The sequence below is a fragment of the Gobio gobio genome, assembly GCF_949357685.1.
Source record: "Gobio gobio genome assembly, chromosome: 15".
Taxonomy (NCBI): domain Eukaryota; kingdom Metazoa; phylum Chordata; class Actinopteri; order Cypriniformes; family Gobionidae; genus Gobio; species Gobio gobio.
This window is the reverse complement of record NC_137108.1, coordinates 34,625,670-34,914,027: the sequence shown is the minus strand read 5'-3', so window position 1 is coordinate 34,914,027 and position 288,358 is coordinate 34,625,670. Positions and strand designations below refer to the sequence as shown.

At 38.7% G+C, this 288,358-nt stretch overlaps 9 protein-coding genes and 1 long non-coding RNA gene across 26 annotated transcripts; 5 read left to right on the top strand and 5 right to left on the bottom strand.

The window, feature by feature from the left end:
- The first annotated feature begins 41,711 nt into the window (after positions 1-41,711).
- gbp (glycogen synthase kinase binding protein) lies at positions 41,712-43,115 on the top strand. The gene has a single exon (XM_079836674.1). It carries the CDS (start codon positions 41,869-41,871, stop codon positions 42,316-42,318), a length of 450 nt encoding a protein of 149 aa, XP_079692800.1. The 5' UTR covers positions 41,712-41,868; the 3' UTR covers positions 42,319-43,115.
- An 18,084-nt stretch (positions 43,116-61,199) lies between these two features.
- kcnv1 (potassium voltage-gated channel modifier subfamily V member 1) lies at positions 61,200-79,139 on the bottom strand. Its single transcript, XM_079836777.1, has 3 exons — positions 78,711-79,139; positions 68,216-69,184; positions 61,200-63,400 (listed from the first exon to the last, which is right to left on the bottom strand). The coding sequence occupies exons 2-3, from the start codon at positions 69,159-69,161 to the stop codon at positions 62,889-62,891; spliced, it is 1,458 nt and encodes a 485-aa protein (XP_079692903.1). The 5' UTR covers positions 69,162-69,184; positions 78,711-79,139; the 3' UTR covers positions 61,200-62,888.
- LOC307139024 lies at positions 70,952-76,769 on the bottom strand. The gene is made up of 4 exons (XR_013818083.1): positions 76,017-76,769; positions 75,235-75,284; positions 73,702-73,806; positions 70,952-71,133 (listed from the first exon to the last, which is right to left on the bottom strand). It is a non-coding gene; the product is annotated as an uncharacterized lncRNA (long non-coding RNA).
- A 1,887-nt stretch (positions 79,140-81,026) lies between the features above and the next one.
- Positions 81,027-90,017, top strand: dek (DEK proto-oncogene). Its single transcript, XM_079837845.1, has 13 exons — positions 81,027-81,104; positions 81,653-81,874; positions 82,074-82,282; positions 82,373-82,467; positions 82,911-83,031; positions 83,161-83,463; positions 83,616-83,738; positions 85,367-85,489; positions 86,389-86,511; positions 86,918-87,029; positions 87,160-87,305; positions 88,750-88,818; positions 88,907-90,017. The coding sequence occupies exons 2-13, from the start codon at positions 81,676-81,678 to the stop codon at positions 88,916-88,918; spliced, it is 1,635 nt and encodes a 544-aa protein (XP_079693971.1). The 5' UTR covers positions 81,027-81,104; positions 81,653-81,675; the 3' UTR covers positions 88,919-90,017.
- Positions 90,018-90,544: 527 nt separating this feature from the next.
- scap (SREBF chaperone) lies at positions 90,545-124,611 on the top strand. Of its 2 annotated transcripts, none has more exons than XM_079837351.1 (23): positions 90,545-90,671; positions 95,253-95,453; positions 100,760-100,880; positions 101,043-101,200; positions 101,322-101,527; positions 101,633-101,738; positions 101,898-102,070; positions 105,059-105,185; positions 105,782-105,894; positions 106,209-106,303; positions 106,404-106,502; positions 106,657-106,869; positions 113,380-113,744; positions 113,852-113,998; positions 115,393-115,594; positions 115,680-115,795; positions 117,084-117,582; positions 117,679-117,764; positions 117,858-117,940; positions 118,098-118,264; positions 118,495-118,575; positions 120,645-120,851; positions 120,952-124,611. In XM_079837351.1, exons 2-23 carry the CDS (start codon positions 95,332-95,334, stop codon positions 121,195-121,197), a joined length of 3,732 nt encoding a protein of 1,243 aa, XP_079693477.1. In that variant the 5' UTR covers positions 90,545-90,671; positions 95,253-95,331; the 3' UTR covers positions 121,198-124,611. The 2 variants fall into 2 exon arrangements, with proteins under 2 accessions (XP_079693477.1, XP_079693476.1); XM_079837350.1 differs by having other exon boundaries at positions 101,319-101,527.
- A 418-nt stretch (positions 124,612-125,029) lies between these two features.
- On the bottom strand, positions 125,030-151,114 carry ptpn23a (protein tyrosine phosphatase, non-receptor type 23, a). The gene is made up of 24 exons (XM_079836735.1): positions 150,866-151,114; positions 148,556-148,630; positions 148,281-148,408; positions 148,124-148,200; positions 147,928-147,977; positions 145,896-146,027; positions 145,694-145,774; positions 145,421-145,552; positions 145,253-145,300; positions 144,651-144,766; positions 144,486-144,565; positions 144,009-144,123; positions 142,173-142,238; positions 141,948-142,093; positions 130,905-131,210; positions 130,666-130,820; positions 130,421-130,572; positions 130,130-130,309; positions 127,297-129,994; positions 127,015-127,199; positions 126,805-126,909; positions 126,567-126,705; positions 126,357-126,470; positions 125,030-126,269 (listed from the first exon to the last, which is right to left on the bottom strand). Exons 1-24 carry the CDS (start codon positions 150,947-150,949, stop codon positions 125,676-125,678), a joined length of 5,958 nt encoding a protein of 1,985 aa, XP_079692861.1. The 5' UTR covers positions 150,950-151,114; the 3' UTR covers positions 125,030-125,675.
- Positions 151,115-156,398: 5,284 nt separating this feature from the next.
- Positions 156,399-210,287, top strand: phactr4b (phosphatase and actin regulator 4b). 3 transcript variants are annotated; one of them, XM_079836919.1, is made up of 16 exons: positions 156,399-156,532; positions 172,477-172,578; positions 172,907-172,951; positions 190,423-190,593; positions 191,045-191,125; positions 194,766-195,215; positions 196,377-196,781; positions 199,892-200,023; positions 201,621-202,131; positions 202,561-202,847; positions 204,063-204,243; positions 205,480-205,535; positions 205,944-206,005; positions 206,152-206,289; positions 208,499-208,575; positions 208,661-210,287. In XM_079836919.1, the coding sequence occupies exons 3-16, from the start codon at positions 172,939-172,941 to the stop codon at positions 208,674-208,676; spliced, it is 2,580 nt and encodes an 859-aa protein (XP_079693045.1). In that variant the 5' UTR covers positions 156,399-156,532; positions 172,477-172,578; positions 172,907-172,938; the 3' UTR covers positions 208,677-210,287. The 3 variants fall into 3 exon arrangements, with proteins under 3 accessions (XP_079693045.1, XP_079693043.1, XP_079693044.1); XM_079836917.1 differs by lacking the exons at positions 156,399-156,532; positions 172,477-172,578; positions 172,907-172,951 and adding an exon at positions 179,031-179,363; XM_079836918.1 differs by lacking the exons at positions 156,399-156,532; positions 172,477-172,578; positions 172,907-172,951 and adding an exon at positions 187,781-187,974.
- A 1,290-nt stretch (positions 210,288-211,577) lies between these two features.
- Positions 211,578-217,926, top strand: rcc1 (regulator of chromosome condensation 1). 4 transcript variants are annotated; one of them, XM_079837763.1, is made up of 10 exons: positions 211,578-211,732; positions 212,526-212,624; positions 213,003-213,190; positions 213,321-213,500; positions 213,580-213,676; positions 213,760-213,882; positions 215,478-215,624; positions 215,710-215,829; positions 215,942-216,094; positions 217,132-217,921. In XM_079837763.1, the coding sequence occupies exons 2-10, from the start codon at positions 212,549-212,551 to the stop codon at positions 217,305-217,307; spliced, it is 1,260 nt and encodes a 419-aa protein (XP_079693889.1). In that variant the 5' UTR covers positions 211,578-211,732; positions 212,526-212,548; the 3' UTR covers positions 217,308-217,921. The 4 variants fall into 4 exon arrangements, with proteins under 4 accessions (XP_079693889.1, XP_079693888.1, XP_079693891.1 ...); XM_079837762.1 differs by having other exon boundaries at positions 211,584-211,732; positions 212,520-212,624; positions 217,132-217,926; XM_079837765.1 differs by lacking the exon at positions 211,578-211,732 and adding an exon at positions 212,058-212,394 and having other exon boundaries at positions 212,520-212,624; positions 217,132-217,924.
- Positions 217,927-229,553: 11,627 nt separating this feature from the next.
- On the bottom strand, positions 229,554-238,600 carry oprd1b (opioid receptor, delta 1b). The gene is made up of 3 exons (XM_079837687.1): positions 238,200-238,600; positions 233,591-233,943; positions 229,554-231,321 (listed from the first exon to the last, which is right to left on the bottom strand). Exons 1-3 carry the CDS (start codon positions 238,424-238,426, stop codon positions 230,789-230,791), a joined length of 1,113 nt encoding a protein of 370 aa, XP_079693813.1. The 5' UTR covers positions 238,427-238,600; the 3' UTR covers positions 229,554-230,788.
- Positions 238,601-249,305: 10,705 nt separating this feature from the next.
- On the bottom strand, positions 249,306-265,795 carry tcea3 (transcription elongation factor A (SII), 3). Of its 11 annotated transcripts, XM_079836962.1 has the most exons (23): positions 264,007-265,795; positions 263,254-263,316; positions 261,838-261,943; positions 261,590-261,698; positions 261,233-261,397; positions 261,054-261,152; positions 260,231-260,320; positions 259,241-259,324; positions 259,028-259,141; positions 258,823-258,924; positions 258,483-258,569; positions 258,250-258,354; positions 258,095-258,148; positions 257,663-257,722; positions 257,419-257,484; positions 257,235-257,306; positions 254,432-254,491; positions 253,910-254,070; positions 253,749-253,804; positions 253,476-253,631; positions 250,687-250,833; positions 250,476-250,547; positions 249,306-250,370 (listed from the first exon to the last, which is right to left on the bottom strand). In XM_079836962.1, exons 1-23 carry the CDS (start codon positions 264,073-264,075, stop codon positions 250,362-250,364), a joined length of 2,106 nt encoding a protein of 701 aa, XP_079693088.1. In that variant the 5' UTR covers positions 264,076-265,795; the 3' UTR covers positions 249,306-250,361. The 11 variants fall into 11 exon arrangements, with proteins under 11 accessions (XP_079693088.1, XP_079693091.1, XP_079693092.1 ...); XM_079836965.1 differs by lacking the exon at positions 257,663-257,722 and having other exon boundaries at positions 253,476-253,630; positions 253,748-253,804; XM_079836966.1 differs by lacking the exons at positions 261,054-261,152; positions 261,233-261,397 and having other exon boundaries at positions 253,476-253,630; positions 253,748-253,804.
- Positions 265,796-288,358: the final 22,563 nt, after the last annotated feature.

Here is a 288,358-nt window from a genome sequence, read left to right as displayed (position 1 = left end):
AGAGTTTAGCATGACGACGATTGTTTTTGCATCTCTCGATACCCTACGCAGAACCCAACAGTGAGTCTGGGCCCCTGAATATGCTCTACAGCTTGTCTAAAGAAGCGGTCCCTATGTGGAAATGAACAATTACCAAGATACTTCCAAAGAGTGCAACACACAAGCCCCATCATTATTCTAAAAGCAATTTAATTCTCGCCGAAGAATTATGAGGAATGAATTGGCAATTTAATCTGGTGCATTTCCATAAAACATGTACTCAATACAGTAGAACAAGATAAACAAAAAAATGAACGGTGGCTGATAATGGGGGAGCAGAGTAATAACCATTAGCCTGGTTTTAATGGGCCTTACTGAGACATACTCAATTCTAGAGAGAAAGAGAGGCAAAAAATAGCGCTAATGAACATGTGCTTCATTGTGCTTGAGACCCTTTGTCCTCTGCAGATGAAACGTTTTTGTGTGTTTTTTGCTCTCACTTCACACCCTCTCTCTCTCTGTGTGTGCCAGGTTGCTGTACTATGGCCTCAGAGGTGGTTCTTAATGGCTTGCGATGTGTTAGAATCTAAGATCAGAGCAATTTAACCTACTTGATGTTGAACCTGGAGACTACAGCTCATCAGAGAATATCCAAACATCTCACAAAGGAACATTTTTATTCATCAGAAGTTGATCTTTCTTAGCACAGGAGAGTTAATGCAAAATGTAAACTTTATTTCAGATGTTTAATATTACTTAAACGTAGAAAAAATGAGAAAAATTGTTAACTACACAGTTAGTCTAGTCTAACTGATCCATTTCAAGTGATTTGATCACTATACTAAACAGAAGTGTAACTTTTTACTCTAACTTTTAAAGCTAAAATAAATAAAAAATATAACTTTAAAAAAAAAATTGTTTTGGGAACTGAAATAAGTTGAAGTAGGCCTACTAAAATGCTGTTTATGCATTTAATAAAGGCCTTCTGAAGCAATGCATTTGTGTAAGAAAAATATCCATATTTAAAACTTTACAAACTGCAATCTCTAACTTCCGCTAACTGTTGTACTGCCATTCCAGCGTATGACGTAGGTTTGTAAAGTTATATGGATATTTTTTCTAACACAAAACCATCGCTTCGCTTCAGAAGGCCTTTATCAACCCCCCAGAACCGTGTGGATTACGTTTATTATGGATAGATGCACTTTTATGGACTTCAAAACAGAAACAGCCATTCACTGCCATTATAAAGCTTGGAAGAGTCAGGACATTTGTAATATAACTCCAATTCTATTCTTCTGAATGAAGAATGTAATATGCACCTAGGATGACTTGAGTAAATCAGTGAGTAAATCATGGGATAATTTTCATTTTTGGGTGAACTATCCCTTTAAAGAGATTAAGAGATTTGTGATTTATCTTCATGTGGGCAATGTTTATAGCAATATTGCGAGTAAACAAAAGTCAAACAAAAAAAGAGAATAATGGAGTATACGACTCAAATGAAAAATCTAAAGCTTACTTTTAAATGAAGAAGAGGATTTTGATCTTTTGATTTTACTTTTCATGGTCTCATTTTATTTTTTCTTTATTCTTGGTGGGCCTGAGAAGAGAGAGCGCGTGTGTTTTTGTTTGTTTGCATGCATCTGTTTGGTCCAGTAATGAGCTCATTTTATGAATAATTATTTTTAATCAATGCTTTCACTTCATTTATATTGAATGATTGTTGAATTTTTGACTCTATTTAGAATTTCTAATGGGGAAAAAACCCTAAAACATAACAAAGTAATCCTCAGCCAGCAAGATCATGATGTTGTTACGCAGTTTAAGTCAGCACCACATGTATCCTTCATGGAAACAGCAATCCTAGAATGCAATGTGACAAGCTTAGTAAAGAAAATTATCCAAGATAAATGTTGTTCTCCTACTTTAGTATGGGGAACACATATTTACTATTAACTACAGCTTTTACCTCAATAAACTCCTAATTCACTGCTTATTAATAGTTAGTAAAGTAGTTTTTGTAGCGTTTTAAGTTACAAAAGGCTAATCATATTAATTACTGTTATGTGTCCGACGTTGTAGAGAGCGATACATAAAGCGTATTACCATTCTGATACATCGACTTGTAGATGACCCTGTATGATTCCCTCTTCCACTTTTTCTGAATCAGTTTGTGGTTCAATTATACACTATAATTGCCAAACATATTGGGACACCCCTCCAAATCATTGGATTCAGGTGTTCCAATCACTTCCATGGCCACAGGTGTATAAAATCAAGCACCTAGGCATGTAGACTGCTTCCACAAACATTTGTAAAAGAATGGGTCGCTCTCAGGAGCTCAGTGAATTCAAGCGTGGTACCGTGATAGCTTGCCGCCTGTGTAATAAGTATTTCGTGAAATTTCCTCACTACTAAATATTCCAGTAGTGTAAATACTCCTCTAGTGAAGTGGAGACGTGTTCTCTGGAGTGACGAATCACGCTTTTCTGTCTGGCAATCCGATGGACGAGTCTGGTTTTGGCGGTTGTCAGGAGAACGATACTTTCCTGACTGCATTGTGCCAAGTGTAAAGTTTGGTGGAGGGGGGATTATGGTGTGGGGGTTGGTTTTCAGGGGTTGGGCTTGGCCCTTAGTTCCAGTGAAAGGAACTCTTAATGCTTCAGCATACCCAAACATTTTGGACAATTTCATGCACCCAACTTTGTGGGAACAGTTTGGAAATGGCCAATTCCTGTTCCAACATGACTGTGCATCAGTGCACAAAGCAAGGTCCATAAAGACATGGATGAGCGAGTTTGGTGTGGAGGAACTTGAGTCCTGACCTCAACCCGATAGAACACCTTTGGGATGAATTAGAGCGGAAACTGCGAGCAAGGCCTTCTTGTCCAACATCAGTGTCTGACCTCACAAATGCTTCTAGAAGAATGGTCGAAAATTCCCATAAACACACTCCTAAACCTTGTGGAAAGCCTTCCCAGAATAGTTGAAGTTGCTTAAACCCTGCAGATTAAGAATGATATGTCATTAAAGTTAATGTGCACTGTAAAGGCGGATGCCCCAAACCTTTTGGCAATATAGTGTATATGGCTGAATTAATCCAGTTCCACTTGCCATTGTGCAGCGTTTACTACAGTAAAGTTTTATCTGATGAGTTTTAAGGAATAACATGACTGCAGGGGGACTTTAAAATATAGGTTTGACAATATAAATTTAGATATTTAATGTAAATATAAGTAATTTAGCCATATTGCTTTTTTGGCTATTATGGTTTGTTTTTTGGCATATGTATCATGTTCATTATTCCACAGACTACAAACACAGGACTGTCTGTGTCAATCACTGACTATGTGACTTTATTGAAATCTAAAAGGTAGACAGACATCACAACTACACACAAATCATCTGTTAGGGCATGAGAAAAGGTGTGATGTTGCTTAGATATCCTCCAGAAAGAAAGAAAAAACAGAAAGAGCAGATGTAATATAAGAAAAGATCCAGTCTGGGAATGGCCTCCGCAATGGGCTGTTATCATTGGAGAGATGCCTGGCCTCACCACTAACCTTTAAACAATGCACATCTCACATGTTCTTTCTTCAGCACAAATCTCCATTGACAGCTCAGCATGAGAGCTTCCTGTGAACACTCCTGCTCTTCACAGACTCGGTAACCTTGGCTGTCTGTGTACAGAGGAAAAACTGAAAACATCTGTCAAGGAACGCATCAAGGCCCACATAGTGGAGATCCTCTTTCTGTGAGACAGATCCCCAAGTCTCACACACACACACTAATCTCATTATTACTGCAACTATCATCCTCCAGCTTCCGCGGTTTTTTAACTCTCCTCATTCCTCCTCTAACTCTTAACTCAAAGGAAATCCCAGACTGCTTTGCTGGGCCCGCCCCATATGGCAGGACTGGACTGGAGGAGCTTAGAGAGGCAGAGAGGATTTCAATACATGCACACACACTGTATTCCCTCCAGCCATTAAGTGGCATCTCCACACTCTGGGGATAATCTGCGGGAGAGATGCTAAATCAGCTTCCCTTACACTGCCTCAGGACCACAGATCCTCTTGTGGTGTCTATGCCTTAAACTCTGTTCACAAAGCACAATCTTACACACACTCAAGGGCCGGCACTGGAAGTCGTGCGAGATACGGGCATTAGGATAGTAGGCCATTTCTCAGAGTTCTCTGGTTCTTAAGGATAGTCATGTGACGCTAATACCACTCGGTAGTCATGCTTCTGAACAACTTATGAGGAACTTCTAAGCAGTTCTATAGCAGCATCCACTCTGCATATTTCTGGAGCAGAAACCCACTCAGTTGTCACTCACAACTACTTAATCACATCTGATCACTTTTCACCAATCAATGAGTTATTATCCATGACTTTTGCCTCAATAAACTCCTAATTTACTCAAAAATGTAATGTCACTTAGCCTAGATCTAGACACACCCTAGCGGCAGCAAATATAATTTGCAGCCAGGGTAGTCTAGCAACTCTTGGCTTGCGAGCAGGAAAAACCAAACTCTATTCAGGTCAATCACATCGTGTATTGAGTCAGTGGGCGGGTTTAAATTAATGACGGCACAGTTGTTGCGGTTCCGCAAGCTACTTGTAAACAAAGAAGCTGGCGAACAGCGGTCTTTCGAATCGGCTTTTGCCGTGACTCTGGAAGACGAAGCTTTTCTTTGAGAAAAGAACAAAGAACGCCACTGAAGTCATTCTTAAGAAAGGAAGATGTGTTCGGAGTTTTGCCGACCAGATACCGCAAAAGTTTAATCTATCAACTAGCTCCGCTTCACCTTCTTCGTTGCTCTGGTTGGTTGTGGCGCTATCGTATTGAGTGCAGAGGGAATTTGAAAGACAACCGTTTATCCCGCCCCTCGGACTGAGCCCTGCCAATGGTGAGTTCCCAGACCCAACATCTTGATGTGGGTCTGGCTTGTCAGGCTAAGTATCACTAGTTAAAAATTAAGATTACCCCAGAATAAATTGCATTGCTAGCCCACCCAAACACTTATTAATAATGACAAATGCTGACCAATACTTAAAGGGATAGTTCACCTAAAAATTTAAATTAGCCCAAGATTTACTCACCCTCAAGCCATCCTAGGTGTGCATCTGACATTCTTCATTCAGACGAACACAATCAGAGTTATATAAAAAAAAATGTCCTGGCTCTTCCAAGCTTTATAATGGCAGGGAATGTTGCTCTGTTTTTGAAGTCCATAAAAGTGTATCTATCAATCATTACGGCTCAGGGGGGTTAATAAAGGCCTTCTGAAGCGAAGCGATGCGGTTATGAGGAAAATATCCATATTTAAAACTTTATAAAGTAAAAATAACTTCCGACAGACCGTCTTCTGTATTCAACTCATGGAAAAAGTGTAACACCTCGCACAGTTCAAATTGCTTATGCTACATCTGACGAGCATAACTGCACGAGGCGTTACACTTTTTCCATAAGTTGAATACAGAAGACGGTCCGCCGGAAGTTAGAATTTTTACGTTATAAAATCGTATTAATATTATTATTAAATCTTTCACATAAACATTAAAGAATGTAACATTAATAAAATATATACATTTTATGTGAAACAGGCTTATCAAAATGGAGGGAAACTATAACCATCTACCTCTTGTTCCTGTGAACTTTGACCTTGGAAGAAACGTTCAAAATACAAAAGTTTGAATAAAAGGGACATGTTATTTTACAATATTTATTTATTTCATTTTTTTAAACCCTTGTTAGACCTTGTATGAAATAAAATAAAAAACCATGGTATACCGAATATTCATATAATTTATTCAATTTGTTTAATTTAATTATTCAAATGTTTTATATATTAATATAAGAATTAATATCCAAATAATTGTTTCATATTATAAAATATAAAATGATAGAATAATGAATGCATATGGGGATTCTTTAGTATTTAAATCTTTTATTACTGAAAAGAGGTACACATTTGTCACTATATTTTAAGAATAATTTCTCTTTCTTTTTTTTGGGTAAATAAAAAAAAACCTAAATATTTAAAAAAAAAAATTTATTTAGTAAATGTAGGCATAAATATGCTAAACTCGCTTATGGGTTCTGGCCTACAAAAATAGGTAGCTCCTGCAGCGCTCTATAGCCAAGATTGGTTTACTGAGCAGCTGATTTCTTAATGATCTAGTGTGTGTGTGTGTGTGTGTGTGTGTGTGTGTGTGTGTGTGTGTGTGTGTGTGTGTGTGTGTGTGTGTGTGTGTGTGTGTGTGTGTGTGTGTGTGTGTGTGTGTGTGTGTGTGTGTGTGTGTGTGTGTGTTAGCAGGGACCGGGAGCAGTACTGGTGCATACTAACAGATGATGTGTCCAAGTCAGGACTTTTAAAAATACTTGAGTGACTGCGAGCTGGTCAGCCTGCAGCTGTTCGCTCCATTTAGACACCGGAGCCGTCCCACCTTAGCGATTAAATATAGCACATCTGCAGTGCCACCGAAAACTGCTGCCTCATTCAGTGATGGAGCAGATCCTCAGCACCAGTCATCTGGGGCGAGGATTGATATTCCCCTCTATAGACACTAACCACGGTGGCAGGTGTCGAGAACATCGCCCATTTGAAGCTCTGAGCTTTGGAGGCCGATTCTGATGCGGGAGATAATGGCTAAATCTAACTTTAGCCTGAGAGTGAAAGCTGTGATGGTGTGTTTCACCTTGGTGCATGGACATAATGAGAGGAGTGGGGACAGAAGCAGGGGAGGGGAAAACTCCAATTCTCTAATGGCATCTTCTGCTCAGGAGAGAGAGAGGGAGATGTGAATTTTTATACGTTTCCAAAAGCAGCTGAGGTGCATAATAAGAAGCTGTGGTCTTAGATTGCTATGGCTGCCAGCATGAGCCCATCTTTTAAAATGTGACCTTGCCTTCTAAGATGACAAAGGAAACGGAGGGTCCACACACACATTCATTATTCATGCGACCTATTTCATTTTGGGTATTCCCTCCACATTTTAAACACCACTGGATCTCATTTGGATGTTGGTTACATCTCTGAGCTGCATCTTTAATATTGTTTACGGTTTTGTTTAGTTATCCATCTCCCTGCGCCCTCCTCTTCCTCATGCCTCCAGTCCATTTAGTTTGAGGGGCTGAAGGCTGACGAGGCCTCTAGCGATGCATGGCGGATGTGCAAGCTGCTAATCACCGCTTCTCTACCCTGATCTCAGTTGATGTACTGATAGTGCAGAGGATGCCCCCTTACCACATTATAAGCCGAGTAGTATTTTATTATGAACAACTATTTTACTCTGTATAGAAGCTGCATCTAAGATATAAATCAACAACGTTTGAGTTTTAATGTTTTTAAATAAAGTCTCTTGTGCTCACCAAGTAGTTGTGAAATATTATTGCAAAAATAACTATTTTCTATTTTAATATATTTTTAAATGATGGCAAAGCTGAATGTGCAGCATCATTACTCCACTCTTCAGTATCACATGATCCTTTAGATATCTTTCTAATTTACTGATATGCTGCTCAAGAAACATTTCTTATTATTATCCATGTTAAAAACAGTTGTGCTGCTTAATATTTTAGTGGAAACTGTTATAGTTTTTTCAGGGTTCTTTGATTAATAGAAAGGTCAAAATAACTTTTTTTTCATTAAAATCTTGTATTTTTTTTGTTTTTCTTTTTGTTACTGGAAGTATATTTTTCTTTTCCCACCAACATGGTTATACCAAGCCTGTAGTGCTCCAGTCAGAAATTGAAGCTTTCGCGCCTCGATCGCCCCCCGGTGGCCGGTCCCAGTATAGCTCCTAAACCCCGCCTCTCCATGTATTTCAATGGGCGCGAGACACACTAAACTATTTAATTACACTTCAAATAATTGTTTCCTAAAGATGGTTTCTGTCATTTTAGGCAGTTTTTATTACAATAATTTCATTTCAAGTGTTCGTTTTTTAAATAAGTTTAGTTTTAGTGAGTTATTTGATGCTATAAAAACGGGGGTGTGACGTCATGATTGACAGCTGAGATTGACAGGGGGCCTGCCCTTTTTCACAATGAATCAAAAGTGCCCCTCTCAGACAAATATCAATGATAATATCGTGGTCAATAAAACTAAATAAATGTGATTATTATAACATGACATTGATGACAATGTATACAATAGTAACGAACGGCTCAAAAGTCGGACAATTTCTGTTGAGGCGTTGCCATAACGCGTTGCTATGGGTTGCGTGCGTTTTTATTGATTGCTGATTTTCCTCTGTTCGGAAGCGGCTCTCGAGCCAAATATGGTCCTTTCAGAGAGTGTGTGGCCTTACGGGAAAAAAAGTAAACCAATATTTTTTTTCATCCATAATCAGAGTTAATGTGTTGATTTAATTACAAATCTATATATTATATATTTTAAAGTATTACACAATTCCCCAATGCCCGTTTGTCATGTATAATACACCAACCAATCGTGATCTGGCAAAGCAAGTTCAAATTCCATTGGGCGATGTGAAGTGGAGCGGTCATTTTCTGTTCTTATTCATAAATCGGTTGAAAATTACATGGACAGACGAACTAAGGTTTCGGGCTTTCGATACGGTGCGCGCGTGTACCGAACGGTTATGAATGTAATCTATAACAGTTAACAGTCGGCTTGTTTAAAGCGCGGAACACACTTCAATCCGAGTTCCCACACGAACATATTAAGTGTTCAGTCCATTTTATCACGAAATTCAAACGATAAATGCCATTTTAACGCTCTATTATGTGTTGTGACAGAGAGACGCATATCAGTTCATCTTCAAGCTGCAGCGCGCGGCGCGTGAGTGAACGCGATCATCTCTTCCTAAAGAAATGAATATCTAAAGGTATGTTGAGGATACATTACAACTTATTGAAACGTATCATATGTTGTGTAATCGCTCCATCGGTGTTTCAACCGCGGAAAGACAATAAAACAGCTTGTAAACAAACAATGTCATGTAGAATCACATTTACCTCAGAAGTCATTCAGTGTCCACTGCTGTGAGTTCACTAGAGAGATTAACTCTTTCACTGAATACATGCACTATATTAGCCTATATATTCGTTATATTAGCCTATATATATTCATTATATACCACTTAGCCTGTTAGTGATGTCTTGTTTATTTAATATGTTTAAATAAACCTGTCATGAAAATTACAGCCACTAAATGATATTTCAACGAGTTGGAGAAAAAAATTATAATAATTAGATTTAGATATTAATGCAAAAACTGCCTTATGTGAAGCTTATGAGTGTTGATTTTTATATCTAAAAATAAATAGCAAATGAATTTAGGCTAATAGTTTGGGCTCTGTTGTTAATCTTTAATAGCAATATGTAAGGGCTCCCTATATAGTTTACAGCATTATCTTTAAGAAACATTTAGTTATAACTGAATTCATTTAAGGACAGACACAATTTTTTTTTTCATTAAACCACTGTTGAATAAAAATTAATAAAAAGCAATTTTGTAAAACTGCTGTACCGAATCCGTACCGAACTGTGACTTCAAAACCGAGGTACGTACCGAACCGTCAGTTTTGTGTAGCGTTACACCCCTAATATATATATATATATATATATATTTACATATTGCCCCTTTTTTACATTTGAGCCCCTGCCTCTGAAGAACTCTCTGCACGGCCCTGGTTATACCATAATTTATATTATCTCTATGCATTTTATTTTGGATCTCATGCCTTTTTTATTCTATTTCACTATTTTGTGCTTTTGGAGATGGAAAGCTCACACATAACGTAGACGAAAGGGCCAATCAAGTGTTTACAAAGCAAACATGCAAAACACCAAGTCAAACGCCCTTCACACACACACAAAAAAAAGGTAAAACAATGACGTTGGACGATTTTGAAGTTGGAGGTGAGTTTTTTCGCTCTACCGCGGTACTTCTGCCTACGTTGTGCATGACATTTCCAACGTGATTACGTAATACTATGTAAGATAACGTAAGACAAACATTTGTGGTTAAAAAGTATATAATCTTTTTTTTTTTTTTTTTTTTTTTTGAAAAAAGACTGTTCGTTTCAATGAAACCTCTTATTCCTCGGCTGGGGTCGTGTCGAGTCCTTTGAAGCTGCATTGAAACTGGAATTTGGACCTTCAACCCGTTGTATCCCATTGAAATCCTGGAATGTTTTCTTCAAAAACCTTCATTTCTTTTCAACTGAAGAAAGACAGACATGGGATGAGTAAATTATCAGAACATTTTTATTCTAAAGTAAACTATTCCTTTAAGACCTACACCTGGTTTCATTTAAATAATGCCCGGGAAATCTCCCCTATATGGTTTTAACTGATCTCGGATTAGTTTTATAATGTACATATTTTAATATTACATTTGTATGATATACTATTATAAAAGTAGTTAATTGTGTCTTGTTGGCCTGATTAGCCATGTCCTCTATTAAATATACATAACAAGACATATAAATTAATAATAAAAAAAAACATCATATATAGACACTTAATATTTAAAGCTTGATGATTTGTAGATTGCATTTAATAGATTACACTTTCAAGAAAATATTTGCAATTTGTTTGTAAAAGGTGTTTTTTTATGCATGTTTGGGTGTGTTTTCATTGCATTTATACAGTTTTGACCAGATTCATTCTGCAAAGAAAATTTTATTTGGAGATATGAAAAGTATTTCTCCATCACTCACTATTTCTTCATTTTACGGCAATAAATTAAGAAAAAAAAAACTTTTAGGACTATAATGCTTAACAACAGTAACACACATTTACGACATGCAATATTACACTGAACGTAATTTTTAAATTTAGGATATGTACAATTTCGAAAAAAGCTTCATTAATACTTTAGCTTCATTGGTTTAATAATCAAAACATCTACATTAGAAAATGTTATTATATTCACCATTATGAAAATATAAGGGTGTTCTTTCGAGTGTAGTAAACAATGGTCGATAGTAAGTGTAACTAGTGGGATACAGATAAATTGTATGCACTGCTCTCTCTCTCTACAAATAACTTCAGATATTTTCAACCATTGGTCGAGGGCTGGGTCAGAAAAGCAGGTTGAGCTGTGAAACTTGCGGTCTGAACTAAAAAAAAAAAAAAAGATGAAATGATGAAACGGAGTAGTAATGATTCCACTATAATTCCTCTGCCCTTCACATTTTGCCACCAGTCTGACAAATCTGAGTGCAGAAATGAGGTGGGCCGCATTGACTATGCAGAGCTGATCAAAGACAATGTGTTGTTTTGAAAAAGCAAGAACAGAAAGAGTCGCAGCACAAAGGAGGATGAGAGAGTGTGGCAGAGGAGATGGGAAAAAGAGAGGGCAGAGGCAAAGTTTTAATAATGCAGCCTCAATTCTGGTGTCCAATTAAGTATAAAATATTCAATATTGTGTGCAGGCTTTGCTGTAGCGTGCTGCAAACGACAGCGGACCACAGCTGATGTGTGAGCGTGTGTGTTTGTGAATGTGATGGGGCGTGTGGAATGGCAATCTCAATCAGGAGCAGTTAGTCCATGCCAGTGATCACAGAACCAGGAGATGGATAAATCCTCTGGTGACGTCAACTCAACAATTTAGGCCTGTGACAGTTGCAGTCTGGGAAACGTCCCACAAATCTAATGTCGCATCGAAATGTACGAAAGATGATTTATTCTCTCATGGCATTCGCTGAAACAGATATTCCATGGCAGTTTAGTTATTTGACCTAGGAAAGCCACGGCAGCAACTTCAATTCGGTGGTTACTGTTCCGTCAGTTCAGTTCTGTCTAGTGATATACCAGCCTGAGGAAACTGCATGATGTTGAAAGAATGGTAAAGTTCAGACTGCTTTGAAACATCCCAGAAAACCCAGTGTGGAATAAAAAACAACGATAGCTCTTCATGCCCAAATATTGGCTATTGGATCATCAGATGACTTCACTTATGGCGCGTTTCCCCCGAATGATATGGTACAGAACAGTATGGTACACAATTATTTCGGTTTCGATTGTCAGAAGTTGTGAATGTTATCAAAATACCGAACAGCAAAGTACCACTTTTTTTGGGACCCTTCTGTTGGGGTACCTAGCACAGTAGTCCTGTACCTAAAGGGTGGAGCTAGACTCACTGCCGAATGTTGATTGGTTGACAGAGAATTTCCACTTGCGCGAGCTACAAGGGGAATGACAACATAAGAGATGCCATTTTTAATATACAGTTGCAACACAATATTTTTATGTCTTGTGACAAACCGTCACATGCCAAGAAGCAAGAGCAAGATCTGCTGTATGTCCATTGTCGTTTACTGTCGCTTTCTTCTTGGCGCAAGAATGATCGATCAGTACTTTCTGGCATACACCACGCCTATAAAGTAAGCTTAAAGGGTTAGTTCACCCAAAAATGAAAATTCTGTCATTAATTACTCACCCTCATGTCGTTGGACACCCGTAAGACCTCCGTTCATATTCGGAACACAAATGAAGATATTTTAGTTGAAAGCTGATGGCTGAGAAAGGCTTCACACAGGCCTCCATTGGCATTCAGTACATTGACACTTCCAAGATCCATGAAAGGCACTTAAAACGTCGTTACAAAGTCTATCTCACCACAGTGGCTCTACAATAATCATACAATGCGACGACAATAGTTTTTGTGCGCAAAAAAAAATCAAAATAACACCTTTATCGAACTTGTTCTCGACTTCCGTGTATGCCTCCACGACGCATGCGCGAGAATATGACGCAGATCCGGCGTTCGGACATATGACCCAGAAGCGATTTGTTTACGAGCAGAGGAAGACGCGCGTGTCTAAGCTGTTGGATTCTACATTGATCGTGCTTTAGGTCTCGGCGTAGTTCTCAAAATGGGGCTTAAGTGTGTATTTCATCGATTCACGAACACCGGCGCTACGTCATATTCTCGCGCATGCGTCGTGGAGACACACACGGAAGACAAGAACAAGTTGGATAAAGGTGTTATTTTGATTTTTTTTTGCGCACAAAAACTATTGTCGTCGCATTGTATGATTATTGTAGAGCCACTGTGGTGAGATAGACTTTGTAACGACGTTTTAAGTGCCTTTCATGGATCTTGGAAGTGTCAATGTACTGAATGCCAATGGAGGCCTGTGTGAAGCCTTTCTCAGCCATCAGCTTTCAACTAAAATATCTTCATTTGTGTTCCGAATATGAACGGAGGTCTTACGGGTGTCCAACGACATGAGGGTGAGTAATTAATGACAGAATTTTCATTTTTGGGTGAACTAACCCTTTAAGGGTAGCCTAATGTTGGAAACACATGCCGGATTAGGGTTTACCATCCCGAATCTTACTGTACTGTACTTATTCAATTTAATTCAAATGTTTTCTATCAATTCAAATTGATTAAATGGTTCAAATTTATTCATTGATTCAGTTCAGGTTAATTTTGTTGACTTTTTAAGTCAGTGTAGCTCTTTTCAATACCATTCAATTATGTTTACTTTTAATACATATTTTGAATAAGCTTATTTTTTAAATTTTAGTTTAAAGGTACACTAACTGCTCATAAAATATTCACTACTAGGCTCAAGAGATGACAGAGAGCTCAAGCTGACTGAAGACGTTACCAAATAGTAGACAGACATGGCACTTACTTCCAGCACAGCGCTAAAACAACCATAATGAAATGATCCTCCACAATAGATAATGCTTTACACAATGAACTCTGTTAGAGAGCTTCATATGGCATTTTATCTGTTCAATGAAACACCTTACCTGTTGAGTAATAAAAAAAGTAATCTCCGTGTCGCTTTTACATTTCATTCCCTACGGTGGCCCAGTAGTGCACAACACAACGAAATATAAAAAGCAAACATAAGTTCACAACACAACGAAAACAAGCCACAACACAACGAAAAAGCCACAACACAAATAAATCAAGCCACAACACAACGGAAACAAGCCACAACACAACGAAAAAGCCACAACACAACGAAATCAAGCCACAACACAACGGAAATGCTCCCAACTGGAATTGGCAGACGCTCCCTTAGCGCCGAGGCAGCGGGTCAAAGCGTTCTCGAGTATAAATATGCAGCTATTATACACGTAAGTGATTTTTAATTTATATTTCATGTCGATATACAACTGCACACTTAAAACTGATCGTAGTGTTTAAATATTTGTAAGATTGGCGACTCTATATAGAACAATGCAAGGGAAACTAACTTTACTGCACTCCGAGAGTCCCCTAGTGGTCGGGAGCATTTCTGTTGTGTTGTGGCTATTTCGTTGTGTTGTGGACTTTTCGTTGTGTTGTGGATTTTTCTTTGTGTTGTGGCTTGATTTCATTGTGTTGTGGTTTCACTCCGTTGTGATGTGGATTTATTTTGTTGTGTTGTGAACTTATGTATACTTTTTAAATTTCGTTGTGTTGTGCACTACTGGGCCACCGTACTCTCCATCTCTGAAAAGCCAAAGGCAGGGTTGATTCTTGTTTTATTACAGGCTCTGTCGAGTTCTCTTTTAGCCAGCTGACTCTCAGTCTTCACTGTTTTTAAACAGGTGATTCTCCGGCAGTTCAAGATTTAGCGTGCTCGCCCGTGTCAAATTTACTCGCTCGTTGTGATAACTAACTCTATTTATGGATATGACAGACACGCAATATTTAAAAATATTTAAACATTTATAATAGGCTTACCATAGTGAATCAGGGTAAGACAAGTTTTGGGAGAAAGATTGATGATAAAGGCTATTAAATGTAGTTAATTTTAAACAAACAAAAAAGTGTTCAATAATTTTATGTGCTTTTGTCATTTATGTTTCTTCATTTATATATTACTATTTAATGTTAATAATTTTTATTTATGTTTGAGTTTTATTTAATTCCAGTTAGTAATTTTAGTGCTTACACCTAAACATATCTCAGTTAGTTGCCAAAGCAACATTTATCAATTTTTTTTTCTAGTATTTTATGCTTTATTTTATTTCATTCTTCACACTTTATTTGAATCAACAAAATGTTTTTAATAGTTTAAATGTAATTAACAATAATAACCTTGAGCCAGAAGGAAACTAAACACAATCCTTTTCGAATGCACATCTATTAAGATTCATCATCATTTGAAGGAAAATATGAAGGGCTTTATGCTTTAGCTCCTTGTTAGCATTAAAGTCAAATAAAGGTGAGTTCTCTCTCTCAGCAGCACCCATCAATGACATCATTCTTCACTGGGCACACCACCGCGGCACCATTTTCTAAACATCATGAGCAGAGAGCAGAAGAGCGAGTTAGAGAGACAGCATGTAGTTTGTGGTGGATCAGCATTCTGCTCAAGCCATCCGATTCACCGCACCGGCCCCGTCTGCTGGCAGTGACAGATATCCTGCTTCTCGAGAGGGCCCGGTTCATTTTGCCCCGCTTGTTTTCAGTGTGCCCCTGCCTCATTGTTTATGAACCCATAAAGAAGTGTGCAGTACAGAGTATACATTTTCACAGTCTATTGACCTGCTGCAAACACAGGTGGGACCTTCTCTGCTGAGGGGAGAAATGAGGATGGACTAAAGGAGAAAAGCCACGTCCACACAGCAGCAGGATACGGTTGTCAGTCCTGTATTTGAGTCCTTAATACGGTTACGTTCACACACAGTTTAGTTAATTACGGAGTGACAATCACATTCTATAACTCACAACTGTAAATTTAAAGGACTCACAACCATAAATTTAAAGGACTCACAACCGCATTCCTAGAAAACCTGCACTGTATGAACAAAACTTGACTGGATAATTTGTCCGTCACGTCATACAATGTGAGAGAGCCGCTCTGTGCTGCACAAACGCATGTCTACAGTGTGTTGTGGATTTTCATTTGTGGTTTCGGTAACTTACAGAGACGGAGATATGAGCTGTGTCGTCTGAAGGTTTTAGATCCAGTAGCTGTTCTTCACCAGATCTGCTCCTGTCAGTTTTGTCCTCTACTACGCGTGACTCAAATGCTGCGCTTTTCAGTTTTATGGATGTCGCCTCCTTTGATATTGATATTACATTGGTCATTGTCGCTATGGTTACTGGTAAGAGAATAGGGGTTGACTCCCGTTGCACGTTCATACAGACAGTATTCGAGATGCTACTGTAAGTTTCTAGGACTCACGCCTGTAAGTAAATGCGGCTGTCAATCCCAAAAACTGATTGTCACAGTCACGTTTAGTTTCAGTTTGATTGGACTTTCAGTTTGTTTGCATATGTCACATGTTCCTTTGTTCTGTTTCCCGCCACTTGTCTGTCTCCACGGTTACCATCATTATTAGTTCATCTGTGTCAGGTGTGTGTCATCATTATCCTCATTGTGTTCACTATATAAATTCATCCCGTTCCTTCAGTCTCTGTCCAATCTCAGTTATGTTAGATGTGTTGTGTGATTGCCTGTCTGTGAAGTATTTAAAATTAAACTATGTTTGGGAACTGTATTTACCTGTTTTCGTCTTCCTGCCTGCACACACCCCTGATAGTGTGAACGTACAGCCAAAAAGGTTGAAAACAAATCAGGAAAGAAAAGACAAGGAAGAAAACTGTCAGAACTGAAGTTTACCATCAGAGAGAGGCAAATAGAGTCAAGGTATAATGAAAGCATAATCAATCGTGTTATTTTTTTTTTCACAATTGAATTAGCCCTAAAAGTTTTTGATGTAAAATTCCTATATACTTGTGTTTATGTTTGATTGTATTCTGTGCATATGTAGATATGTAAAACTGTGCTAATGTGCTGTTAGGGCAAAAAAGAGACACCGCAGATAGTAACATTGTGTCAGCCTAGATCCGGGCTGCATCTGACACACGTGGAATGATAATCCGACTCACATACCACGTTAAATGGTAGCACTTTGGCAGGCCGCTCCTGTTTGCCAGATCTGGGCCACAGCAGGCCATATAGAAATGCTGCATGTCAGCCAAGAGCAAATCAAATAAATCAGACATGGACCTTATCTGGGCAACAAAATCTGTATATTCTTTCCCCCGGTTTCACAGACAAGGCTTAAACCTAGTCCCAGACAAAAATGCATGTTTGAGCTGTTTTAACTGAAAGCAGCTTGCACTGATATATCTTAAAATATATCAGTGCCATTGTTTTATCTCAAGATGCACACCAGTAATGGGGTTTTTTTCTAAGGCACGTTTATAAAAGCTACTTAACTGCCCTAATTGAACTAAGGTATAATCCTGGCTTAATCTAAGCCTTGTCTGTTTGAAACCAGGCCTTTATGGAGTTATCTCAGCCTTAACAAGCTTGTTTACAAGCAGAATCACTGAAGGAAATAAGATAGCAGAAAAAAAGAGACGAGCAGAAACACAAACAACTACAACCGACTTCCAGCCCCAGCCTTAAGTCGGGTGCACGATTTGGCCGTCGTTTGGACGAGTTTTCTGACATTAATGACAACTTACATCGTACAGTGTGCACCCGGCTTTTGATGAAATCAACTGCAAATAAAAATATAACATTTGTCAAGATCTCAGCAGAGGATGATTTAACAACTCCAAAAACAGCATTACCATCTTCACCTACAAAAAACTTTGCCTTTATTCTTTATTATAAAGTCATTTCATTCAAAGTCACCATTATGGTGATTAGTGTTTCCTTTAGTTGGACTCTTTTAGGTAATACTTTTTTTTGGGATACTGTAACTGTGTTTATAAAACACGTTTACAGTTGCAAAAGAAGTTAAAGGGTAACTTAAGTGATTTAGCATTAAGCTTTGTATCAGTAGAAACCCCGTAGTATATTTGAATTATGGTACTTACCCCCCCCCATGTAAGGCAGCGTTTGCACACGAAGGCACCTCACGAAACTGATTTCGGACACACTTCTGAGGCAGCGTAACAGTTTAGTGATCTACAGCAAAATAGCGCAAGCTTTGATGAGAACTAAGCAAATATTTAATTACTACAGTAGTAATTTCACGTTAGAAATGACATCATAAGTGGAAAACGTTGGTCAAAAATGTACGTATAAAACTGACCAGCAACTGCAACTTTCAGACGCCATCTTTCTTTTTCAAGTTCAACTGTCACCGAATGGAACGCATTGGATTGTGGAATATCAAAGGCAGTGAAGGATACATCTATGCTGCCTTCAAAAATCAATCAGATGAAGGTATCTCAGGAGGCAGGAAGCGAAGCTAACATTGGATTCAGATGTGCCTTGATGCCTTTCAACCTTGAAATGTATCCTCCGAAGGAAGCATTTTCCAATTTCGGGACGCATCTTAAGGCTGCAACCGAAATCATACCCAAAATGCAAAAAGCACGCGTACGATGGACACTATCCCATGAGACCACGAGAGAGGATTTATGAATAGCAGTCACTCAACTGATGCTGGTAGGTCACGTGTAGTAGAATGTAGTAGGATTACATTCAACTACACACATTCTTTTTTGGCAATCGCAAAGTACTTGTTCAAAATAACTTAAGTATCTCTACTCAAGAGAGTATGCGATTTCAGACGCAGCCTGAGTGTGTTGTGCCCTTAATATGTTTCAATTTTGCATTCGTGGTTATGGCGCTACAGCATGAGATCCAGCAGTGTTGCAGTTATGAAAAGGGATTTTAGAGACGTGCACAAAAAGGTTTTGAACTACTGTACAGCATTACAATCAGCATATGAATTGCAGCATGAATAAATTATGCCTGATTTTTCCTGTTATTTTCTTTACTTCTTACTATTTGCTTTTATTTTTGTTGCGACTTTCGTGATGTTCAGAGTTGATCTGTTCATCTGAATATTTTGTCGATTATACATTGTTGAGGTTTGTATGATAATTAGTGTTGATGTCTAAATGTGTCTCAATACCCAATTATGATGTAATTCTTGCACACAAAGAAATGTTGTGGCATCATTGAGAGATGATTTCTGTTCCTGACATCTGTCAATAACATTATCTTGAGCTAAACCCCTGTTTGTTTCCATTAAGAACTTTTGTAGACGCATGACAGAAATAAAGTCAAACTGGTTTGTAGTTTGAAGTAAATGATAATGCTGTTTTTGTAGTGGTTTAGTCATCCTCTGCTACAGATCGTGATGCAGTTCTTTTATTTGCAGTTGGCTGTAGTTGTTGTGTTTGTGCTCATCTCTTTTTTCTGTTATCTTCTTTCCTTCAGTGATTCTGCTTGTTAGGCTTGTTAAGGCTGAGATTACCCATACAGACTTTGTGGCCCACAGTTCTGGTTTATTTGCTTTGCTCTTGGCTGTCATGCTTGAGCACTAAGACATGGCAGGCTGTAGAGCAGTTGTTGGGTCTCTTCCTCTTCCTCCAACATGAGGTGACTGGTTTTGCTCAGCTGTGTCATCACTTCCACTAACCCAAATGCACTCCAGGAGAGTCCAGAAACCCTCCTCAATTGCAGCCACAGCGCTCTCACTTTCTCTCTCTCTCTCTCTCTGCTGCAGTGCCTCTGTCCCAGCAGCAGCTCTGCAAAGTCAAAAGTGCCTGTGAGTGTGTGGAAGTATTTAGAGAGTACAAGCATGTTTATTAGTGTGATATGTAGGATTAATCTGCAGATTAAAAGACAGAAAGTAGCTAGCAATAGCAAGATAGCTTTGAAACCATGAGATCCCACCCTCCCTTTGGAGATCCGTCTCCAAAGCCCAGCCTCCTCCAAAACATGAATGCACACAGCAGAGCCTGCAAAGCATCACGAGAGACTGCATTAAATTCATGTCACAAAGCATATAACATTACAATAATAATGAATGTACAACAGAGCTCTGACTTGAACCACCTGGCTGCTGCAGATTCATTTTGGCGTTGATATGTTGACATACAAAACACATAAATCCGAGTCTGAGGACATCAACAGCTCCAGGTAGAACAGTTTTCATATTTAATGTTAGAAAATGTATCATAAAAACAGCCCGATTGTTATGACATGTGACATGTGCATAGTCTGATAATACCCAGATAATGCAAAATCACAACTGAAAGGGATATATTTAAATGAAAAATATTAAAATATATAATATAATACATATATATAAATATATATATAATTTCATGGTTGAGAAATGAATGAGGTGAAGATAAAAATCTTATACATAAATACATAACTAATTAATAAATAATTTAAATTAAGATTTTATAATCTGTTAATAATTAATTATGTATTTATGTATAAAATCCTTTCTATATTAAATTATATTTAATTTATATATATTAAGCAATTTTACATTTTGAGGCAAGAGTGCTAGTGAAAACGTGTATATATATATATTTGAAAATTTTCTAGTGACTGATCACATCTAAATTTTTCAGTTTTCATTTTTCAGGCCAAATTTAATTTCTGTGAATTGATGCAATTTAATTCACAGAAATTCAATTTGGCCAACTAAAAATATTAGATGTGATCAGTCACTAGAAAATTTTCAATTGGAGACCTGATTTTTTTTTTTTACAGTGTATATATATATTTTTTTTCTTTTTCTAATTATGTTGTAAAGACATGAGGTTGAATCTCTTTAACAGTGCATTAAAAAACGAAAGATAAAAATACTTTTACAAGGGTAAAGATAGATTGGTTAGTGGTATGATGACTGATTATGATCAGACTGCATCTCTGTCTCCCCCCTGTGGCTAAAAAAACACTACTGCTTTTACAACAACAGCAGTACCGTAGTACTGTAATGTTATCAGAAGATAATACAAATGCTCCTTTAATAAATACCATCTTGAACAACACCCTAAAATTGTCCAAGAACTGTCCAAGACCATGGTACAATTACCAACAGGTCTGTGTTTGAAACCAATCAAATGAGACATGCTGCAATGTTTTTATAGTGCTACTTATAGTTATCTCTGCACATTACACTGAAAAAAATGACATGATGTACTACCTTTAACAGCTGCCATATTTATTCACCCCATTTATATTTGTCCCGCTAGCCATTACAGTGATTTGTACACTGTATTTTAAGTTGCTAAAAATATAGAAGTGTGTTCTCTGAACGGTCTGTGTCATTGTCTCTGATGCTTGAGTCATTCATCTCATCCGCATTTGACCGTCTCCTCGCCTGACCTTCGCCTGCTGTAATCAGAAGCCAATGGCAGCTAGCAGTTAGTTCGCCTTGGCAAACACTGTGAATCCTGACCTCTGCTGGATGGATTGCCTCCCATTCTGTTATACAAGCATAACTCACGGGGCATGTTTGGTTACAAGCCTGTCAGGGGCCACTGGAAATCAGGGTCAGATGTTGCTACATTGATATCTCATCTAGAAGGACTGAATAGTAATTTATTAATAAATGTACTGTAGAACAGTGTTTCTCAACCGGTGGGTCATAATCCAAAAATGTGTTGCAGGTTTGTTGATGGGACTGCGGACAGCAGGGAAGAAACAAAGCATGCAAATGCTAAAACTAAAATGTTAAAAGTTTTGTTGTTGACCTCAAAAGTTGTGCATGCATCCAGCCAAACTCTGCAGTGTTTTGGCACAAATTCATCCTTCGCTTGGAAGAAACTCAAATTCAAAGTTCGTATTTATTTAGAATACACAATGTCTCGATTTTTTTAATGACAGGTGGCGTGCAACGTCTGGTTATTACCATATGACACTTGAAGTGAATAACACTGATTATCTCTTCATCACGGCACCTGTAATTCGATGGGATATATTAGGCAGCAAGTGAACATCTTGTCCTCAAAGTTGATGTGTTAGAAGTGGGAAAAACGGGCAAGCGTAAGAATTTGTGCGAGTTTGACAACGGACAAATTGTGATGGCTAGACAACTGGGTCAGAGCATCTCCAAAACTGCAGCTCTTGTGGAGTGTTCCCAGTCTGCAGTGGTTAGTATCTATCAAAAGTGGTCCAAGGAAGGAACAGTGATGAACCAGCGATAGGGTCATAGGCTCATTGATGCACGTGGGGAGCGAAGGCTGGCCCATGTGGTCCGATCAAACAGACGAGCTACTGTAGCTCAAATTGCTCAAGTTTGTTGCGTATGAGGCTGCATAGCCGCAGACCAGAAAGGGAGCCCATGTTGACCCCTGTCAACAGCCTAAAGTGCTAACAGTGGGCACATGAGAATCAGAACAGGACCACGGAGCAATGGAAGAAGGTGGCCTGGTCTGATGAAATACCTTTTTTTTTACATCCCAGATTTTTACATGGAGGGCCAGGTGCGTGTGCATCGCTTACCTGGGGAACACATGGCACCAGGATGCACTATAGGAAGAAGGCAAGCAGGTGGAGGCAGTGTGATGCTTTGGGCAATGTTCTGCTGGGAAACCTTGGGTCCTGGCATCCATGTGGATGTAGCTTTGGCACGTACCACCTACCTAAGCATTTTTGCAGACCATGTACACCCTTTCATGTAAATAGTATTCCCTGGTGGCTGTGCCCTCTTTCAGCAGGATAATGCCACAAAGCAAAAATGGTTCAGGAATGGTTTGATGAGCACAACAATGAGTTTGAGGTGATGACTTGGCCTCCAAATTCCCCAAATCTCAATCCAATCTTGCATCTGTGGGATGTGCTGAACAAACAAGTCCGATCCATGGAGGCCCCATCTCGCAACTTCTACTGTTAACATCTTGGTGCCAGATACCACAGCCATCTTCAGGGGTCTAGTAAAGGGTCAGGGTTGTTGTGGCAGCAAAAGGGGGACCAACACAATATAAGGTCATAATGTTATGCCTGATCAGTGTATATATATATAAATATATAGGAAAGATTATCCTGTTTTTAATCCTGTGTGCTTGTGGAAAAAAAACATAAAGTGCAAAAAAACATCACAAATATAATGTGTGATCCCCCATGTCCATTTATAATGATCCATTAATGTATTTCCCCTGCCAAGAATGATAATATTGACGTCTTATTGTCTCATGCTGTCTGTAAGCCTCTGTTAAAGGCTTGGAAGGCAGACAAAAGAATCACGTCAAGTAATTTTAGTGGCGGTGGGAGGGGGAAGGCTTCGTGGAGTATAATAAGTGTTCTGGCTCCCATTGTGTGAAGCATCTGCACCACCTAAAAATAGCGTGCTGTTTCACGGGCGCATTTGTGCCAGCGCCGCAGCACCTCCAGGTCATGGCTATCCGTCTGAGACATACGGGATAACAGAGAAACGCTAATTACAGCTTCCTGTGATGTCTTCCAAGCACTTGCCTATAGGGAAAGAAGGACAGATGCAAGAAAAAGTCATTGCACATGAATAAAGATGCTCTGATAATGAGAGGATGAAATTGAAATAAATAAGGCCTGGGTCTCTTAACCAAAATCTTGTTCTACTTTGTTTCATTCACTTCTATGACTGAGGGCCAAACATCTGAAGTCCTTGCAAAAGACACACTGCTTTGTTGTGAACTTACAGAAACCTGATCTGTTCAGATTACTGATAGTGCTGATTGAAGCTGTTTGTTTTGCACCGGTGGCAGAGGCAAGGCAGGTTATTTATGTTTATATGAGGCAGCTTCTCAGAATTCACTCGTCAGGGACAGCACTGTAAACAACACCAGTCAAACACAAGGCCGTGCGATATCACACACACTTTACAGACAGCCAAGCAAGACTTCAAACAACACATAAATCACTGGAAAATTAGCATACATCCTTCTAACTTCGACTTCCAAATGAGACAAATGTTCAGAGAAAGTGTGCACATTCCTGAAAAGTTATCTGAGGTCAAGTGAAGCCTGTTTTGCACATATAAGCATATTTGTTTCTGCACAAATATTAACAGGATACTTAACATTGAGCAGGCAAACAGTGTGGTGTTGCGTAGCCAGTGCCGCCACTCCCACCACGCGCTGCGCGTAGGGCACCAAGTGCTCAGGGGCACTACAAGAAAATGCTCTCTCTACCCTCTCTAATATACATACTTGCTTTTATGAAGCAACATGGGGGGAACTACCCACCCACCTATTGTTTGAAAAGAGATGCCCATGTCAGGTTTGTTATGATGATTCAGAGTGTGAATGAACTGTCCGAATAATTCAGAGTGAATCGTGAACTGATTCAGATCATTTTGCTAACCTGTCTGAAAAATTAATTCAAAGGAACCGACAAAAAAAAAAAAATCAATAGTTGGGATTCTAACCGGCTGACAGAAAATACAGAACTCATTATTCAAGTGTGAAACAGGCCCTAAACAGAGAATTCACATGCATTCAGTACCTCATGGGTCTGAGCAGGTCCGGATTATCCATTGACGGGATTGGGCGACTGCCCTGGGTCACCAGCCAATAGGGGGGCCCCAAGTGATTAAAATAATGACTAGACCTTTAAAATATTTTTGAGGTTTTGTGTATATATATATATATATTTGTATATTATTTATAGAGATGCAGATACAAAATGAACAGTTAATGATACAATATATACAGAGAGAATATAAAATATATGCATATAAAGAATTGTGATTGGGTCAACTGACACTATTGGTTCTGCTGTTGGTACTGGGGAAATTAAGAAAATGCACTTTTATTTATTATATAATTTATTATTGCTATATAGATGTTATCTTGCAAATTCTATATTAAATATAATATTAAACCATTTGTCCGTGATGCATTTTTGCACTTCAAATCTGGTCACCCGCCTAGTGACCACTACACTGTGCTTATCCGGGCCTGGGTCTGAGTCTGACAGCTAACGTGCTCCAGTAAGCCTGTATTTTCCTACCCTGAAAAACACACGGGGCGCCGGCACAAAAAAAAGAGGAAAAAGAAGAGTGGAAACGTGCAAAAGATAAAGGTATTTATACAGCAATCGCTAACATCTTTATGAGTATAATATTAATAAATAAATCACTTATGTTATGCTATGTTGCTTGCTATGCTACACTCTAAAAAAAAAAAAGGTTCTATATTGCACCAAAAATGGTTCTTGGCTCGTAATCATAGGGGAACCTTTTTTAGTGCTATATAGCACCAATTTTGGTGCTTCAGTGGTTCTTCAGCGGTTCTTCAGAGGTTCTTCACCGGTTCTTCAGAGGTTCTTCACCGGTTCTTTGACTAAGGTGCTATATAGCACCTCTGAAGAACCGCTGAAGAACCACTGAAGCACCAAAATTGGTGCTATATAGCACTAAAAAAGGTTCCCCTATGATTACGAGCCTTTTTTTTTTAGAGTGTATATAACACATAGGGCAACAATAGTTTTTCTGCCCAATAGCACATAACCAATTAGATGTGAATTTTTTATTACTTTTTTTTTTAAAACAAACGAAATATAACTAACTTTTTTTATGTTTTTAGATATACATTTCTCAATTTCATTTATGGTGGAAGATTGCTGCCATCTACTGTAAAACAAACACCTTTAAAATAAAAATAACATGAATTTTTAACACCAGCCACTAGATGGTTTCAGAGGATAATTTAAAGATGCTTTATGTACATTTTGACTGTACTAAAGCATAAAAAAAAACATAATATGTTTGCAGATATTTAGGAAACATGCTAAGGTCACATTCTCGTTTCTCTGAAAAACAATAGTTATTTTACTTTGAAATGTGCGTTCCGTGCAGGGTTGGCCAGGTTTTCACAACAAAACCCGCCCAATGGCTACTCAAAACTAGAGTTTCAGGGGGTAAAATCTGTGTTTTTGGGCTGGGTTCCCCTGCTAAAATTCGCATTCCCGGGCCTAAACATCACATTATTGGAGTCGCTTCAACCCGCGGACATGAAAAACAGCCCGCGACAACAGTGTTAAAGTAGCCCAATTCCACGGGAAAACAGCGAACTTGGCACTGGTTCCGTGTCAGAATGTCTGTTTTTGTTTTGGTCTGTGCGATACCTCTCGTTGCCAGTTTACTAAATAGTATTTCGGTTGCCAGTTAATGAAAAGTACAACGTATTGTAGCCATGGAAGCCAGAAAAACAAACTGGGTCAGAGATCGCAGATTCTACCCGACCTAAAAAACTTAGGCATCCATCTAAAAATCTCTATGAACGCGAGCATATTAAAACGCAGAAAAATCAACTCCTCAACTTGACTTTTGTACGTCTGCTCGCCTTCCATTGTCAATTGCACTGTTCCTGTTGCCTGTCCTCAAACTGGCAATGCGTGTGAGAGTGAGTCTGAGGAGGAGGGGGTGGGGCAAACAATATTTTGAATTTGGACTGCAGTACCATTTCAACCACTAGTTGTCATAGAGTGGTGCAGGTATGACCTTTGTAGGCCAAATGGCAGTTCGCACTGGTTCCCTTGAGAAAAACCCGAAAGGTTTCCCATAGGCATTTGGATTATCGCAAAAAACAAGCTCTGTGACCAACAAAAGTTTATGATGCTTACACATTTTGTCCATCAAGATAATTATCACAGATGAACACAACTTTATTAATTTTGAAGACTAAATGCACTTGCCAGAAGTAAAAAACTAACTACACCGAACGACTACACCCTGGTCCCACAATTTCAATGGCATCATCAGCTTCCGACAACTCTTTCAGTTTTTACCTCAAAACATTTTCCCAGGACGTTTGCGTTAGACTAGTTTATAAGAACACAATTATGAGCATAATGAGGCTGTAAAAGCCTCTGACTGAGCTTACCTTTTTGGCGTGATGACGTTTAATCTCCTCTATAGTCCCATGTAGCCACTTGTTAGCAACTGCCTTTTTCAAGACACATAACAGCTTCAAAAAAATCACTAGTGGGGTAATACCAATGTATTTTATGTCGTAGAATAAAACGTGAACGTGTCTTGAGTTTGTGTTCACCACAGACCTTATTTGAGCCATTTAACCAAAACCCCGTTAAAAAAACCCATTGACTTTGGAACGAGGGAACCGGAAGGGCTAAAATGCTAACTCGCTTCCACGTTTTGGCCTACAAAGTGATGTCATACCTGCACCTCTCTATTCTTACATAGGCTACAGTACCTTTTATGGCTCATATACCATTCCCAACTGTTTTATTTAGATTTATGTTTAGACATTATAAAATCATTATTATAACAATAAAAAACATTACTGTCAAATTTTGGCTTTTTTTGTACTGAATTGTACACTCTAAAAAAAAAGGTTCTATATTGCACCAAAAATGGTTCTTGGCTCGTAATCATAGGGGAACCTTTTTTAGTGCTATATAGCACCAATTTTGGTGCTTCAGTGGTTCTTCAGCGGTTCTTCAGAGGTTCTTCACCGGTTCTTTGACTAAGGTGCTATATAGCACCTCTGAAGAACCGCTGAAGAACCACTGAAGCACCAAAATTGGTGCTATATAGCACTAAAAAAGGTTCCCCTATGATTACGAGCCTTTTTTTTAGAGTATATTTTTTTTTGCAGTTATGTCACAATATGTCACAAACAGTCAAACCTGAACATGCTGCCGTGTTATTTGTGTGTGTGTGTGTGTGGGGGGGGGGGGGGGGGGGGGTGTTTTTGTGAAATATCAGGACACAAATGTGTATAATGACATGGGTATGACATAGGTATTACAAAAATAGGGTGAAATATGAGGACATTCCCCATGTCCTCACTTTTCAAAATGCTTATAAATCATACAGAACAAGGTTTTTTTCACAGATAGTGAACTGCACAGTCTCCTGTGATGGGTAGGTTTAGGGGCAGTGGCAGTGTAAGGGGATAGAAAATACGGTTTGTACGGTATAAAAACCATTACGCCTGTGCACAACCCAATGTCCTCACATTTCACAAAAACAAACGTGTGTGTGTGTGTGTGTGTGTGTGTGTGTGTGTGTGTGTGTGTGTGTGTGTGTGTGTGTGTGTGTGTGTGTGTGTGTGTGTGTGTGTGTGTGTGTGTGTGTTTTCAATTTTCATTTGTTCACTCCTTCATTTCTGTCTGTGTTCTGTTCTTTTGACAAGTTTTGTAAGAGAACATTTGTAGTCTCACCCATTCATCTCACTCTGTGATTTGGGGCAGGAGTGGGGGTGGCAGAAAGGGTGGCTCTCCCAGGGTGCCTAAAACAGCCACTGTCCGAGCCTATATAAAAAGAGCCACATTGCAAGCCACATTGATTGGGCAATTCCATTCTTGCAGTTTTGCATAATGAGACTTATGCATTGTAGTGATTTGCACATAGAAATCACGTTTTCATGTAGTCTTTTGTTATTGTTGTGTAAAGAACGAATCCATGGATGTTCGAACCATAGACCGTAAAAAACAGAACCAGAACTGCAAAAAAGGATGGTTTAGTGTGGACGTATTGCCATCTAGCGACCACACGCTACTTTTGCTAGGTTTATGTTGAATATTTTACAACCGTATTTAGCGGCCCCTAGTGTCATCTATGGGACTCAATCTGGTTTTACAATATAATTGTATTTTATTTTATAGAACATTAGTATGAGTCTATCTTTTTGGACAAGCAAAAATTGGTAGACACTGGGTCATTCCTACAGTTTGGTGGATTGTTATGTCCCTATATGAAACAATACTGCAAATGTTTATCAACTTTTAATGCCACATGGTTTTCCATGCATAGACCACATTAACAAAAATCATAATGATTAGTACACTCTAAAAAAAAAGGCTCGTAATCATAGGGGAACCTTTTTTAGTGCTATATAGCACCAATTTTGGTGCTTCAGTGGTTCTTCAGCGGTTCTTCAGAGGTGCTATATAGCACCTTAGTCAAAGAACCGGTGAAGAACCTCTGAAGAACCTCTGAGGAACCACTGAAGAACCTCTGAAGAACCGCTGAAGAACCACTGAAGCACCAAAATTGGTGCTATATAGCACTAAAAAAGGTTCCCCTATGATTACGAGCCAAGAACCATTTTTGGTGCCATATAGAACCTTTTTTTTTTTAGAGTGTACCTAAGAATAATAACAGATAAATTAATATAATTTTGAAGCACTTGACAGACAAATTCCCATGTCCAAAATCCAAATATCTTCTTACTTAACTTCACTTTGAAAAAAAGGTTGTTAGTTGTTTATTTGTTTTGATTATTAGTATAGGCTACATTAACTTATTCTCTTTGACAATTTATTGTGGTACATAACTCCTTTTCTCATTTTAGAACACTTATCTAATAGCGTAAAACATAACATGTCCACCCTGTGTCAATTTATACTAGACATGAAAATGTAAAATGTAAATCTCCTAAATGTAAATCTTATGCTATGTTGTTCTTTCCTAGCAAGTATGGGCTTCATTAGCTTAAAATGACCACTGTTAAGGTCCACCCTGTTACACTTTGCATTGTAAATATGTCGTGTAACAAGGCTGACAAATATCCTATAAATTCCTATGGAATATTTTATCTGAATGATGTTATACTTGAACTTGAGGCCCGAGCTTGACCTGTGCGTTTTCTGATCGACAGACATTTTCTCCCTCTGACAAGACTAAACCATGATTTAACTTTTAACATTGTTTTCAAATAACCTGCTCAGTCCAAAATCCACCAAACTGAAGGAATGACCCAACTACACAATTTGAACTCAAAAACCACCCATTATATATTTTAATTTATTTTTGTTTTATTTATGACGTTAATTTGTGCTTGGAACGTATACATAGCATGAATATGATAAATCAAATACAAAGAATATAGTTTACAAAGACAGCTCAGCAGTAGTCTATTCCGGTTTTAAGATGAGGGTGTGTACTTTTACCGGTAACATAAATGTTAAATGAACACATCTCAGTGTCGTCATACCTATTGAGAAAGCCTTTGCTGTTTTCATTTGTTGCTATAATAAATCATCCGATCACAGGCATGAAAAATGATTTAATTATATATATATATATATATATATATATATATATATATATATATATATATATATATATATATATATATATATATATATATATATATATATATATATATATATATATATATATATATATATAGCTAAAACAGCTATAAAAAAATGCAGCAGTATATATAAAATTAAAGTATGTTTTAATTTGTGTATTTTATTTTATATATTTATTTTTGCCCTAAACTGAATTGCCCCTTGGAGATCATGAAGTTGTGTTTTATAGCATACAATCAACACAAGATGGCACTAAAGAGAGCTCATGCTAATTGCTAGTCCACAAAGACAAAAACAAAACACATCCAAACACCAAACATTCTTTGCTGGGAGTGGCTGATTCATCCTTTACCCAGTATGTTTCCAAGCCACATGTTACTACATGATCTACATCATTTCACAGAGCATAAACATTAACTGGTTTAATAAGGGCGCTGTGTGAACAATGTGAGGGAGCATTTACCTTGAGATATTTAATTACGAACAATCCCTATTGTTCGCATGCCATTGAATTTTAACCATGAGCAATTTCTTTGAAATTATATAACTTAATTTATTCTAATACTAGGCCTTTTGCAAGTAGTCTGAGAACAAATGGTCAGTTTCAACTTACCAAACAACAAAGCGAAAGTGTCAAAAGTTGCTCTTCTGCATTACAACCCACAACCTTTTAAGGAAACGCACATGCTTACACATGTCAAAAGAGGAACGGGTGTGTTGTACGTGAGACATGCACGTCTCAAGGCAGGAAGAAGACCCCTCTCATTCATTAGTGTACATGTTTTGCTTACTCTGTACTCGTGTCAGAGGGTAACAGAGAATGCCATCATCCGATGACTAAACACATTAGCGTCCCGCCCTGTTAGGGCCTCTTTATGACAACATGAGGGATATACTGTCCTCTGTGGTTGAATTTAAACTCACCATGTTTAATACTGTATGTAATTGACGTAATTAAACTCTTGAACTGACATGCAAAAACTTGGATGCATTCTAAAAACATGGCGCTCAAGTTAATAGAGTTCACATTTTAAGAAACGCACCTTTAGACCTTATGTATTTGTAAGACCTCTCGCATTTTTAAACGCAAAAGCAAAAACACTCACACAGAAAGCTTTTCTGCCTTCCACTGGACTCCTTTTTCATTGTTTTCTCATGTAAACATGCACCAGACAAACATGTTTGACTATTGCGCTTTTGCTGTCAAACGAATTCTAAACAACAGCGATCAAATTCAACTTTTTTTTAATTTCACTACCCTACGTTGTGTTTTTGCATTTCACTGCATTGATTTTCCATTGTTTTTCTATACAAGAAAACACTAGATGACCGTATTTGAACGTTGTCCTCGCATAGTTTTTTTTGTAGCATCTCACGCATGACATACGCTGCATCCGAAATCAATGATTTCTCTATATAGTATGCAAAAAAGAGGATGCCAAAAGAGTAGTATGTCCAAATACATAGTATTCGAAAAACAGTAGGCAAAAAGTCCCTGGATCACTACTACTTCCGGTGAGATTCTGAAGTACATTCTATGAACACTTTACTATCCCATGAGGCCATGGGAGAGGATTTATGAATGGAAGTGAAGGACGCAACTCGCAACTGTGGGTAAGTCACATGACAGTAACAACATGGCGGATGTAGTACGTCTGAATTTCATTCATAACCCATATTCATACTATATACTATAGCATACTTTTTTAACGGTAGCAAAGTTATTACAATTCAAATATAGTACAGTATACTCAGACAGTACGCAATGTGTTCTAAAAATGCTGTTCCGTTCAGCTTTAAAAAAAATAAATAAAAAAAAACATTTCCACTGCCCTGCGTCTCTCGTTTTTAATAAAATAAAATAACAATTCTGTGTGAATCAATCACACCTAAGTCTTCTAAAGCCATAGGATAGATTTTTCAAATAAATTTAAATATACAAAGACGGGATACAGAATAAATCCCGCCTTTTAAATAAAACAGCTAGTCGCTAATTGTAAAGTCATCACGTCACTGCAGCTGCCATTGCCGTTGCAAATATGGCCACCAAGTCAACAGACTTTCCTTGAAAAGAGACTTTGGCTTTGTCACACAAACGTAATGAAATTAAGGGAACGTTTACTCGACAACGGTGTACTAAAAATTTTAAAGGTTTTCCTTCCTGACAACGTTGTCAAAATGATCCCCGTTCACTTTGATGATGATGTCACTTTGTAAAGGAACACTACGCATATAGACTGAATACGTAATACGCATGACATCACCGTTTTGACAAATTCACATTTTGTAGTTGACTCAGAGATGATACCGGTATCGTTTTCAAGAACTTGCACTTTGAAACATATTTCAAATGTTTGCATTTTCAGGCCCCGAAAACGCATTGTCACGTAAATGAATGGCCAAAACGCAAACTAAAACTTTGCTGCCTTAGTAATTATTCACTGAAAATACAATTTAAATTTCCATACAATTTCAACTCTGAAAGTGCACAACCGAATTAGCTTTGAGGCTCAAATCTCAATTTGACATGGAAAACAGAAATGGGGAATGTGTGTAAAGACAAACCAAAACATGGTTTTCAATTTTTTTGGGGTGACCTGTTCCTTTAGACTAGCTGAAGAGGTAGAGTAGGTCTAAATAAAGAATATGCCACAAAACATAGCAGATATTAATGTTTCTCCAATGGTGTTCTCTGATTTGATCGTGAGTTTAAGCTACCCTGAATTATGGTGTTTACATTCATAAGGGAGAATCTATCTGTAATTTGACAGTTGTTTACTTGCCTTAGTCATATAGCGGTTCTAAGAATAGGACCCATATTTACACAGACCCCTCTATCAATAATTGTGCCACTCCACAGTACACGTTTTTGCAATTTGCTTCACGTTGCGATTGTTCTGGCATGAGCTCAGTGTGAGCGGATGAAGGACAGGAGTGTACGTGCCTGTGGCTCGAACTATAGAACAGCACCAACTAGTTCGTAACGAACTACTGTCTGCTTATCGCAGCGCTTCAAAACACAGCTGCGTTTTCAGTTGCCAGCCCCACTGCGCATTCGGAATGGAAATCCAGTGAAAGTCAAAAAAGAGGGGGAGGGGGGAGTACGCTGTTGTAAACAGCCATTTGAGCTCAGCTCGCGCGTGTTGGCTGAAGCTCAAGAGCCGAGGGCAGCCAGTGCACGATCGAACACGTGCTCGTGCTGTTCACAACACAAACACGGCTTATATCACGTGGGGAGGGGCGCTGATTCAAGGAAATCATAACTGACTGAGATAATGCAACCTTCACGAAAACTTGCATGTGGCTCGGAGAATTTATCCCTCCTTCCGTTATGAATGACACGTTTGAGCTTCTTTCTAATGTTTAGTATTTTATGCAGGCTTAAATGATCAACCTCCTGCTTGTTTGAACTATTTTTATCAATCTACAAGCTCATATATAACACACACACTCACACACCCTCTACACATCGACACCAGGCAGTCATATCTATTTCTAGACTATGATGTCAGGAAGGACATAAACACTTGTTTATTAAGAGGCATCTTCATGTTCATAACGTCATTACAAATAAGGGTTCACACAAATTAAAATGTCTTCCGTGGAACATAAAAGAAGATTAATTTATACGTGTAATATTACAGGCAGTTTTTAAAAGCTATTTGACAAAAAAGAAATGTGTCACTATGTGTATTACATGAATGAGAAGTAGGCTATGATCTGTTTTGTAAAGCCTAATAAATGGCAACCGCAGATAGGCCTATATCCAGTATTTCCAGATGATATTGAAGAATGTGCATGTCCATGCGGATTATACATGCATACTTAGGTGTGGAGCTGTAAACATCTTTAAAAAAGGTTTCACCTTAATCTGAGTATGCATGTACACTAGGCCTACCATTCAAATGTTTGGGGTCAGATTTTATGTTTAAAAAATATATATTTTATGCTCACCAAGCTACATTTATTTGAGCAGACGTACAATAAAAACAGCAATATCGTGAAATAGTATTGTAGTGTTAAGGGATTTAATAGGACACATAACTCTACAATTATTACAATTTAAAGGAACGGTTTTCTATTTTAAAATATGTTAAAATGTAATTTATTCCTGTGATGGCAAAGCTGAATTTTCAGGATCATTACTCCAGTCTTTACTGCCACACGATCCTTCAGATATCATTCTAATATGCTGATTTAGAGCTCAATAAACTTTTTTTTTGGAAACCATAATTATTTTCAGGATTCTATAATGAATATAAAGTTCAAAAGAACAGCATTAGTTTTTATAAATGTCTTGTCTGACACTTTTTTTTTATCAATGTAATGAAAAAAAAAAAAATATATATATATATATATATATATATAAATATATATATATAAATATATATATATAAATATATATATATATATATATATATATATATATATATATATATATATATATATATATATATATATATATATATATATATATATATATATATATATATATATATATATATATCTATATATATATCTTACTGAGCACAAACTTTTGAACGGTATTGTAAACCTGGTTGTTGTCTGTCTCACTATTTCCGCCTTCACACTTTTGTGTTGCAGGTAATAAATTAATATAATCATCACTGTATTAATTAATACAATAAAAAATACTGTATAAAAACTTGCTACTGACAACGGTCAGCCTTCTAGTGCTGTTCACACTGTAATCTCACGCTCTGATCAGGATGAGCCTCTCTAAAGTTAGACTGTATGAGATTTACTATTGTCCCTTGAGCAAGAAAAGTCTGTGTGCTGAAGGCTAATCCAGTACAGCCCAACCCCCATCTGAGCCCAGTCAACGGCTGTAACTGAGAGCTGAGTGCACTCGTCTGAGGAGGGAAGATCGACACCAGGAAGCTACAGTAACACTCCTTTGATAGTACAGGAGGAGCTTTCTGGAACAAATCTAATTGATTGTTTTGTCTGAAGTCAGAATTGCTTTGAGCGTTTATTCAACTACCATTCATCCACCCCCACAATTCACACAGGTATACAATGAATGAGTCAGGCAAATGCAACCTGACAGAGGCACTGTTTGGATGCCTTTAATATTTTGAGAGAGCTATCCGTTAGCATTCATATTCAACTTAAAAGCAGCTGCTCAGCTGGCCCAGGACCCCAGAAGTATGTGTTTTGAAATCTGCCAACTTTGTAAAAAGAAACTTTTTGGCCTCCATATGATGAACACTCGATGAAGTTAGAAAGAACCCTAGAGTTTTAACATTTTTAAGTCAAGTAACCTTCATTTATATGGCGCTTTTTACAATACAAATTGTTTCAAAGCCACTTTACAGTGACAATAGGAAATTAATGCAACAAAGATTGTTTTAGCTGTACAGCAGCTCTAGAGGAAAGCCATTGTCCAGCTTAAGTTTTTGATTGATTCATTTCTGTTGTAAAAATCATTGATTATTAACTTAGAGGCTGCTTTCACAATGTTTTCAACAGAAAACATGACATTTTTAATGCATTCTGGCGGTTCATTTACACAACAACGTTTTGGTGGCATCATGAGAACGCAAACTTTGAAATAGGTTTTCAAAGTTTTAAAAACGGTACCATTATCATCTCTGTGTAAACTTTAAAAACGTGAATCTTTGAAAACGGTAACGGCATATTTGAATGCATAAGTGCAAGGGCACATTGTCTTTCTTTATAAAGTGACATTGCCAATTTCTTGCCTGACAGCATTTTTTGACATTTTTGCTGATCTGTGTGAACAGGAATCATTTTGATAAAGTTTTCATCTCTACAGAGAAAAAAAACTTTTATCGTGCCGATGAGGCCTTCACAGGGGATAGTCTAGTTGACACAGTCAAGGTATTATCAACTGGCCAGAATTTTGAGATCGCAATAGACGTGAAGGACTTGTCTGGCTGTCACCAGACCAAGCTAAATCTTTTCAGATTGAACATTAGTCTGCTCTGTATTTTCTACTGCACAAGAGGCGTGATCAACGGGCATAGTTCAAATGACTCTGTACGCAATTGGATAGTCCTTCAACCAATCAGACCAACGATTCGTACTTTCTCTATCGTGTCATCGTGTTAAACCCGCCAATAGCACGTCAGGTGGATAAGCCAGTTTGTGAATTGTCCCCGCAGATTTGTAACAGAATCAGGATAGAAAAATGTACAGGTTTCCAGCCTGAGCTGCAGGGCGAATCAAATCGCCGGCATATCGGGCTGGGTTTACCCAGTCTAGTGAAGGAATATGATGCGTTAGGATTAGCAAGATTTTAAAATAATGTGATTTTAATTTTAATACAATGTTTAATAGGTCCTATGTCCATGTCCTCATTAAACTAAATGATACAAACTCACATACTACTCATCACATTATCTCCTCAGCAACAACGTCTTATATGACTCCAAGTCGAGTTATCCAAAGGGTAAATTGAAAGAAGAGGAGCACAGCCAATGGGGCATGGCCCAGGCATATAATTAAAGAGGATGTGCAGGATATTTTCGCTTAAGGTGACATTACATGTACATTACATTACATTTTCATGTCAGGAAAAGTGTCTAGCGACGCCTCTGGGGGTGAAGAATGCTTATAGGCTGTTTAATTAATATAATGTTATTATAATTAAAAATTAATTAAAATCCAAATTAATTCATTAAAACTAAATTGATAAAACCATCCCATGACGAGAACCCCTAAAAGGTTCTAAATATGAATTGCTTGGCAGAATCCTATTATGGCATGTGGAACAAGGTTCTTTATTGGCATATATGGTTCCACGAAGAACCTTTAACAGAACCTTTCCAATGCACAAAAGGTTCTTTAAAATGTAAAAAGTTCCTTTAGATTATTATATTTATACACGTAGAACTTTTTTTTTTTAAGTATAAAGAACAAGCTCTATTTTTAAGCTCTGCATTAAACTTATAACAAACGGCTAAAAGTGTATCATGTATTCAAATGCAATATCTAATAATAAGCATGTCACCACTTAAAAAATAAATATAAAAAATAACAAACTACTAATGTCCATATACTTCTTTCTGTATAGAGGTGTATATTATACTGTAGCATTTAAACAGGAATAAATAAGCAATAAAACTCCTCCCTTACAGTTATATAAAGGACAGGGCAGTAAATCAGCAGGGAGAGGTTCTCCGTCTCTCACTGCCGTATTTACGCATTCACTTGCTTATGGATTATCTCCTTGGTTACTTGGCCCTGATTTGTTGTATGCTTCCATTTAAAAACAAAGCTAGCACAGAACACTTAGAAATACCCAGAATCACTCAACCCTTCATTTGAAACCAGACCTCTTAAATCCTTGAAACAGACTGAGGTCTTCCTTCCACACATCATGGATCTGTGTTAAATTTTTTCTGTTTATTGGCTTCTCACACAACAAATAACCCATATGCTCCCCACCCATATAAACTTCTAGGACTAACTTGTCCAAAAAAGAGACAGGCCTGTTCTTCATTTCTGAGAAACTAATCTAGCAAGGACAGTCCAAAAGAAACGGGACAAGTTTTACAACTTTCATGATAGCATTGCATGGTGGAGGAGATTACAGACTCATATCACATCTTTTATTTAGATGTAGACTCAGGGGTTTTCAAACTTTTTGATAAGGTCCAGCAAACATAACGACCAACTTCCAAGGGACCCCTTCTTAAAATAAAAAGCATATTTTTTATGCATAAAGAGAATTTCCATTTATACTGTAAAAATGTGATAATGTACTAAATTAAATAATTTACTTTTATATTGTTACTGTATTGAAGCCGAAGCAAATTCAAATATTATCTGGACAATATTGACTTTTTATTAAGTGTATATTTTGTCTACCCAGTATTAGAGTAATATAATATCCTAATCAAACAGCACTTTTCACATTAAATATAACTTGAAAGTAGATTTATTTGTTTAATTAAAATGTGCATATGTTATATAGATATCATTATATTAAAGGCAAGCAGATGAGATATTCTTTGGTTCACTTGTTTTTTTTTCTTCATAAACTGAAACCAGCTTTTTTTTATTTCAATGTTTATTAATATAACAAAAGCAAAACTAGATTACAAAAAATACTTTTTCTGAAGAAATTAAGTGCATGTTCATGCAAAAGTTGCTGCTGCAATGCTAATATATTATAGGTTGTTGCTAGGTGTTTTTTTAATGGTCAAAAGAGCAAATCTGGTATTTTTGTCTCTATTCCTTTCAGTTCCTTTCTGCAATGAAAGTCTATGGGATGTCTTTGCTAAGTCTGACACTTAGAAAAGTAAAAGCACATCTCTCTGTACAATAAACTGTACAATATCAACAAACAAGATATCATTAATATCTGTAGCACCAATAAAGATCCATATTTAAAGGGTTAATTCACCCAAAAATCACATTTCTGTCATTAATTACACACCCTCATGTCGTTCCAAACCCGTAAGACCTTTGTTCATCTTCGGAACACAAATTAAGATATTTTTGAAAGGTAGTAAAGACATTGTTAAAATAATCCATGTGACTACAGTGGTTCAACCTTAATGTTATGAAGCGACGAGAATACTTTTTGTGCGCAAAAACAAACTAAAATAACGACTTTATTCAATAATCAATTCTCTCCTACGTAATTCACATATGGCACCACAAAGCATGCATGTGATCATGTTCGGCCAATAGTGAGCCGGCGTTTTGCCGTAAAACCCGGAATCGCTGTACTTTGTGAATAGCGAATGAGAGTGACAAGGAAGAGAAGAGATTGTCTTGCAGAAGATGAACGAAGGTCTTACGGGTTTAGAACAACATGAAGGTGAGTAATTAATGACAGAATTTTCTGGATGAACTAACCCTGGTTTAACCCAAGGGTGCCCAATCCTGCTCCTGGCATACTAGAAACTTCCAGGCAGGTGTGTTGAGGCAAGTTGGAGCTAAACTCTGCAGGACAGTCAGTGGCCGGTAGTATAAGCAGTAGTGAACCTTAATCACTACTATTAATAGCATCAATCAGTCTGTGACTGAATTCTGTACACGTGATCATCAGACAACTACTTAAATATTTACTCAGACCACAGTAAAAATGACCTCAACCTCTTTTATCACAAAGGCCACATGGCACAGTGGGTTCTCGATCAGGTGAATTCTGAGAAACGAAGTCCCTGTGGGCACACTGATGACTGAAACGGTGAGCAACGGCACACCAGTGGTCTGTGTTTGATACTTCCACAAAGGCAGCGTGTGCTTAGGACTGTTCTCCTGCTGTGAGGTAAACAAGGAAAGCTGCTATAGATGTTCAGCCACGATCTGTGCACATACAAAATCTAATAATAGTCTAATAATAGTTTAAATTGTCAATTCTACCCCTCGATTCACTGAAACTAAATAAAGCACAGCTCTGTTCATAGAAATACTAATAGTGTACATAATATTGCTTAATAGCGATGTTGCAGTGAATACCACAATCAATAAAACTCTCCCTGCTCTATCCATCACCTTAAAGTGTTATGTAAAACATTCTGCAAACACTGGTTGCCCAAACTAGTTATCCTGTTGAGTAATGTGATTTGCAAGTATATTCTTTCTTTTTCTGAAAACTGTCAGCATAAATTATCAGATGAATACTTGATTTAAATATTGTTAAGTCATGAATGTAACCCTTCTTATTAATAGATGCTTGTGCAACAGTAAGAAATTCAAGCTGCCTTGAGCTGTATATTCAGTACAGTGACCAAACAAAATGGTGCAAAAGTTTGGGCTGAATGGCCAAAATTGGCAGATTGCTCTGGTTTCTGGGCACAGTAAGGATAAATTATTATTAACCACTTAAATTATTAAACACTAATCGCATGGTTTGGTGCCAAATGCAACCAACCATCTAAAAGTAGTAGTTGTGTTAAAATAGTTCACAACTGTTTCTAAGAACTCAGAAGCCTCTTCGTCTGAAAGAGGACGTGGACAGACTGACACAGAACAGAAAGTGCCAGAGCAGATTATAGAGAAACACAATTTACATTTTGATCATGATTAAGCATGAGAAAGAACTACTAGTTATATAACTACTGTAATAACTACAGATACAGATGCTTTCAAGGACACAAAAACATTCTGAAAGTATCATAAAAGTAGTCCATGCGACTATATTTTATATTGTCTGGATATATTTGTGTAAGAAACAGAATTGTGACAGAATTGCGTCAGAGAACCGATCTATCAGATTTGGAATCAGATCATTCAGACCGGTTGTATGAACTAAATCATTGAAAATATATTTGTTCAAAGAGTGCTAGGGTGGATGCCATGGCCTGTTTCTCAGGTATGTAAATTAAGAATTTTAATTTTAGGGTGAACTTTTTATTTAATCTGGATGATTCAGCAAACATATTGTTACAGCTAAATTGCTGTTACGAGTCATTGTTGCAAGTTTGTTTATTAAAAACCCAGATATTTAGTGAGATTTTTGGCACAGTTCCATTTATACAGCACACACCTTTAAAGGAACATGCCGACTTTTTGGGACTTTAGTTTATTCACCGTAGTATCCCCAGAGTTAGAGAAGTCCATACATACCATTTTCCTCTCCGTGTGTGGCGTGCCATAACTCTGTCTGACGCACCCACCGCTAGCCTAGCTTAGCACAAAGACTGGAGGTAAACGGCTCCAGCAAGCCTCCTGCTCAATAAGTGACAAATGTGTGATGTGTATAGTTACATCGTTTACTAAGACCGATGGAAAATGAAAAGTTACAATTTTCTAGACTGATATGGCTGTGCAAGCAGGTTGTCACAGTGGTTATGTTGACGGAAGTTAGCCTATTTTCAGGCGCTGTGTAATATCATTGCACCAATGCACTCATGGTACGGCTCAAAGTTCCTTGATTATTACACAGGAATGAGAGTAGTTCCTAGCCATATCGGCCTAGAAAATCGCAACTTTTCATTTTCTGTCGGTCTTAGTACACTATACTATACACATCACAACATGTAAATAGGAAAATGTTGGCGTTATTTTGTCTCTTATTGAGCAGTAGGCTAGATGGAGCCATTACCTCCAGTCTTTGTGCTAGGCTAGGCTAGCAGTGGGTGCGTCAAGACAGCGTTATGGAGATGAGAATGGTATGTATGGACTTATCTAACTCTGGGGGATACGGTGAATAAGCTAAAGTCCCAAAAAGTAATCGTGTTCCTTTAATGCTGGAATGACTGAAAAAATTCAGCAAACACATCCAAAGTACATTGTAAAGGCCTTCCTTCTTTTTTTCTTTGCAACCAGGGGATAGCACACTATCATATCATGCAAACCAACAAAACCTTGACCTTATAGGCCAGGGGGTTTCAATCTTTTAGATGCCACTGACCTCCAAATATGATCATCCTCATGCGAGGCACTCCTATTCTAACATTTAAAAAGCAGCTGTAAAGACCAGTTTATACTGCAAAAAAACTAACATTGTAAATATGTGCAAAATAAAACTATATGAAAACATCTGTGAAAATATTTAGTTCCCCTGAACCCAGTATGGAAATCCCCTGGACCAAAATGTATCTGATGGTATTTTAATGTTCCCTTGATTACAAATCGCATGGCAGGCTGGCACGTGCCACACGAGATGAACAGAGGTCCTCAGCTCCAAATATGGAAAAAGTTATCTAGAACGATACCGATTTGATGGCATCGAATCATTACCTTCTTAGAAAGCAAGTACATACATCTAGTCTAATTTGTCCCATTCTTGCACCAGCATTTGAGTGCATAGAGTTCACACATAGAGTGCAGAGAGTTGTGGCTGTCTAGTGCATCGTTTTTATACACTCGGGGACTGTTATGTAATGCTATGATTGATGATACAGAGATCTGCGGAGCCGCATGGCGGTGCCAAAATAAATAACCACCAAGAATGCTAAACCGAGCGGACAATGTAATTTAAGTTGTAGCAGAAACGTAAAAAGTCTCTCTCCAACTTCTTAACGACAATATAATACGTTTACATTTTCAAACGACGCATGCGCCCCCACACTTCATAAATGGTACGTGCCGGATTCTGCGTCATCCATTGTTTACAAATCAACCCTTGAGCTGTTTCTGTTGGGTAGCGTGGCGGACGCCGGTTTAACGATCCCTTCCCATACATTTGAATAAAAACAACTATCACGGCTGGATATTATTGTACACACAAATATATTCAAAATGCCTTGTCGAAAGGAGAATTATATCTTTTTGGAACAGTCGGTCACGGTGGATTCTAAGGAAGTAGACGCTCTCGTGTCGAAAATCGGCGAGGCGCTGCAGCTTCACAACAATAGCTCGAGCCAGAAGGCGATGTCACGTCTACACGGTCTCACCAGCAGCAAACCGAACGGCAGCAACAGCAGCGCGGCGGGCGGTCAGCGGTGCATCCGTCTTCGCAGCCGGAGTTTACGAAGCAGCCGGGCCAGTCCGTACAACCCGCCCGGACCCAGCAATCAGAAATGGGACCATTTCAAATCCTCGTGGAACCGAAAGAAAATCGACGAGGATGATCCGCACCAGCTCCTCCAGGAACTCATATTGTCGGGGAATCTGATCAAAGAAGCGGTCAGACGACTCCAGTTTTCCTCGGAACCACCGGAGAACGACATCTCCAAACCTGTAGACTGAGTTCACGAGCCCGCAGATGCATGAACGTCTTCACGTTTTCTGATCATGGGGCCGCCAGCTCGTTGTCATACGTTGGTTTTACAAACTTTGATATAATCACACCCTTATCATTTTTCTATTGTATATTGCTGAGATTGAAATGTTATGTATTTTGGACTCTTTTGCAACGTGACCCTCCTTATTCAGTCATTTTTAAATCTCAGTGTTTGGATTGAAATGCAATCGTGATGCAAAAATCTAGTGGTTTATCGCAATGCATTTTTATAATAGTATTAGCTGGCCTCTGGTTGGTTTGTCCTAGAATGGTGCATCATGATTTGGTTTGTTGGAGTTCAGCACTGTCAGTAGCAACAAACTGCTTTGTTTACAGTGTAGATGTGGTCGGGCTGCTGGTTTGCAGTCCTCGCCTAGATCAGGCAACGGGTCACACGTTTTGTTTACTCATCAAACTATATTTGGATACCGAGATATCACTATTTTGATTTCAAACTGGCCCTGTGAGCACCTCATGAGGGCCAATGCCCTCTGTCTCTTTCCATGTGAGGAGCAAGGCCAACACTCCTTCTCAAAGAGACCCTGAGATCAAACTCACATGCGTGTGGGTATGTGTTATACATGGGGGATGTGATCACAACACACTGACACAATGGTGCTTTTTTGATTCCAATGTGGAGATTTCATCTTTGTTTTCGTTTTCACTCTGTGTAAACTCAGCGTATGCTTCGCAACGAAGTGTTTTTAATAACTCTGATTGGTCAGAGAATTTGGTGTCTAATAAACATGGTGTGTTTTTTGCATAAGAATTTGTCTATTGTAATCTTTTCTGTTTTGAAAATGGTGATATCAGGCAGTAATTATATAGGTTACTTTGATATTTGCCATGGCACTGAATCATCACTATCATTCATATAAGATATTTAAGCAATAAGGTGCTTAAAAGAATTTACCAAAGTACGTCCAAAATACATGTTAATAGCCTATGGTAGACCGATAGTGACTCAAAAGATGCATTTTATGTTGTGGCATTAGACATTTGAATCCTATAATGTATAGTTGTGTAACAAGTACTATATATTTTACACTTGCCTCTAGTAGCTACTATACAATTTAACTACCCTCATAAGGGAAAAAAAACATGTCCAAGAATGAGACCACATGTGATTATGAGCGAAAACACAAGCTGACTCACCACAGCTATAATAGCCTATCTGAATTGATAAACGTAGATATGGTCTTTGAACACGGTTTGCGATTTAAAGTTAATTAATGACAAGTCATTTATAACATTTATAAACGCAGCATTATTATGGCGTCTAAACAATATGAGGTTCACTTCCGTTTTGAGGTGTTTTGTCTAATCACCCAGCAGATGGCAGCACAATGCAAATCACAACACCAGTTTAGCTTAGTTATTATAGTTCAATTGAATTCTGAAATCAGCATGTTTCATGATCAATTAAATCATGTTTTATTTATTTAAAAAGTACCCCTCAAGAATGCATTACATTGATTCGACTCATTTAGAATTTGACTTGATTCTGATGAATAATAATAAATAATAATACCTTTTATTTAAAGGCACTCAAGGACACCTTACAATATAAAACAAGGTATAAAATAAAAAGCATACAAAATACAAACTTACAGTCAATCATATCATTTAAAGCTATTCTAAATATGTTTTTATCTGAACTTTAAATTGGGAAATTGAATCCAGCTGACGGATGTGCAGTGGTAAAGAATTCCATAACTTGGGAGCTGCACAACTCAAAGCCCTACCACCAAAATAACTCATCTTGAAGTTTGGAACAGACAATAAGTCTGCCGAAGATGATCTCAAAGAACATACAGGAATATACAAATGAAGAAGGTCTGAAAGGTAATAAGGTGCCAAATTATGGAGAGCTTTATAAGTAAGGAGTACAATTTTATAATGTACACGATAATGGACAGGAAGCCAGTGCAGTTGAAAAAGAGTAGGAGTAAGATGATCATTACGTAAATGAAAAAATGCAGTACGTAAAATGTTATTAATATGTGAACCAAAAGAAAACAAACCATCAAGTATAACCCCAAAACTTTTCACTTGAGTGGAAAAGTTAACCAGACAGTTATCAATAGACAAAATGAAGGACTGAGCTTTGGATATAACAGACCTAGACCCAACAAGGAGGGTAGTTTTATTGGTGTTTAATTAAAAAATATATACATTAGTCATCATCCTGAAAGCATTTAGTAAGATTAAAGGGGGGATGGGAATCAGGCCTTGTAGATACATACACTCATGTCATCAATGGAAATTAATGTTGTAAGAGTGAAAAATATGACCAAGAGGTAAAATATAAATAATAAATATGACTAATAGTATCAAAGGCAGCACTAATATCGAAAAGAATAAGAATTGACTGAAAACCAGAATCAGCAGCCAAGAGAAGATCATTTGTCACCTTAACAAGAGCTGTTTCTGTGATATGTTTGGCTCAAGCCAGACTGAAAGTGCTCATAGATGTCATTAATTTGTAGATGTGATTCAAGTTAAGTTGCTACTATTCTTTCGAGTATTGTTGAAATGAAAGGAAGATTAGATATGGGCCTATAATTATTTAGATCATTAGGATCCTCAGCACCAGATTTTTTGAGAATTGGAATGATTGAAGTCGTTTTTAATGATGAAGGAATAGTAGCAGTAGATAATGAAGAACATACAATAGCTGTAATAATAGGATTGAATGGATACAAGACTTAACTAAAACAGTAGGATCCAGTGAGCAAGTAGTAGTCTTAAAAGGTTACTTCAGCGATCTAGCATTAAGCTTTGTATCAGTAGAAACCTGGTAGTATATTCGAATGATCGTACTTTCCCCCCTCATGTCCCCCTGAGATGAGCGAATTATGCATTTTATTTCTGGGAAAAAATCCTCCGATGACGCAAATATCGTCATTTTACGTCATTGGAGGATTTTTTGGCCAGAGGCTAGAGACTACAGCCAGTAGTAGCTAGTTCTGCATGTTTTCAACCTGCCTATAGGGGTGGGATCTCACTCACAGAATGTAAAGGCATTCATAACGGAGGCTCGGGCATTCATAACGGAGCGGTGCAGAGCAAAGTGAGTGTTTCAACTTTTCAATGAATTCCTATGAAAGTTAAGTTTCCATATGCGATCTGAAAACGCGGCAGACTGGACACGCGCCGTGAATGACTGCCGCAGCTCTGCTCAGCTCTTCTCTCGTGATTAATGAAATCTGACTCCTTCTGCGTCTGTGACGTGACTTTCATTCGGCTCACTCACACTTTATTGAAAAGACATGTTCAGTTTTTAATTGTAGTGTCTGTTCTCTAACTGAACGAAATTATTTTATTACTATGAAAATCAAAACGACGGTGGGGACGGTGTCATGGTGGGCAAGTGATAACCAGTAGCCGAGGCTTTGGGAGTGGCCTCGTTGAGCAGCGAAGCAAGTGCATTCTAGGAGTTGTTGTCTTTCATCCACGTGAGACAAAAATACATTTTCTGTCTTTTCTCAGCCTAGAAGGCACCAAATTCAAAAATAATTTCACATTTCCACTACATAAATTACCCAGTTTAAATACACATTCATCTTCCCAGCACTGAAGTACCCCTATAAGTTGTGTCCCAAATGATACACTATGCACTTATACACTAGTATGTACTTATGCACTATGTACTCAACCGTGTAGTGTATGAACTTTACATGGTTATTTTGTCATTCAACATCGGAATCTAGTAGTGCCTCCCCCTCCACTACGTAATTAAAGCTGCGACATTTGAGTGCATGAAGTCCAACATTCCACACTTCGTTTTTTCCGTTCATTTAGTGCATCATCCGGGTATTTATTGCTCACTTTTTTCATTTTGGAATTTTCAGTGTGAACACACTACTTACACTATTTATACTTAAAAATGTTATAGAATAGTGCATAAGTATGCGAATTGGGACGCACCTTTAGACTTCATGATCACCTAAGTAATAGAACCAATTTAAGGCAACCCAATTTAATTCTTGATGCATACTTGGTCAATCACGACACACTGAGCAGTATTATTTTAGTATTATTTATATACTATTATAGTATTTATTAATAGGCCTATTTGAATGAGCTTTTGATTTTATATTTTCGTTTACATTTTAGCAGTTTTGCTGTGCTTTGCCATTTTTTATTACAGCTTTTGCTTTTTTAAAGGTACTAGCCTATATAACTTTTTTGTAAATTAATGAGCCAATAGCCTACATTATAAACCCTTCTTCCAGAACGTGTTTTCATCTTACCCTGACTCGTTATGGTAAGCCTGTAATAAGTTTTCATATTTTAGACCCGGGATGGCTTTATGCGTGCATTATATATATATATATATATATATATATATATATATATATATATATATATATATATATATATATATATATATATATATATATATATATATATATGTGTGTGTGTGTGTGTGTGTGTGTGTATATGTGCCACAGGTTGCACATATACACACATATATATATATATATATATATATATATATATATATATATATATATATATATATATATATATATATATATATATATATATATATATATATATATATATATATATATATGTTTGTATAAGAGTGAGACTGACCCATAAGGGAAATGATGAAATATACTTGAATATATGTAGGCCTACTTTCTTAAAAGTAGCCTATATGCAAAAGCAGTAGGCCCTATGTCATGACCTGAATGTCCAAATGAGCAGTATTCATCAAACAAGTGAAACATTTGGATAATTGCATCCACAGAGATTCTGAATTGTGCCACCAGTGGACACTTTGATATATTTCATTTTAAGTTTTTGCCTAGTTCGGAGTGCCTATTCACACCAAGTGCAAATAGTGTGCCTTGTTGGCAAGTGCTATTCGCACTAGCTCCGCCTAACAATGCCTGGTTGGGCCAAACAACATTTAAATATATTAGTTTAAGTTTAAGCGACATGTGAAGGCCATATGGTAATCCATACTCGGAATTTGACCTCTGCTTTTAACCCATCCAAGTTAGTGACCACGCATTAGGAGTAGTGAGTAGTAAACACACACAGCTGTAGCAGTGGGCAGCCATTTGCGATCAAGGGTTAGGTGCCTTGCTCAAGGGCACCTCAGTTGTTATTGAGAATCAAACCTGCAACCTGTGGCACATATACACACACACACACACACACACACACACACACACACACACATATATATATATATATATATATATATATATATATATATATATATATATATATATATATATATATATATATATATATATATATATATATATATATATATATATATATATATATATATATATATATATACTGTAGCTACATTTGAAAAGGTCATTGGCGCCATCTTGCGATACAAAATGGTATTGTAGAAAACTAGTAAAATGGTCTTGTGGGACTTGTGTACAGTTTATAGTGAATATAAACCTTTTGATATGGCTATAGAAGCTCGGGAGTTTCTCCAGTTCAAGCAAGAAAATGAAAACATTACTCATAGGAACAAGGTACCAGCAACAATGAACTAGATAAGAGAGTAGGCTACACTCTTAATAATAAAGGTTCAAAATGGGGATTTTTGCAGCAATCAAAAAACTTTTAATTAATCTTAAAAGAACACATTTTTCATGTAGGCCTATATAAGAAAATATAGGCTATACATGCATTTTAATAATCTGAAGAACCTTTCTTCAGTTGTTTTTTTTTGTTTGTAAAACGCAATGCATATTTTACTCAGCCTCAGAGAATCTCGAGAAGCTGCTTTTTAACTTTGCACTACACACCAGCTGTCATTGTCTGCTGAATTAAACTGCTCATCCTTAAAGCCACACGGGAACGGCACAGTTCTCACCTCACATTCCCAACCACCAGAGGCTTCTGCTGTTCCTTCAAATGTCACAAACACCCAAGGCTCAAACAATTATACATAAGCCTTACATAAGAACATGTTTTCCCATATTCTGTCCTACATTCTGACCTACATCACAAAGTGACGATGATGAAATAGGGGATCCAAGATCCAAACCAAAAGAGTGTTGCTGATTTCCTTGCTTTGAAGGCGAGAATGAGTCACACCGGCCGTTATTTCGCTTTTGAGATCATGCGGTGTCTCCTCATTCCTCATGATGTGTGATGCAGCTGGACATTTTACTTAAGTTGGCCAAATGCTGCATGCAATGTTTTAAATCTGTTGCTATACGGTTGCTGGATGGTTGCTAGGATGTGTGGTTGCTGAAAATAAAAGCTTCCCTTGGGTCCCTACTTAAATGTTCATCTTTATTTTGTTGTTGTTGTTTTATCTATAATGGCTAATCGCTTAGAAAGTACTGGGACACCTTTTCTCATCAAGCTTTCATGTCCGTTAGTTTAACTACCTAGTTCCATAGGCCTATATCCTCGAATCTGAATAGTCACTCTCAGTTTGTGCATTAGAGGTGTTTTCAATCTGCAGTTACATCGTTACGCCAATAGGTGCCAGCAAGTGACCGTCTTTTTGAGCGAATTACGAAATCATTGATTCAACCGAGTCGTTCAAAAACACACTCGGCAAGGATTTGCCACTTTGTTGCTCGGAAACACGCAACGATAAATTCTGAGGTGACTTCGCAGGGAAATATTTTCGTCGGTGGAGTAAAAAGAGACAGGTTAACTAGCAAAATTGTAGCCTACCTAAAATGTAGGCTACTTAGCCTAGTATTCTTTTTGTTTGTTTGTTTATTGAACGGCTGTAAAGCCCACATTACTTGAATTCCCTGATTTCCCAAGTAAGTTATTCGGGAACAACAGCCCCTAATTCGTGTGATATGTTTTGATATTAAAGGGTTAACGTTAGTTCACCCAAAAATGAAAATTAGCCCATGATTTACTCACCCTCAAGCCATCCTAGGTGTGTATATGACATTCTTCTTTCAGACAAACACAATCAGAGTTATATTAAAAAATGTCCTGACTCTTCCAAGCTTTATAATGGCAGTGAATGTTGCTCTTTTTTTAAGTCCATAAAAGTCTATATCCATCATAACTGCTCCACACGGCTCCGGGGGTTAATAAAGGCCTTCTGAAGTGATGTGTTTGTGCAAGGAAAATATCCATATTTAAAACGTTAGAAAGTAAAATGTCTAACTTCCGGCGGACCGTCTTCTGTATTCAACTTACGGAAAAAGTGCAGCGCCGCCCTCTCGCAGTTCAAAATGCTTACGCTACGTCTGAAAACATTGCACGCTCGTCAGACATATTGTAAGCATTTTGAACTGCGAGATGCGCGGGCGCTACACTTTTTCCGTGAGTTGAATACAGAAGACGGATGCACTTTTATGGACTTCAAAAACAGAGCAACATTCACTGTCATTATAAAGCTCGGAAGACCCAGGACATTTTTTTTAATTTAACTCTGATTGTGTTCGTCTGAAAGAATAATGTCATATAGGCTACACCTTATGGCTTGAGGGTGAACAAACCATGGGCTAATTTTCATTTTTGGGTGAACTAATCCTTTAATATCAAAACAATATCACACGAACAAGGGGCTGTTGTTCCCAAATAACTTATTATTTACCATAAGCAACAATAGGGACAGCTGCTTTTTAATAGCTTTTCTGTAAACATGCACGCTGCCTCTCGCCCAGTGTCGCGTTTTAAAGTCACAATGTCACAAGAATACATTTTTTTTATTTTTTTTTATTAAGAATACAAAGTTTATTTAGCCCATTTATTAATTATTTATTATGAATGATTTATTATAAATTATTTTGAAAACGTGAGAAGGCTGTATTAACGACCATTATACAAAAAACTGTCTAAATTAAATCTGCACCCACCAGAAAACAATAGGCCTATATGAATGCGAAGTGGAAGACACTGATTTCAGGTAAACACGCACAGACCCACATGCACACAGTCTGCTGTTCTCTAATTAGTGCCCATTGTGTGGTACCATTTTCTCTGATCAGATACCCGTTGGTTCACAGGGCCACTTCAGGGCACACCTGTGAGCAGTTGAAACATGAAAAAACAACTCGAAAGACTAATGTGTTGCTTAAAGCTGAGATAATGAACCTAATCATCAGGGTACACCTGGGAAAAGAACAATCATAAGAGTGGCCAGCGACCAAAAAAATAGCTGTGAATGAATGCAGCTAAGGGGTACATTAATATTTGATTGAAATGGTAGTCGCCTCTGGCCCCGCTCCAAACACACATGCGGCACTTCAGCTTTAGAATAACACTTTAGATTTTTTTTGCATGTTCTTTCACAGTGTCCTATTTACAGGGCTCTCTAATGACAGCACCGTGAGCAGAAGAAAAGCCAAAGGCATATCTTGAATTTGTTTAAAAGTACGCTGGTACACTCCTACTTTGCATTTTTAAGACAGCACTTACAAAAAAAGGACCATGGTGTATTTTAAACATGGGTATTTTGGGTACTTTATTTGCATCAATGGTTTCATGAAGAAGCTTTGAAATCATTATTTAAAACCTCATGTCTGCGTGACCAGGAGGTATGGAAATAAATATGTTGACAGGTAGGTAGGACATCCTATGATTGGACAAATATTTCTTGGTCCTGAGACTTTCACAGAAGATATATGTGAATTTTTAAATATTTAGACACTTCTATTATTGATTGCTATCAGGAGTTTCAACCAGTGTAACAAACAATATTCATGAAAAAAATTGCCTATACCGACTTTTAATTAACATATTCAACTATATTGTCAAAATTTATACATTTACAAAACATATTTGATGTTAGTGTAATTGACATATTCTTCTCATCCTCACAACTAGGATGGGGGTAAACAACCCAGGTCACACAGATTGCTTTTGCTGGTCAGTGTAAAAAAAAAAAAGCCTGAGGACATGTTTTTTTTCAAAATTTGACGTATATTTCATTGAGTGCAGTGTATTTGAATGCATTTTGTGTGTGAGATGATGCAAAAAACACGAGACACGAGCGCAACGGTTAAACATGTCGATATAGTACGTGTTTGGAAAACAATGGAAAAGCAGAGTAGTGGAATGGAAAAACACGTTCTGTGTGACCGACCCCTAATACATTTTTTGTGAAATGCTGTGCTTGAAAAGTGTTTGTGTGCTATATTTCTTTCAAATAAATATTTCTTGGTCTGATATTTTGTTATGTATATATATATATATATATATATATATATATATATATATATATATATATATATATATATATATATATATATAATACAATGATATTCATAAGCTTCTAAGACTTTTGTGAACTTTTTTCCCCCCTGTATTTTGAAGTACTACCATCTCATATACACTCTAAAAAAAAAGGCTCGTAATCATAGGGGAACCTTTTTTAGTGCTATATAGCACCAATTTTGGTGCTTCAGTGGTTCTTCAGCGGTTCTTCAGAGGTGCTATATAGCACCTTAGTCAAAGAACCGGTGAAGAACCTCTGAAGAACCACTGAAGAACCTCTGAAGAACCGCTGAAGAACCACTGAAGCACCAAAATTGGTGCTATATAGCACTAAAAAAGGTTCCCCTATGATTACGAGCCAAGAACCATTTTTGGTGCAATATAGAACCTTTTTTTTTTTAGAGTGTACCATCCATACTGCCATATTTTTGTAAGGGAAGCTCTTGAGAAACAATACATTTGATTTTGAAAGATGGTTTCTCACAGTCTTTGTGAATTACTGCTTTTGTCATCCTAAAAAATGCTGTGCACTTTGAGAAAAGTGCACAGTACAATGGGCTTCCACAGCTTTCCATCTCTTTTTGATTCTCTCTCCAATTTCAGTCTGTCTCCCTCTTTTCTGGCCGGCTAACCCAGCTAATGTGTATATATCATATGTCTTAGGAACACACTTCTACTCAACTTACTCCGTTTACTGTGCCATTTCAAAATGTTGAATATTTTATAAACCCTATGTACATGTTTGACTTTGTCCTCCGAATATGACAGTAAACTGTCAGTCAGCTTCACCACAAATAAAACAAACCCATCTTTCACATTATACATGTGGAGAGTATCAAGACAATTCTTTGGCATATACAAGCAAATGTTTTGTGACACAGTTCTGCTTCAAATATGGGATAACATATTCCTCCCACTGACATAGAAAAGAGAAAAATATCAGCCGATCTTCTCTTGAGCTACACAAGTAGCACTAATGTTTGAACCGTTGCAGGAAGTGCTGTAGATAGCAGTTTAATCCGCCATCACAGGTCTGCAAAAGGTCCAAAGAGTTGCTAAATTGAAACATACTCTCACTCTGAGGTCCTGCTGAAGAGCTTCACTTAAACACTGCATCTTTCTGCATTAAAGTACATTAAAGCTGGAGATATGCTTGTGCGAATAGCAGACACTCAAACAGAGTCTTCCCAGTTACCCATTTCTCTCTGGCCTTGTGAAAATCATTTAGTGGAATTGGATGGGCCAAGGATAGTCCTTAGTTCATACACTAAACCCAGTTTATCGGTCCTGTCATAAAGCATGGGCAACCATTAGCACCAACAGGTTGACTTCAGATGCATAAAGCTTCCTCCCACTCACCCTACAGGCAGGAGTCCAATTTTAGCTGTCTGTGGAACACTGACTGTTTAAAATATGAAAAAATGGAGCAATTTTGTACCAATTTCATGCACTGGAAACTGTCCCTGAGCAAGCTTGCTTCTGCAAAAGCTTAATCTAACTATGTCCAAAAGTGAGTTTTCCTTAAAGACTGACAAATGTTTGAAGTCTGAGATGAAAGACTTGTACTCAGGCAATCATTATTCAATCAAAGGAATCTTTTTTTTTTAACTGTACGGCTGAAAAAGATAAGTTGTACAACTGAAGGCCGAAAGACTTGCACTTTGGGTGAAAAGTCAGTGGTTCTCTAGCATACATTTTTTGTTAGCATCTTTAAGGTCATTGCACAATGGTGTGATCTCGGCAGATTCAAATGCGTAGATAAGATTTTTCATACAGATAAAATAAGAACATCCTTGGTTTCCAGTGGCCTTGCCCTACTCATGTGTGTAATTAGTTTGCACGTCTGCCTTAGGCTTTCTTGCTCACTTGTATACTTTAAGGCCTTCACCTGGCCTCCATTTTGACTTTGCTGCTGTCCTTCTGAATTCTGATTTTAAGCATGAGCTCGCCTTTAAGTAATTAGATGGATTTTTTTTTTAAATAATTTATTTAGTCATTATTTGGAATTTTAACTGAATTGGAAACATACACCACATGATTTTGAATTTGATTTATGCATTTCCTGTGTTTTTCTATATATATATATATATATACACATATATATACATACATACACACACAAATTTCAGTTATTTAATTTTATATATTTTTTTATAAAAAATCAATGAAATATCTATCTATATCTGTCTGTCTTCCAATCTGTCTGTCTGTCCGTCCATCCTGTCTGTCTTTAAGGTCCGTAAAACCAATCTACCAGCTATACAAAAGGGGACAACTGACTTGTTGTTAGTGAAAAAATGTGCTTGTTTAGTGACAACCTTTGCTAGTATTATGGAAGAATGAGTTGATTTGATGTTTTTTGGTATTTTAGTTCATTAGTTTTTAAATGAACTGCTGTGCCAAGCGGAAGGTTTCTAATTTTTGAAAATGTGACCCTTATTATTTAAAAAGGGGTCCTAGCAATATAAAATAAAATAAACAACAACTACAAAAAAAAAAACTGTAAATAGTTTACTCAGATAGATAGATAGATAGATAGATAGATAGATAGATAGATAGATAGATAGATAGATAGATAGATAGATAGATAGATAGATAGATAGATAGATAGATAGATAGATAGATAGATAGATAGATAGATGGATGGATGGATGGATGGATGGATGGATGGATGGATGGATGGATGGATGGATGGATGGATGGATGGATGGATGGATAGATGATGGATGGATAGATGATGGATGGATGGATGGATGGATGGATGGATAGATAGATGATGGATGGATGGATGGATGGATGGATGGATGGATAGATAGATAGATAGATAGATAGATAGATAGATAGATAGATAGATAGATAGATAGATAGATAGATAGATAGATAGATAGATAGATAGATAGATAGATAGATAGATAGATAGATAGATAGATGATAGATGGATGGATGGATGGATGGATGGATGGATGGATGGATGGATGGATGGATGGATGGATAGATAGATAGATAGATAGATAGATAGATAGATAGATAGATAGATAGATAGATAGATAGATAGATAGATAGATAGATAGATAGATAGATAGATAGATAGATAGATAGATAGATAGATAGATAGATAGATAGATAGATAGATTTTAAGTTGATTTGGATAAAATTGACTACTAAAAACAGTGTTGCTCACCACAGTCCTGCATCCTAACAAAATGCTGCCCATACGTGCTTGTGCTCCAAAAGACCGTGGGGGCGTCCAACTGCATCGCCCTGGGCTTGTTCATATCAGACAGGGAGGTTGGTGTTAAAGAAGTCAAAGGCGCACAATACTGTGGCGCACAAGTGTAACGAACGTAGGCCAGTAAGAGCTGTGCGTGTAAACCTCACTCCCCATGGCCTCAAGAGGCACACTGGCGACTGATGTTAGAGGCTGCAGTCTTTAGCATCCTTGTTAGTGTGACCCGCCTCCCACGCCGGAGACAACGGTTTGAGTCCTGCTTGGTGTGGTTGAAGTAGGACATTTGGTGCCATGACCCAGATGGGAGTGAGGTTAAGGGGGTGTAAATATAATGGACGTAGGCCAGTAAGAGCTGTGCGTGTAAACCTCACTCCCCTGGCCTAAAGAGGCACGCTGGCGACTGATGCTATAGGCTGTGGGTTTTGGCACCCTTGTTAGCACACCCACCTCCCACACCGGAGACCTCAGTTTGAATCCCACTCGTAGTGGGTCAAGTAGGACCGGTTACACAAGCACAAAAATGTTCTAACTCGGAAAACTGCTTTACAAAACAGATAATCCACTTCACTTATCCTTGATGCTACAGCTTGTGTTTCCTTCTGCATGGATGATGTAAAATCCATTTTAGTGCAACAGATTAAGGATGATCACTGGGGCAATTGCACTAACACAGCGGATCGATGATAACAAGATCATCCGCCATTAAGGTAAGTGAACCAAAGGGCAATTTGTTTAGTGAGGGCAGTATGCAAAAGAGACATGAGAGCTAGATTCTACATTCTATTAGATCGGCGAATGTCATGATGTAGTGGTTCATAGGAACACAAATAGGCCTATTTAAGATGAGAGGCTGGAGAAGTCTTTTATGTCATGCCTCAAGACCTCTGCTCAAATTACATGGGAATCCAAGAGGGTCAGACTTCACCATACTATTTTGATATGAATGAGAAGCTCTTGTATAAATGTTATTGATTTTTAAATGAAACCTATTCACCATGTATCACCAGTGAAAAATTGAGTAATTGTACATCTTTACAAACAGTCTTTCTTTTATAGGCTTTGTTCTATAGCTCATGCTCGTCTGTCTCTCATGAATAGCCATCACCCCTCCCCAAGTGCCCTGACCTAGTTGTGAGAAACCTCCTGGAATCACGAGTCAGTTTAGCACTCATTTTTCATCACCACTGCAGGTCTCACTGGGAAAGAGAACAGCTTGACCAGTGTCCTTGGCTTCAAAGGAAGGATTTCCCAGTAACCAGGTGAATGGATGATTTTTCCATTAGCTGAGAGTCTGGTAGTTGTAGCCATATCTATCAGAATATTGTAGAGACTGGGAATGTATTTTCTGAATGCATGTTATGTATCTTTAATGTTAACAATTTATCCGTGCATGTTTAAATAAAATAAAAAAATAGTTTTGACCTTGTAATGTTATAGTAAAGTGTCATAACAAGATCTTCCTGTGAAAGCAACAGATCTTCATATGCAGGACTTGTCCAATCATTTAGTCTGCTTAAACCCCTTCTCGGCAAGCTTGTGTTCATCAACCTCCATTTTTGATCGCAACGCCTACATCTCAAAGTCCAAAGTCCCTTCCCTACATTTGTTCTTTTTTCATGATTTGTTACACTCGGATATAAGTCACAATATGGGAGAATAGATCTGTCGCTACTTCTGTTTCATCACAACTTTAAAGGTGCTGTGTGTAAGAATGACAGCCAGTGGTTGAAATGGTTACTGCAGTCCAAATTCAAAATATTGTTTGCCCCTCCCCCTCCTCCACCTTATAAGCTACTCGAAGCTCACGCATGTTGCCAGTTTGAGGGTACGCAACAGGTACGAGCAATTGACAATGAAAGGTGTGAGTTGATGTGTTGTTTTTTCCGCGTTTTTATGTGCTTCCGTTCATAGGGTTTTTTAGATGGATGCCGAGGCTTTTTAAGTCTGGTAGAATCTACGATCTCTGGCAACCTGTGGTGTCAAAATACTATTGGGTAAACTGGCAACGTGCGGTATCGCACAGATCAAAACAAAAACAGACATTCTGACACGCAACGCACTCAAAGTAAAATAACTGGCTGTAGCATTGTTTTTCAGAGAAATGAGCATGTAAACTTAGTATGTTTGCAGATATTTAGGAAACATGCTATGGTATTTTTATGATTTAGAAAACTAAACATACAGCACCTGTAATGTGCCAATAAGAAAATATCTAGCAGCTATCCAGAATACACAAGCAAATAAATAGCATAGTATAGCAACGCCCTGGCAACCACCCACAATACCCCAACATTGTGGTGATGAGTTTTGTACAACTAATCATTTCATACTCTTTAAGAAATGTAAAATTCTAGTAGTAGAGTATTCTAATAAAAGTCTCAGGAAGTGCTTCTCTAATTAAAAGACATCTGCTACTGTGCTTTCCATGGCTGTAGTGTTGTCACATAGAGGGCCATAAACGAGCTTGTGTGATTGGAAGAGCAGCATTTGGAAAACATAGTTAATGTTTCCATTCTCAACACTGATGTGTGGCCCGTGAGCCAAAATAGTTTTTCTGTAAAGTGATAAGCAGTTTATGAAGAGCTGTTCTGTGTCATAGCACAAGGAACACAAAGCTGAAGATAACGGCATGCTGTTTTATCAATTCGGTAACACTTTACATTAAGGTTCCCTTTGTAAAGGGTTTATAAAGGTGTTTGTTAATGACTAATAACTCATTTACAAATGCATTGTAAATCATTGATAAGCAGTTATAACTGCATGAATAAAAAGGGCGACTTGAACGCAATACCTGCTAAACAGTGAGCAATTTTTAACTTGCATGTTATAAATGCTTAATAAATGTATTTATTCACACTTATTAAACTCAAAACCAGATTCCTATTTATTTCAAGATGCAGCAAAAGTAGTGAGACTGAAGGTTGCTGTGTTGTATTTTCTCATTATTATCTCATGACTGCCACTTTTCTTACTATGTTGCTTACCAGAAGTTGATACTCTGCAAAAAAAAAAAGTCATGATGCCTATAAACAGCAATGTATATAAACTGACTTCTTGTTTTTTTTAAACTAGCATAACTGATGAAATATGAATAATGAAAAATGTAATTCCAGTATTAGTTGCCTGTGAACCTTGATGTAGGGTGGACACCTTTTATAAATAAAGTTTGATCATTTCATCTTGATAAACAAGAAATCAGTATAGATTGCTGTGTACAGGCATCATGACCTTTTTGCAGAGTATCATGGATAAGGCACAGAGTAAGAAATGTCGGATTCATGCGATATTAATGAGAAAACCACAAATACAACACCCTTCAGTCTCACACTTATGTTTTACTCAAGCCCTGATTTATTTCATAATGCAGCAAAAATTGTGAATAAATACATTTATTAAGCATTTATTGTGTGAGTTAAAAATGGCTCACAATTTAGCAGGTATTGCTTTTAAGTCGTCCTTTTTTATTCATGCAGTTAACTGTCAACGATTTATAATGCATTTGTAAATGAGTTATTAGGCATTAACTAACACCTTTATAAACCCTTTACAAAGGGAACCTTGATGTAAAGTGTAACCATTCATTCTTATATTATTTGCAGGTCATGTGTGATCTGTTTTTAGTAAAGAAGTCGCTATAGATACCAATAAGACTGTTTTGTAATCTTTCAGACTGCATGGTCATAAACTTTCACTGTTGACCTTTCAGCATGTTCTGCAGCTTTAATACACTACTGTTGACATGTTTGGGGTCAGTAAGATTTTTTAATATTTTGAAGGAAGTCTCTTATGCTAAACACAGTAAAAACTGTAATATTTTGAAATATTACAATTTAAAATAAATGTTTTCTATTTGAACATATTTTAAAATGTGATTTATTCTTGTGACGGCAAAGCTGATTTTTCAGCATCATTACTCCAGTCTTTAGTGTCACATGATCCTTCAAAAATCATTCAAATATGCTGATTTGCTGCTCAAGAAACATTTCTTCTTTTCATCATCATTGTTGAAAACAGTTTTACTGGATTTTGGTTTTTCCCATAAAGATGAGAAGATAAAGAGTAGGGGTGTAACCCCGGCATCCTGGCCAAATTTGCCCATTGGCCCTCTCCATCATGGCCTCCTAATCATCCCCATATACAGATTGGCTTCATCACTCTGTCTCCTCTCCACCAATCAGCTGGTGTGTGTGGTGAGCGTTCTGGCGCAATATGGCTGCCATCGCATCATCCAGGTGGATGCTGCACATTGGTGGTTGAGGAGATTCCCCCCTTCTATATGTAAAGCGCTCTGAGTGCCTAGAAAAGCGCTATATAAATGTAACAAATTATTATTATTATTATTATTATTACTGCTTAAAGCTGCAGTTCGTAAGTTTTACCTCTTTGTCCCCATCTCTGTTTGAATCTTGAAATTGCAGTTATCTTCTTTACTTGGGTTGTGCATCGGCATGGCACCTCCGTGTGGAAGAATCTAATGTATTGTGGTGTATGTGTGGGTGGTCTATCAACGCAACAGTTGTCAACGATGATTGAATTACAAGCCACCATGACAAGTTTGATTACATTCCACCTGCTTTAAGGGGCCACAAAAGATCCACCACCTGCAGCATCCACACACGCGCCTACCAGCCCGAACTCCTTTATGTATACAGACGTGACGTATAATGACGCAAAGACAAACAGCGGAAGCTTGTATTTTCTGCGGAAAGCTGCAGTACCACTCAAATTATAACACATTATTACAAGCTTACCGTTATGAATCGTGCTAAGGTAAGGAGATCGTTTTGAACACTGGCTGTTTATGTGCTTGCTCAAAAATTGCTTTTGGATTATTTTTAACTAAAAAATGTTACAGACTGCAGCTTTAACATTTTTGTGGAAATGGTGATAGGCCTTCTTTTTTCAGAGTTTCAAGTTATTTTGTAACATTGCAAATGTCTTTACCATCACTTAAATTTAATCAATCAATTTAATGCATCCTTTATAAATACAAGTATCTTTTTTTTAATCTTACCACAAATGTTTGAATGGTATTATTGTTTTCAACAAATACTGTTTTCAGCATTGATAATAATAATAATAATAAAAATGTTTCTTGAGCAGCAAATCAGCATATTAGAATGATTTCTGAAGGATCATGTGAGACTAAAGACTGAGGTAATGATGCTGAAAATTCTGGTTTGTCATTACTTTAACCGTTGACTTCCCCTTAGGTCTTATTTATGTCTTCTTGTCCCTTTTCTTTCAGCTCACACATTCATGCATGCATGCACACAGAATTGTACACAAACTCACAAATGCAGCTGGACAGACAGTGCACTCTAATTACGCACGGGCCCCTTGGACTCGCATCTGAATTTCTGGTGCCAGGAAGACAGGTCGGGGAGACGTCAGTCAACTAGGGAATAGACACAGCCCTCATCTGTAGATCAAACATATTCAAATGCACACTATATATAGCTTAACCAGGGCATGCAGTGCTGTTTTCCTCTGAATAAAATCTATTTGAATTTTATAAATTAGTTATATCACTAGAAGAATGAAGAATGAAATTCTCATACTATAGTGCACATTCAAAAAAATGCAGATCTTTTTTGTATGTAAAGAAACTGCAGGTCCAAGCAAAACTACTGTTTTATCTTACTCTCACTTCACTTAGGATGCAAAGTCAAAGAAATCTAGGACAACCTATCCAACGATTTTTGTAAACGCATGCTTTGTGAGTTTGTTTCACTATTAAATCATAATGGTTGTCATAATTTCTCTTATTTAGATGCAGATTACAGCCCTTTCTTATTCTGAGTTTAAACTTCCTTAAGGTATCTAAATATCTTCTAATAGCACAAATCCGACATATCACCAGGGTGTGGATTTAGCATTCAGCTTGGATTCAGTGGATTTATTAGGAAAGCAAGCACAGGCACAGAATCTTGCCCAATTTTACATATTTTTTCTCTATGCAAAAATCTTTTTCACCCATTTCTTACATAGAAAAGTAATAGCCCAGGCACAGCCAACAAAAAAAAGTATAATTCATTTCTCTAGCACAAACAAAGCAGGATTAGTTACTTGGAAATAAATGAGGATCTGAATGAAAGCTTATTCCTCCTATTTTCTTACTATAATTTTCACTGAAATGTAGATATAAGGCTTGTTATCCATGTACATGTCGTATCTTGTCATATGATAACATATTCCTGCAGTGCAAATCATTTTTACTCTAGCTGTGCCCAGTGGAGAGACTGATTCTCTGAAGCTTTTAAGCTCTGAATGTAGTTGCAACTGTTACAGAGCAATGACATGCGTCTTTGAGCAGACCTGTTGGTATTCATTGTAATCTTCAGGCCGTTTGGGATATTTTAAAAGGTTCAATAAGTCACAAGGAAAAGTGTTGCTCTGATGTAAATGTAGCCCAAAAAGTACGCAAACAGGAACATTGAGACATAGATTTTATTACATGTATTCAAATGGAACAGTAAAAACTACTTGCATTACAATCAATGAGTTTCACAAATATAAACAGAACAAACATGTAGCCATTAAAAAAAAAAAAAAAAATCATTTTGATGTTTAATTTCACGTTAAAATACTTCTAAAATACTTCTTAATGTGCATTAATGTGCTTAAAGTCATTTATTCAGTCAAAACTTTGGCTCTGTGACTGAGCAGCATAGCAACATTGATTCAACCAATGGTGTGAGTTTGGATGGGGCTAACTGTTATCCAACCAATGGCACTGTTTGGGAAACTTGCTTGAATGAAGTCTTTATTTTTTCAATTCAGATTTGTGCCAATGGTGGTGCAGAAATCACACACATCACCTTTATAGAAGTCTATAAAGTTTGTTTTTAATATTTTTTCCCCTGAGGTTCATTTGAAAAATATAATTTATAATAACAATTTATAATCATTTTTACAATGTATAATAACAGTTATAATAATTTTTTTAATGACCATTTTCTACCCTTTGTTAAATGGTCTGTATTTGCTGCTGCTGCCTTTAAAGTTGGCATCAACAATCTATTTTCTAAATGCATGTTATTGAGCTTATTGTAAGTGATTCATCCCCTAATTTAAAAATGTTTTACTTTATGATCTTTAATCAAAATGATATAACTCGATCTTCCAGTGAAACGTCAGACTTATGTGATCCAGAGCCTCTATTCAATCAACAACTGATGGATAGTATCAAATCCCCACCATACATAGATTTTTGTCCTATTAATCCCGTTCACACAAATGTATGTCACAGTATGGAAGAAAATGGCTGCGTCCGAAAGCTTAAAAATGCTGCCTTCGGAGGATGCATTCCAAGGATGGAAGGCATCAAGGCACGTCCAATGTTAGCTTCACTTCCTGTCTCCTGAGATACCTTGATCTGATCGATTTTTGAAGACAGTCCTTCACTGATATCCCACATTCCTGTGCTTTCCATTCTGTGGCAGTTGAGCTAAAAATTTACAAATCTGAAAGTTGCGGCATCAACTAAATCAATGGTAAATCTTTTGTGTAATGAACCAAAATTTTGACCAACATTTTCCACTTCTTATTTCTAGCGAGAATTAAATATTTGCTTAGTTATCATCAAAGCCTGCTCTATTATTCTGTAGATCATTAAACCGTTACGCTGCCTCAGAAGTCAGTCCGAAATCAGTTTTGAGAGGTACCTCTTGCGCAAACGCTGTCGTCCACAACAAGTCAGCTGCCTACGTTTTCAGACACAGCCAATATCTGTCGCTTCTTCCGTTATATTGTGACTTATCGAAACGCCACATTTGTATGTAAAATGAGCAACAGCTGCATTAGATTGTTACAGGATTGAAAAGTTAGGAGTTAATTGCAGGTCCATAACATCAGAAACATGAGAATTTCAGAATGTTGAGTTGCTTTTTAGTGCGATTTTAGTAAATTCTATTTTGAGGCAAGTTAAAGTATGTTTACCTAATGCAATGGGCTCTTTGAAGATCAAGCACATTTTGATTGCTTATGATATGATCCCTTTAAATGTTTTGTGGTCCTTAAAATACCACAAAATCTGTCTCTCTCTCTCTCTCTCTCTCTCTCTCTCTCTCTCTCTCTCTCTCTCTCTCTCTCTCTCTCCGGCAGCTTGCAGGCCTACTGTTACCACCAGAGATCTCCTGCACTGCTGCGTGTGCTGGCTCGCTCTCGCCCCTGCAACCGCAGCATCTCCAGCACACTTCTGGCGTAGGCGTCCCGCAGGTTCACCCCTACCGCCGAAATATCCGAGGCAGAGTTGCGCGTCAGTCGCTTCAGTGCCTCCCCGTGCCGCAGTGCCGCTTCCTTCATTTTAAGTGTGAAGTAGCATGCAGAGAAACGATCGTTGATGATGGCAATAGGCAGCGAAAGGATGAGAATGCCAGATAGGATACAGATGAAGGCCATCACCTTTCCTAGTGTCGTATCAGGACGGATGTCTCCGTACCCCACTGTGGTCATGGACGTGGTGGCCCACCACCAGGCACTGGGCACGTTGGTGAAAGTGGTCTCCGGCATGTCGTGCTCGATGGCGTATTCCACTGTGGCGAAGATAGAGATGCCCACAGACAGGAACAGCATCAGGAGGCCAACTTCCTCGTAGCACTGGGCGATCGTCATGCCCAAAGACTTGAGACCTGATGAGGAATACACAAAGAAGATAAAGATAAAGCTCTTTAATATAAAGGCCCGTTAACACAAATGTCTGTCACGCTTGTCATAGAAAAGAAAGAACTCAAAAAATATTTACATGTTTTCAAATAGCCGTTCAGTAAAACAAATATTTGTGTCGGTATGAACACATGGATAGTTAACCCAAAAATTTAATTACTTGCTCACCTTCAGGTCGTTCCAAACCTGTATGTTTTGGAACAGTTTTGGTTCCCCATCAATTTCATTATATTTTTTGTCTTCCATTATACTATGGAAGTCAATGGAAACCGAAACGGTTTCATTACCAATATTCTTCAAAATGTCTTTTTTTGTGTTCCACAGAAGAAAGTCAGTCAAATAGGCCTTCAGACTAATATAAAGGAATAGATTTATAGATTAATATAATTTGTATTTTAGGGCTCAGTCAATTACATAATATTCTAATCAAATAATTAAGTGAATTGCAAATCATTTGATGTAAAAAGTGTCTTCAGAAGTCAATAAATTGGTTGTTTTATTTCCATATCAGGTGCATGTTATTTGTTATTTTTTTAATACTTCTTAATATATTTCAAATCATTTTAATATTTGTCATAATTTAAAGGGTTAGTTCACCCAAAAATAAAATTTCTGTCATTAATTACCCTGATAATGGAATACAAACTTGGAATACAAATTAAGATATTTTTCTGGCTTTCTGGCCCCTCCATAGACAGAAATGTAATTACCACTTTCAAGGTCCAGAAAGATAGTAAAACATTGTTAAAATAGTCAATGTGACTACAGTGGTTCAACCTTCATTTTATGAAACGACGAGAAAACAAACAAACAAAAATAACAACTTTATTCAACAATTTCTTCTCGTCTGTGTCAGTCTCCAACGCAGTTTGCATTGGCCAGCTCCTGCATCAGCATCACGAGCATGCGTTGGCCAATAACAAGCCGGTGTTCTGGCTTAGCTCTGACGTAACTCGGAAGTGCTGTGCTGTATTTACTACGTCAGCAGTGTAGGAGATTGACACAAACATGAAGAAATGTTAAATAAAGTAATTATTTTAGTATTCTCGACGCTTCATAAAATTAAGGTTGAATCACTGTAGTCACATGGACTATTTTAACAATGTCTTTCCTACCTTTTTGGGCCTTGGAAGTGGTAATTAAATTGCTGTCTATGAAGGGGTCAGAAAGCTCATATTGTAATATGAGTAATTAATGAAAGAATTGTAATTTTGGGGTGAACTAACCCTTTAATGCACTAAATAAATGTGTTAAATGAACAGACCTAATTTTAACATTATCACTGCACACCAAGTGGATAGAGATTACTTCAAGCAATTAACCTAATTCCTTAATTACTTATAACCTTGAAACAATAGCATGAACAAGGAGAGGCCTCTCAAATAATTAGGGAAGGAAAATCATTATGGTACTTTCAGGTAATTTGTGTAATTGTCTGTCAACATTCCCCGATGCATTGAACACTATGTAACAATGAATCAAGCTACGTCATGTGTTATATAATTATATTGTGTCACTCTGTTTTTAACTCGATGACAATTTCATCTTTGACCCATTTTGCCACTGAGTGACCAATTGAAGTGTAGCCAATAATTACTGAACAATTTGCATGCCAAATCATTACATCTGTACCTACTAACATATAAGATGCTGTTGGTAGAATTTGAATCGGTGACCACATGATTTTATTTCTGGTGTAACATGTTCTACAGAGAGCATGAGCTTCTCTTAGTGACAGATGAAAATGTGTCCAACGACTATCGTATGCAAACAAGTTAAAACTTTAAAGGATAGCTATATAGCCTCTCTAGAAGTACTATTTCGATGTTTTATGTAGTAACGTTGCTCTAGTGTTGGTCTAGCTTTCCGAGTGCCTTTTGAATTCAATCTGTACAATTTATGTTGTTTATATTGGTTAGATCCCATAGCATCAAAACAGATGCTAATTCACAGGTTTTATATATAAATAAAATCTGTGAATTAGCATCTGCCAGTATGTGAATCTTACCTCAAAGGATCAGTCAAGAAGTAATGTAACAGTAATGAATTCATCCAAGAGATTCTAGCTTTTAAATATAGACACCTAAGAACAGCTGCTACACTTTCTCACTCCAAAATGGCACGGCTTCCAGAGAAAGGCTTTATTTATTCTTTTTTTTTAGCTGCCTCCCTGAATACATTTACAGAAAGAACATCAAGCATCTAAATTCGACACCTAGCCTACTTATTGTGCGCATCAAAGCATGTCTTTTTTATTTTTAGAAGTAGAAACCGCATTTTGTCATTAACACGCTGGCTTTCATGGGCCCTTGACCCACGTCTGAGGTATTGGAGTCAACATGACTGCCAGCAAAGAACTAGGCTTCTATTTTGAGAAAGTGAAAATGGGGAACACTTGAAACCTTGATAATGAATGATTTTTCTATTAATTTCCATTCTTATCTTGACTAATCTGTCACAGTTATGCCTTAACACAGTTCATTTTTGACGTTAATGGCGATTGGGACCATCTGCATGACTTCATTCATTTTCAGGCTTTTTTTTTGTGTCTTCTGATCAGATTAGCTACTATTGAGAATAAACACCTTCAGGGGGGCAGAGAATGCCGCAGACAAGAGAGATCACATTATTAAAATGTGACGGATATGAAAATAGGCTCTGCCGTTGGATTATTTACTTCAGATATCTTGAGAACAGAGCCGACATTGTCTGATTAGAAATGTTAAATCTTAACAGAATTATAGTGAGACCCTGTGAAAAAAGTTCAGTAAAAGAAAAGTAAAATATTGCTTTCCCTCTTTTAAAAAATAACTTTTGGAATGAATTCCCAACCAAAGGATTATGAATTTTTCCTTATATTACATTTCCATATGAAAGTTATAGCATGATAAGCCCCCGTCCCACCAAATTCCCCAACTGTACCCTCCTTTTTTAGCTCTTGTATGTCATGATGTTTAATTTATTCATAACTTTGTGACTGTATTTTACAAGATTAAAGCCCCAAGTCTGTGCTCAGTAATTGTTTGTGTCTATGGATCTTCCTCTAAGTCTCCCTGGGATACTGTCAAAATATGAATGGATGAATAAATTTACTCACTCTCCCAAAAATAGACTGACATCTTCATGAATTATTTCATTCTCTAGGATTAGAGTCCATCATGACAGAGTGTTACAATGCCCAAATGTTCAGGTGGAATGTGAGTTTGACTGACAGTAAGTCTCAAAAAGAATGCTCCCATTTCTATTTGATGTTTTCAGAGCTTCGGCTCAATCTTCTTCATCTTCATTAGTAAATCAAGTCAAAATGTTTAGTACAAATTTCGACTTTGGCACCACTTCGATTTTACTTCCATTTAAGGGAACAGTTAAACGTAAGTTTTAAATGTAATGTTTGCTTTTTTTTGGCCAACATTTTCTTAGTTGACACGGCGTAATTTTTGTAATTTAGTTTATGTCATGTCCTCTGACAGTGACAACGTTTGATGCTTCATGTGAGAAACAGGCTAGGTTTTTATCATTTATTGGATGAAAATCTTGCTTTATTCCAATATTTGTCAATAAATGTATTTATGGTTACATATTTTCAAGTGATTTGATGTTAAAACTGGTGTGGTGCCTAAAAACTTTCAGTTTTTTACTGCATTAAATTGATCCAAAGTGACAGTAAAGACATTTATAACGTTACAAAATATTTCAAATAAATGCTGTTCTTTTGAAATCAAAAATATTTATCTGTTTTTAACATTAAAGGGTTAGTTCACCCAAAAATGAAAATTCTGTCATTAATTATTCACCCTCATGCGTTCGACACCCGTAAGACCTCCGTTCATTTTACGATGCGACGACAATAGTTTTTGTGCACAAAAAAAAATCAAAATAATACCTTTATCCAACTTGTTATTGTCTTCCGTGTATGCCTCCACGACGCATGCGCGAGAATATGACGTAGCGCCGGGGTTCGGGAATCCATGAAATGCACACTTTAACCCCATTTTGAGAACTACGCTGAGACCTAAAGCACGATCAATGTAGAATCCAACAGCTTAGACACGCGCGTCTTCATTTGCTTGTAAACAAATCGCTTCTGGGTCATGTGTCCGAGCGCCGGATCTGCGTCATATTCTCGCGCATGCGTCGTGGAGGCACACACGGAAGACAATAACAAGTTGGATAAAGGTATTATTTTGATTTTTTTTTGTGCACAAAAACTATTTTCGCATCGTAAAATGATTGTAGAGTCACTGTGGTGAGATGGACTTTGTAACGACGTTTTAAGTGCCTTTTATGGGTCTTGGGAGTGTAAATGTACTGAATGCCAATGGAGGCCTATCTGAAGCCTTTCTCAGCCATCAGCTTTCAACAAAAATATCTTCATTTGTGTTCCGAATATGAACGGAGGTCTTACGGGTGTCGAACGACATGAGGGTGAGTAATTAATGACAGAATTTTCATTTTTGGGTGAACTAACCCTTTAATGATATTAATAAGAAATGTTTCTTGGGGACTAAATCATCATATTAGAATGATTTCTGAAGGATCATGTGACACAGAAGACTGGAGTAATAATGCTGACAATTCAGTCAGATTCAGACATCACAGGAATAAAGAGATGAGAAAACAGTCATTCTAAATTCGAACAATATTTCACAATACAGTTTTACTGTATTTTTGATCAAATAAATGCAGCCTTGGTGAGCTTATTTCAAACCATTTTACCGACCCCAAAACTTTGAACGGGTATTGTATGATTATTATATGATATGTTTCAGTAGGTATGTCACCTGTGGAGTGTCGGCCAAGTTTAAGCATCCTGAGCGACCTCAGTAGCCGCAGCACCTGAACTACTCGTCCAACGTTCTCCAGCTCTGTAGATTCTCCATGAAGGTTTTCCACAGCCAGAGTCACATAGAAGGGCAGAATAGCCAGCAGGTCAATGATATTCACCACACTCCTGCTGAACTTGCACTTATCTCTGACACACATGAACCTGAGCACCAGCTCGCCGGTGAACCAAATAATACAAATGTACTCAAGAACGTCCAATATGATAGGTGCGCCAAGTATAGTGAAGTCCAGCGAGATCAAAGCCATGTTCACGATGGACACCACCAAAAAGAACATGGACAGTGTCCCAAACGTCTTGGCCGCCTTGGAGGACTCCGGCTTCTCCATGAGGTCCCAGAGGCGTTGGCGTACGTCCTGGCACAAAACTCCGGTGAAGTCCTCCTCCACGTTGTCTATTATCTCAGCATCCTTACTAATATCCATCGTCTCTTTCATCTCCTTCCGGCGGTAGTACTTATCCCTGCAACAGCTGTCTATACGGAGCTCATCGATGCCCCAATACTCAATCTCCTGGAGGAACGAGATCACGCACAGCTCCTCTCGCACATGTAAGTGACCTGTCTTGTAGAAGTTCATGATGTACTGGAAGGTCTGCGAGTTGCGGTCAAAGAAGAACTCGTTCTCCAAGAAATCGGCATCGTCGCACAGGTCTAAAGCAGAGTCTCGATTGGAGAGGGCCAGCTTGCCCAGGCGAGTTTCTGGGTGAGAGGCCAACAGTTCCTGAGAGAGGATATAGCGGCTGCCTCCGACATTTATAATGAAGAAGTCCAGCGGATCATCGCTCGGCAGTGCAGGCTCGCTGAAGAAGACGCTGGAGTCCAAGGACAGCAGTGAAGCATTGTCCTCGTAGAACTCTGCCGGACTTGAAGAATCTGTGATCATGGTTTTCTGGGTAATGTTGAGCCCTGAGAGAGCCAAAGGAGGACAATTAAAGTGCATTAATATGACAGACTGAAAAGTGCAGTATCAGTAATAATGGGGATTTGGCTGCTGGTCTAAAGTTAGAATAAAAATGACACATATTTGACCTTTTCACACAATAACCCTGGGTGAACAAAATTATGTTTATCCATGTTTTATAGTGTTTTTACTTTATCATGGTTTAGTAAATATTCTTGAGTAGCCAGGTTTTGAGATTTCGCACTGTAGCTACATTGGATAATGTTCTCTTTTTTTACTCTTATAATATTAAAGGATTAGTTCACTTTTAAATAAACTTTTGCTGATAATTTACTCACCCCCATGTCATCCAAGATGTCCATGTCTTTCTTTCTGCAGTCGAAAAGAAATGAAGGTTTTGGATGAAAACAGTCCAGGGTTTTTTTTTCCATATAATGGACTTCAGTGGGCTCCAAACGGTTCAAGGTCCAAATGACAGTTTCAGTGCAGCTTCAAAGGGCTTTAAACGATACCAGACGATGAATAAGGGTCTTATCTAGCGAAACGATCAGTTTCTGCGAGAAACCGAGAAGTATTTATGCTATTATTTTACCTCTTAACAGACGAACGCGATCGTCTCTGAGCTCCGCCATAACTTCCAGCAAGTAAGGTCAAATTAGATCGTGGTCATAGATATATCGATAGTAGATGCCTTATTCTACTGATCCATGCAGTCGCTAATAAGGCATCTATGTATACACCACGATCTAATTTGACCTCACTTGCCGGAAGTTGTGACGGAGCTCAGAGACGATCGTGTTCGTCTGTTAAGGTAAAATAATAGCATAAACACTGCTCGGTTTCTCACAGAAACTGATCGTTTTGCTAGATAATACCCTTATTCATCGTCTGGTATCGTTTAAAGCCCTTTGAAGCTGCACTGAAACTGTCATTTGGACCTTGAACCGTTTGGAGCCCACTGAAGTCCATTATATGGAAAAAAAACCCTGGACTGTTTTCATCCAAAACCTTAATTTCTTTTCGACTGCAGAAAGAAAGACATGGACATCTTGGATGACATGGGGGTGAGTAAATTATCAGCAAAAGTTTATTTAAAAGTGAACTAATCCTTTAATACTGCACACAATGAGAAATATATCTGGTTATCTCAAAAAGCTGTGCACCCCAAAATGAAAATTCTGTCATCATGTACTCTCAATGCAAGTCAATGGGGTCCAATGTTGTTTTGTACAAAAACGGCCCAAACTTTTTGTGTTCTGCAAAAGAAAGAAATGTCACGACATGAGGGCGAGTAAATGAGGACAGAATTTTCCTTTTTGGGTGAACTATCCCTTCAAATGGAAACGTACGGCGTCTCCGCATCACTCCACACTGTTAGACATTTTATTGTATTTTTGCGGTAACTTACTGGCAGCACTATTGCCAGTAAGTTACTGTAATTGCCCCTTTACAGTAGCTTACCTGTAAATGTGTTTTACAGTATGATGCCCTTACCGTAATTTAATTTTACAGTATGATGCCCTTACCGTAATTTAATTTTACAGTATGATGCCCTTACCGCAATTTAATTTTACAGTATGATGCCCTTACCGCAATTTATTTTTACAGTATAATAATTTTTACAGTAATTTTACTGTAATTTATTTTACTTTTTATTTTACAAAATATGCATATGTTAATATGTTATTACTTTATTTTGAATATTTTACATGAATGCAATAAAATAAATAATACATTTAATAAATTCCAAATAAGAGACTTGAGTCCATGTACATCAGTATATTTTTTTATTCACCGTCACAATCAATTACAAAAAACAGAAAAAAAATAGAGAACTGAATTCATTACAACAAATCAAAGCAGAGATCATGACGATATGGCAACAAAAAGTATGAACAAAATACCCCAGCTGGTCTTGGCTGGCCTCCCTACTGGTAAACTACTAATGGCTGATCTGAAACAAAACAGAGGGACAATGTGTGAGAAATGGTTTATCTCATCTAAATTTGTTCATGGACAGATGAGGTAACAACTTGTGCAACAGCAGTTATTCATAGTTATACTTGTTATATTATTATTATTCATAGTTATACTTATATTATATATCTCTATCCCGAGGACAAGCGTGCGCGCTCTGGAGATTATCATGTGAAACGCAACAATACCCAATCAGAAAGCAAGCTGCTGACGGAAGACACCTCCCTCCAGCTCACGCTGGAACATGTAAAGGCCATGTTCACACCATCTCCATTACTTCATCTAAACATTTTCCTTTCCCCCCCCGCAAATTTTCTTTAAAAAGCATTCCATACACTATCAGGGTATATACAGAACTTCTTAAGTTGAATTTAATACCTTTTACTACCTTTTTTAATACCTTCAAAATATTTTTTAATACCAGCGCGACTTCAAGCTGCAACTATAGTAGCGTAAATGAAATATCTTTCCAAATGGAATAACATATTGCATCACAATGTAACGAGGTCATTATAACTTAACATCAGCTGCCCACAGAGATGAGAATAGAAATAAAGACAGAATAGGAAGGAGACATCTTCTTCATAGTTCATGCAGTGTACAGAGCAATTTTCACGGCGCAATATAGATTTTTTTTCTTTTTCGTTTTAAATCATGAAGGCGAGTCAGTGGATATCACACAAAAACGTAATGTGTGTGAGAGTCGGTGAAGTCTCAAACCTGGTCAATTATTCACTACTGAAAGTGAACGTAAAATCTGACAAGCTTTCGGCGCATATTCTCACAGAGACAAGAGATATCTCTTTATTTATATAAATCTGCTTTAACATATGCTGATAACGTATAGCCTATAACTGTCTGAATTTATATTCTTAATATTTCTCTTTTGGCCCATATTGTGAAACAAATTAGAAGAGAAGTATAGGCCCATTTCGTGTTAAACAAGTTTTTTTTTAAATAAAGCTGCTCTTACTTTCTGATAATACTGATATTATTGTAGTGTTCTGACATATTATAGACTGATAATCATTTTAATTATAGGCATATAATTCCTTGTTTAATTGTGCAAAATGTATTTAAATAATGAGGAGTAAGCTAATATATCTATTCTTTTATTATGCAACATGTCGGTTGTGCATTGATGCATTATGAAATTATCACGGGGGCAAATTAAATGTATTATCAATTTAATAATAAAAGTAGGCCTACCCTAATAATAATAATAATCATTTATATACATAAATAGTAAATGCTAAATCTTCACTCATACAGTGAGCAGACAAGTCGCGCTCGCTGATCCGAGCCATGGTGTGAGCATATAAACCGTGAGCTTTGGCTTTACATCGCATGCGATCTACCCGTACAGTGTGAGTAGATACGCTTGCTGAAATCGCACAGTGTATGCCAAGCTTTAAGCAACTTGCATACGGTATTTCGAAACAGCTCTTCAATGCCATAGATTCAAATTGAAAGAGTGGTGTTTAGTTGCAAGGTCTAAACACCACAGCACCTCAGCTCGCAATGTAGTGGTGGTGATAGGGCATAGCGTCTGCTGTCTGACGTCTGTCACGCACCTGATGATGGAGCTGCTAGACTAACGTTAGGCTACTGGCAGTGGTTTGAATCGGGAGAGCAGTCGGGGTTGAGGGCAAAGCAGTGGAGGTTGAGGTCGTTGATGCATCTGTAGCGCAGAACATTGGTATGGGAAGCTGCTCGCTACGTCCGCGCATCCTAGCTTGGTGGCTATTTGATTACATATGCGATTTGACGCCATTCACCCCCACCCAGGTTATATTAATTGTCTTCTTGCAGACGTGGCAATAAGCCTCGCGGCTGTTGCAAACTACTGGCCTAAGCCAGTCTTTAAATCGTGAGTCCTCCAGCCAGAGGTCCGAAAACTTGCATTTCCCCATGCTTTAATTACTGAATGGAAGCGAGCTCGCGTACATGTTTGTCAGCAAGCCAGCCGCGGATCCAGTTCGTTTCAGCGCGCGCGAACGAACACCACCTCACACGATATCGCGCAGGTCCTACTCTAAACATATAAATAAATCCACGCGAATTTTAGAAAAAAAAGGCCAAATTGACAAATTTATCTAAAAAAAATTGGACTCGAAAATGTAATACCTCGTCAGATGACGTTTAGTACTTTTTACTACTTTTTAATGCCCTTAATTTTGGCTAATTTCATTTACTACCTTTTACAACCCCGCGGACACCCTGACTATAAGAGCAATTTCATGATATGATATACTTCATATCACCTGTGGTGTGGTAGGCAAACGTCACCTCCTGCTCAACTGACATCTTATGCTGCCTTCACGTGCTATAGGAATTAGTGAACTAGTTTCCTAGTTAAAAAATTGGACATGAACGCCCTCTCAAGTCAAAATCTGAATGTGATGAGCTCGTAATCACAACTTCAGAAGTGGGAAGTAGGAAATTTCTAGCACATGAAGGCAGCATAAGACGAGGTTGGCTGAAAATTAAAAGATAAAAGTCTCTCAGAAATTGCAAATAATTAAATACTTGCACCTGTACATACTTGCATGATTAGTTTTTAGTTCAGGTTTTAGTTGTAGTCCAGCTTTGTCCGTTTCTCCGTCTATTCCTCAGTCTCTCTGTTTTCTGGTCACTGGTTGGATATGATCTGCATATAAAATAATGTATACATATTTTGGTAACACTTTACAATAAGGTTGTATTAGTTAACATTAGTTAAAGGGTTAGTTCACCCAAAAATGAAAATTCTGTCATTAATTACTCACCCTCATGTCGTTGGACACCCGTAAGACCTCCGTTCATATTCGGAACACAAATGAAGATATTTTAGTTGAAAGCTGATGGCTGAGAAAGGCTTCAGATAGGCCTCCATTGGCATTCAGTACATTGACACTTCCAAGATCCATGAAAGGCACTTAAAACGTCGTTACAAAGTCTATCTCACCACAGTGGCTCTACAATAATTTTACGATGTGACGACAATAGTTTTTGTGCGCAAAAAAAAATCTAAATAACACCTTTATCCAACTTGTTCTCGACTTCCGTGTGTGCCTCCACGACGCATGCGCGAGAATATGACGTAGATCCGGCGTTCGGACACATGACCCAGAAGCGATTTGTTTACGAGCAGAGGAAGACGCGCGTGTCTAAGCTGTTGAATTCTACATTGATCGCGCTTTAGGTCTCGGCGTAGTGCTCAAAATGGGGTTAAAGTGTGCATTTCATGGATTCCCGAACGCCGGATCTGCGTCATATTCTCGCGCATGCGTCGTGGAGGCACACACGGAAGTCGAGAACAAGTTGGATAAAGGTGTTATTTAGATTTTTTTTTGCGCACAAAAACTATTGTCGTCATATCGTAAAATGATTGTAGAGTCACTGTGGTGAGATGGACTTTGTAACGACGTTTTTAGTGCCTTTTATGGGTCTTGTGAGTGTAAATGTACTGAATGCCAATGGAGGCCTATCTGAAGCCTTTCTCAGCATCAGCTTTACACTAAAATATCTTCATTTGTGTCTGAAGATGAACGGAGGTCTTACGGGTGTCCAACGACATGAGGGTGAGTAATTAATGACAGAATTTTCATTTTTGGGTGAACTAACCCTTTAATGCATTAGTTAACATGAACTAACCATGAACAACACCTCTGTTCAGCATTAGTTAATCTTTTTTAACGTTAGTTCATAAAAATCCAGCTGTTCATATTAGTTCACAGTGCATTAACTAATGTTAGCAAGATTTCAATAATGCATTAGTAAATGTTGAAATTAACATTAACAAAGATAAATAAATGCTTTATAAGTGCAGTTCATTATTAGTTAATTTTAACTAATGTAGTTAACTAATGAACCGTATTGTAAAGTGTTACACAAATTTTTAAGTGCATACAATGAATCATTTTTAATTACTTTGTCATGTTATGCAGTGACATATCCCACATGAGACTAAACAGTCACAACAAGATAACAAATAGATGCCAAGTAGGAAATGCAGGCAACAAGTATTTTTGAAATAATAAAATGTTATGCATTAAAAGACGTTAATCACATAATGTTAGTCAAAATATATACTTACAAAGCCAAAGATGCTCAGTGCTGTGGCTCTTTCTGGGGTGTTGTTAGCTCCTGTTGACACAAGAGAGAAAAAGAAGAAATTTTCATTAATGTTTATTGACTATAATGGTGCCTAAATGTTATGCACATGATAATTCACAGATATAGGATGACTGCTAGATTGACCACTTACACAATCAAATGACTATCAACACTGAAAAAAGAGAGAAGACAATAATAGAGCCTTCAGTGGCATGTAAAAATGAATTCATATGAAATAATATAATAAATAAGAAGCATCAATGAACATACTTGAACTAATTATTATTATACTTGAATATATATTAATCCTCTGGTGTATACACTGGCGTAAATGTTCTATTTTCGAGAGAGAGAGAGAGAGAGAGAGAGAGAGAGAGAGAGAGAGAGAGAGAGAGAGAGAGAGAGAGAGCCTTTGACACCGCTAACGTTACTTCAAATGGCGTCACACACATTTAACTGTCAACGAAAATATGTAACTATAACTGGCCGTGAAAAGACGGAAACCATTGTTCGCGTAAATACAACATTTGGTACATAATGTACAATGCAGGTAACAGTTAGTCAATTGTATGCAAATTTAATGGGTTATGAAAGCGGTTCTTGAGGAAAATGAACAGTTCCCCGAGACTGTCATATAGTAATAGCAATTCGATATTATTATTTACTTTCTTCATATATGTAGCTATATTTAATGAATATTGGTTTACGTTTTAAAAGTATCAAAGACATTTGTGACAAATTTGTCAAATAAAAACTTCTTACCTCAGGAAAGCTCGCAGCTGGTGTCTGGCGATCCGATCCACAGGCAGGGACGTCCGTTATGCGCGCACTCGACACAAACCTCATTTGCGCGGGCTTGGCACGCGAGTAAACAATTTAAATTGTGTGAGGTGTAAGCAAAGTTTATAAATATATTTTTTAAACATTTAAAAATTACATTTATATCACCACACTTGTACTGGTATTACTCTGGCATTAAAATAATAATAAATAAAATAAAATTACGGATCATGAGATATAAAATGCTAACAGTAGGTGTTTGTGTGTGTGTGTAGCCTACCGTTAGCATTTTATATCTCATGATCCGTCATTTTATTTTGCAACGTACAGTTATAGCCGAAAAATAAACAAGTAATGAAACTTCACTTTGCCCTCAGCCTAAACGATTTGCCAGGGAACAAATTATAGATCCATGAGAGCAAATATGGGCCGTTAAATCTCCACAAGACTAATTATAGCTGGAGACGCCACAGAGACATCAGAGCCAGCGGCAGACGTCAGAAGGGCTAGCCGAGGAAAGTCTACTCTCGCCGGGTAAACAGGCGCTGAACGCCGCTGACTCACTGGAGCTCACATCTCCGAAAACACCAGATAAAATGTTAAAATAGGCACTCTTCTTATAAATAAACCACAGATTTGAGCTTTAAACAACTACATTACCGACTAAAAAAGTCTTAAAACTACGTTTTGTCACACATTAACAGTTTTAACACAAAAAGACGTGTAAACACAGCCCATGTCAGTCATTTCTCAACGAGAGGAGCCGCTGGCAGAAGCTCCTCCTACGAGGCGAATTCGAAATACATTTATAACACTAATACTTTACTCTATTTATTCTATACTCTATTTTTTCCTCTTTTTGAAAGTTGTGAAATCACTATTGTGGAGTTTTTCTTTTGCTATTTGAGCAAATGGGCACACAAAAAATATATAATTATTGTATTCTCTCATTCACCGCTATAAAATTTAACCCAACTATGACGACTTCCGCTCTGAGAAACCCGAAAATGTGAAAAGGGTCGGAGAAAATACTAAGTATAAAAATTACTTCTTTGTCTCCCACAAAGAACTAATTTTACATCCTTCCATCCACATGTTTTTATTTAACTTTTAAACATCCAGTGTGTGTGTGTGTTTGTGTGTATTCTTTGTTTACAGTAGCACTACTGCTTTTACGTAAACAGTAAAATACTGCAAATTCCCATATACAGTAAGTTACTGTAAATTTCATTAAAAATACCCACAATGCAGTGCATATTACAGTAGCTAACCGTAAATAATATAAATGGTATTTTACTGGGCTTTTTTGCGGTAAGTAACTGTAAAATTGCGGTAAAGTCTAACAGTGCAGTTAATGCTTTTTCCATCTCGGTTCAACATTTTTACTGTTTTCTCCAGATGCTGGAACTTCAGTTTTGAAAAGTGTACAGAGCATATGAATAAATAAAATGAGGGAAAAAAACAACTCACCATAACATTCAAGCAGCATGTTGTTTCACTTTGATGCCTCGAATGGAAAGTTTCAAAACCCACAGTTAAAAGTGGGCTTTAGTCTGGATTTAAACTAGTGTGAAGCCCTAGGTGTGTGTTTTATATAATACAATACTTAATTTGCCTTACTATTCCTACATATGCACTTTAATAGATATAAGAAGACAGTTTGGATAGTCTGTGTATACAGTAGGATGTGTAATACCAACGTTTTGAAAGCTCTGTGTATTGAATGAGCAAATTCCCTTAATGATTTTTTTTTCTTCTTCTTTTACGCCATCACTGGCAGACTTCAGGCACGGTGGGAGGGGGAAGAAGCCTTTGGCAATGTCCTACTTCTTCAAAGCTGCATTGAGATTTAAATATTTTAGCTGGCCTGTCTAATTAATTGAACTAATGGTAGCCTACTATTCTTGTAATCATTAATTCTCTTTGGTAAGCTCTTCTGTAATATTGTCATGATGGTCATTTTAAAGCCTACGTTTTTAACAAGATCCCATGGGATGACATTGAAGAGGTCTGAGCACATGTGGATATCTTTCAAAAGGGGTGCATTTTCAAATAGTTAAATTTTTATTTACTAAATTTAAAACAATCCACTGTCAATAATTAATCTCTAAAAAGTGAATGTATGCACTGCTGTTAATTCATCTGATCCTTACAAATAGGCCTACTTTTGATTTGAATAAAACAAGTCAATGTAGATGTTTCTTTAGAATTAAGTGTTTATCCTGTTTACATCCTTGCATGATAATTTATGTTGAGAAGAAAAGAAAGCATTGTCCTCTCTGAGATGAAAATCAAAAATGCATGCATGTGATGTCCGATTGTTAGCTCTGCTAAAATTATACGAGAGACGTTTATTAGAAATAAATATCGTTCAATGTTAAATATTTTCAGTGGGGAATATAGGGAATAAGTTTTGTGGATTCAAAGTAGCTATACAAAAACAAAACAAAAATATGATTTTTATTTTATAAATATAATAACATCAATCTCTAATTTATTTTACTATGGTTTATCTTCTTATTTAGTTTCGAATAGACAGTGAATGTGCTCTACCATTATCTGAAGACAAAATAAATAGTCAATAAACTAATGCAACATTTTAAAATACCGATTAAATATCTAAAAATGCAAACCAAAGAACATTATACTGTAATACCAGTAACTCTGGACACCCACCTTCAGCCTATAAGCCTACACTGAAAGCTCGTGCGCCTGTGTGAGGTGAGCTGGATCCATTTGGCTCTTTACTGTTTTCCCAATTCAAAATATGTTGATCCTCTGTCGATAAACTGAAGAACATAATGCAAAACGCCTTGTGATGTTGAAATCCGAAATGTTCACAGTGAAGAACTGATGCAGCTCAAGGTTTCACGGGTTCATGAGAGTTCGGAACTGTTCTGAAGCGCTCTCGTGCACCTTTCCACACGCGTTTTAACGCGCTAGGAGAGGAGAGAGTGCGAGCTATCAACCAATCAGGAGACACGTTCAGGCTGCTAGGCAACAAACTCCAGACACTTAATACAACCAGTAAAAAAAAAATTAGACGCGTTGTAATCGTCTGGAAAAATCAAAGCCTTCGCTGTCACGAGATCTACACCTGTGTGCGCGCAGCACCTAAAAAGCAAACCATGCGTTGTTCATTGTGGGTGGGTCAACTTTGCCCTTAAACCTACGCTTGATTCAAATAACTTTTCCCACACATTTCAAAACAAAGTCCATGGTTGGGTAGAATGTGGACATGTGAGAGTGGACATGCATCTGCAAGTTGCTTTATCAAACTCTATAACCTGATGTGTTCTGTAAAGGGAATAAGGTGGGGAATATGTAGGGTTATCAAGGTTTTTCAGCTCCTGCTTTTAGCAATCCTCAAATGTAAAAAGCACATGACATCACAAAACACTTACTGTTCTTTACTGTTATTCTTTTTTTAAGAATATAGCCTATAGGCTACTTTTAAAATCAAGGTTCTTTGTTGACATTGATAGTTCATGAATACATGTTATTTTATAAACATATTCCTCACACTAAGAAAAAATGGTTCTTTTAAGAACTGTTCATTGAAAGGATATCTTTAGGGAACCAAACATAGTGTCATCTGTGAAAACACCCATTTGGAACCTTTATTTTTGAAGAGTGAGTGTGTAACAACTGCAACATGGGATAAAATGTGCACTCTCCTATAGATTGCATGACAATATGTTAATGAATGAATGAATGATTACTGAATCAGCAGGTGAGATTGATCATGTGTGGGAGATATGTGGTCAGAATAGAATACTGTCTTATATTTCTATTGCTGTACGCATAAGACTTGTACAGTGTTGTATGAGCTATATCTTTAACATGTTTTTCTTGATTCCTTATTTAATCTGACTCCTTAATATTGAGACATTTCTACACAATATTGGATTTAAAATGCTGAGTTACTTTTATGATTATAAAAAAACACTTGCTGAATAAAACATGCAATGTGATTGTGACAAATTATGCATGCACATATCTCCTAGTAGTGAATACTGTGGAAATTCTATTTTCACTGTTTCACATTAGCTTTTACCATGTTGCCCCCTGCTGTTAGTAAAAGTATTGCTGCCACCAACTGAACAACTTGTTCTGCTTGATTAAATTTTTTCCTGCATATTTTTATTACGTAGATCAAACAAGACTAGTCTTTGTACAAATTACTTATTTTTTCTGTCTGTTGAAAGAATATTTTCGCATAATGTCATTTTTATGTGTAAGTTAGTTGAAGTTTCCTTTACAATACTTTTCACTCAAACAACACTGAATTAAACCACACTTTTAAAGTATGCTTTACTAAACCCAACAACAAAAGCGTTAATAAAATAGAGTAAATACAGTCAACCGTATTAATTATTCAAGCCCCAGTGCATGCATGGGAACACCGGTATCAGAAAAGTTGAGTAATTTAAATTCAAATTCCCAGACATTGTATCTCAACTTTTTTTTTCTGAGGCTCTAAATGAAATAGCCTAGGCTAAGTTATCAAATGGCCCCAAAAATATTTGGACATTTAGGGGTGAATTCAGGGTGATTGGGACACTTTTTCCAAGTCATCTCAATGGATAAAAGTGTCCCAATCACCCTGAATTCACCCTAAGTCACAAATATGAATGCCACAGAGGAATACCATTGCAGACAAACAAAAATACCATATGACATCTAGACATGGATTACAATTCACTAACGTAAAATTGTATATCATGTTTTTAAAGAAAGACGGTACTATCACACAATCAATACATTTCACAAAAATAATTTTGTAACATTTTAAAATATACACAACAAACAGACAGTTAATGAATATAAACGTTTTTGACCACTTTATTCCTGCAAATATAAGTGGAATATTAAAGGTTAGGTCATGTAAAGTCATACTAATTTGGAAAAACGTGGGTGTGTAAATGATAGAACTTCATTTTTTGGGACCTGTCCTTTTTATATCATTTTTTCCGCGTGGTCACGTGATAGCCCGCCCTTTCTTTTCAAACGCCATGTTTACTGCGCACGTACATCATCACCACCAATTGGCAGCAGCAGCAGCACACAGTGAGTACATATGTTAAAGTATTAGCGCTTGGGTTTTATTGAGGTATTATCAGCTGTATTATTTTCTCTCAGTTGTGTTTTTTCGTGCACGAATGCAGGACTTGCCATGATGTGTTGCAAAATAAAATGTTGTGTTTCTGTGCGCAAGTAGGCGGGACAAAAAAGCTAGTCTGCTGTGCTATCAGTCTCGCGCCGCCTAAAAGCTTTGAGTCGCGAGCTTATGTATACGGAAAAGTTTGATTTTCACTTACGTTTGATTATATGTTTTATGTTTTCACCAGTGTACCTGATGTTTCGTAGATAATCGTTATTTCTTGGCTTGTTAGCATGCCAAAAGGTTTGTGTCTGTGTCTTACACCATTGGGATACAAACACGCGCCAAATTCGTTCTGCAGTAACAGCGCACTGTTATTGACGTGATTAGCGGCGACGAATAGAGCTGTTGTGTGAGGATATACATGATACAAGTAATACTTGTCTACTGTGGTATTCTATTGAATTTGATGGTTACAATACCGCGGCATGTCTTTTTTTAAAATCTAATTTAGGAATCAACTGAAAAATTCCAATCATGAGTGAAGAAATTGAAGCTGTCAAGACAGAGGATCTTCCTCATACTTTACTGGAAGAAAACTGCGTAAAAGAAGAGGAGGAGGACGACGAGAAGAAGAGGAAGAAGAAAAGGAAGAGGAGTCCATCTGATGATGCAGGGCATGATGAAGTGGAAAAACCTAAACCCGAAAGCAAGTCTAAACCTAGAGTCAAATTGTGTAAGTTGAATAATAGCAACAATTGAGGCCAAACCTATTCTTTCAAGGAATTCTATTCATGATGTAAATTAATGTTAAGCAATGTTACTTTGTATTTTGAGCTTTAATATAATTGTCATCAGCTCATCATGAATTAAACGAAGCTTAGATCACCCAGTCAAAAGTTACCATCATTGTCCTTTTGTAATTGTCTTTTCAGTCGAACCTGAAATTCTTGAAGGAAAACGGGAGAAAAAAATCATCCAGAGGCTTGATTTAATGGGTAGACGGAAGGAAAAGCTGAAGATTGAGAGCGCAGGAAGCGGTGACAAACTGGGAGACATTGCACGGATTAATCATGCCATCGGAAAGCTTAAACTCCCTCTGCTCAAACCACTGCATAAGATTGTATATGATCGACCGGGAACTGTAAGGTTTAGTCACTTAACACACAAATGGCCAAAAGCATGTTGCTACAGATTGTGTGTAACTTAATAATGCTGCTTAATGTTCATACAGGCATCAGCACTGCGGAAAAATCTTCGGCTATTTAATGGATTTCCTTTTGGAGAGGACAGTGACCTTTACAGCAAAAAGATGGAGAAAGTGAAAAAGTAAGTCTCTTTAACTACTTTGAAGCTTTTTTAAAAACACAATATATTTACACATCTGTGGTAAATCAAGGCACGAAAAGAGAAATTATGCATGCTTAACATAGTCAAGATCCATCATTTTTTTCCATGTCTGATTTTTGTCCCCACCTCTTTATTAAAATAACTCACAGTAAGGATGTAGCTGATACAGAGGAAGCATCTTCATCTTTTAAACAGACTTAATACAATTTTAATTCTGGCCAATGCTGATAATTATATGTGGAAGCAATTAAATATGCGACATTGGCACGTACTGATAAAAAATATATATATTTTAGGACAATGATGTTATTGCTCATATTTCAGTTTTGTGAAGTGAGCGTGAGCATGCACATAATAAAAACATCAGTAGTTTATTCCATCTGATGTGAAGTTCAATAATTCAATTTTTGTCTGTATGACAGGCTTCCAAAGGGACTGCTCAAAACCATCTGTCAGACTCTTGATCTGGAGAGGTCTGGAACGCAAACTGTTCTTTCGGAGAGGATCATGAAATTTCTTGTACAGCCAACTAACTCGGGAAAGGTGAGATCTTTCTCTCTGAACAATTACAATACACATTAAATGCAACTGTACAGCCAATGTACTGCTGGAGATTATTGGTGAAATGTCTGATGAGTTTGTCTTTAGCTTTTTGCCGATTTCTTTTTGCAGCCTGTCCTGAAGAAGAAAAAGAAGACGACCAAAGATGCCAAAAGAGAAAAATCTTCATCCAAAAGTAAGAAGCCACAGAAAAAAGTAGAAAGTGGAAAGTCCAGATCCATTGTCAGTGATTCCAGCAGTGATGATGATGATGATGATGACAATGATGAAGTAGAGAGTAAAGAGAACAGTAAGGGCACTGAGAAGTCTGTGACAGCAAGTCAAAAAGATAAAGACAGGGAAGATAAATCTTCTGATAAAGAGGAAGACGATGAGGATGATGATACTCCTAAAGAAGACAGTGAGGAGGAAGAAGTGAGTGAAATGTCTTTTGCTCTTCTGTGTGTTTTAGTTGACACTGTGGAAATATGACGTGACAAAGAATTTAACACAAATTCTCCACATTTATTTTGTTCAGACAATCTTACTGTGCTTACATTGCTTGTGTTTTGTCGGCAAATCTGCAGAAATCTCCTCCTCAGAAGAAATCTTCCACCATGAAGTCCATGAAGAAATCTGACCGAAAGTCAGATCAGACTGAATCAGAGGACAGTGACCAAGACATTCATGAAGACAAGAATGTAAAAAAGGTTGGACACAAATATTTAATAGTACTACTAGTAATATTTTCGCATTCTGAAACATCTTTTAACATTAGTAAAATAAATTCAAGCTTATTTGCAGGAATGCACCAGTCATGACTTTTTTCACCGCGGTTCCAATTGCCAATTGTTTAACAAGCAAATGATAATGGTTGCCATTTTTGTAAGCAAATGTATTTGCTCTATTACAGGACAAACTGGCCTTAAACAAAAATATCTGTAGTCATTTAAGATTAGAGGCAACCACTACTTTTGAATCACAATCCAAACAAAGATGCTACACACATGTAACAAGCAGTTATTTTTTTTTAATTTAAATTAAATTGTATAATTTCAGGATTTAAAGCTAAAGGAGCATGGTCTGACTTTAGCTTTGTGAAATTATGCAACATAAAACATACCTGCACAAACTGTAATGAAAATGCAAATTCTCTCTGACAGTAGGTGGCGCTTATGGAACAGCAACATATCCGCTTGTTAAGTCGTGACGTAAGGAATGCCGTTTCTGGGTCCAAGCCTCAACTCGTTTCACTTGAGAATGCCATCGACGGCTGTTTATGAGCGCTATTTATTTATATTAAGCATCAAACATTTTAAAAAGTTAAATATTTTAAATACTTACAGTCTACACAACAGTCTCTGTGCTCACAGCGTCACAGACATTAATATTTTAACGATTTATAAAAGATGAATCACTGTCTGGCCATCTGGAATTTTGGTATGGAGATAAAGGTTATGATAATTTTTTTTTTAGTATTACACCACATTGTGTGTGTACATTAGCACCGTTTGTTGTTTTTCTTGTGGTATGAGAGAGCGTTTGGACCCAGAAGCGCTGCCGCGTGACGTCAGACTTAACAACCGAATAGCGTTTTCTTTTGGTTACCACTATACAAAGCAGCGCTGCACTTATAAACACAACTTTAATAGACATTATACAGGGGTAAGATGAAAAGAAAGTACCATCCAAACTTTTCTGTAGACAGTCAGTTCCCTTCAGAGATGCCGTCATATAAACTCCAACCCTCAATTCAATATTTATATTTCGAGCATCGTGAGCTTGCGGTGCCTGGTACAGTATTTTCTCTGCTGGCATCTCTGTGCTATTTGCATCCCTCAGCCTATCCTGTATCTGGCCTGTGATAATGTTCTGTTTTCAGACTTTGCAATATTTTCACACAAATTACATTTTGGTGAATTATTGCAATGCAGTTTGTGTGCAAGTTCGTAATAGAAATCGGCCAAAATAAAACTAAAAATTGGTTCTGATTAATAGCCGGTTGACTGGTGCATCCCTTCTCATTTGAGCTTGTAGTTTTCATATGCTGTTTAAATCAGGCCTATGCTAGCAAAAATGCTGACTGACAATTAGGTCATTTGAAGCTTAATTTGATAACCATGAAAACTGCTATATCTTTCCAAAGAGTTTTGAACCGCCTCTGAAAGAAAAAGCTAAATTACATTTGACACCATAAGAACATTTATGAGTTTAGTTGACACTGGAAATGTGACACTTATAACAAAGATTTTAACATAAATTCTCCACATTTATGGTTTTACAGTTCAGACAATCTTACTGTGCTTACATTGCTTGTGTTTTGTCTGCAAATCTACAGAAATCTCTTCAGAAGAAGAAATCTTCCACCATGAAGTCAACAAAGAAATCTGACAAAAAGTCAGATCAGACTGCATCAGATGACAGTGACCAAGATATTCATGAAGACAAGAATGTAAAAAAGGTTGGACAGACACAAACTACTAATATTTTTTTAATCTAAAATGTAAATAAATTCAAGCTTATTTGAGCGTGTAGTTTTAGTATGCGGTTTAAGTTGGGCTTGTATCAGAAAAATGCTGAATAACAATTTGGTCATTTGAAGCTTAATTTGATAATGAAACCTGCTATATCTTTCTGAATGGTTTTTAACTGCCTCTGAAAGAAAATGCAAAATTACATTTGACACCATAAGAACACCTGAGTTTTAGTTCACACTGGAAATGTGAGGCACATTAGATTTCTTCACAGGTCCAAATTTTTTTAAGTCAGTGCAGAACCGAGAAATGGCATAAATGTACTAACCAACGCGGACCCGTATATTATTAAAAAAATGCCAAATGGCACATTCCACAGCAAATAGCTATTAACAAGTCAATAAACAAATTGCGAATATAAAACTTTTTGTCTTGCCTCCAGTTAGCAGCATTCTCCCTTGTACCTGACTGTGATGCATACAATCCTCCTTGCCAAGAAAGTTCCATCCATCCATGTTATTCTTGCCGATTGAAAAAGCATGCTTAATCCACTCATTATTCCAGTTTATTTCCACAATTTTCCCTTCCTAATTTTACAAGTTGCAAGTTACAAAACACACGCACAGCGCTGATTGACTCTCATCGCGGCCAGGTGTTGGATCGACTTTTGACGGGTATTGCACACAATGTTAAACAGACCCGGGACCCGACCCAGACCCATCTAAACATTTAAAATAGACCCAAACCCGGGTCCTCTGTGTAGACCTCTTAACACACATGACAAGATTTTTAACACAAATTCTCCACATTTATGATATTCTAGTTCAGACAATCTATAGACAATCTTACTGTGCTTACATTGCTTGTTTTGTCTGCAAATCAACAGAAATCTCCTCCTCAGAAGAAATCTTCCACGATGAAGTCCACAAAGAAATCTGACAAAAAGTCAGATCAGACTGAATCCGAGGACAGTGACCAAGGTGTTAATGAAGACAAGAATGTAAAAAAGGTTGGACACAAACACTTGCTACTAATATTTTTGAATTCTGAAATTTTGTAACACAATTTAAATAAATTCAAGCTTATTTGAGCTTGTAGTTTTGGTATGCTGTTTAAGTCAGGCCTGTATCAGCAAAATACTGATTCATAGTTGGTTAATTTGAAACTTAATTTGATAACAGTGAAAATTGCTATATGTTTATAGCTATTATATATTTTATATACTGCCTCTGAAAGAAAAAGCAAACTTACATTTGACACGAGATAAGAACAAGTTCATTTGTAGCTCTTTAGATTTACAGATCTGCTGATGCTTCAGAAATGTGTGAAGTTTTTCCAACTGGTTTTCTTTCTCGGAGCTACATGCTTATATGAAATTGCATTAAACCTGACAATTTAACTCACAATTTTCCTAGACAAAAAAGAAGCCTGTGGCAAAGAGAAAAGCACCAGCAAAACCTGTCCCTAAAACCAAGAAAGCTGACAGCAGCAGCAACCGAAAGAAAAAGATGGCAAGCAAGAGCAAGGGTAATAATGCAGCAAATAATTTTTGTCTAACATAACATTACATGGAATAATTTAGCATCATATCAAAACTGCAGTTATACACTTTGTTATGCAAAGCGCTGAGTTTGACATGCTGTATTTTAACATCCAGATGAAAGTGACAGCTCTGATGATGATCAGCCATTGATCAAGATGCTTAAAAAATCACCAACTGATGACCAGTTGAAGGAGGCGATCCAGGATCTTCTGAAAGATGCGAACTTGGAAGAAGTTACAATGAAGCAAATTACCCGACAAGTATGTTATGTTACAGCATTTATCGGGGACAAAATGGCTAATTTTGAGGGCAGGGTATGTACGGTCATGGAAAACCTGGAAAAGTCCAGGTAAAATGGCCATATCCAGGCGTGGAAAAGATTTGGAAAAATATATAAACCCAGAACGTTTTGGAAAAGTCATGGAAATTTGTTTCACAAGTATTTGTATAATAGAATGTTTATTCGGGGCCTGCTCTCTCTTATTATGATGCGCAAATGACTTCACATCAGCACATCTGCATTACAAGCGAGCTGCATGCTGCGATACAAGACTTTTTTGTGACATTCTTGACGTTCTTTTCTAAGTTTTTGGGGATTTCCCATCACTGACGTCAGAGCTGTTCAGTGCATTGAATGCCATTGATCTCTATAAAGGGAAACATCAGCTTCATCTTTTACCCAGGTGATGCGTTGATCGTCGATTGAGCCTTGCAAAGTGGCGCTCAAAGTTAAATCAGTTTTAACTAGGGCTGAAGCGATTCCTCGAGTAACTCGAATACAAAAAATCATTGAGGCAATTTATTTGCCTCGAAGCTTCATTTAGTCCATTTAACTACAGTCATGTTGCAGAAAACTATATCCGCAGACGTTCCAAAAATTGTGGGTGGATGAGTGATAAATCATTAAATGAAGACTGTGTGTTGAGCTTCAGGATGCGACGCTGAACATTTTAAGTTTAATTTGCGTCAGCTTGCTGAAGATATACGAGCTGCGAAACACAAGAAGCGACCAGCATGAACGCAGTTTGCACATGCATCACCGTCATTGTGATGTGTATGTGAAATGTTTAATGGGACTTTATGTACATGATATCTCAGAAATGTGCACCATTTAGAATTTTCTCAAAGCAAAGCGCAACAAATTGCAGAACAAGCTGTACCTTTAGTGTGTGCGTGATGCGCAGCACTGCTTTCAGAGCTGCGTGCTTTCATTGATTTTCATGATTTGAGTAATTTAAATCTCACACTTTAATCATATTTATAGCTTCTAACTTAACAAAACAAGCGGTGTTACTATGATGAATGATTACCTCAAAATGTAGATCTGTATGTGTGATGTACTTTATCTGAATTAAATACAAACACATCTCTTGGTTTTGCTCACGTTCCAGCAGTTACTCCTCCGTGTGCTGTATAGGTTGTCTTTTTTTATAAACGGTTTAATGATGACTCCCTCATAAAGACAGCCCCTTGCTGATGAAATGGCCATATTGAGATATTCACCGTGGCAGCCCTACATGCTTGTAATTTATGCATCATCTCCAGTAAAACAAATTCTAGGGGAAGACCCACCCACATTTTTTTGGTTTACGACGCCCATGACAATAGATTATGAACATGTTCCACTAAAGTCTGACAACCTGACAAGTTTCCAAATAATAATATAACATAAATAATAGTTTATGAACTTCCTCTTGTTTGTAGGTTTATGACAAGTATCCAGACTTTGATCTGACCAGCAGAAAGGAATTCATCCGGGAGACAGTTAAACGCGTAAGTATCTCCAAAGTGATAATTCAGTATTTTATAATCGATTGGTCAATAGGCAGCTTTTATAATGGGTAATTTTCTTGTTTTTCAGTTGATATCATGAAGTGAAAAGAAGAAAAGGCCTTATTTAAAAGGATTGCAAGGGTGAAGATTGTGTAAAAGACTCGATTTTCATTACACTGTTGACAGTTGTGCAGTTTTTATTTTATACAAGGTTTCTCAACTTTCCAGCAAATTCTGATTTTTTTATTTTATTTTAAAAAGTATTTTCTAAAGTCTGAATTTTCACATTTGACAGCGAATTATGTAAATTGTTTTGTTTATAATATACCAAATTTTTCTTAAATTCTTCTCCCCCATTTAATTTGTAATGGCACATAGTCATAATCACTATTTTACTTTTGACAAGACATTACCGTTGCCAAGATATTGTATGCAATATTTAGAAAGTATTTGGTCTCGCCTGTTATTAGCATTGGGTTTAATTTTTGAGGTACTGAATGCTGATTTTCAAAATTTAAACTTTTTAGAAATTCATATTTTGGTCTATTATTATATTTCAACATGCAATTTGACAGTGTCAGCTTCTATTTCAGTGTTGTGCTTAACAGAAGAATTTGGGATTTTAATACTAATTTGTAAAGAGCAAAAAGCATTGAACTTTTTTTTAAACCTTTTTTTTCAGTTTTGTTTCCATACAAGTTTTTGTAAATATGCTTTGTATGTGCAGTTTTATTTCCTATATTTTAATACTAGTCATAAGGATCAAAAATAACTTAAATCCATATCTTACATGTAACTCATACCTGCAGGTCTGTGTTGTAGATTAGGTTCTCTGATAGGACGAGTTAAGTTTGATCTGTTGTATACACTAACCTCCGTAACCAGTTGATCAGTTATCATCAATCATATTATTCAGTATGCATCACAAAAACCTACAAAACGAAAACAAAGATGTGTTTATTTTGTAATAAATTGATTTTTCATAAAATATAACCTGTCTGTTTCTTAAAACTACTGTTCAGTTGCCACTTGTTGATGGTGTTTTAATATTTTTAAGTTACAGTTAAAATTTGTTTTAACTCAACCTTTTGGACTGGAAGGTTCTCCATTGTCCAACAAAATGTCCAATATTTTCATAAACGTTGGAAATCAAACCAAGGTTTATTGAAAATATTGTATGCATAAATGTATCTCCGAGTAAAAAAAATAAAACGTACGTTCCCTGACCGGGAATCGAACCCGGGCCGCGGCGGTGAGAGCGCCGAATCCTAACCACTAGACCACCAGGGACTGTGGCGTAGACAGGTACTAAATTCATTTTTTAAAGATTCAGTATCCTAAATAGTTTCTGCAATAAAATCATACTATCTTGTCCTTAAAATACATTGAGCTGTAGCCATCAAGGACGCCTCGTGCTTGTAAAGGACTGTGTTTTAAATGTACCTGTCAGGAAACAATCACAACTGATACATTATTATAACCCTTACATATAATACAATGTGTTCATACAATGCTAACTTTTTGCGAACTACATAATTCGATTTAAGAAGCATTTTTTTTGTCTACACGCCACTTCGTACCTTCTTGTGGCCAGTAGAGTCCGCATTTTATGCGTTTTAGAGATTTGGCATTTCCCGTTATGACCAATAGAGGTCGTAGATTGACGCGTTTTTAGTTTTGCTCTGCTGGAGGTTGAAGTTGAGGGGTCATGTTGGATAGTGGTGGCTTACAGTAGCTGACATGATGCAGGCAGAACATTAGAGACGTACAGCCACCTGCCTGCAGGAACTGAATAGGAGCGATTCGCCGTTAAAACAAGCCATCAGAGAGGAAGGGTAGAACCTGTTATTAGGGTAAGCGATGATTCGAACACTGTTTTTGGTTTGTGTGCTCATGTTGCTAAATTAGAGCATTTTAGAAACATGGCAGGCCCTTAGTGTTGAAGTGTTCACTATTACTGTTAGCTCGTCCAGTAACATGCTGTCAAAGCGCTTCCTAGATAAATGTGTAAAGCTTGTCGCCACATTGAGGGGATGAAATGTGTAAGCTGAATTATTCTATGCAATGTATATGTACGTCAAACTAATCAATACTATAGAACTGGAAGCCAGGTGCTTTAAAACATGAACTGTTGCTAATGCTAAAGCGTTAGCCGTTCGGCTAAAGTTAATACCATGGAAACGTGTATCAGGTTCATCTCGCACAAGACCAAGATAATAAATATTATCTGAGGGATTTTAAAGGGCATTGACGCAGTTGATGCAGCACTGTAGTCATGTGTTGTTCAGCGACTGATATCTTTAGCTATGTTAGACTGATCTCAGCTCAGCTAATGCACAGTTTAATTGATTGACAATAACGGCAGAAGAAACGTGGGAATTACATCAGCCTGAGCACCGCACGTTGTATTATTACAGTGCAGTAACTTACGTAGCTTGTGCTGTACCATAAAAGCACTGTGGTATTCTGTGAAGTAACATTTAAGCAATGTAGACCATTTAGTAGCATGCTATGTATCAAAGTACCATGGTATTACCGTCTCGTACATCACTGTGCCATTGTAGTACCACAGTATTGCTTTCTTGCTTTAAGTATGTTGATTTGTTAAACTGCAAACCTGTCTGAATTATGTGCAGTTTTTCTTGTGTTCGTGCAAATGGATTTGATGCAAATTCAATTTGATTGTTATTGTTTATACTGTTGTGTATCATTTCGACTTTAATTATCTGTGAGATGGAAATAGTTTCTTTATATCATTATTATGTTTTGGTTATAAATAATAAACAATTGGGCTTGATGTTTCTTCAGGATGTGTTTTGACCAGCAAAGATTTGCAAAAATATGACAGTCACAGGAATCGCTGGTTAAGCCGTTCATTTTTTCTTAAAGGGTTAGTTCACCCAAAAATTACAATTATTCACTCACTCTCATGTTATTCCAAACCTGTAAGACTTTCGTTTATCTTCGAAACACAAATTAAGATAATTTTGATGAAATCTGAGAGATTTTTGTCCCTCCATTGACAGCCTATGCAACTACCACTTTGACTTCAAAAAGTTCATAAAGAGATCATAAAACTAATCCATATGAATTGAGCGGTTTAGTCAAAATTTTCTGAAGAGACACAATCGCTTTATATAATGAACATTTTTAATTTAGTCTTTTTTCACATATAGAATAAGCTATACCTTTAAGTATCTTTAGTTCTGTTTTATGCTGCTTAAAAACTAGAGATGGACATTGAGATAATCGGTAATTAAAAATTGGTTATCAGAAACAAAAAGAATCTGTATCATATAGATCTAGAGAAATAGGCTAAAGGGTTTTTGCAATAGATTTACAGTGGAACATTTTGAGTGTTGCTGACAAATCCAGTTGAGACTGTAAAATTTTGACAACCTAATGTTTTAAAGGCAAAGTCTTTTTTATGCAGGAGATGGACTTAATGTGTTCCTTTTTTGTCCAGTTTCTAGACTTTAAATGCCTTAGTTTTGGAAAACAATATGTAGCAGAATATTTTAAGTGCCCTATGTGATTGGCACGTGCTGTTACAATGGAATAATGGAACTGGTTGTAATTTGTTTGAAGGTCCTGTCTGAAGCAGCAAAAAGTTGTAGCCCAGCATGCTTGATAGAGTTACCAGGTTCTTGTGTCATTAAACTGTCAAACAGGGTTGCTTTGCACAAACCGGTCAGTCTGTCAGCCCCACGTGTTTGTCCGCCCGCGCAGCACAATCCCTCAAGAATCCCTCATGCGGTAGCATTTGGGTTTGCCAGGATGTTCAGTCTTTAAATGGTGTCTCTGGTTCTTTTGAAAGTCGTCAGATTCGGCTATAGACAGAAAGAGGGAATGTGTGAATGCATTAGAGAGAAAGAGAGATACTCTGTGTCAGATTGAGACTCAACCCTATATGCTGGAATGGAAAAGAGACTTTTAGGGCCCTATCATACATCTGGCGCATTGCGGCGCCAGGCGCGACGCAAGTGATTTTTGCTAGTTTCATCCAGACGATGTTGTCATTTTCATGTCCAGCGCCACGTTTAAATAGTAAATGCATCTGCGCCCATTTGTGTACCTATGGGCATGCTGGTCTAAAAACGAGGTGTGTTCAGGCGCATTGTTGGCGCATTTTGAGGCAACTGAAATAGACTGAGCCATTGGCGCAGTATTTTTTTGTTATTTAAAGAGCGTGTTAGTAATATGCTTATTACACACACACAGGGAAGTGCAGCAGCACACAAACATTTTTAAATATAAAAAATAAAATGATTTATCTCTGGAGAAGTGTTCAGTCTTTTCGCTTGCAAATTCCACCATGTAAATAGCAATCCGCCATGGTGCAAGCGCAACTGGCTTTTAAAGGGAATGGGAGATGAGGCTCTGATTGGTTTATTGCACGTTACGCCCAAACACACCCATGACTCATTAAGAGAATAGGGACAACCCTTTTAGACCATGTGCCTGGCACGCCGACCATTTTTCCCGTCGTTAAACTATAGCAAAAGTGGATTCAGACACGCCCTAAGTGCGCTTGCACCGTGCGCTTTAGACCAGGCGCTTAGAGCGTTAAAATAGGGCCCTTAAACTTAACCTCAACCATAAATCGCATATTCTGTCTACATTTACTAATTTTCATATCTTTCAAATGTGTTTGATTGTCCTTCTAAAATCTTGTAAAAGTTTCTGGGGAAAAAACATTTACGTTGTTTTCAATTTTTGACCACAGTGATCTGCTTCAGCTTTTTTATTTTATGGGATATTATTATTGTTATTATTTTTATTACCATTAGTGACACCTTAATCATTCATTATATTCCATCAATCTCTTTAATTCTTTTTCTGTCCCTGCTTTTGTTGTGCGTATTGATTATTTGGCACTATTGTATATAACAATCCTGCCAGTTTATTATATTATATTATATTATATTATATTATATTATATTATATTATATTATATTATATTATATTATATTATATTATATTATATTATATTATATTATATTATATTATATTATATTATATTAATTATATTATATAGCCTCATTCCATTATAACACACCATTAAGCTGCTCATTAGAGATAGTTCAGTTTCAAAGAAGCCTGATCTTTTTGGTGAAATTTCCTCAACTAAGTTCAACTTGTCTGTTGTAATATCTGCGGGTTTGACAGAAAAGAGGCGCTTGGATCTTTTGAAAAGAGAACATTGCATTAATATCAACGGTTCTCTTTCTCAGTCGTTTTTTTATGAAATCTCTTGCATAATGTCATCAAGGCCCATACACTTGAGTAGTATATGTGTAGCATCTCTGTGTGAGGCTGTATGTGTCATCTTGTTTATGTAATATTTACAGAAATGTATGAACGGTATCCACTCACGAGGTAAATTCCAGGGAGGAATGTTTCTGCTCTGTGGTGTAGTCACAGGGGCACCCGTTGACAAAAAAGAGCTCTTTGTAAACCATAGACCGCCAGTATAACCCTTGAAACCTCTGGTTTCAGAGTTTAAAAGTCCAGAATCCACCTCTGTGGGCAAAGGGTCATTTTGAACAGATAGATTTTCTAAAGAATGGCCTGCTAGTTAGCTGTTAGCAGAGATGTGTTTAAGGAGGTTAGTTTGGTCGGTAACACATTACAATAAGGTTCAATTAGTTAATATTAGTTAATGCATTGAGTGTCATTAAAGGATTTGTTCACTTTAAAATGGAAATTACCCCATGATTTACTCAAGCCATCCTAGGTGTATGACTTTCTTCTTTCTGATGAACACAGAGTTATATTTAATACATATCTTGACCTTCCAAGCGTTATAATGGCAGTGACGTGGTCCATTGAGTTTGAAGTTCAAAAAAGTGCATCCATCCCTCCATCCATCATAAACATAGTCCACACGGGGGTTTGATAGAGTTTTGTAAGAAAAATATCCATATTTAAAACTTTATAAAGTCTAGCTTCCGCCAGACCGCCTTCCGTATTCAATTTATGCAGAAAGTGTAACGCCTCTCGCAGTTCAAAGCGCTTATGTTATGTCCGACATCATCGCCACACCAGTTACGCTTATTTCGTGAGTTGAATATGTAAGGCGGTCTGGCAGAAGCTAGATATTTTACTTTAGAAAGTTTTAAATCTGGATATTTTTCTTACACGCGCATCAATTCGCTTCAGAAGGTTCTTTATTAACCCCCTGGAGAGTAAGTTTATGATGGATGGATGCACTTTTTTGAGCTTCAAACACAATGGACCCCTGTCACTGCCATTATAAAGCTTGGAAGCGTCAGAACAAAAAGATAGATAATGCTTTTAATATGCATCAACGGCTCTAAAAAGCATTTGGTTTTTATCAGTAAGATGAAAGCACATCCATTTTTGTCCTACAAAAATCACTTTACATCACAAAGAATGAGATCCACATTTAGTTGCATGCTGTATTTCTGCAGATCCCTGGATGCCCGCCGGTGCCCTCGCCCTGGCCGCCCACGCAGACTCGATGGCCATCAGCTGACCCCTCCCCCCAGGATGACGGTGAGAGAGCGGCTTCGGCAGAACATCTCGGCCGCCTTCTACCGGCACGGCCTGCTATGCGCCTCCTACCCAGTTCCCATCATTCTCTTCACCTCTGCCAGCATCCTGACCTGCTGGTGAGTCTGCCATCATGATTTTGATAAGACCGGGAAGTAAAGGGATTATGAAGTATTGTGAGTGAGATTTGAACTAATCATGGACAAAGTGACCGCTAGGCCACAGCTCTGAAGGCCTTTGTCAATGTTGAAGTACTTTATGGAAAAAGCAGCTTATCTGAACAAATCTGTGGGTGGGATGTTTTTGGGTGTGAAAGGGTGAGAGAGGGCAACAAACGAATGAAGCTGCCTTGTGGTCGGTTGTTCTGCACAGTTTGATTCGAAAGCAAGATCGTGCCAAGAGGACTGTGTGTAGCACAAACACAAAAGTGGTGCACTGAGCAGGAGAAAGCGTTTTTCTCATGCCTTCTTTTTTTTGCGTCTGTCAGCAAAATGTGAATTAAATCTCTGACGCTTCGGATAAAGGACAAAATCCATGTGGAAAAGAGTGAGTGTGTGAACATTTCTCTCAGAGAACTGCCCAGTGTCTCCAGCTGCCTGGAGGAACAGAAGTAAGCTTTGTGAAAATGGCAGCTACTTGTCACTACAGACGCCCGAGTTCTTTCTGAGCTGGAGAAGAGAAGGTGCTGGGCAGTTACGCAGAATAGCTCTACTCAGCCTCAAGACAAATATTAAAGGGATATTCTGAAGTAAACACAAATTGAGCACTGCTGATTACTGATTATGACACAAAATTATATTGATTTGTCCTTCAGTTTGTGTGTACAGTAATGCACTTACAATGATTGTATTCTAAGAGGTTAAGCGTTTCAGAGGGTTTAAAAGCAGAATGTGAAAGTTGTATGTCTTCAATCAGAGGTTTTATTAATTTGTCCTTACAATAACAAGTGTTATTTGCAGTGATTATAAGCAAGATGTTTTCTGTCAGAGCAGAAATTGTTTTTGTTTTCAACAGTAGTTGTAAATCTTAAAGTTTACTGTAAAAGACTTTGGTTTTCACTTTGAACAGTTGCTACGTTTATTGGCTGTATATGCAGTACATTTTTGCACACTTCTTTTACACTAGTTTCATTGTAAAAACCCATTAGTCACTCAGCAACAGATTTTTTCCCCTTTTGTGACATACAGCCAAGGCTTATAGATTATTGAAGTTCAGGCCTGATTTTGGGATATGGGCGTTGTACTTAAGAATGAATGTTATCGTGCAGGGGTGGGGTCTAACTGGACTTAAAGGGATAGGCCTAGTTCAACCAAAAATTTTAATTATCCCATGATTTACTCACCCTCAAGCCATCCTAGGTGTATTTGACATTCTTCTTTCAGACAAATACAATCAGAGTTTGATATATTTTTTAAATTCCTGGCTAAACCATCATTATAATGGCAGTGAATGGCAGGCCATCCATTATAAAAGTAATCCACACGGCTTCAGGGGGTTAATAAAGGCCTTCTGAAGCGAATCGATGGGGTTTTGTAAGAAAAATCTCCAAATTTAAAACTTTATAAAGTAAAATATCTAGCTCCCATCACTCTGATCGCCTTCCGTATTCAACTTATGAAGAAAGTGTAACGCCTCTCGCAGTTCAAAATGCTTACGCTACATCTGATGCGAGGTACGCTTTTTGCGCAACTTTACTGTCCCTTTAATGATTGGAGAAGTGAAATTAAATATTGTGAATTTTCATTTCATGCCGACTTTAATGATAGTTCTAATTCTGCGAAAATATAGTTAACAGTAATGCCAGAGAAATTATATAATTGAAATTGCTTTCAAAAATATTTTTTTCCAGCTGATGAACGATAAAAACAGTGGCAGCCAATCAACTTTAAATAGCTTGAGCATTTAAATCAGCAGGCGACATAACTGCAGTGTGCGTTCATAATAAACCGAACGTTATTCTCCATTGATGTGGATGCAAATATAATGAACCCATCTACCCTGGTGCAATCACAAGGCCACAGCTCACCCGAAAGGAATATTAGTTTGATTTGAGAAAACAGGACTTCAATAAAACAGGCTTATTAAATCATTTTCAAAGCCATGGAAAGAGGTTGAGGTATAATGTAGTTTGCACAAAACCCTTCTGTTTCCCTGATGTCATGTGTTTTAAAACTTAATCCCATCAGCGTGTGCTCTTCTCTTTACAACACTGCTGTTATGGGTGGGGGAAATTCAGGTCATTTCAAGGCCTATTGAAGGGGAATGACAGATGTTTCTTTTGTGAGAAGTAGGGGCTGGTCATATTGTCCATCTGGAGGGTTTATCAGTCCCTCAGTGTTTGTACTGCAGTGCTGAAAGTATTGTGTGCCGTCTTGTGCAATCACTTTTTCCTAGAAAGTGTAGTCAAGTCACCTTTATTTATATAGTGCTTTATACAATACAGATTGTTTCAAAGAAGCTTTACAGTGATAACAGGAAAATTATCATTTCGACTGTTGTTCAGCTGAAATCAGTTCAGTGTTGATTCAGTTCCGTTGTAAAGGTCATCAATTATAAAAGTGCCCCTATTATGGTTTTTCGAATATTCCCTTTCATGCAGTGTGTAATATAGCCTAGCTGTTTGTGAATGTAAACGTTCTGCAAAGTTGTAAAGTCGAAAGTGCACGATAAATTAAGTTATTGTCTCCTAAAAGAAAGAATCGAACTGTTTTAATGCAGATTGTCTGTCGTTACTACTTTAAGTAAAGATAAAGGATGGAGCAAGATTTGTTTTACAAACGTTTGTTACATCAGTCATTCACGTTTAGTGCTCGGCTAACGGATGCACCGTTATTGATATAGTCCCTACATGTGCACCACAATAAATTAGAAGTTTACACATTGGTTTGTTACAGTTGGAACATCTCATAATGTACCTCAAAATTAGTAGTGTATTACTGAGAGACGTCCTGCTCAAGTCGTCCTTGCTTTGGAGGCTTGGGTTGAATAACCAGTTCTTCCAATGTTTCATCATCCGTCTCACACTCGGATTGATATTGTCAAATTGACATCATCATTACTGTCTTTACAGTGTACAATCGCTGAGTTTAGGAAGCCTCCGGGTGAAGCTGAAGTACAGTTATGGTAACGGGCGTTTAGCTTCCCACACATGCTGTACGCAGTAGGCCATCACAACAGACTGGGCCATCTGACCAATCGGAGCAGAGTAGGCTCATGGAAAAGATGAATTTAGAGAGACTGATTCATCTGTCAAGACGTTTGAGAATCATTGAAAAATGTGGTGATGTACAGTCTATATTATGAGAAAATGAGGAGGAGACCTCCAAAACAAAATTAGGAGACTTTAGAATAGCATAATAGGGGTATTTTAAATGAGTTCATTTAATCTATCAAACAGTTCTGCAAAAAAATGATGTCAGCGTCCAGCTCAGTACATTCCGAATAATAATATTGTTGAATATTAACTGTCCCCAACCAAGCAAGCCAGAGGCAACAGTGGCAAGGAACCCAAACTCCATCAGGTGACAGAATGGAGAAAAAGACCTTGGGAGAAACCAGGCTCAGTCGGGGGGAATCATTATGATTCAGGCTGCATCACAAGTCAGAATATAGATAGGGATCGGTAGCATTCAAATATTCATCCAGTTCCTTTTGCTTGAAGATCGATTCATCACACCGGTATGGAGCCTTGTGGTCTCTGCTGAGGACCTGTGCCAATGGCTTTCATGTCGACGATGCCTTCACAAGGGATTGTCTAGTAGACACAGTCTCTGCAGGCATTCAGGGCTACGTTTTGGTCATGTCTAGGTGCAGGTCCACCATCTGTTCTGGATACGGCCCAGATCCGGTTGACTACTAGCCTAGAAATCTAGGCGCACCCTAGCGGCAGCAAATCTAATTTGCAGCCAGGGTAGTCTAGCAACTCTCCGTTGGCGTGCGAACTGGAAAAAACAAACTCTGGTCGGTGGGCGGGCTTAAAATAATGACGGCAGAGTTGTGGCAGTTCCGCGTGCTACTTGTAAACAAAGAAGCGGCCTTTCGAATTGGCTTTGGCTGTGACTCTGGAAAACTTAGATTTAAGCTTTTCTTTGAGAAAAGAACAAAGAACGGCACTGAAGTCATTGGTAAGAAATAAAGATGTGTTCGGAGTTTTGCTGACCGGATACGGCGAAAGTTTAATCTATCAACTAGCTCCACTTCACCTTCTTCATTTCTCTGGTTGGTTGTAGCGCTATCCTATTGCGTGCAGAGGGAATTTGAAAGACAACCGTTAATCCCGCCCCTCGGATTGAGCCCTGCCAATGGTGAGTTCACAGACCCAACATCTTGATGTGGGTCTGGCTTGTCAGGCTAGTTGACTATGCTAACTTCGGGATAAGGATGAGACAGACAGACTAATGTTAGCATAGATATCATTCTTCTTACGATGTAACAAGTACGTTGGGTGTTATAGGAAGTGTTCCCAGTTCCGGTTGACCTAATTTATGTAGCCTAATAATCATTTAACTGATTTGAATAATTGAAATTGATAATGTGTTATGTGAATGCCAGGTTAAAGAGATGTTCTTAGTCTAGATTTAAACTGACAGCGATAGTTATCTACTTTTTGTAACCATAGCCTTCTTAAAGCTTGGTTGCCTGAGGATGTTGCAGATGACAAGTTAATCACATTGATCTATGTTCCCTCCTGGGGCATTTTTTCTGCATTCACTTCTGCTCCACCTGTGTGTTACTGAGTGAATGCTTTAAAACTGTCAGTAAAAAATGCATAATTATTGCCCTTTTCATTCAAACATGATTTGTGGTATGGACCTTGTATGGACTCTGTGTCATAAGCATAGACTATAAAAAAAATCCCTGACGTCACCCATAGGGTTTTGAAGAGTAGTTTTGAAGCGTAAAGTCGGCCGTTGCCATCTTGGCAGCGCGTCACTCCCGGATAACTGAAAAGGGGCAAAGGGGCGGGACGGGGCTGGAGCTGAGGTAACGTGATGACTAACAGACAGCAGACAAACGGCAATCCACCTGTCACTCAAGTGGCCACGCCCTTAATTGTGCAGAACTTTAAGGTTTAATATAATTTAAACGAATGAGTTATAAAAAAATTCACCACCCTTACAGTTGTCATGAAGGGCAAAATTAGCCGTATAGACCAAAACCACAATTTGTACCAGGCTGTAAACATGTTTTTTTCTTCTGTAAAGTTGGGCATTTTTACATGGGGCTGAATTCGATTCTGCTCTCTTTTGGAGCCTGTCCCTAGCGGCCAGTCGATGAATTGCAGTTTAAGTCACTTTTGTATTGGCTTCAGGAGAAACTGGGGGAGGTTGCCGCTTGGGCATAAGAGAAAGCCAGTCTTTGAGGAAAGCAGCTTGTTGGCAATAAAGATTTATTTGTTATTCTATAATCACGCTTTCTTTCACAGTTACCCTCTGCTGAAGCTGCCTCTGCCAGGAACAGGGCCTGTCGAATTCACCACTGGAATACGAGATTACTTGGTCCCATCCCATGAGTCTCAGGGAGATCTGTCGGAGCACCCTGATTGGGTAAGATGAAATGCTTGTTTGATATAAAACAATATACACTACTGTTAAAGTTTAAGGACATTACGATGAAAATCACGTTACGTCACAAAGAATGAGATCCATACTTTTAATCAATACTTTCATTCAGCAAGGACACATTAAATTGATCAAGTCTTCTTGCAGTATCGCGGTCCTCCGGTGGCCTACATACAGCAGGTGTTGGTCAAGGCAGCGGTCTCGCCATGGGACAACAGTCTGGTTCCTGTGGACGTGTTCCGCTCTCCCCTTGGGCGCGTTTTCAGTCTGCTGGAGGAGATCAGAAACCACGTTTACACGGACAGGTCAAAGCTTTCCACCCTGACTTAATGCATATTAACAAATTTGGACAGATTTCAAAATAGTTTAATTCGCCCTCATTACTACACATTTCTGAAGCTCGTTCTTCCCTGTTCTGCTTAGAAGTTTGGAGGCGCTGTGCTTGCAGGTGACGGACCTGTTGCCAGGGTTGCGGCGCATGCAGGCGGTCCTTCCAGAACACGGCTGCCTGCTGGTATCCCCTGGCAACTATTGGCAGAATCGACGTGACCTGTTTGATGCAGATCCAGACCTCCTGAAGACAGTCCACCAACATGAACCCAAAGGCCTTCATACTTCAGCCACTCTGAGAGGCAGGAAGCTGGTTAAATACAAATGAATTCTGGCCTGAATTAAAAGTTACCCGCTGTTCATTTAGGGCCTGTGCGATCACTTCTTTTTGACTTTTCGATTTTCAGACTTACTCTTTGGTGTCCCGGGGAAGCAGACTGGTGTAAGCCTGTACAGCAAGAAGAGAGTGGTGACATACACCATCACAATTGCACTAAGCTCCTATGATGCAAGGTAAACTTTTGTAATATTTCAAATTAATTTTGTTTGCTAAGACAAGCATTGCATTTTCTAGATAATCTAATATAGATCTAGGTCATCTAGTTCTAATATTGTTTGTAGCAAATAAAGCACTGTTTCTAAACCCATTTGGTTGTGTGTGTTTCTGGACAGGTTTGTAGCTAGTCTCCGAGCCCGTCTGAAACAGCTTCATCCATCAGCAAACTGCACTCTGCGCGAGGACCACATGGTGCACGTTCATTTCAAAGAGGAGATTGGCATCGCTGAGCTCATCCCTCTAGTCACTACCTACATCATCCTCTTTGCTTATATCTACTTCTCCACCCGTAAGCGTCATCTCAACCTATCTTCTCTATCATTGTTTTTCCTGTTATCGGGAGAAAGAGTGTTATTTGCTTAATTGCTTTACCATCCTTCTGGAGCGTGCACTACCTGTCAAAAGTTTTGAGTTAGATTTTTTTAAAAATAAATTAATACTTTTATTTAGCAATAACAGTAAAGACGTTTACAATCTTTCACAAGATTTATTTGAAAAATAATGCTGTTCTTTTGATCTCTCTTCTTCAACAAATTCTGAAAAAAAAGTATCACATTTGTTTTTTGAACACCAAATCGTCATATTAGGATCATGTGACACTGAAGACTGGAGTAATGATGCTGAAAATTCAGCTTTGCATCACAGTAGTAAATTAAAATATATTAAAATAAAAAAGCAGTTATTATAAATTGTAATAATATTTCACAATGTTAATATTTTTACTGTATTTTTGATCAAATAAATGCATCCTTGGTAAACGCAAGAGACTTCGTTCAAAAACATGAATACAGTTTGTCAGCTACCAAACTGCGGTGTATATGCATTTTATTTTCTGTATTACAGACTACATGGTTGTCGAATGTAATTTGTTACAATTGTACTTGCTGAGTTAGAATAGAGAGTATCACTGTGTCTCAGTGATTTTAAGACAATTGAAGATATTCTGTTAACATGCCTGTAGAATATAACAGAAATATTCTATTTATTGGGCCTCATACTTTCAGTATTTGATGTGCATTTAGATTCAAATATTTGCACGGATCAACATTTCAGTGTAAGAGCGTTTCGGGCCACTTGACAGAACTATTACCAGTGCTTATGTTGGATAATTTTATGCACTCATCTCTTTTATTTGCCACATGTATTTTTGCGATGTATTGAACATTATTGTTATAAATTCTGCTCTGACTTGTGCTACTATTGGATGCATCAAACAAATCAGTATGATTTCTATCTTAAATTGTTTTTGCTAAAATAGCAACTAAAACAAGTCCATCTAAAATCCTTATTGCTGAGCTTTGATTTGTGTCCATTCTTGTTATTTTACTTCATAGGAATGGCACGATTGATCAGTATCCTTGTGGACTCGCCAGAAACATTATTCACAGTGTTTTCTGGCATTCTCCAGATCTCTATGGATGGTTTATTTAGTAACTACCAAAGGCCATATTTTTCAGCTAAAGAATATTAGTGAATGTATGCGTACATTGTGAATGACTTTTATGAATTTTCAGGCATTTTTAACAGTCTTGATATTAGGGATGAAACGGTATGGAAATTTAACATCACGATTATAGTGACCCAAATTATCACGGTTATCAATATTATCACGGTTTTGTTCAAGTTTTATATTTGAAAATCAACAAACAAACTAAAGCAGCTCTATGCACTTTTTTAAGCAAGATTCTGTGGGATTTTCTTCCTTATAATGGCCGTCGTCAATATAGCAACGCATAAATAATAATAATTTCTCGTAAATATAATCTCTAATATTATCTCTGTAAATATATTCTCAAGCAATATTCTCATCAGAGTTCAGCAATGATGCATTTAAATCTAGCATGTTTTGTGTAAGAGCCCAAACAGTATCCTAGAGAAATAATGCATATCCATATTTCCATATGATTTGACAGTTTATTTTATTAAATATCAAAATGACTGCATCATACCTGACACCTAGATGATCACTTTACAGCCAGTTTTATGACTTTCATTGTCTTCAAATGCTATTAAAGTTTCAAACGTGTATAACGTTACCAATGTTGTGTGTAACTTTAGAGACGGTCCCTAAATTCACCAACTTTATGCCAGTCACATCAGATGCGCTGTGGTTCTGCTGTGTTTGTTTGAAACTATTTTCGCTGCTGAAATAGAACAAAAACAGTCAACCTCTGTATGATGAGTGATACTCTTGCGTACATCACACACACATCTCTGCTTTTAGTGTAGATTTCAGCGTGTGAGCGGCGCGCACTCTGAACAAAATTCCGGATAATCTGAACGCCTCTGATTATGAGACATTGCATTCATAAACTCAATATAAACACGTGTGAGTGGTTATGTGCAACGCGATTATAACAGATGGCTTTTGAGAAGACTATAATAAGTTCAACAGCCAGAGTGGCTAGTGTGCAGCCGAAATAACGTTAACTTACACCCGCAAACGGCGGTTGTTAATGGCAAACCCTGATTATTATCCCTTAAATGTCACCCTAGTCTTGTCTGAACTTGTTTGTTCGCTTCACGTTATTATTTCCCAGACGTAGTTTTGGTATTGAGGTCAAAGTCCACTTGCCTTGCGTTCGTAGTTTTGAAGTGTTTCCCCCTATTACAGCGACTTTATTCTGGCATGTTCTGCAGACAGTTGACCATCTTCGATTAAGTTTCCCTCAGGACTTTTGTAAAAGCCAAAAACGCCTCAGATTGGGTCCTTTTAGAGGCTGAACAATCTCCAGAGTGCTGTCACTGCCTTCTGCCATTTCTTCTCATTCAGAAAACAGCGGTGCGCGCAACAGACTGACGCTGACTGGACAAGATTTACCGCGAGTTTTAAAATCGTGATAATCACATGCGGTTTTAATGATAATTAAATTTTATACGATATTACTAACCGTCACTAAATTTTACCGTGGTTTATCGTGAAACCGGTAATCGTTTCATCCCTACTTGATATTAGGAAGTAATATGACAGAGTGTTGAAATTGGCCATATTGCCAGGTCTCTTTGGTCAAAGCGTTGAGTTGGCAGCAGAAAGCTTTCAGATTTGCAAAGCTGTTTGGTTTCTGACTGAGCTTTCGCCAAATGGTGTTCCAGTCTGGCCTGGCGATTATCCTCAGAAAAGGACGTTCAGCATCAAGAATTCATGTCTGCGTACTCGCATATTCCAGCAGGATTTTACATGGATGTTCAAAAGCTCAATAAGTTAATTCTGAAGAAATGCTTTTGGTAAAAATGAATTCTGATAGCACTCGTTTGATCTTTCCCCCTTACTTTACAGGAAAGATTGACATGGTGAAGTCCAAATGGGGCTTGGCGCTGGCTGCTGTTGTGACGGTTCTCAGCTCTCTGCTCATGTCTGTGGGACTCTGCACCTTGTTTGGCCTGACGCCCACGCTGAACGGAGGGTAGGAGCTCAGCCAAAACACACCTTCATTCATTCACCACTAGAATGATTCTGTGCATCAATATCACTGGGCTGCTATTTACTTAATCCCTCAGGAATGAATATTTCTTTTGATCTTTGAGTTGATATATAACCAATTGTTGATAATGACGGCAGTGATTTAGGGGAATTTCAGTGCCAGGAAGTGTTTGAGTGGGCAGGGATAGTCCTCCGCTAGCCTATAAGGTTGCATGTATGGACATACAGTCACAGTGGTGTGAGCTCAGGTCCAAACAAATTTGGCTTAGTTCATCAGGGCAGGCTACAGTCATTACATACACACTGCCTGGGCCACATGCGTACACCATATCGATCCAAGATAAAACAGGGCTGCGGAAGTCCTTAGCTAACAGCAATTATTTTCAGAACGCTAGAGTAAATTTATGTTAAACTTTTAGCGCCTGTTCAATAATGAGCTAGTGTATTTATTCCTCATACCACACATTCAGTTGTATATACATTGGTGTATTTTTTTCACATTAAACATTATTTCTTACTTTTGTTAAGTTTTAATAGATTTTCAAAGGTTTATTTGTTTTATCTGCTGCTGTTTTTCAGGGAAATCTTCCCCTACCTTGTGGTGGTAATTGGTTTGGAGAATGTCCTTGTCCTCACCAAATCTGTTGTGTCAACGCCTGTTGACCTTGAAGTCAAGCTGCGTATTGCTCAAGGTCAGAGATGTTATATAGTTTTGAATATAAGTACAGTCCATTTAGTACTTAGCATTATCACACTGTGTAGTGATACTTATAATATATATATTTATTTTTATAAGATCTATTTTTTTCCCACAAAACTGTATGTAGATTAGGCTTAAAAACTATGGATATCAGTAGTTTTAAAATATATATATTTAAAACTCTGTCTGTAGTGAATGTAATGTATGTATGTTTTTTCCACTAAATTTGTCATAGAAAGTATGGCATGTTAAAATTAGACCAAATTAAATATGTCATCTACCCCGTCTTTTCGGTTCTGCCTCAAGGTCTAAGCAATGAGAGCTGGTCGATCATGAAGAATATGGCCACGGAACTGTGCATCATCCTCATTGGATACTTCACATTTGTACCAGCAATTCAGGTAAAGCTCTTCTAAATAACAAGTATATGACCTGTTTTTGGTGGTAGTCATACAGATGCCAGTTGCAAACACCCTTTGCCCCTTTTTCTCTTATGTGCAGGAGTTCTGTCTGTTTGCTGTGGTAGGTCTGGTGTCGGATTTCTTCCTGCAGATGTTTTTCTTCACCACTGTGCTGTCTATTGACATCCGCCGCATGGAGGTGAGAACCACTCACACATGGAACATTCTGGAAAGCTGCTTTTACAATTCCATGAGAAATGCATGAATCATTCATTGCTGAGTTTCTTGTCCTGATTGTTCAGTTGTATCGTGTCATCTCTCCAAACTGTCTTCTCATGTCTCCACACATATAGTTGGCTGATCTGAACAGGCGTCTCCCGGCCGAAGCGGGGATGCCTCCCTCTAAATCGGGCCCTTTACGTCCACGAGAGACTCCTCCGCCACCCCGCCCCTCTCCACACACAATCACTCTGCAGGCTCCTGCATTCCGGAACCTCCGCTTGCCCAAGAGGCTCAGGGTGGTTTACTTCTTAGCCCGTACTCGACTGGCACAACGAATTATCATGGTAAAAATGACTCACTTTAAAGGTGCATTGTAACATTCTGCGTAGATATCCGCATCAAACCGGATTGCAATAGTAATTAATAATACAATTATTATGATGCTGAAAATTCACCATCACAGGAATAAAATATATTTTAAAATAGACAGTTAAATTAAAAGTAAGTTTTAAATGGTTATAATAGGGACTTTAAGTAACCGCTGCGGATGGAACGGTTATGGAACCGAAACGTTTCGGTTACTAACGTAACCTCGGTTCCCTAAGATGAGGGAACGAGTATTGCGTTTTGCTAAAACGCTATGGGGAATTCCTTTCCTCGAGATATTGAAGCAAATTTTTATCCAAAAATACCTTTTATACGCAGTGCAGCTGCACAACTCTCAGCAGGAAGCAGCTGCGTGCTGATTGGCTGTGCCGTTGCAACTGCAGCAACCTATAGCGAGACCTTGGGGCGGGACGGACCAATCAGGTCCTTCCAAACTCCCGCCACAAGGGGCAACATAATTTGCATAGCCTAGGGTATATAAGACCCACTCTCGCAAGGTTAGTCAGGTTAATCGACTGAAGCGACTCCTGAGCAAGTGAGCAAGCACGGCAAGCAAAACGCAATACTCGTTCCCTCATCTTAGGGAACCGAGGTTACGTTAGTAACCGAAACGTTCCCTTACGAGAGTACTCTCGTATTGCGTTTTGCTAAAACGCTATGGGGGACCAATGCAAAACGCCGTGCTTGCTTAACGGCTCTAAAGCCGACGACACCAAACCCAGGCCAACCTAGGTGGGCCTGTAGTATGATATCAATAATTCAGAATGGGCCAGACCTGAGTCGGGCCCTCATGAGAATGAACACGATATTCGTGCAATAAGTATAGACCGGACATAATCGGGTCAGGAATAAAGAGTGGCCAGACACTTCGGGCCGTAAGGAATATGCTTATGACTTATACAATATTAAACCCAGGCCGGACTTATCGAGCCTCAAGGGGTTAATCTGTTCATACAGCAAGAAGCCCAGCTTGTAAAGCCGGAACATCTAAATTATAGAATCTGATAAAAGTGGACGGGGAGGCCCAGCCTGCCGCCGCACAGATATCATTCAGAGAAATGCCAGTAGACCAAGCCCACGAAGAGGCCATGCCTCTAGTAGAATGGGCTTTAATGCCCAAAGGGCAGCCGAGATCTTTAGACTCATAGGCCAGTGAGATAGCATCCACTATCCACCGTGACAGGGTCTGCTTTGTAACCGCGCACCCTCGGGTGCGTCCGCCAAAGCATACAAAGAGCTGTTCAGTTTGCCTGTAAACAGCGGAACGCTCTATGTATATTCTCAGCGCTCTGACAGGACAGAGCAAATTAGCATCTATTTCATCTGACTGTGATGAAAGTGCCGAAAGTGAAATAACCTGTGCTCTGAACGGAGTTGAAAGCACTTTAGGTACATATCCATGTCTTGGTTTGAGGACGACTTTGGAGTCGTTTGGCCCAAATTCCAGACACGAGGCGCTCACAGAGAGCGCGTGCAGATCACCCACTCGCTTAACTGATGCAATCGCTAGCAGAAAAGCGGTCTTTAGTGACAGGAGCTTTAAGCTCACAGAATGCAGAGGCTCAAATGCAGAGCTCTTCATGGCATCTAGGACCGTGGACAGGTCCCATATAGGGACTGAAGGGGGACGAGGTGGGTGAAGCCTTCTAGCCCCTTTAAGGAAGCGAACAATGAGATCGCTCTTTCCTAGTGACAGTCCGTTCACTTTAATGTGATACGCTGCTATAGCAGCCACATAAACTTTGAGCGTGGAGGGGGAACGACCCGCGTCCAGAAGCTCTTGTAAAAATGTAAGCACCTCTGACACTGCACAATCATGTGGGGTCAGACTTCGCGCTTTACACCAGTCTGAAAAGACTGACCATTTGCCTGAATAGAGCCGCCTAGTAGTGGGGGCTCTAGCTTCAGTAATAGTGTTCATTATGCTTTCAGAAAGGTTCTCATGTACCCGTTGATGGGCCAAACATGAAGCGCCCATAGATCGGGACGGGGATGCCAGATCTGCCGTTCCGCCTGCATGAGAAGATCTCTCCTCAGCGGGATCGGCCACGGAGCTGCATCTGACATCTGACTCAGCAGTGAGAACCAAGGTTGATTTCTCCAAAGCGGGGCTATTAAAAGCACAGCGCATTTGCTCTCCCTGATCCTCTCTATGACCTGAGGTAACATTGAGATTGGGGGAAACGCATAAAGAGGAAGGTTGGGCCATTCGTGGGCCAACGCATCCTCGCGCTTGGAGAAATATATTCGGCATTGAGCATTGTCTTTTGAGGCGAAAAGATCCACTTTTGCCTCTCCAAACTTGCCCCAAATTATCTGAATTATATTTGGGTGAAGAGACCACTCTGCCGGGGACACTTTGCCCCTGGACAGCATGTCCGGACCCAAATTCAGAATGCCTGGCACGTGAGTCGCTCTCAGCGAGCTCAGATTGTGCTCTGCCCATATTAGGGCTTCTTCCGCCATTGAGTGCAGATCGATAGATCTCAGACCGCCTTGGCGATTTATATAGGCTACCACCGACCTGCTGTCCGTTCGGATCAGGACATGGTGGTATTTTATGTACGGAAGGAAAGCTCTTAGCGATATCGTGACCGCTTTCATCTCTAGACAGTTTATATGAAGGCTCTTCTCCGAGTCTGACCAGAGACCGGAGATCGGCCTGCCCTCGTGAAGGGCTCCCCAACCTAGGTTGGATGCATCTGTCGAGATAACTTTCCACTTCGTAACAGTGCCCAAACTCACGCCCGTCTTGTACCAGACGGGATTTTTCCAAGGAGCCAGAGCTAACACACAGCTGTGGTCTACCTTGATTTGCAATCGGCCCGAAAGCCATGCGTGAGCTGGAACGCGGCGATTCAGCCAGTGCTGTAGGGGGCGCATGCGCAACAGACCCAGTCTGAGAACTGGCGCCGCCGAGGCCATGAAACCCAACATCCTCTGAAAGTGTTTGAGAGGAATGTGTGCACCGGACCTGAGGGAAACCGCTCGGTTCCGAACAGAGAGCGCGCGCTGTGACGTCAGCCGCCCGCTCATCTGCATTGAGTCCAATACTGTTCCCAGAAACGAAACTTTCTGTGTGGGAGACAATAAACTCTTTGCCACATTGATTCTGAGTCCCAAGCATTGTAAATGGTTGAGAAGCCAAGATCTGTGGTTTAATAACTGTATCTCTGACTGAGCTATTATGAGCCAGTCGTCGAGATAGTTGAGAATTCTCATTCCCCGAAGCCTCAGCGGGGTTAGCGCCGCTTCCATGCACTTTGTAAACGTGCGAGGGGCTAGAGATAGACCAAAAGGTAGCACCTTGTATTGGTATGCTTTCCCCTCGAAGGCGAATCTCAAGAATGGCCTGTGATGGGGGGCTATTTGTATGTGAAAATAGGCATCCTCTAGATCCACAGTGAAAAACCAATCTCCCGGGCGAATGTGCGCGAGGATTTGTTTCATTCTCAACATTCTGAACGGGCGCTTCATAAGGGCTTTGTTCAGATGTCTGAGATCTAGGATGGGTCTTAGACCACCGTCCTTTTTTGGTACAAGGAAGTAACGGCTGTAAAAGCCTGACTCGCTCTGTGAGGGGTGTACGGCTTCTACCGCTCCCTTTATTAACAGTTTTGATATCTCGGTTCGAAGCACGTGACTTTTGTCGCTTCTCACCGTTGTCTCTTCCACGGCGCGAAAGCGCGGTGGTCTGCGAGCAAACTGTAGCGAGTAACCTCGTTCTATTATGTTCAACACCCATTTCGAAATGCCGGGAATGGCCCGCCAGGCCTCGGCCTTCGAAGCCAGGGGCTGAATTAATCTGTGGGGCGAGTCGCTGAGTAACAGGGACTCGGTGGCCCGATAACCTTGCGCTAAGCTGGCGCTTATGAGGGAATTGTTTCCCGCCGCCTGAGTGCAGGGGGCCGGGGGACATAGAGGATTGGTGCTTGTGTACAGGCGAGCGCGCTTGAGTGCGGGCTCGTTGACTGTGAGAATAATGTTTCCAGCCACCTGAGTGCAGGGGGCTGGGGAACATGGGGGAGTGCTTGAGTGTAGGGGTACATGCTTTAATGCTGGCACACTGCCTACAGAGAAAAAGCTCTTTTTGTGACTCATATGGGTCGCCGTGAAAACGGCGTTTGTGTACAGGCGAGCACGCTTGCTTGCGGGCTCGTTGGCTGTGAATGTGGCGTTCCCAGCCGCCTTGAAGGGAGCTGGGGAACGTTTTGGAAGAGAGCGAGGCGGTGCACCGGCCGAAGCGGGCACTATCCGCCTTCTCTTCATACCTCTGGCTAGGACGGCTTCGGAGGCTCAGGTTTCGACACATTGCTGGGTCGTGGACCTCGACGCTCCGGCGGTCTGCTGCGGCTCGTAGAGCGGGAACGCTGACCGGGCTTGGAAGCCGCGTGAGGCTGGCGAGCTGAAGGCGGCGCCTTGGCGGGCTGGGCTGGTCCAGCCTTAGCTTGACGGCTAGCGGAGGAGCTGGAACGCTTGGGCAGGAAATGTCGCATTGCCTGCGAAGTTTTCTGTGCCTCAGTGAAGCGCTCTGTGAACCCAACCACGGCGGAACCAAACAATCCTGAAGGCGAAATGGGCGCGTCCAGGAAAGCGGTCTTGTCCGCGTCCTTCATCTCCGTTAAGTTAAGCCATAAATGGCGCTCCAACACCGTCAGGCTGGCCATGCATCTGCCGATCGCCTGAGCATTGGCCTTGGTGGCGCGCAGGGCCAAGTCAGTGGCGCCGCGCAGATCCTTCAGAGCCTCGTTATCAGGAACAGACTCGTCCAGGGAACGGAGGAGTTTGGCCTGGAAGACTTGAAGAACCGCCATGGAGTGTAGCGCTGACGCTGCCTGGCCGGCGGAGGCGAATGCTCGACCGGCGAGGCTGGACGTAGTGCGGCAGGCCTTGGAAGGGTGCACGGTCTTTGACTGCCATCCTCTGGCGGAGGGCGGGCAAAGGTGTGCAGCGACAGCCTCCTCGAGGGGAGGAAGGGCTTGATATCCTTTTTTCTGAGCGCCATCGACTACCGAGAGCGCTGGAGAAAAAGAGGATCTGGCGCGTGATGAAAATGGCGCCTTCCACGATTTTGTTAGCTCCTCGTGGACTTCTGGGAAGAAGGGAGCGGGTCTTTGAGCGGTAGGTTGACGGCGGTTCTCGAAATACCACTCATCCAGACGGCTTCTCGTGGGCTCCTCGGGCTGAGACCAGTCAATGCCGAGGTCGTCCACGGCCTTGGTGAGCAAGCGCATAAGCTCAGAGTCGACTGAGGTTATGACGCCGCTAGCCGTCCGCGTCGAAGTGGCGTGCTCCGAGGCGGCGTCCGACCACCCGCTCCCGGATGCAGCAAGGGAAAGGCTGTCATCCTCTTCCTCCTCCGGTCCGCCGAACGAAACAGCAGCAGCCGCCATGCGAGGGGAGCTGTGCTGCTCGTCGGCGAACAACACGGGCGATGGCGAGGCACGCGGGGACATGCCCGGCGTGTGCTCGTCAGAGCGCTCCGGTGGCCTCTGGTCGCGACGTTTTTTCTTCCGTGGCTCTAGAGGCTGGGAGCACGGGACGGGATCCGAGTCGAAGCTGGCGAGCCGAGCCCGAAGGGTCTGCAGCGCCAGCTCGTCGCACTCAGGGCAGCCGCCCTGGTTGAGTGCAGCCTGCGTGTGGTCTCGTCCGAGACATGACACGCAGATGATGTGCCGATCCTCGTCCGCGATGAAACCTCTGCACGAGGCGCAGGAACGAGACATTTGTATCAACGTCTCGGCTCTTTTTGAATGTTTTAGAAAAACAGAAGGTATAAAGGATATGGTGCCGGATGGCGCAGCTGGAAGGCAGGCTGAAGGCGGAGAATCCGACGTCCTCAGGCTGCGTGTTCCGCTGGGTGCGTGTCGACGGCAGGCTTCGATCCGGAGCTCAACGATTGCAAGTCGCTGAAGAAGAATTAATCTGACTAACCTTGCGAGAGTGGGTCTTATATACCCTAGGCTATGCAAATTATGTTGCCCCTTGTGGCGGGAGTTTGGAAGGACCTGATTGGTCCGTCCCGCCCCAAGGTCTCGCTATAGGTTGCTGCAGTTGCAACGGCACAGCCAATCAGCACGCAGCTGCTTCCTGCTGAGAGTTGTGCAGCTGCACTGCGTATAAAAGGTATTTTTGGATAAAAATTTGCTTCAATATCTCGAGGAAAGGAATTCCCCATAGCGTTTTAGCAAAACGCAATACGAGAGTACTCTCGTAAGGGAACTCGGCGTACAGGCAACTTGCCTCACAGACTTGAGAATTTTATATATATATATATATATATATATATAAGTTTGGAAACTACTATTTTGATTGTTTTTGAAAGAAGTCTCTTCTGCTCACCAAGGTTGCATTTATGTTATTAAAAATACAAAATAAACTGTAATATTGTCAAATATTAAACTAAATTTAATAAAGAAAGTTATCTTAGCATTTTTATCTAAATGTGTTGTTTATTTATTTAATAGGTTGGCACTGTGATCTGGATTGGGATCTTGGTCTACACGGACCCTGCTGGTCTGAGGACTTTCCTTGCCGCCCAGGTGTCAGAGCAGAGCACTCTTGGGGAGGCGGGGCTTCCTCCTCACCTTGGCGTGGCTCCAGTATTTCCTGGTGGAGACCCAACCAGCACACTGAGCGTGCTTCCTGCCCCTGAACCCACCCCTCTACCTGAAAACCAATCCCAGGGTCACCGAGCAGCCCGCCCAGGAGTTGCCTCTGTCTCCAGTCCCCAGATCACTTGGGGTCCTGAGGATGAGGAGCTATGGAGGCGGCTTTCTTTCCGCCACTGGCCCTCACTCTTTAGCTATTACAATATCACTCTTGCAAAGAGGTGCGCTACTTTCTCACCTCATGATAGCTGATACAGTTCAGGCCCTCTTTTATCATCTCAGTCTTATCGTTGTGTAACATGCTTATTTTCCTCTCTGATTCCCTCAGGTACATCAGCATTCTTCCAGTCATCCCTGTCACGCTCCATCTCAGCACACAAGAAGCTATAGACACACGTCACCCCCAGGACACACACCACGCTCCTCCTCCCAGCATCAAGACCTCCGATCTGCAGACAGACTTCACACTCTACAAGTCAGTGTCTCACTTCAGCTTTTGGCCATATACCATAATACCTGCTTTTATTAGTGTTACACGTTCACAAGTTTAGGAATTAACCAGAGCTTGGGCAACAATGCCCAGGATATTGAACATGTGAAGCCAAAAACATACATTCCTGTTGTTGTTATGTAATTTATTTCATTATGTTTTTCAATACACTACCTTTCAAAAGTTTGGGGTCTGTAACTGAACTATAGTTATGAATTTAGTATAAGTTTAAGGTATCTGACACAAATGTTTAGCATGTTTTGTTTTGTTTTTATAATATTTTATATAAATATTGCCCTTTATAAAGGTAAAAAAAAAAAAAAAAAAACACTCCCCCGCGAATTTCAGTAGACATATTACCCCGTGACACTGCTAAATCAGACCAATTACATTTTCTTGAGAAAATTTGTGGTGCAGAAACAAATTTCAGCAGCCCTGTCGTGTTACAACAGACAAAGACTTCATTATCTTTTATAAAACTCCTACACTCTTTGGGTGTTCACCAGAGGGCTGTAAGGATCAGAAAGGAATCTTTGTTTTCTTTTCCCACCTTATATATATATATATATATATATATATAGACCAGACAGAAGTCATTCATTGTTAATCTGTAAATTGCTCAATGACGTTTCTCAGAAAGCATGTATTACCGCTTTCCTTTGTGGTCTTTCTGTGAACAGACCTCACAGGTTTGCTTTCTGTGAACAAACGTCATGGCCAAAATATTCTTCTAAACAAACAAACACTTGCATTCTTTATTTATTCTTGAAAAAAAAACTGTTACTGATTGACTATGTGCCTTCTTTCATATCTCAGACTAGCACACGCTGGAGGTCCAAATATGTTACTGCAGAGACAAACAATAGTCTTTCTCATTCACAAACAAACACGCACTCTGATTGTGGTGTTCAAGGTCATGTTCAAAGGCCTCGCTCTTATCTATGAGGCCGTTATGGTTGTTAGATATCCATCAGATGGATGTGGGTCAGTTTGCTTTAAAATGTGGCTCCTCCCACTAATGCTTCCCTTAGCCCCCTGCCTGGGTTTTCCTGTTTTCGGTGTTGCATTTACCCTGTGAGGACTGATCAGGAATGTGTACGTATATGCTCAGATGTAGTCCAACTTTCTGCATGTAATGCTTACCTTTCGTGGAGGTGGGTTAACTGGAATTTCAAGAGAGACTTGTTTTGTAGTGACCTATTATGTGAAGTGTGTAATTTCTGGGGGAGTATGGCACCAAACAGATATGGTTAAAATGTAATGACAGGTTTCTTAAACACTCCCCCATCTTGCATTTTTTAGACCAATAGATAGTTTTGTACTATCATTTTTATTATTCTGTGTTAACATAATTTATTATAATGTGTGTGTATGTACAGGGTGGCAGCTCTTGGACTTTTCGCCGGTGTGGTGTTAGTGCTCTTACTCTTCTGTCTGTATCGTGTCCTCTGCCCTCGGAACTACGGGCAGAACGGGGTGCCCCATGGTCGCCGTCGTCGTGGAGACCTGCCCTGCGACGAGTACGGCTACTCGCCACCAATCAGCGAAATTTCCCCTCTGCTGCTGAGAGGCCACAACATGGTGAGAGTCAAGTCAACATGCACTGACATTTTTTCTATACATGAACTCTGAGATATATAAAAGTACCTTTGGTACCTTTCCTCAGGACATTGAGTGTCTGGCCAGTGATGGCATGCTGCTGGCCAGCTGTTGTCTGGCGGGACAGATCCGTGTGTGGGATGCACAGACAGGAGACTGTCTTACTGTTATACCCAACAATGGGTAAGGAAATGCATAAACTCAATTAACTCAGAAATTCTTAAAAATTTCCCTTTTTGTGTGTGTATATACAGTATATGTATATACACTCAAACCAAAATGTATTCAGACACCTTCAACATTTTCTCACATCACAGTTTATTCGATATAGTTTAGAAAATGGTAATAAAATTTCACAAGAACTCAGTTAAACTGTCAGAACTATTTTATCTTGATAATGTCAGACTTTGATAGAAAGGTATGTAATGGGTTACAATCAATCAGCTATCAGCTGTTCAATTTAAGTACACAATTAGATAATACCAATTTAGGTCAACCAAGTACCAAGCAATGCTTAATTTTGTTCGGTCTGTGGTGTAAAAGGTCGCATTAGCAATTAAAAAAAAAAAAATACTTAAGCAAAACATGATCAGGTCAAAGTGTCTGAATAATTGTGGTCACAAATCTTTATCAATTTTACTGGTGGTCCACTGTATGACATTTTTTTGGGGTATAATTTGACAGTTTATTTTGCTATACTCACTTACATAAATGAATAAATGTCCTGCACCCACTAGTAAAACATTATATCTGGTGTCTGATTAATTTTTGGTTCGACTGTGTGTGTATATATATATATATATATATATATATATATATATATACTGCCATTCAAATAATTTTGATCGGTAAGATTTTTTATGTTTTTAGAAGTCGTCTCTTATGCTCACCATGGCTGCATTTATTTTATTAGAATCGGTGTGTGTGTACATACACACACACACACACACACACACACACACACACACACACACACACACACACACACACACACACACACACACACACACACACACACACACACACACACACCGACCAGGCATAACATTATGACCTAATTTTGTGTTGGTGCCCCTTTTGGTGCCTCAGCACTAATATATATAATATATATATATATTAGTGCTGTTGACTCTATGAATCGTATCAATCATAAAAGTTTGTTTATATGTGTGTGTGCGTGACTTCAAAAGATTGGGGTCTGTATCTGTTTTTAATGTTTTGAAAGAAGCTCACCAAGGCTGCATTTATTGGATCAAAAAAAACAAATAGTGAAATATAAAACATTTTAAATAACTGTTTTAATACATTTTAATACAAGTTTACAAATGTCGTTAATTCCTGTGATGGTAAAGCTGAATTTTCAGCATCATTACTCCAGTCTTCTGTGTCACATGATCCTTCAGAAATCCTTTGAATATTATTAATAATATTATATGTAAAATAAAAAATGTATGTGTGTATCTACTTAAAGTCTGCGCAGGAGCAGCAGCAGTAGTTGTTGGGAGCATCGTGATGGCTGGGATCACATAAGTGCTTGTGAGGCCGAGGGCCTCCTGGGAGCAGACTTTCGGGAACCAGGAGGAGCTATGGGAGGGCCAGATGTAGATATTTTCCCAATAAGAAGGAGGACCATCCCTGCACGCCCTGCACTGTTTGGGGACCATCCAGACCTCACCCCTCTCATTGACACTAACTTTGGGCCTCTGCCCCCGTCTCATGCTTTTAGCAGCTCTGGCTTTGACTTTGGGGGACTGGTGGAGAAAGCATACCAGGATCATGAGCCCTCGCCAACACTGGCCTTCCCCCCTTCTCCTCCAGCTTCACAGCAAAGGCGGCGTAGCCTCGGGGACCAGCCTGTCGTACCACCAGAGCTCCCCCCGCAGAGCAGTGGCGACTGGGACAGCTCCGTATGGGCCATGGAGCTAAGGGGCAACCTCATTGCCACAGGTCGCAGCAGCGGCAAACTGGAGGTGAGAGAAAGAGAAAGCTTTTATAAGTAGAACATCCTGAACCATCTATGTCATTAACCTGTCCTCCTTATTTCCTCCTTCTCTTTTTGCTATCAGCTGTGGGATGCGGTAGAAGGATCATTACGATGCAGTAATGAAGATGGATTATCTGGAATCACTGCCTTGGCTTTTCTTAACAACAGGTGCGTTCATAACCTTATACACAAGCCACACCAGTTTCAGACACAACCACTCAACTTGTGTTTTCCTGCTAACGGCGATGTTTTCATTTGCAGAATTGTGGCAGCCCGTTTAAATGGCTCGCTGGATTTCTTCACTGTGGAGATCAACAAGCCTCTCGGGTTGCTTCAATATCGCGGTGAGTCGTCAAAATATTTGACAAATATTAGAAATTGCTTTTAACAATCTTGAAACCCTAATAACAGGAAGATAAACACTGACAGTTACTCACAGGGAAAAGTGGAGGTCCAAAATGAAGAGGCATTTTAAGCATTTTACCTGATTTTGTGTGCCAGGACCCCCAGGCCGAGGCAGTCTGCCCCCCTCCCCCTGTTACAGCAGTGAGGATGTGATCAGCTGTCAGCTGACACGCTCAGTGCAGTGTGCCCACCAGAAACCCATCACTGTGCTCAAAGCTGCCGCTGGCAGGGTCGTCACCGGCAGCCAGGACCATACAGTCAGAGTAAGAGACACATGACACACACATAATCTTCAGAATTCATCAGAACGGTTTTAAAAATGGTAAAACGTGTTAAACAGAGCAGAGAATACAATGCTCTGGGTACTGAAAACATTATTAGATACAGACTATTTACTAAACATGTAAGGATGATCTGTGGGCACAGATTCTGTGCAGGCCTACAGTTAACTCATGCGTTAGTCTGGTGTTTATTTAATATTTTTCTTTTATAGGTGTATCGTTTGGAGGATTCTTGTTGCCTCTTCACTTTGCAAGGCCACTCGGGTGGTATTACTGCCATCTACATAGACCAGGTCAGAATCACATCACTAGATCACACACATACACCTTGCGCAATACTGCCATTCATTTCTCTAAATTCCAATACTGTGAATTAACTGAACACATGATAGATGGATGGATGGATGGATGGATGGATCCACAGATTAGAAACCAATTTGTGGTGGTGGGCGGGGGCGGGCGGGCGGGGATTTGGGTGGGGTATTTGGGGTTGGTGATGGCACAAATATCGTGCCAATCTTTCGATCTTGATTCAGTATCAATTCATATGTATATAGCCTACTGTACATATAAGGAAAAATACGTTTGCCTTTTTAGCTCTATTTCAAACTATTTAAAATGATATTTGCTCACATTCATTAATATTCACTTGTGTGTGCTTATATAAGTATCATTAAAAATATTAGGATGTAAGTTATTAATGTTTTAAAATTTCACATTTAAAGAAATCTAGTGTTTGATCATGTCTAAATGTATTCAAATGCAAAACCTAAAAATAAGTAAGCAGTTATGATCTGCAATACTTTTTTGAGCAACTAGACTAGATACATGTATATTTATTAAAGAGCCATATAGGCACCTGTAGTGGGTAAACCATGGCATTACAAATGAAATTAATTATTTTTCCAGCCACATAATGACTCTAATTTGCATTGGATTTCTCCATTTTAACCTTAATTACTACACTAATTGTAATATAAATAAGAAAAAATATTAGAAGTATTTATTTTTATTTAATTAATTAAATGGTCATTAATGGACCATAATTATTGCACAAATAATAGGCCTATTTAGTACCGAAAGATCTCCTCAAAATATTCAATAAATATTATTAAATTTAGCCCCAAACGTTATTTATTGTTTGAATTTCGTATTAAAACTTCAGATAGGCCTCCATTGGCATTCAGTACATTTACACTCCCAAGACCCATAAAAGGCACTTAAAACGTCGTTACAAAGTTCATCTCACCACAGTGACTCTACAATCATTTTACGATGCGACTAGTTTTTGTGCGCAAAAAAAAATCAAAATAACACCTTTATCCAACTTGTTATTGTCTTCCGTGTGTGCCTCCACGACGCATGCGCGAGAATATGACGCAGATCCGGCGTTCGAACACATGTCCCTGAAGCGATTTGTTTACAAGCAGAGGAAGATGCGCGTGTCTAAGCTGTTGAATTCTACATTGATCGTGCTTTAGGTCTCGGCGTAGTTCTCAAAATGGGGCTTAAGTGTGCATTTCATGGATTCCCGAACGCCGGATCTGCGTCATATTCTCGCGCATGCGTCGTGGAGGCACACACGGAAGACAAGAACAAGTTGGATAAAGGTGTTATTTTGATTTTTTTTTGCGCACAAAAACTATTGTCGTCGCATCGTAAAATTATTGTAGAGCCACTGTGGTGAGATGGACTTTGTAACAACGTTTTAAGTGCCTTTTATGGGTCTTGGGAGTGTAAATGTACTGAATGCCAATGGAGGCCTATCTGAAGCCTTTCTCAGCCATCAGCTTTCAACAAAAATATCTTCATTTGTGTTCCGAAGATGAACGGAGGTCTTAAGGGTGTCGAACGACATGAGGGTGAGTAATTAATGACAGAATTTAAATTTTTGGGTGAACTAACCCTTTAATAACAAAAGCAGGTTTGGCAATTTGAGAGCGAGATACGCGCGTGAGTGACAGAGAGACGGAGGGAGAGCCGGGGAAAAAAGTGCAGCTGAACGAATACGCTGCGTGTTTTAAACGGTAAAAAAAATAGAATAACGACATGCAATATGTGGCGGCCAGTGTTGATTCTGTGGCGCACCGCCACGAATTAGTCTATGTGTGGGAAACACTACATACATACATACATACATACAGAGTAATTAAAGTGTTATTTCACCCAAAAATGAAAACACTGTCATCACTCACCCTTATGTCATTAAATTTTAAATTATTTTATTTTTAAGGCAGTCTATTGTATGTAAAAACTAAAGTATTGTGTTTGTACTTTGTCCATAATTGCATACATTCTTGCAAATAAAATGAATTAAAATAAAAAAAGAATTGCACAAATAGTAAAATGCGCTGTGTTGTAGACCATGGTTCTAGCCAGCGGGGGCCAAGACGGGGCCATCTGCGTGTGGGACGTCCTAACAGGCAGCCGGGTGAGCCACGTGTACGGCCACCGGGGTGATGTCACTTCATTGGTTTGCACAACTTCCTGTATCATTAGCAGTGGGTTGGATGACCTCATTTGCATTTGGGACCGTAGCACAGGCATAAAGCTGTACTCCATTCAACAGGTGTGTGATTTTGAGAGTTCAACAACAGCATATTATGATTATTAGAAAGATAAAAATAGCAATATCTCTGATGTATTTCTCTCTTTTCTCTCTGTTTCAGGAGGTGGGGTGTGGGGCCAGTCTGGGGGTGATCTCTGAAAGCCTGCTGGTGACAGGAGGACAAGGTTGCGTGTCATTTTGGGATCTGAACTACGGAGACCTGCTGCAGACGGTGTACTTAGGGCAGAGTAGCGAAGGTCAGACCGTCAGGCAGCTCCTGGTTCTGGACAATGCCGCCATAGTCTGTGACTTTGGTAGTGAGCTCAGCCTAGTCTACGTGCCCTCTGTTCTGGAGAAGCTGGACTGAACACAAACACACACACACGCAAACACCAGCCCACAGATTTAAAAAAATGTCAGAGTGGCCGGCACAAAAGCACTCACCCTTTAACCTGCATCACCGCAGGTTCATTGCAGACATGAATGGCGTTTCTTGTGTCTTCTCATGTACCTCCCTACACTTAGTAGGGAGGGAGCGGCCACTTCTTACCACATCTGAAAAGGATTAAATGCAAAATCTGATCCTTTGGTGTTCCACAGGCCTCGGGCGCTCCATCAGAGCATTTTGTACTTTTGGTAGAACATCATACAGAATATTCTGTATTTGAATCCGGACAGAATTACATGAGGGTAGTACAAAAGCTGCTGACAGTGAAAGGTGGCTCACTTGGCCTGCCTTAAGATGTTTGTGTGTGTGTGACTGTGTATGTGTGACTGTGTGTGTGTGACTGTGTGTGTGTGTGTGTGGTAACAAGCTCATGGTGAATATGCTAGGCTACCCAGCCCAATAACTCTCAGCTGTGTGCCAGCTAGAGGTGAGAGAGTTCACAATAATATGTTTTCTGGGGGAGAGGAGGAACGAAAGGTGGTCGCTGGGGTAGAAAAAGGCATAGATCTTTCCTGCTGAAAGGACTGTTTCTTTGTGTGCAACTATGTTTGAGTGTTTGAACCTTATGAAAGCTGTTAAGAAATGTTCAGGTTGTATTTCACCCCATAATCAAGAGAATTCTCTGAGATTTGATTAAAGTGCAAAACGTAAACATCTTAGTAACCGCATAGAAATTGCATAACCCTGCTTGAAGACAAGAATAGCTGTTTTGGCTTTATTTTGGGACGTTCTGATTTTTTTCCCCGGAAATTTAATGACGGTTTAAAAACCCTGCCTTGGGTGACAATATTTAAGGCAGGTTTTTTTAATTGTCATTTATTTTCAGTACAGCTGTACATATACTTGCATTACAATAGTATTTGTTGTACTGAGTTTAATTTATGCTAACTAAGCCCCCCCCCCCTCCCCTCTCTCCTCCAATTAAATTAAAGAAAATTTAGAAAGGGGAGTGTGCTAATTTGTCACAATGTCGCAATGCAAATTATGTTTATAATAATTTGTAAATGTTTTTTATACGTTTTTTTTTTTTTTGCAACACAATTTATTTTCTTTTGATTTTGGGGTGAAACATTGAACCGGATGCTATGTTTCTGTGAGTGGTTGTGTTTTCAAAATGAATGCTGTATACGTCTGAAATTAATCTCTGGGGTTGGGGGGATTTAAACTATCTTTTTAATATTGAAATCAATTATTTATTAGTGAAATTTCTAACAATTTGAATGAAACTTGGCTTATAGATAAGTTAAAGTGGAGATGTGGTCATAAATTTTAATATACAAGAAAAGCTTTGACTAACTTGTACCACAATAATATGGTTCTATTGATTTCCGACAGATGTTTTGGTTTTGGTGTAATCCACGTTCCCTTCCTAGGGCAGCAAGATGGGTATCCAGAGAAAAGAAAAGGGAGACATTCTCATTCCAGCCCTGCCTTATTTAAACATGTGAGAGAAATGCTCCTTGGCACACGCTGTGATGTCATATCTGTTTCCTGAATATTTAAACGGTTCATTTCTACCTGTATTCCAATTTTTAGCCAAGCCGTCAGTACGATACACCCAAAGTCATTTTATTATAAATGCAGCAGGTGATGTTGAACACATTTAATGTTAGATTCCCTTCTGTGCTGAAAAGTGATGGATAGGGCTGCTTTTTAATACTAGATGTGTATATTTTTTTATTTTTCCTGTATTGAAAAGTGTTTTTGTTGTAGAGCCGTGAGCAGTTTACAGGTTTCACTGAGATTTTGTTGACCATTAGTTGTTACTGTACGTTTTAGCCCCGTTTATAACTGGGCATGGAGTGTATATGATGACACATTAGTGTATCCAGTCCAGCCCTGCAGAACCCACACAAATATGTGCATTGGTTTGGCCTATTTTTAATACAGCCATATCAATCAACTGATTCTTGTAATATGTTTTGGATGTGCTAGTACTGGGACAGGACAAATGCGCACATGAATTGTTAAAATGCACTGAGAGACATCTTTAGTTTTATTAGATGTAGCAGAGATTTAAACATGGTTCATTTTATTTGCAACATTTTCTACGTGTAATTGAAGTTTTTCTGCATGTGCATTCCTCTGCATTTTGGCTTATGATTTGGTAAGAAAATATACCAAAGGTGTCCCCATTTTCCATGCAACCTAAGTCTTGGGTGATTTTTGCTGCACTTTAAAACTTCAATTTAATCATGATGCTTTAAAGATTAAGGGGGTTCCTATTATTGCAGACTTGTGATTTTTGCAAAAACAACTATAGTCCCTACAACCAATGATAGCAGATTTTTGGTTGCTCAGGGCAACCAGGAAAACAAATCTGATTATGTGGGGAATTTCCAAGTCAATAGAAATGCAGGACTCAAGTCAATTATTAGCCATGTTTTACACATGTAAATATTAGTTAATCATTTTGATGAGAGAACTCTTCTTCACCATTGTAGAAAACCATGAAAACCATTGTTTCTGAAACCATGTAGTAGCATTGGGCAAAGAGATTGTGTGTTGTTTTTTTTATGCGAGTGCATTTTTCAATGGGTTTGTGTTTGTGGCATTGATATGGCTGGACTTTCATAAGACCCACTGGTCTTACAGACTGTGCAGCTGCTGTGTGTAGAGCAAGGATGCTCGAATCTTGTTAAAACACTAGAGAAATAGCAAAAAGCAATCATTTTTACCATGAGTTGATGTGTGGCCAGTTATCACTAAAGAACAAACATATGGCTAGCAGCTCTTATCTATTTATAAGAGTGGTTAGGACTTAACTTTTTTACCATCTTGTTTTTAGGGTGTCAGATAATGAGATTAACCACATGAGAACAGTGTGCTGAGTGAAGACAATAATCATTTCTATGACCATACTGAACAGCATTTTCTTAATGGCAGGGTTGCTGCCACATACAAAAGCAGCCGTTTTAGTATATTGAGGAGTGAATTCGCACCAAGCTCCATTGTGTTCGTTTAACTGCTCTTTCTCCCTTTTTAGAGCACATTCCTAGACGTGATTCAATATGTGCGGTATTCGAGTGAAATACTGCTCTCGACTTGCTGTATCTTACTGCTGCTGAAGTAGAAATGGGGTGGAGGATGTTTAAAATGATGTGAAATACCTGAATGTTGCACTGTTTCTTAAGATGGGGAGGGGGCAGAGAGAGACTGTGTGTAAATATTGTTCTTTTTTTGGGGGGCTGCTCTGCCCTCTTCTGTCTTTCCCAAATACACTACACAGTGTAACCAGACAGTAGAGGATGTAACTAATGCTCTGTTCTATTTTTAACACGGGAAAAAAAAACTTTGTACTAATTTGCAAATAAAAAGGCTTTGTTTCCTTTCTCTTTGTTCTCATTTTTTGGTATTAAAGTAATATTCTGGGCGACATACAACAAACTCTTATCAACAGCATTTGTAGCTTGCTGTGATTGTCAAAATTATAATGAACTGACATTGCTAAGATGTTGTGTGTAAACCAATGTAGGTGTAAGATGAGATACTAGTTTAGTGGTACAGGTTTTTACAATTTTAAACTAAGCAAAAATGCTACCGAACCTGACACCATGTGAAAAATATGTAAATGTCATGCTTGCAAAAAGCCCTCCAAAAAGGATTTTTTGGTCAAACTAAAATAATTATTAACATTTTAAATGGTAAACATTTTTGCATAGCCATCAATAGAGAAAGACCACCAGAGGCAAACGAGACGTTTACCTCTTTTGATTAGTTTTTCAAACAAAATGTGAAAAGACAACAATATACTGACATTTGTTAAGATTTATTTACATAATTCAAAGAATGACAAGTTAGAATCAACTCATAAAAATGCTATGATTTCTGAAGTGAGTCAGAAATGTGTTTTAAATATAACGAGTACATCAAGTCATATCAAGTAGTATTTTCATCACCATCCTCAATTTGTCCCTACATATACGTTGTAGCTCAGAGACATGTGCAGTGACATAATATACAACCCACAATGCAAGCAGCATGTGTACAAAGAACGAGCAGATAGTCGCTCAATGAAACCGTTAATATGTTTTCTGATAATGACAATAGTAGCTTGCATGTCAGTTTCTAACACACTGTTTCCATTCTCAGTGTTTGCATTTTTGGTGTAGAGGCAGATGCCCACTGCAGAAGAACCAAAACTCCGGCACCTTACAGGCAATCACAAACACCATGGCATTAGGAGTGCATGCTAGGAGACAAGGCTGGATTTACGGAATGTAACGAACACCAGGGTCAGTGCTGAAAAAGGGTCAACTGAAAAGACTTATCAGGACATAAGCAAATAGACAGTGATGAGGTTCAAGAGGCATGAACATGGACAAGGTGTTACATGGGGTCAGAAACAGTTCCTAACAGGACTGCCTGTGGCGGAGAAGATAAAACCGAGTTCTGTTTCAGCTTTTGTTGAGTGTCCAGAGAGGATCCAAACTACTGAGCGGATCATCGCCCTCTGGAGGTCCCTGCAGGCCTTTGCCCTCCTGCGGATGAAGGAAGCTTTGCTTGTTAATCCGCTGTTTTCCTCGATGGGCACTGTCCAGCGTGAAGGCTTCAGGTGTGAGAGAAGCCAGCAGGTCTAAAGATGAGGAGGTGGGTGGCGAGGGAGCACGAGGTGCAGCGTCAGTGGTAGGGTGGTGATTTGAGCCAGGGGAGGCAGGGGTGGACCCAGTGAACCCATTCCCGTGGCCGCTAGGAGGCGAAGGTGACTGTGTCTTGCCTGGAGAAGAAGTGCAAGAGAGGGGAGGACTAATGGAATCAGGCATCGCTTCATAATAAAGAGGGTCCTGAGAAGACTGAAGTGACATATCTGTAGGATCTGGTTCCTCTATGCTTGCCACTTCGGAAGCAGAGGGAATCTGTTCTTGGCTGGGCTCTTGTTCATGGTCAATACTGGGTGGTCGAATGCTTAGTTTGGCTACGGTGGCCTGTATGGAGCTAATAGGCATGTCTCCTCCCAGAACAATATCTTGAGATTCCGGTCGCGAGTATGACTAGAAAGACACACATAACATTAGATAAACAGTCACACTTGTGTTCATTTTTTTTTTAAACAGAAAAGTGAGTAAATAAGAAGTTACCTTCAAAGCAATGTTGTTTGGGGTCCTGGTGCAAGGGGACGTTATGATGCCGTGGCGTTGCAGAACCTGCTCTGTATGTTTAAGAACAGCCTCATAGCAAAATTTGAGGTGAAGCTGTGGAGATTTTTTTAACAAAAAAAACCCCATTATATTCTATCGATTGAACACTCAATTGCAAAATCTCAAATCTCACTGCAAGTGAACAATTACCTTTTCTTGGAGCATGTTCTTCCTCTGCTGCCTCATCTTCCTCACCAGCTGGATCAAGTCAGGTATACCATTGCCAGCCTCAATTTCTTGTAATGCTGCATAAAGCAGACAGAAGGCGCCAGTACGGCCAACACCAGAGCTACAAGAAACAAAAAAATACTTGCACTTTCCTACTTTTGCTTAGCTTTGTCTATTTGTTCATTGTCATTAATAATTGATGCATGTTGAAATATAGTACCTGCAATGCACAACAACTGGAGTGTGTAGCGGGCGCTGAAGCAAGTAATGTCCATGGACTTCTTGAATGAAACAGATGAGGTTGCTTTTACTCTCGGGAAGGCCCCTTTCCAGAAAAAATAAATAAACCAAAAACATGAGTGACAAGTGTTTCAAGAGGCAGCCATTTTAATAGATTGGCTCTGAATATGTATGGAGAACGAGCCCTCACAGTTCAGGCCACGAAGTAAACTGGAGGTGTACAACAGTGCGTTTCAGACTCTGGTCCCGATACTGTAGTCCTATCATGCGCTCTATATGAGTAGGAGTGCTTTTCTGGGTGGTCAATGTAAGGGTGATTGGACCCTGAGCAAGTTGTTGGCCTCTCTCTGATGGAAAGTAGCGCAACACCTTTTGCTAGGAATAAAACACATAGTAAAACTTTTAAAATAATACCAACAGCAACTGATACTCTAGAAAATATCAAGATATTTCAATTATAAAACATATTTACCTTCTCCAGTTCTTGCTCAGACACTAGCATGACGATTACAGAAACCTTCTGCTCATAAACCATGAGCCAGAAGTCGGCTGCGGTGCCAGTGAGGGGAGCCTGTGTTGCAATGAGCCGGGGGCAGTATGCAGATAGGTCCTCAATGAAACTGGCGTTAATGTAATCATCTTTACCGGAGCTCAAGACAACACGATTGCAGTCATAAGGCATCACATCTTGATGGCGGTTCTTCATGGTGTAGCAACGAGCAATGGCAATAGAGAGCTGGCGAGTATCCTTCTCATGTTGCTCCTGCAGTTCTTTCCATTTAATATCAAGTTCTGACAGACCTCTCTTCCCTGTTGGGCGCTCTAAGGATTGGACAGTTGATCGAAACCGTTCTAGCTGTGCACTGAGTTTTGAGACCCTCTCTGGTGCTTGGTAAGGGTCACCCTGAATGAGTCTCACACCCTCGGCTTTCTTTCTGTGATGTTCCTCCTGAGGGTCAGCTTTGGTGGGTAGTAAGACATTGGCTGTGTCCTTGGTGCCTCCATGCTGGCTCTCAGGGCTTGAGGAAAGCAAGTCATCAGTGCTAGAGTTCTGTCGCTGAAACAAAGTGTCAGGTGGAGGTATGGGACCAGTGGGAGTTTGAGCCTGAACTGAGGACTGCGGCAATGCTGCTGCTCCTCCAACTGGGGTAAGAGCAGGAGATGGTCGCTGGGATACCATACCAAGTGATGGAGGACCAGGAGAGGGAGACGGTGATGGGGCAGGAGAAGGTAGCACATGAGGCTGTGGTGCACCTGGTGCTCCTGATGATGGAGGTATCATGATTTGAGGCCCTGGGGGAGCAGCAGCTACAGGATGCTGCATTGGTCCTGGAGGAATGTTTCCACCTTGTGGAACAGCATAAGATAATGGGCCTCCTGGAGGTAGCTGTTGTGGGGCTAAAGGCTGTGAAGTGGGTGGCTGGGATTGAGGTTGCAGAGAGGCCACAGTCTGGTTGGGAACCATAGGAATACCTCCTTGAAAACTCACAGGTGCAGAGCTAGGAGGGGGTTTGTAGATATTGTGAGGGAGTGCTGGAGGACAGGACTGGGGAAGGATTTGAGGATGAGGGTGGTTTTGATGCTGTGAAGGAGTGCTGGGGTGCATTTGTGATGAGAGTGGGCCATGGGGTCCCGGAGGTTGAACAGGAACAGTAGCCCTCAGAGGGACTGCTGGGTACGATGGCTGTTGGTTGGGTTGATGAGTAGGGATAATCTGGGACTGGGGGCAGTGAGATAGCGGTTGGGAGACTGCAGGCATTTGTGGGTGAGATGGAGGAGACACATGAGTGGATGGTGCAAGCATTTGTGACTGCTGGGGAGGAGGCATCGGTTTTGAGACAGGGGGTATCTGCATATGGGGTGCAGGGCCTAAATGATGAGAGGATGGGTGTATATGAGGGTGAGGCGCATGGGGCAACTGATTGATGACAGGAGGTGTTTGGGGCTGGGAAGCAGGGGGAATCTGTTGATTGACATGTGCTAAGCGTGGCATTGGCACAGAGGGCAATGGCTGGGAGGAAGGGGGAATTTGTTGATTAACGTGGGCTAAATGTGGCATTGACATAGAGGGCCCTGGTTGGGAGGACTGGGGCATTTGCTGATTAACATGAGCTAAGTGTGGCATTGACACAGGAGGCACTGGTTGGGGGCATGGTGGCATCTGTGGAGGCATGCCTGGATGTGACATCTGGCCCGGAGTGTTAACTTGAGGAGGTTGGGACTTCGGAACAAAAGAGGCAGGAGAGTAACCCTGATGGGGCTGCACATGAGTAGCTGGAGCTCCAAACTGTGCTTGGATTTGAGGTTGCTGAAAGTTTGGTGGTCCTGGTTGTCTTATTTGGGCTATGTACTGTGGGAATTGAGGATGAGTGTGCTGTGGCCCAGTCAAAGGTCTTGGAATTTGTTGTTGAGTATGTATAGATGGGTAAAACGGCTGTGGTTGGCTTTGACCACCTTGCTGAGCAAATATCTGCTGAGGCCGAGGTTGAGGCTGTGGATGAGCGGCTGGCATTGCCTGTGGAGGTTGACCCATGGGAACACCAGGTTGTTGCATGTACTGGGCATGGGGTGCCATCTGAGGTAGAGCTGAATACACCGATGACACTGGTTGATGTTGGCCAGGAGGAGGCATAACTGACTGGGCAGATGCAGGACTGTAGCTAGGAATTGGTGTCTGTACACTATCCACTGTAGTGGTGGAAGGTCGGACTGGAGTAACTGGTGGGCCAGGTTGGTTCTGAGAAGATGGAGGGCAGTACCCAGACACAGGTGGTGGTGGAAGGACCTGAGGATTGGGCATCTGTGGGAACTGTTGATGTGTGAAACTCTGAGGTGATGGAAAACGGGAGATTTGAGCAAGAACTTCAGGAGGCGGAAAATTTGGGGGAAATCGGGGTTGCGCAAAAAGTAATGCTGAGCTAGCTCCAGGCCAGCGCAGAATGGAGCTAGCAGCTGCCGCAGAAAGTGTTGCGGGATGACCAGATGGTGGAATGGCGAGTTCAGGAGGCAGGCTGCGTAACTCTTCTGGGAGATCTCCACCAAGGGCTAGGATAGCAGCACTCAGCTCTGCTAGTTCAGGGTCATCAGAGATGGCGGGATCCACACATTGGCCTTTCTTCTGGGGAGGCTTTGGGGCAGTGGGTCTTTGGGGAGCCTTTTTTTTTAGCTCTCTGTCAGACATTAAGCAGAATTAAATGAATACATCAAACTTTCTATTAAAAATGTTTGACAAAGTTTTTTTCTGTGCAAAGAATTATACAATTGAGTAAGTTTACACATGAATAGATTGGTGATCACTCAGTCACCTTTCCATAATGGCTTGTCTCTCCTCCTTTCGGACTTTGCAGACAGTCTTGGCTCTCTCCAATAAGCGAGAGGACTTTGTTTCCAGATCTTCATAAAACTCTTTGCCCTCCTGAGATTTCTTCATTAGGTCTTCATAAGCCTCATAGGAGGCCACAAGCATCTGTACAGTGCTGTTCCATCTAAAAAGTAAATAGACACCATTTATATCCTTTAGAAGTATTCTGAAAATGCTACACTTGAAAAAATATGTGCATGTTTGTCACATTTAAATGTTATCCCTCAAGTCATACTTGTGTTCGGTTTCTGTCAGGCCCTTGCGCACAGTGGCATACTGTACGTTAGCTTCTGTCAGTGCCTTCAGGATATTCTCTTGAGCTGCCAGGTTCTGATCAATGTATACTTTCACCTGCTCATACTTCTTAAGCTGCTCCTCAAACAGTTTCTATGAGGGAAAAGTGAGCAAAGTTAAAACTACAATGCACAGTGATAGATTTCTAATACAATCCCTTTAAAAACAAGTATGTAAAGCCTATACCTTCATGTCAGCACGCTCAGTTGTGACCAGAGCAGTAGTGATGTCGTCGTGCTGAATGAGGTCTCTAAGCTGCTTCTCCAGGGAGTTTCGTTGGTCCCGCATTTCTTGCACTTTACTCAGAATTCGTTTCATAGTCTGGAGACCGGCCATCTCATCTGAAAATCTCAAAAATTATAATTCTCATAAACATAAATAACATGATGTGTTTTTTTTAAATGATGTTGTAACAAAACACCCACCCTCACTAAGTTGAGGTCTCGGCAATGCTTCTCTAAGAGTGTCTAGTGGTCCACCGAGGAGTCTTAGATTGCTGATGTGCAGATTCATGGCCCGATGAAGTTCTGTGTTGGTGAAGCTGGCTTTCTCGTGGGCTTCCAAATACTTTTCCAAGTCCCTCCGCAGCTCAGCCAAGGTTGAAGGCCGATCTGGTACAGCCTGCTTCCCAGCAGCCTCTTCTAGTCTTCTTTCCTCTGTCTCATCCTCATCCAACACATCTCGGATCTCCCGCAGAGAGGCTTCCACATCAGTGAACACACCTGAGAGGACTGAAGATGGAGGAAACATTGAGACTTTTTCCTGATGCTTGTTTGAAGAATCAAAGCTAAATTAATCAGCTTTAAATACCAGTGCAAAATAAAATTAAAGCTGCGAGCAGCGATGACGGGCCCAAGCCGGTGGCACCGCCACGCCGGTGGCATCAGCATAACTGTGCACGGCAGGCAATATGCATTTAAACAGGATAATTTTTTTAAATCGCTCGAATATGTCACATTTACCGAAGCAGCTGGTGCCACTATCACCACAAGCCACACCCATGATGTCATTTAAATGTAGATGATTTTTAATGTCATGGGATGAAATAGATCTCTTTCAAATATGTGAAAAGTTATCTTTTCCTGCTCAAAATGTTATAAGTCCAGAAGGCCAGTATTTAATTCAAGGTATTTGTATAGTTCTTTTTTTACTTATTCACAAGTGAGTTATTTGTGATAGTCTATGATATGAAAGGGGTAAATTATCATCATCAAGAGAGAAAGGCACACACACAAACTCACAGGGTGAGAGAGAGACCCCACACACACACACACACCCAGGGTGAGCCTGAGAGTGAGGGGGGAGGGGAAGGACTGAGAGAGAGGCAATCTGCACATTGAACAAGATTCACAAGATTTTAACAACAAAAATAAATAAAATCTAAATGGTGGGAGAAAGTTTTTTTTACTTCACTCTCCGAAAACATTATTTTGAATATATTTGAAATCACAGATGTTGGTTGATGAGAATTGTAACTCAAATATAATTTACAAAAACTAGTCCTGTCTGAATAGTGATATGTCAGTGAGATCAGCTCGGGCGCGCACACCGTCTATGGGTGATGTCACGTATTTTGCGAAATGCGCAGTTAGGTGATGTGTCGCCCTCCACACGTTGCGAAACAGACTCCGAAATGGGGAAATGTAAATTTGCGGACTCCTGGTTGGAGTAGGATGAGTTTAAACAATGACCGCAGGGTTTTTCTATGGTTTTTCCTGCATAGCGGCCGCCTCCGTCACATTTCGTGCCACCTCCGTCTGTCGACAAAACTCAAGACAGGCAGTCCCTTGCTCAGATTAGGCATGTCGTGGTAATTAAATAATCATCAGAAATATATATTGTCACATGATCTTTCAGCAATCATTATTAGTATTTTATGATTTGCTAGTACAAAGTCATCTAAAGCCATTCCATAGCTGAATGTCTTTCCTCCGCTGTAGCTGTCCATCATTCTCCGTTCAGCATTCAAACTGCGCGTCGTGTTTGGTTACAGTCAGTCAGCTGCTCGGTAAAGCTCACTCCAAGATGATATATTCCCGTTATAATACTTGATATGCAGATAAAATAATTTATCTTCCTGGAGTTTATCTAGCGGTTTCTGAACGATGTTGTGCTCCCTACCCGGGTGACAACACAAGGCATCACACGCACAATAACCGGAATTTAAAACTGTGAAGAAACCGACCGATATACATAGTAGACTAGGATTTGTGCGCTCAACGCTCATCGTCTCTTTATGCCGTGAACTTTTTAATGTGCACTCGCGGTGCACTGCGCCCTCTGACTCCATGTTGCTTTAAGCGCATCATTCTGCACCCGGGATGCGCATAAGCACATTGTGCCACGCTTTCATATATTTTCATAGTTTTGTGCACTTAAAGATGATTAAAAAAAATCTTGTTCTCACGTATCTATCATATATTTGTTGCCCCTTTACAGAGCTGCACATTACGTTTACAATAAACTATAAATCTTGAAATGTTATATTATTTGTGTAGGCCCATATAATTATTTACATTCATATATAAATTAAATATAAATTGTTTTTTTTATAAATGTATTTAATAAGAACACAAAGTAATTTGTACCTTTTCATTAACATTTTTAGATTTTATAAAATTAGTCCAGAGATGTTTTTTCAAGAATTACTTTTTGTAATTGCAAATTTTTTTAACTATCCACTCACCTAATTTAATATATATTTTTGTTATAGCTTATGATTATATATTTTTATTTTATTGCTCAACAGTAGTTCTCATCGCCGATGAGGTCTTTAAATATTTTGAGAAGGTCTTAAAAAAGTCTTAAAAAGGTATTAAAATTTACTTCAGGATTCCTGCATATACCCTGCATATGCATCACACGTGATCTTGGCAAACACAGCACATGACGTTTTTATTTAAAATTAGAAAGTTTTAAATTAGTTAAATTAGATTAGTTAAATTAGAAAGTTGTCCGGCTCGAAGAGAACAATATATGTACGGGGACACATGAAATGTCTACAAATGTATGTCCTCAGAAATCACAGAAGCACACACACACACACACACACACACACACACATACACACACACACACACACACACACACACACACACACACACACACACACACACACACACACACACACACACACACACACACACACACACACACACACACACACACAGAGAGAGAGAGAGAGAGAGAGAGAGAGAGAGAAACAAGGTTTTTTTTTATCCTGCTTCAAAACTAAGACACTGCTGCCATCGTGTGTTCATTGAGGGAAGGGCAGCACACATTCCCCTTTTTTGTCCTTATTTAATCCCTCGGCATGGCAACACCGTTTGAGATATCCAAAATCCGTTCGCATTTTAGCATCTTCCGTATCTTTGTTTCATGTTGACCGAGTTTGGTGGAGATTGAATAAATCGCCTACGAGGAGAACGTAAAAACTCAGAGCCTGAATTATACCAATATTCACGTTCAAACCAAAATATCTGACTTCCTGTTGGTCGGAGCTAATGACTGTAAATTAGAAAGTTGTCCGGCTCGATGAGGTCAATATATATACTGAGTTTGGTGATTGTAGATGAAACGAAGCCCTTCACTTTTGTCAAAAGGTGGCGCTATAGAGCCCCTCATCCCCGCCCGTTTCTGAGGCTTTGTCCATGTGTACTGACTGACATCTCTGATGTGTGTGTTGAGTTTCAAGCAGTTTCAAGCAATTTCAAGCATGCTAAGAGCCTCAGAACAACACTGCTACCTTTTAGTGAGGGGAGGGCAGACAGAGAATAAATATTCAGAAGAAATATATTAAATAAAATAAATATATTGATCTGAAAAATAGTATGATTATTTTAAAGCTATTTGGTTACATTTTAATAAAACATTGTTTTAGTATGTTTTTAAACACACACACATACACGTTGTAATACCAGTGTAATACCCATGTCATTATACAAATTTGTGTCCTCATAAATCACAAACAAGAGAGAGAGAGAGAGAGAGAGAGAGAGAGAGAGAGAGAAACAAGTTTTTTTTTATCCTGCTTCAAAACTAATACAATGCTGCCATCTTGTGTTCATTGAGGGGAGAGCAGCAGACACAGAGAATTTCTGTTCCCCTTTTTTGTCCTTATTTAATTCCTTGCCATGGAAACACCGTTTGAGATATCCAATATCCGTTCACATTTTAGCATCTTCAGTATCTTTGTTTCATGTTGACCGAGTTTGGTGGAGATTGAATAAATCGCCTACGAGGAGAACGTAAAAACTCAGACCCCGATTTAACCAAAAGTTCACCTTCAAACCAAAATATCTGACTTCCTGTTGGTCGGAGCTAATGACTGTAAATTAGAAAGTTGTCCGGCTCGATGAGGTCAATATATATACTGAGTTTGGTGATTGTAGATGAAACGAAGCCCTTCACTTTTGTCAAAAGGTGGCGCTAGAGAGCCCCTCATCCCCGCCCGTTTCTGAGGCTTTGCCCATGTGTACTGACTGACATCTCTGATGTGTGTGTTGAGTTTCAAGCAGTTTCAAGCAATTTCAAGCATGCTAAGAGCCTCAGAACAGCCAAAAGATTATTAAACTTTGACACGTTGCCATGGCAACAGTATTTGAAATTTCAGGAATCCATTTCATACGTCTCTATCTGTCATGTTTTCACATTATACTGATGAAGTTTGAAATAAATCTGGTGAAAATAAGATGGTGATTCAAAGCATTTTTGAAAGTGACACACTTCCTGCTGCCAGTTGGTGGCGCTATAACTTTGACTCACAAAAGTCATATCCATGTGATCGGCCTCTTACAACGAACACACAGCTGAAGTTTCATCCAAACCAGTCAATGTTTGCACAAGTTAAAACACACTTCCTGTTTCCCTTTTCTCGCCATAAATTCGTTGCATCGCCACGGCCAGACTTTTCGAGATATCAAAAATCCGCTCGCAATTTAGCATCCTGGATATGTTCACTTAATGCTGACCGAGTTTGGCAATGATCGAAACAATGGCCTCGGAGGAGTATATTAAATTCCAGAGCATGCGTTTTCCGAACAACCCATAATAGCTCACTTCCTGTAGGGCTGACGCATAACTTAGAGCACGAAAGTTGTTCGGCCCGATGAGGTCTATATGTGTACCAAGTTTCAAACATGTACGTGCAAGTGTGTTTGATATATGGACCAAGTTTTCAGACCCCACTTTAGGGGGCGCTGTCGAGCCCCCCTGCCACGCCCGGGTACCAGCTTCAGCCCGGCTCTGATGGCCGCGCATTCCGACGCCTGTGCGAAGTTTCAAGAGTTTTCGAGCATGTTAAGTGCCCCAAAAGTACCCGAGAAGTCGAAAAAAAAAACAAAAAAAAAAAAAAAAACAAAGAATTAAAGCTGCGAGCAGCGATGACGGGCCCAAGCCGGTGGCACCGCCACCCCGGTGGCATCAGTTTAACTGTGCATGGCAGGCAATAGGCATTTAAAATGGGAAAACATAAAAGGACTATGTCAAAGTCATCTGAATTCACCACATTAACTGCAGCAGTTGGTGCTGCTATGACCACAAACCACAACAGCCACATCTATGAGATCAATTAAATTTAAATTAATTTCATGTCAGATGATGTCAAAGGTCAAATTGGAATGAGTTCACAATACCATTCAAATGCTGATGTTGTATTATCCTAACATTTCTCTTCATGTGTTTTTGACCTACCTTAGCTACCGTTTGTGCACCAATCTTATGCACCATAAAGCGTGCTTTCCTTTCAATATGGGTGGTCCAATAAATTTTTTTTAATAAAAAAATTTATAAATTGAGCCAAATCACAGTAAAATGCAAAGATGATTTTAATATCAGTGTCAGGTAAGAGTAAGATACGTGTCTACATTTTATGGAAGTTTATTATAAACAGCCACTTTTAAAAAACCATGTGAAATTTACTTTTAATACATTTAAATTATATCAGTAAATTATTCATTAAAAGACATCTGCATCATATGTGATCTTGGCAAACACAGCACATGACGTTTTTATTTCAAGTGATAGTTATTTGTGAAAGCCTAAGAGAGAGTGGCAGAAAGAAAGACATGGAATGTTTTTTATATCCTGTTTCAAAACTAACACAATGCTGCCATCTTTTGTTCATTGAGAGAAGGGCAGCACACACAGGCACAATAGATTATTCAAAGAAATATTTATAATATATATATTAGTGCTGGGCATCGTTAACAAAAAAATTAACTAATTAATCACATTTTTTTCTGTAATTAATCGCGATTAATCGCAAGTTTTTAATATTTTACGTTTTTAATATTTTGATATTGTAATAATTTCAGTTACTCTCCAAATTAATTTAGAAACAATTTAAAGACAGCATATTGTAAATATGTGTTGTGTTGTCATTTTTTATGAATGAAGGCCAGTATCACTGATACTAAAGTCTCTATGAAACATTAATGACGTTACATTACAGTATAACTGAAAGCTCCCAATTTCAACATTTATTAGGCTTTAAAAAACAACTTTTAATTTAAGTGAACTTAAAACAATCTTTACATAAACCCAAAATAATAAATGTTATATTTACCCATGGCCTTACCTGTTATACAGAAATGTAATAGTTATCAAACCTTCCTTAACTGCATAAATAATAAATCAAATATAGATGAATCATCATTAAAGCTACAATTTTCTCCGTTCCCGTTGTTCTTTGATGAACATTAATGACAGGCATCATCAGTGCTACTGTCACTTTAAGAACAGCCGCGGGTCTCACGCGCTGTCCCGCGCATCTCATTTCCTCACAACTCTTTAAGTTCATTTAAGACGTTATTTAACTAATTTAAGACTCTAATATGAGAATACTCAAAATCCTCTGTGTTATTGTTTGTTCAAGAGCAAAAGAGAACTCGATGTGAGCAGGACACTAACGCGTGTCTATCTATGCGTCGAGTGTGTGTGTGTGTGTGTGTGTGTGTGTGTGTCAGTGTCCCTTGATTAGCTGACATGAGACGCATCCACACAGACAGGACACTGACACACACACACACACACACACACACACACACACACACACACACAGGACACTGGCACACACACACACACACACACACACACACACACCAGTGATGCGCGGGTCAATGTATAAACAACCCGCACCCGACCGACGTTTTGAACTAACCCGCCCGCAACTCGGACCGCAAAAAAAAAAGAAGAAAATATTGTACCCGCCCCGCTTCCTGACCCGCATTTTTTTAAAGTAATAAATGCTCATCGTAGCTCATTGGGCCATTGAGAAAATGTTTCAGGCCCTGACGTGGTGCGCTCAGAGGTGCAGCGGCGAGAGCAGGCAGTTCTTGAGGCGGCCCATCATTTTCCATTTCAGCTGTCTAGATGCATAGGCTACTATTGATGAACGCGATGTTTATGTTTCGACCTGGCTTGAAGGTCATCAGCAGGTCAACTGCGAGAAAGCCCTTAAGAGCTAGTTTCACTTTCTTATGCCAGCTGAGTGATAGTTGCTTTTGAATAGAAGCTTCAACTAAATTACATGTTTATTACATAACACTAGACTAGGCCTATATCATACAGCATTCAGAAAAAGAACAGTTTGCGCTCCTAATGGATTGATTTATTCATTTATTTTGTTTCATTTTCTTAACAATTAAGATGCTGCATGTGTTTATCCAGTCTAATCGATGTGTGCGTCTCTCCCCTGACAACAAAAATCCCGCCCCCTCTCAGAAAATACATAAAACTGACTTTTCTGAGCTATATGCGTTTAAAAGTAGCCTATTAAAATGGCACAATGGCATTGCTCAGTTCAACGTGTTGGGAAAGCGGGCATTTTGTCCCGCGTCAGTATTTATTAAAAATTTAATAACGCTCAACAATCAAAAGGAAAATAAGGATGACCCGACCGACCGCGACCCGAATATCATTAAAAATTATTTTGGATGACTCGTTACCGCGGGTAACCGCGGGTGACCGCAGGCACCCGCTCATTTTGGATCAACCCGCGCATCACTGACACACACACACACACACACACACACACACACACACACACACACACACACACACACACAGACAGGACACTGACACACACACACACACACAGGACATTGGCATACAGCGCGCTCTCTTGTGTCTTGTCGCGCTTGGAAGCATTTACATGAATAGGAGCGTGGTGATCATGTAACGCTAAGCAAAAATGGATATAAAAACGGACGCTGCGTTATTTGCGTTAAATATTTTTAATGCGTTAAGCTTCCGTTTCACGTTGACCGAGTTTGGTGGAGATTGAATAAATCGCCAACGAGGAGAACGTAAAAACTCAGACCCTGAATTATACAAATATTCACGTTCAAACAAAAACTTTCTGTGAAAAAAAGACACTTATAAACAGACACTTGTAGAAAACAATGTGAATTTTGTTTTAAAATAAATTTGAACTATGCCAGTAAATAATGAATTTAAAGACAAATGTGTCAAAAGTGATCTTTGCAAACACAGCACATGACCTTAAAGCACATGTATAGAAAACACACTCACACTCTGTTTTAAAAAAGAGTTCTGTCTGAATGAGTACATGGAATCACGGCTGTCAGGTGATAAGATAATTAGTCCAGAGATGTTTTTTCAAGAATTACTTTTTGTAATTGCAATTTTTTTTAACTATCCACTCACCTAATTTAATATATATTTTTGTTATAGCTTATGATTATATATTTTTATTTTATTGCTCAACAGTAGTTCTCATCGCCGATGAGGTCTTTAAATATTTTGAGAAGGTCTTAAAAAAGTCTTAAAAAGGTATTAAAATTTACTTCAGGATTCCTGCATATACCCTGCATATGCATCATACGTGATCTTGGCAAACACAGCACATGACGTTTTTATTTAAAATTAGAAAGTTTTAAATTAGTTAAATTAGATTAGTTAAATTAGAAAGTTGTCCGGCTCGAAGAGAACAATATATGTACGGGGACACATGAAATGTCTACAAATGTATGTCCTCAGAAATCACAGAAGCACACACACACACACACACACACACACACACACACACACACACACACACACACACACACACACACACACACACACACACAGAGAGAGAGAGAGAGAGAGAGAGAGAGAGAGAGAGAGAGAGAGAGAGAGAGAGAGAGAGAGAGAGAGAGAGAGAGAGAGAGAGAGAGAGAAGGTTTTTTTTTATCCTGCTTCAAAACTAAGACACTGCTGCCATCGTGTGTTCATTGAGGGAAGGGCAGCACACATTCCCCTTTTTTGTCCTTATTTAATCCCTCGGCATGGCAACACCGTTTGAGATATCCAAAATCCGTTCGCATTTTAGCATCTTCCGTATCTTTGTTTCATGTTGACCGAGTTTGGTGGAGATTGAATAAATCGCCTACGAGGAGAACGTAAAAACTCAGAGCCTGAATTATACCAATATTCACGTTCAAACCAAAATATCTGACTTCCTGTTGGTCGGAGCTAATGACTGTAAATTAGAAAGTTGTCCGGCTCGATGAGGTCAATATATATACTGAGTTTGGTGATTGTAGATGAAACGAAGCCCTTCACTTTTGTCAAAAGGTGGCGCTATAGAGCCCCTCATCCCCACCCGTTTCTGAGGCTTTGTCCATGTGTACTGACTGACATCTCTGATGTGTGTGTTGAGTTTCAAGCAGTTTCAAGCAATTTCAAGCATGCTAAGAGCCTCAGAACAACACTGCTACCTTTTAGTGAGGGGAGGGCAGACAGAGAATAAATATTCAGAAGAAATATATTAAATAAAATAAATATATTGATCTGAAAAATAGTATGATTATTTTAAAGCTATTTGGTTACATTTTAATAAAACATTGTTTTAGTATGTTTTTAAACACACACACATACACGTTGTAATACCAGTGTAATACCCATGTCATTATACAAATTTGTGTCCTCATAAATCACAAACAAGAGAGAGAGAGAGAGAGAGAGAGAGAGAAACAAGTTTTTTTTATATCCTGCTTCAAAACTAATACAATGCTGCCATCTTGTGTTCATTGAGGGGAGAGCAGCAGACACAGAGAATTTCTGTTCCCCTTTTTTGTCCTTATTTAATTCCTTGCCATGGAAACACCGTTTGAGATATCCAATATCCGTTCACATTTTAGCATCTTCAGTATCTTTGTTTCATGTTGACCGAGTTTGGTGGAGATTGAATAAATCGCCTACGAGGAGAACGTAAAAACTCAGACCCTGATTTAACCAAAAGTTCACCTTCAAACCAAAATATCTGACTTCCTGTTGGTCAGAGCTAATGACTGTAAATTAGAAAGTTGTCCGGCTCGATGAGGTCAATATATATATACTGAGTTTGGTGATTGTAGATGAAACGAAGCCCTTCACTTTTGTCAAAAGGTGGCGCTAGAGAGCCCCTCATCCCCGCCCGTTTCTGAGGCTTTGCCCATGTGTACTGACTGACATCTCTGATGTGTGTGTTGAGTTTCAAGCAGTTTCAAGCAATTTCAAGCATGCTAAGAGCCTCAGAACAGCCAAAAGATTATTAAACTTTGACACGTTGCCATGGCAACAGTATTTGAAATTTTAGGAATCCATTTCATACGTCTCTATCTGTCATGTTTTCACATTATACTGATGAAGTTTGAAATAAATCTGGTGAAAATAAGATGGTGATTCAAAGCATTTTTGAAAGTGACACACTTCCTGCTGCCAGTTGGTGGCGCTATAACTTTGACTCACAAAAGTCATATCCATGTGATCGGCCTCTTACAACGAACACACAGCTGAAGTTTCATCCAAATCAGTCAATATTTGCACAAGTTAAAACACACTTCCTGTTTCCCTTTTCTCGCCATAAATTCGTTGCATCGCCACGGCCAGACTTTTCGAGATATCAAAAATCCGCTCGCAATTTAGCATCCTGGATATGTTCACTTAATGCTGACCGAGTTTGGCAATGATCGAAACAATGGCCTCGGAGGAGTATATTAAATTCCAGAGCATGCGTTTTCCGAACAACCCATAATAGCTCACTTCCTGTTGGGCTGACGCATAACTATGAGCACGAAAGTTGTTCGGCCCGATGAGGTCTATATGTGTACCGAGTTTCATACATGTACGTGCAAGTGTGTTTGATATATAGACCAAGTTTTCAGACCCCACTTTAGGTGGCGCTGTCGAGCCCCCCTGCCACGCCCGGGTACCAGCTTCAGCCCGGCTCTGATGGCCGCGCATTCCGACGTGTGTGCAAAGTTTCAAGAGTTTTCGAGCATGTTAAGTGCCCCAAAAGTACCCGAGAAGTCGAAAAAAAAAATAAAAAAAAAAACAAAGAATAATCCTTAGGGGAACAATAGGGCTCTGCGCCCTTTGGGCTTGGGCCCTAATAATCTGAGGAAGAACAATAGGGCTCTGCGCCCTTTCAGGGCTTGGGCCCTAATAACATGGGGGGGCGACTTCAAAGAGACATCACTAACCCTGCATTGATTGGATGAGGTTTTTTACAGTGTCAGGTCTCACACTCAACGCAGCACATTTTTCCATCAGCACAGAGGGAAGGGTATTATACATCTCCATATTGTCCACTGACTCTGGGTCCAGACTGAGAGAGTCCATGAATTGCCTATAGGAATATAACATTTGAGACATTTAGATACATACTGTCTACCTGTTTCGTATAAAATATAAAAGCTTGTACTCACTCTAATGTCTCCTTCTTGCCATCTATTTTTGTCATGACATCCCGTAGCAGCTTGGCTTTCTCCTCACTGTCAATTTGACAGAAAAAGGATTTTAATGGTTAATAGTCTTTAATGGTAAAACACAGACACTTTGACCTAACTCTTCAAATATAGCACAGGGGAATTAACAATTATCAGAATGAAGTACTGTAGAGAGATGATATAATTACTAGGGATGGCCAGATCCGATCACGTGATCGGAAATCGGGCCTGATCACGTGGTTTCAGACTCGATCGGAATCGGACGTTACGTCCCGATCAGGACTTGGATATACATGTATATATATTCTCATTATTTTTTAACACATCTATAGTTATGTGGTGGCACAGAGTTAGACCCTTTTGACTCCACTTTGTTGCAGAGACGCTATTGGTTAAATAAGGTGAATTAAATAAAAAATAAGGAACATCCTGGATCTGTTTTCTGGAACTCTTCTTTATTCTTTTTTTATGTATTATAGAAGTATCGGATCGGGACTCGGTAATCAAATGACTCGGACTCGAGGGCAAAAAAACCTGATCGGGACATCCCTAATAATTACTAATATATATATATATATATATATATATATACACATACACACACACACACACCGATCAGGCATAACATTATTCCTAATTGTGTTGGTCCCCCTTTTGCTGCCAAAACAGCCCTGACCCCTCGAGGCATGGACTCCACTAGACCCCTGAAGGTGTGCTGTGGTATCTGGCACCAAGATGTTAGCAGCAGATTCTTTGAGTCCTGTAAGTTGCGAGGTGGGGCCTCCATGGATCGTACTTGTTTGTTCAGCACATCCCACAGATGCTCGATTGGATTTAGATCTGGGGAATTTGGAGGCCAAGTCAACACCTCAAACTCATTGTTGTGCTCCTCAAACCATTCCTGAACCATTTTTGCTTTGTAGCAGGACGCATTATCCTTCTGAAAGAGGCCACAGCCACCTGGGAATACCGTTTCCATGAAAGGGTGTACATGGTCTGCAACAATGCTTAGGTAGATGGTACGCGTCAAAGTAACATCCACATGGATGGCAGGACCCAAGGTTTCCCAGCAGAACATTGCCCAAAGCATTACACTGCCTCCGCCGGTTTGCCTTCTTTCCATAGTGCATCCTGGTGCCATGTGCCTGTGGTCCAGTTCTGATGTTCATGTGCCCACTGTTGGCGCTTTCGGTGGTGGACAGGGGTCAGCATGGGCACCCTGACTGGTCTGCAGCTATGCAGCCCCATACGCAACAAACTGCGATGCACTGTGTATTCTGACACCTTTCTATCAGAACCAGCATTAACTTCCTGAGCAATTTGAGCTACAGTAGCTCGTCTGTTAGATCGGACCACACGGGTCAGCCTTTTCTCTCCACATACATCAATGAGCCTTGTCCGCCCATGACCCTGTCGCTGGTTCACCACTGTTCCTTCCTTGGACCACTTTTGATAGATACTGACCACTGCAGACCGGGAACACCCCACAAGAGCTGCAGTTTTGGAGATGCTCTGACCCACTCATCTAGCCATCACAATTTGGCCCTTGTCAAACTCGCTAAAATCCTTATGCTTGCCCATTTGTTCTGCTTCTAGCACATCAACTTTGAGGACAAAATGTTCACTTGCTGCCTAATATATCCCACGATGAAGAGATAATCTCTCTCACACACACACACACACACACACACACACACACACACACACACACACACACACACACACACACACACACACACACACACACACACACACACACACACACACACACACACACACACTATTATGTAAGAATAGTTAGGACTTGAGCCAAACCTGTAAAGTGAGGAGGCCTCGTGGGCAGCCATTGGCACCAGCTTTGCAAAGATGTCTGGGCCAGTCACACTAGGGTCTGTTGGGTTTACAGGCAAAGCTTTGACCAACGGGGCACCTGTGATGAAGGCAGGAGAGTGTTAATCCTTTAGTCACATTAGAGAAATAGTAGCAAAATTCTGCAAGCATTGTCTTTTGTCAATAGTAGAGATGTATGAGGCACAGCTCACACAGAAGTCCCTTTCAAACCAAGCATCTTTCTGGTGGTCAACACGATGAATTTTGCCCTCACAAAACTCCTGATAACTCGGATTCCTATTGGAATAACTGGATTTTGCTTGTGAAGTTTCATCGAGCAACAGTGAATGTGATCGCTCCTTTACTGATATTTATTTCATGGAAATACGCACTTATTGTAGTCATGACATATAACTAATTAATGACACCATCACAGTGTACAACAAATGTTGGCCAAAATACCTTTCACTGAGGTCAATGTCTCCAGAGATGGCACAGATTCATGGTAAATGAAGTCATTGTCTTTTTTGGCAGAATTAAATCTAAAATGAGAAGGGACACAAATGTGTTTCCTGTGACTTTTATAAAGAATGAATGATACATTTGGTAATTATCGTATCTGCTTACTTTCCCCCAATGACATCCATGGTAAATCTAAGGGCTTCCTGTACACTGTCTGGCTGACCCTTAGCCAGCTTAATTGCTTCGCCAAGTTTGTCTAGTGAGCTTTGAAGGTAAGCAACCTGTTGAAAAATAAAAAGTAAATTAAAAAAGTATTAGAGTAAAACGATTTACAAAACAGCTGGTTCTTTCTAGGTTCATTTCAAAATCATTCTCTACCTCTGATTAGTTTCTATATAATAGTCTATGGGCAAACTCTGAATGGGGTGGGGAACAGGGATGGGGAAACTGTCCTGCAGAGTTTAGCTCCAACCCTAAACAAACACACCTGAACCAGCAAATCAATGTCTTCAGGATTACTAGAAGGCTACAGAGGCAAGTGAGTTTTATCACGGTTGGAGCTAAACTCTACAGGACATCAGCCCACCAGGACCGAGTTTGTCCATCCAGCTAGAAATAGAAGTACACAACAAGAAACATTAGTCACACTGTTCTTCCTTTTTTTTTTAAACAAGAGACTAAGATGAGGTTGAAACTAGTTCTACATGCCAAATAGCACAGATGGCCACTAATTTAAATTTAAGACAGAAAAAGACGACAAATTTTACCCTCTCTCCATACTTCTGCTGCTCTTCAGCCTGTTTCCCCATGTGCAACTGTTTGAGAGAAAGAGGATTTAGTATGACTTGCTTAGAAACATGTAAAAAATAAATAAATAAACATATGAATATCCTGCTTTGGAGTTATTCCAACATCAGTTTGAATAGAAGACTCACATGAGCAACTGCAGCAAAGTAGTAAATCTTCATTTGCACTAATTTCTTCCAGTCTTTCTGTATCTTTCCTAACATTGAAACCGTGTCTGAGCTCTCCAGAGCTCTGCACGCCTCTTTGTAATAGTCCACCACCTGAAGACAAAAAGATTTCATGTCCGATCAGATATTACAGTCATTCGGCAGCCAGAATGCTCAAATTTAGTAACAAACTGTAAGGTAAAATGTAAAAACCCCTCAATATTCTTTACCACTGATATAGCTTAATTTTAGTACCTGGGCACTAATCCGAGCAACAAGGAAGCTCTTCCGGTTGTCCAACATAGATTTTTCCAACAGACACTCTTGGGCCTGACCCTGAAAAGAGCAATTGGTACTTTAGTCCTAATCTACAAAATGGCAAATGAGAAAAGATGTATATAAGCATATATACAGATATATATGAAAGCAAATGAGAGAAACTATTAAGAGATCATACCAGCATGAGGTTGATGTTGAGATTGAGGATCTGGTGACTCATGTCTACACTGAAGTTGTGGCTGAAGTGATCGCGCAGGTAGGTGAACGCTCCAGCTGAGCACTGAAAGTGCGTGCAAGATACTTTCATTCCCTAACAGTGAGGGGAAGAGTGAGAGTTAGAAAACTAGAAAAAAAAATCATTTTACTGCAAATTACAGTAATTTTACAAATTACAGCAAATTACTATGGCATAATTGTGAGTTCCAGACCAATAAAAAAGAATTTTAGATGAAATCTCTACTTTTCCTACTTAGTCACAACCTCACACAGCACACCCACAGACTGTCCACAATCTGTTCACTGACTGTCACATTTATATTGCTCACAAAACTCTGAAGCACTTTCTGTGTCATGTAAAAACAAAACGACTGCAAAGTAGCTAATGTACAACTATGAAATTATGTTCTGTTATGATATTTGTTATAATTTTACTATTGATAATGTCTTAAAGTCCAGATGAAATGGAAATTCCCACAATTTTCTAAATGCATATTACTATGGGTGTAACAATACATTGGTTATATCGCGATATACTGTAAAAATGCAAAGATATGTATCGGTGATGTAAACTATAGGCCTATGATTCACGATATAGAGTTAGTTATATCTAAGGCTCAGCTTACTGCATTTAAAATGTATAATTTGCCCAAAATTAAACAACACTGATGTTCAAAAGCGTGCATGACGTTCGAAAGCAACATGCAAGTAAATAAAGACAAAATTTACATTTTTGAATGTACAATAATCCCAGTGAAGCCGTGGTTTACAGTGAATTTAGGGGGTGTTGTTAGACACGACTATATTAAAAGATATTAAAGCCAAAATATATGTATCAATGCAACTTTCATGAAGTAAAATCACTAAAAGCCTTCCTTCCGCCAGAAGAAATAGTCCCTGACCAACCAATGATCTTTATATAGTAAATATTCTCTATATAAATTAGTGACAGCAACAGACGTTACATTATTACCAAAGTCCCTATATAAAGTCTTTGTTATTACGCCATTAGATTAGCGAAGACTTTTGAAAGGACAAAGGACTAAAACTTGCGTGAACACGGGAACAAGACGCAACTGACAAATAAGCGCTGTCATATTCAGGACACGGGAAAACCCCTTTAACGTTAAAAGTTACAAGAAATCGCAGAAGTCATTCAACAGATTTGTTATCATGAATATAGGACTGGCCGATTAGAACTGTGATTGATTGCATTGATCATCTGAAGCATATAAGTGCTGGAGCAGCACTCCTCAAAGTGAAAGTGCGAATATTAAATCACCATATCACATTTAGTTTAAGTAGTATGGCGTATTAAATGGTTTATTCTAATGATGTAAGTGCATTAATAGCGGGAGAGGAGGGACATAGCAAGCACTGGGAGAGTATGTGTGTGAGCGGTTTGTCTTTATCCAATGAATGCCTGCATTGAAAGCGTGAGTACTGTGTGACAAAAAATGTAAGTCTATGGAGTTTCAGTTTCAGTACTACATGAAACTACTATTTATAATTTTGAATATAGTGTATAATAATGCAATGGAGAAATATTTGTGGGTAATGATGATGCCAAACGTCTGATTTTACCAGTGAAAAAGGGCCTACATTATTTATATGTAGTCAGTGACAGAGTGCAAGCATATGTGTCTAACATAATTTTGTATTTTCAGCTTCAGAATCACAAATATTTTTATTCTGGTGTCACCAATGCCCTGTATATTGGGGACCAAGACCAAGTTCAAGTTTTTTTAGGCCTTCACCCGAGTCCATACCAAATTTTTTATCTACAGTAAATTCTATGTTAACATTTTACCATGTCTTAGAAGCAATCATTTAAAAAAAAAAAAAAACTCTTTATTTTGGCTTAATTTTGTGATAGTATCGTATAGTATGAATATTTCCAAGTTGAACCAGCAATTCCGACATGACGCGCACACTGCATTAAATCACATGACATTTAAATAATTCCATGCTGTGTCTTCTGTAGTTCAGCTCACCTCTTCAGACACCCTGTTGTCCATGGCTCCCAACATTGAATGGAGTGCTCCTACAGCATGGGAAACATGACTTGAATCAGAAAACAAGCCTGACCTTGAACAATGCCCTCTTCTCAACAACACATTAGTTATTTAATCGCAGACAATGCAGTCATTGACGAGAGGAATAATACGTATCAGTCTAGTACTAACTCACCCAAATTATAAAGGATGCAGGCCTGCTCGTAGCAGATGTCATCATGGGTCACTGTCTTTCCAGAAAATATCTCTGTCCTATATATTAAACAAAAAAAAGTGTAAGGGGAAGACAAAAGGCAAGTGCACAAGTATGATGGCTGGTTTGGAGCCCTCACCAGGAGATAGGGACAGCAGCTTCCTGCCCCAATCCCAGAGGCACCCGACTCTGAAGATAATGCAGCTGCCCGAAGTACTTCCTTAAGGTACTGCAGCCTTCAAAGTCTCGTGTGACGTTCACAGCACTCTAGAAAGGCAAGACAATGCAGAGAATGTAAAAAAGGTATGACCTGTTGCTCAACTGGTAGAGCATGGTGGTAGCAAAGCCAAGATAGATTTACAGGGAAGACACATAATGATTAAAAGTATACATTGAATGCACTGTAAGACTCACCTGTCTGAGTTGTTCCAGCTTCTTCAACTGCTCATTGTAATTGTCAGGATCTTCCCCATAGTTCTTCAGTATGAACTGAGAAAAGGAGCAGAGTTACAGCTCAGCAGATAAGGATTGGTAAACGAAAAAAAGCAAAATGTGGTCCGGGCCCGTATTTATCAAGCTTCTCAAAGTGCCATTTTAGTCTTAAGTGCTGAGAATTCATGAAATGTACTCCTACTTTCAAACTTAAGTATCAAAGCAAGTTATCAAATTACTTAAAGCTAAGAATCACTCTTACTCTCCCTGTTATTTAAGACAGCTCGAGAGGTCTCTCAAGGGGTTAGGAGTTGCCAGTAGGGGCTTGTGATAGCACTGAGGAGACAGAGACGTGTGCGCAAATCTTTCGAGAGGAAGAATGTTTTTGAAATGTTCGACAACGAGCAGTTAATCAAACGGTATCGTTTGGACAGAGCAGGCATCATTGTCAGCGCCGGTTAATGTTGGGCTGAACTTGTATTTTATAACATCTTTCCGCTGTTCGACTAATTCAGCAAACAGTAGCAATCGCTTCTTCCTCCCGCCAGTTCGGTTTTCTTTTGGAATCCATAGTTGCTGATTACATCATAAAATCTAGCGTATATCGGTATTTAATTAAGACATCCTGGCTGGAAAACGTGTTTATCTTTCATTTCCAATGTGTATATCATAATGTATTCTCTTGAAAATTATTTTAGGAATTTCACAATTCAATGTGAATTTATCTGAGAATATTCCTAAATTAAATAAGCAAATCAAAATCGTCATCCAAAATCACGTTTGTGGCACAGCAAAGTGTCGTGAATCATCTCTAAGACTGGCACTTAAGATTTAGTCCTACGGTTCACTTAAATTATGATTGAGATGCTTAATAACTAACTTTTAAGCGCAGCTTTGAGCCAATAACTGTTTTACTCAAGTCAATTCTTAGCAGTGTTCTTGTGAGTAATTCTCAGAGGCTTGATAAATACAGGCCCTGATCTCTTTGGCCACAAATTTCATTAATGCAACACAAAGAAAATCTAATATTTGGAATATATGGAGCTTACAATTGCTTATTTGATTAGAGAGTGACATGTAAATAGTGCAAAATCTTAAATATTCTTATTTATTTTATGCCATAATTTATCTTTCAGATTTTTTTTTCAGGATTAAATGAAAAATCCTCAAAAAGGAAATATGCACTGGTGATTGAAAGAAACAAAACAAAGTAGTGTTCGGATCATAAACAGTTTAAATGATTTCACAGTAAATGGGCCCTGGAAAAAAATCAGGCTTTATGATGGAGCCTACAAGATATTCTGGCGCAGCAGTTCCTCTGCTTCACTAAAATATCATAGTTCTGTCATTTTGATTGCATGCAACATTATCAATAATTACCATGTATAAACATAAACAACCACCTTTAACAACCCGAACCTGCTATTTATCCTTTGGCCTAGTTTGTTAGGAATGTATCTGATAACTAACATAACGCAAGCTGATAAAAATTCCTGACTACTGGGAGGAGGTAGAGGATAAGGAAGCATTTTTTGAAACGTTTAATGCATTAATATAAACATTTAATACAGTATGACATGGAAGGTACATTTGAATATATCCTCAAGGAGGGACACTCTGAGAAACCAACTAAATTTATACTGAAAACATGACTAGTGGCGTGTCATTCCAACTCATAAGATAACATGGCAGTGTTTAGGTTAGTGAGTGACCAAATAAACAAAAAGGTTCTGATATTTGATTTGGTAAATGACATAATGAATGATGCATAATTCACAGCATCTAATGCAAAAAGGTCAAAGTTATTCATGTTTACCTTTTTTTCAGCACTATTTTGCTTGAATTAAAAATGTTCTCTCTCATGTCTTTCAAAACCCATATGACTTTCTTTTTCGTTGGAACATAAAATAGAGATTAGAATAGAAATTTGTAGTAAAATGTCTGGGTTTTTTTTTTTTTTTTAATAAAGATGTTCATTAAATAATAGTTTAAATGTCTACGTTTCTCACAGAAAGCTATATTATGGCTGCAGAAGATTCAGAATAAAGCACAAGAGTTTACCATTTCTATGATGCTTTCTTATTTTAATGTTGGACAGCACCAGTCCCCATCCACTTTCATTAAGAAAGAAAACACAGAATAGCTCACGTAATAGCTGAAAAACAGGGCCCAGGGCTAAAACTTTATTTTGTGGCAGATTACCAATATAAAACATACAGTTTGTTTATTTTCAGAGTATATAAGAGCAATGACAGTATTGTGTGACTCGAACAGGCCTGTTTGGTCCCTCACCTGTTTGACAGTCGGGCTGAACTGAAACTCTCCAGCCTCCTTTAGATCCAGCCAAATCATCGGCATTCGCGGCACGGCTTCCATCGCAGCCGCCGATTTCGCTGAGCCGACTAAAGTAGAATAGTATTATAGCGTTCAAGTACTTGGAAAAATTCGTGCGGAAGTGTTATTTTGAATTTTACAGCTCTAAACGACTGTGTCATGTCCCCATTTACATCCATACAGGAAGCGATTCCAGCCTCGGGAAGTGACGTCATGAGATCTGAATTCTGACTCTGGGAAATGTGGTTCTGTGGTTTCATCTCTTTTTTCTTTTCTTTTTTTTATATAGTATTATCACTCAAAAGATATACATTGAAGCGGCAGTGGATTCCAGAATCCACCCCCTTCAACGGATATTGCCTCAAGATATATTTTAACTATCCATTTTAATCTAGCTACAGTAACAAATGCTCTAATTAAATAAAGTGTTTGGTGCTCCAGTGTTCTCACGAGTGGAATGTGAATAATCCTCCTCCGATCTGTGCTGCAAGGGGATCCAATGTCACTATTGCCTGTATACATTTAAATATCCACCTGCGCAAGTACAGCGAGTGCTATGGTGTACAATGAGATCAAACCATGACCTCTGTGAAAATGAGCCATATGTTCATGACAGAGAAGCTAATAATAATTAAAGAAAAGTTAAACACATTGGAGATAATAATTCAGATTCTTCTTCGGTAATATTCTATTTAAGTAATATGTCTAAAACCAGTTTGACAAATGGACATTAGTAAATATAAAAAGTTTATTCTTAAAAAAATGTTGTTGCTGTTTTGTTTGTCTCAGTGTCATTATGGGGTATTTTCCTATTTTCCTAGATTTAAGGGTGTAAATGACCAGGATGATTTATATATATATAATATATATATATATATATATATATATATATATATATATATATATATATATATATATATATATACATGGATGGATGGATGGATGGCTGGATAGATAGATTGATTGATTTTTTTACATAGTAGAACCACCTTGTGTAAGAAACATAAGGAGAACAGAATCTGTCTACAAACAATACGGAATACGTTCACCTCACCCCCATGATGAGAGATATTGATGTAGGCCTAGTGGCTTTAAAGATGCTGATTCTATTCTGTGTGTGGATGGAGCTTAAAGGGATAGTTCACCCAAAAAATGTTTTATGTTTATCTAACCCCAGGGCATCCAAGATGTAGGTGTCTTTGTTTCTTCAGTATGCCTTCGTATAATGCATGTCAATTGGGATATTTTAGAGTATGAGAGCTATGAGAGTACGAATCCTTATCAAACCATGCGGCTCGTGGCAACACATTGATGTTTTAAGACACAAAACGATCGGTTTCTGCGAGAAACCGAACAGTATTTATGTTATTTTTTTACCTCTTATCAGACGAATGTCATCTAGTATTCCCAGCGCCATAACTTCCGGCGAATAAGGTCAAAATACTAGCGGGAAATACTAGGCACTAATGAGGAATCTATGTATATATCTATGATCGCGCCGGTATTTGGCATGTATTTTGACCTTATTCGCCAGAAGTTATGGAGCGGGGACGGCTTGGATTAGCCAGAACATTTTTAATATAACTCAAATTTTATTTGTCTGAAAGAAGAATGTCATATACACCTCGGATTACTTGAGGGTGAGTAAATCATGGGCTAATTTTCATTTTTGGGTGAACTATCCCTTTAACCGGCATCCATTTAAAGATTTATTTGGGCCGTTTTGGCCTTTTATCATGATTGGACATTATGTAGACAGGAAGCGAAGTGTGTGTGTGTGTGTGTGTGTGTGTGTGTGTGTGAGAGAGAGAGAGAGAGAGAGAGAGAGAGAGAGAGAGAGAGAGAGAGAGAGAGAGAGAGAGAGAGAGAGAGAGAGAGAGAGAGAGAGAGAGAGAGAGAGAGAGAGAGAGAGAGAGAGAGAGAGAGAGAGAGAGAGAGAGAGAGAGAGAGAGAGAGAGAGAGAGAGAGACGTAATCAGGAAAAGTCCATGAGCCAGGACTCGACTAGTGTCACTCAAAGCACAACGGCGCTATATGTCAGCTCACTGCCCACGAGGCTATTGGCAACAACTTCCCAGAACCAGTTTGATAAATATTAGAACTTCATTGTGTAAGAAACATGAAGGTAACAGAATCCGACAGCAAACAATCCAACTGTCGGAATCTGTTCCCCCAACCCCCATGATGAGAGATGTTCATGTAGTGGCTTAAAAGATGAAGTGCCTATAATAGGGTGTTGGGGTAACAGTTTAGGACCCAGGACCAGTAGTGAAAAATGAAGACCAAGAGTCAGGAGTTAGATTAATTAAAGAAATATTTACTGAAGAATAGTTTGCAGTTTCATCAGCAGAAGCCAGCTTCTAGAGGAGTTTGTAGGCTGTGCTCCCTCTAACAGTCTCCCCGCCTCCGTCTAACGAACATACAATTTCTGAACAGTTATACTGTTTCCAAGGTCTAGCCACGTCATTACTGCCATGTGGAATGATTCTGATTGGCAGAGAAAATGCCCAGTCACTGTAAATTTCCACACAAGGATAGATAGCAGAGCATATCACTAAAATGGGTAGACTAGTTGTCGCCCCATGACTAGATTTTTAGATCACAATGACCCAGGAGGTCATAGAAAGACGTCTTCAGGTCTGGGGTCGTGTGCAGAAAGCGTCCATCTTCAATATTGGGCCTGCACCGATCATGCAGCGTACATACAAAAGCTCACAGTTCCCTCAAGGTTGAGAACATCTTAACTAACTATCAACAAGGCACTTCTCCAAAACATGCTGATACTACATCTAATACAGAAGTGAATTTATTAGTAAGAAAAGCATATAAAAGAGGTACATTTCTCTGAGTCCCCAAAAGTCCCGTAGACCTGTATCCAACATCACTCATTAAATATAGAGAGGTTATAGGTGAACTGATTTATTAAATATAGAAAATGGTTATAACTTGATTATCATTGATTCTTATTTTAATATTGATCATGTGTATGAACTAAGAGGCACAGGTATCTGACCTGCCCCTTTAAGGGCAAGGGATGTTATATCAACCAATGATGCAATGATGCACGCGCAGGTTAATCGCATTGGAATTAAAGTACTTTCAGTGCAAATCAAAGTGTTATGCCGGGCACAAGGTGCTCATGCACATACAATTTACTATAAAACAATTTATTTTTGTCATGTGCTTTCCCTCCACAAATTCAGCCAAACATACAATGATTAGAACACTTGGCATCTGTGAGTCGCCTTATTGGGCCGGGATTTATTTTCCAAGAGGACAATGACCTGAAGCATTCTTCTAACTATTGCCGGAACTACTTGCAACGGAAGGAATCTGCTGGAGTATTGAAATGATGGACTAGCCCCCTCAAAGTCCGGACCTCAACCCCATCGAGCACATTTGGGGCGAGTTGGAAAATAAACTGGATAGATCTATTGTACATTCAGAGGAAATATATTGACACTATGCCAGAGAGATGTGCTGTTGTAATTGCTAACCTCCCATACCAAATATTAAAGTTAAAAGTGGATAAAAATAGTACACCTCACTTTATCTGATATTTGATGGTCAGAGCAAACATCTGTTTCATGAACATTATGAAATGAAATCCTGTTTTGAAGCAATATTTTCAGATCTGTCAGGTATTCTAATAATTTTGGCCACCACTGTATGTGTTTTTTATTATGAGAAACCAATGCGTTAATACTTGTGATAAAAGTTTTAGGGGCACTGCGCTCATCGCGATGCTCCCCATGATCATTAGCCTACTCTCTTGCGTTCAGTTTTTTCCCCTTTCAATTGCATGCATTAAATGCATATAATAAGCACTTTAAACGGTGCCTTTCCCTTTTAGTCTGGGATTAAGTAGGCTACTGAAAAGATCACTGAACAATAACACATCTGAGAAGTCCATCCATTAGCACTTCTCCAAAGGTTCCACTGGATGGCAGTATTCTGTTACTATGCATTCCCTACAGGAATTAGGCTACATTTAAATGATAACACTTACATGTCAATCCTGTATTTTTTATAGTGTAGTTAAATTTGAACCATTATGCTAAATAAAACCGTGGGGTGTCAGCAGATATTCAATCATAATTGACTTATAAAATCTGAAAAGCACTTCAGAGATTCTAATCACAATGCATGGTCCCGAATTTTTTTTTTTTTTTTGGACATACAGTACATGCAAGTGAAATTCTTGCTTAGACATTATTACATTGTATGAACCACTGATGGAGTCATAGGGTTTCATTTCCCATATGAGTACAGCCAACCTTTGACCCATCTGACCATTTTAACTACCAGGGTTATCGCACAATTAAATTTTCATTGTCTCACTACACTTGGTTTAAAAGTCCTGTCATTGGTGTGACATTTAGCAATTAACAATTTAGCCAGGAGCTTCATTATGATGACCTATTTTAGACACGTGCAGATAAAATTTATTTTTATTCACCAATCAATGTTCAGGCCTCTGGCTGATTGTCTTCTATAACATGTCTTTTTTGATATAATACAAATGCCAGATTTGTTGAAAAATTTTAATATTTTTGCACTTTTATGCACACTATATACTTTACCAATTTCACTAGCTGCTTTCTCAAATGAGTCATTTTCCGATGGGTTAGAAAATTCCACCAAACCTAAGGGATAGAAATATAGAAAATGCTTTGTTTTGTATAGTTACTGCAGGTTTATTACAAATTTAAAAAAATAAATATAGAAAATGCTTTGTTTTGTATAGTTACTGCAGGTTTATTACAAATAAAAAAACACCCTAATTGGTTCTGACTGTGAAAAATACTTACAAGTATTGGTAAAAAGCAATATGTGTGCAACATTAACAATAATGTAGAAGTTTTGTTTTGTTTTAGGATGCATGACAAGTTAATGTGCGAAGTGTTTTGGGATATCTTCGAACAACCATACCTTAATGGGTATATTTCTTTGTTATAAATTACTTTCTTTACCCTATCTCGTGTTTCGCATTAGCCTACATTTAAGACCATGGTTCATCTAAATTTAAGATAAATGTCCCTTAATTTTATATTTAAAATGACTGCCATAGCCTAGCCCTAGGCTAATTAGAATACGTAACAATACGTGTATAGCGAACACTTCAACTTCAGTAAAAGATTAAAAACATTCAATTTACATTTCTTGTCGTTGCTTAGTTTTACTTTAAAATGATTCACACACGGTTTCACGCAGATAAATCAATACATTTGAACGATAAGATATCGCGCATTATTTCTAAATGAACAATTCACTACAACACCGCAACACTAAATTATAAATGCATAAATACATACACTAAATAAAGAAATGCATTCAACATTTAAACTAAAGGTAGAATGAGTTGCATTGGTTCGTTTCCCCTGAAGCGCCTCATGGGTAATGTAGTCAATTATGTTGAGGCAGACAATTGAAGAGGACAGAGGTTCTTCAAACTGAAAACTACAATTACCATACTTCTTGTCCTTTGATTTCCGGTATCTTTGGCAAAAGTTTCAATGGGGGTTGGAAAAAGAGAGTAAGGAAAAAGTATCCGTGTTGTCGTGTACATGAAGTGAAACTAGACGGGGGAAGAGGAGGGCCAGTGCCTTAGACGTAATAGGGCAAGGTAAGAGATGTTACACATCAACCAGGTGATGCACGCGCAGGTTAATCGCATTGGAATGAAAGTTGTTTCAGTGCAAATATCAGCTTTCTGTTATGTTTTGTTTTATGTACAAAGGTACTCGTGCACATGAAACAATTTATTTTCATCATATGCTTTCCCTCCACAAATATAGCACAAACATGTTTTTTTTATTATGAGAAAAAAAACCCAGCCTTAATACTTGTGATCAAAGTTGTAGCGGCGCTGCGCTGCGCTCATCGTGATGCTCCCCATCATCTTTGCACGCTGCATTATGCATGTATTAAGCACTACGAACGGCGCGTTTCCCCTTAAGTCCGGGATTAAAGTAGGCTACTGAAAAGATCACTGATCAACAATAACACATCTGAGAATGTTTGCCGTATGATGATCAGCTGACTTTTCGGCAACGCACGAGAGCTACAAATCCGTATTTGTTTACGGCGGTTTCCAAAGGAAAACCTGTATGGAGAATTTTAATTCAACAGAACATTCCCAATGCTTTCTGAATGCACCACCGCTCATTTTCATGTCCATTTGAAATACGTGCGATGAGGAGCACGCTCGTCCACTCGCAGTGAGCATTTCGCATCTACCGCCTGTTTTTTCTCTCTCTCCATTGTTACTCAAATCTAACGGAACCGTTTACAAGAGCCAGTGTTGGATCTTTATCACATGCAGAGACTGATCTCGTCAGCTTGCGCGTAACATCGAGGAAGATCTCATCCTTGCAGCATCTGATTTGTTCTTTGTGCACGAGTCGTTTTGAAGACTTGATTAGCTCGGAGCTCCATCAGAGCATCACTCATTCATTGCGCGAGTGAAGCTCTAATTCCTCTGGTGTGCATGAGTGAAAGATCGCGATGGACTGTCGGTTGCAAAGGTAGGGTGAAGGACAATTGTTAAGCTATTTAATATTGTTAAGAAATATTCTTGTTACTCAGTGTGGTAGTGCGGACCATCTTATTTGACTCGTATTTTATCTTGGGAGGGCACAAATGATGACAAGAACGTGTTTTAGTAAGAAAACGAAGGAGCCTCAGATTACAATGTTGTTTTCTTTATAATAACTTTGATTATGAGCATTATAACTAACGTCACTACAAAATATAATGCTTAACAGGTCTTTGGTTAGACACTCAGAAATTAGTTAATGTGATGAAAATGTTGTTTTACAATCCCTGGAGCTGGAGGGACCCCAAATCTTGGTTCTATATGACTAGATTATAGTTATATTTTGTCTTTTATAGGTATTTATATAGCATATTCTATCATGTTTCCAATTTAAATTCATTTGTTTAAACTCTTTGGTGTAATAGGTCTTTTCGTTGTATAAAAGGATTCTACAGAGCGATATGTAGATGTTGAAGACATGAGTTGGGTTTAATGGGATGTTGATAGACTTTTAGACTGATAGTCATTTACACATGATGCCGTATAGGACACTCAAGACTCCATTTTTTTACTATCAGGAGAAAATTCACCAAAGTGTAGGCAGGCATCTTGTCAGAATCCATATATGTAATACTACTTCCCCTTTGAGAAACTTGTTTTATTCTGTTGATACTTTTGAAAAGTTTTTTTTTTTTTAACCAAGTAAATCCAAATTTAGTGTTAAGGTTTTTAGAAAACAATTATCTTAAACATTGTTTTATTTTTACATAACTAAACCTGGCTCTCTCCCTGAACATAGCTATATAGAAGCTGGAATGACGTTATAGAAAAGAAAAAAAAAAGTTGAAAATTATGTAATTTATTTCATTTTTGCTTTTCATATATTGATGGCTTATGAGACTGTTTATTGTCTATGTATTCAACAAATGTTCAATCTTTGTTAGTTCTGGTAGGACAGTCTGTTTCACACCGCATGCACAAGCAGTGCATATGCGTAGCAACGGCGTAACTAACAGCCGGTTCGTGTTGTACTCTCACACTGGGGCTTTACAGGAAATAAAGTGATTTCTGGGTTATTGCATTTAATACATTTTTTTTTAAATAATGACCTGTGCATTATACAGTGGTTATCTGAGGTAGGCTATTTATATTTATCACCATCATATATATGAGGAGGTGGATCACATTTTGATCGGAATTATAATAAATCTGTATAGAACTCAAAACCCAAAATATAGCTTAGGGATGCACCGATAAGAACATTTTGGTACTGATCATTTTTTATACTTGAAAGCCGATAACCGATACATTGGCCGATCAATCTAAATCCAAATTTTAATATAAAATTTGAGAGCCCGATTACAAAAAAAAAAGTTTTTCCATTAAGCAAAAGCCAAGCACACAATTATAATGTTTTTTGTAGCCTATATGACAGACTTGCATAATTTTTGAAGTGATTTCAATCATATTTCAAGTAACTCAAACCCATCATAGCGAACAGTGCGCATCTGAAGTATCAGATTGTACAATTGTGTATGAATTCATATGAATTGGCCACCAATTCAACAAAGCTATTTAGAATTACCATTGCGTGTGTTTCACTCTGCTCTACCACTTAAACATCGTCCAATTCTGATTGAGTTTGGTTGTATCCAGCAGATCTCATCATCTCACTAAATGCAGTTTGCCAGCTATTAAGATTCAATCACAAGATCTTACTTCACTTACGGGAAATGGAAAGTGCCATTTCTCCAAAAACAGGGTTTCATTAGGAAACAAGGATTGATGTCTTTTCCTTGGAACATGACTTGGTCATGGTTGTGTGTGCCGTTAGTGTCCTAGGCTGTGTACAAAATGGAATGAGAGGAGGGCTGAAGTTTGGTTCGGGCTGGTGTTTTGGGCTCCTTGGAAAGTGGGCCAATGGTCCCTGGGGTGAGCGGAGCTTTTCTGGGGCAGGCGTGGCAATGACGTACAGACGGTTCGGAATGGGAACGTACAGCACCGTCCAGTCATTCTGAAGGGATCCAGGGGTGTGATATGTGGTCTGGAGATGGGAAATACAGGTCTTGCTTCGTAGTTCCCTCAAAGAGGCGTTCTGGTTGAGGTCTCGGCCAGAGAGGTAGGCCAACTTCTAGAACGATTTTTGAAATGACAGTAAGATTGCGTTTGGGTTACATTGGTAAATTGGAAGCTTACCGTTGATCCTGTCTTCCCCCACAATTGGCAAAAGTTTGTGAACTTGAAACCCTCCGTTGACCTCGAGTGCATGTAACGATTTTTCTCTCGGCCATCGGCAGCTGTCTCTGCCCAAACCTAAACACACGAGCCAGCCTTGACACGCAGAGGTGGGATGCTATTTAAAGATCACACAAGCGTACCAGCTGCTCCCATTTCCGTGCTACGTAATTGAATCGGCACATCCAGTTGAAGAACTCGCCCTTAGATTTGAAAGTTCTGTTTATAGAAGAGGACTCTTCTTTCTGTCATCCTTTCTTCTTTTCTGTCAGTTTTTTTCTTTGGTGTTTGGAGAATCAACCATGTGGCTCTACAGGCAGCTTGATGTAGGACACTAAACCCACTTTTTATGTGTGTTAAGCTATTCTTAGGCAGTCAAGTTGTAGGCCTAGTTTTATACATGAGAGGGTGGTGCCGTAGTGTCACTCTTAACAGCGAGCTTTGGGGATGTGTTTGAACGTGCCATCTGCTCTAATACAATTTCTATCATTGTTTAATCGTGTCAATTAAGTGACATCAAACATCATTTTTGGATTGTTTGGGTTGGTCCAACAAAAATGGATGTATCTAAATGTTTGATTATTTATTTATTTATGTAGGTGTATTTTTGGATGTTTACTGTGCTGTGCTCTAAAAATGTATTCTTCATAAAAGCCTAGTTTAAAGAGCTACTCCTGCAGCCATCCACACTCGGATAGAATTCTTTGTTCATTGCATTTTGGCATCACATGCCACATCTCATGCTATTTTTGGAGGATCCATGAGTGTTTAAATTTAATTTTTTTAAAGCATCTTGTCTTGTGCATTGTTCCAGTCTGTTGCCTTTCACCTCGCTGTTGGTCTATTGTGTATTTTCTTATGTATAAAGGACACATTGTTTGTTTTAGTCTAGTTTTTGGGTTTTCAGACTTTTCACCAAGTATGTTGAATACCTTTCTAAAATACAAAAGGCAGCTCTGCATTTATTTTCATGAATAAAGAAAGGACCGTTTTAACTATACAAATATTATTAAAATGTTTGAAAAGTATTTTTTTTAAAGTGCACCTATTATGCTTTTTCACATATTACCTTTCATGCAGTGTGTAAGCTGTTTGTGAATGTAAAAGGCCTGCAAAGTTTTAAAGATCAAAGCGATCAAAAAAAACTTTTTTATTTTCCTTGTGTCCAGACCCCAGTTTGAAAGCCCCTGCTGGTCTAGTCAACTAGGCAAACCACTGACTAGCCGATTTGAAAATATGTAGTTTTGCACTGCCCTACTTGAACCAAATGAATTTGTTTGGATGTTTTATTTCTGGCTTAAGAGTATTTTTGTTCAGAGCATGGAATAGCCTTGGTGTTCACACATAGGAGAGTGAAGGAGAGTGAGACGTCAGAGACGAGTAGATGCAATAATAGAGTGAACATCTGTTATATTTCTCCTCCAGATTTTTCCTGCTCTGACTGTGACTATTTGATGGTAAGAAACACTTACCGTTAGTGATGTGCAAAACTAAGTGAAAGGACCTTGCGAGGTCATCCTTCCAATGTATTTCCATCTAAATCTAATTTTATTTAGCTTTCATATCATTTATGGGGCAGTTTGGTACCACACTGATTTCGCCATGTTTAATTTACAGTATGAAGGATTTTAGTTCCCTGAGCGCACATCCTAAGTGGTGCACGACGGAGGGTGAGGAGTTAAGCACCCAAAGAAGAAATAGGCCAGTTACATCCTTTTTTCACACTTCATGTTCTGAGGGAGGCTGCGAGTATGATTGTGTGTGTGTGTGTGTGTGTGTGTGTGTGTGTGTGTGTGTGTGTGTCGTGGAATAGCATGTGTTAGGTATCACCAAGTGTCAGGTTTGTGAGGTGACACACTCTTTACATCGGGGAATATGACATGTTCACTCTCTATTCCTGTGTTATTATAGTGGCTGTTATACATTCAGGTCATATTCACATTCATCTCGCAAACACTACACACATGAATGCTGCATACGTACATGCATATATTCTCACCTTTTAAGGAAGTACCCTGCACATTGTTCCAGTTTACAGTATGACTCACTGCCGTTGATGCTTCTGGTCCAGGGGTGTGAGAACGGATTTATCTGAGACACACACATCTGCTCCCCGTTAAGTCACTGAAGTGTCTCCAATTCATTTTCTCGGCTCTTTTGCCCATCCAGCACATATTCCTAAGCCATTCCCCATCAGCACGAAGCCACAGTAGCAGCATTTCTACAAATTGAATGAGAGAAGTGTGTGAAAAAGCAGACATTATGCAAGGAGAGTATTATGCTACATGGCATGCCTCATTAAAATTGTATGTATAATTCAGTGAGTAGCATTTTCACATTATCTGTCAATTATATCAGTTGATAATGAATACTTAACTGTGCAGGCTCATTTCCCGTTTTTACATTTGGATAAGCTTTACTGTTCTCTAACACTTATAGGTAATATTTTAATAACCCTGTTGTCTAAAATCTATAATGTAATTTGTGATGCTTAAATGTACTGGAAGCATTGTTTTTAGTGTTTTATTATTAATTAATTTACACCGTGTATGTATATGTAAGTGAATGAATGGTATAAATGTAGTATAACATGGCTCGAGGAGAACCGTCTTTTGACAGAATTTAAACTGTTGACTAGACACATTTGATATAGATACCTAGGCTTGGAGACCTAAAAGACTATAGCTAGTTTGTGGCAGTGGCTAGACTACGGTTACTTGGGAGGATTGATTATTTGATGTATGCATAGCTTTGGTCAATATTACCCTGTGGTTTCAATACCACAGTCACAACATGCTAACCACTTGGCCCAAAACAAAGAATGTAAGGCTTCAGAGACCCAACCAACAATAAATAAACTCACCAAGAATTCCTGTACAGGCCAAAAAAGAAAAGAAAAAGCTGCTTTTAAATCTTTATTGTGACATGCTTCAAAAGCATGAATGAAAGCAACATATGAAACTTAAGCCGGTTGCACACTGTACGATAATAATATCGTATATAGTATAGTATAATAGTCTTTTATGACTGTTGCTTGTCAGACTGTACGAACATGATTTCACACTGAGTTCTCAGTTGGAATTAATGTCACACTGTACAGGGAGTGCAGAATTATTAGGCACGTTGATTTTCTGATCATATTTTTTTTCCAGGCACATTTGACCAATTCCAAACCACAGTAATCCTAATAACTACTATTGATTTAGTATTTAATAATGTATAAGTGATATATAATTGTTCATGAAGGCTGGAAATCAAAATCACCTTATATTCAGGTGTGCAGAATTATTAGGCATGTTTTCTTTTACAGATAAATTGAGCCAAAAAAGAGATTTAACTCAGACTGAAAAGTCAAAAAGTATTAAATGCCCATGAGAAGGATGCAATACTAATGCAATACTAGACATTGCAGTTAAGGCATGACCATTGGACAGTGAAATGCTCGTTGGGTCAGCAGGATCTGACAAAAACAGGTGGTGAAGAAAAGACACCTGTTAACTGCAAAAGAATTAAGAATTAAGGTGAAGAATGAAGGGTGAAACCATCAGGAACCCTTTAGTCTCCAGCGCCACCATTTTCCAAAGCTGCAACCTACCTGGAGTCAGGATCTCAGAGACTTCAGTTAGGTAAAGAATCCTAAAAAATGACCCCCACTAGATAAGAATCACAAGCTGAAGTGTTGTAAAATACATGAAGAAGGTTTTTTTATAGGCTTTATTGACAGATAGGTTGAGAGTGACTCTTGAAGGACCAGCACCACATCCTCTAGTACCACTGTTTGAAGAATTCATCTTCCAGAATCTGGCAGTACGTTTTGGGAGTTCATTTTAGTCCATCCTGAAGTCCGTTTTGCAGAGATGGACTAAAAATGAACTCCCAAAACGTACTGTATTTTACAACACTTCAGCTTGTGATTCTTATCTAGTGGGGGTCATTTTTTAGGATTCTTTACTTAACTGAAGTCTCTGAGATCCTGACACCTTGCACTTCTGGAGACTCCAGGTAGGTTGCAGCTTTGGAAAATGGTGGCGCTGGAGACTAAAGGGTTCCTGATGGTTTCACCCTTAATTCTTCACCTTAATTCTTAATTCTTTTGCAGTTAACAGGTGTCTTTTCTTGACCACCTGTTTTTGTCTGACCCTGCTGACCCAACAAGCATTTCACTGTCCAATGGTCACGCCTTAACTGCAATGTCTAGTATTGCATTAGTATTGCATCCTTCTCATGGGCATTTAATACTTTTTGACTTTTCAGTCTGAGTTAAATCTCTTTTTTGGCTCAATTTATCTGTAAAAGAAAACATGCCTAATAATTCTGCACACCTGAATATAAGGTGATTTTCATTTCCAGCCTTCATGAACAATTATATATCACTTATACATTATTAAATACTAAATCAATAGTAGTTATTAGGATTACTGTGGTTTGGAATTGGTCAAATGTGCCTGGAAAAAAAATATGATCAGAAAATCAACGTGCCTAATAATTCTGCACTCCCTGTATAGCAGTCAAGACTTGTTAAAAACGGACGCACGCAAGACTCATCCAGAGTTTTACATCATCAATCCGTGACACATTCGTGAGCTGCATTTACATGCGGAATAGAAATGGGGGCTTGCAAACAAAAACAATCACTAGTGTTTGAGTTTTTCTTGAAAATGAAGACGATGTGTGTGTGTGTGTGTGGAGCAAGTGGTGGTTTGTTGTTGTCTCACTAAAGGCGTCAGCAGGTTCTGCACTCCTTTTGGTTGTCTTGTCGTAGGAGAAGCCACACTGCAGGACTGTGCCTCAACTTCTGAAACTGCCCGAATTTCGTCGGAGGTCAAATTTGATCGCAATGGTCATTAATCAGCTGTCGGCGAACATGTCAAACTAGCCATTCAAAGACTTTAGATTTTGGCCTAAGATAAGTGGAATCTTTTAGGATACTCAAAATTTGTCTCAGACGGCCAAATCATGGCATACAGCCTGGCTTTTGAATTATGAAGATCAATTTCGATATTGTGAAAGGCTGGTTGATTTTTTTTTTTCTTACAGGAATGAGTCGGAGAGCATGTTGCACAGTATTAGTATTCCAGCTGCCTGGTCACTGCATCGTCGCAGCAGTATACCATGTTGTTCTCAATGAGATTTGCATAAGGGCCAGCGTGGGCTCTCTGCCGACGAGCTTTTTATAGTGTGTCCACATCTACAACAATAATAGCAGTACACCTTTCTCTAAGAGTCTTGGGATAAATGGAATATGTTTTCTTTTCCTCATCCTAAAAGAACGGTGTGTGATAAGAGAACACTAGCTTTATGATAAGGGGTGATGAAACAGGAAGCACCCGCCCTCAGAACCATCCAGTGCTGGTCAGACCAATCGGACTCTATGCTACAGGACTGTTTTGATCACGCGGACTGGGAGATGTTCCGGTCGGCCTCTGATGACGACATCGAGGTCTACGCTGATAGCGTAACGTGTTTCATCAGGAAGTGCGTAGATGACGTTGTTCCGACCAAAACAATTCGGCTGTACCCAAACCAGAAGCCGTGGATAAATGGGGATGTTCGCGCGGCACTCAATGCGCGGACCTTCACTTTTAACTCTGGTAATGCGGAGGAGCATAAACAAGCAAGTTATGCCCTCCGGAAAACAATCAAAGCAGCAAAACGCCAGTACAGGGACAAGATTGAAGGACAGTTCAACACCACCGACTCCAGAAGCATGTGGAGGGGAATTAACACCATCACAGACTATAAAGGGAACACAAACTCCACCGTGAACACCGCTGCCTCTCTCCCGGACGAGCTCAACACCTTTTATGCTCGCTTTGAGGGAAATAACACCGCCCTCGCGGAGAGAGAGCTCGCGGCTGAAGATACAGAGGTTAGTGCACTCTCCGTATCTGAAGCGGATGTAACCCGATCCTTCCGGCGGGTGAACGTCCGTAAAGCTGCGGGTCCAGACGGGATTCCCGGCCGCGTCATTAGAGCGTGCGCGCGCCAACTGGCTGGAGTTTTCACGGACATTTTTAACCTGTCCCTCTCCCTGTCTGTGGTCCCCACATGCTTCAAAACGTCCACCATTGTTCCTGTACCTAAGCAGTCAAAAACACTCTGCTTAAACGACTGGCGTCCTGTTGCTCTGACCCCCATCATCAGCAAATGCTTTGAGAGACTAGTCAGAAACCACATCTGCTCTGTTCTCCCCCCCTCACTGGACCCACTGCAGTTTGCATACCGCAAAAACCGCTCCACTGATGATGCCATTTCATCAACAATTCACACTGCTCTCTCCCACCTGGAAAAGAGGAACACATATGTGAGAATGCTGTTTGTAGACTACAGCTCAGCATTCAACACCATTGTGCCCTCCATACTTGACATTAAACTCCGGGCTCTCGGCTTAAACAGCTTGTTATGCAGCTGGATCCTGGACTTCCTGTCAAACAGACGCCAGGTGGTCAGAATGGGCAGTAACATCTCCTCACCACTGACTCTCAACACTGGAGCCCCTCAGGGCTGTGTTCTCAGCCCACTCCTGTACTCTTTGTACACACATGACTGTGTGGCAACCCACAGCTCCAACACCATCATCAAGTTTGCTGACGATACGACGGTGGTAGGTCTCATCACTGACAATGATGAAACGGCCTACAGAGAGGAGGTGCACACTCTGACACGGTGGTGTCAGGAGCACAACCTCTCCCTCAACGTCAGCAAGACCAAGGAGCTGGTGGTCGACTTCAGGAGGAATGAGAGAGAACACCGCCCCATCACCATCGATGGAGCACCGGTGGAGAGAGTCAGCAGCTTCAAGTTCCTCGGTGTCCACATCACAGAGGAACTCTCATGGTCCGTCCACACCGAGGCCGTTGTGAAGAAGGCTCATCAGCGCCTTTTCTTCCTGCGACGGCTGAGGAGGTTTGGAATGAGCCGCCACATCCTCACACGGTTCTACACCTGCACCATAGAGAGCCTGCTGACTGGCTGCATCACCACCTGGTACGGCAACAGTACCGCCCGCAGCCGCAAAGCCCTGCAAAGGGTAGTGCGCACGGCCAGCTGCATCATCGGAGGTGAGCTTCCCTCCCTCCAGGACATTTATGTCAGGCGGTGTGTGAAGAGAGCTCAGAGGATCATCAGAGACTCTAGCCACCCGAACCATGGGCTGCTCTCACTGATGCCATCAGGCAGACGGTACCGCAGCATCAGATCACGCACCAGCCGACTCCAGAACAGCTTCTTCCCACAAACAATCAGACTCCTTAACTCTTGACCCATCAGGATCATAACACACACTGGACAGAATATCACTCAGCACAACCCACTGTAGATAAACACACATTATATACACATTTATTTATCATACAGCATCTATTGCACTTTGGATTTCAATTTTTCAATCTGTGAATAATATTTTATACTGTACATTGTATATTATTATTACTATTATAGCGTAATGTATATTGTTTAGTGTATGTTTAGTGTATATTGTTTAAAGTATATGTATATTGTAAGTATGTGTATATTGTTTAAAGCTGTGAGAACTACACTCACATTGTGTAAATTATTTATTGTTTATTGTAGAGTTTACTGTGCTGTGAGTAATTGTGGGCGCATCAGTGTAATCTGATGCTGCTTTAAATGTTGTACATGTCATGTCATGACTACCATGTTGCTCGGAACTGCACCTAAGAATTTCACCTACTGTTGCACTTGTGCATATGTAGAGTGACAAATAAAGTGATTTGATTTGATTTGATTTGATTTGATTTGATGCAAGAGGTTTTTTTTTTCCCTTTTATATAAAACTAACCACAGTTGTGCTTGTAAAACTTCTTTATAAAACTTAAATTACCAAAATAAAAACATGCACTTTAAGACTTCTCTTTTGCATGTTCTTTGTATTTTTCACTTGCTTGTTTGAGTCTAGTGTGTACTTTAGGTTTGATCATACAGGAGGAAGTCGCTAACCAAATGACCATGATTTTAGGATTATTTTGGTGTCTGAAACCTCAAAAATGTGAGGCTGCAGGGGATAATGATCGTAGCTGAAACAGTCTGCCTAACTCTAGCAATGCCTGTCTCATATTTACTGGATTCCTGCCTGCTTAATGTACGGATGCAAATTTTGTAAAACTTCAGCTGACTGTCATGTTTCATAGGGGACGTACCAGCATCATTGAGCCTCAGGACGCGCCAATAACTTTATTACTTTAAATATTAACTTTATAAATGGTTGATTTAATGAATGTACATGTATGTAAATATTGCTGTTTACTATTACGTATTGTGATATTAATGGAAATAGGTTTAAAACAATTATTAAATATTAAAGATGCACGTTCTATTGGTACCATAATGGTAAGCAGCTAAATCCACTAATAATAGTTATCAGCCAGAATTTTAAATTTGGTGCATCCCTATTAAAATACAATTTTCTTTTGTGTTTTTTTCTTCTTTTTGTGAAAAACGTTCCTTGTTTATTTTAGATTTTTTGCAGTATTGTGGTTTATTCGGATTTTAAAATAAATCCTTCCAGTATTGTGGTTTATTCGGATTTTAAAATAAATCCTTCCAAGCCTTTTCAGAGCAAATACATAAATATCAAAGTGTGGGGTTAACAATTTTTGAAACTTTTGAAAGAAATTCATACTTTTATTCAGCAAAGGTTAGATAAATTGCTTCAAGATTCTACAAAGAATTCTGAAAAATGTTTCGCAGTTTCCACAAAAATATTGAGCAATAGCTTTCAACTGATAATAAATGTTTCTTAAGCAACAAATCGGCATATTGCACTGTAAACCCAAATAAGTTGGCAACTCAAATTTAGGTAATCAGTTACATACATTTTTTTTTAAGTTAAAGGGTTAGTTCACCCAAAAATGAAAATTCTGTCATTAATTACTCACCCTCATGTCGTTCGACACCCGTAAGACCTTCGTTCATATTCGGAACACAAATGAAGATATTTTTGTTGAAAGCTGATGGCTGAGAAAGGCTTCAGATAGGCCTCCATTGGCATTCAGTACATTAATACTCCCAAGACGCATAAAAGGCACTTAAAACGTCGTTGCAAAGTCCATCTCACCACAGTGGGTCTACAATAATTTTACGATGCGACGACAATAGTTTTTGTGCGCAAAAAAAAATCAAAATAACACCTTTATCCAGCTTGTTATTGTCTTCCGTGTGTGCCTCCACGACGCATGCGCGAGAATATGACGCAGATCCGGCGCTCGGACACATGACCCAGAAGGGATTTGTTTACAAGCAGAGGAAGACGCGCGTATCTAAGCTGTTGGATTCTACATTGATCGTGCTTTAGGTCTCAGCGTAGTTCTCAAAATGGGGCTTAAGTGTGCATTTCATGGATTCCCGAACGCTGGCGCTACGTCATATTCTCGCGCATGCGTCGTGGAGGCATATTATATTATAATTATATTATAGTTTTTGCTCTCGGGGTCCCCCTACAGTTGGGAAACAGTATTGTCCTCTACTACTGTCGAACTGTCATTCTACATCAGGGGATGCATCGCACGTGCATTTGTTGACATGACAGCCATGATAGCCCTGAACACTGCAGGAGTTCACATTCAGGTGTTCTGCTTGCGTTGCGTGTGAAATGTCTTCATCCCAGGTACAGTGGCATATGTTTCAGCATGTCATATGAATATAATTTCATGGGTTTTATTTTTTTCAAACGCCAAATGATCGCGATGCTCACGTTTACAAGACAGCGTCATTATAGTAGCCTAGTCTATTGGTTACCGTTTTACGGAATCTATATGATACTTCAATTCAATGTTTGAGTGGTAGGTAATAACCATATATCGTCAATATTATAATATCAAGCTACCCTAGATGAATCTGCAAATTTGAAAAATCGATTTGCATTATAGCTTGAGGCAAGACAAATAAACCAATATCACAGACATGTTAGGTATCCTAAAATATGATTTTGTACGTCTTATCATATGTATTTACTTGCAAGAATGTAGCCCCTCCTCCTCCAGCTCACGCCAACGAGCAAACGCTGGCCCAATGTTGATCCTCGTCCTGCCTTTAATCCGATCACTTTCTCGTTTCCTCTTTTTGCTTTCCTCCGACAAAACCTTTGCTTTCTTATTTTTCTGTGCTGCTTCGGCCATGACTATAACATTCGGCAAACAAATGATAGTTTGGCTCACACGTCCGAATTTAAGGAAGTGGGGGTGGTGGTGGAAGTGACGTATATGCCGTAAAGCAGTCGAATTTTGTAGTTCTTTTTTTTCTCGGGTTACTACCCGAAACCCGAAGTTTAAAAGTACGATTAAAAGCGATACAGACCCCGTCAGGCTATGGCAGACGTGTCATTCAACCTATTGTAAGTCGATGTATCATCACAAGAGGTTTGAAAATATATTATAAAGGTTGAAAAGTTACCTAGTGCTGCTTTAAGAAATTCAGTTTAAGTAAGTAATACTTTTTATTGTTCTTAACTTGAAAAATGTAAGCTCATTCATACATTTAACTTAAAATGAATTTAAATATTTTTAGAAAAACATTTATAACAGAAACTCTTCCGAATTAACACAGCAAAACATTAAACACTACTAAGTCTCCCACTTAACATTAATATTGCAAAAATTATATAACACTTAATTTTCGCATTTACTCTCCCTTTTGAGCGTCATGGCAAAGCATGCTGGGAAATAGAAATCCACTTAAATATAAGTTTGTCTAAACTAAAGGAAACCCAAAACAATGGAACAATTCAGATTACTTAAATATGTGAACTCAAAAGAAAGAGAAAGTTCTAAATACTCATATAAGAGTTTATTGAACCCTTAAATGCATGACTGTTTCGCCAAACATTCTTACATATTTGGGTCTTTAGCGACCCGTATCTATATCTAACATGGATCGATCTATACCTGTCGCGATAATATATAAAACTCCTGATATTAGAGCAACAATTACAGAAGAATAAAATAAGACATTTCGTTACCTTTTTACGCTTACGCTTGGAAGGGTTCAGTTTGAGCAGATGTTTTATACCATCACCACTGTCCTCGTCAGAACTAATTTTTCCAGTACATTCTGCATCTGGATCATATTCGCGATCTCACGAATATTCTCAAAACTCCTTTTCAACGTCTTCAAAATCAATATTTTGATCACTGACAGCTTCCTTCACCAGATCCATCATCAAGTGACAGTGACATTAATATTTGATTGTGTTCAGTTCTTGCTCTGCAGTAAATCGCTGAGCCATTTCAAGTTTTGCAGATTATATATATATTATTGTTTTGTTTTCTGTCTGGGGTCACTATGAGTGAAACGTCACTTCATCATTGTGTATCAGACATTGCCACCTTGTGGAATAAAGTTATTTCAGTTTTTTTATTGCAGTTATTTCGTCATTATAGATTAATTTATTATTGTGCAGGGGAAAAATACGTACAATCTTATACACCTCGAGTCGTTAGTGACCCTATAAAATTGACAAAAAACTAGTGGAAAAACAGGCATTCAATTATAATTATAGTTTTTTTCTTGTTATATTGTTTAAAATGGATTGATTGAGGAATACTAAGAAGGTTGATGTCTAACTTTAAAAAATGAATGAGGAGGAGGGTTGTGAATGACGTCTGGTATGCATTTAAGGGTTAATTGAAATATTTTGTTTAATTTAAGTTGGCCCTACTCAAACCAATTAATTATTCTGCGCATTAGGGTTTACATGTGACACTGAAGACTGGAGTAATGATGCTGAACATTAAGCTTTGCGTCACAAGAATAAATTGCTTTTTAAAAACAGCGCCGCGATACAAAATGGCCTCACCCCCCCCCCCTATTTAATATTCTCGGAGGAGGGGTTTATGTAAATATTGAGCCTGGTGATGTCACCAACCCTGGAGGAATGTGTGTAGTCGCCTACTGGCCGTTTGCTGTAGTTCTTAGAAATGGATTTCTTTAAAAGCAAATATCTCCCTTTGCTTTAAACTTTGAACGTTGTAACTTTGCAGATGTTGTTTATGCTAAAGCAGCAACATTACACGCTAGCTTAAGTTAGAATAGTGAAATCGTGGTTTACCACCCCTTTAAATAAGACATATCACAAACAACATTAGCTGGGCTCAGGTAAATATCGTGCAGTCTTCTGCTGTTCTTATCTTTCATTGTGACGAAGAAGAAGTCGAAGTGCGGTGAGACTGCTCTCTGTCTGCGTTCAGTTTAATCGATCAGTGCCCCTGGAGATATTCATTAGCATTTTTCTCTCTCGCTCTCTCTCCTCCATTCATCCATCCTCCTCTTCTACTGACAGTCCATTACAGTCTGATGTGCCCTGTCTGTTTTGTGTATCCCTCTGTTAGACATTCGCTCATTTTATTTGCCTGTTATCTATCCTCTCCATCAGCGCCTTTCAGATAATTGCCTGTCTTCTATATAATTGCCAGTCTTTTCTCAAGCTCGCCGGTACTATTTTAAACTAGCCATTACGGTTTTTGTCCCAACAATTTTGCAACATGGAGGTGCCACCTTAATGGTGTGAAATGAGCAACTAATCCGTGTTGGAACCACATCTCCAATTTTGTGTTTCAAGATTGCAAAGGATTACATTTGGAAGTAAAATTACAAGCATCATTTGTAGCATTTGAAGCAGTCTGGGAGGGAAGCTTTCTAGAAAAATTAGAGTACTTGAGGATAACACACTGTACTGATCGCTCTCATGAACCTGTGATCACAGCCAGTGAGGATTTGAAGAGATGTTTGGTCTCAGCTGACCTCTGACCAAGTGAGTTATACATATTATGTCTATATTACAGGAAACCCCTGGAGATGAGCGAATACACCGTGTCTGCTGGTCTGAACCCTTTGATATAGACAAACGGAGGCACCACGGATGACCACCAATGACCTTCACCACTGTAAGTCTGCCCATTCATTCTGAGTAAATTCTGTTTTGAAGCTCCCATTGGTGATTCAAGAGAGACGTGTGTCCTTTTATGGTATATTTTATATAGTTTTATATATTTTTTGTCACTAAACCTTAACATCTGAAATATATTTTCAACAGTGAATTCTGATTTTGCCAATGGTAAAGGAGTTTGAATTATATTATGCTTAAGAACACCCCTCTTGTGGCTTATTGCTTTATTAAATCATTTTAATGTCATGTTATCTGTCTGTAATGAGTGGCTCTGTAAATGAAGGACCTGCTTATGTAATTATCTGATTGTTTTGCTTTAATTACAGGATCCATTTATCGTTTTGTCTCCGATTCTGTAATGGAAAATCGAGGTGAGTATTTATTGCCTTGCTTGCTCTGTCTTGTTGAGACTAATGATGCTGAATAATTGAGAAGAAACTGTTCCATTTGTAGATGCTGTTGATTATGGTCCAGAAACCAATGTGTGATCTTGATTTAACACATTTTGGTGCTTTCAAAACCACAGTTACACAACGCAATTTATACTCTACTTTGCAGCCATTGGAGTCAAACATTTGTTATTTGCCTGTGAGAGCGGTGTAATGAGGAACAACTGTATTTGATTAAAATGGGATTCTTGCAGAAGTAATTAACTAAAGCTTCCTGCTCGTCAGTCGTCAACAAAACGCTGGTAAATAGCTCTGTGTCGCCCCCTAAGGAAGGTCATGAAGGTAGTTCCTACCTTGAGCAGATTCGTAGAGATTGTTTTCCAGGTCATGTCAGCCTCTGGATCTAGGCAGATCCAACGAACTGATTCTGATTCTCGTTCTCTCTCTTTGGAAATGTGCCCAGTGTAGGTGCTGTAACTGGGACAAAGAGAAGCAGGGCTTCAGTTCAATCCTCTGAGTCATTTTTTTTTCTCCCAGTGTAGATGCATGTGTGTTCTTACTGTGGGGATGATCTTGGAATGGTTGCAAAGATAACAAATGAGTTGCGAGAGGAATAGGTCAGAGTTCTTTTGTGATTGTGGTCTATCCAACTTGGATGTACAAATTTTATGTAACATGTCGGAGCCATGCAGCACAAAGCTATTTTTGTTTTTGCCTCTTCCTTTGCTTGCTTTATCGCTTTTGTTCTCTTCCCTCTTGTTGTTACATTGCAGTTTCTCCCTCTTGCTCTTTCTGTATCTGTTGCCCCCATATCAGCATGTGGTTTGGTGATTTCATAGCTCCTGCACCACAGAGAGAAAGGATTGTTTGTTCTTGGTTCTCCTCAAAATTTTTTTTTTTTTTGTTTAAATATTTTGAAAGATGTGTTGAGCCTAAGCAGCCTATAATTATTACAGCATACGCCAATTCTATTTGAATGCCCTATTTTACATCACATTCTCATCTATAAACTGAATCAACTCGTTGACTTTGCTGTTAGTCAATGCATTGGGTCTTTCAACTAATCACAGGTCTCCTGAAGTTGCACTTCCTTTATACACAGTTACACACACTACCATTCAAAAGTTTGAGGTTAAGATATTTTTAATGTTTTTGAAATATTTTACAATATATGGGTTGTAACTCGTGGTGTGCGATTGCTCAAAACTGCGCATGTGTCGAACGTGTGACTACAGTGGTTTAACCTTAATTTTATAAAGCAACGAATATACTTTTTGTGCGCAAAAAACAAACAAAAATAACGACTTTAATCAACAATATCTTTTATGCCCGTGGGCGCCACTCATCCATAGGGGCGACAAAATTTATTACTGATACTATTTTAGTATACAGGTGTAGACATGGTGAAAGTTGCCTGATTATTTATGACGCATAGCCGAATTGTAGTGTCAAAAAAGACAGAAGCCCTCTGATGCAGGGAAGATAAGGGATACACTGCTCTTCTTTCTTAGTATTTTTGTCTTGTTTCTAGTCTAAATATCAAAATCTTACATCAAGATGCATTTAGATAAGTAAAATTACATTTTCTTGTTTTCTTGAAAATAAAATCAAAATTAAGTGAATTTATGCTTAAAACAAGCTAAATTGTCTGCCAATGGGGTGAGAAAAATAATCTAGTTTCTGATTGAAATCTTGTTTCTTGTTTCTGTCCCAAACAGAAATAAGATCATTTCTCACCCCATTTGGCAGATCACTTGTTTTAAGCAAAAACTCACTTATTTTGATATTTAAATACAGGTTTATTTAAAATAGCTACATTTTATTTAAACATTCACATTAGATATCTAAATTTCTCAGTTGAATTCATGGTGAAAACATGAATGTGCATAGTTTAGTGGAAAATGGCTGCTATCTACTGAAAAACAAACACTTTTGCTAGTTCTCAATGAATAGTTTGTGCATGAATGCCAGATGCACTCTTGCTATGTGTGTTTAGGCTGTAATGTAGGTGCTATTTTAGTATAGTTTAACTATCATCAGCCTTTTAAAAAAATAAAATAATTGATGATAATGATAATATAATGAACATAATGACAGGGTAGAATGGACTGGACATCATATAAAACAACAACAATAGAAATAAAAACATCAATGCATTGCAAAAATAAAACGGTAGTAATTCCACAACTTAGACAGATAACATGTAGTGCTAAACCTTGATACTAGGGGCACAAAGTAAAATCTTGCTCTGGGCAGCAAATAGGTCAGGGCCGACCCTGTACGGCAGAACGTAGTGCTCGCGTGAACAGCGTTGGCCAATGGTAAGCTGGCGTTCTAGAAGTGCTGTGCTGTTTACACTGCGTCAACAGCATTAAGAGTCTGAAACAGACTAGAGGAAATTGTCCTTCGTTTATAACCACTAAGGTTGTCAATCTCTAATGCGCTGAATTTGTTGGTTATAATGAAAAGATTGGCGAGTGTGTGGCTCACGTTGAACAAAACAAAACCTTTTCAGCGGTGTTAAGCGGATTCTAACTAACTTACTGCACCTCTGATATAGGCTCAACTCATTGCGATTTGGCTACAATGGTCAATGCTTATAAAAAAGCGTTTGAAAGCAGCTTCTAATAGCAAGTACTGAATATACCCGGGTCTCTGTACTACCGGTACTGCAGAATTGCTGGTACGGGCAACCTTTCTTCTTTTTTATTTTTATAGCGACTGGTACTGGTTGTACCGGTATGTTTGACAACCCTACTAGCTGTGTGCTGCTGTTTTTATTTGGTCGACGTAAAGGTTGTTTTAACATTTTCATCCTGGAGATTATTCCTTATTAATTATGAAACAAAGTTGGCATGAGAACAAATAAATACCATTCTAATGAATGTTGAGAGAGCATGGAAACTGATACGTTTTTCTATTATATATGTTTGTGTCTAAAAGCATCAGTCATGTAAAGAGTTTAACATTGAGGGAGCCTGAATTACTTTCCTTCAGTTGTGGGTGAAGTCACTCACCTGAATATACATGCGTGGAATTTTATTGCTGTTAATTTGTGAACGAATGAAGGTCCAGTAATGTACACCTGATCTCTTGAATTGAGTGTTCTCCTTAGATTTGACAGGAAATTGGGTCAAATCTAGTGAATTATGGTGAATCATTAAATTCTTTTGCGATCCATCTGGCTGTGTTTGAACACAAGAACATGTCCTTAGGCTGCATGATCACACATGGTCATGGATGGTGACCAAAGATCTGGAGCATTGTTGATTACAGGGAGGATGTGGTCCATGACTGAGGTTTCTCATCTAAAAGAAGCTTTTATTTACACTACAATGCAATTCAGGGGTTTGGGACAGAATCGCTTTGTTATAGGCTGTGGAATGAGAAGTAATGTCAGGCTGTAGGAAATGGGATTAGGAGTGCGACCTGCTAGAGTCAAGTTACATGGCTACACACTTCCACATTCCCGTTCTCTGCTAATGTACTCTGCTGGATAAAATTGCATTCTTGGAATTCCTGTGGATGAAGATTTGCTGAAGTGTATTACCCTCTGCTCCGTGCAGAGGGCAGGAGTCCAGATCCACTGATCACTGAGTGTATACTAATAAGTTTTAATGTTCGCGTTAAAGAGAGGGTTTGTTTAGGGGAAAGACCTAGATTCAGCATCAATCTTAAAGGAACATTTCTCCCAAAAATAAATAGTTACTGTTTACTCACCATTCCAGACCTGTCGGATTTTCTTTCCTCTGTGGAAGACAAAAGGAGAAATGTTGAAGACTGTGCTGCTTGCTCTTTTCCATGCAATTGCAATTAATAGGTGTGGAGCTTTCAAGTTTCACAAAGGAAAAAATAGCATCATAAAAGTAGTTTATGTAACTTGTGCACAATATTCCAAGCCTAACATTTACAAAAGAACTCAAAAGTTGGGGCTAGTAAGATAGAATTGAATTCAATAAAGACTTGTGTTGTCACAAAAATGTTGTTCTTTTGTAACAACACAATTCTTTCTATTTCTATTCACAATTTTTCCACAAAATCATTACACAAAACAACCATTTTCAACTGTGATTAGTCAAATCTTGAGCACCGAATCAACATATTAGAATGATTTCTGAAGGATAATGTGATGCTGAAAAATAACAGCTTTGCCATCAAAGATATAATTTACATTTTAAGCCAGCAGCCATATCGCCCTGTAGCCCAAGACCCACTGAAGCTAAGCAGGGTTGAGCCTGGTCAGTACCTGGATGGGAGAGGTGTTAGTGAGGCCAGCAGTGGGTGCTCACCCTGTGACCTGTGTTGGTCCTAACGCCCCATTATAGTGATGAGGACACTATACTGTTCAAAAGCACCGTCCTTCGGATGAGACGTTAAATAGAGGTCCTGACTCTCTGTGGTCATTAAAAATCCCAGGATGTCCTTTGAAAAAAAAGAGTAAGCGTTTAACTGATATATATAATATACTGATTGTCTCCTCTCCACCAATAAGCTGATGTGTGTGGTGAGCGTTCTGGTGCACTGTGGCTGCTGTCACATCATCCAGGTGGATAAGGTGGTGGTTGATGAGATTCCCCCTTCCATGTAAAGCACTTTATAAATGTAAAGAATTATTATTAAAATTTATTTTAAAGGGTTTGTTCATCCAAAAATGAATAATTTACTTATATGTTGTTTCAAACCTGTAGGACTTTCGTTCATCTCTGGAGAACAAATTATATGTTTTATAAAATATCAGCAATTTCTGTACCTCAATTGACTGCTACAAACTACCACATTGATGCTTCAAAAAGTTCATAAAGGATCGTAAAAGCAATCCATGTGAATTGAGCGGTTTAATCAATTTTCTGAAGAGACATGATCACTTTATATGCTGAACAGAGTTAATTTAGGATTTTATTAACATATAAACATTCATCAACTCCCACATCTTTTGTGGTAAACGGAAGCTCAACCAATGAGGTTGTTCAATTGTTCTAGTGCATCAAGCAGGTTCGGTTGAGCTTCTGTTTATTTTTACTGATCAATGTTTATATGTGAATAAATGCCTAATTCAATCTGTTCATCATATAAAGCTTTTGTGTCTTCAGAAAATTTGGACTGAACCGCTCAATTCATATTAATTAGTTTTATGACCTTTTTGAAGGGGCAGAAATAGTTTAGATTTTATTAAAAATATTATCTTTTGTGTTCTGAAGATGAACAAAGGTCTTATTGGTTTGGAACGACATGAGGGTGAGTAAATGATGACAGAATTTTCCTTTTCGGGTGAACTAACCCTTTAATAGGAAATCGTAATATTTCCTAATGTAATTATTCTTAAAACTTCTTTCAAAAGCTTACCAACCTCAAACCTTTTCCCACTGGAAGGGAAGATTATTAGTGAGATATGACATACACTACGAAAGCTCAAACAAGCCAAAAATGCTTATAATATGTGGACATGGCAACACTGCAGGAGCACACTCTGTGAAATAGCCTTCCAAGAATAAACAAAACATGATGTCTCCGTCAACGAGGCTTTAGATAAAATTGCAGAACTGTAGAAGTTTTTGGTCAACAATAGTGGATATCAAACATGCTAGATGCCATAACGTTGCTATGATGTCAATCATCACAATTTCATAAGAGAGTCTCACTCCTGTGTTTAAATGCGCTTGACAACTCTCCAGTGTGTACGTGGCCAATGAACGCTGTTATATAATGTTTTCTTTGTAATGTCAGTGAAATTTCACATTTCAGTTAAAATATTGACTAACATGATGTGTTAAGAGTGTTTTTGATGATCAGTCAGATGTCAGTTCCTTTTGTGTTCTCCATAACCACAAAGTCAAATGTCTGCCCAGCTGATACCATCTCTCCCTCCGTTGGCAGAACTTCCCTTTAATCCCTTGCTCTTTTTTCCCTTTGCTTTTCATTAGAACTCATACGCAAGCGCACACACACTCACTTTGCACTTTGACCTCTGCTTTAAGGAATGATAGGCATCTGTTGGCGTCTACGCTGATCTGCTTTGCAAGCTCGTTTATGAAGTGGAGGGAGAGAAAGTGGTGTGAGAGAGGGAGAGGGGGTGGAGAGAGTTGCAGAAGGAGGGCTGGAGGACACTGGAAGAAAAGAAGGGTAGTTGGCATGAGATCCACTCAAAGAAAAGAGAGGAGCTTGGAAATATTGTGAGTTGGAAAGTGGAAGGAAACATGAGAGCGAGGTTAGGTGACAGGAAAGGAGTCCTTTGAAACTGAGAGGAAAAGTGGAAGACTTTGGGTATCCTGAATTGCTGCTGTTCATTGGGTTGCACCTGGACAGGAGTTGCAAACAGAGGCCCTTATAGGGGGCTGGAGTATGGGACAGACGTTCCCTCTTGAGACTGTACCTCCAAACTCTTGCGCACACTTGGGTGAGTCAAGAAACCGCTTCAGACAAGAAGGTAGTTCCAAAAGGTAGACAAATGGACCGTGCTGCCTTCTAAGATAACTTATTTTTAGCCAAAATTGAAGGTGGTATCTCATGTAAGCAGTCCTTTTAGAAAAATGCAATCGCAGAATGCACTGCGACAAGTGCAGTTAAAAAAAAAGATGGTGTTGGAGTTGAAGCAACAAGAAATGTTGATTTTTATAAATGCTTATTATTCAATATTGAAATGTATTGATTAAAAAAAATTATATCAATTAATTCGTTAATGTTTAGTTAAAAAATATTATTATATTATTTTATTTTGTTATTTTACCCAATTTTGTTTGTGCTACTTATCCACCTTAGCTTAAAGGTGTCATGAACTGGCTTTTAAATTTCTTTTATACTGTTGTCTGAGGTCAACTTATGACGTTTGCGTGGTTTTTACATTGAAAAACATCATAATGAATAAGCAATAGGCTATTTTCTTCCTCGGTTTTGATAGGCGTGACGCTCTCTGAAGGCTTGGAAATAAACGCCCATGGCTAGGATTGGATAAGATTTGCATATTTAATGAGCTTCAGCTCCCCTGTCTGTACACGTGAGGAATTGTTTTGAAAGCGTGTGGGAAAACGCTCACAGGGCTCAAAATATCTTTATTTTAAAATAAACACAATGATTCATCTCTCATCCACCCGCGATTGATTGGTATGTTATTTCTGTATTACTTGGCTCTCCCGATCATCAGTGAATATAACCGCGAACCATACGCGCGCGCATGCGCCCGGTGATAGCTCGTCTGAAAAACACACAGCCCCGGGACTTTGGGCTTTGCGAGCCCTGGCGTTACAATTCCGAGTCTGATCACGAATTAACCAATAACACTTTCTCCAGCCTATGACAGCGTGGTAAGGTATGTAATCAATAGATATCAAACGATCTGTAACAATGCAATACTAAACATATATTAAAAAAAACATGTTTTACTCACATAAGTGGGTTGCACCGTTCCTGTCGGATTCAATATAGAAGGCACAGCATTGTGTTTTAATCTCAATATGTCTGCAAATCCAGTCTCGACCTCTATCTTGTTTACAATCGATTCCGCGATGAAATGAAGTGAAGAAACATGCAATGTCTAACGCACGTGAGCTGGAACTGGCATCGTTTAGCTCCACGAACCGGTGGGGGGCTTGAGGCGGGGCTTCTGCATCCTATTAGGTCAGTCGTCGACATATGTGACCCCGTCTGTGAAACCCCAGCTAAAGTCGCATAATCTAATTAGGAGATATTGAGCGTCAAAGTAGTCATAGCCATAAAAATGACCAAAACAGGCAATTTGTGTTTATTGCTGTAAATGATAGATTATACCAAGGGCTTTGAGATGCAGTACTCAATTTTTCATTTATAATATTATAAATACTGAAATTAATGATTTTATTGACGCTACGTTTTATTATTTTGCACCAAAAAATACCGGACGTGGGCTTCTTAAATATTGATTTAATGTTTACTTTCGACGCAGAAACAACTGCTGATTCTTATATCATTCGGTTCAGAAACGTATTTTTTACAATTACAAAGTGCAAATAGACCATAATATCAATCCGCACGACCAAGGATCAGATAAGTGTCGGGAAAGGCAAGAAAACGGCGACTTAAGCCGGGTTCCGATTTCTGTGTGGATTTCTTTGTGCCATCACCGACATTTCAGGAACAGTTTATTTATTTCCTAACTCCACCTTCTGCCTATACATCCATCTTATTTTAAAGACATTTAATGGCTGCTAAGTGTCTAAATAGTTTGGTTTTTTGATGCTGAGGCGCTGAGTTTATGAATTCGCTCTCTGACAGGGCGGCCGCGGCAAGTGAAGCGCAAGGAACAGAACAGCTGATAGTTTAATTAATAATGATTAATATAGGCCTACTGTTTTTTGTAGGGCTAAATAAAGAACCCGTATTATATATTAATATAAAAAGGTTGCGTGTGTCCTTCGGAAGCAAAGCTCTTGTGTCTGATGTTTTGGTTTCGGTTTGTAAACCTATACGAATAGAACATGCATGAATGAGAACAAAGTGCAGGACGTGCTTTATGTAGGCTAAAAGAGTTATTAAGCACAATGAGCCATGAAAAAATCCTAATGAATCATAATCTAATCGAATTGTGAGACAAGTGAAGATTCACAGTTATGACTAACTATCTGCACAAAGTTTGAGACTGACCTGTTAACTTGTTATAGGGCATTAGGCCTAGTCCTGATTTACTCCAAATGTTACACAGTGAGATTTTCTATGGATGTTTTATATATTAATCGATATATATAGGCCTATTAATGACATTTTCTACTGAGATTTCATTTTATTAATAAAGTTATAGCCTACAAATCATTAGAGTGAACTGACTTGGTAAATCAAGCTCTTGTGGTGCCCCCATTCGTTTCAATGTTTCACGCTTTTTGGACATGCACATCATAATAAATAGACTTGTTTTACAAAACTAAGAATTTTCCCATAAATGTGTCCTATATCACTGAAAATGGGAGAATCTTAGCTTTAATGTGGTATATGGCACATTATCAGAATAATAATGGTTAAAATGTTTTACAATTTCAAAAATAAGCTTGATTTTTAAAATTGGAATTTCTCAAAATCATGTATAAAACAGCGAATGACAAAAAAATGACTTTAGCTGGGTTTTCACAGACAGGGTCACATATTGTGAGATCTCTTGTTTTCTGGGCCTGGTGTCTATAAAAACTTTTCTTTGACTAACAAGGACGTTTTCAGGTCTGAAACTTACTGGATACTCTTATATCACGATTAACTTTTATATACCAAAGGCTCAAAGGAAAGTTGATTTCTCAATTCATCACCCCTTTAATAATAAACTCAAATAATATCTGTTTGTAATTTCAAGTAGCATAATGTATTTGTACAGCTAAAATAACTGGAAGGGACTGAGACCAGAAGAATCACACATTCAAGTTTAAAATGGCTGTATGTTAAAATAAGGTGGATATTTGTATTTATTAGAATATCTCGCTCTTAACATACTAATGGCAAACTATTGAAACTTCTAAAACGTTGTAAAACATTTGAGACTGTCTTAGAAAGCAGCTGCCAATGCTGGAAGCATTGAGGCAGCTCACTAGGTTTTAGAAGCAAGCATACCTCGGCTTGACTTCAGCAGAGCAGGAACTGGTTATGACTCAGCAGTAGGGAAGAAACGGTTACCAGTTTGACGTAAACCACGGTAAAATTCCCAACAGTTAGTATTACCGTTTCATTTTTAAATGATAATTTAAAACCCTATTTGATTACCACAATTAAAAAAAAAAAAATCATGGTAAATATGAGCCAACATTAAAGTCACCATGAAATCAAAATTCACAATTAACTTTTTTAAAATCGAATATTGCAGTATTTATTATAGAAATGTATCCATGCACTTTGCGCTCTTGCAGTGGTATCTCTTTTATTTTCTGATGACGTGTTTTTCGGTGCTAGGGCAGGACAACCTGTCACTCAAATGAGATCACAGCGATAGCAACTCAATTCCTGATGGACAAAATCAAGTCCTGCCTTAAATCTTTTCTTGTTTGAGAAGCCATTTCACACGAATATAGGCCTACGTCACAATAGGGAAGAAGATCACAACTTCCGTGACTTATTAGCAATTAGCAAAAGTCTCACATTGTTTATTTGTGGAGAAAAGCCTGAAGTCTGAATCATGATGATCTTTGTACTGTTTCCCCCAGTGCAGGGTGTGAGACCCCACCAATAGTGATGAAAAACAAGGAGACAAAGCACAGCTGACATTCGGTTACTGCACAGAGGAAGCAATCAAGTCTTTAATGTTCCTCAGCCCAACAGCACGGCTAGGTTTCATGTCACAATACAGGCGTCTTTGTTCTTTCGACGGAATCCGCTCACTGTTGCCGACACTGTATTTGTTTCCAGTGGTTTCTCCTTGCAGCAAAATGTCAATTCGCTGGAAGCGATTGAAACATTTTATCCCTACAACAGTGTGTCCAATTGGAGCTTAACCTCAGACAAAAATGGTTCCAAATAGGGATGGGTCACAATGTTGTCCAACAACTGACTATTTTATCTAGGTGTCTGAGTGTGTGTAGTTTTTATTTATATATTTAGATTACAATATTACAAAATACAATGTTATTTTTATTTGTATACCTCATTTATATTATATATTATTATATCTTATATTATGTTAAAAGTATTTTAAGTGTGTATAAAATTATAAATAAGTTATCATATTAATAATATAAAAATGTATATTTTTTATTTATTTTAAATATATCTATATAATACATTGTATTTTCCTGTATGTATTTTGAATTGGCATGTTGTTAGACAGTTTGCACAGTAAAAACCTTCTCGAAAATGTATGATATTTTCTATTCATGCCCACCGCTTTAGCATGCATATTCAGTCAGTAGTCTTTGGCCACAGCATTATGTCTGGTGGCACTTTGAGCATCTCGCCCCAAGTGTTACATTTTTAATATGCCGTTTCAAGTTAAAAACTTTTTAAAACTCATCTTGAGACCCCTGCATTCTGTTCCTTTGTTGGCCTCCTGTGTTTTTGAACTTGTTTCTGAAGGCAAGAATGCATCTTATGTAAAAGCCCCCTAAGAAATGCATCTGATTTTCTAACAGCCAAATAGCCCACAGACTATGTCTTTTCTAATATGCTTTTTTCATCATGTATAGCACAGCTTTGAGAACTATACATTAAAGATGTCTGACAAGTAAGGCTGTCTGGAATGAGAGCCTGTAGTCATTTGTGCATATACAGCAATGCATAAGGGGGTGGTGTGTAGTGGCAGGGCAGTGATTGACTCTTCATGGTTTCTCCCTGCAGAGACAGACTGTTACATAATGAAACAAGCTGCTCCAGGCTGAATGCCGGCCTTATTTCCGACAACACAACTGCCTACACACTCCTCTCATTTGCTTAGCATATACACCTCAAGTCTCTGGCTCTGGAGTTGCATGTACATGCATCCAAATGCACCAATCGACTAGTCGGTGGATTGCCTGAATGACAAGTCAACTAATCGGTCTCAAGGACCTGTTTCTGGTGCAGCTGCCTCAATCGGATATGTTTGTTTGAGGCCGTTCACATAAGTGGTGCTAAAGAACAACTTCATTGTGGGCAACAGAATGCAGGGGACTTTTTAAAAATGTATCTTGTTAAAAGTACAGATTTCGCGGGTGGACGCTTAAAAAAACTGTTGGGTTCTTTTTTACTGTATGTGATGTGGCGGGGTTGTATAAAATAGATTCGAGTTCTTGCTGTTCTGCTTAAGTGCTTGATTGTTTCAGTCTGGTTAGGTAATGTAGCTGAGTGGTCCTTCAAATCACTTGGCCAATAGAGGGTAAGCCGAGCTCATTATGGTGGAATAAGCAGTCAGTGCCGCATCCTTTGAGTAACAGTTAAACATCTTCTGAAAGTATTAGAATCTTTATGAAGAAAATTTGAGTTTTAGCTTTATTTGGTGTTCTAGGGCTAGGTATCAGCAGCTACCTCATGATACATATCACAATAATTTTTTTACTTGACCTGTTTTTAGATTTCTGTATGTCTGTATTTCATGTTGTCTATTTCAATGTTGTCATGCCTTTTTTTTATTTTTGGTTTTCGGTTTTAGTGTTTTATTTGTATTTTTGATTAAATAGTAGAGATTTTTAATAGAAATTTACCTGTAGAACTGTATACAAATGATCTAAAAAATGCACTACCATTTACATTTTTTGGGGTCAGTATGATTTTTTGTTTTAAGAAATCAATTTATTCAGTAACAATGCACTAAATTGATGAGTGACCGTAAAATGTTTACAAAAAATGTATTTCAAATAAATGCTGTTTTTTGTTCTTTCTGTTCATGAAAGAATCCTTAAAAAAGGACACTGGTTTCCACAAAAATATTAGGCAGCAAAATGTTTTTCAACATTGGTGCTTTTTTCTTATTTCTTATTATCATCAAATCAGCATGTTAGAATGATTTCTAAAGGATCATGTGACACTAAAGACTAGAGAAGTGGTTCTCAAACTTTTTATACCAAGTACCACCTCAGAAAATATTTGGCTCTCCAAGTACCACCATAATGACCAACATTAAAATACAGTAGCGTAGTAGGCCTAACTATTCAGCTACAGCGCTGCACAGTTCAAAATCGAGGCAGTTTATTCCTAATAAGAATAATTACTGTTGTCAGCCACTTTAGCATTGTAAATACACAGTTTGCACATTAAAACTGCACTGTGCTTACATACAGGTAAATAAAATAATTTAATAATGATTAAATTAAAATGTGTTGTACCTAAAATTTTAATTAAAACTGTACTGTACATAAATGTTAAATTTTTTTTTTTTTTTTAAGATTTAAAAGATTTAAAGATTAAAGATTAAATTAAAATGTATTGTTTTAACATACATTTTTATTTAAGTCCCTGTAAAGTCTAAATTAAATGTTTTTTCTGAGTTTGTCACACCCAGACAAATTTGAATGGTTAAAACAAAACGGCAAGCAAAATTTTGAAACAATAAGCAGCATGCTCTGCTCTCAAATGCTGGGGGTGTGTCCGCTATCTGCATTTGTAAAGCTATCCAGTGTAAAGTCACTGCTGAGGCAGGTGTTGGTGGTGATCAAGGTAGCTGTTCACAAAATGAATCCACTTCTTCTAGATATCATCGATTTAGTTTTTTAAGCTTATTTGAAGTTTATCGCAACTAGGTAATATGCATTTACGTGACAAAGGCATAACTAGCTAGCTAACTGTAGGCTGTAGTAACTAACGGTAGTGACCGTAACGTGCGATTGAACGGGCGAACTGCTGCGAATGTGCTCTAGTTATTATAGTGTTAGGGGAGGAGCCATGGTCAGTGGCTCCAGTGTGTCATCGACTGTTTTAATACTAACTTACACTAAACATTTTAAAATGTGTTTAGAAACAAATTTAAGAATTTCCTTTACAGGGACTTTTATTTAGTGATTCCCCTGCCATTAGGGAGCCTGAGTACCACTAGTGGTACGTATACCACACTTTGAGAACCAATGGACTAGAGTTATAATGCTGAAAATTCAGCTTTGCCATCACGGGAATAAATTACATTTTAAAATATATGTTAAAATTAGGGCTGTCAAAAGATTAATCGCGATTAATCTCATCCAAAATAAAAGTTTGTGTTTACATAATATATGTGTGTGTACTGTGTATAATTATTATTTATATATAAAAACACACACAAGCATGTATATATTTAAGAAAAATGTATTATATTTATATATAAAATATTTATATATAATATCAATTATATAAATGTATATACAGTATATACATGCAAATATTTCTTAAATATATACATGAATGTGTTCGTATTTATATATACATAATAATTATACAGAGTACACACAAATATATTATGTAAACACAAACTTTTATTTTGGATGTGATTAATCGCGATTCATCTTTTGACAGCCCTAGTTAAAATAGAAAACGGCTCTTTTAAATTGTAATGATATTTTTTTCCTGTATCTTTGATCAAATAAATGCAGCCTTGGTGAGCATAAAAGACTTCATTAAAAAAGTCTTACCAACCCCAGACTTTTGAAAGGCAGTTTAAATTGCCTGCAAGTACCGATGCGATAGTGTAAGAAAAACAGTTGTGCTCTATCCATATATGATTGTTTCGGCAGTCTGATAAAATAAAAGTGCTCACCAGCACTCAACTGCACATCAGGAACTGCATGTCTTGTTTGTTTTATCTGCCGTTTTCTGTTTTCCTGTTTCACACTGTGGTGAACTGTGGGAGGGGGTCGTTTTTGGTTCTCTTCACCTCTTACGCTCTCCCTCCCCGTTTCAGGATCAGGGTGGAGTGCCGTTTCCTCCCTCTGTTTCCCAGGCCTCGCCCCCCCTCTGTTTTCCTAGGCAATCTGAATCTCTCCCAGCCATTAATGCACGGATCGCTCTTTAAACAACACCTCACTCAAATCTTCTGCATAGCCCTGTCTTCCGGATCTGTTTCCTATGGTTCACTTATCTTGCCGCTATTAGTGATGTCTGATCCATTAAGGGCTAATTTCTTGACTCAAGCTGCTCATGCTCAAATTTAATGCAGCTGGATGATATCTGCGTAACACATTGCTCTTGTTTTCTTACCGAACTCAGTGGATGTGCGTCATTCGCTGATTGTCTTTCCAAAGGCCAGCTGTGCTTTTAGGATATGATCATGGATATGTGGTCGGCTGCTGGTGTTTCTTAGCACTTTTCTGGATGGTGTTCCTCGTTTGTTAGACATTAGGAGTCCATATTCTGTCTTTTACACTCCTCATGTACTCAAGAAACTGGGAGTCCTCACACTTTTTGAGTTGTGAGACTGCCTGTTCCTCAGACGGCGTCTTCCATCTGAACTGTCGGAAATATGGTTGGGTTCAGTCACATTGTGCTCTAGGACTGTAACTTTTTCATTTGTACTACTACTTTAACATTTTCACTCTCCTTGATTTGGAGACACTAAGCAGGAAAGGAAGTGGACGCTTTTATGGCTTGCTGCTTTCAAACAAGTTGTCATGGCAGCTGGAGTCCAGGTAGACTGATGCATTCACACACTAAAATGTGGTAATGGGGGACTTGTGCCTAATGATTCTTTATGTTGTGTGTTTTAGCTTCTTCGCTTGGAGTTAAGTTCTCCCTGTTGATTTGTGGGTTGCAGGTGTTGGTTGCCTATATTTTTACTTACCTAACAGCATAGGTTTTTTTACTAGGCTTTGTTACACACCCGCTACTTTTGTGACGAGTATTAGATAGGGCTGTACCAAAAACTACGGTTCTTTACAAATCAAGATACTAAATTCAACATTCTGAAGATCAGGAATGGATCACGATTTTTGACTGGTTGATGCCGTCTGTGAACAAACACCCGAAATCCGTGCCAGTGCTACCTTGAGTTATTTTTCGCACTTGAACGGACAAAAACACAACATTATGTCAAAAATCCCATTTTGTTGAGTATCCTTGTAAGCGCAGTCTCACATGAGTTAAAAAGTGTTAAATGAACATAAAGAGTGGTGAGATAATAGGATGTGTCAGATCCATGTCATGCGCCTCAGGTCTTAAAGTGACACCAGCCTAATAAATCTGCTGCTGTCTGTCATTAATGTTAATCAAACAACAAAAGACAAAGAGAAAATCACTCCCTGCTCTTGACTGAATAACTTTTGTAGCTTTAAGAAATTAATATATATATTCAGTTTATCATTTATTCAATGAAGACTGAAGTGTTTGATTATTACATGTTTGTATATTTACCTGTTAGACCTACCTGAAAATCTTAAAGCACTGTTTACAAGGGTACATTGGCCAAAACTTTGTGCCCAAAACTTTGTGCATTTTAGCAGGGCAGGCAAAAATCTCAGCTTTTCTCAGCTTTTCGCTCAAAATATAGCTTTTTTTATTAAACTTCCAGTGTTGATAAAAAAAGAATGCATGAATGCAATGCTTTCTTTTGATAAATTGAAAGATGCCATTAAAAACCAATATTTAAAATATACTGTCTTTATGTTGTTTCTATATTATATTCAATGTGAAAGTATTTATATTTTTACAGTCTAAAAATATATTAACTTCAATGTTAGGTGCGATTAATCAGGATCCTACATTGTGCCTACATATGATTTTCTTTACAAAATGTATTTGTTTGTTTTTTTAAGCGTGAATTTGACTGAATACTGAAATAAAAACAGCCTACAAGGTTCCAACAGATCTGGAACACATGAAAATATCAGGGAATTTCAAAAGTGTAATTTTTTTATGCCTGCAAAAGTCTGGAAAATATTAATATTTTTGTAAAAAAAAAAAAAAAAATTTTTGAAAGTTATTGAAACTTTCTGTAGTAAATAATTTACTCTAAAAAATAATATTCTCTCTCCCTCTCACAAATGTTGCATTTATTTGATAAAATACAGTAAAACAGTAATATTGTTTATTATTATTATTATTAATTTAGTTTTAATATATTTGAAAATGTAATTTATTCCTGTGATGGCAAAGCTAAATTTTCAGCAGTCATTACTCCAGTCTTCAGTGTCTAAAATTTTGATTTGGTTCATATTTTCATGGAAACCAAATAGAAAGTTAAAATGAACAGCATTTATTTTAAATATTTTTGGAACAATGTTAAAGTCTTTACTGTCACTTTAGATCAATTTAATGCATCCCTATTCTGAATAAATGCATTCTATTTTTTTTCTTTTTTTTCCTCCCCCAACTGACCCAAAACTTTTGAACAGTAATGTATACAAAAAAGTAACTTTCAATCTGAGAATGGGTTTAATAACTGCCACAGCTAAGCAGGCACTGTTATAGGCCGATTATCTCTAAATGGAGAAAATATTGGCCTTTTAAATGGCCCTGTAACTTACTGTACTTATGGGATGCAAAGCTTCATCGGTGTACAAAAGTGAGTACGGTGAGGCCCATCCCCATCAACCGGAAAGTTCAAAGCCACGTTCAGCATCCACTTGAATGGGCCAAAGATGTGAGATTGTGAGTCTCTTGGCTGTGCTGGACCTGAGAGGAATGTGAGTGTGTAACATGGAGAAAGAGTGGCCTTTGGCCAGCTCACCATGCTGAGATGTGATTTGAGATTTGCAATGGGTTCAGCTCGTCTTCTCTTGAGAGCCGCCAGAAAACACTCTGCGTTGGGGTCTAAAACAATAGTGACTCTTAGGAGGCTCAGCAGTTTAGTATGTTTTGATACTGAGGTTGGAGAAGGGTTGTGGTGTCAAGTTTTTTATGCATGAGGGCGTCTCTCGATCCAGTGCACGGGACACAGCTGCATATATGGGACAGTATTTTTCATATGATGGCACAATATTATAATTCACCCTGATGTGGCACGCTAGGCTTACGTAAACACTCTGCACTACACAAAGTTTGAGTTACATAAACCATCTGACCCAAGGCATCTTGGAGTCATTGATATACCCTGTGTTTGACGGGTCAGTCAAGGAATTAATGCTCTGTCTCTTCTCCAGATGATGAAGGTGACCACCAGCACAGCACCATGGGGAGCGAAGGGGGCATGGCAGGGGACGGCACCCCTCCTCCCAAGCGCAAGGGCAAGTTCTCTACCCTGGGAAAGATCTTCAAACCCTGGAAGTGGAGGAAGAAGAAAAGCAGCGAGAAATTTAAGGAAACTTCAGAAGGTCCTTTGTTCTTTTCTCTTCATGTTTGTGTTGGAAAATAAGTTTCCCTTCCTTGACTTTTTTTTTTCTTAAATCACACCCTACTGTTTGTTAATGTTTTCTTTCCTTTGCTGATATGAATATTTTCTCAGATGTTTTGAACAATAACTAGATGATTTCAAAATCATTTTGTACAGCGATTTTGTAACTTTTTTTCACTTGAGGACTTGATACCTGACATCAAATGTTGACCAAACACTGTACTAAAAATGTTTAATGTACAATAAATGTCCAGTAATTCAAGGGATAATACTCCATAATTAGATGATAAATGCATTCAGTGTTTGTGGATTCAAGCTAGGGCCTTTGCAGGAGATGCACTAATCTGTGGTTCAAAACCATGAAGTTGTATACAATTGTGTGCAACTGTGAGTTTAGCTTTTATATATAGTGTTTTTGTTCCCCCCCACAGTTTTGGAAAGAAAGATGTCGATGAGGAGGCCAAGACAGGAACTGATCGAGCAGGGAGTGCTGAAGGAGCTTCCTGACAATGGTAGGACAAAAAAGTGTGTGTGTATCTCTGTCTGTGTGCCGACTTAACAATATTTTGTATCCTGAAGTGAGCTAACCTGGCAAAATGGGGGACTTCCCCATTTGTAAAAACAGAATAAAAAGTAAATAAAGCTGTTTTGTTTTAAATAGTACAAAATGCAGAAAGTTTACAGTTAAGGTTAGGTTATAGTATTTATAACTGTATATAAAACAATGGATGTCTATGCAATGTCCCAGTGTGTGCAATCAAGAACATGAGTGTTTCTTCAACTATGGGCAATTGTATGTACCAGGGATTTCTATTTATTTAATTTAAAGGGGTGGTAAAACACATTCTTTCGAAGGCTTGATTGTGTTTGTGGGGTGCAGTGTAACATGTGTTCATGCTTCGTTTTTAAAAAATTGCATTATTTTTCATATATTTTATGGGGATGCACCGGTTGACCGGCCAAAAATCGGAACCGGATGGTTTTCTTTGTATTTTTCTGCAGATTTTTCCGGAAGTGCGCCCGCGTGCACATACGCCTATATTGCAATCATTCGCGAACATGTCACTTGTGTTACAAACGGAAACTGGAGAACTAAGGGAAGAGACGAGATACGCTGAAGGGAATGAAGAGCTGCTTTCCTGCGCGAGCTTACCTCTCCGCGCCCTGCACAAGCGTAGATAGTGAGCGTTTGCTCAGCTCAGCTTCTCACCTGTTGGATCGGATGAGAACGAAACAGACTAACTTATGACAAAGCCGAAATATTTCTTTTTGTAGCCTAAACATGCATGCACTTTTGAAATTAAATACTATCAGTTCTGTAGCCTATAGGATGATCATTTTTATTTTACCTTCTTAGTTTTTTTTCGTTGCACTAAACATTATTTCACTGGTAAAGACTTTTTTTCTTTACACTGAATTTAAAAACAAAAATTCTGATTTAAGTAACCTCTTTGTTTGGATTGCAGAATATGCAGTTGTTGCCTTTAATTTCACCTTTCAGCCTTTTAATTTCCAATTCAATTTCTCGTTAATTTCAGATTGCGGACTTGTTTTCATTAGCCAAAAGCCAATTTAGCCTGTTAAATACCAAATAAACATCTTGTTCATGTATACTTTCATTCTTTTATTATGTAAAAAAAAAAATCTGAAATCGGTATCGGAATCGGCCAGTTTTCTTTAAAAAAAAATCGGCCATATAAAATCATGATCGGTGCATCACTAATATTTTACCTTTATTCTACACTGCTCTGTCCCTCCTTGTAAAACGGTCTGATGGTTTCCGGGTTGTATGAAGCCAGTCCCTCAAAAATACGCAATGGGCTCAGATTGGTTAGCTGGCCCAGTGTGTTGTGATTCGCTAACCGCCTAGTGCACAATTGTCGGAAACGTCACGCCCCTTACCTCTACCGGTAGACTGTGCTTTGGGTAGTATTAGAAACAATGGCGTCAATAAAACCATACCAATTTGAGCCCGAATCAGACCCAGACAATTTTAGTGAAGATGATCGAGCAGAACCTGTTCAGTCCTCAAGAGTAAAGACTGCGGATCTATAGTGATCGCTACTGAATGGCACCGTTACTTTTGTATTTTTAGAACGATTATAGCCAAATATCTGTCGCAAGAACTATTAACCCAAAACGAACACTAAACATTGGCTTTACTATAGTAGCCAAATCAAACACAGAACCATGTTTAGCATGCATGTAGATAAACAATACATAAAAGCTCTAATCAAAGAATAATTTACACTAATGCCAATTTCGCTGTTGAGATTTAAAAAAAAGTTTGTAACGTTAGGTGTTTGTCGGATAACGTTAAGTATGAATGAGCATTTAACAGACTGGTTTGCAGAGCCAAACAGCGTTGTCATCTGTTTACTTCCTTGCTCCAACGTACAATTAACAATACGAACTATTACAGGAAAACACATCAACGAAAAATAAATCATACTTACAGGTTGTGGCCCGTAAACCGCTTCTGTTTTTAAATCCATCTTTCAGGACAAGCCGTTGTGCGAATCCTGCATTGAACTCGCGAAGATTGTGGAAGCTTTCCTCCGTGAAATGTGCAGCGGGAGCTGCGCGCGCCCATTGTGCATTCACACTGGCAATGTTTGTCTCGCACAGCTGAACCGCGGCTCGTGTATTGCTAATACAGACAAATATTGTCAATTATGTCACATTTTCCGGTCTTCTCCTCTGACCCCTGTCTGTCTCGTGCTTTGATTTATGATGGGCAGCATATATCTGCTGCAAATGCGACCGTGTTCCCCTCTGTCTCATACACACATGTATATAACATGTTGTATGTTAAACGCACTACAACGCACCCCCGTCCCTAGGAAGGCTGAACAAAGTGGACCTGCAATCCGGATGAAAATAACAGCGTTTCGTTGGCATTGCGGCAACAACACTCCAGCCTACTAACTATACCACAACAACGCGTCCCCACAGCAATACAAAATGGCCTCGCCCCCCCTTATTTAATATTCTCGGAGGAGGGGTTTATGTAAATATTGGGGCTGGTGATGTCAGAGACCCTGGAGGAATGTCTAGTAGTCCCTACCGGCCGTTTGCTGTAGTCCTTAGAAATTGATTTCTTTAAAAGCAAATATCTCCATTTGCTTTAAACTTTGAACGTTGTAACTTTGCAGATGTTGTTTATGCTCAAACAGCAACATTACACACTAGCTAAAGTTAGAAAAGTGAAATCGTGTTTTACCACCCCTTTAAATGTAACAGATTTTTTACACTTTTCTTTGATAAAAATTTTTCCCACACCCAGAATCCATCATAAATATGCATCATAATCAGTTGTCACGTCATTTTCACCAAAACCAACAATTTTGTCCATAATATTATAACTTATATAATATCTGTCACTTTTAGTTAAGCTGTAATTTTTGGCCAAATCATGCAATTACATTAAATATTTTTTTATAACTATCTACTTATGTCTATTTTGGATTCATAAAATGCTGGCTACTGTCTTAGTTAGCAAAGAGTTGGTGGTTTCATTCCCAAAAAATGTAATTTCCACCGCAGAATGTTATCAAACGAAATGCATAATCTGAATAAGATGGAAAAGACATTGGTTGATTTAGGGAAAAAGGACTAAAACGGCAAGTTTTTCCTGTGAGTAATGTATATGACCAACTGTTGGACACTGTTTTTAGATATTATGGAAACTAGTGATAGTGTGTGCGGAATGCCCTTATATGGAGATGTTTGGGCGTGTTTTATTCAAATGACTTGCCTTGTGCCGATGGCCGCTCATTTAGAATACCCCAAATTCACTAACATCAGAATGACGCTAAGCCATGCCCGAAAACACCACAGGCCAATCGTGGCTTTGCAACCGTAACTAGGCGCGGAAGTTCTGTCAAGCTTTCGAGCGAGGGAAACATGCCGAAGCGTTGTGCTTATGGATTGTGCAAATCTGATACCCGGTATCCTAAAAGTTTGGAGGGGGGGTGGAATTTGCATAATCTTCATTCCATTTTAGCCCTAAATAAGTGGTGGCAAAAGTGCGTTGCACTGATAATGTCGCCAAAAGTTGAGGATGGCAATAGAAAAACTGTTGACCTGCCTTTATAATATAATAATATATAATTATGTAAATGTTTTATTATTATTATAATTCTTTAACAGAATCAGGTGAGGCCCATGGCCACAAGACACACTATGTGAAGAATGGTCACACTCAGCCTGTAGGAGTTGGCGGAGGTCTGGGGCTAGAGCAGATTCACTCGCCATCTGAATCTGAATTCAGAGTCAACCCTGTCTGGCTGCCACAACACGATGACCGTAGAGGTCGTGCCCCCTCTGATGGGGATCATCGCGGAGCATTGGGCCCCCGGACCTCCAATCAGGACGAAGGCAGGAGAAGTGGTTGGTCTGTCGGAACGGAGGACTGGAAATCTAATCTGGCTTGGCAGGGAGATGATATCCGACGAGGAGGAAGACCTCACACTGAAGTGGACAAAAGGCCTGGGCTAATGAAAGCCCCATCTGAAGAGGGGCGCAGGACTCGCCCCGAATCTGACTGGAAACCAACGCTTCCTCGTCACTCCTCTGTTGAAGAGGGAAGGGGAAGACGAGGTTTGTAGGATCAATTCTCTTCATGTTTCTCTAGTTCCCTTTCTACCTTCCTCTCCTTTGTTCTCCACACTTCTGCCATCACTTCCTCACCTTCTGTTGGGCCAAATGGAGTGAGACGAGTGTCCCACGGGTTCTGCTCCAGCTAAGGTTCTTATTTAGGAACTGAGCACAGCTAAGCTGAATTCTCATGTTCTTTCCTAATTAATAAACCAGAGTCACCTCAATCCTCATCAAAGCGAACATCATCATTTAGTCCCAAACCATTCCTTTGTAGACAGATCTGTCTCTCCACTAGGACTGATGAGACAGTGTTAATTTAGATTATTCAGTCACCATTGAAATGTTGCTCTACGTTTAGGGCAATGTAGCTTATAGAAATAATGATAGCAATGTTTTTCAGCTTTCTGATGATATGCGTTTTGATATTTATATATTTGTACTGGAATGTTTAAATGGTGTCTTTTTTTAATTTTTTTATTTAATTTTCTATCATCGTTTCAACCAAACAGCCATTGTAGCACTCAAAATGGTTTAATATAATGAGAACAATTCAATAAAATAAAATTATTTTTTTTAAATATTGATTTCTATTAGTAAATAATAATAAAATATATTTATGTACCTACATTTTTAGTGAAACATTTTGATATATTAAAAATACCTCATAGGAATTTGCCAGGACATGTTTTAATGATGATGCAACAATATTATTTTAGATGATGCAACAATAAATAATTTGTATACTATTCTGGTATGCATTCATATTTTTTTAATTAGCTTTTTATATTTTCAGTTTAAGCATTTCTGTTAAGCTTTAATTTATTTTTGAGTTTTAGTAACTTTTGTATTCAATCTTTATTGTATTTAATTTCAGTTAGTTGCAAAAGCAACATTTCTCATTTTCAATGTTTACGTTTTTAATTAATATTTATATTTTAGCTTTATTTAAATTAACAAAAATGGTTTTTAATAGTTTTAGCTACACTGTGACACAAATAATCAGAGTTTTGAATCGATTCACTGAAGCAGGTCTTCTGTGAATTTTGAACTTTGATGTAATAAACGTAACCCTAACTTTAGATCAGCTTGAGTTATTATGAAGCACAAACTAAATATCTGAATTAGTTTTTTTAAATAACGGAATATTGTTTTTCCTTACAGAGTCTGACAGCAGTCAATACGTTCCTAACTCAGAGGTTCTAAGGGACACACTGCGAGAGCCTCTGCCCCCCAAGCATTCTGTCATGCCCCCAAAGTGGCTTATGACCTCCACCCCGGAACCTGGTGTTGACAGCTTGCCCCGCACCCCTGTCCACAACCCCGCAGCTGGTTTCTCCTCTTCCTCTGCCTCCTCCAACTCCTCCTCCTCCTCAGCTGTCAGCATGGCTGGAAAACCGCTACGAAACGTATCCTCAGCTGGTGCCAACACACAGGCTTCCAGCGGCGCTCCCCTCACCACCTCCTCAGGACCATCCTCTATGGGCGCTGTCCCAACTCAGCCCATCAAACAGCCCCCCCTCCCTCCACCCAAGCCAATCAACCGTAGCAACAACCCCGGCATGTTGGGTGAGTGGTCACAAACATGTCATAAGAGATATAACATGACCCCTATTTAACTCCGTGAAATTACTAGTGACATTTAATTTGCTTCCTCTCATGTAAGCTCACTGAAAAAGTCCTCACAATCTTCTCTATTGGTGTAGATTTGGGTATGGATAATAGGGGCATGTCTCTACAAATGTTAAGAGACTTTAATGTTAATCCCTACCAATATTTTTAGCAATCACAGTTATGAATTACTTGATCTTTATATATTAAATCACCAGTTACTCTGTAAACTGTATAAAACGTATTCATGGCTGGCGCATTTACTGTGGTGCAAACCACCACAAATTAAGCTTTAAATATGTTGAAATTAATATATTTTAATATAATATCATATACAGTATATTATACTATATAATACTCACATTTATGCTGTTTATTTATATATTTATAATATAGTATTTATATTTTGTATAATATTTTAGCATACCATATAAATATAGATATAAATAAAGATATAAAAATACTTCTTAACAGGAACAAATGCTCAGGGGTGGAGCATTTTGTTTTGTTATTTTATATAGTTGAGAGTGCTTAAATGAGGAAGTGAATAAAATGCTCTGTGAGGGAAGTCGAAACGAGAAAAATTAAAATGTGAATTTCAATTTATTTCGGATACTTTTTTGTCATTTAGATTTCACAGCTGTTAGATACATTGACAACCCTGAACCACATATGTAGAGACCGACCAGGAAATCCTTTCATACGTAAATACTTCAGTATTAATCATTTCTGTCTGTGTGTGTTTATCTGCATTATTTGACAGATTTTAAAATATCCTTACCAATATTCAAAGCAAACCTACTGCATTTGCTAACAGGCATCACACTACAGCATCTCCTATACAGAATGCATTGATGTTCATGTATTTGTGTTGCATTTTCAACTTTTAAGACTTCTATTTTTACTTTAATATATTTTTGTAGGACTGTGACATGCAAGGGTGCCAAACATGTTTTGTTGTGTTGGTTAAATTAAATCCACTTACATATGTGCTGTCATGCATCAGAACTCAACCATGTATTTATTACATTTCTTCAATACATGTCTACTATTCTCTGCTTGCAGAGCCAATTTTTGCTTTTGGGGTCCTGACCCTTAAGCTGATCAACTTGATAAGTCTTTGATTGCGAGATACTGAGTTATTACTAAAGACAATGTTTTCATTTATGCCGTAATCTTGGATTTGTCTTTTGTCCCTGATTATTGCAGGAAAACAAAAGACATGTTTGTTTCAATTTAATGGGAACCCTTTCTTATTTGGAAGAATTTGTTCACTGAATGCGTTTCTTTGTTAAAGTGCTCCTGGTGACCACATACAATATTTAATCCCACTGATATCAATATCTGATGTTCAATATTTAATTTGATTAGCCCTTGACTTGAACTATTAAATATTGGAAGGAGATGTTGAATATAATCAATATATTCTGTTTTATATTAAGAATTATATACATTTAAGCAGTAAAACACAACAGTCCTGCTGAATCGAATATCATCTTCATTTGTATATTATATATCATATAAGTATGTTGTTTTTTTGTTGTACTCCACCAACAAAAATAGTTCGAAAGGAAGCCAAAGCTTCAAGCTTTTCATGGTTTGTAGTGTCTGAATACCGTGTCTCAAACATTCAATCTCCACACTGCCTCCTGCTGTCCATTTGGAATCCAGTCAGTGAGCATGTCAGTCAGTGCCTCTGAAAGGCAGAGCTGTGCATTTCACTTGTGTGTTGTTGACATTATTTAATTTTTTGGATCTGATGTAGTTGGTGCCTCAACTATATCAGACGTTCATAATAATAACAGAAAAAATCGTCCTTTGTGGCAGTAGCCAGTTTTGGTGTAACAAGTTTTACATATAGCTGCCAATTATTAAATGTAACCAGTGTTTTAAGAGGCTACATCCCATTAAGCTGATCTGATGTGTGTTGGTCTGCCTAACCCCTCTTTGTTTGGAATAATTTTATGTTACTCTGCCTTATTTGGGAAAGATGGCCTACAGTAGCCTTAAGTTATCTAATTTTCTAAAATAAACACTTGGTGGTTCTTCAAGATCTTGACTCTAGCCTATTTCTAGTTTTTTTTCTCAATACAGTTAATTTAGAGTTAGTTTCATTTCTACAAATGGTGCAAACTCTGCAAGATTATAGATAAAAGATTCCCATTCCCCTGCCATTCTGTGATCGGCAGTGATCGGCAATCGGCAGATCATGATCTTGGTGATCGGTAATAGGTGATCGGCCCCAAAAATGCTGATCGGAGCATCTCTAGTTGTTGTTTTACTTCTTATAAGTGTGCTGGGTCACAATACACTGGAATGGTCCAGATCTTGATGGTGACGGTAGCTCTGTTGCATTAAAACAATCGTAATTGTGTAAAGGTCTTGCTGACACCATTTGTGTTAGTATTAACTATAACATTTTAAAATGCGCGGGTTTTCTTTTTACCTTGACTGGTTGCACAGTGCTGTGGCATTTGTCTTTGTGTAAGGGCAGTTGTCAGCTAGCTCAACCCAAAATGTTGAAGATAGTGGTGCTGGTGACGTATCTGGATTATCTAGGTGTTCATATCTATGGCTTTAGCTGGTTCTTTATTTCACATATGCATTTAAAGTCAACGTGAATTGCCATTTGCAACCCATTTTACTTCCATAATGTGATTTGTATTTCTAAGTTAAACAGGATATTCAATAAGAAAAAAATAAAAATGAGGATGGCAAGTTTGACTAGCAAGTTTGTTGAATGCCTAAAAAAAATATCTGTCCGTTTGGCTATTGGTCAATGTTATCCAATAGCTTGCTCGGCCGAAGTAATGTCACCAGAAAAGAAAAGTTGTTTCAGAGGAAGAGCATGTTCAATTTTATATTTTGATTTAAAGATATAAAAAAAATACATGCATTAGGAAAATTAATGGGGTCAGCTTTGATTTCACATTGACTTTAAAAACCTTCTGTGTGTAGCCTCACTATCGTGCTGTTTACAGTCAATTTAAAGGAGTGGGTCGTCCCTGCTTTTGTAAAGGTATGTGTTGTTTGACGCCCGGGGACTGTGTGTTTTTGTCCCCCGCCAGCCTCCACCCTGCACGGGGGTGATGGCAGCGATTTCCCCCTCTACTGGTCCTGTTGGAAGCGTGAGGGTGACCGTGACGTCTACCTGTCCCTGCCTGTCTACCTCTGTCGGCGGGCAGGAGGCATGTGCACAGGTAAACGTCGAGGCCAGGCCAGTCGCCAAAGCTGCGTCCTTCATCTGCTGCTGTGCGCGCTAGCCTCATCTTTCTCACCCTCAGCATAGCATGCCTTTAGCGCACCACCTGAGTGTGAGACTAACACTCCCCCCTTGCTGCTACTCTTTCTCTCTCACTCACATTCTCAAGTGCAAAACTGCATGTTTTGGGCATTAAAGCTGTCAAAAGCGTGCAGCACGTTGGCACATTTATTAACAGGTGTTTAAACGGCTAGAAGACCCCCTGTGGAATTGAGCCGATCTTAGCCACCGCTGCTGGAAATGCCCCATCATGCCAGATGCCAGCATATGTTCTGTGTACGCTACTTCAGGCAACAGTTGCTCCACAAGCAGCTGTGAGATTAGAGAACGAGGAATGAATCCAGTCCACCTCATCATCACATGCTGAAATCCTGTGGGTTGCTTAGCTTTAGGGCTCAAATTCATGCTTTTGATTCATAGAGAGGCAGCCAGGCTAATCCAAAGAATGTTTTAACATGCAGTTTACATGTTTAGCTTACGTTATGCTTCCTTCTCATTAATAATGTTTGGCCGCTGTACTTCATTATGCATACACCATGTCTTTGGCAGGTATGTGTAGAGCAATTCATCTAAGTCATGTGACATGGGCTTCTGATTGCATTGATTAGCAGTCACATGGCTTTTCTTCAATGATTGTCCTTGCTTAGAATGTGTTCTGTAAGAGAGTCGGTCTTCGGTTAGGTTACTGGCGAGTCGGGATGAGAGTCATTTGATTCAACTAATATGAAATGTGAAAACTTTAGAAAGTCTATGTTCAACAAAAATGAAATTTCTGTCATCATTTGCTCACCCTCATCTCATTCCAAACATGAATGATTTTATTTCTTCTGTGGAACACAAGAATGCATTTTGTCTGTACAGGATGCTTTTTCAGGATGCGAGTTACTATGAGCTTTAAAGCTTCAAAAAAGACACAAAAGTACTTTGAAAGTATCTTAAATGTAGTCCATATGACTTCTGAAGTCATATGATAACTTTTTGTGAGGAACAAATGAAAATTAAGCCATCTTTTGTTATTTTAGTATTATTTATTTACTATGACTTTGAATTGGTTATTTTTATATTTTCATCATTTTTATTTTTTAATTAAGTTTGAGTTTTTTATTCATCTTTATTTATAATTAATTCAGTTTTAGTAATTGTGGTACTTTTACATTTATTTTAGTAAGTTACCAAGACAACATAGTTTTTCATTTAATATTTATATTATATTTTTAGATTTAATTCAGTTAAAAGTGATTTTTTTTTTAATGGTTTTAGTTAACAATAACAGCATTGCTCCAGTGAGTCATTCAGACTGGTTTTGAGAACTGGATCAACTAATATCATTGACAAAATTTATAAAGATTTATGATTTTCCACGGAAGAAAGTCAAATGTGCTTGGAATGGCATGAGGGTTAGTGACAGAATTGTAGTTTTTAGGTGAGCTGTTCCTTTAATTCTGTTGAGTACAGTAATGTTTGAACTTAAAGCAGTATGTTTGAAAAACTGTTACTTACGTTTACAATGTTTCTTTATGCATAATATTCTACAGCTGAACTCACACATGGAGGCACCAACCTAGTACCGGTCAAACCCTCGCCCCCCATGCCCCCAAAGAGAACTACGCCTGTTACCAAGCGCAATACAGAAGACTCCCCTCTGACAATTTCCTCCCTTCCCTCCATTCTGTCCGAGGACATGAGGGCCAACATCCCTGGGGGCTACCACCTGCCCCCACCTCCCCCATCCCCACCTCTCCCCACACACATCCCCCCCTCCCCTCCAAGGGCCCACACCCATCACCTCCTCCACCAACACTCCTACCCCTACCCCCTGCCCCAGCCACTTCCTGTCCACTTTGACCCTCCCAGCCCGCCAGAGGAACCGCCTGCCCGTCAAGCACCCGTTCCCTTACACATCATGATCCAGAGGGCGCTCAGTAGCCCAGGACCCGCCCTCCCACACCCAGATGGCTCCCAGCGTGCCCACTCACTGCTGTTTGAGACACCACCGGAGTACCAGGGCGGCCGCCCACTGCCAGTCACCATCCAGCCTCTCAAACTGTGAGTGTAATCTGGGCATTTTTTTTTAACTTTCGATTAGAGCTGTCAATCAAAAATGAAATAATAAATAAAAATAGTAAGTCACAGTTTCTGTAAATGCAATGCACATTTTTTGTAAATGCATATTATAGATCTTATTGTTAACAATACGTGTGTGTATGTGTGCGTGTGCCAAATAAGACATGTTCCTGCAACATACAACAAAGATGTTGATCAAGGAACATGTACTTGGTGAAATCACGTTCACCCATTGAGCCTTGGTGCTCGTTTGGAAGAGGCTGGTTCAATCCATCTTGTGTTGTTGCATTCCCCTTTTCTCTACAACAATTTGTATCCTCTCTCGAATGTTCCTGACAGTAAAAAAAGTTGCTAATACAGTACATTAATACGCATATGGATCCAAAATTAAATGGATTTTTATTTGCTCAGGGATGAGGATGACTACTCAGATGAAGAGGAAGAGGACGATGACGACGATGATGAGGAAGCTTCACCTGATCACCACCCATCCCCTCAGTCCCAGCCAGAACTTGAGCCTCGTAGCCGCAGATGTCTGGTGGGGGAACTGAGCGTCAGCGTCATCCCAGAAGGAAACAACAGCAGCGAAGAGGAGGAAGATGAGGAAGATCAGCAGCCAGAGGAGAGCGATTCAGACGGACCCGTGCTGTACAAGGACGATGAATCAGATGAAGACGAGGATGATGACAGCCCACCAAGTATGTGTATATACAGTGTGTGTGTGTATATGTGTGAATATGTATATATGTATATACACACCAATCGGGCATAAAATTATGACGACTGACAAGTGAAGTGAATAACACTGGTTATCTCTTCATCACGGCACCTGTTGTTAATGGATGGTATATATTTTGCAGCAAGTGAAAAAATTTTCCTCAAAGTTGATGTGTTAGAAGCAGGAAAAATGGGCAAGTGTAAGGATTTGAGCAGGTTTGACCAGGGCCAAATTTTGATGGCTAGATGACTGTGTCAGAGCATCTCCAAAACGTAACCGGCGACAGGGTAATGGGCGGCCAAGTCTCATTGATGCACATGGGGAGTGAAGGCTGGCCCGTGTGGTCCAAATCAAACAGACGAGCTCCTGTAGCTCAAATTGCTCAAGAAGTTGATGCTGGTTCTGATAGAAAGGTGTCAGAATGTACAGTGATCCATGGAGGCCCCACCTCGCAACTTAAAGGATCTGCTGCTAACATATTGGTGCCAGATACCACAGCACACCTTCAGGGGTCTAGTAGAGTCCTTGCCTCGACAGGTCAGGGCTGTTTTGGAAGCCATAATGTTATGCCTGATCATCAGTGTTTGTGTATATATGGTTTATTTATTCAAACGTTTGGGGACAGTAAGATGTTTTTAATGTTTTTGAACGAAGGCTCTAATGCTCACCAAGCCTGCATTTGTTTGATCAAAAACAGCAAAAACAATAATATTGTGAAATATTATCATAATTTAAAATGTTAATATATATTCCTGCAATGAGCTGGATTTTCAGCATCATTACTCCAGTCTTCAGTGTTACGTGATCCTTTATAAATCATTTTAACATGCTGATTTGGTGCTCGAGGGGAAAAAAATGATCATCAATGTGGAAAACAGTTATGTTGCTTAATATTTTTGTGGAAACCATGATTTTCTTTTCAGGATTTTTGATGAATAGAAAGTTCAGTAGAATAGCATTTATTTGAAATGGAAATCTTTTGTAACACTGTGAATGTCTATACTGTCACTTTTGAACCAGTTTTGAATGTACCAGTTGTACATTTGTGCAATACATTTGTGTCTGTGTGTTTAGAATGGGCCTTCTGCTGTCTCTATTAATTCCACTTTTTTTTGTAGGCTTATATATTCAGACATCTGTCCATATAAAAGAGAGCCAGAACTTCTGACTGCATGTGTGTGTTTGCTCGCTGTAGGTGCTCTGGCCAGCAGGGTGAAAAGGAAGGACACGTTGGCGCTGAAGCTGAGCAGTCGGCCCTCTGCCCCAGACAGGCAGGCTCCTGAGAGGCAGGCCAAAGTGGAGCACACGGGTCTGTCGTGGCAGAGCAAGGAGCAGTGGGAGGCCATCCGCACACAGATTGGTTCTGCACTCACACGGTAATAGCCCTCTCAGACACACACCCACATAAATACAGATTACACTGAAATACTGTACTGAGTATCAACACAGCTGTGAATCAGCCATAGGCTAATACTCAGTGTAAGAAGAATCAACAAGAAACAAGAAGTCCATTCACACCAAGAACAATAACTATAATGATAAACAGAGGTGTCATGCCCATTGAAACCGAGGGGGCACATGCCAAATGATTTTAGAGCCAAATTAATTTGAATGCAACTTCAAAAAGAAAAAAACCTGTATTTTTACATTTGATACTCTTTGAAGCATATGATCACACCGGTGTAAATGAGAATGTTCAGTGCATCACATGATCAGCTGCTAAATTCAAATCTGCGTTCGCCCTTTGGCTGGCACTCTGCCAGAGATGGACGTGCTTAGCGCTTTTATCACAAAACAATACATTATAGTTTGTAAAATACACTGATGTCTATGGAATAAATAATCCTTTCAAATATAATTTGACAATTAGTTTTATTGATACCTTCTGCACATTGTGTAGCCTAGGTACCTATAAAGTTTACTCTAAACTTAGAATATTGTTGGTACAAAATGAATAGTGCCCCAAAGTTGTCGTCTTTTGGTGATTTTCTTAGTTTTGACACTGTCGCACAGCCTAGGCGATTTGTGCAGAACCATAGAGTGGTTTTCAAGTGTGGCTGGTTGGAGGGAATACCGTCCAAAATTGTAAAAAAACAAAATTGCCTTCTGTTAAAAGGACTTTTACTGAACTCAGTGTACGTTAGGTTTGCTGTACAACGCAGAGATAAGGTGCAGTTTACCTTGCTGTATCAGTGCTTATATGCTCCAAATTTGTTTGTTTCTATAAGCTATAAAATATGTGGAAGACTGAATGATGGAGGACTTATAGACCTAATATTCTTAATTCAGTAATGTATGTTCTCTCTTCAATAATTAAAAATAAGCCTATAATTGGATGTGATGACTTTTCAGTAATTATTACAGTGAAAGCTAAAGTAACGTTTTATTTTTAAGTTATTTTTAGCTTTTTAGTTATTTTTAGCATTGAAAGTGACAGAAACAAAAACTGCAGCTTGTGCTTATGATGAAAAAATAATATTGTGTGTATGTGTATGTATATATATATGTATATATACATACATATAATATAAAATGTGTTTGTTCAATGATTATTATTATATTGTGTAAAATAAAGAGAATATATGAATGAGGTTTTTTTTTTTTGTCTGTAGGCGATTGAGCCAGAGACCTACTGCTGAGGAGTTGGAACAGAGAAACATTCTCCAGCGTAAATTGCCTCTTTATACTCACTCCAGTTATTGTATCATGATTTATTTTCCTGCTTCCGTTCTGTCCCTTTTTCTCGTTTCATTAGTTACTCATTTATTCCTGTTCATTTATTCCCTCAGTGTTCACTGAAGGTTTGACACTGACCCACATATATTTCACTCTCAGTCTCTATTGGGTCATAAGATATTACAGATACTTTCTGCTAAATTGAGTCAAGTCCTTGCTTGTGTTTCTCTCATAGATTTAAAATACTTTGCTGTCCACTTTTATTTTGTTCCTTAATAGTTGTCTGTCCTTTTATGTGCTCTTTTTATGTGCTCTCAGTTTTCAATACTTCACATTATTTTACTGTGATTATTGGATTTGAGTCAGCCTAATCAGTGTTGATGGTGTCTCTTCTTTCCAGCCAAAAACGAAGCGGACAGACAAGCAGAGGTCAGGGAGATCAAGCGCAGACTCACCAGAAAGGTGCGATTTGGTTTGCTTGCATTCAAATTTACCTGGAATATCATTTTAATTTTGATTTTGGCAAGCATTGAAAGTGATCTTGAATTTAAATCAAACATTTAACAGCATTTGTGACATGAATTTGTTTTTCTTTTCTCTTTTTTTAGTTGAGTCAAAGACCGACTGTGGCCGAACTACAGGCTCGAAAAATCTTACGTTTCCACGAGTATGTGGAGGTCACATGCGCTCAGGACTATGACCGCCGTGCTGACAAGCCATGGACAAAACTCACCCCCGCAGACAAGGTACAACTAGAAAAACATCTCATCTACATCTGCATATCTTGCGTATGCAACCATACACACATTTGTGTCTATATAAAGATCTAGAGCTTTTTATACGTATATCATTTGACTTGGAGATTATAAATAGTTTTAAAAGACACTGCTTTCTTTTGAATTTCTCACTTATTGGTCCTCTACAAATAACCAACCAACTCCAGTGTTCGGGAAAGTAATGCGTTAAAATATTGCATTACTCCCTTAATTTTTTTATAGAAAAGTAATGTGTCATGTTACTTTTTTTCACCTCGGCTGGGCTTGCTTGTTTGTTTGTTTTTTTTTAATAACAAAAAAAGTTTTATTTTGGCAAATGCAAAGGCCCTTTCGCACCAAAAGTGAAATGAATAAGTCTCATGTTGCGTTCACACCAAACGCGAATAGAGCGTCAGGAGCGAGTGATTTCAATGTTAAGTCAATAGAAAGGCGCGTTGACGCGCGTCTGGAGGTGACGCGAATTTGATGCGAATTGAGCGTCTTGCGTGATACGCGCGAAAGGTGCTTTTTGTGCATTCACGCGTTTGAAGCGAATTCGCGTCTGACACCCGAGTTGAAAAATTTTAAACTTTTAAACAATTTGCGCCGCGTTCACTAATCAGGAGCCTGCTTGCTGCTGTCACGTGGTAAAGTGACGTGATGAGAAACCCTGCATAATTTAAAAATACTACTATTGTGTCACAAAAGGTAGTTTTAAGACTTTTTCAGGCGATAATGTAGTTGTTTAAAGCTGAAGTCTGTGGTTTATTTATAAAGAGATCGCCTATTTAAAAAACAATTATCTTGCGTTTTTGGAGTTGTGAGATCCAGGCAATCACCGGGCACTCAGCGCTCATTAACCCCGGCGAGAGCAGCCTTTCCTCGGCTGGAATATATATTTAATATATATATTTAAATATACATGCAGTGAAGATAATGTAGGAGTTGCCTGGACCTGGAAATTGCAAAGAGGCTGAGTGGTGTTTTATGACATATTTCTCGCCTTGAACGCGTGTTTATTTCGCTTCAAACGCTCGATTATCGATTATACGCGCATCCAATTCGCTGTGGACGTGCGAATGGATTCAAAATGTTCAAGCGTCCAACTAGGCGCGATTTTGATGCTCTATTCGCGTTTGGTGTGAACGCAGCATAAGGCTGAAGGAAATGCTAATTCCCGCCTGTACAGTAGAGGGTGCAGCTCAAACAAACCTTTCAGCTGTGCTGCCATTCTGAATTGCAGAAGTATAGGATGCAGGAAAAGATAGGCTGCGTCCGAAAATCACATACCCTCTTAACTAGGTTCTTATTTTGATGAGCAATTACTTCACGACTGCTAAAAAAAGTATGTTCTATAAAGTATGAATGTGTTTAGTATGAATGTAATCTGGAAAAACTACATTCGCCATGCTGTCATTATCACGTGACCTACCAGCATCGCTTTACCGCCATTCACAAATCCTTTCCTTTGGCCTCATGGGAAATTGTCCAACGTATGCACACTTCAGAACCTCGCTGGTAGTAGTAGGTCATTCGGTCCTTTTTGCCTACTCTTTTAAGAGTACTGTGAAAACAATGACTGTGAATTCGGACATACTACTTTTGTTTTTGCCTACTATATAGGAAAGTATGCGATTTCGGATGCATCTTGAGTTTAACACTCTTAAGCAATAAAAACAAAAATGAAACACAAATGTGATGTTTAACTAAAGTAATTTTTCGCTTATTAGTATGGTTAAATTGGATCATCAAAGGTCTGCAGCAAAGACATTGGTTAATAAATGGAGATTAAATACATAAAGTGTATTTGTGTAATTTAACATTTAATTATTGCAGGTTTGCGTAATATTTGTGCATTTTACTGTTTTTATTGATTTTGAGGAATACTGAATCTGTTTTTGTGCAAGTGAGATATGTAAATGCATGCTCACATTTAGCCTAGAATGTTTACACCGCACACACAACGCCTCTGCTCTTAATCCCGATTTCTCTCAACATGGGGACAGCAGACCAGTCAGTAAATAATTGGGAAAACAAAGTAACTTGCGTTACTTATTTGCAAAAGTAACTCAGATATTTTGTTATAAATGTAAAAGTAGTGCGTTCACTAGTTACTTGGAAAAAAGTAATCTGATTACGTAGCTCACGTTGCTTGTAATGTTGCCACCAACACTGACCCACTCTAAACTTGTTTGTTTAGGCTGCTATTCGTAAAGAGCTCAACGAGTTTAAGAGCTCTGAGATGGAAGTGCATGAGGAAAGCAGAATTTACACAAGGTAAGTGTATTGTTACTTGCAACATAAAAATACAGAGAACTGCAAAGCATCTAACCATTTAGTCGCATTTTTGTGTCATTTCTAGATTCCATCGTCCTTAGTGGCGTTTTTAACTGGAAAAAAAAAGCACTTAAGGCCGGTGGATATTGGGATGAAATGGCTGTTTTTTTCTGGTGAGGAGCCTCAGGGTGTCGGAGCACCTCTCAGACTGCGTTTACTATGAATGTACTACTTCAAATGCACAGGGTCACCTGGAGCATTCGGAAACAAATCAAAACAAAAACAAAACAGACCGTTTCTCAGTTGTCCACCCGCTGACGTGTGGGACGGGTGACCTCTGGGGGACAGATGCAGTATTTCTCCTGGACTTTAGGGGACCCACGTGCCAAGACAGAGAGGCGATGAAGGACTTTTTAGAGGATGTTACTTGTGCCAGTGGCAGATATTCCTCTCTCTACTCTCTGAATGGCCTTTCCTTCTGCTTTTACTTCATATGATAAACTTTATTTCCTTTCAGGGAAGTGTAACAAAGTTAAAAATAATAGTAATAATAATGATGTGACAATAATAAATACAGTAATACTACAGTAAGTGTTAGTTACTGACAAATAGCGGGGCAGACCGAAGAACTGCAAGAATAAGGCCTGAGCCTGGACATTAATTGTGTATTTGTGTATGTTTGTATAGGCTGCTGTAATTTTTCTCTTAGTTTGGAACGTTTTAAATGTTAGATAATTTTAAGGCTCAAGATTTTTTTTTATTTCATAACTATGGCTTTGGCCATCTTTATTCAATACAGGGTTACAGATTCCCCCTACTTTGTGGTCCTCACTGTTTGAGAAGTCATAGAGAAGAATAGAAGACGATAGAATCAATTTTTAGATAGAATGTAAGCGTTTCATATCTCACTATTGATCTACAGCGAAACTGTGATCTATTATCTTTTACAATGTTTTTTATTAATCATATCACCTTCTGTAAAAATGAGGTCAAGCTTTTTCAGTTTTAAGAAGTGTCCAAATTATGTTTACATAATGTTTTATTTCTAAATAAAAAGGATTTCCTGATTATTTATTACCCATTTAAAAGGAGAATGAATTTAGTCCGGGCACGCACTGATACAGCTCTAAAAATGAAGTTTTGTAAAGTACTGATGACAGGGAGGTTTTTGCGGCAGGAACTCTTCATTTTTTCCAATTATTTTGTCATTTATGTTGTTTTTGGCCAGTAGGATTATAGGAATTGCTCTGCTGTACAGATCTATTCTGTAGATGAACTGACTGTTTGTGTATATCTTGTCTTCCTTTTATTTTGAAAAATATTTTAAATATATTGAAACTCATATAGGTTACTATTTTTTTAAGCACAAAATGATTAGTGTATTATTCAGCACTACAAGAATGGGAGCAGAATGTTCCATTGTAATGTAGCGTTGTATATTCTTGCTTTTTAATTATATGTAAAACTGACAGTAAATTTGCTGTTTAGATGTAAACACTAAATCTAAATTAAAATGCTTACCAATAATGTTTGTCTCTTTGTTTTTCTGTTTTTTTTTCTTACAAATGCATTCTTATGACATTGACTCTATCATTTTGTGCAGAGAACCTAGGTAATGGTTCACATTTTATAATTTAAAGCCACAGAGTTTTAAAATAATCTGTGCCATAGTTCTTCTGGGGTCCCGAATTTCAGAAATAAAGATGTTAATCAAAGACACATTAGTTACTGGACCCTTTTTTCACTGTCGTGAGGTGTAATGTCCAAATAAGAAATAACATTACAAATATGAGAAATCACAGTTGCAAAAGTGCAAACGCTATGTGCATAATACATTGCAAAGAAGATAAAAATGGGCCACCATTAGCATATAGCATCAAAGGTGCAATGAGAGCATTGTTAGTGCTGGGGAAGGGCCAGAAATGGGTAATATTTCTCATTTCTGCTTTTATGTCACAATGTATATGGTATTTTTTTTTAGATCTGTAGGGGCTTTCAGATGTCTTACCCAGTATTGTACTTGTAAATTTTTACTAATATATTAAAAAATAAAGTGGCCCCACTTTATATTAGGTGGCCTTAACTACTATGTACTTACATCAAAAAATAAGTACAATGTACTTACTGTGTTCATATTGTATTGCAAAACACCTTTGCTGATATTGAGGTGGGATATGGGTAGAGTTAGGGACCGGTGTGTTGGTAAGGGTAAGTTTAAGGGTAGGGTTAGGTGTAAGGGAAGTGTAAACTGTGTAATTACAAATGTAACTACAGAAATTAATTACAGATGTAATTACATGCAGGTATTTTTAAAAATGTAAGTACAAATGTAAAAACATGTATGTACGCAATAATTGCAATGTATCAAATGATTAATTAAAATTTTAGTAGTTAAGGCCACCTAATATAAAGTGGGTCCAAAATGATTTTCATTGATTGAAATAAAGCTTCTATCAAATAAAATACAAAATAGGCCTATATAAGCTTTTGCCTTGTCAACTAACTAGAATTATTTAAAATTAGTTAAACAGAAATAAATTAAGGCTGACATAATAGACATTAAATAAACTAAAACGCATAACAAAATTACTCAAATTAAAATGATGACTGAAAATATAAAAATAAGCTAATTCAAAATGTTAGTAGGCTAAATAGCATAATATGATATAACCCTAAAATAAAAACAATGTAAATAATAATAATAATCTCTATACACCTTTTCCATTAATAAAAAAAAAAAATCACACCACATAATTAGAAATGTTTTAATTTGATTTTATTTGGTTATGGTGTATCTGCTTGCAGCTAACTTGTGATATATTACTATCTATTATTATTAAGATAGTTTAAAACACCTTTAAAACATAATTTCGTAAAATATAGTTTAACACTGAACTGTAAAAACAAGATTAAAAAAAAAAGTGAAATAACGGTCATAAATTGAGCTCATTCCTCAACCCGCCTTTCCAATAGGGGGCGCCTGCGCATTTGTTTATTACCGCGATTCCAGTTAAATACATGAAGCAGCGCAGAAGTGAGACACGCGTGCGTTACATTCTCTCAAGGAGTTACTGCTGTTCACAAACGTCCTCGAACTAGCAAAAGCTTTGAACCTGGGCATTTTTGAGTACGTTATCATCTCAGCTGCCTCCCGACGGTAAGATAATCAAATTGTCTCTCATAGGCACAGGAAATCTAATGCAAACAGTGCTTGTGAAAATCTGTTGCCTAACAGGCATGATTGAGCCTGTTTAATTCATTCATTGCTTTTAACCTCATTTAAAGTTTAATACGTGCGATGTGAGTTATCAAATAACTTGTCGTCAAACTAAATGTTACAAGGCTGAACCGTGTAACCGTAGTCTGGCTCCAGGGTGTCGCTTTACAAAGCTTGATCTGTTTAAACTTTTAGCGGGTTGTTCCTATATGACTTTGAACTTGAACTCGGGTCTTATTCCGCCATGTTTAAATAAATTTCCTGCATCTAAGTTATGTATAAAAGCGGAAAAGGAAAATAAGGTCATCTGTTGTTTCCAACGCCGTGTTTGGCCGATAAACCGCCATCAAACATTTGCTGCTGTCAGTCATAGTTTGTAAAGTCAGCGCCAGAAAAAGTGGCGGTCTCTCAACCTAGTAAGTTGCCTATATTTTTAGCTATTATGATGCCTAAAAAACCTTGTATGAGCCTATAAGACCAAATTGGCGCACATTGTGCTTTAATATGCTATCTAGGTAGACTGCCTTCTAGGTTGAGACACTAGCCAGTATATAATAATGTGTTCATGTATGGGATCCGGTTTTGTTTCTTAGGATTTAAAGGTACTTTATAGTAAAACGTGCAATAAGCTTTAATGATTTAATAGCAGTCCTGGCCTGTTTTACGTGTAGGCCTCAAATGTTGTATAGTTTGGCCTTGAAGTTGTTTAACTCGTCTTTATTCTTAGTTTTAGGTTTTGTCAAGAATTGAGTCACCATGCCTGCAAAAAAAGCTGTAAAGAGACAAACTATTGCAGCAACTGAGAACTCAACAGTTGCGAAAAAACAAAAAGGTAAGCTGTCCTGTCTCTATTTTCATGTCAGATTGAAAGTGCCCCCATTATGCTATTTTAAACATTCTTAATTTTGGAGGTCTCCTACAACAGGTTTACACGCATCCAAGGTCAAAAAAGCACTTAATTTTTCCTATAATATGCATTGCAGCATCACCTCTTTTCTCGCAGTGTCTGAAATGGTTCGATAAAAGATTTGTCTATCTAAACCCCTCCTTGTCTGATTGGTCAGGATGGCCCAGTCTGTTGTGACTGGTCTACCACTTCACAGCGCAAAACGTCCCCTTATGGAATCAAATAAGAACAAAATGCATAAGTTGTTTTTCTGTAATATGCAGATCTGGAAACTCATGTGTTCTTTTCGGTGGTTGTTTGTAGTCTCTCACAGTAGTCATGGCCAGGAGAAGGGCCTGGTGCTGGTTCTCGGGCAGGGTGATGTTGGGCAGCTTGGCCTGGGGGAGGATGTGCTGGAGAGGAAGAAACCAGCGCTGGTGACACTTCCTGAGGGGATCGTGCAGGCTGTGGCTGGAGGCATGCACACAGTCTGCCTCAGTGACACTGGAAATGTAAGCTGAGCACAAATTACATTAATTGCAGATTTTGTACCGACCTCTCAACTCAACTAACAAGACTGTTCAAAGTTATATGGTTGTTTTTTTTCTCTGATGTCCTTCCTGTTGTCTCATCCCTGTGTAGATTTATACATTTGGCTGTAATGATGAGGGTGCTCTGGGTCGGGACACATCCGAGGAGGGCTCAGAGATGGTACCAGCTAAGGTGGATCTTGGGGGGAAAGTTGTGCAGGTTTCTGCAGGAGACAGTCACACCGCTGCCCTCACGGAGGAGGGAGTCATCTATGTCTGGGGCTCTTTTAGAGTGAGTATAGCCTTTCTGTATACTGCAACTAAGCGGAAATGGTTTACTAGTTTTAATTGACCTCTCCTTTCTGTTGCAGGATAATAATGGTGTCATTGGACTCCTGGAGCCCATGAAAAAATGCTCCTTGCCCGTCAAAGTTCCTATAGAAAAACCCGTGGTTAAAATAGTCTCAGGTGGGTCATAGGAATTCAAGCTTTGACTTTAGTAGTCATTTTCTGTGAAGTCTTTCTCATGATGTTTTGAATTCATTCTAAAGGAAATGACCATTTGGTGATGCTGACTGTGAGTGGAGAGCTGTACACCTCAGGATGTGGAGAACAAGGCCAGCTGGGCCGTGTGGCTGAGCACTTTGCTAATCGCGGAGGCAGGAAGGGGTTGAGTATGTATCTCCATGTGATTGAATTGTCACTACTGGAATGTGAATGAATAATTTTACATCAACTAAAAGATCGTTAAGATTGATAATCGATAATAAATCATCGACAACGAATGCCATTATCGATTAGTCTCATCTGCCCACCGGGCATGGAAAACTTCCGTCAGCAGGGTCAAATTACAGCACTGAATAACGCATTTCTGTGGACAAAATGCATCTAAAATAGCGTAGGAAAGGTATGTGATCCAAGCTGCCCAAAATATGAGAATTCTTTATTTTAAGCTTAAATCTAATGCATTAGCGTAATGTTTAACATGGCTTGCCCTGTTAGGCGTTTTAACTGATGTGTGTGTGTGTGTGTGTGTGTGTGTGTTGTTTAATGTGTTATGTTTCCTCAGCACAACTTTAATTTTATGGTTCTATCCTTACATTGTCCGTTAGCGAGGGGGACTATTAAAATTCAGCACAAAAATATTCATTTTGCAGAATTCTCTGTTGTTGGCTGTTAAATTTAGGTTTAAAATTCAGCACAAAAATATTCATTTTGCAGAATTCTCTGTTGTTGGCTGTTAAATTTAGGTTTAAAAGTCAACATGTAATTCAAGTGTTTTGTGAAAGTGGTAACTGTAAGAGATAACAGTGTGTAATTGAATATAAATGCAAGATGTTTCTTACGTTTGCAGGATAAAAAAAAAAGACTGACAGGTTACTATGACTTTAACTGTTTGATCATACAGCTGAATGAACATATTCTAGAAGCTACTTTAATCTTCTGACTGAATAAATTATTTCAGGATTTAAGATTTCTGTAAAGCCCAAAAAGTGACTGGCTGAACGGAGCCATAGTAAACACCATTACTAAGTAGGCCTACACATAATCCTTATCTTTGGTCATAAATAGTATTATTGTTATTAGTAATAATAATGATTAGGTAAGTTCATACATTGATTCATTTACCAATAAATAATCACTGTAACTAAGGATTAATCAGAAAATAAACGATAGGTTACCTGAAAAAAATCAGTAGCTTATCTAATTAAACCTGAAAAAAATTATTTCCAGCCCTAAATTTTTTTGCAAAGTTGGCTTATCTGAATAGTTGATTGTTTTAAATGGTTTTACTGAATAATTATAAGTTTGAAAAACTTTTTAAAGTTATATTTTTAAAATGTACTCTATAGTTTATACAATCTTACTGACCCCAAAATTTGGTAATGGTTTTTAAGCTTTTTTTATTTTCTACCAAAGGCTGCATTTATTCTAACAAAAGTACAGTAGAAACAGTATTATTGTGATCTATTACAATTTAAAATAACTATTCTATTCTATTTTAATTTTAAAATGTAATTCCTATGATGGCAAAGCCGCCGTTACTTCAGTCTTCAGTGTCACCATGATCCTTTAGAAATCAACTGATATGGTGATTTTGTGCTCTAGAAAACCATTGTGCTGCTCAATGTTTTTGTGAAGAATGTTTGTTTTTTTTCCAGGATACTTTGAATCAAAAGTTCAAAAGAACAGCTTTTGTTTTCGTTCTTCTACAGTGTTCATACATAAATAAATATAAAAAATAATACTTTTTTTCTTTCTTTGTCAGTGAGACTGCTGGAGCCACAAATGGTTATCATTAAGCCACGGGGGAAGGTCATCTTTACGGATGCCTTCTGTGGAGCGTATTTCACCTTTGCTGTCTCTAAAGAGGGGCACGTCTATGGATTTGGCCTGTCCAATTACCACCAGCTTGGTAGGATTCTTGGCTCATTCAGTCCTGAAGATTAAATGTTCTGCTTTTGCAGTCTCTTTAGAGTTATTGTTTTGTTTTTAAACAGGCATGCAAAGCATAGACACCTGCTTTATTCCTGTGAAAATCGGTTCTTTCAAGAACTCCACCACCTCTTGGGTGGGTTTCTCTGGTGGGCAGCATCACACAGTGTGCCTGAATTCAGAAGGTAATTCTTCCACAAACCTCATTTGTAATACTTGTACATTTTTTATTTTTGTACTGGTACGGAGTCGTGTCCCCACCAGTGCAAAAGATGATTTTCAACTGTTCATCCACAGGACAAGTGTACAGTCTTGGTCGGGCGGAGTATGGCCGTCTGGGCCTGGGGAAGGATGCAGTGGAGAAGAGTGAGCCTACACCTGTCCCTGGGATCCGTGACGCTCAGGTGGTTGCCTGTGGTGCCTCTGTGAGCTATGCTGTCACCAAACAAGGTGAGAATACACCCTGTCCTAGTTTACATGCACTCCAACCTCTTCAAATCCACCCAAATTGAGAACTTTTTGGCTTCAGGTTTGTTTTGACTAATTCTGAATATTTTTAGCCAAGTTTATTACAAGTTGTTATACAAACCTTAAAATAAATTGTAAACAGACCACAAGAAAATTTGGTATAATTACACAGAGAACCCAAAGAAGTCTTATGCTCCCCAAGACTAAAAGTGTTTTATTTGATAGGTTATCTTGCAAAAGTACCAAAAAAGCAGTAATATTGTACAATATTATTGACATTTTTAAAATAATTTTTATATTTTAAAATTTAATTTGTTCCTGTGAAGGCAAAGCTGAATTTTTAGGATCATTATTGCTGATTTGGTGCTCAAACATTTCTTGTTTGTTGAAAACGGCTACTTAATATTTTATATTTTAGGAAACTGGTGCATTCTTTGAATTAAAAATACAAAAGAATAGTACACTTAGTGCAATAGTACACTATAACATTAAATGTCACTTTTTAACACTTAAATGCATGTTTGCTGAATAAGTATTCATTTTTTACAAAAAAAAAATAAAAAATTTAATGACCCCAAACTTTTGAATGTTGGTGTACTTTATGACAGTTGTTTAAATTAGGGCTATTATTATTATTATTATTATTATTTTGGCTGCGATTTAATAGTTTGACAGCCCTAATTTAAATGCATTTATGAATGTGCAATCTTTCATACTTTGATGCCTAAATTAAATTATAGCTTGTAAACAATTTGATTTTGCTACTTTGATCTAAACTGATCAGCGCATTTATAGTTTGACATCGTTTGGGTTGTAGCATTTTGTCCCTGTAATTTTAAATGACAAATGCAACAAATGACGCAGTGTGTATTGTTCACAAATGTATCCTCAACTGCTGATTACATTAATTGCACCATTCAGAGCTGTGTTTTTTTAGGAGGTTAACAAATAACTGTTGGCTTTATTTGATGTTTCTTCAAAGCTGTTTTAGTTTTCTAACACTGCTATTTGTTGGCCAGGCTCTGTGTTTTCCTGGGGAATGGGCACCAACCTGCAGCTGGGCACAGGAGAGGAGGATGATGAATGGAGCCCAGTGGAGATGACGGGCAAGCAGCTTGAGAACCGTGTAGTTCTCTCAGTGTCCAGTGGAGGGCAGCACACGGTCCTTCTGGTCAAAGACAAGCAGGAGAGCTGATCTTTAACTCCTTGACTAAAGACAGCTGAGCCAATCTACTGTATCAGTGGTATCTGTAACCTAAAGCTTGATCAAGATTGGGGGAGTTTGGGATTGGTAATACTTCCTGTGCTGAGCTAAGCCAGCGAATGGGGGAGATGGTAGGTTGTGAAGAGGGTAGGATGAGTATCATCTAATTAAACCTTTTATCCCGCTTTATGGGGAGCCCAAACATTCACTGGATATGGTCCGGTAGATGATCAGAGACCTTTTTTTATGGACTTTTGTTTCTTCTTTGCTTTATTTTCTTAATTCTTTTTAACCAAGATCTTTAGTATGCCTCCTGGAGACTGCCTGTCGTGAATGATTGATTGTATGCATGTATAAGCTGAAAAGTGATTTAATAAGTGTTTTAGAAAAGTCCCAGAAACCATTTTTTTTAAATTCCATATTCTGGTCTGAGCAATAAACAGTTATGATAGCAGGTCTAATCTATATCTCTCTAAAAAGAAACAGATTTGGTATTGCTGTACTTTGCAGTGTTGAACTGTTTTCCTAATTTCTTAAATAAAACAATTATTGTATCCATGCATTACTGGCCCTCTGGACAATTAATAAAAATGAGTCTTTACAGAAACTGACCTATGATTACTTATTTAAAACAAAAACTAATAATTTAGGGCAGATTTATTAAAGCAAGAAGTTGTTGTTTTTTCCATACCTTTTAATGACGAACTTTACATGATCTTCTGTGTGGGTTTATTTGATGCTCATATTTGTAAGTAATTTATATATATTTATAAATGGATTCCGTGTCATGCCGAATCCGGGATAACTTTTGCCAGGATCGGATGAACCATTAGGCTGAATTTTGAATCTTTTTAAATGATTTGACATAGGCACAAAATTTGCTAGGTACCATTGGCATGGCCTGAAGGTACCAGAGAAGTTTGAGCACACCTCTACCTTGTGTTCCAGAGATGTATAGTTAAAGGAAATAAGATTTTTTTTTTTTTGCTAAAAGGTTATAACTTTCGGAAACGGTTAATTTGTTTTCCTTAATTTATACTGATTCCAAGTATCTCATTTGTAATTTTCCAACAATGGGACTGTCCACCATATTGAAGCAAAATAAAAATAGTAGTTTACTTTAGTACTGTTGCTGCTACTACAAATGGCCCAAAATTTGATCAGGTGATCTTTGGACCGAGCAGCACAGAAATTACTGAACGGATTTTTGATGTTCACTACCGTTCCTGAGAAATATCTCTAAAGGTGACCCTGCCTGTGTCTTTATGTTAGTTAGCTTAGCATGCTATGCAGTTGCTTAGCAGTTGCCATTCTTTCTAATCTGGCTCTTCCGCAATAAGGTTAACCATAAGCTACATTAGCATTAAGTTAGCTTAGCATGCTAATCTGGTAAAAATATTAAAGGAACACTCCACTTTTTTTGAAAATAGGCTCATTTTACAAGTCCCCTAGAGTTAAAAAGTTGAGTTACCGTTTTTGAATCCATTCAGCCGATCTTTGTATCTGGCAGTAGCACTTTTAGCATAGCTTAGCATACATCATTGATTCTGATCAGTCCATTAGCATCTCATTCAAAAAATGACCAAAGACACTTTCAATATTTTTCCTATTTAAAACTTGACTCTTCTACAGTTATATCGTGTGCTAAGACCAACTGAAAATGAAAAGTGATTTTCTACACCTTTAAGGCTAGGAACTACTTTCTCATTCCTGCGTAATAGTCGCGGATCTTTGCGGCTGTACCATGGCTGCAGCAGCGCAACAGGATTTAAGGCCACTAACCTAGAATCATTTAAGGCCAGGGGCCTCATTTATAAACGTTGCTCTCTACGCAATAATTGGTATTTATAAAAAGCAAACTTGACGGGAAAATGTGCGGTCCTTCACACAAGCTCTGACCCAGGCGTACGCACAAAAACGGGTGAAATGAGAAATGGCGACACCGTCGGCAGATGGAAGAAACACGTGAAAGTGTGTGAAACTGTAGACCGTTGTGTAAAAGAAATGGCTATGCCTCTCATAAATAACATGAAGACTTCACAAAGCAAATCTTACAATGAACAGCCTACACAAACACCCGTTTGATTGATCTGCAGTGTAAAACAAACAAAATCGAATGAAAATTACAACAGAAATGCAAATTAACACATATTTGCAAAACGAAAAGTGAAATATGTTCTGCAATAATATTTGCATGTTATGCACTGCAATTCATCCTCATAAATATGGTAAACAGAACGAAATAGCTAATGTACAAAACTGATATTCTCGTCAATGTGTCCGTCTGGCGGAGCAGATATAGATGCAATTAGACAGATAGATAGATAAATAGATAGATAGATAGATAGATAGATAGATAGATAGATAGATGTATTAATTGTCCACTGGGGAAAGTTGTTTTCATAGTAAAAATTTCTTCATCAGCTACGGAATCATGGTATTCATGCATATGCCTTTAGTTTTATTTTTGATAAAATAACGTATGACGTATGTCTCAACCATTCAGAAAGCTACAAGACATTACATTTGCACTGAACTATTTCCTATTTCCACGTATATTATAACCGACATCTGTAGCTTGTCAGATTCAATTAAATGGATGGAAATAAAATGCCCATCTCAATGCGTAATGAAGCACAATGGCTGATCTTGCGCTCTAGAAGATGTGGCGAATGGAAGGATTCGGAGTGAACGCTTCTTCAGACAGCAAGAGGACACACTCTGGCGATGGAGCGCTAGATGCTTTTTTGCCTCGACTTTGATGTCCGACCATTTCTTTTTATTTCGGTGATGGTCCGAGGTTGTGAGGCTACAGCATTTACGGCGTCTGCAACCTTTTGCCACTCAAGTGCCTTTTTGGCATTAGTAATGCCCAAACTGTGCCCTCCAAACAACAATTTTCTTCTCTTTTCAACCTTGCCAACGATAACTTCTACCTCACATAGAGTGAAGTTACGTTTTTTTTTTATTTCCTCTGTGTTTGCCATGATTTCGCAATCTATGAATATTAACTTGTGGGCGTTTCACGGACTATTTATGGGCAACTATGGGCGTGACATGAAGCCGCAAAAGCTGCGCTACATTTAGAATTGATTGTGATTTATTAAGGGAAAACTGCGTAGGATGTGCGTGCGCACGGTTTTATAAATCCGAATATTTCTGTGCGTATGCACGTCCTATGTTTCATCCAAACGCCACTTCTGGCGCAAATCCTACGCAAAGTTTTATAAATGAGGCCCCAGGACACTAAATTTCTGGAACTTTTGCACGCTTCCACATCCCGCACAACTATGGATCTCTCAGGAACATTCATTATATATTGCTATGTACATTTATCCGTGTCACCTAGATGCGCATGCGCGATCATGGTCGACTGACAACGAGATTAAGCAGCTGAACAAGAATACGGCCGTGTTCCGATTGTTCTCATCTCAGCTCCGCCGAGACAAAATAGACATGCCATTTCAAAAATCTTTCATTTATTGTCAGAAATATGTTTTCAAAAGCATCACTTTCATCAAATTTTATGTGACATAATTTCCAGTAGGCAACTGACTGCAAACAGGCACATCAGGACACAAACGAGCAGGAGAGCCCCAGCCCAATTTAACCACTGTACACTACAGTAAAATAGAGCAAGCGTAAGTGGGAACTAAAATATTTAATTACTACAGTAATAATTTCTCGCTAGAAATAACATCAGAAGTGGAAACGTTGGTCAAAAGCGTACATATACACAAACTGACCAGCAACCGCAACTCTCAGACGCCATCTTTATTTTATTTTTAACTGTCACCGAATAGAATGCATAGGATTGTGGGATATCAAAGGCAGCGAAAGATACATGCTGCCTTCAAAATTCAATCAGATGAAGCTATCTCGGTAGACAGGAAGTGAATCTAACATTGGATTCAGACATGGCTTGAGGCCTTCCTACCTTAAAATGGGTCCGCCGAAGCCCGTTTCTAAAGCGGACGTGGGGGGAAACAATAGAACACACTATAACGGCGCGCGGTTCGACACAACAAATCCCTGACAGTAAACTGTGACCCTACGCAACCAGCAGAAATGTATACTCTGTTAGATATATGGAATATCAGAGTTGATGCTTATGTAAGCATGTAACGTTACTTGTTCTAAACTGTTGAAAGCACTTGAGGCTGGAAATGGTTTGGTCGCTATTGATAAAATTTGCAGATCAAAGCACCACTTCAGCATCCATGAAGGGGAAATGGCATTGTGCTCTCTGTCTGTTCTTTATGTTACAGCCCACAGTGAGTCATGCTGAGAGACTTTTGTGGGGTATTTCGGTTGAAAAGCCCTTCAAGGCCCACTTTCTCGGAAAGCTTTGAAATGCTAACAGCCTCTTCAGCAAGCACTTAATTGACCACCATCATATAATGCTGTCATCAATGTTTTTCGATGCCTGGTGTGAGACAGCATGAGGTAGCTGCACTGAGAAGCGGACAGGGCACTGGCTTTAAATGTTATTGTTTTTAATGCCAGCCAGCAACATTAAATTCTTTTGAGAGGGACATTGCTAGCTGAAGTTCCCATCATGCAGTTCGCAGCAGGCAGCCCATGAATTGTTAAAAGCATACAGCTTGTTAAAGGTGAAAGTTTTTCCTCAGTCTCCATGAAATTCTTGTATTTTTGAATATTGCTGTATTTGTTCAACTTAATCTGTGCACATCATTATTTATTGGAAACAAAAAAGTGTGGGCTATCTTTTAATCAAATTAACTTCCACTGCAGGAATCCATGCCATCTGGAATTTCATGTTTCAGAGAGAAAGATTGTTCAAGCTGGTGTTGACCAACAGAAAGATGCTTGTGCGCTAACAATCTTTGGTTCCCAGAACATTCTTTTTTTTAAAGGTCCCGTTTTTCCTGTTTTTTGAAGCTTTGATTGTGTTTACAGTGTGCAATATAACGTGTTCATGTTTCGCGTGTAAAAAAAACAGTATTTTTCACACAATTTACTTATCTGTATACCGCTGTTTTCACTGTCCTAAAAACGGCTTGAGGATTTCCCTGTTCTATGAATTCCCTCCTTCAGAAATACGTAACAAGTTCTGATTGTGCCAGCAGTTCCCGTGTTCCCGATTCGACAGCAGCTTAGCGCACGTTGCCCGGAAAGGTCACGCCTCTTACCATAACGGGGAGATGCATGTGCTCAAAGTACAGCGTCCCTGAAGGCCAAACAAAGGTGATTTGACTCCGGGATGAAAATAACAGCGTCTCGACCAGTCTCGACGACATGGTGACAAACACGCTCTATGAACGCAACACTTCCTCTTCTCCACGTGGGAGAGCAACAAGACCACGGCCCCTTTTTTGCGTATTCTTGTGGGCGGAGGTTAGTCAACAAACTGTTCTACTGACTTCATTAAAGCAGGATGTACAGAGATGTAGTCCAAACCGGCCGTTCGCTGTAGGCTTTGAAAGGGAACTTCTGTTAAATAAAATATCTCGCTTGACATTGAACTTTGAGCTTTATAATTTTACAGGTATTATTTATGCTCTAACAGCAACATTACACACTAACTAAAGTTTGAAAAACGGGATCACGAAGAACAGGACCTTTAAGGTTTGTTTTTGGTTAGCCAGGACATTTTTCTTAGCAGAAATAGAACGTTAGTTTTAGATTTTTTTGAATGTTATTCTAATGTTTCGCTAACATTATTCTAACATTACAGTATTTTACCATTTTTCTGAATTACTAAAACATTAAACCTCATTCTCTGAACCAAATTATCAATAGCCTAAACCAATTTGTCGAATAAATCACTCTTTCTGTAAAACATTAAACAAGTTCAAATAGTTAAGACACCATTTGCACTCTTGCAAAACTCTAAACACATTCCAACTCAGTAAAACACATTCCACACTGTGATGCACTTGTGTTTCAAAATTCTAAACAAAAGCAGACAAAAGTTAAACACAACTAAAACACAGTTGTCATCGTTTACACACAACGACTCAAAATTGTTTACACTTGTTCCTAATGTGAGCAAACCTACTGTACATAATACAAGTCAGTTCAGAGTGCCAAAATTGACTCATAATGCTGCAATGAATGTTGATAACAATGGGTGGAAAAATATAAGAGGGAGAGGAGGAAGAGTATGTGTAAGAGGTGATGAACAAGGAGAAAGAGCAAGGTGTGGAGAATGTTGTCAAGGTTGGATCTGGCACACCACAGGGTTTCACCCTTTGCCTGGCAAGAGACAACATTGTCTGTGTTGTGGACAAAGTCCTCAGGATGGAACATGAAGACGTGATGCTGAGGCAGAATGAATCTCTTACTGACCTTGATTTTGCAGTTGCACAACTCTTTTGTGTATAACATGCTTTTCATGTTATACAGAATATTTCAAGTCTTTTTTACCTTTTTGGCTTTTGCAGTTGGGTTACTGTATTTTCACAGTAGGCTATGCAAGTGCTGAATATAACCTATAGACGTTCAATAGACCTACTACAATATTCAGTATAATACTATACTTGCAGTATATGTTGTGATTACTACTTTTTTTAACGTAATTTTTTTGCAAAATGTGTTTACTTTGTTTACAATATACTTTTTTGTTACTGCATGCTTTGGATTCAGTGTAGTGTCTAATGAATGATCTGTAGTGTTTATAAAATGGACTCGCTGTGTTTAAAAACATTTTAAACACTAGCTGTGTTTAAAAACGAAGCATTATTTGATTTTGAGCACAGATAAAATGGTTTTGAGGCAATTATTTGATTTTGACAGAACAGTCAGTGCTTCTCTGAATGTAGTTTGAAGATTTGGTTTTGAGAAATGTTTAGAAATTCAGGAAAAACTGTAATGTGCCTCTAATGTTATTCTAACGTTCCCCTAATGTTATTATAACGTTCCCGAACACCCGCAACCCAGTAGGGACTTTAAAGGGTACATAACACACAGTCTTTAGTTTTATCATATTTATAAAAAACGGATACACGATTCTTTCCGAAAACCCCCAAGCTCGTGCAGGCGTACAGTGGGCGGAGCTAAAGAGTCATGAGCGCGCACACACACGCACACACAATGGCTGCATCCGAAACCTGGAAAATGCTGCCTTCGGAGGACACATTTCAAGGCAGGAAGGCTTCAAGGACTTTTCAACAACCACACATCAAAACACACATCTTTTGTAAAATTATTGATTTTGTGGTCTAAAAACAAAATGACAGTGCTGCCGACGGCTTCTTTAACCTGAACGAAGCTCGTTGATGGGCGTGCTCTTGCTCTCGCTCTGGTTGATGTGCGCACGCGCTCATCCGGGAGAGTTGTCCATACAAGCAATTCCACCCTTTATGAAGTCAAACAGGGCCATACTTGGGAAAAAAAAAATTCCGACACTTGTTTGAATCCTGAAGGAGTATATTTGGCACAGAAATGCTGTCATACGTCCAATTCGTTTTTTTGTTACATTTTGGCCATGTTTAGTATGAAAATCCAACTCTTTAACAGTGTAAATAAGTCAGAATGCATGAAATCGATTAGACACCTCCCCCCGAACAGAGGTGGGTAGAGTAGCCAAAATATTTACTCAAGTAAAAGTAACAATCGTAATAGTTACTTGAGTAAGAGCAAGAAAGTATTCGATGAAAAAACTACTAAAGTAGTTTGTTACTAGTTACTTTCGATCTGATTGATAAGAAGCGAAAACCCTGAATTTCAGACTACCTGGAGAGCTTTCACACACCTCTCCTTGAAAGGTTGACGTGTGTGTGTGTGTGTGTGTGTGTGTGTGTGTGTGTGTGTGTGTGTGTGTGTGTGTGTGTGTGTGTGTGTGTGTGTGTGTGTGTGTGTGTGTGTGTGTGTGTGTGTGTGTAATTAATGGTTAAACAGTGTAAATGAATGGTGTGCTGGGCTAACCAGAGCTCTTTTTAAAACATACTTTGTTCTTATATTTTTATAAGTAACGTTAGGCCTATATGCATTGTTTGGTAGGAATAAAATACAATCCCGTTTTTATTTGTATGTATTTTCTACACCTCAGACAGGTGTCTGTCCGGTTTTTGTATAAATGCAAGACGTCACATTAGGGTATTCAATTTGTTTAGTTTTGTGAAGAAAAGGACATGTAAATGTGCAGATTTGAACGTTTGTTCGTGGACGTGTGTTGTTTGGAGGATTCAAACGATTAATCATTGCTTGCATAAGAGCGCATTTGAGGAAAACACTCAGACAGTCTGTGAAATAGTATTACAATAAGGGAAAGTGCCCATAGTAACCAAAGTACCATTAGTGTTCAAATAAAAACGTCACTGTGATACTTACCGCTACATGTTTTTCTCAGGTTGGAGCTGGAATTCTTGTATGCTGAGATGTCAGTTCGTTTTGGTGCACAAAGCATGCGTCGCATTATGAAACTATTCTTTTTGACATCCTGGAGTGAAAACATAGACTGAACTTGAGGCCACGGGTGATCTGCCTCCCGAAGCTCACACACATCTTCCTCTGTTTCGGCCATCATCTTCCGACTAAAAACGCGCGCTAATTACGAGCGAGTGATGCGTAGGTGCCACCTCTCGCGAAGCAACCTCTCCAACGTTTCGCGAGACTTGCGAACAAGTCATATTAACAAAAATATTTTTTTCATTAATTATTACCATTTGACAGTAGCGGAGGAACACCACCAAATGTAACGAAGTTATAGTACAGTTTTTTTTCGCAAGAAATGTAGGCCTACTTGAGTAAGAGTAAAAGTAGGCCTACCCATCTTCAAATATAACGTTACTCTAAAAGTAACCTCGTTAACTTACCCCCAAAAAAGTAAATGTAAGGACCCAGTAGGCAAAATGTAATTCGTTACTACCTACCTCTGCCCCTGAATATTAGTTCACCCAAAAATGAAAATTCTGTCATAAGTTACTCACTCTCATATGTCATTCCAAACCCGTAAGACATTCATCTTCGGAACACAATGAAGATATTTTTGATGAAACGGAGCTTTCTGACCCCACATAGACGGCAACACAACAACCACTTTCAAGGCACAGAAGGTAGTAAAGACATCATTAAAATAGTCATGACTCTAGTGGTTCAAACGACGAGAATACTTTTTGTGCGCAAAAAGTGTATCACATTTATTTATTTTCTTATTAATAGAGAGCACCATAACTGATATAATTGTTGCTCTTCTGAAACAACAACTGAAAACTGGCGCCCTATAATTGTTTGGATTAGATGTTCGGGCATAACATGTGCATTGCATGTTAATAAAATCAGCATGTCTTTAACCATTAGACCAGTTGTTATTGTATAGCATCTCATCTTGATGGGTAAACAACAACATGTCACCATGGAAACTGAACAGAGCAACCTTTAATGGAAGGTCTTACTGAATATGGGTATGCTTTTTACCATATCTCCTCAGATAAATTATTGGGACCTGCTTAGCCTAGAGCATGACTGACATTATATAGGCCTATATTTTCAATATTTATGCATTATATATTTAGTTTTACCATGTGTATGACCGTTGACAGACAAATAAAAAAATACATAAATATAACCTAAAATCGAGGAGATTATTAGCCTACCTTCAGTTATTGTTTTTGATGTAGGAGTTTTCCCTATAAGCATCACTTGCAAAATGTATTATGTGCAAGAATGAGTCTGGTTTAAAATCCACACTGACTCTCTGATTTAGCCCACAGCTTTTCAATAATGAATCTCATAAGGACACTGAAGGGGTTGAGCGCAATATTGTGCAGAGTGTGATCCTCCTGATCAATCTGACATGCTGTGTCTCTTGTCATTACTGTGCTTCGTGATGCTTCCCTCCACTCACTGTGTAAACAGCGTTGCTCTCTGATCCGCTGTTTATGCCATTATGTAACAGACACTCCAAACCACAATCACAAGGAACCGGAGAAGCACATACATGACATTTGATGACCATAATGATGGTGTTCGCTGTTCAGACCATTTACTCATCTAAGATTGTGTCTGCTGGCCGGTTGAGACTCTATGACGATCCGGAGCCATTTCCAGAGTCCATTATCCCTACTATGGCATTGGGTGCAAACACCATGGCTTTAAGTGTCTGTATACTGGTTTCCAAAATAACAGATGGACTGATTCTTCTTCTCTCACTGTGTTGGAATTTAGACAGAGCAGAAATACTGTAGCCTATATTGAAATCCACAGTAAATAGGACACCCATTTTCAATTATGCCGCAAAACGTTACAGAAACAAAACCAGCTTGGCCGTATAACAGCAAAGTTTCAGTATAGAATAGACAATGTTTAGGTTGACCTCTTGTGGCTGACAATCAAAATTGTCTTCAGATAAACATCATTCACAGTTTCAGGCCCTGTTTTAAACCCTGTTTGTGAAAAGTGCAGAGATCGTATAGTGAGAGGATTGAGTTCGCTGATTATCATGTGTTATATTTCTGGTTTGCTTCCATTGTGAAACAAAGGCTTAAAGTACTTATTTAATAATTTGACTAAATGAAATAATTAGCCTACAATGAACAAAAAAAGATTTGTTTGGTATCTGAAAGGGATATGATTATTTTTTCTCTTTGGAATCAAATGGGAGATATTTACCATAATGTTCTCTTTTTTAATACAGAGTTAGTGTATAGTGAGTGACTCAACAACAATGTATTTTTGGACCAACTCTCGCTGTCTGTAATTTTCAGCTTGACTGACTACACAAATCATGTGATCTACAGACTACATAAACATTAGCTTACTCTGGTAAGCACACTGAGTGAAACGACATTACATTTCATGTAGCCTACTGGAAGCTTCTTTGGCCCTGTCCCAAATGGAACCCTAAACCCTCACGGTCTTTCTCTGAGTCGGCACTTTTACGACGTAATGCCGCTTTGACTGCCGGGAAGAAGTCCGCTGCGTAACCCCACCAGTGCGGGCTCGGCAGAAGTGTGCATCGAGGGTGCATATTGACCTTAAAGGGGGCGCTCGTGAGCACCCTTCTGAGACCTAAAATGACAAATGGGACATACTGCAATCTCGTGGACATAACGGACACGAGCACGCAGCGGCCATTGTAAGTCCACAAGACCGAAAGTGCACATGAAGTGTGCCATTTGGGACAGGGCCAATGTTTTCAACTAGCACGCGGAACTGTGGAAACTCTGCCATTATGTTAAGCCCGCCCCCCGACTCTATACATGATGTGATTGACCAGAGTTTGGTTTTTCCAGCTCGCAAGCCAACTGAGAGTTGCTAGACTAACGTTACCCTGGCTGCAAATTAGATTTGCTGCTGGTAGGGTGAGTCTAGATTTCTAGGCTAGCAGAGAGTCGGAGTACTGCAGGTATTTGGAAATCTAAGCAATTATTGCTGCTCACGATTCTCAAGTAAAGGATTTGGAATAAAAATAAAACAAACAAGTCACTGTACAACCGTCTCCAATTTTTTAGCCAAGGGCCCTCATTTACGGGCCTAAAATGTTGCGTAGAAACTGTCCTACATTTAATCATACAATAATTTCTTAAATGTGCGTACGTGTGATTCAGACAATGAACGTACACAAAAAAAAACCTGCGTACGCCTCTCTTTCAGATGTGAAATCTATAAATAATAAATGATCTTGAAATTGTGCGCAGCTGAATAGTTTCAGATCTCCGCTGTGGAGTTTGTATAACTGCTGAATTCAAATCATTAACATAGGCCTATAAACTATCACCAGTCAAAGTCCAAATCCTAAACTTGAGAATTGGGAGCGTCAAGAATCGCTTAGATTTCCAAATACCTGCAGTAGCTACTCAAACTCTCTGCCACAAGGAAAAGTGCGTAGCCTTTTTGCGCTAGGCACTTTAGCATATCAAAGGCCTTTGTTTAGCGTGAATTTTAGCGTACGCACACTCGAAGTTCAAATCTGTGCCTACGCACGTTTCATAATGAGGCCCCAGCTACTTTACTAAAAGCACTTATCCAATAGGCCTATATTTCATAATGGGGGTCTAAAGGTTGTCTGCTGAAGAGATTATGTAAAAGTCCTTGAGTCTCCAACCTTTACAAGTACAGGTTAGCAGTTTTCCATTTCTACCAGCTTTTTTAGGGCTTTTGTTATATTTTTACCAAACAAAAATATCTAAGAATATTTAAATCTTTAAAATAGCGTAAAGGGTGACATGCTTCTCATTCGATATATGAGATGACGAATGTATATTTTAAAGCTCACTCATCATGTGGGGAGTGAAAATTGTTGAGATAAAGGTTATTTTTCCAAACACCCATGCGATCTACAGAAAAAGTTTAATAGGCTACTTTAGCTTACACGATATAGACTGACAGTTCAGATAATTGGTGACGTCTATTTGCCATGCATCCATAACAAATTGATTCATAAATATGCAAAAGTTTCACAAAAGTACATACATGTTCTACAGAAAAGTAATACTCACTGCTAATACATAAACACATTCCTGACTGGAAAAAGAAACTAAACTCTCAAGAAACTAAACTCTCTTTTTACAGCAAAGCTGACATTTACAATGAAATGCTAATATCACTAAATACACCGTTAAATGTCACTTCAACTTTGGGATTTGAAGAAGGTCAAAAAACAGCCATTCTGCGCTAATAGCAATGAAATGCAAGAATTGTTGCACTAAATACTTCATAACAAAGAACTAAGAAGAAAATATCTAAGAGCACCTCTGTGATAGAATATTTCTAAACAATGTGTACTTCATAGTCAAAGGCTATCAAACACCTTCACTAGTACCACAAAATTACACCTTATCAAGCACATGAAATGAATAATGTGTAGAGAGTTTATGTAACAGTTTATTTTAACAGCCATCCTGAGGGAAGTACTCTGTCATCCATGCAAATCTTTCCTGCGAACCTTAGGATGAAAATTTGGTCCACTCTCTGTATCCGACATCTCTCTTTCTCCAAATATCTTTCTCTTCAGATTTAAAGAAATCCTTTTATTATGGAGTGGAAAAAGACTTTTTCACATTTTCATTGTTCTGTGAAAAACGAGCATGTTTCTCTTTTTATGAAATATCCATCTTACAGCTTATTTTGTTGTTTGATTTCAATCAATTGTTTCGGCCCATAAATAATGTATTTCAATAACAAGATCTCACAATTCCCAGGGAAATGCATTCACTTTTATTTTAAAATACGATTACGGGAATCCACTTTGATGGTTCATTTACCACTAATGAATGTAGATTTCCCGTTGACCATTCAAGGCCACATCTTCCATGTCTCTTCCAATGCATGATTAGAATCTCGATGGTCCAAATGATCTCATTTCCTCACTTAGGAAAACATTTAGCAGATTATTTTCCCGCACAGAAAAAAAGAGGACTAACGAACCAGCATTTTGCCTTTCGGTCGCCAACTTTTGTTAACCTCAGAGGAGTTTAAAACTCAGTGGTGGAGATCTGGGTGACCTCAGACTGCAGGTCTTTCTGTGTCCTTGGTTGTGTACCAGGAGGCATCTGGTCCAGGTCTAGTCATGTGGGCCGCTTCATTGAATCAGACTTGGCGCACACTGAGATGGGCTCTCTCGTGGCGCTACGAGCTCTGGAAAAGCTGCTGTGCTCCATGCGGGAACGAAAGGGCACGCAGAATTCTTTGAAGCACCTCTTGAAGTTTTCATCCAGGAACGCGTACAAAACCGGGTTGAGGCTGCTGTTCATGTAGCCAAGAGCAATACACAGGTGCCAGCAGGCAACCACGAGCAGATTCTTGTGGTTGATCTCCACCACAGTCTTGACGATGATGAAGATATGGATAGGGGTCCAGCAGATGATGAAGGCTGCCACCACCACCAATACCATGCGGGTAATGCGCCGGAGGTTCCTGTCCTTCTCTTTAGAGCCGGACAGCAAGCGCACACTCTTAAGGCGAAGGATCATCAGGCCGTAACAGATGGTGATCACCAAGACGGGAACCACAAAGGCAAAAATGAAAACACAGATCTTGGTCACAGTATCCCAATACTGTGGATCTGGGCCTGGGAATTTCAACATACAGACTGTTTTGCCTGAGGAGAATATATGTAAAGAAAAAGATAAGAAGATTTGGTAAGCCTAAAGTCATTTCTTGATTGAATTTACTGATCAGTTGTTTTGTAATACCCTAACTATTCATTTTTTACAACAGTTATTTCCAGTCCTTGAATCAGATTGGCCAAGCGCTTAAATATATTATTAAATATATTAGACGACAAGTGACTCCCTGTGTCAGAATATGCCTACTTCTTTACTCTGTTAGGAATAGGCAAACAGATTCTAAAGTGTGTATCTGATGCTTTACTATCCCATGAGGCCATTGGAGGGGAGTTGTGAATGACAGTGAAGCAATTAACTGACGCTGACAAGTCACGATTTTGACAACATGAATAGTTTGTTCATACTACCATAAGCGTAATTTGCGGGTGGGACATGTCCCTACCACTTTTTGCCAGGGTCTATATTGTCAATTTGTCCCCACCACTTTTTGAAACATCTTGCAGCATGGATGTACCTAATAGAAAGAAACATCTCCATCCTTCAAAATGCACGCAAAAGTGTCCCTGCTCTTGATATGGAATCACTGATGAACACATTTAGTTTTAATGAGAAAAAAAAAAAAAACTATATGAGGGCGGATTAGAATTCAGAACCTCTGGGACGCTTAACAAAAACTCTACCACTACACCACAAGCATTGCATGCAAATTTTTGCATTTAACACATCACTTATATTAGGCTATTGTAGATGTAAGAATTAAACAATCACATTAATCATGACTTCTGCGTCGATAAATTAAACTTGTGTACTATTGGGCGGCAGTGGCTCAGTGGTTCATGTAGGTTGTCTACAAACCGGAAGGTCAGTGGTTCAATCCCCGGTTCCACCTGCGTTTATCCATCAATCCTACATAAGCAAGACTCCTGACGAGCTGGATGGCGCCTTGCATGGCTGACACCGCTGTCGGTGTATGAATGTGAGGCAATATGTAAAGCGCTTTGGATGGCCATGGGTCTGTTGCTATATAAATGCAGTCCATTTACCATATTTTCTGCAATTGTTATTGTTCATATTGTATTAAAAGCCACCACCCCCCATTCCTGTCCCACCCACTTTTTAAAACAAAGTTACGCCACTGCATACTACCCATATCCATACTATATAGTAATAGTGTTTTAATGGCCACGAAGTACGTTTAAAACCAAATGTAGTTCCTACTAGACAGTTTCTATTTCAGATGAGCTACTGTCATTGATTTCAATCAACCGAACCACTAATTTCTTCAGAACCCGAAACAAGCTATTTCTTTATGAGCAAGCATTGAATCATTCATTCAACTGATTTGTTCAAAAAGAATGATTCATCCACAGTGAAACACTATTGCTGCATCCCAATTCGCCTACTTATACTACGACCTAAAAGTATGTACTCTTTTTGTGAAGAAAAAGTACATACTTTTGAGTGGGTAGCAGAAGAGTATGCAAGCGTTGGGACATTCTACTTCGTTATCTTTAACGGACTCTGTCGCTTGGTTACGTGCATCCTGTCTCCGTTTAAACTGCCCTGTCAATCATCATCACAGTTAAAATCCTCGACATTCAGTTTAATTTCCTACCGTATCAGAGCGAAATTGATCTGCCATTTGTTGGTCTTTAATGCAGAGACTCTCCTCATGTGTTTGCAGTTTAAATATAATGATGCATTTAAAAGTTAATGGCCAAACGTATCAGTACAAAAGTTCACAATGCTGCTGCAGGTGAAATATAATGTGGATAGCATTGAATGCATTTCTTTTCATCAGGTTAAATACTCATAATTGATCACTCCAACCCCTTTATCTAAACCTCACATCCGTCATGTTTGTAGTTTTTAAACACTTTTTATCTACGTTTGTAGTTCTAATCGAATCCTCGTCCAACTCGCAATGGGTTGTGGGCAATATCAGCTGTTATCTGCGTCAATCTACAATTCGAATTCTGACCGGAAATAGTAGACCATCCGGGTATCTTTGGAATACCCTTTTCAACATACCACGATTAGGGACATACTAATTCTATTTTCGAAAACTATTTAGAACGGATAGTATGCGAATTGGGACACAGCATATGGTGTATTGCTCAGAGAGTGTTAACTAATTCAACATGGTTTTGTTAAAAAAAAAAATGTGTTAACAGAGCAAAAATAGACAAAGTAACTAGCAATTTTGGATCTAAAATGTAAGTTACTCAAAATTAACATCTAGTTTATTGCGCTATAAAATCAAATACTTTGGTATTTCCCCCCCACTCACTTTGTCCTCACCTGAATCAGTCACTGTAACAGCCATAACCATGACTGGGAAGCCGATAGCAGAGGAGAGAATCCATATGCAGATGTTGATGATCTTTGCATTGGCTGGCGTGCGGAAGTCCAAAGCTCTTACTGGATGGCACACGGCAATGTAACGGTCCACACTCATCATCGTCAATGTGAAAATACTGGTAAACATGTTGTAGTAGTCGATAGCAATGACCACTTTACACAAGAGCTCACCGAATGGCCAGGTGCTCATGAGGTATTTGGCACTCTGGAAGGGCAGAGTACTGGTGGCTAATGCATCGGCCAAAGCCAGATTAAAGATGTAAATGTTGGTAGCTGTCTTCATCTTTGTGTACCTGTTGAAGAAAAAGAACAAACGTCAGCCTGAGAGAATCAGCCACACAAGCACTTCATAGTTTTTGAATGTTGATCAGCTGCACCTGGGTTTGCAATGACGATATGAACATTCAAGATGCAGATGAATGATGAGGAATTGAATGCGATGATTGTACATGATTTGAGGCTCTTCTTGCTTTTGCCCTTTTCATTATAAATATCAGATATAATTAACATGAGCATATATTTCTATTCGTGGAGTTGATCATGATTTAACACCCTTCCACACTGTAACGTTTAATCCAATATTTAAAATGTTAACTTATTAAAATGATGCCATAAAAACACATTCATATTTTAGTGTGGTTTCAGAACTTTGTTATCTATAAAGTGTTGTTTGATGTTTTCCATTAAAAATATTGACACTTTTATAATGGCTTAAATACTCATTTTTAATGACTGTCTATAGAGAAATAGTTATAAGGTGTAGTTATAACAGCTACAAGCAGGGGGTAACAACATACTTGGATTTAAACGGAGTGTCTATTTACACCAGGTGTAAATAGCATGCCTTGTTGGCAAGCGCTACACTGAAAAAAATTATTATGGCCCGATTAAATTAAGCATAATTAATTTGTGCTCGTTTAAATAATTTAAATTCAGTTTTTTTAATTTTAATCAAAAAAATTAATTGGTTTTATGGGAATTGCATGTGTTTTTGTTTAAATTGAGATCAAATAAATTGATTGCGACCACTTACGATAACATTTTTTAGTAAATTCAACAAATTTTCAGTGTATTTACAGTAGCTCTGCCCAAAAATGCCTGGTTGGGCCACACAAGATTAAAAAAGATGCATGTGTTGTAAAGTCTTCAGTGGTGTAGTCAGTAGAGTGTAAGGGTGCTTTCACACCTGCCTCATTTAGTTCGGTTGAATCGTACTAGAGTTAGTTTTCCCCTTTGGTGCGGTTCGTTTGGTCAGGTGTGAAAGCAGCAATCGCACTCGGGTGTGCACCAAAAGCGGACCAAACAAGCGTACCGAGACCTCCTTGAAGAGGTGGTCTCGGTACGCTTTCAAACGAACTCTGGAGCGGTTCGTTTGTGGTGAGAACGTGATCCAACCTCGAACAGACCAAACTGCAAGAAGTACTGATAATTTTTGGACTAAACCAGCTGCCGAGTCAGCTGCGCTGTGCATTATGTGATGAGGAAGTGTTTGTTGATAGTTTGCACTTTAGCATGGCAGCTCGCGGACAAACTTGGAGTAGTGAGGAGTGTTGCATCTACAACTATTATCAGTTAATGTACAACAATACTGAGGTGCAAATAGTATGTATCTGCATATTGCAAAGAACTGCTACGCATGGTGTAAATCGAATTTATCACTATTTTCACTTATAGTGTAAATAGAATCTATCACTAAGAAAATATGCTATTTTCACTTAGTGTAAATAGCATCTATAAAGAGTCTCTCTGTGATATAAAATAATCAGCTCATAATAACTGTTTTTTTAATGAATAATGGGCTGATGAATGATGGGGTTGCCTATGAAAGGATGCAAACAGTTACTAAAGAAAAGACCAGGCCAAAGGCATAAATTCCATTGATTATCCTCTCTTTGAGATTTGTCTGTAGCCCACACAGTGATCTCTTTTGAGGACTTAACATTTGAAGTCTCACAGAGAAGAAGAGAGAAGACAGCATCCATTAGTGACACTACAGTGTATTCCTCTCTTTGTACATGGCTATACACGTGGTGAGATGAATAAATCCATTATTATGAGTTCCATTAAGTCTTTTGTACTAAGTGCATAACATGTTTTGTTGTATATCCATGACTCATGTTTGCATCTCTTATTTTACACTCCCTTATTCATAGGGAAATACTGGTTTGCTATGTTTGGACTATTTGTACTATTATTTAGCATTGCCTTCAATCATGCTCATCAGGCAACAGATTTCTGACAGGCCTGTTCTGGAAAATAATGTTTAGAGGTAGTGCCATTTTATTGACCTCTGAATGGTGTGTGTATACATATAGCAAATAGTTTTGATGTTGTTGTTGTTGTTGTCGTTTTAATCAAAAACCTTATTACATTTTGTTACATTTACACGGACATATTCTCTGAAAACGAGTCTTAAACTTGTTTCTGCTGTCTTGTCTTTTAAGGATGTTTTGATATTTTTACTGGGAAACAAGACAAAAAATACCATGTAAGAAATGGCTTTAAAATGAGGGGGAAACTTTGATGCAGATGCAATCTAAAATGCATTCATATCAAGTTCTTTGTCTGAAATTGAAGCTTCAGGGGGAATTATTAATGAGGTTTTTTTTTTACATCAAAGTTCCTATTGTACAACTTCATCCTTCCAGGCTGTAGTGTCTGATACACTATAATACTCTCTTCTGCTACGTTTTTTTCCCTCCAAAAGGCATTTGTAAAAGGTAGGCAATCCAGAGATTGTGAATATGATTAGTCCATTCAGACTTTTCCTCCTAGGCAATGGCTTTGCACTCTTGAATATATGTGCTGTGAATAGATTAGAAAGATGTGATCTTGCTAAACTGTAATGGTTCCCACTCTGAGGGAACATGCCAAAGACTCTTTGAGAGAAGAAAATCTTTCAAGAAATCTTTTTGGTTCCCTTCAATTTTCTTTTCTGAATAGAGCTGTAAAATACATGATCGCTTTCAAAGTTTAGTTCAAATGTATGCAACCGAACATAAACACAACACTTTGTTTACTTCAGCTGATTTTCCTGTGTTATACTCATTATTTTTTTCTTAATTTTCTGAGTTCCTATTATGTTCGTTTCCTTACAGCGCTCTAATGCTCATTTCATATGTGTTAATTTAAAAGAACTCTGATGGGTTCTTTATAGCTGTGTGAAATGGTTTTATACACTGTATATACATTTTGCAGAAGATCTGGCATCCTTTTAAAGGTGCCTCAAAAGACCCTATATTCGAGGTAGCAGTATATTTCATTTTTGAGTTTTGACAGGCATGTAAACCAGGCTGTGAGCGATAGAAGTAGTAATAAAAACGAATATTGTGAAATTTTAAAATAACTGTTTTTTGTTTTAATGTTTTAAAATGTAACGCTGAATTTTCAACACATTACTTAATCTTCAGTGTCACATGATCCTTCAAAGGTCATTCTAATAGGCTGATTTTCTGCTCAAGAAACATCAATATCAATGTTGAAAAAAGTTGTGCTGCTTAATTTTTTTTTTTTTTTTTTTTTTTGGAAACCATGATACACTACCGTTCAAAAGTTTGGGTAAGTAAGTATTATGAGCACCAATATTATGATAATAATTGAGCACAAAATCAGCATTTCCTATGATTGCTGAAGGATCATGTGACATTGAAGACGAGTAATAATGCTGAAAATTCAGTTTTGACATCACATAAATAAATTACATTTTAAATTATATTAAAACAGAAAACAGCTATTTTAAAGTGTAATAATATTTCACAATATTACTGTTTTTACTGTCTTTTTTTATCAAATAAATACAGCCGTGGTGAGCTTAAAATACTTCTTTCAAAAATATTTAAAAATCCTAATGTTTCCAAACTTTTGACCATTATACTGTATATTTGTTATTTGAGTTAGTGGAGGAAATCTTGACAGTTTATATAGGGTTCTTACAGGAACTTAATTTTAAAAAGTTCCTTGAACTTTTAGAAAGGGTTCTACATTGGCCATTGGGTTTGCCAGGTGGTGATCTGAAATGTTGCATCAAGTAGGCTGTCTTTTTATTTTACAGTGATAGAATATCATAACTCTGATTAGATATTTTTCATGTTATTGCAGAACATTTTCATATAGAAGACACTTCCAGAACAAATGTTATTTTTTTGTTTAATGAAGTCTTTTGTGCAAAATTGATTTTGTTTTGTTTTTTTTATATAAGAAACCATCCTCTCCACCCTCAGATGAGCACAATACAAAAATCCTTCTCCTCAGCTCTGTCTTTCATCTTCTACTACTTCAGATTCCAATCAAAACTCCCATGTCCACCACATTCTCTGTATAGGCTACAGGCTATATATATCCCACGGAGAGACTATTTACATTTATCTTTCTCTTTAGACTTTGTGCACTTATTGTATAGAAAAGCAACACACTTTGGGCTAAGTGGGTCATATCTCAGTAGCTATTAATGTCAAAGTGTGGTAAATTAAATAATTAATGATTAAACCAGTTGCAGAGACTTTTGAAGTAGGCTACATGGGCTATTCAGTGAATAAACTAGTTATCTTACCTGACCACACCGTACATAACCAGAACATTTCCAAACAGTCCAACCACGCATATAACGGAGTACAGCGCGGTGATGGACACAGCGATAGCGACCGCAGTGCTGCCTCTCACCGCCTCACCGCTCCGGTTGGACAGAAGTCCCGCTGGTTCCTCCATAAAGCTCGAGTTGTGGAGAATCGAAGGATGCTGTTCGCGAAAATCATTAACAGTCACTGTTGGAGGCTCCATTATGCGCTTCCGCTGTATAATGCCAAACGTCTTCTAATGTGAGAAAACGGGAAGATTCTAAACATTTATCGTTAAACTAAAAGGTATAGAAAGATATAGAACAACAGCTATAAGGAAATCAACTCCACTGGTCACTTTACGCAGCCCTCCTGATCTCTTCTTCTCTCCTCTGCTGGGGAGCGCATTTGACTTCCAACTGCTCGTGCTGCCGTGCATGCGCTCGTACTTTTTCCCAAGTGCAAACCATTTGCATGGAAAGAGAATTGGAACACACTGCAAATATGCGCCCACACACACAATAGTGTCTCTCGAAATAATGCAAACGTGCACTAGCTATGCTATTTACTATTATCAGTGCGTTTGTTATATTTTTCCATTCCACCAAAAAAGGTTACTCGATTAAAAAATAAAAACACTTTAAAGAAGTTTCTATATGTCTTAAATTATTGCATACTAATTTCATGTTTAACAGGTTATTTCCATTTTCTAGTGATATCGTATATGTTCATGAGCTGTTAAATTCGTAATATTTGATCAAAATAAATAAAATAATTCAAATGAATTATTTTATGAAATCCATAAATGGTTCAGGTAAGGAGATAGGCCTACATATATATTTGTGGAAATCTGTCGCATAAAGAAGGCTAAAATGTATCCATGATGTATGGAAAATGTAAAATGCATCCTAAAACATCATAGATAGATAGATAGATAGATAGATAGATAGATAGATAGATAGATAGATAGATAGATAGATAGATAGATAGATAGATAGATGGATGGATGGATGGATGGATGGATGGATGGATGGATGGATGGATGGATGGATGGATGGATGGATGGATGGATGGATATTAAAGGGAGTTCAACCAAAAATGAAAATTCTGTCATCATTTACTCACCCTCAGGTTTTTCCAAACCTGTTTGAGTTTCTTTGTTCTGCTGAACACAAGAGAAGATATTTTGAAGAATGTTTGTAATAAAGCAGATAGAGCAACCATTGACTTCCATAGTATTTTTGTCCCTAATGTGGTAGTCAATGGTTGCTCTATCTGCTTGGTTACACACATTCTTCAAAATATCTTCTCTTGTGTTCAGCAGAACAAAGAAACTCGCACAGGTTTGGAACATCTTGAGGGTGAGTAAATGATGACAGACTTTTCATTTTTGGGTGAACTATGCCTTTAATGGACATATTGATTAACCTTTGCTGTTTTTGATATTGGGGGTTTATAAGTTCTTGACCTTGCTGCTTTGAGGTGACAGATTGATCAAGTTTGTGATTCTGTCAAGCATTGCTCTTGGCTTCATTTCCTGAAAACAGGACACCATCTGGAGGCTTTGTATTTAAGTCAAGCTGTTACAGCAGGTTGTTTTGGTACCTCTAAGACATTATTGAGTTCATTCAACATGGACAGCTTTCTACAGTACATGTACTTTTATGTTTATTCAATCCTGTTTGATTACATGATCATTTCAATCAAAAAGATCTTTGCCATTCTGTGGCTTCTAATCACAGGGGCTATGTGGAAATTAAATTATAAAACAGAGAATCAAATTCAAGCACTTGACAATATCCTCCCTGATGGCTCTAATGGCTCTCTACTGTTTGTAGTTTTGTGCTTTTTATCAAGCGATGTTAAAAGTTACCTTTTGTATAAGCTTTGTATCGCTCGGGAAACAGTACGGTTTCTGTGGAGCCTGTTAAAAGAACAGATAAAACAAACTGAGATCAACAAAATAACAGATCACTGCAATGAAACACTCTGCAACGCCTTCGCACAGAACAGAAATCTTCCATGATTTAAGAAGACTAAATGTGAGTGAATTATCTAGTTTCTGAGTGCCATATTGCGCATGCCATAACAACTTTAAATGAGACTGAAATTGCATTTGACTTGCATGACATTAGTATAAATGAACGATACGGTATAATGGATAAGTTAATTTCAGAGCAACCACAAGCTTTCATCTGGACCACAAGCTTTGCTTCATGCCCCATAGGTCACCATTTTAGCTGGCCAGTAGACATCTAAACTGAGAGAGCATCTGTTGTTACAGATGGCTCAATAAATATGACTTGATGAGAGAGACAGGATCATTAACTTGCATAGACTATCCCAGTTCTTATCAGATAAAATATTCTTGGAAGTTCTCAGTACACAGTACTCATTTTTTTGCTAATACAGTTCTATACCTGAAGGCCTATGTGTGATTATGTCAGGTTTGTCAGAGACCAGATGCTGAGCTTGCACTAACAGATTGAAGTCTGCTTTAGCCTGACAGGTCCAAGAGCCAGATGCACCCATTAAACCATCTGATCATTAGCCAAGCCGCCCTTTAGTTGTGAATGAACTGACCATATGCCATTCAGAGAGAAATATGACTGAATATTGGCAAAATAAAGCCCTGAGCCTTTGTATATTTTTAAAAATTGTCTCTAAAATTGTCAAACAGAGAATGAGAAATGCTTCTTGACCTTCTGACTGATGATGTATTTTGATGTCTAGCCACAAAAACTGAAGCCTTGCCAAGAAAAAAAGATCACACTGTCTCTTACTTTAAGATGTAATAAATATAAGTATCAAACAGAACAAAACAGAATAATTAACATAACAAGTATGCAAATCTGAGGGAAATGCTTAATGCAGGTTCTCAGTCTGGAAACAAATTTGTAATTGCAGCTATATCGCACGCTGGTTTGAATGCCATGGTCATTTTAAGTGGCTTTGGATCAGCACTTGGTTATAATAATCTCATTATTTATTCTTTCTTTAAAATTCATGCCTCATTAAAGCTATTTACATTTAGAGTGGATGCAGGACATTAAGCATTGAGTATTAAGTATATACAATGGATTTTATTCACACAAGTAATATATCTGCTGTTAAATGTAGGTATATTTTCTTTGAAGTGTGGTTAGACGGATCGTGTAATTCTCAAATATTATGTGTTGGATTGTTATGAAGCCCCAGTTCGCCCAAGGATCAGTGCATGATAAGATGGCGGGTTTGCTTAATTATCATTAATGTGAAGGACAGAACAGCCACGAATGCTATTAGCATCTAATCAGTGTTTGTGCCTCTTGTCATCAGCAGAACTGATGAATTCGAGCCAGTGGGAGTCCTAGAGTGAAACATTTCTGCTATGTTTACTGGGGATGTTCAAAAAAATCTTTGAAAGGCTGTTTTTTTTTTAAAACATAAAGCCTTTTATTGAGTGATTGATGGCTTCTTTGTTTTTTTCCTCCAAGAACAACATCCTTGACTAAAAGGCAGATTGTATGTAGTTAGAATTCTATTCACAATTATAGTTTACAAGGCTGCAATGCATGTCAAAACTCATAAACTCTTCACTCTGTCCACTACAAGTTTTTGTTTTGTTATTGTTTCTTCCAAACTGAATTTCCTTGGAAAATACTGTCCGTATCATATAAGTTCTCTTTTTTTGAGGGGCTGGTGGATTAGATGACGGGTGATTGGTGCATTAGATTGATGAGACTAGCCAGCGGGGACTAACTAGCCTTCTGCCCACATATTGGAACAGATCTTCTGGCAGGCGCCAACACTTTGAGACTGAGAAATCTGTCTATCACCTCACATGTTCATCCAGATCTGACCGTCCAGACTCTCACATTATGATGAGCTTCTGGTGTAGAAACCCACTCACTTTGCCTTGTTTTTCAAAGGATTTAGAGCGATCAAATTTTTATAATACTTGTGGAATATATCTTTGCCTTAATTGCAACCACACACTGCCATGAGAATAGTTCTTAATAGCTCCAAGCACCACTCTAACTGTGCTTGCAATTCATTATAGCATCCGTTGTGAGCCATTGAATTTCTGATGAATGCATATTGACCATCTGCTATATGTGCCATCACTGTTTTGATAAACTAATAACCAATACATTTTTCCAAAAGAAATTACACTAACATTAAAGCAAGTTAGTCACTCTTAGAAAAAAAGTTGTGGGGTTTTATATAGAATCCTAGGGGTCTTGACTTTAAAAAGAAAAAAAAACTTGATGCCAAAAAGGTTCTTAATAAGGAGAAATGTCTTTAATTATTGCATAAGGGTTGATTACAATTTTTTCTAGTGATTAAGTATGTTTACAAGCTGTTTAATTTAAGGTGATTTATTTAAAAAATATATGAATTAATACAAAATCCATAAAATCATTCCACACTCGAACAATGATTAGCTGTTTGCTCAGTTTATTTAAATAAAATAAGCTTAAACAACACAGATCTTTAGTTTTTTTACTTGCAGTCAATTTTACTTTATTATTAATTACATTTGTAAAATGTTAAGTTAACCTAAACCATTTGTGTTGGGACTACATGAATAATTTCTGTTGCATTGACTGAAATTGGGCAGTGTATTTCTAGTTCCCAGCATGCATTGCATAGGGATAGATCAGGAGAGTAAATGTTGAAATTAAGTGCTGTTTTTTAGTAAAGGGAAAGACCTGTTAAAGTTTGATGTTCAGTTATATTTGACATTGTTATGAAAATATTAGTTTGACAGTTCCCACAGTATATGGTCATCAGTTCTACCCCTCTCAATCAAACAATCATGGAATATGTATGTGTGTGTACAACAGCTACTCACAACCTAAACACAATCTCACCTCTTCACCATAATAGTAACCAAAATGGCATTGTTATATATAGTAGACATGACAAAATGTAGTTAACATAGCATTATTTTCTCTATTAGGCATTGCCAAACTTTATATAGTAGGGGGTCAACTCATGACCAACATAATCCTAGAATCCATAGTGCTTCTCTTTGTTTGCCTCTTTGGCACTTGTATGCAATACTATCGTGAATCATCTTCGCAATCGTCTTCTACAGGTCACTAAATTGCATCTGTAAATACATGTTGATGCTGCTGTAATGCATTTAATGTAATGACAGTGTAGGGATGAAAAGAGGCCCATAGAGTGAGCCAATTATGGTCATGTCTGCCTGGCAACACATTCAACAGAGATGTGAGATGTGTGTCTTGGGTAGCTGGCTAAATTATTATTATTTTTTTTTTAGTTCCTTCAAGAGCTACTTGCAATTCTATTATCTAGAACCTTAAAAAGCACTCTGGTTTGTATTGAATTCCATTTCAACTTCACACTGAAGATAGAGTTGCCTCTTTCCTACCAGACTCGAGTCTATGCCTTCACAGACAAACTCTGACAGAGAATACTAATTATTTATATATATAAAAAAAAAAGAAATCCCTTAACTGATTTTGAGTAACACAAATGTATTTATCTTCGATTTATTTTAGATGCGTCTAGGGAAAAGCGGGTTTCAATATTTTATGAAGATGAGTGGGCACTAAGAGCAATCATCCACCTCCTAAAGTCATGATGGCTGAAGTCTAATGGAACACATTAGATGTTTGATAGAATGAGTCTCAGTCCTTTGATACCTCTGCAAAAATGATCCAAGAGGTCCTAATAGGTTCTCTCAGTAAAATGTAGTTGTCATGGGAACAGCTGACTCACTTCATCCTCAGCAAGGGGGCTAGAGTTCTACAGCTAGGATTGTTTGTATGTGTGCTGTATGGAGATTTTGTAGACATTTTTTTTTATAGTTTGTTTATTGAAATACTCTGTACTCACAATTATTTACAAATCCAGAGGATAAAGCACAACAGCAGTATTAGATTTCCAAACTGTGACAAGTGATAAATGTACAGGTATTATCGACTGACTTTATATGAAAATAACCTGACTGACTGTGCATTATTCAATTATTTTATCATTTTACCTGTATGAGTATTATCTTAAAGCTTCTGCTATAAGAAAAAAGTTACAATGAACAAAAACATTTCCTAACTACAAGAAGAAGAACAATATTACAATATGAATACTGAAGTTTTCTGAGGTCATTGCGAAAATTAATAACTAAGGGTACGTTTACACTACAAAACGATGTGCTAAAAACGGAAAAGTTTTTCCTTTTGCATACATAAACAATTCCCATTCACACGGAAACAACTAAACGCTGCATTATGCTGCCAGTAGTTGGCGATGTCACTTTGTAAGGAAATGCTACGCACCTGAAAGCGTCATCGTTTTCACTAATTCGCGTTTTTGTTGTTTACACAGAGACGATAAGGGTTTCGTTTTCAAAAACTTACACTTTGAAACCCGATTTCAAGTTTGTGTTTTCAGGCCCTCAAAATGGCGTTGTCGTGTAAATGAATGGCTAAAACATTTAAGCATAATACATTTTTTATTTTTTTGTTTTGTGTCAACCCCCCTTATATGACGGCAGTTGCGTTTGTTTGAAAAAAGATGGCACAAGTCTATGGTGTGATGAAACTAAAGACATGAAAATAGTTCATTTAACCCGATGAGTGGACTAATATACAGCATTGTCATAGACGATGGCGACAATGAGGAAATATCAGAAAGCTGGATGATCCTATTAACAAATCAGAATCAGGTATTCCAGAGCTGTGTTATAAATGAACATAATAAACATAACAATTTTTGCAGGTTGGCTACAGAAAAACATGTATGGGGAAAAGAAGGAATTGTCGTGAGTTGTCTCCTGGCTAAGAAATGTCAATTTGACTTTAATCTTACCTTGATCTGTTTTTGTGTTTATTTGCATTTCTACCTCCTGATGCTTACAGCAATACCCACGGCTCTCCTATGCCAAAGCTGTAATTTGAAAATCTAAGCATCAAAATAACTGAGGAGCTCTCTTACCTGCAGGGCATCCAATTATCTGCTCAAGCCTGAGAGAAATAACTTGTGCCTTCTAGAGAAACACTGCACAGCGCTGGCATAGTTATCCACTGCTTCATGCCGTCCTCTCAATGGCATTTCCTTTTTACCACAGGAAATGCTGTCAAAAGCGGAACATTCATTATTAACAGCCTCTAATTCAATTCGCTGCTAATGAGTAGGCACCCTGGTAAACCGAGTAATGAAACTTGAGTGAAGATTCAGGGCTAAAAGGGATAATTTCACACAGAGTTACTCATCTCATTTCAAACGTAGTGCATTGAGGATAGCAGAGACCAGGGTACTTATTAAACCCAAAATATAGTGACAGGGGCATCATTAGCTCGGCTAGAAGTGCGTCAGTAGGAAATGCCTATGAATAATGACACACCGGGCAGACTTTGACATGCCAATGAAACAAATTTCCCACAAGTATAGACGAGGAAAAATGGCTCTCACTCAAACTCTAGTGGTCTTCATTTGTCAGAGTCATAGGATACAACAATAATTCATTTCTATTGTAAAATAATAGGACTATAATTTAGGTTGTAAAAATATAGCACGTTTTAGGAATAATGTGAGCAACTGAGACAATGGATTGCATCATGTACATTGAAAGGTTGGATTCTGAAATCCACTGCCACTTCAATATACCTAAATATATCCCAATTAAATTCATAATCAAAGCTTTAATCAACATTTATCCTCCTATATTATTATAATGATTTTAATTATTCTTTCCAGTTATGATATTGCTTAAAGGGTTAATTCACCCCAAAATGAAAATAATGTCATTTATTACTCACCCTCATGCCGTTCCACACCTGTAAGACCTCCGTTCATCTTCAGAACACAAATTAAGATATTTTTGTTGAAAAAAATCTGAAAAAGTCTCTCCAAAAAAAAATCTGAAGGCTCAGTGAGGCCTCCATATGGTGCAAAGCAATTTACACTCTCAAGATCCATTAATGTACTAAAAACATAGTACAGTGGTTCAATATTAATATTATAAAGCGACGAGAATATTTTTGGTGCGCCAAAAAAACTAAATAACGACTTATATAGTGATAAACGATTTAAAAACACTGCTGCATGAAGCTTCGAACCGTTATGAATCAGCGAGTCGATTCAGCAGTTCGGAGCACCAAAGTCACGTGATTTCAGCAGCTTGGCGTTTTGACACGCGATCCGAATCATGATTCGACTCGCTGATTCGATACACTCCGAAGCTTCATGAAGCAGTGTTTTGCAATCGGTTATCACTATATAAGTCGTTATTTCGGGGTTTTTGGAACACCACAAATATTATCGTCGCTTTATAATATTAATATTGAACCACTGCTCACATGGACCGATTTAAATATGTTTTTAGTACATTAATGGATCTTGACTGTAAATTGCTTTTCTCCCTATGGAAGCCTCACTGAGCCTTCAGATTTCAACAAAAATATCTTCATTTGTGTTCCAAAGATGAACGGAGGTCTTACGGGTGTGGAACGGCATGAGGGTGAACTAACCCTTTAATCAAGAGAACCACTGATTGTTTGTTTCTTCCTTTATGTTTTCTAAAGTTTGTATTTGATCTCTGAGTGGTGACTGAGGGTCTGTCCTAGGGATGTATGATGTGTCACTAAACACTTGATTTCAGTCATGTGTTCAGATTTTGGAGGTATCACACACCCCTTACCTGACAGGAGTGCAGTAACAGTGCTTGCTCACTAGCTCCTAAAGCTAGATTTAAAATAAGACGTGTTATGATCAGCTATTACGGACATTGACTGTGCGATTGCTGAGACGAACGCACGCCATCGGACAGAAAGAGTAAGACTGATATTTACTGAACGCAGAACAAACGAACGAACCTCGCAAAAGACTTTTAAAAATGCCGGTTGAAATAAAATGCTCTGTGAGTTCAACCAATCAGCATGTTCAGCGCCCAAGTCCCACCCCTGAAAGTTCCCGAACTTTGAAAAAGTACTACCTTGGGAGCAGGGCCATTCGGAGGGGGAAATATTTACCCGGAGCTTCATTTAGACCCTGGTTCCTGCAGTCGAAACACACCGAGTACCACCCCAAAGTTCCTAGTTCCTAGGGAAAGTTCCTGCGGTGGAAACGCGGCTTTAGCCCGGCTTCCAGAGATGAAATATGGATCGGTCTTTCATTTTTATAGTATATTTTATTCCTTTTACTGAAACACTAAAGAATCAAGATGAGTATTGCCTGTACTACTGTCTGTACCTCTCACTGAGAGAAAGCACATGTTATCAGTATGTTTTGGGCAACGTTCTGGTTAGGTCCAGAGCCCAACCAACTCCAACTTTGAAAACACTGTGTTACAATGTTTTATTCACGAGAAGCGATCGGGTCACTCGCACCGGTGCGCCTAAATATTTTTTCGCAGTCGCACGCAGTAATTTTCAGGCGCAAATGCGCCCAAAATGGTCGCTATGTAGAGCCCTGTAATGACATGGCTAGTTCTTTAAAACAGTATAACTGTTGAAAAATTGTATGTACGATAGACTGGTAGAGGGAGCTCAGCAGTTGTAGTCGAGACCAGCTCATTCGAGTCCGAGTCGAGACCGAGTTCAGAGAGTGTTGAGTCCGAGTCGAGACAGAGACCAAAGAAAATCCACAAACAACATTCAAACAACATTCAAACATTCAAAACATTTTTAACTTTTTAATTACGGAGGGCATGCACAAGAGTGACTGCAGAAAAATTGCTGTCTTTTTAATGCAAAAGTGTGAAGTGCCGGAGGGAGAGAGGGCGGGCGGCCTTCTGTTAGACATTTTTGGGGGAAGAGGTTCAGTGTTGAGACTGTCAGTAGTCATTGTATCTGTATTCATTTTATTACTTAATTAAACGAGATTTGGTTTCTCTGTGACATTTTTGTCCTGCTTTGTAAACAGAAAATATATTAAAATAACACAGTTGAGAAATAATGTCGCGTACGACCATGCTTTTGACCATAGTTGGAACTGTACTCCTCTCTATGCTTTTTTTTCCCCAATGTAATTTCTACAGTTATTATTTATTTACATTTCTTTATTATTATGACTTCAATTATTCAACCATCTGCAACTAATTGTATATAATGTTGTTGTTGTTTAATTTTTTATTTATTTTATTTTCATATTATGTTAAATACCAAAACCAATAAAAAGACAATAGAAGAGAAATAATGTAGCAATGAGACTTTCTGGAAAGTGGGATCACTACAGGTTGATGGCAGGTGGACACAGTGTAAAATAGAATCGAGAGCGGGCGGGTCACGGGTGTGGGAGAGAACCTGGCGGGAGTCTTTGGACAGTCATGCACAGTTGCGCACAAGAAAATCACCAATCATTGGACGTGTCAATCAAACATCAATTTAAAGAAATATTAACGTACAGTAATAATCATGAAATATTTTGAATGGGACTCGAGTGGACTCAAGAATAAGTCCAAATCCTAATATGTTCGAGTACGAGTCAATACCGAGTCCAAATGCACACGAGTCCATGACAAGACCAAAACCATTAAAAAAACAAGTTCAAGACCGAGTCTGAGTTCTACAACACCGGAGCGCGGCCTACAAACTCTTTGTGAGACTTGAAGCTGGCTTCTGCTGATGAAACTGCAAACTATTCTTCAGTAAATTTTTCTTTAATTAACTGCCCTCCTGACTCTTGGTCTTCATTTTTCACTACTGGTCCTGGGTCCTAGATTGTTACCCTAACAACATAGTTTACTTACTGTACATAGTATTTAATTTACATTTGTTGACTCGACAGTCTACAGCATAATAGAGTTGGACAATTTAATCCAGCAGTGACTCGCACTGGTGTGTCCTGTATGTATTTTTGAGAATTTGAAAGCATGATGTGGAGCTGTCTGTGGTGCTGTACTAAATGCTTTTGCCTGTAATAATAAATCACACAGCATTGCAGTTAGGCTTATTATTTCTCTGAGTGTTAGTTTGTGTGCAGGGGAGAGAATGGGTGGTATTTCCTGCTTTCAAAGGGTTGGCAGGTTGACAAGCATTCAGTCACACCTGACTGGAAAGAAACCAAACATATTTGATGAGCTTTGGACAACCATGCCTATGCCTGAATGGCCTTTTTAAGCCAGCCAAAAAAAAAAACTACAAAAAATATCAAATCAACATAATTTATTCAAATCAATATTACATTTATTGCTTTAGTTTTTGCGATTTTTCTCTACAATATTTTATGCATCACCATCCTTTAAAAAAAAAAATTGTTTAGATCCATTTAAAAAGTATTTTGTGTTGTACTGGATAGCTGCTACATCTGAGATATATTAGGATTCTCTTCATTAATTAAATTTGATTTTTTTAAATAATTAAAAAAAAAATCTGACCCCAATAGATTCTGTGTAATAAACCGATTAATCAAGTAAAAAAAAAAAAAAAAACACTGGCATTTCATAAAACAGTATAAAAGCGTAGAATTGTATCAGATTTACATCTCCAAAGTAATCAATATTCACTTTAATTATGAATATGCAGAACACACTCTCTCCGCTATGTGACGTAATTCTGTAAAAGTTAAAGAATTCATTTACAAATGATAAATTCAGGGCCATTTGCTGGTAGAATAACACATTATATTACTTTCTCTTCTAAATTAAAAAAGATGAGGAAACCTACATGGCAGTGGCGAGGCTACATAATGGATCCTAATTTAAACACCTCTGATTGGCCATTGAAACCTTTGACACTCTCCAGAGCGCAAACACAGATACGCATCAGATCATTTTTCAAATCACCAATATGCTATTATTACGGAGAAAACTGATCCTAGACCAGCAGTTATGGGCAGCTCTAAAAGCAATCAGAAGCAGCAGCAGTCAGTGGTTTGTATGAGAAAATTCCAAGCTAGTCTCAAGTCCCTCGGCCAGGGGAAGGGTAAGCCTTGTCTTGCCTAGCCTTAAACACGCTCTGTCAATAATTATTTATCTATGTTTATTGTTCTTTTTCTGTTCATTGGATATTTTATTTATGAATGGATTTTGTTGTTGGCTGACAATAAATCACATTTAACTAAACTTAATTGTCAAATTCTTTTCATAATTGATGTCTTTTGAGAGTAGGGATTGGTCCACCCTATTTCACCAAGGTCTGCTCACTTTTAAATTTCTGGCCTCGCCACTGCTACATGGTCAATGTTGTTTAACTTCTGGCTTCAAGTTAGCAGAACTAGAAAAAAAAAATACACTTGTTACTAACATTGTTCTACTGGATGTAAGAAGATTTGTTAATAAATAAATATCAAATACATAAGTAAAAACATATTTTTCTGACCTTCCAGCGATTACCACATTCATTGCACAACACAAAGGTGGTCATTGGTTCATCAGCACTCCGAGTTTGCACCTGTGAAGGTCCAAAACATTACTCAGTATATTAATTTTCACAACAAATTAAAGAACTTTGTATACTAGGCTCATATGCACTATAAATATCTACATATAATAATCCAGTAGAAATAGAAAATGCGGTTTCATCGATGTACCTGGTTGTAAGTGCAGTTTTTCTTCCTGCACTTGCCACACTGAAGCATGTCAGTTGAGGTTCCTCCAGTCTTTGCCATCTGATGTTCTCGGATGGCCTCCTGGGTCAACACGTTCCTCAACTGTTTCAGTTCATCACTAGCCATTTCCTACAACAGCAAGAACATAGTGTTCATTTTAATACAGCAGATTATGCATTGGCTTCTGATATATCCCAGCAAGCAATAGCCTTCATTTCACAGTCTTGGTTGAAGGATTAGTTCACTTCAAAATAAAAATTTCCTGATAATTTACTCACCCCCATGCCATCCAAGATGTTCATGTTTTTCTTTCTTCAGTGGAAAAGAAATTAAGTTTTTTTTAGGAAAACATTTCAGTATTTTTCTCCACACAATGTACATCAATGGCAACCAAAATGTTGAAGGTCCAAATCAATGCAGTTTCAAAGGGCTTCCAATGGCTTCAGATGGCTCTGCACAATCCCAGCTGAGGAGGATCTTTTGCTAGATAAGACCCTTTTTCCTCAGCTGGGATCGTGCAGAGCTTCTGAAGCCCTTTGAAACTGCATTGATTTGGATCTTCAACATTTTGGTTGCCATTGAAGTCCCTTATGTGAAGAAAAATCCTGGAATGTTTTCCTCAAAAACTTAATTTTGAACAGGAACAGGACTTAAAACAGGAAATTTTCATTTTAAAGTGAACTAATCCTTTAACTATAGACCCGATATAGTCCGTCTATGAGTAACCCAATTCTAGCCAAAATAACCTTGAATTTGGTTACATGTCGTTTTTGCCAAAATAACTTGCAAGATGTATGATATTCCATCATGTAAGCAAAGTAAACAGTTATTACAACGTGTTTGGTTTCATTTCTTTGGTTAGACGTCTATTACATTTTCACTGACAGCCCAAATTTTGCCTTGTTTTAGCCTAGACGTCAGGGCTGTGTTTGGACAGCTATTTTCTGGGTAGAAGATATTAAATTAGTTTGACAACAGTTCATTTAAAAGGCAATTTTTTTTCAACTTGCCGCTGTAAACAAGCTATTGCACTGGATTTAAATTAGTTATTGCACTGCAATTATTTTAAATTGTAATAATATTTTACAATATTGCTATTTTAACTGTATTTTTTCATGCTTTTTCAAATAAACATTGCATTGGTAAAAAAAAATCTTACACCAGACTAACGGTAGTGTATAGGGTGACCATATTTTGATTACCGAAAAGCAGGACACTCGGCCAGGCAATGAGATATTCAAATGATACTCAAAGTTTTACTCAAAGATTCCTTATTAATTTCAATACATTTAAAGGGGTGATGAATTGAGAAATCAACTTTCCCTTGAGCCTTTGATATATAAAAGTTCATCGTGATATAAGAATATCCTGCAGGTTTCAGAGCTGAAAACTTCCTTGTTAGTCAAATAAAAGCTTTTATAGACTCCAGGCCCAGAAAACGAGAGATCTCAGAATATGTCGAACACTGACGTAATAGGATGCAGAAGCACCGCCTCAAGCCCGCCCACCGACTCGTGGAGCTAAACGGGTCGCGCTACTGAGTAATAAACATGATGGTTCCAGCTCACTTTCGTAAGACATTGTGCGTTTGTTCGCTTCTTTTCACCTCAGAATCGATTGTAAACAAGATACAGGTCAAGACTGGATTTGCAGACATATTGAGATTAAAACACAATGCGGTGCCTTCTATATTGGATCCGACAAGAACGGTGCAACACACACTTATGTGAGTAAAACATGTTTTTTATATGTGTTAGTATTGCATTGTTACAGATCGTTTGAAATCTATTGATTACATACCTTAGCACACGGTCACAGGCTGGAGAATCCTCTATTTGAAGTGTTATTGCTTCATTGGTGATCATACTCGGACTTGTAACGTTATGGGCCAGGGCTCGGACTTGACTTTTTTAAAAGCGTGTTTTTCAGCCTGCCTACGGGCTATCTTAAATAGTGAAATAACATTCCTTGTGCGCGCGCACACGTGTGTGTGTGTTTGTGTGTGTGTGCGGTTTGCGGTTATATTCACTGATCGGACGACAACATTCCAATCAATCGCGGGTGGATGAGAGATGAATCTTTGAGTTTGTTTGATAAAGATATTTTGCAAGTCCTGTGAGCGATTCCCCAGACGCTTTAAAAAAAATCCCCACATGTACTGAGAGGAGCTGAAGCTCATTAAATATGCAAATCTTATCCAATCCTAGCCGTGGGCATTTACTTCCAAGTCTTCATGTTCGGCACGCCCATCAAAACCGACCGTTTCTTCAGTGAGCCTCAAAACCAAGGCAGAAAATAGCCTATTACTTATTCATTATGATGTTTCTGAATGTAAAAACCACGCAAACGTCATAAGTTGACCTCAGACAACAGTATAAAAAAATAAAAAAGCCAGTTCATGACACATTTAAAGTATGCCCCCTCTGTATGGATAGAAAATTGCTATATTAGGGCCAGGACAGGACTTGAAAACAGGACATGTCCTGGGAAAACAGGACATTTGGTCACCCTAAGTAGTGTATATTCTTAAGGAAGGTTAGATATTTTTACTGAAAAAGGGAATACATTATGTTTTTTATATAATATAATAACATGGACAATATAATAATGGACAAAACTACATATCTTTTTGACAGGTTTTACCTTTTTTTTCCCAGAAATCAGGAGACCTTTTGCTGAACACATTTTTAACCTGTAACTTATGTTTATTATTTTATTATTTATTATTTATAAATTGAAATTATTTAAGAGGTCCAAAAAGTGCAATCTACCTCAGCAGTCATGGTGGCGATGCGCCTCAAATCGATGGCTCCAGCTAAGACATTTTTACGTAGATTGGGATTTTTGGGATCCTTCAGGTTACTTATGCGGCTGCGGACTCTGTTCTTGTACTTCATGTCTGTGGCTTTTATCTCCTGGTAGATAAGTAGGCAGAGGAGGACAGTTAAGGAGATCTACTTCTGAAATTTAAGCAATGGTTTCAAGAGGATTCTACACTAATATTTCAAAGCAATTGTCAACCAATAATGTCAACTAAGGATATGATCCTCGATTTCCGCTGCCATGCTCTCGCAGTTTGTCCCATAGTCTTTGTAGTCATCTGAGGAAAGAAAAGCATATTGTGAGCATCATCTCCACAATAATGAGTATCAAAACGATATATGTCAGCATGTCTATGTGGGTGTCAAGTGTTTGTTTTGCGTACCATCTGTATGTAGTGCGGCAGTCAGCATTTCAATGCATTTGTCCCTGATGGAATCCCCGGTTTGCAGACGAGGAGATAAAGGACCCACACTGGAGCTAAGCGACGGAGAGAGGGGGCTTGTGGGTGTTGTGGGCGTCTTTGGGGTCTCTGGTTTACTCTTGCTGTATGGGGAAAACATGAAGCAGGAGTCTTTAGTTCTCTAATGACCATGTGACAATTTGACTTTCAGTCAAACCAAGGCAGGAAAATATATTTTTTTCTAAATTTAAAAGTATTTAAAGATGTTGGGATCAACAGTACTGCTGTCTGTGAACATAGTTTTCATGATTTGTTGAGTCATGATTTGAATGACTATGGGATTTTGTGGTGTATTACAACTGGGACCTAAAGCAGGCAGAATTTATAAGTATCTCTGAGCCTATTCAAAATGATGAGAGTGAGAACATAATGCCATAATTGAGCCATATGGCATGCTGGTCACAGCTAAATGAGGTAAATAAAAATAAAGACTATAGTTCTTGCCTTTCACTAGATTTCTTGGCCTGAGGTGAGTTGCCAGACCGCGAGTTAGTAGAATCTCTCCTGGAGAAATAACACATGAGAGTTTACAGTAGGCATTCTGTGTTGAACATGAAAGTCATGCATTTATTTTTGTAAAGGTTAAATAAGTTTGAATTATGGATGTGCGACAACTAATCAGTATGGCTGCTAGATGACATTGGAAATACTAGTTGTATACTAGTAAAATACTAGTTGTTTTTTGCACGTTTATGGTTTGCTTTAATTATTTTTTTACAAAGGCTACATGGAAATTACTCACATTATTGTTAAATAAAAATAAAAAACTTATTTTGAAAGGTGTACATCTTAAAGGATTAGTTCACTTTAAAATGAAAAATACCCCATGATTGACTTTGACTTTCTTCTTTCTGATGAACACAATTCGAGTTATATTAATAAATATCCTGATGTTTCCAAGCTTTATAATGGCAGTGACAGGGACAATTGAGTTTGAAGCTCAAAAAAAAGTGCATCCATCCATCATAAACGTACTCCACACGGCCCAGGGTGGTTAATAAAGGCCTTCTGAAGTGAAGCCATGCGTTTATTTGAATACAGAAGGCAGTCTGGTGGAAGCTAGATATTTACTTAAAGTTTTAAATATGGATATTTTTCTTTCAAAAACCCATCGATTCACTTCAGAAGGCCTTTATTCCCCCCCCCCCCCCCCCCCCCCCCGGAGCCGTGTGGGGTACGTTTATGATGGATGGATGCACTTTTATGAGCTTCAAACTCATGAGCCCTGTTCACTGCCATTATAAAGCTTGGGAACATCTGGATATTTATTCATTCAAATTTAGATTTTGTTTATCAGAAAGAAGAAAGTCATATACACCTAGAATGGCTTGAGGGTGAGTAATTCACAATTTTAATTTTAAAGTGAACTAATCCTTTAAGCATAAAACAAAATCATATAACTTTACCTCAGACCTTTCATTATCAAATGTCCCCTTGGAAGATGAGCAAGGTGAGGGAGTATTTTGACTTCTATTTCAAACATGTAACAATTAAGCTTGCTTATAGACTTTTTTACTACAGGTTAATATACTATGAAATTACTATGAAATATATTATGAAATTGTATTCCAATTTAAAGGAGAAAGAAATTATAAATGATAAATGAGGCTACTTGACAACAACAGATCCTATATCAATATCCTCACAAACAATACCCTTATAGTTGACGAACAACAATACCTTGACATGTGCTGACTTATGTTAACTAACATCTATTTGAGAAATTCTGTTTATTGGCTATTGAGTTTGTATTTATTGGTCCTGAACTGCCTGTTGATTCAGTTGATTTTAATAAATATGTCATTACTGGCTAATGTTAAACTACTGTATGATGATCATAACGCAAGGCACATACACTGATCAGGCATAACATTATGTGTTAATATTGTGTTGGTTTCCCTTTTCCCAGCCCTGACCTATTGAAGCATGGACTCCACTAGACCCCTGAAGGTGTGCTGTGGTATCTGGCACCAACATGTTAGCAGCAGATTCTTTAAGTCCGGTAAGTTTGAGAGGTGGGGCTTCCATGGACCGGACTTGTTTGTTCAGCACATCCCACAGATGCTCGATTGGATTGAGATCTGGGGAATTTGGAGGCCAAGTCAACACCTCAAACTCGTTGGGCTCCTCAAACCATTCCTGAACCATTTTTTCTTTGTGGCAGGGCTCATTATCCTGCTGAAAGAGACCACAGCCACCAGGGAATGCCATTTCCATGAAAGGGTGTACATGGTCTGTAACAATGCTTAGATAGGTGGTACGTGACAAAGTAACATCCACATGGATGGCAGGACCCAAGGTTTCCCAGCAGAACATTGCACAAAGCATCACACTGCCTCCACTGGCTTGCCTTTCTCTCATAGTGCATCCTGGTGTCATGTGTTCCCCAGGTAAGCAACGCACACGCACCCGGCCATCCACGTGATGTAAAAGAAAATGTGATTCATCAGACCAGGCCACCTTCTTCCATTGCTCCGTGGTCTAGTTCTGATGCTCACGTGACCAGTGTTGGCGCTTTCGCCGGTGGACAGGGGTCAGCATGGGCAACCTGACTGGTCTGCGGCTATGCAGCCCCATACGCAACAAACTGCGATTCACTCTGTATTCTGACACCTTTCTATCAGAACCAGAATCAGAGCTTCTTGAGCAACAGTAGCTCGTCTGTTTGATCGACCACACGGGCCAGCCTTTGCTCCCCACGTGCATCAATGAGCCTTGGCCGCCCATGACCCTGTCGCCGGTTCACCACTGTTCCTTCCTTAGACCACTTTTGATAGATACTGACCACTGCAGACTGGGAACATCCCACAAGAGCTGCAGTTTTGGAGATACTCTGACCCAGTCGTCAAGCCATTGCAATTTGGCTCTTGTCAGACTTGCTCAAATCCTTACGCTTGCCCATTTCTCCTGCTTCTAACACATCAACTTTGAGGACAAAATGTTCACTTGGTGCCTAATACATCCCAACCACTAACAGGTGCTGTGATGAAGAGATAATCAGTGTTATTCAGTGATCATAATGTTATGCCTGATCGGTGTATATGACCTGTTTTTCATCAGCATTCAGTATGGGATCTGACTATTTCAAATTGATATTCATATACAGACTGTTTTTTACTATCTTCTGGGGGTTTGTTAGACTAGTTCACTAGTCGGTTATAAAATTTCCTTTAAAACGCACATCCATATTACTTTGGATACTTTACTATTTCATTGCCAGACCAACTGCATTACTATAACAGGTTACCTTTCCAATTTAGTTTCACTTGATTGTCGTTTCAAAAGGTGATGGCTTGACTTGGAGTCGGTGGAGTCCTTACTGCAGTAAAAGAGCAAAACACAAATGCCTGATTGTCAGTAACCATTTTACTTGGCCTGGAAATGTCACACATTTTTTAAGCATGTTTTTTTTTAGGCATGCATGAACAGACCTGTCTCTCCGTCCTTCCATGCTCGGCTTTCTAGCAGGGAGCTTTTTGGAATCTGTGGAGTCCTTCCTAGAAACAAAAGCAGAGTAGGACATTTGGGTGACAAATTATACTGTTTTAATGAACATAAAGAAACCACAAGTCTTGCAAATCATCACTATCCTCAAACTCCCAAGACAAAACAACAATAATGCATGCTCTTCTGCTGCCCTCTGCCTTCATTCTGTTGCAAAACATCTATTCAAACCTCTCAATCTTGAGCTTCATTGACGGTCTTTTGAGTGGTTTACTGTCTCGTGTGTCTTTTCTGAAAGAAAACATCATCTCAGCTCTATGGGATGGCGACACATTGTTATCACCACAAGCCATATAAAGATTTCATCTAAATAAAATGAAAGAGATAGTTCACTCAAAAATGTTTTCTGTCCTTATTCTGTCAAGTCCTATGGATGACTTTTATGATACTTTAAAGGAGCTTGAAGCATGAACGCAGTGTTTCCTTTTGTGTTCCACAGAAGAAAGCAAGTCATACATGTTTGGATGATTATTTTTGGGAGAACTATCCCTTTAAATTAATAACACCAATGGTTCAGTTAAGACAAAACAGTGCAACTTTTAAGTTTAATTTCACTCAACAATGGTGTTGTTCAAGGGTTAGTATTCATCATTCATTTCAGACCTATCTTTTTCATTGTGTTCAGACGTCCGTCGCTTCGGGTCTGATGTGTCTTTTCTATATTAAAACAGTTGTAGTTATTCTTCAGATGGTGAAGTAATTAAGTAAAAACACAGCTTTTATTATCAACATGCTTTTCATTTCCCCCTGACCCTAACCTTTCTTTCTCTTTGTCTTTATTTGTGTCTAACGCGGGACGTTTTGTAGGCGTAGGAGGTTGAAGATGGAGAGGAACAGGAGCGCTGGGATCCGCTGTTTCTTTTCTAAGCAAAGAAAGTCACTGATTATTTATGAGACAAAGCTTGTTAGAACACAATGTTATGCTAAAATAATGTTGCAAGCGACTGAAAGTACTTTGTTTTCTCAAACAGACAACACACCCAGCCCTAACCTTTCTTTCTTTGTCTCTTGTTTCTGAGGATGTAGATGAAAAGGTAAAGGAGGAAGGGGGGCATTCGGATCAATTGCTTTCTTTGCCCTAGGCAAAAAATATACAATTCAAATATGGCATTAAAATGAGAACAAACTTGTGCTTTTGGCAATACTAGGTCATCTAGTGAACTAGAAATCAATTGAATACTGAATTATTTAGAGCTACCACCGCTATTTTACAAAATAAAACGTACAAAAACAAATCTAAAGCAATAATATTATATAATATTGTGCTCTTCTCGTCACTAAAAACCCAACTTTAACATAACAGAGTGCCATGAACTGAAAGGTGCTCAGACCTTTCTTTGGGCTCCTCTAGTGGTGGACGTTTGGGAGGAAGAGGAGGAGGAGGAAGAGAAAGGATAGGAGCAGGAGGAGGCAAAATTTCAGAAGGATCTCTCCTGTGAAAATAGATATTTGGTGGTGACCCCGTGTTGGATATTTACTACAATTATTATAAATAATACAAATTATGAACACATTCTCCTGAGTTAAATCCCTGACCTTTCTTTCTTCACCTCTGATGAGCGCTTAGGGATAGGAATAGGAGGAGGAGGAAGTGGAAGTGGAGGAGGAGGGTGATGATGAAGAGGAAAAAGAAGTTCATGTGTGTCTCTCCTGCAAGAAAATAAGCCGGCCTCATTGCAGTGTTGATTCAACATCAAAAGAGATATTTTGGCGTCACACACTGCATGCACTTCTAGCACAATGTCTAACCGTTCTTTCTTTACATCTGTGAAGGGACGTTTAGGAGGATGAGACTGAAGAGGAAGAGACTGTGAGGAACCCAGAGTGTCTTTTCTGTACAAGAGATGTAAACATCCAGATTCAGCATTTCAACTCCACATACAATACCATTCAAAAGTTTTGGGTCAGTGAGATTTTTTGTATTGTTTTTTAAGTCTCTTATACTCACCAAGGCTTCATTTGATCAAAAATACAGTAATAACAACAATGTTATTACAATTTTAATTAATAAAAGTCTATTTGAATATATTTTAAAGGTGCTCTAAGCGATCTTGCACGTTTTTTAGTCACATGCAGCAAACATCTCCTCGCTATCCGCTAGCTGCCTGTCCCCTGAACACACTGTAAAAAAATGCGGTCTCTGTAGTCTAAGCTCCACAAACTGCAACAATTTGGAGGTGGAAATCATTCTTGTCAGCTATTGGCTGGAGCACTGTTTGTTGTGTTTCGTGGTGAAGCCTGCACCAGTTTGTTTTTGTTGCAGTTTGTGGAGCTTAGGCGGACTACAGAGACCGCATTTTTTCCGCTTAGAGCACCTTTAAAATGTAATTTATTCCTGTGATGGCAAAGCTGAATTTTCAGCATCATTACTCCAGTCTCATTATTATCAATGTTTAAAAAAAATGGTTATGCTTAATATTTTTATGGACACTTTTTATTGAAGATTCTTTGATGAATAGAAAGTTCAAAAGAACAGCATGTATTTGAAACACATCTTTTGTGTAATATTTTAAATGTCTTTACTATCAATTTTATATGGCCTTGCTGAATATATGAATTAAACAAAAATCGTACTGAACCCCAACTTTTGAAAGGTAATGTATTTCTTTTGCTGTATCAGCTATCACTGTAGATAGCATGAATTATGACTAATAGACTGCGTCAGAAAATAAAACGTTTCGCTCTACGATGACGCGTTCTTTACCAACACATGTCCATACACAAGCAAAAAGCTCTGACCTCTCTTTCTTTACATCTACTGTTGAGCGTCTTAGAGGATGGTGAGATATGATCGAAGCAGGAGGCCAAAAATCAACGGGAGCATCTTTCCTAAACAAAAGTGAAAATTCATCTTACATTGCAACATTGCTTGCCCAGCATACAAGTGGGAACAGTAAAACAAAATGATGTCACCAGGCTTGTGCACCATTCAGAATTGAGAATAGATTATTTTAAGGAAATTCCTGAATTTGAATTGAGGTATAGCAAACAGGATGTAGAATTGTAATTAAAATTTGAATTTAAGGATGATAGAAATTGCTACATAGTGTAGTTTCGAAACTATAACTCTTGGACATGTTGTTGTGCTGTAGAGAATTTTTTTTTCTTCTTAATTTTATTGTTTTGTTGTTTGAGTATTTAACTAAATATATATTTTACAATTCAGGGGAAAAACAGGCATAATTAGTCAGAAAATTAATAATTCAATAAACAGTTTTGTTTAGTTGCAAAAATAACGAAATTCCTCTGTTGTGTGACTATGTAAATTCAGTAAATTCCACATCCTGTCCAATTCAAACTGAATTCAATATCAATCTGATTTTTGCTTTAAGATACCAACAGAAAAACTCCAATGTTAAAGTTCAGAAAAAAAGCCATTCATGCAATTGTCGTGACCTTGTTCATTTGTGACATTTTAAAGAAAAGAATAACCTAGATAATCAGAAATGAGTTTGAAACGCTTATACTTTCGCCATAATAATATAGCTGCATGTTTTGTTATGTGATACTAGTGCTTCTTCCTAACCAGTCACATGCTTCAACCGCATGCACAAGCCCTAACCTTTCCCTCTTCACTTCCCCAGATGGAAGAGGACACTTGGGGGCTGGAGATGAATGCGTCTTTTGGGAGGGAAGATGATCACCGTTCAATGCATCTTTCCTAAACAGAATACACATAAAAATCGAATGGTGCAGTTTGGGAGGAGCAGAGGGGATTTACACAGCAGTGGGGCTTCTCACCTCTCTAGCTCCTTTTTATTGTTAATAGATTGTTTCTCTTTTTTCTGGTCATTTTCTTGTTTCCTGTTCCTGAGCTCTGCATCTCGTTTCTCTCTTCTGTGTTTTTCATCGAGTTTCTTGTTGGAGTCTAAGTCTGGTTTAATTTCCGTTGTCAACCTTCGTGGACTGACGAGATAAACAGGTTATACTTCATAACGGAAACCACTTTGCTAGTTTCACCCTCTGCGTAAATCAATGTTAGTAGTATTACATAAATAGGGCACACTCTTGTATGTTTCTAGGGAGAGGTTCCCAAAGCTTTCAATTACACAGAAGCTGGAATACTTCCATGTTTTACCCTGTTATAAGCAAACATACCTGGACTCTCTCTCAGGAGAAGTCCTGTTGGGAGACCCTGATGGCTTGCTTGGATGATTGCCATTCTTCACCTCATTTGTCCTCTCAGACTTTTGGTTTTGAGCTGATTCTGACAAAAACAAAAGGCGTATAACTTAAAATACTAAGACAGACTATGTTATACTGCATATGTGAATAACACGATGTATCTATTTGGTATTAAGAACCTATTTAAATGGGATTTGGTGTAAACTTTAAAACATCCCTACCTAAAAGCTTCTTCCAGTTTTTGATGAGAATCTTTGCCAAGTTGATAACATCCTCATCTGTGCAATGTTTTCTTATTCCATTGACAGACATGCCAATTCTTGTATCCTGGAACAAAGTAAATATTAAACGTTAGACAAACAAAAGCAAGTGATATCAGACAACCTATGGTGACATTAACAAGAACAGCTGAACAGCTATCATATCTGTTTTATCGGGTGCACTAATACGCATTAATTCATGCTTAACTAATGCACAGATAATGTATGACTCATGAAGAACTAAACCATTTATTGATTACTGCATCAGAAACTAAAGAAGATTATATATGATTAATAGATTAATTAATCAATAAATTGTTATTAGTTAAATGTGCCATAATGTTCCCTAACATATTATATTAACTAATAATGTAAATTCATATGTTAATTACCACAATGGTCAAAGCCATGTAGGCTACTTCAACTTCCAGTTGTCTGCTTTAATTAATCATTAGTTAATGATTTGCAAAGGTATCATTCTGTTATAACTTAACTTGTTGAGGCACATAACTATTAAAAAATGGTTAAGTAATATGTCATTGTGGTTATGGGTTTTGAATTAATTTTGATTTAGTTAACAGTCATGTGCCTCAACAAATAAATCATAACATAATTATACCTTATTAGTTAATGATTAATTAGAGCAGACAACTGGAAGTTGAAATGCATGGTTTCGACCCATTGTGGTAATTAACATGAATTTACACTATTAGTTAATACTATATGTTATTAGGGAATTAATACATGATGACACATTTAATTAATAGCAATTAATATATTACTTAATCTATTAGTCATATAGAATGTTCATCAGTTGCTGATGCAGTAATTATTAATAAATGATTTAGCTCTTCTTGAGTCATACATTATCTGTGCATTAGTTAAGCATTATTTAATTCATATTAGTGCACCCGTATTGTAAAGTGTTACCGTTTTATCATTCATAAGTCTATCACGTCATAATTTTAAAACATTTTGATTTGCACAGTCCACATTGTTGGCGTTGTATGGCTCTTTGTGATACCTTTGATTTGCATCTATATTTCCCCGCAAGGATCAATAAAGTACACTCAAAAAAAAAAAAGGTTCTATATTGCACCAAAAATGGTTCTTGGCTCGTAATCATAGGGGAACCTTTTTTAGTGCTATAGAGCACCAATTTTGGTGCTTCAGTGGTTCTTCAGCGGTTCTTCAGAGGTTCTTCAGCGGTTCTTCAGAGGTTCTTCACCGGTTCTTTGACTAAGGTGCTATATAGCACCTCTGAAGAACCACTGAAGCACCAAAATTGGTGCTATATAGCACTAAAAAAGGTTCCCCTATGATTACGAGCCTTTTTTTTTAGAGTGTATGTCAATACAATTGATCCAGCAGACATACCTGAAGAAGCTTCAGTGTCATGTTGAAATTCTTCAATTCCCTCAGAAGATCTAGGGCTCCGTCCTACACAGACAGGGAGATATAGTATTTTAATGTATTTTTGTATTGTAATATCGAATCATTGTTATTGTTGCAAAATCTCAGACATTTGGTCTGTAACACTTTCAAAAAATGTTTAACTTTTTTGTTTCACAAATTAAAGAAAGTCATAGTGGTTTGAAACAACATGAGGATGGAGTATACATTATAGCAGAAGTTTCATTTTCATTTTTGGGTGAACTCTCCCTTTAAATGATGTGCCCATGCGCGTGAAACTATTTGAGTCGGCCAAAACACACACATACTCACCGCCTCCTCGACCTTGTGCCATTTACTACGAAGAATCCAAATACATATATACAGTTAAGTATTAACAAAAACTTGCATACAACGTCAACAAAGCTGTCTATAATGAAACTGTCACTTAGTCTTCGTTCTCGTCGCTGCCCTGTATACATCTAAAGTAAATCTGCGCAATCCTCAGCCAACACCTGTTGTTACATGCGTCGTAGTCCTATTACACACACATTACTGTCTCTCACTTGCAACAACACTAAACAACGTTTGTGCACGCCTGTATCTTAATAAGTATCTGAAGTAAAACAGTGCAAACACACATGCAAAAAAAAGTTTAAGTTAGTTATTCATACGCAGCATGCGCAGAGATCGCACAAACAAACAGCGTGAAGCGTTGCGTCAAAATTAGGATCTCACCATGTTATTTCTAGACACCATCTTGTCTAGTTTTTTAGCAATCCGCAACAGGTCCTCCTCTCGCGTCATTGTGTGCGCATTAATATACTGTACGTGAAAATGAGATGTGTTTATAATACGTTATGTCATATAAATCGTATTAATTCAGCGAAATGTACGAAGTTTTGTTCCCACGCATAAGTTGCTCCTGCACGGTCAGTTGAGCCCCGGGGGCGGGGCCTTCGGGACAGTCGGAGTTGTCAATCAAATCATTTGGATTTATGACAATTCCTAAATATAGGTGTTACCAGGGGGCAATGAAAACGTTCTGTGATTTTAGCAGGGACATACTATTGACTTTGTAACGTGTTTCTTTTATGTCTGTTTTTGAATCAGTTTTTCCGATTAAAGGGATAACGTAGTTCACCCAAAAATGAAAACTCGGTCATCATTTACTCACCCTCAAGTTGTTCCAAACCTGTATGAATTTCTGTCTTCTGCGCAACACAAAAGAAGATATTTTGAAAAATATGGGTAGCCAAACAGATTGACTACCGTAGTATAAAAAATACTATGGAAGCCCATGTTTGGCTACCGACATTCTTCAGAAGGAAGACATTCATACAGGTTTGGAACAAGTTGAGGGTGAACGGTCCCTTTGAAAGACATATTCTGGTAACGCTTTATGAAAGACTTTACATGTTGAACAGCTATAGTGTTCTTGTAGTCATTTAAATGTGTATCGAATTTAGATGTTTTTGAGTTCTCACGTTTGTCTGGACATTTGCGAGCATAACTCAAACGCCTCAGACCGTGTGTGGCAAATAAGAGTGAAGTTCTGAGGCATTTGGTTAAATGGACTAGCCTACGCAGTAAACAATAAATACTCGATAGGTTTTACATCAGTTAAGCAGCAGATGGCAACACTGTGTCGTATATTAATGTCATGTGACGGTTGCATCTGCTGTGGAAGAGCAGAGCAATGAACTGAGAAATGACTAAGTACTCTCAGAAATTAATATAATTTACTCAACCTTATGTTGTCCCATGGCTTATACTTTCTTCTTTGGATCACAATGGAGTTTGGCAGAATGTTAGGGACTGACAGTGTTGGTAATGACACCTTTTAAAGAAAAATGGGAAGACTGTCAGTCATCATCTCCTTTTGATGAATTAACAGTAGGCTATAATTTCCTTTGCTAATATAGAGAATTTTCATAGACACTTAAGCTTTAAACAACCTGGGATGTAGGCACTATTTGGCTTTATTTTGCAGCTTGTGGGAGGGTGATATTGGATTTTCAAAAACCCGCCTACACTTTTCATCACACTCTTTCTGTTGTGAACATTGTGATGTGGGGACTGGATGTTTTGTCATTCATTCAAATGTGCAGAGCATTTGAGAAGCTGAAATAAAGCTCAATGCGATTCCACATGGGATGACCTCAAATGACATAAGTCCTAAAATAACACAGCAAATATGCTGTGGGACCCCCCCACAAAAAATCACCAAAATTCACCTTCACCATAACACCAGCAACATTTCATGGCCTTGTTATATACAACTACCTTTAAGTGTGTGCTTCCTCCGTTGTCTTCACCCTAAATAACCTCTATGGCTTCTATGGTTGCATAAATTATATAAAATTATCAACATACGTTTAAAATGTGCTGAATTACAGCAGATTTCTGGGAAACAGATCTATCATTACCCTTTTCAAGCACCCCACATCAGTCAGCAACATCAACCAGTTCTCAACTGCAGCAGACAGACAACAAGTAGAATTTTGCCTGGAAGGCCCGGTTTTCAAACCACAAAAAGAATGAGAAAAAAAGAAGCGACTTGAAAAATGGTTTTCCTTTTGATGACCTCCCGCTTCAATTTTACGGCAAAATAATGAATCCACCAGTACCCACCTACAGTGTCTTCTCAGAGAGTTTGCGGTGTCTCTACCAATTATAGACACAAGACGCCGGACTCCGGCAATTATGGAGAGTCTGAGATGACATCAGACCAGAAAATGAATGATTTCACCCTGCTTCAGTTTTTTTAGGCGCAGAGATCCCCTGTAATAAAAAGTAAAGATGCTAGGCTGGATTGCCACGGCTTGTACACCAGCCTCTGGTTAAGGGAGTATTTATAAAATCTCAGCAAAATAACTTTTTTTTTTTGTTAAGTTGGATAGCTCCTACCATGTTTGTGTGGCAACATTTCAGAAGGAACTGATATTTGCTGTGCTCACACGCCAGAAGCAGAACTACTGCTTTGTATTCAGTATGCCTGGTCGAAACCACAAAGGTGTGTTTGTCATTATAACATAATAACAGAAACGGCGGATATTAACAGTGTTTCATTCAACATAATTAGTCTGATGTAGCTCAGATGCTGCCAATCGTGTTAAACAATGATCCAAAATTCCAGACACTATTCAATGGTTTGTTGCAACATGTGTCTATGCAATTACAGCCTTTTAACTAAACATAACTCACTCGTGCTAAGTGGTCACAGACATCAATTGCTTCAAAAAAGGAACTTGGGATCACGCTCAGATTCCTGCAATTGACAAGACGTGCCTTTGTGATACCACAGACGCTGAACTCCATAACTAGATAGTTAAAGGCAGAAGTGTGTTAGTGTGTAAATCCCCTCTTACTCTCGTTTCCCTTCCTATCTGTCATTAATCCTTTAGTGAGAACATCCACATCCCCTTACATAGCCTACACTTTTCCTTCTGCCAAATTCCGAGCAGTTTTTGCCACCTACAAACACAGTTTCACTTATTTCTTAATCAGCTGGAGAGCTGCAATGAGGTGAAATCTTTTAAACTGGCATTGAAAAAAAAACTTTTCTAGTCTCACATATATTGCAGGGCTCGACATTAAGCTTGTTCACGTGCATGTCCTTCGGACAAGTAAATCTGTCATTCACTTGTCCGAGTAAAAAATTTGCTTGTCCGGGAAAAAATAAATAAAAAATGTGTGTGTGTTATAAATATAATTTATTCTGAAGAAATATTCTCACCAATGTTCAGCTTTGACATATTCTGCATATTTGTGATATTTTTTTTACATTTTATAAAGGGCATTTTTCCCCTAATCTTGTTAAATATAGGCTATGCTTAATTTATGTTCTTAAATTCGATCAATAAATTAAATTAGAAGATGACACTGGCTGTTACCAATCAAATTAAATAATTTACACTGAAAAATTACTACTGCATTAAATAATGTTATAAGATTGTTTTAAATATTTTTTGAATATACAGGTGCTGGTCATATAATGAGAATATCATCAAAAAGTTGATTTATTTCACTAATTCCATTCAAAAAGTGAAACTTGTGTATTATATTCATTCATTACACACAGACTGATAAATTTCAAATGTTTATTTCTTTTAATTTTGATGATTATAACTGACAACTAATGAAAATCCCAAATCAGTATCTCAGAAAATTAGAATATTACTTAAGACCAATACAAAGAAAGGATTTTTAGAAATCTTGGCCAACTGAAAAGTATGAACATGAAAAGTATGAGCATGTACAGCACTCAATACTTAGTTGGGGCTCCTTTTGCCTGAATTACTGCAGCAATGCGGCGTGGCATGGAGTCGATCAGTCTGTGGCACTGCTCAGGTGTTATGAGAGCCCAGGTTGCTCCTTCAGCTCTTCTGCATTATTGGGTCTGGTATATCGCAAAAAATCTATGGGCTTAAGGTCAGGCGAGTTTGCTGGCCAGTTAAGAACAGGGATACCATGGTTCTTAAACCAGGTACTGGTTGCTTTGGCACTGTTTGCAGGTGCCAAGTCCTGTTGGAAAATACAATCTGCATCTCCATAAAGTTGGTCAGCAGCAGGAAGCATGAAGTGCTCTAAAACTTCCTGGTATACGGCTGCGTTGACCTTGGACCTCAGAAAACACAGTGGACCAACACCAGCAGATGACATGGCACCCCAAACAATCACTGACTGTGGAAACTTTACACTGGACCACAAGCAACGTGGATTGTGTGCCTCTCCTCTCTTCCTCCAGACTCTGGGACCCTGATTTCCAAAGGAAATGCAAAATTTACTTTCATCAGAGGACATAACTTTGGCCCACTCAGCAGCAGTCCAGTCCTTTTTGTCTTTAGCCCAGGCGAGACGCTTCTGACGCTGTCTTTTGTTCAAGAGTGACATGACACAAGGAATGCGGCAGCTGAAACCCATGTCTTGCATACGTCTGTGCGGAGTGGTTCTTGACTCCAGCTGCAGTCCACTCTTTGTAAATCTCCCCCACATTTTTGAATGGGTTTTGTTTCACAATCCTCTCCAGGGTGCGGTTATCCCTATTGCTTGTACACTTTTTTCTACCACATCTTTTCCTTCCCTTCGGCTCTCTATTAATGTGCTTGGACACAGAGCTCTGTGAACAGCCAGTCTCTTTTGCAATTACCTTTTGTGTCTTGCCCTCCTTGTGCAAGGTGTCACTGGTCGTCTTTTGGACAACTGTCCAGTCAGCAGTCTTCCCCATGATTGTGTAGCCTACAGAACTAGACTGAGAGACCATTTAAAGGCCTTTGAAGGTGTTTTGAGTTAATTAGCTGATTCGAGTGTGGCACCAGGTGTCTTCAATATTGAACCTTTTCACAATATTCTAGTTTTCTGAGATACTGAATTTGGGATTTTCCTTAGTTGTCAGTTATAATTATCAAAATTAAAAGAAATAAACATTTGAAATGTATCAGTCTGTGTGTAATGAATGAATATAATACACAAGTTTCACTTTTTGAATGGAATTAGTGAAATAAATCAACTTTTTGATGATATTCTAATTATATGACCAGCACCTGTACATATAAGAAAAATTGGAAAGAATGTTTAAACATGAAACTATAACGCCAGTAGGTGGCAGCAGGTGACCATCTTAATGAGCGAGTGATTGAGTCGATTCGTTCAAACGGCTGATTCATAAAAGAATGAGGCAGTAGGTGTTTCTCAATGTCAAGGATCCTTCCTCTGCAGGACTGGTCCTTCCAAGTCACTTCCTTCAGAGGCTAGGCGAGGCTCCTCTTTAGCATTCGGAGAACACATAAATGGAACAGGCTAGCAAGTGCGCGTCAGCCTCATTACGTCAGTGAAAAGGTCCGTTAGCCATCAATAACGTAATTTGTATAATATCAATACGGTTGTAATTTGTACTGGCATTTAAAAGTTAAACTTTACTTATATTTACTACGGTTATAACAAATGATTGGTAACATAAATACTTACACTTGAAAGCATATTGCCCCGTTAACGCTCCGACTCCACCAACGTCCGATATTTTGTATTTTTTTAACAAAATAGCAAAGCTGCGCGCATAGGATTGTGGGTGATTTGCAAAGCATATTGCCCCGTTAACGCTCCGACTCCACCAACGTCCGATATTTTGTATTTTTTTAACAAGATAGCAAAGCTGCGCGCATAGGATTGTGGGTGATTTGAGAACGCTAAGTGCGCGAAGTCTACTCGTAAGCATCCTTTCCTGTATATGGCATATTTTTCGAACGAAGGAATCAGACCTTGGTTGAAATTCCGAGGATCCTCGACATTGGAACAGCCCTTCGACGGACGTCGATGACGTAGCATCCTCGGAATTCTGGCTTCCGAGGATCCTTCCTTGACATTGAGAAACGCCTAGTCATTTACGAATAGGTCATTGAATCTTTGATTCAACCGATTCCTTCAAAACGCTGAATCATTCACTAACACACTGTTGCGGCGACACGCGTTCTGCTGTGATTTTTGTTTGGAACTATTTTCGCTGCTGAAATAGAACAAAAACACAATTGCATCTAAAATGTAAGTGACTTAATGTTAATAATTGTTTATGGTGGTGGCGTATGAAAGTGTCATTTTCTGTCGTGATGTTATTCAGGAAAACAGCACTCTTGGTAATGTGACGTTGCAACTGTATCATATGTTATAAATATAAATAAACTCCACATTTCTACATTTTCACGGCAGTGTGTTAACTGACTTTCTCTTTGTGAGCAGTGCACATTTGTTGTGATTTTTCCTCGAGAGGCTGCCAACAGCAACGTACCGTCAGTTCATTACATTATTATTATCCACTATCGATCGCCACTTTCACTAATGAATGCAGAATCATTTTTGAATTTTGGTGATTCTCTAGTTATTTTTTGTTAATGATGTTTTACCAGGCTACTTGTCCGGTCGGACAAGTAAAATTCTCTTTCACTTGCACCTTGAAAAAATCCACTTGTCCCGGCGGATAAGCGTTAATGTCGAGCCCTGTATTGGTGTGTTTTAAATGGTGCATTTTCAGAAGATATTTGTTACATTTTTAATTACTGTTCAAAAGTGTGAGGTCATTTTTCTTTTAAAGAACTACAATTTTCTTCAGCATGAATGCATTAAATTGATCAAAAGTAACAGTAAATAATGTTACAAAAGATATATATTTTAAATACAATTTGCAAAGAATCCTGAAAAAAACATTTACTAAGCAAACAAAAATTAAGCAGAACAACTGTTCCCTTTCGTTCAGTCACTACGACGTACGTTAGTGACTAACGAATGGGGGTTTCGCTTAGAAGCCAATCATCTTCTTCGTATTCAACAGCGCCCAATGGCAGTGCCAATGCCATGGGCATGCGGAATTTGCATGCGTAACTCCGCCCCACCTCGTGGGTATATCAGGAAGTACGCTGGCAACATCGCATTATGTTTCTGCTTTGGAGCCAAGAGGATCTCTTCACTCCTACAAGCCTGATCTGAGTCTTCGACAGCTTTCGAGACGAGCAGCTTTCCAGAGGCGTTGGTGTTACGGCGCGTTCCAGTGATCATCATACTGCCTGCCTGCTGATCTGCGCAGTGGTCCGCTAGACAGCTGGTGTGTGGTCCCTGGGCGCTTCGGCGTTCTCTGCGAGGCTTTCCTCTCATAAAAGAGCTTACACGTGACGCGTCCTTTTCAGGATGTCTCGTCCGTGTACTTCTGGGTGTGGTCGGTTGCTTTCCTCTTCTGATGGGCACGAACACTGTCTGGTATGTTTGGGCTTTCAGCATGCTCAGACAGCGTTCGTGGATGCATCATGTTCTCACTGCGGGAACATGACCATCGCAGTGTTGCGGTCAAGACTCCATGACCTTTGTAATGAAGTGAGAGTCCCCTCTACCACACCCCGATCTACTGAGTCCCAGAGGCCCAGTACTTCGGCTGGTGGTCAGGGTGACTTGACGGTTACGGTGTGGAACAAAGCCCCGACGCTCATGCCTCGGGCCACACCCCCGTCTTGCACACTGCAACCCGCGAGCGTTCAGACGCAGATCGCGGGGCCGGCTCCGGCCCCCCCGCGCATCTCGTTTGGCGCTCCGGAGGAGGATGCGATGCGTGCATCCTTCCCTGGTCTCCTCTGTCAGGACGCAGCTGTCAACCGTGCCCCCGCACCGGGACGCCCCACAGCCTCCCATGTCCGGGCCGGTGATGCTGCATCGCTGCAAGCCCACACCGGGTACGTCTGTACACCGTATGACCCCGCTGGTGTAGTTTCTGGATGTCTGGCTTCAGCTTCCAGGGCTGTCCCGCTAGTTCGAGCGGACCGTCAGGCGCGGCTACGCGATTCAGTTCGGGCAGGTTCCTCCCTGCTTCCGGGGAGTCCGTTCCACCATGATCGGGGCCAACGCCCCCGTCATGCGAGCGGAGATTGCCACCCTACTGGCGAAGGGTGCGATCGAACCTGTCCCTCCAGCCGAGATGAATTGCGGGTTTTACAGCCCGTACTTCATTGTACCCAAAAAGACCGGTGGGCTACGGCCAATCCTGGACCTGCGCGTCTTGAACCGTTACCTTCACCGGTTTCCGTTCAAGATGTTGACAGCGAAACGCCTTTTCGAATGCGTTCGTCCACACGTTTGGTTTGCAGCGATCGACCTGAAGGACGCCTACTTCCATGTCTCCATTTTGCCTCGACACAGACCGTTCCTACGGTTTGCTTTCGAGGGGCGGGCATATCAGTACGCAGTTCTACCATTCGGGCTATCTCTGTCCCCTCGTGTCTTTACGAAGCTTGCCGAGGCAGCCCTTGCGCCCCTTCGGCAGCACGGGGTTCGCATCCTGAATTACCTCGACGACTGGCTCATACTGGGTCACTCTCGAGAGCAGGTTTGCGGACACAGAGATTTGGTGCTCCATCACCTAGCCCGTCTGGGCCTTCGGGTCAACTGGGAGAAGAGCAAACTTTGCCCCACGCAGAGGATCTCTTTTCTCGGTATGGATATCGACTCGGTCGCCATGTGCGCGCAGCTTTCGAGCGAGCGCGCGCAGTCTCTGCTGACTTCCCTTCGACAAGTCGAGGGCAAGAGTGCGGTTCCACTGAAACTGTTTCAGAGGCTCCTGGGGCATATGGCATCTGCAGCCGCGGTAACGCCGCTCGGATTGCTTCATATGAGACCGCTTCAGCACTGGCTACGCGATCGAGTCCCGAAATGGGCATGGCGGTCTGGCACGCTCCGGGTACAAGTGACTCGGGCCTGCTTACAGACACTCACCCCGTGGTCGAACCTCAGTTTTCTACGGACCGGAGTGTCCTTAGAACGAGCTTCCAGGCATGTTGTTGTGACAACAGATGCATCATCCACGGGCTGGGGTGCCATGTGCAATGGACAAGCAGCCGCGGGCTCCTGGACAGGACCCCAGCGCCTTCTGCATGTCAATTGCCTCGAGTTACTGGCAGTACGGTTCGCCCTGCACCGCTTCCGAGCGTTGCTGAGGGGTCAACATGTGCTAGTCAGGACAGACAACACGGCCGTAGTAGCGTACATCAACCACCAGGGCGGTCTACGCTCCCACCGTATGTCTCAACTCGCCCGCCATCTCGTTTTGTGGAGTCAGAAGCGCCTGAGTTCCCTTCGTGCTGTCCACATCCCTGGAGACCTGAACTGTGCAGCCGACGAGCTCTCACGGTTTCAGCCTCTCCCCGGAGAGTGGAGACTCCACCCCCAGACGGTCCAGCTGATATGGGAACGGTTCGGCGACGCACAGGTAGATCTGTTTGCCTCCCAGGACTCTTACCATTGCTCCCTGTATTATTCCCTGACCGAGGGCACCCTCGGCACGGATGCACTGGCGCACAGCTGGCCGTCAGGGCTACGCAAGTATGCGTTTCCCCCAGTGAGCCTTCTTGCACGGGTACTGTGCAAGATCAGGGAGGACAAGGAACAGGTCATGTTGGTCACCCCGCTTTGGCACGGCCAGACCTAGTTCCCAGAACTCTTACTCCTTGCGACAGCCCCTCCCTGGCCTATTCCTCTGAGACCGGACCTCCTTACTCAGAGACGGGGCACCTTTTGGCACCCGCGTCCAGCGTTCTGGAAGCTCCACGTGTGGCTTCTGGACGGGACACGGTAGGTTTGAGTAGCCTTCCACCTGCGGTGGTCGCTACCATCACTTCCGCTAGAGCTGAGTCTACACGACGTCTCTATGCGTTGAAGTGGAACCTCTTCGTCACATGGTGCTCTTCCCGCCAAGAAGACCCCTGGAAATGCCCGATCGGGTCCGTGCTATCGTTTCTCCAGGAGGGGGTGGAGCGAAGGCTGTCTCCCTCCACCCTTAAAGTATATGTGGCCGCAATATCTGCCTACCACGATCTCCTGGGGGACAAAAAGGTAAGTCAGCACGACCTAATCATCAGGTTCCTGAGGGGGGCGAGGAGACTGAATCCTCCTCGCTCTCCTCTCGTTCCCTCTTGGGACCTCTCAGTAGTCTTAAGTGCTCTGCAGAGGCCTCCCTTTGAGCCTTTGCGGTCGGCCGAGATTAAGTTCTTGTCTATGAAGACGGCTCTGCTGACCGCATTGGCCTCGCTTAAGAGGGTCGGGGACCTGCAAGCATTTTCGGTTGACGAAGCGTGCCTTGAGTTCGGGCCGGCTAACTCTCACGTGATCCTGAGACCCCGGCCCGGATATGTGCCCAAGGTTCCTACCACTCCGTTCCGAGATCAGGTGGTGAACCTGCAAGCGCTGCCTTTGGAGGAGGCAGACCCAGCCTTGGCATTGCTCTGTCCAGTACGCGCTCTCCGCGCCTACGTAGACATGACGCAGTGTTTCAGGACCTCAGACCAGCTCTTTGTCTGTTATGGTGGAGAGCGGAAGGGAAGTGCTCTCTCAAAGCAGAGGTTGTCTCACTGGATAGTGGACACCATTGTTTTGGCTTACCAGCAGCAAGGTCGACCATGTCCCCTTGGTGTGAGGGCACACTCCACCCGGAGTGTGGCCTCCTCTTGGGCTCTAGCGCATGGCGCCTCGCTAACAGACATCTGCAGAGCTGCAGGCTGGGCGACACCCAACACATTCGCCAGATTCTATAATCTCCGAGTGGAGCCAGTGTCCGACTATGTACTCGCCCCTACGGGTGGCCGGTAATGGGCCAGGCTCAGGTGTCTTCGCTTGCTCGCCATTCCACTCCCAGGACTGGATACGTGCGATATTTTCCTCAGGTGAGCTCCCCGAGAGCCCTGAGCTCCTCCAGCACTGCTTACGCCGACATCAGTTCAGTCTGCCCTTTCGAGCCCAGACCCTCATGTCCGGCCAGGTGCTCCGTGTGCATGGTTCCCTCCGGCGACCCCCACACGAGTATTTCCACCGTAAGCCTCCTCAGTGAGCAGGTGTCTTTCCCTTGGCAAGTCCCTGCCACCCCTAGGGTTAAAAATCCACCTTCGGCTGGTACCCTAGTGATCTTCCATATGCAGCCCTCAGCGGGTCATATGTGTATTCTCTAAGCCCTCCCTACGGTAGGCATCTTGGCATTCCCTCACTGGGATATGCTTCCCAGTGTACCTTGGTAATCCTGTGTTAAGTGGGAGTCCTACGGCCTTAAGTGGCGGGATCTCACACTTACGCAGGGCACTGGATGACAGCTGAGTGGCGTTGTTGTATAGGATCCCCCATTCGTTAGTCACTAACGTACGTCGTAGTGACTGAACGAAAGGGAACGTCTCGGTTACGTATGTAACCCTCGTTCCCTGAGGAGGAAACGGAGACGTACGTTTCCTTGCCACGTCAGCTGTGCTGCCTGGAACGCGGAGTTCAGTCTTGGCTCCTGCAGCAGTAACATAATGCGATGTTGCCAGCGTACTTCCTGATATACCCACGAGGTGGGGCGGAGTTACGCATGCAAATTCCGCATGCCCATGGCATTGGCACTGCCATTGGGCGCTGTTGAATACGAAGAAGATGATTGGCTTCTAAGCGAAACCCCCATTCGTTAGTCACTAACGTACGTCTCCGTTCCCTCCTCAGGGAACGAGGGTTACATACGTAACCGAGACGTTTTCAACACTGATAATAAGAAAAGTTTCTTGAGCACCAAATTTGTATGTTAGAGAATGATTTCAGAAGGATCATGTGACACTGAAGTCTGGAGTAATGATGCTGGAATAAGGAATAAACTACATTTCAAAATACATTTCAAAATAAGCAGTTACTCTTAAATTGTGATACTATTTTACAACATTACTGCTTTCATGTATTTCGTATCATCTTGGTGAGCATACGAGGTGTTTAAGTGAATTTTGATTGATTTTATAATGATTGATACAGTTATTTTCAGAGTTTTCTTTAAATTCGAGCAATGGAGCCAAATTCTGTATGCTATAGGGCAGATCACATGCTTAATTTTGGTTGCAACATGTGCAAAGACAACAGACAAAATGTGTAGTTCCTACATGTGGCCTTTGTAGGGCAACACAGATAATTATCATTGACATATGCATGTCAACAGTTGATGCAATAGTAGTTTGTTGTTGGCAAGCTGCAAATCCAATTTTGGATATTCTTATCAGGTCTAGTTCAGAGAGATCAGTAGAGTTTATCAGACTGTGTTGATAAACAACCAATACTGCAGTCTGTAGACATCTCTCTGTCATTCACACAAATCTGCTGACTCAGCTTTTCATTCGTTGCATTAGTTCTTTGCTGCTGCGAGAGAACATTTAAAAGCGTTTTGTCTTTCTTTGGGCTGATGCCAGCATATTTTGGGGATGGAGGATAAATGCTGACCCCTAATGCATGTGTCATCTGCACAGGAAAAATGTTGCATTAACCACTGGAAGAACCAGTGCTTAGTCTTTAAAATACGTGTTGGTTTTGACCAATGAAGCCAACCATTCAAAAAGTGCACTTATATCATAGCAACACCTCAAGACTGGACGTGTCCTGTGAAAACACAGTGATCATCCGCAGGCATACTTAGCTCATTGTTATAATCTGATTAGCTCACTTCAACTCCTCTCCAGTGTTTATAACCCTGCGAACACACTCATCTGTTACTATGAGACACATCCTCCCCTACACCACATTTTTTGTTAAATGCATAACTGGCTCATTAAGATTTTTTTTTTTTTTATTCAGCAAAGATGCATTCAGTTGGTGAAAAGTGACATTATAGTCTTTTACATTGTTACATAAGATTTCTATTTCAAATAAAAAGTTGATAATCTTTTGAACTTTCTACTCGTCAAAGAATCACGAAAAAACAAAAACAAATGCATCACTAAAAAGTCAAAAAAAATTGGCTAAAATATTAGGCAACACAACTGTTTCAACACTCAAAAAAATTATTCTAGCTATTTGCTCAGTTTATTAAAATAAAATAAGCTGAAACAACACAAATCTTTAGTTTTTACTTGATTGCCATTTGCACTCAAATTTATTATGTTAAATGAGATTAAATTTGTAACATGTTAAGTTAACCTAAACCATTTTTGTTGGGACTACTTGAATCATTTCTGATGTGCTGACTGAACTGGGCAGTGTATTTCTAGTTCCCAGCATGCTTTGCATAGGGATAGATCAGGAGGGTAAATGTTGAAATTGAGTGCTGTTTAATGTGTTTATTGGTAAAGGGAAAGACCTGTTAAAGATTGGTGTTCAGTTATATTTAACATTTAAAAGAGTTTTTTTGAGGATTTTGTCATGACGTATGGTTAGCCTGTGGGTGGCTACATGAAATAAGTCTGTTCTCAAAGAGGACAAGTGTTTTACTAGATCATTACTTGCATGCTACAAAATTTACACTTCACTTAGCATGTGAACAAGTAATGTGTTGGTTATTATTTTTTATAGAAATAAATAAAAATAAATTTGTTTGATTCAGTTCCTGCAGTCTACATGGTCATCAGTTCTACCCCTCTCAAGCAATCTTGGAACGTGTGTGTATGGCAGCTACTCACAACCTAAGCACAAGCTCACCTCTTCACCATAATGGTAACCAAAAAAATAATAATTCTATATTAGGCATGGGAAAACTTTATCTAGTTGGAATGACACACTTTTTTAATAGCCTTGACTAAATTCATTTAAGTTCACAACAAGATTACAACAAATAATTTCAAACAAATTAGATATTTTTGGAAAAATGTCCTTCAATTTTGTGGAAACCTTTTTCTTAATTTAATAAAGTTCGTTCAACAGGTTTTTTTTTTTGAGTGAACATTGATAATGAAAATAATAAATGTTTCTTGAGCACAAAATCAGAATATTAAGAATTATGAAGGATGATGTGACACTGAAGACGGTAGTACCTTCGGTAGTAGCTTCCTCTGGAGCTAGAAAAATTGAATTCAAGACATTAAACAAAGTTAAAAATCTTTTTGTGGCATATTTTATAAATGTGTATTTTTAAAGTGCCCGATTATGCTTTTTCAAATATTACCTTTCAAGTGTAATATAGGTGTTTGTGAATGTAAAATAGGGTGCCTCATCAAGATCAGTTTTTTATTCTGACAACCTCTACTTTTGCTTGAACTTTGGCCTAGTTTTTTTATCATTTCAATGTTTGAGTTTCAAATATTACAATCTTGAATTTGGAGTTCAACATTTCTTTTCATAGAAAAACACTGCTATTTTGCTGTAATTAGAATGAATTATAAAGGTTTATAACGTCATTTTCCTTTATGACATCACTTCATTCCTGGATGCTTGGATACGAGAGTTTTGGAGGTTCCATGGTGCTTGGCAAAGACTTGTTGTAAACAGCTTTTAGAGGCTTACAGGAGTTGTTAACTCCTTAAGAAGAGCAAAAACGGAGAGTAGGACAAACTCATAAAATGATGATGGATTTGTTGAAGTGAATGAGCTTAAAGAGATAGTTCACCCAAAAATGAAAATTCTCAAGATATTTTTTAAAGATAGATTCTTTCTTCTGTTGAACACAAAAGAATATATTTTAGAGAATGTTGGTAACCAGTTGACAGTAGCCATTTACTTTTTTATAGTATTATACCACAGTATTATACTAGCATAGTATTATTATACCATAAGTCTATGGTTACCGTCAAATGTGTGATTACCCGCTGAATCGACTCACTGATTCATAACGCTTCGAAGCTTCATAATGCATTGTTTTGAAATCGGTCATCACTATAAAAGTCGTTATTTAGGTTTTTTTTTGCGCACAAAAACTATTCTCGTCGCTTCATAAAGGTATTGTAGAACCACTGTTGTGAGATGGACTTTGTAACGACGTCTTTAGTACCTTTTATGGGTCTTGAGAGTGTAAAGTGCATTGTGCCAATGGAGGCCTTTCTGAGCCATCGGATTTCAACTAAAATATCTTAATTTGTGTTCCGAAGATGAACGGAGGTCTTACGGGTGTCGAACGACATGAGGGTAAGTAATTAATGACAGAATTTTCATTTTTGGGTGAACTAACCCTTTAACTCTTTTAAGCCTGTCACTGAAATTAGCTCTATTTGACTGTCTGGCATTTGATATTAACAAAGTGAAAAGGAAAAAATGTTGTAAAATATAAATGATGAAGGGATAAATCCAAACCCATTTCAACTGTTCTTTCGTTTGCTCAGGATTTATAGATACCACATGATTCTTGCAGTCTAGAGGAAGCCGGGGTCTCCTCTCCAAAAACTTGGATGGAAAATCTCCACAAAGGATTTAAGGTCAATCTCAGGTCAGAAGGAATGAGCCGTTAAACGGGGGGTAGGGGTGATGTCACTAGAGAGAGGCCCAAGGCAGCTGATGTCATGCGAGAGGCTGTTGGCAGGGCAACTTTCTAAACACATCCGTAGACCAGAGGAGACGTAGTCCGTAGGGACTTTAGCACATTGCCTTTAGCGGCCCAGAAGGTCAGGGTTTGTAAAAGACGAGGTCCTGTGACTCACCTCCATGGTCAATTTGTTGAGGGTGTTTTCCAAATCAGCCCAAGCTGAGAAAGGGGCCACTAAGCACAGAAGCTGGAAACTCTTTGGTCCAGTCGTTGCTCCCTGAGAAAAAAAGAAGGAAAATAATATGTTGTTAATAGCTTATTACATTTTTCAGCTTGATGTTATGACAGTTAGAAAGATTTGTGATGAAATTTCAGTAAGGTCTTATATAGGTTTCTACATTCATTCATAGTCAAAATTAAACAAAACAAAAAATCCTTAGAGGGATAGTTCACTCAAAAATGAAAATTCTTTCATCATTTACTCACCCTTGTGTTGTTCCAAACCCATCTCCGGAACACAAATTAAGTTATTTTTAATCTCAGCCAGTTCTGTCTCTCTTTAAAAAGTTCATAAAGAGATCGTCAAACTAATCCAATTGAGCCGTTTAGTCCAAATTGTCTGAGGCACAATCTCTTTATATGATGAACAGATACAATTTAGTCTTTTATTCACATAATAACATTGATCAACGGAAGCTCAACCGAACCTGCTTGACGCATGAGAACAAACCTCATTGGTTCTTGCTGAAGCTAAAACATACTGCGTATATAACACACGAGAATGAACCTTCTTGGTTCTTTAGGAAGATCAAATGTGCTGTGTAACACACAAGAATGAACCTCATTGGTTCCTGCACATCAAACGAACATGCTTGAGCTTCCGTTTATCATAACTGATGTGTGTGTTATTTATGAATGTTTACATGTGAATAAAAGCCTAAATTAAATCTATAAAGTATAAAGTGATTGTGTCTCTTTAGAAAATTTTTACTAACCCACTCAATTCATATGTATTTAGTTTTACGATCTCTTTAAAGCGTCAAAGTGGTAGTTGCGTAGCTGTCAATGGGGGGACAGAAATCGCTCAGATTTCATTACAAATATCTTAAAGGGTTAGTTCACCCAGAAATGAAAATTCTGTCATTAATTACTGCGTGCGGCGTGCGGACACATGACCCAGAAGCGATTTGTTTACAAGCATAGGAAGACACGCGTATCTAAGCTGTTGAATTCTACATTGATCGTGCTTAAGGTCTCGGCGAAATGCTCAAAATGGGGCTAAAGTGTGCATTTCATGGATTCCCGAACGCCGGCGCTACGTAATATTCTCGCGCATGTGTCGTGGAGGCATACACGGAAGACAAGAAGAGGTTGAATAAAGTCGTTATTTTGATTTTTTTTTGGGCACAAAAACTATTGTCGTCGCTTCGTAAAATTATTGTAGAGCCACTGTGGTGAGATGGACTTTGTAATGATGATTTAAGTGCCTTTTATGGGTCTTGTGAGTGTAAATGTACTGAATGCCAATGGAGGCCTATCTGAAGCCTTTCTCAGCCATCAGCTTTCAACAAAATATCTTCATTTGTGTTCCGAAGATGAACGGAGGTCTTACGGGTGTCGAACGACATGAGGGTGAGTAATTAATGACAGAATTTTCATTTTTGGGTGAACTAACCCTTTAATTTGTGTTCCGAAGATGAAAAAAAGTCAAGGGGAATTGATTTTTGGGTGAACTAACCTTTTTAAAACAAAAACAAAGAATTATTCATAAGGCAGTTGAGGTTTAGTGGTATTTTTTTAAGCAATGTTACATGGATGATTCAATTAATGACTCATAAGTTGGCCATTGTAGTAGCTGTATCTGGTGAATTATTTCAGAGTTGGAAGACAAACATCCTCTCAATGGACCTTCCAGATCTAAAGTTAGAATCAGTGGACTAATACATAAAGTGGATTTTATTAAAGGCAGCAGTGTGTCTGGAAGCTTGACAGGGAAGCAGATAAACACGGTTTTGTGATCTGATTACAATGGCGGGAACTGTCTTACAGAAACATAAATTAAAGTCTTTTAGATGGTCATTAATTAAATCAACAGTTGTATAGACATTGAACCCATAACACACATGTGATTTTTCAGGGTTTTCTTGTGCAAGTTCAAATTGAGAATGTTTTTAATATGACAAAATTCTTGCTTATAGAGAAGTAAGAAGAAAAACAAGGAAGACTCATGACGTTCTTTTTTCACCAGTTAGAAACAGAAAAAGGAAGCACTTGACCTAAATGCTTGACGTAAAGCAATAAATAGGAGCAAAGAGTCTACAAGAAAACAGGCGGAAGTAAGGATATAACAGAGGGTGATTAGAAAGAAACAGGCAGAGGAGAGGAAGACATAACTGATCCGATCAAATCCCACTTTGAGCTCTCAGGCGGAGGAATCCAGGGTGCAGTGTTGCATCATCACTTTTGAGTCTCTTGGATAACAGCAAGCTGTCTCATTATCTTCTGAGAGCTTATCCGTTCTCTACAACAATCATACAGCTGCAAAGACTGAAACTTACTCTCTCTCTAATTGGTTTTGTTTGGAATGGGGTGCAAGCTGCACAGTATACACTGTATACTGCCTACATTCTAAACAGCACATAAAGTAAAAGATACTAATAATATTGTATATCGTTGTCACATGAACTCATTGTTATTATTTCAGCCAGTATGTAGTTATATTATTAATTAATTAATATATTCACTGTTCAAATATTTTCTCCAGAGCTGCTTAATAGTAGACTGGATAAACCCAGCCTGATCTGCCGGCGATTTGATTTCGACCTGCTACTCCTGTACATTAATTTCATATGCTTCTGTTAGACTTTTGCAGGAACCAATCACAGACTGGCTTATCCATCTGGCGCGCTATTGGCGGGTTTAACACGATGACGGATAGAGAAGCGATGGGTCGTTGTCCCGTTGATCACGCCTCTTGTGGTCTGATTGGTTGAAGGACTATCCAATTGCGTACAGAGTCATTTAATTTATGTTTGTTTATCACGCCTCATGTGCAGTAGAAAATACATAGCAGACTCCCCAGACCAATGTTCAATCTTAAATTGAGCTTGGTCTGGTGATAGACAGACAAGCTTAATTGCTGAATTGAACTCATTCTATAATAACTGATTTCATCTGAATGACTGTTTATCACTGTAAAGCTGCTTTAAAACAGTCTGTATTGTATAAAGCGCTATAAATAAAGGTTACTTGACTAAAATCTTTGTAGTTCAAATCAATTAATGAGTTAAGAAGGAGATTAAAAATTGCAGCTGATATTTTTCCAATAAGAATGGAAGCTCAAGCTAATTGCAGAAAAGTTCTGTTGCCTTGTCCTACCAGACTCTCGTACATTTCATTTGTACAGAGAGTCTGGCCACTCTCCATTGACAAGTGTTAACTTCCTTGAAGGCGTGAACTCTGTTGAAGTTTAAAACTATTGGATCTGCCTAGAGCCACTCTGGATCTGCCATAACCAATGGCTAACGTTTGGCCGTGACGTATGTCATCTCAAACTAGTGCATGACATCAACGTCATCATTCTCAGCCACTCCCTCCATTTGCTGATTGGACCGGTTAAAATTTGACCAGAGAAAACCAGAGAATATACCGCAATCCCAGACAGAGTACTGAAGGAAAATTACAATTGAGCGGAAGTACGTAGGAGGGCGGAGCCAGGCTACAATTTTGTCTGCATATACACAATATTGCCAAATGCACATGAACTTTGACCATTGTGACCATTCTTCTAAAAGCGCATTTATACTAATGTTGGACGAGAAGGCCTGGCTCGCAGTCTCCACTCTAATTCATCCCAAAGGTGTTCTATCGGGTTGAGGTCAGGACTCTGTGCAGGTCAGTCAAGCTCCTCCACACCAAACTCGCTCATCCATGTCTTTATGGACCTTGCTTTGTGCACTGGTGCGCAGTCATGTTGGAACAGGAAGGGGCCATCCCCAAACTGTTCCCACAAAGTTGGGATCATGAAATTGTCCAAAATGTCTTGGTATGCTGAAGCATTAAGAGTTCCTTTCACTGGAACTAAGGGGCCAAGCCCAAACCCTGAAAAACAACCCCATACCATTATCTCCCTCCACCAAACTTTACACTTGGCACAATGCAGTCAGGCAAGTGCCGTTCTCCTGTCAACAGCCAAACCCAGACTTGTCCATCGGATTGTCAGACACTGAAGCGTGATTCGTCACTCCAGAGAACACGTCTCCACTGCTCTAGAGTCCAGTGGCAGGTGCTTTACACCACTGCATCCGACACTTTACATTGCACTTGGTGAAGTAAGGCTTGGATGCAGCTACTCAGCCATGGAAATCCATTCCATGAAGCTCTCTACGCACTGTTCTTGAGCTAATCTGAAGGCCACGTGAAGTTTGGAGCCTCTGTAGCTATTGACTCTGCAGAAGGTTGGCGACTTCACTGAGCTCCTGAGAGCGACCCATTTTTTCACAAATGTTTGTAGAACGTCTGCATGCTAATGTGCTTGATTTTATACACCTGTGGCCATGGAAGTGATTGGAACACCTGAATTCAATGATTTTGAGGGGTGTCCCAATACTGTCCAATATAGCAATATGGTGTATGTCCATTTGCACATATTGGTTGATGTGATTAATTGATCAGCATATCACATCATTTTTTTAACCGTATTCTTAAAGGTCCCATGGTATGGCATTTTTCTATTATTTTATAATGTTTCCTGAGGTGTACTTATATTGTTAGTATGATTTTTACATCATAAAATGTCATAATTTAGAAATAAAAGGCATTTTTTTCTATACTGATGTTTGCCCTGTGGCTGACTGCCCTGTTTCAAGAGGCGTGTCTGCTGTGAGACTTCAGTAAAAACGCCCACTGTTGTGATTGGCTGACATCTTTGGATTTGAAATGAGCAGAGGGGGCGTGGTTTAACGAGGTCTACGAGGCACGAGCTGCTGCCCGAGAGACGGATGGACCCGAGTTCACTTCACATCAGTTCTGTCAGTCTCAGTTCAGTGAACGGTTGTAGTTACAGCATATACTTCAGGTTATTAGTCTATTTCTAGTCGGAGGGTACTGTCACTCATGTCAGAAAGTTAGTAACTTTAGTAAATTATGGATCAGCGTGACTGGAGACGCGAACCGTCTAGAACGATTCAGTCCGATTTGGTGAACTGATTCGGTTCACTAAAAAGAACCGGTTCAAAAGAAAGATTGTTCGCGAACCGGACATCACTAACGTACCAGAGACGGAGCTCAGCGATTGCTAACAAAGTTATTTATAGTAACTACTGAGTTGAGAGCGCTGTCAGTCAGCGCGAGTTTATTGTGTTTGTATCTGAGAGTTCTGAATAAACACGAGTCCGTCTTCATCATTATTACCAACTTTGTAACACATGCAAAGTACCATTACAGCTGTCGAGATGAACGAGTTACGAGTAAGTGTTGATAATACCATTATTCTGAGATATGTTCCTATCATATGAAAAGCGTCAGTGACGCGCATTGAGTACACAGCGCAAACAAAGACACAACAGCGCAGTAATCGAGTGTAATCCAGTTTATTGTGGGGATAGCTGGCTAGCCTAGCCGGATACCCCCACGCTTAATCTCGCCCCGCGTTTGGTGCCTCCGCTGTGGGCCAGATGCAGTACTGGGGGTCGGGGATGTTGTAGGACGACCTGTCAGTGCAGCCCGAGCTTCGGTGTGCGTGAAGTTTATCTCTAAAGATGTTTCTCTGTTGATGTTGAGCAGAAACGACTGTATGCACATTTTAGAACCGATAGACGCGACGAGGACGTACAAAAACACTGACTCACAAGATAGAAAACACGAAAACACCGTTCTGTCGGGAGAGAGAGAAGCTGCAGCGTGTGCATGAATAATAAATAATTAGCTACACATCAGAAATCACTGATCACAGATCAGAAGGAACTGAAAAAAGACTTATGTTTTCATTTGTACATCCAAACACTGAGAAACTGCCAGCGTTCACTCATTCACAAGCCACAAATATAGCGCTTGCATGGGCGTGCCAAATTCTCTGGGTGGAGGAAAGGGAGGTAACCGTTCCTGCTTGGATAACCTGACTGATCTAGAGAAGATCTGTGTGGAGGAGTGGGCCAAAATCCCTCCTGCAGTGTGTGCAAACCTGGTGAAAAACTACAGGAAACATTTGACCTCTGTAATTGCAAACAAAGGCTACTGTACCAAATATTAACACTGATTTTCTCAGGTGTTCAAATACTTATTTGCAGCTGTATCATACAAATAAATAGTTAAAAAATCATACATTGTGATTTCTGGATTTTTTATATTTGATTATGTCTCTCACAGTGGACATGCACCTACGATGACAATTTCAGACCCCTCCATGATTTCTAAGTGGGAGAACTTGCAAAATAGCAGGGTGTTCAAATACTTATTTTCCTCACTGTATATATATATATTAGTGCTGTCAGTTAAACGCGTTATTAACGACGTTAACGCAAACCTATTTTAACGGCGTCAATTTTTTTATCGCGAGATTAACGTTCTTTTTGGTCTAACAAACTTTGTAGTTTTTTCACATGCTGTTGCTGATGGTGCATTCACACCGGACGCGAATGAAGCGTTTTGCGCGAGTGATTTAAGTCAATGCAAAGACGCAAATAGACATTCTGCGGCGCGAATTAAGCGGCGTGCATGTCGCGTCATTCGCGTCCGGTGTGCCTGCATGCTTGACCGCGCGTCTGGGTCTGAACGCAACAGTGAGCATTGCAACGTTAACTGTTTCATTAGCCTACGTCAAAAGGCTTCGCGGTCCGGATTTGGACCGGAGTCCGCTAGTTGGCGACCCCTGGTTTAACTGCACTATAGGTGGAGTCCTAGTTTACCTTGCATGTGCACTTTGTAATTTTATTTTGTATCACCCTGTTTTGATCCCTTAGAAAGGGCTGTTGAAGGGGCTGTTTGTGCAACAAAGTATTTTTTTTCACCCTTTTATTGATGGACAGTGTTACATTGTGTGAGCGATTATTTGCTCCAAGTGTGAATGACTGCTTCAAGTGAGAATGTTGGTGTGAAATCGAACACTAAAGTATGCCAATGTTGTTTTCAATAAAACAAACATTTGAACAAAGCAAGCCGATCCACTTTTCTATGTTGATAAGAGCATTAAAATAAGAAAAAATAATGGGACAAAAAGAAATCAAGGGACATTTAGAATAAATAAAAATGTGCGATTAATTGTGATTAATTGTGAGTTAACTATGGCATTAATGCGATTAATCGCGATTAAATATTTTAATCGTTTGACAGCACTAATATATATATATATATATATATATATATATATATATATATATATATATATATATATATATATATATATATATATATACTGCATAAAATAGTAGTATAGTAGTATGCTATTTAAACAAACCCATTGTCTGCATCTGGATGTCTATCCATCCGTTTGTAATGCCTCAATCCAAAATGTGAGTGTGCACGTGAAGATCACATTCAAATGCACCACTTTCATTTTGCACCTGTATTGTGTGTCTACTCAGTGTTTTTACTCATTGCTCTTTTGGCCACTACTATTACTAAGGGAAATCACTACTGTGTAAATTTATGTGTCACCTGCGTGTGTTGTGAAGCCAGTTTTCAGATAGCAGAAGATAAGAGCTGTCTAAGCTCTTTCAGATTTGGCTTGCGGTGACATCAAATCTACAGTAGCCTTTTCTGCCTCTCTCATTCGTTCTGCTACATCCCGCCTGAGGCATGGAAAATCCCAGCATCAGCCAGAGAAAATATTCCAACAGACAAACTGAACTCTTCAACAAAACATAAATTTAAGTCAGCAGCCCAGGAGGAAAAGCAGTGAAGTTTAATGCTGTAATTAAGATATGACCGGGTCAAAGACATAATTTAAAGGATGATATGTGAAAACATTTTTATCCGATCTGAATAGTTTAGCGCACCTCCACCAACTGATCACTTTTAAACAGGATAAAGAACCTGATAAGATTACATTTTAAGTGTGTATATATATATATATATATATATATATATATATATATATATATATATATATATATATATATATATATATATATATATATATATATATATATATATATATATATATATATATATATATATATATTTATATATATATATGAAGACTTCAGATGCAAAAGCCTCTAAGTCCGTCTGAAGTTTTTCTTTAAAATAAGCATTTTTGTCAGGCTTCTATGTATAGGTTTCTGTACTTCTGAATGGGCTGAGGCTGGGATTTAGTGGGTTTGAAGTGAAAATATTTTATAAACGTAATCGTATATTATATGCGGAGAGTATTCACAAAGTATCGTTATCTCATTTTTGACCAAAGTGGCTTTTAGAGGCTTTTGCATCTGAATCCATTTACTCTAGCTAAAAACAAACAAATAAATTAAAAAAAACTCACTGAAACCATATAATAATAATAATAATAATAATAATAATAATAATTATTATTATTATTATTATCATCCTCATCATCATATACTTTTCTTTAAACATTCAGCAGCTTTTCTAACAAATACAATTAAATGAATACAATATAGATAATGTAATGATATACAAAATATAAAATAAATATTGTATATTATAAATATTACAAATATATAAAATGCATATTAATAATTTTCTTTAAACATTTAAAAATAAAATAGAATAAACTTTTATTTATTTTATTTTATTTATAAAAAATGTGTTTATCTAAAAATAAATAAATAAAAGGATGCAGATGCAAAAGGATGCTTTTCCTTAATGAAAACTCAATAGGACTGCTGCCTCTCGTCAGCTGTCTAAGCTTAGTGAGAGATTTAATGTCTGCACATAAATCATGGCAATACCCTGGAGTTAGACTTCAGATGAAGGTAATGCAAACCATCTCTAGAGTGTCAACATTATGCTTGAAAATCTCACAGGTATTGAAACACTGTAGGTGGGATGCTGTTATCACACCACCGATCATGTTTTACTTAATTCATTTAATTATTTATAATTGACTTATATTGTCAACTGGTATGTATTTTTGTGAAAGAGTAGACCACCGGAGAGTACCTGTAAACAACAGAGCTTTTGTTCCAGCAGTAGCCCACCATTGAAAGCGGAGCCTTTTTTTTTAATAAAGAAAACCTGTTTTTCTCATCACAGGCAGAGAAGGTCTTGAGCTGACCACCCTTGCGATTGACCTTGTGCTAGAGAAGGGGCCACTTCACTTTTGGTTACACAGGAAATGATTTTTGGAGAAAATGATTCTGGCTCTGATCATTCACGATAACAACTGCCATATTAACTGTGCATTTTGGCAAAAACATAAAATGAAGAAACCCT

Excerpts from the sequence above, each read along its gene's own strand:
- gbp (XM_079836674.1), top strand. The coding sequence starts at position 41,869 with ATGCCTTGTCGAAAGGAGAATTATATCTTTTTGGAACAGTCGGTCACG.
- kcnv1 (XM_079836777.1), bottom strand. The coding sequence starts at position 69,161 with ATGATCACAGATTCTTCAAGTCCGGCAGAGTTCTACGAGGACAATGCT. Across the intron at positions 63,401-68,215 it reads ACTTGGCCGACACTCCACAG|GTCTCAAGTCTTTGGGCATG; the intron begins GTGACATACCTA and ends ATTCCTCATCAG.
- dek (XM_079837845.1), top strand. The coding sequence starts at position 81,676 with ATGAGTGAAGAAATTGAAGCTGTCAAGACAGAGGATCTTCCTCATACT. Across the intron at positions 83,464-83,615 it reads AAGACAGTGAGGAGGAAGAA|AAATCTCCTCCTCAGAAGAA; the intron begins GTGAGTGAAATG and ends GCAAATCTGCAG. Across the intron at positions 86,512-86,917 it reads AAGACAAGAATGTAAAAAAG|ACAAAAAAGAAGCCTGTGGC; the intron begins GTTGGACACAAA and ends CAATTTTCCTAG.
- scap (XM_079837350.1), top strand. The coding sequence starts at position 95,332 with ATGACGGTGAGAGAGCGGCTTCGGCAGAACATCTCGGCCGCCTTCTAC. Across the intron at positions 113,999-115,392 it reads ACAGACTTCACACTCTACAA|GGTGGCAGCTCTTGGACTTT; the intron begins GTCAGTGTCTCA and ends GTGTATGTACAG. Across the intron at positions 118,265-118,494 it reads GCCAGGACCATACAGTCAGA|GTGTATCGTTTGGAGGATTC; the intron begins GTAAGAGACACA and ends TTTCTTTTATAG.
- ptpn23a (XM_079836735.1), bottom strand. The coding sequence starts at position 150,949 with ATGGAAGCCGTGCCGCGAATGCCGATGATTTGGCTGGATCTAAAGGAG. Across the intron at positions 148,631-150,865 it reads TCAGCCCGACTGTCAAACAG|TTCATACTGAAGAACTATGG; the intron begins GTGAGGGACCAA and ends TCCTTTTCTCAG. Across the intron at positions 147,978-148,123 it reads CTGCATCCTTTATAATTTGG|GAGCACTCCATTCAATGTTG; the intron begins GTGAGTTAGTAC and ends CCCATGCTGTAG.
- phactr4b (XM_079836917.1), top strand. The coding sequence starts at position 179,309 with ATGGGACAGACGTTCCCTCTTGAGACTGTACCTCCAAACTCTTGCGCA. Across the intron at positions 196,782-199,891 it reads CAACAACCCCGGCATGTTGG|CCTCCACCCTGCACGGGGGT; the intron begins GTGAGTGGTCAC and ends GTCCCCCGCCAG. Across the intron at positions 202,132-202,560 it reads ACCATCCAGCCTCTCAAACT|GGATGAGGATGACTACTCAG; the intron begins GTGAGTGTAATC and ends TTATTTGCTCAG.
- rcc1 (XM_079837762.1), top strand. The coding sequence starts at position 212,549 with ATGCCTGCAAAAAAAGCTGTAAAGAGACAAACTATTGCAGCAACTGAG. Across the intron at positions 212,625-213,002 it reads AGTTGCGAAAAAACAAAAAG|TCTCTCACAGTAGTCATGGC; the intron begins GTAAGCTGTCCT and ends GGTTGTTTGTAG. Across the intron at positions 213,191-213,320 it reads GCCTCAGTGACACTGGAAAT|ATTTATACATTTGGCTGTAA; the intron begins GTAAGCTGAGCA and ends ATCCCTGTGTAG.
- oprd1b (XM_079837687.1), bottom strand. The coding sequence starts at position 238,426 with ATGGAGCCTCCAACAGTGACTGTTAATGATTTTCGCGAACAGCATCCT. Across the intron at positions 233,944-238,199 it reads GTTATGTACGGTGTGGTCAG|GTACACAAAGATGAAGACAG; the intron begins GTAAGATAACTA and ends TTTCTTCAACAG. Across the intron at positions 231,322-233,590 it reads TGTTACAGTGACTGATTCAG|GCAAAACAGTCTGTATGTTG; the intron begins GTGAGGACAAAG and ends TATTCTCCTCAG.
- tcea3 (XM_079836962.1), bottom strand. The coding sequence starts at position 264,075 with ATGACGCGAGAGGAGGACCTGTTGCGGATTGCTAAAAAACTAGACAAG. Across the intron at positions 260,321-261,053 it reads GGGGAAGTGAAGAGGGAAAG|GAAAGATGCTCCCGTTGATT; the intron begins GTTAGGGCTTGT and ends ACTTTTGTTTAG. Across the intron at positions 258,925-259,027 it reads TCAGAGGTGAAGAAAGAAAG|GAGAGATCCTTCTGAAATTT; the intron begins GTCAGGGATTTA and ends CTATTTTCACAG.